This window comes from Varroa destructor, unplaced genomic scaffold (assembly GCF_002443255.2).
Source record: "Varroa destructor unplaced genomic scaffold, Vdes_3.0 BEIS01000006.1, whole genome shotgun sequence".
NCBI classification, from domain to species: domain Eukaryota; kingdom Metazoa; phylum Arthropoda; class Arachnida; order Mesostigmata; family Varroidae; genus Varroa; species Varroa destructor.
The window spans coordinates 27,572,976-27,777,914 of record NW_019211459.1 but is presented as its reverse complement, the minus strand read 5'-3'; the positions used below and the strand labels follow the sequence as shown (position 1 = coordinate 27,777,914).

The 204,939-nt window shown below is 39.3% G+C and overlaps 19 protein-coding genes and 5 long non-coding RNA genes across 51 annotated transcripts in view; 12 read left to right on the top strand and 12 right to left on the bottom strand.

Annotated features, from left to right (window-relative positions):
- LOC111252694 (uncharacterized) overlaps nt 1-2,556 on the bottom strand; it is a 19,675-nt gene extending 17,119 nt beyond the window's left edge. Inside the window, exons 1-5 of the mRNA XM_086992556.1 lie at nt 2,397-2,556; nt 1,776-2,003; nt 1,362-1,617; nt 1,047-1,285; nt 5-772 (exon numbers count right to left, since the gene is read on the bottom strand). Of these exons, the coding sequence (XP_086848682.1) occupies nt 5-772; nt 1,047-1,285; nt 1,362-1,617; nt 1,776-1,998 (1,486 nt within the window). The 5' untranslated portion in view covers nt 1,999-2,003; nt 2,397-2,556. The remainder of the gene's footprint in view (nt 1-4; nt 773-1,046; nt 1,286-1,361; nt 1,618-1,775; nt 2,004-2,396) is intronic.
- Nucleotides 2,557-5,083: 2,527 nt separating this feature from the next.
- On the top strand, nt 5,084-10,639 carry LOC147755060 (uncharacterized). 2 transcript variants are annotated; one of them, XR_015329630.1, is made up of 3 exons: nt 5,084-6,532; nt 7,019-9,839; nt 10,170-10,639. It is a non-coding gene; the product is annotated as an uncharacterized LOC147755060 (long non-coding RNA). The 2 variants fall into 2 exon arrangements; XR_015329631.1 differs by lacking the exon at nt 10,170-10,639 and having other exon boundaries at nt 5,084-6,100; nt 7,019-7,443.
- An 8,665-nt stretch (nt 10,640-19,304) lies between these two features.
- LOC111252819 (glucose dehydrogenase [FAD, quinone]-like) lies at nt 19,305-32,955 on the top strand. Of its 5 annotated transcripts, none has more exons than XM_086992056.1 (9): nt 19,305-19,441; nt 20,582-21,276; nt 27,331-27,461; nt 28,154-28,427; nt 28,626-28,743; nt 29,347-29,612; nt 30,386-30,814; nt 31,551-31,931; nt 32,270-32,955. In XM_086992056.1, the coding sequence occupies exons 4-9, from the start codon at nt 28,277-28,279 to the stop codon at nt 32,344-32,346; spliced, it is 1,422 nt and encodes a 473-aa protein (XP_086848182.1). In that variant the 5' UTR covers nt 19,305-19,441; nt 20,582-21,276; nt 27,331-27,461; nt 28,154-28,276; the 3' UTR covers nt 32,347-32,955. The 5 variants fall into 5 exon arrangements, with proteins under 5 accessions (XP_086848182.1, XP_022667055.1, XP_086848181.1 ...); XM_022811320.2 differs by lacking the exons at nt 19,305-19,441; nt 20,582-21,276 and adding exons at nt 24,699-25,164; nt 25,884-27,027; XM_086992055.1 differs by lacking the exons at nt 19,305-19,441; nt 20,582-21,276 and adding an exon at nt 25,027-25,164.
- Nucleotides 19,433-24,515, bottom strand: LOC147755059 (uncharacterized). The gene is made up of 3 exons (XR_015329632.1): nt 23,231-24,515; nt 22,871-22,903; nt 19,433-20,246 (listed from the first exon to the last, which is right to left on the bottom strand). It is a non-coding gene; the product is annotated as an uncharacterized LOC147755059 (long non-coding RNA).
- Nucleotides 32,956-33,213: 258 nt separating the features above from the next.
- ATPsynF (ATP synthase, subunit F) lies at nt 33,214-38,658 on the bottom strand. The gene is made up of 2 exons (XM_022811400.2): nt 38,357-38,658; nt 33,214-33,615 (listed from the first exon to the last, which is right to left on the bottom strand). The coding sequence occupies exons 1-2, from the start codon at nt 38,433-38,435 to the stop codon at nt 33,371-33,373; spliced, it is 324 nt and encodes a 107-aa protein (XP_022667135.1). The 5' UTR covers nt 38,436-38,658; the 3' UTR covers nt 33,214-33,370.
- A 116-nt stretch (nt 38,659-38,774) lies between these two features.
- cnir (cornichon-like protein) lies at nt 38,775-44,579 on the top strand. Of its 3 annotated transcripts, XM_022811390.2 has the most exons (6): nt 38,775-39,204; nt 39,945-39,998; nt 41,634-41,702; nt 41,974-42,089; nt 42,460-42,600; nt 42,859-44,579. In XM_022811390.2, the coding sequence occupies exons 1-6, from the start codon at nt 39,130-39,132 to the stop codon at nt 42,920-42,922; spliced, it is 519 nt and encodes a 172-aa protein (XP_022667125.1). In that variant the 5' UTR covers nt 38,775-39,129; the 3' UTR covers nt 42,923-44,579. The 3 variants fall into 3 exon arrangements, with proteins under 3 accessions (XP_022667125.1, XP_022667126.1, XP_022667127.1); XM_022811391.2 differs by lacking the exon at nt 39,945-39,998 and having other exon boundaries at nt 38,777-39,204; XM_022811392.2 differs by lacking the exon at nt 38,775-39,204.
- A 1,695-nt stretch (nt 44,580-46,274) lies between these two features.
- On the bottom strand, nt 46,275-48,878 carry LOC111252842 (18S rRNA (guanine-N(7))-methyltransferase). 2 transcript variants are annotated; one of them, XM_022811375.2, is made up of 5 exons: nt 48,672-48,878; nt 48,231-48,514; nt 47,635-47,910; nt 47,198-47,340; nt 46,275-46,503 (listed from the first exon to the last, which is right to left on the bottom strand). In XM_022811375.2, exons 2-5 carry the CDS (start codon nt 48,493-48,495, stop codon nt 46,363-46,365), a joined length of 825 nt encoding a protein of 274 aa, XP_022667110.1. In that variant the 5' UTR covers nt 48,496-48,514; nt 48,672-48,878; the 3' UTR covers nt 46,275-46,362. The 2 variants fall into 2 exon arrangements, with proteins under 2 accessions (XP_022667110.1, XP_022667108.1); XM_022811373.2 differs by having other exon boundaries at nt 48,623-48,877.
- A 217-nt stretch (nt 48,879-49,095) lies between these two features.
- LOC111252834 (GTPase Era, mitochondrial) lies at nt 49,096-52,890 on the top strand. The gene is made up of 6 exons (XM_022811356.2): nt 49,096-49,659; nt 50,386-50,569; nt 51,044-51,182; nt 51,276-51,437; nt 51,587-51,877; nt 52,159-52,890. The coding sequence occupies exons 1-6, from the start codon at nt 49,434-49,436 to the stop codon at nt 52,435-52,437; spliced, it is 1,281 nt and encodes a 426-aa protein (XP_022667091.1). The 5' UTR covers nt 49,096-49,433; the 3' UTR covers nt 52,438-52,890.
- Nucleotides 52,891-60,171: 7,281 nt separating this feature from the next.
- On the bottom strand, nt 60,172-61,683 carry LOC147755058 (uncharacterized). The gene is made up of 2 exons (XR_015330339.1): nt 61,546-61,683; nt 60,172-61,227 (listed from the first exon to the last, which is right to left on the bottom strand). It is a non-coding gene; the product is annotated as an uncharacterized LOC147755058 (long non-coding RNA).
- Nucleotides 61,684-61,739: 56 nt separating this feature from the next.
- On the top strand, nt 61,740-68,327 carry Gabat (4-aminobutyrate aminotransferase). 4 transcript variants are annotated; one of them, XM_022811339.2, is made up of 9 exons: nt 61,740-61,916; nt 64,101-64,390; nt 64,878-65,080; nt 65,225-65,363; nt 65,613-65,751; nt 66,048-66,256; nt 66,985-67,172; nt 67,396-67,555; nt 67,801-68,327. In XM_022811339.2, the coding sequence occupies exons 2-9, from the start codon at nt 64,159-64,161 to the stop codon at nt 67,989-67,991; spliced, it is 1,461 nt and encodes a 486-aa protein (XP_022667074.1). In that variant the 5' UTR covers nt 61,740-61,916; nt 64,101-64,158; the 3' UTR covers nt 67,992-68,327. The 4 variants fall into 4 exon arrangements, with proteins under 4 accessions (XP_022667074.1, XP_022667073.1, XP_086849233.1 ...); XM_022811338.2 differs by having other exon boundaries at nt 61,742-61,916; nt 64,126-64,390; XM_086993107.1 differs by lacking the exon at nt 61,740-61,916 and adding an exon at nt 62,461-62,666 and having other exon boundaries at nt 64,126-64,390; nt 67,396-67,549.
- A 7,949-nt stretch (nt 68,328-76,276) lies between these two features.
- LOC111252852 (uncharacterized) lies at nt 76,277-94,741 on the bottom strand. Of its 4 annotated transcripts, none has more exons than XM_086993112.1 (4): nt 93,676-94,741; nt 90,115-90,323; nt 89,230-89,355; nt 76,277-76,404 (listed from the first exon to the last, which is right to left on the bottom strand). In XM_086993112.1, exons 1-4 carry the CDS (start codon nt 93,719-93,721, stop codon nt 76,318-76,320), a joined length of 468 nt encoding a protein of 155 aa, XP_086849238.1. In that variant the 5' UTR covers nt 93,722-94,741; the 3' UTR covers nt 76,277-76,317. The 4 variants fall into 4 exon arrangements, with proteins under 4 accessions (XP_086849238.1, XP_086849237.1, XP_022667133.1 ...); XM_086993111.1 differs by lacking the exon at nt 76,277-76,404 and adding an exon at nt 87,822-88,159; XM_022811398.2 differs by lacking the exons at nt 76,277-76,404; nt 93,676-94,741 and adding exons at nt 87,822-88,159; nt 92,300-93,099.
- Nucleotides 76,642-87,164, top strand: LOC111252825 (paired box protein Pax-3-like). Its single transcript, XM_022811340.2, has 3 exons — nt 76,642-78,122; nt 80,413-80,919; nt 85,754-87,164. Exons 1-3 carry the CDS (start codon nt 78,047-78,049, stop codon nt 86,698-86,700), a joined length of 1,530 nt encoding a protein of 509 aa, XP_022667075.1. The 5' UTR covers nt 76,642-78,046; the 3' UTR covers nt 86,701-87,164.
- A 112-nt stretch (nt 94,742-94,853) lies between the features above and the next one.
- On the bottom strand, nt 94,854-102,267 carry Tcs4 (Threonyl-carbamoyl synthesis 4). Its single transcript, XM_022811348.2, has 7 exons — nt 101,920-102,267; nt 99,550-99,709; nt 98,762-98,964; nt 97,851-98,238; nt 96,877-97,080; nt 95,957-96,150; nt 94,854-95,213 (listed from the first exon to the last, which is right to left on the bottom strand). Exons 1-7 carry the CDS (start codon nt 101,929-101,931, stop codon nt 95,064-95,066), a joined length of 1,311 nt encoding a protein of 436 aa, XP_022667083.1. The 5' UTR covers nt 101,932-102,267; the 3' UTR covers nt 94,854-95,063.
- Nucleotides 102,268-102,397: 130 nt separating this feature from the next.
- Nucleotides 102,398-108,660, top strand: LOC111252822 (uncharacterized). Of its 4 annotated transcripts, none has more exons than XM_022811327.2 (7): nt 102,399-102,652; nt 103,151-103,352; nt 103,570-104,460; nt 104,711-104,858; nt 105,257-105,365; nt 106,320-106,358; nt 106,789-108,660. In XM_022811327.2, the coding sequence occupies exons 1-7, from the start codon at nt 102,527-102,529 to the stop codon at nt 106,951-106,953; spliced, it is 1,680 nt and encodes a 559-aa protein (XP_022667062.1). In that variant the 5' UTR covers nt 102,399-102,526; the 3' UTR covers nt 106,954-108,660. The 4 variants fall into 4 exon arrangements, with proteins under 4 accessions (XP_086849230.1, XP_022667064.1, XP_022667062.1 ...); XM_022811326.2 differs by having other exon boundaries at nt 102,400-102,652; nt 106,314-106,358; XM_086993104.1 differs by lacking the exon at nt 105,257-105,365 and having other exon boundaries at nt 102,398-102,652; nt 106,789-106,900.
- On the bottom strand, nt 108,648-111,421 carry Dus2 (Dihydrouridine synthase 2). Of its 3 annotated transcripts, XM_022811343.2 has the most exons (3): nt 111,299-111,421; nt 110,812-111,110; nt 108,648-110,087 (listed from the first exon to the last, which is right to left on the bottom strand). In XM_022811343.2, exons 2-3 carry the CDS (start codon nt 111,085-111,087, stop codon nt 108,975-108,977), a joined length of 1,389 nt encoding a protein of 462 aa, XP_022667078.1. In that variant the 5' UTR covers nt 111,088-111,110; nt 111,299-111,421; the 3' UTR covers nt 108,648-108,974. The 3 variants fall into 3 exon arrangements, with proteins under 3 accessions (XP_022667078.1, XP_022667076.1, XP_022667077.1); XM_022811341.2 differs by having other exon boundaries at nt 110,812-111,398; XM_022811342.2 differs by having other exon boundaries at nt 108,648-110,069; nt 110,812-111,397.
- A 1,443-nt stretch (nt 111,422-112,864) lies between these two features.
- Nucleotides 112,865-116,770, bottom strand: LOC111252844 (proteasome subunit alpha type-1-like). Its single transcript, XM_022811377.2, has 6 exons — nt 116,589-116,770; nt 114,663-114,756; nt 114,401-114,532; nt 113,939-114,063; nt 113,452-113,642; nt 112,865-113,299 (listed from the first exon to the last, which is right to left on the bottom strand). Exons 2-6 carry the CDS (start codon nt 114,754-114,756, stop codon nt 113,053-113,055), a joined length of 789 nt encoding a protein of 262 aa, XP_022667112.1. The 5' UTR covers nt 116,589-116,770; the 3' UTR covers nt 112,865-113,052.
- Nucleotides 116,771-117,032: 262 nt separating this feature from the next.
- On the top strand, nt 117,033-124,068 carry LOC111252821 (nonsense-mediated mRNA decay factor SMG8). Its single transcript, XM_086993103.1, has 9 exons — nt 117,033-117,056; nt 117,425-117,484; nt 119,499-119,593; nt 119,676-119,864; nt 120,139-120,228; nt 120,897-121,398; nt 121,895-122,200; nt 122,385-122,587; nt 123,044-124,068. The coding sequence occupies exons 2-9, from the start codon at nt 117,431-117,433 to the stop codon at nt 123,408-123,410; spliced, it is 1,806 nt and encodes a 601-aa protein (XP_086849229.1). The 5' UTR covers nt 117,033-117,056; nt 117,425-117,430; the 3' UTR covers nt 123,411-124,068.
- Nucleotides 124,069-125,630: 1,562 nt separating this feature from the next.
- LOC111252835 (transcription factor E2F6-like) lies at nt 125,631-143,649 on the bottom strand. Of its 3 annotated transcripts, none has more exons than XR_015330337.1 (6): nt 142,938-143,649; nt 139,429-139,539; nt 134,359-135,022; nt 134,038-134,110; nt 129,037-131,636; nt 125,631-126,939 (listed from the first exon to the last, which is right to left on the bottom strand). XR_015330337.1 is itself a non-coding variant. In XM_022811357.2 (5 exons), the coding sequence occupies exons 1-5, from the start codon at nt 143,085-143,087 to the stop codon at nt 131,489-131,491; spliced, it is 1,146 nt and encodes a 381-aa protein (XP_022667092.1). In that variant the 5' UTR covers nt 143,088-143,649; the 3' UTR covers nt 125,631-131,488. The 3 variants fall into 3 exon arrangements, 1 of the variants encoding a protein (XP_022667092.1); XR_015330338.1 differs by having other exon boundaries at nt 131,249-131,636; XM_022811357.2 differs by having other exon boundaries at nt 125,631-131,636.
- LOC147755057 (uncharacterized) lies at nt 141,579-145,755 on the top strand. Of its 2 annotated transcripts, none has more exons than XR_015330341.1 (2): nt 141,579-142,139; nt 144,835-145,755. It is a non-coding gene; the product is annotated as an uncharacterized LOC147755057 (long non-coding RNA). The 2 variants fall into 2 exon arrangements; XR_015330340.1 differs by lacking the exon at nt 141,579-142,139 and adding an exon at nt 143,848-144,321.
- Nucleotides 145,756-152,644: 6,889 nt separating this feature from the next.
- On the bottom strand, nt 152,645-158,712 carry PIG-C (phosphatidylinositol glycan anchor biosynthesis class C). Of its 2 annotated transcripts, none has more exons than XM_022811368.2 (2): nt 158,460-158,712; nt 152,645-154,132 (listed from the first exon to the last, which is right to left on the bottom strand). In XM_022811368.2, exon 2 carries the CDS (start codon nt 153,709-153,711, stop codon nt 152,743-152,745), a length of 969 nt encoding a protein of 322 aa, XP_022667103.1. In that variant the 5' UTR covers nt 153,712-154,132; nt 158,460-158,712; the 3' UTR covers nt 152,645-152,742. The 2 variants fall into 2 exon arrangements, with proteins under 2 accessions (XP_022667103.1, XP_086849235.1); XM_086993109.1 differs by lacking the exon at nt 158,460-158,712 and adding an exon at nt 158,086-158,400.
- Nucleotides 158,713-158,871: 159 nt separating this feature from the next.
- LOC111252809 (testis-expressed protein 2) lies at nt 158,872-181,641 on the top strand. 5 transcript variants are annotated; one of them, XR_015330336.1, is made up of 19 exons: nt 164,761-164,895; nt 166,610-166,713; nt 168,983-169,135; nt 169,635-169,855; nt 170,183-170,475; nt 172,107-172,318; nt 173,400-173,468; nt 173,660-173,881; nt 174,440-174,701; nt 175,449-175,598; nt 175,754-175,980; nt 176,243-176,443; nt 176,921-177,101; nt 177,402-177,502; nt 177,745-177,922; nt 178,178-178,403; nt 178,821-178,935; nt 179,188-179,383; nt 179,667-181,641. XR_015330336.1 is itself a non-coding variant. In XM_022811292.2 (18 exons), the coding sequence occupies exons 1-18, from the start codon at nt 160,501-160,503 to the stop codon at nt 179,260-179,262; spliced, it is 3,000 nt and encodes a 999-aa protein (XP_022667027.1). In that variant the 5' UTR covers nt 158,872-160,500; the 3' UTR covers nt 179,263-181,641. The 5 variants fall into 5 exon arrangements, 4 of the variants coding, with proteins under 4 accessions (XP_022667027.1, XP_086849228.1, XP_086849227.1 ...); XM_022811292.2 differs by lacking the exon at nt 164,761-164,895 and adding an exon at nt 158,872-160,510 and having other exon boundaries at nt 179,188-181,641; XM_086993102.1 differs by having other exon boundaries at nt 164,756-164,895; nt 178,821-178,923; nt 179,188-181,641.
- Nucleotides 181,642-184,995: 3,354 nt separating this feature from the next.
- Nucleotides 184,996-191,834, bottom strand: LOC111252693 (tRNA (guanine(10)-N(2))-methyltransferase TRMT11; the record flags this gene model as incomplete). Its single annotated transcript, XM_022810994.1, has 7 exons — nt 184,996-185,891; nt 186,146-186,479; nt 186,969-187,242; nt 187,602-187,803; nt 188,485-188,700; nt 189,376-189,559; nt 191,416-191,834. Coding segments are annotated over 7 exons (1,782 nt in total), but the record flags the coding sequence as incomplete, so codon positions are not given.
- A 306-nt stretch (nt 191,835-192,140) lies between these two features.
- On the top strand, nt 192,141-193,889 carry und (methionyl aminopeptidase und). The gene has a single exon (XM_022811346.2). It carries the CDS (start codon nt 192,355-192,357, stop codon nt 193,777-193,779), a length of 1,425 nt encoding a protein of 474 aa, XP_022667081.1. The 5' UTR covers nt 192,141-192,354; the 3' UTR covers nt 193,780-193,889.
- A 7,537-nt stretch (nt 193,890-201,426) lies between these two features.
- Nucleotides 201,427-203,761, top strand: LOC147755056 (uncharacterized). The gene is made up of 3 exons (XR_015330342.1): nt 201,427-201,775; nt 202,353-202,521; nt 203,390-203,761. It is a non-coding gene; the product is annotated as an uncharacterized LOC147755056 (long non-coding RNA).
- The last annotated feature ends 1,178 nt before the right edge of the window (nt 203,762-204,939 follow it).

Genomic DNA, 204,939 nt, shown 5'->3' with positions numbered 1-204,939 from the left:
TCACTAGATGCCTCAGTAGACCCTTCGCTGGAAGCTTCTGTGGAGGCTTCACTAGATGCCTCAGTAGACCCTTCGCTGGAAGCTACTGTCGAGGCTTCACTAGATGCCTCAGTAGACCCTTCACTAGAAGCTCCTGTGGCAGCTTCACTAGTTGCTCCTGTTGAAGACGCCGTGGAGGATTGTTCCAACATTTCGGTAGAGGATTCAGTAGTTTGCTCGGACGGGGGAACACTTGTTGTTTCTTCGGAAAGAGCTTCCGTGGAGCTGCCGCTAGACACCTCACTTGAAGATTCTACAGTTGATAATTCACTTGAAGTATGGGTAGTTGATGATTCTTGTGGTGGAACGTCACTAGAGCTCTCCGTGGACGTATTTTCCATCGAAGCAAATAAGAAGAGGCTGGTCATTTTCGAAGGTTCGGTGCTCGATGCAGTCGCAGTGTCGGCTGCGCCCTCTGAAGAAGCCTCAACTGTGGTTGTGCTTTCAGTAGAACCAGTCACTTCACTTACTGCTTCGAGATCTGGAATCGTTGTAGTAGACACTGATTTAACGTCATCGGAAGGAATGGGAGTGGTACCTGTTTCGTCCTCTTCGTCTTCGCACATATAGTTACAGCAAATGTCCTTTGTTGGTGGCAATAATGTACAACCGTCCTCAACACATTCTTCTACAGCACAGACAAGTTCCTCGAAGAGGCATGTGCAACTCTTACAAGGGTCATCCTGAGGTACCGTTGTGTTGTGCGAATACGTTTTGCCGTCGATGACGCAATCTGCGAGAACAAATAAAATCCAATTTGAAAACATGTATTACGTATATAATTATAGGACATTTATCAAGCTGACCAACAAGCATACAAACATTATGATAGAAAACGTATCTGCCCAGTAACAAAGGGTCTATAGCTTTATTCCCTATCCATTTTGTCCGATCATGTTTTCTTATCGGTAGTAAAAAGTGTCTGTGTATGTAGTGAGTCACTATACAATTGCTATACAAGCTTGTCGGTACTTCATATTTCACGGTCGACTATTATAGCAATTTACCATTGAGACTGGGAGCCGGCGTCGTTTTGTCTTGAGGGCAGTCGTAGTAGGGGCAGCACTGGCTATCTTCCTTGACCACCTTACAATTCGAAACGTCCTCTTGAGGCTCATGGCAGGAGATGTGATCACACTGAATTACACCTTCGGCTCCACATGTGCAGTTGGCTAAGCACGGGTCTTTCATCCGAATAGTCTCACTTATTTTGTACACCACGCCGTCGACATCACACCTGGAAGAACTGAGAAACTGTGTTATTGCACTATGTTCAAACGATTTTCTATCCGCCAAATTATGTGCTACACAGAGGAACTTACTCATCGGCTCTTCCTTGCTCCTCTCGGGACCCGCCATCGGAGATCCGTGTGGTTTCCTCAGCTGACGCCGTTGTTGCTTCCGAGAAAAATACAGGTTGTTCCGTTTCAGCAGTAATAGCTTGAGACCCTAGGTCAGTAGAGGAAGTTTCGGTTGCGAGTTCAGGTGAACTAGATGCTGACTTCGGCGTGGTGGTAGTGTCTTCCATTTCTACGGCTGTGGCCTCCTCAAGAGGCACAATTGTAGTCGTCGTAGGGCCTGCTCAGAAAAAGCATAGTATGATGAATAACGGTTTCTGTAGTATGATTATTTAGCAGAATGATAAGTGCATGTTGCTGTAATGACGAGGGTATATATGATAATGATTTCCTAAAGGAGATGATAATTCGATAACTGAGTTACAATGATGTGCTTACAATCAAATTTGGTGGGACAGCATTCTCCTTCTTGAAGTTCTCCAGCGGTGCATCCTGGGGGTGTCTGACACTCCTGGCTCTGACAGATAACAGTATTATTTGGCATGCAATAACAGTTCTGGCACTTGTCGACACTGGGCACTGAGTCACCAGTGACGAACATCATTCCCTCATGCTCACAGCCTCCAGGAGCGACAGTTGTTAAAGTTTCTTGGTCCGCCATAGCAGCTGTAAATTTAAATTAAATAAAAAATAGATTGATATAAAAAATTACACTAAAACAAATGTTTCGGTGCATCTCTATTTTTTATACTGAACTAGGAATAATATTTGGCCTAAAAGCTGGGAACTTGCTCATAAATTATTTGTCTTAGAGTCTCGTAAAATATGGGCCGAAAAATGCGGTCAACAGTTATCGTAAAAGGCCTATTGAATCTCTATGCAGTCATCGTAAACTTCATGTGTTTATATAAAAGTGCATCCACTTATTTGTTCGGATTAAACATTTTCTAAAAAATCTACCATAACTTCTCTTTTCCTGAATATATTCAGAAACAAGATAGTCTTTTTAAAGTATTTATTAATCTATGAGTGACTAATTTATTCGGTGTGTAGGCTTACAGCAATCGTATCTCGAAGGACAACATGTTGGTTTGCGTTTATTAAAAACTGGCGAGCAGCCCTCAATATGTAGCACGCAGTCTTGAAGGACACAAGCAGAACTGTTCCTCACACAGTAGCATGTCTCACAAGGATTTGTGGGGTCCGCAGGCAGCCTTTGGCCGTCAGTGTAGAACTTGTCGTTGATAAAGCAACCTATGTAAAAGCAGTATGGAATATAATTATGTTTCGTGCTAATTTAGGCTAAAGGAAACTCTAACTCAATTTATACTTCGCTAACTTGTTGAAACAAACGTGCTGAGCAACGGAAAATTAAACTTAACATTTGACTTATTGCCTTCTTTATGACCACGTCTTTATCGTATCAAATTAAATCTTAAGTTTAGATTATCCGCAAATAGCTAAGTTACCTGCCATATACAAAAATGTGTTTGTACACGATCTAGTTACTTTACAGACAGGATCTGGTGTTACGGTAAACTAGGATACATTTTCTACGATAAAAAAATGGAATAATTGCAAATCAGGAGGCAATATTTATATTTAAAAAATCACAATTAACGTTTGTTATTGTTGAACTCTCTCAAAAAAAAAAGGACCCCTTATGAGGATCCTCCTGTATATGGTTACTAACATACCCAAGTAATTCAGATCATTCTATATAACTATTCTGATACGGAGTTCAAATGATTACTTATTAATGAAGTAATAGTAATAACATTAATAAATTATTAGAATGTTAAAATGTCGTTTAACAACAACTGTCCCCAGGCTTACGTAGAGCATGCAAATAGCAATCATAATTGTATGTAAAAATGCAAACCTCACAGTTCGCACTGAGATCGCTATACTAAAGTAAAAATAGTGAAGTTTTATGTCAATGATTAGATGTATTTATGAGATAAAAGGTTCCATCAGCGCTATGCGACACGTATATACATATACATGTTTCAAATAAGTCTCTAGATCTTGGCTAGAGCATGAATTGGCAACAAATCTCTATTCCCACAATGCACAATACGACGTAGTACTGATATCGCATTAGTTCACGCTAATAGTAACTCCACTGCCTATATTAAAAAAACACATGCTTGTCTTAAACGAAGATTATATACTTTTCAGGCTTATTCAACTTCAGCTGAAGAATCGCATATTCACAAAATATTAAGAACGAAACTATATCTTTACAAAAATAGAGTGGCTTTCTTGGTCTAAACTGGTCTATTGAAACGCACGAAGCCTTTGCGCAGCACTAGGTAGCGTTGTTCAAGCATATTCCGATTAAATTGCGGCGAAGCCATCGGATTCTAAATGATTATTCTACCATGACGTTCAATGATGGCCAACAATACAGATTTGTTTTATTTCGTACATTTTAGTTCTTTACTAAATTCGAATTACGTTTCTGAAAATTACTTAGTAGACTAATATATATACATATATATATATATATATATAATTTCCTTATTTATATTTACAATACCACGAATACACCTCTCAGAATGCGACAAAGTAATATTTCATCTTCCTCTTTTTATTACTCTTCTTTTATAAAGGTCAAAGTAATATACAGATATTTGATAGTGAATTTCAAAATTGAACCTGATTTTAGCGATCGATGGTTTGGGGTTAAATAAATTGAATGACGTCATCCAGCTAAACAGGATTTTTATCATCTCGACTCATTTCGATTCTCTTTACTTTTTCGCTCTCGTTCTATGCTATCATTCTTGTTATGATAATTACCATTTTCAAAAAAAAAAAACAGAACTAGCTCGAACCTCTAGCTTGTATTTTGTCATAAATATTCCAGTCGCTGCTTTTACTATTATAGCACAGGAACGTGGAAGAAAGTGCAATACAGCAATAGTAGTTAATAACAAGTGCGTGATGTTCAGGGTCGAATGAGCGGGAAGTGACGAAAAATCCTGTACTGTATCCCTTTGAATCAATTCAGATAAAACGGAAGGATGATGTTTAACACTAAACCTACCATCAACGATTAATTTGACTACTTGCAAAACGTTTTTGAAAGTTCCCAGTTCAAATGTCATCCCGTCGTATCAAACTATACGCCATCGAAAATCTAGGCTTAATTACATTAAAATAATAATCTTTTTAAATATTTTGATCACGTACGGTTGAGTAAGGCAGACAAGAAATACCAGTAAGGTTAGCTAAATATAAATGAAAGAATTATTAAATGCTCTTTAATATGATTTGAGCATTATAATTTTTATAAGAAACACTTTTAGACACAACGTTGATGTAACTAGAATATAGGCGACACCTAGACTTGACGATATCAAAATTAAATACTATCTATAAAGCGCAAAAGTATTCTAGTGAACTAAATATACTTTTTGCAGTCCGATTTGCAGCCATTCATTAAAACCGCTCTCGAACTCTATGGAAACTACTAGCTAATATTACTACAGCAGGTTCGCTAATAATATCTTTATTGAAATTTGGACAAGCTACCAAAACGGGGTTTACCTAGTAGATCAGATTAATCTACCTAAGTCCGTCGTCCTAGAACAAGTCCTGTTGTTGCGTACGTGTTTCACGACTGCATCGAAATTTTTTTCATAAAAAAAGTGCGCCACCATATCCGGCCAGTCCTTTCGAAAAATAATAGAAGATATAGTCCGCCTCTCGTATAAGTTTACAGTGTGGTCAGTGAATCTTCCACTGTTCGTGTCTCCATATGGCATCTCAGTAATACAATATTTTCGCAGTTGATGTTTTAAGCTGTTAGTCCTACTACAATGACTGACTGAAACTACGTTTCCATACCTGCTTCCTAAAACCTTGTCCATGAGCAAGAAAGCTAGGTGCCGAGCGCGCAAAAAGCGTCTTCTGTTTAGTGAAGCGTTGCAGCGACGGTGGTACTTCTTATATATTATTTTCGATGCTTTTATCACTGTTCTTAGTTAGGTCTTCTTATACAGATCTAGCGACGTACGTAGGTTGCCGCCAGCTATGATTTAAATTTTTGATAGTGTGGTAAACCACGGCGATTTTTTACAAGTCTGCAATACGGAGAAAAGCACCTTCTCCGCTTATTGTCGAAGGGAAAAGCTTTACGACTCCACAATACACGGTGTGACGGTAAACAGCACTAATAGTACTGCATACACCGGGTGCTATCCCACACTGTCAATATTGGTGTCGCATAAATTAACAGTAATAAATAAGTTAGTTACTAGGAGGTTGGTTAAAAAGTAAATTTCGGAGAAACGGCGAAGACGAACGCAATGTACAGCAGTCTCCAGAGCAGAAACGCTTAGAGCTCGATCGTAGAGAAAGGGGCAGTGAACTGCTACTACTACCACTACTATACTACTACAACTAGAGGAAAGCGGCCACAGGATGCGAGACGAAGGCCAGCAGAACAAAACTGTGAATTCGTCGAACACTCTAAATCACAATGTTGCATATTATACACACTACCAAACATACACAGAACTAAACAGCAGAATGAGCAATAACAGCAATAACAACAACGATACACCATACGAAGAAGAGCACATTGAAAGGATCCAACAATAATAATAAAAGCAGACAACCAAACAGAAATGAACAACTCACGGATGGTCCATCAAAGCAGTTCAAAAAGTTTCAGTCCCGGTGCTAAGCTAATCACAATGAAGCGACGCGTATCTACACGGCGCTGCCACGCACGGCATGATTGCAATAAAAAGGCAAGTGGTAAATACCAGCAATGTATCCAGTTGCATCAGTACCTTGTTGGAGTCGCTTAACGCTAAATCGACCAAACCGTTTGTTTTAGTGCTGCTATTCAAGCTAGCAAAGCCTTTACAATTTACGAAGCAACTACCATTAGACAGAAACAGATACAATTCTGGCTTTGATGAGCTATATGATATAGTAATTTGTATTGTGTTGTTTATTGATCTCATTTTGGAACTGCATACGCTCCAAGGGGTAAAAAAAGCTAAAAAACAGTTACGAGAAGTCTTTCGTGTGTTCCATTATCTAGTAAAAATAGCCATAGTTACATGCTAGATAGTTCCGTGACTTAAGCAGAAGAGGATGGACCGAATGCGCTAGACCTTAGTGAGGGTTAAGAGGAACATAAATTTCGGAAACGCGGTGTAATCGAAGGCAAGACCGTATGTCACGCTCAATTCATTCATAGGAGGTTGCGTGGCTGCCTGCTGTTGTTCTATTTGTATATTTGTTTTGAGAAACGGCAATCAAAGACTGCTGCGAAGTGTACATCGTTATCATTAGCTAAGTTAATCCAATAATTTAATTAAATAGTTCTCCAGTGATAAGATGTCAACGAGCCGCCATTTGCTGTTGATGAGAGTAAAAACAATGAAGCATATTGTAGAAATGAAAATATCCGCAAGTTGTCTGGAGCAGCATCTCAGTCAATTGATAATTCAAGAAACGTTGTACACCGGGGCAGTCGCCTATTTTTATAAGTCTGAAATTATATATGAACGTGAAATCTTCGGTCATTTAAAAATATTATCTAAAAACGATACATTTTCTTGAGATAGTAGTTCCGAACTCGACTTCTCAATGCATCCAAACGCGGTTATTTCATAAAATGTATTGTTTTTGGGATCTTTCGCTGTTCTTAATTTTAGGTGAGTTGAAAACAGGCTCGAGGTACGGGCTAGTTATCTCTAGCAGGCGCGGAAAGCACTTAGCAACTGCATCGCTCCTTTGATGATGCAATAATATTTGCGAATTAAATTTAAAGACAACAGTTGGCGGTGTCGGAACGAATCTAGACCTTAGACTTTTTGCACGCTGGAAGCCAGTTGTCGAAAGTCCGAAGCACTAGACGTCAAACTCGAAACATTTAGATTAAACTACATACGTGATTAAAATATGTTTTAAATCTATATTTAAGACAATATTTGATATAAGCAAAATTCGATCTGAAGTTGGGAATCAGTGGACAGTGTTCATAGTACAGCTAAGTGAAGATGTTTTATCGCAATTGTGGTTTACTATCTTTCGTTAATAAAAAGGTTTGAATACCAGTTATTTGATTGATTGAATGAAATTTGTCCTCCATTAATATCCGAGTAGTAAGGCTAGGTAACTCCTAAATGTAGTAATCCTAAATCCTGGTTGTTCCTTGATGGCTCATGTCGAAACCTTGCTCCCACAGCGACATGGTGACCAGCTATGCAGCATTCGTTTATAAACAAAGCACATGTTTACATTGGGGTCCCTTACTATGATATGCATATAGTTGTAATATATCTGCTTCATTATGAGTGCGCTAAAGGTTATTTTAAGTGTTAAAAAGTTGAAGTAAGTTAACGCATAGCCTGTCCTAGTAAATTCTTACCTAAAGAAGAGAAGGATGTAGGGAGCTCAATATGATAACGTGACATCATGAAGCCACCGAATACGCATGTTATTATGAGAAAGTCTGTAAGCTATTAGAAAAGCAAAAGGAGTCTGGTAAAGCACTTCAGGTGAACCGAGGCAGTATTTATTTTTGATGGTGACTACGGTAGGCTATTGTCAACCGCCTGTATTTTTGGGTGAGGTTGCATGAAATACTGCTGCACGCGTAGCGAGCTTTCACATATCCAGCATCAGCTCATAAGCAACGAACTCTAGACGTTACTGACTTCTATCATTGAATGGAGCGGACATGTAAGGCTTCTAAAAATATCCGAAAAACTTTTCGATGCTCCACAAGGGCTCATTCAGCGCCACAAGTAGGAATTTGCGCTTTCCGAGGGCAACCCCTGATTAATGAAATGGCAAACGTTCTGAATTTAGTTCATGACCGCAGCAAGCTCTTTCAACCGGCGGGTTACTTTTTAGGAAAAGCAGATAGAAACTCAGTCAGAGAGGACATATTCGCTTTAAAAAAAAAGTACTTCACGTCCCAATTTGTTAACAACGTGCCCGGGCTTCTCGCGACCCAGGCAGTTCTAAGACAAGCGTTTATATAAAACGTTGTTCGTTTTCTTGACGAGTCCGTGCTAAGCACCTCGCTTGAAAAGGTTGTACGTTTATGAGCCAAAGGGTCCTGGTTACAACAAAGGAAACACCTCAAGACGCTTTTGCTCCGTATATAAAGTCCGTACTGACTTGGACTAACAAGTCTTAGGAGTCTCTTTAAGTTGCAATGCGCTAGATTTTGAAAATCAGAGTCGACATCTGGTCGGCGACAGTAAAACGAATATAGATGCAGCCACAGCAGGAATACACTGGAGCAGAATGGAGTGTGAAGTCATAGCCCACCTCAAAATGGTAACACACATAATCTGAAAAGAATCTGTTTGTTCTGCCTCACTATAAAAACTAAGTATTAAGTCCGGCTATGAGATAAACACTTCCGTAGGCGCATGTTTTTTAAGTATATGTGACAAACAATACATAGACAAATATCGTAAAAGCTGCGATTAATGACGCTCGAAAACTGATCAACGTTGTTCTTATTCAAACGTATACTGCGAATGTATATATTTTTATTATATTGGTAAAATTTCATAGTAAGACTGCCTAGTTACACATTTTGGGAATCGATATTAAAGTTTCAATGTTATTAAGGAATCGACCAGCAACAAGAGACATCTTGTTCTGGTTGCTTCCTTTCTCGTCTTATTCCTTAACAATAAAAGTAAATGTATTGTATGTTGCCCCACATTTTGTATGAATTTCCATGGCCAGACTTGCAGCACTTATTCGGGCTAAAGTATATCATTATGTTTTAAAAATATAGCTGTTCACGTAAGAAGAAAAACCTGTGCCAGAGTTAACGAGTGTCGAGAATTGCGCGTAATAAAATGTAAAGGAAAGCATAGCGGATTAGTTAATTTGACACAAACGAATGCTTCTAACACGGTCCAAAGCGTACATTTATTCTCCTATAAATTTCAGCACTGCTGATCGGTAATTTATTTTCGTTCTACTCTAGATTCCACTGTAATCAGGTAACGTATTAGGTAAACAGACCCTAAATTAACCTAGGTAAGTATATGTTACAAATGGCAACCACGAAGCTCGAACATCGATGATCGAAACCGGCATCACGCGTATTTCTGAGTTCCTGAGCGTCGCCTAGAGACAAAGTCTATGATACATTCTATAAGCCGGCATTCGAAATAAATAAAAAGTCTGTTTACGTACACAGTCGTGAAGTTAGGGCGATGTTTCTTCATACATAATAAATTCGAATTTTGCATTTTTATCGTATTTTATCATGACCATAACTTGCTTTACCACTGTCTGTTAACGCGACCCGATGTGGCATAATGAACAAGTTAATGTGAAGTGTCTGCATGCGCTGTACTACGCCTATAACTAATATTTCTTTGAGTGTATTACCATGAAAGTCGCAGATATGTTGCTACCGCTGATGCACGGGTTAGCGCGGGAAACGAATTACCATACCGTTCTATAGATCTCTTGGAGACGTCCCAGCGTAAGTGTAACGTAAGTTTAACAAAACCTACCCCGACTAGATCTCCCAATGAAGGGAGATAGATTTTCGATGTTATATCGAAGAAGAGATTATTCTAAGGACTTGTTCGCACGAAAAAATAGCCAAAGCTGTTGAAAACATCCTTATGTACATATAGAGCGCAGCTGCTACAAGTGTTTTACTGGTATATACACTTTGAGGCTTGAATCAGTCAAAACGATGTCGGCTAGAACCGTGCCAGGAGTTTTTTCCATATGATCTGATGTCAATAACTCAGACATCTCGAATGAACTGATATCCGTCGATGATACGGTAAGCCTTGCCCTTCTTTCTTTTTTTAGCCTTTCTAATTGTAATTCGACGCCGCTGTGATAACGCCGTACACTGCTAACAAGTCGCCGCTTGGTGTAAGGAAGCGCTCACTTCGGTAAAACTATATATGAAAAAAATGATAAAATGGTTTCGATGAGATGTATACTTCAAGAGAATACTTTTTTTTTTATAACACATATGTATGTATATATAGAATAAACGAACTGTAGTTCCGTTAGTTTTTATCGTACTATATGTTCTTATTTGCTTTTTTAACTTAGCAGAACGAGAGCTATATTCCGTAATGTCATAAGTGCTCGCCTTATTTGTGTCATGTAGTCGTAAATTCCGACTGCTTCTTTTATTTAATTATCGCTAAATTAAGACAAATTCCAAACTGTATATTTAACACGATAGTTTTGAAAACTTTTGGTGCAACATTTCCTTGTTAATCGGTGAACAATTCAATTTTATTAAACAACTAAATAAATAGATAAGAAGCTTTAATTACGTAATATTATCGATTTATTCTTAGACCTTTGACAGATGAGTCCAACTTTAGGTTAACCTTAAGATGATCTTATTATTCAATGGATATGCAGATGCCTAAGACAGGTTGCCGTCAGTAGCGGTTATGGATGGAACAGTTTGTTCGAGTCTCTCCATTTTAAACAGTTGGGCTGCTAATCATTTTTTAACGATTTAAACGAGTACTTATTTGATTGGTCGTTACATAAGATACTAGTTAGCGAATATTACGCTAACAAGTAAATATTAATAGGACATATTATGGTCTGTCTACTTGATGGCGAATAGAACGTAATTGAAAATACGATTTCATGTGTGAATAAAATGTAAATCATACTCAGAAAAATGTTTGGGGACGGTGGCGTAATTGTCGCAAGCGCGCGTTTGAGAGGTTGAGTACTGAAGCAAAGGTATTATTAATAATGCTATTTTATATCGTTCGTGGAGGCCCTTTGCAGCCTTTACTTACGTTTAGCTTACAACGAAATATTCATAAAGATTCTATGTACTTTTGTTATCTCAGTCAGATTGGGAGTGATTTATTTACAAATATAGGTAGTTTAGGTTAACTGATTTTACTTGCTGTAAATAGGATCATACCTATCTAGGAGGATAATGTCCTCCTAATGATCTCTTTTGTTAGTTCGGTTCTATGAAAATCATTGGGATTGAGGTTATTTTAGATGCAGTTTGTGACTGTGGATGCTACTGAGAATTACCCTGAATAAGGACCCACGGTGTATTTCTCATATCAACGCTTTGTCTAATATCTCTTAGGTTATTGAGAGTGTTATGATAAATTGATTACGAGGTCTTACGACAAGGTTTCTGGATGCTAAGCTTTCATTAACATAGCTAGAAACTATTTTTCTATAACGTCATTGTATATCCGAATGTTAACGTGATCACCCATCCTAACCTGGTAGTTTTGGTGGAAATAGTCTTTCTTCGTAACCGTTTTTGTATCATCCGGCTTAAATAAAGTGAATAAACATATCTGTAGGATGAATAAAAATCGACTTGATTACTTTTGTTTTTTATGCTAGAACTATTAGTGGGTTTAAACTGCATTTTGAGGCGGGTTTAGCAATCTCGTTTTTCCTCCAGTAGCAATTTGTAATAAAACTGACTTCAACCTTTTTTAAGGGAAGCTGACCTCCTCTACCATCTGCTTGCAGCGCGGTAACGCGTCCTGTGAATGACGTCCGTTGGAACAATTTTTAAATATAGTACATAGAAAAGGTGTATTAGTATTCAAATAAATTGAATTGTCTTTTTATTTTTAATACTTTCGCTTCTTCTATCATTTTGAGTCCTTTCAAAGTTTAACGTGATTTAATCGCATTTCTTTGTCGCATATTAAATCAGATCTTGGTCGGCTTTTGCGCAGCCGGTTTTTTTTTACCAGCTCTTTACTAGTTGACCTGTACAAAACTAAATTTAAGTTCGTACATTACTTTATATCTGCGTGTTATCAATGTACGATACCCAACAAATGGGTGATCTCGATAGGCCTCAAAGGCAGGGACAGTTATTGCAAGTCACGACACGTAGTTCATTATGAATAGATGCGAATCAACAAATCACACCATTTAATCTGTATTACTAAACATTAGAGCGAGTCGTTTAAGACGGACTATGAAGTTATACATTTGTTTCAATACTCAACTATTTCAATATTCAACTGTTAACCTAGAAACTCATATACATTTTAATTTAGCAAGCAAAACTATTAGATAACTGTACGTTAAGTGAACTTTCCTTTGGACTTCATTGAAGTAAGGCTGTAAACTTTTTCGGCAAATTTGCGTCTAGTATAATAAAAAATGTCTGGCTAGAGCAAGCTTATGTTGCGCTAGTTAACCTATAGTGGATTAGAGTTCCTGTGTAAAGTGGGTAGTAGCTGACGACCGTACGACTAGTTAGAAAAAAAGCTCAATCAGTATAAACTCTTAAACTTCGTAAAAAAAAATTGTAATCTTATTAGGATCTATTATATAGATATGTATAAACTCAATGCGAATGTTGGGAATCATGCTTGTGGGCCGCATCGGAGAATTTGACTTGTCCCGAGAGGAAACGGCTTAATTTCGAATTATCCAAACAATCTCCTTACAGTTAGTGTGTTAGTTATTAATCTGTGTTTAAAATTACTTGGTTTGAGACGAGGAGTAAATCTCAGCTTCAGTACGTAACCGAATTTAAAATAACTGCACACATATTCAAGGATATTTCCATCAAGCGTATACATATATAACAGAATAGTCATAGATATGTTTTGCATGCACCATGAATTACAATGTAAGGTTCTATCTAGTAGGTGATAACTTAAGGTATGTAGGAGTTAGTGGAACTAATGCTGAAACTAAGGACTACATCGTGCACCTGTATTGAGCTTCTTTCTAAACACTATGAAAGACCTCCAGAGGATGTGCTATTTTCTGGTATTCTTACTAGATGGCGAAAATAAAATTATGCGTTTATAATAGCAATTGTACCTCAGTAGCATTCGTTTAGCTCACAAATACCTATGTTATTAGTATTAGTTTCAGAGTTAGTAAATGTATTTCCTTATGATAGTTAAATCTCGATTTGGCTAGAGCATGTTGCCAATTTTAGGCATGGGTTATTTTATAACTTATGTTTGAAGCTTGTTTGGAAAATACCTACGTTTAATAACTTAAGTTAGTTAATAATGTGTTACCGCTTTACCGTCACCGGATAACTTAGTGTACCCAAAATTCTTGAATTTTATTTATCAGCACAGTACGCTTCTACTGATTATGAGCAGAACATAACGATATTAATGTTATTAGCTCTCAGTTGCTCACACGAGAAATATAAACTCCATCTCGTAAGATAGATATATTCAGAATACATGTTAGTAATATTAAAACGACTGAATATCCCAACCGCTCCGAGAGACATGTTTAGCTTGCAATGCGCATTAGTGACGTGCCATTAGGGCAAACCCACGAAAAAAAACGATAAAGTCAAGTGCCTGATGGGCAAAGGCTGTTTGTAAAACACTGTATGGGCGTAATGGTTGGTTAGCATGGATAGACCGATGAGCGTAGAGCAGTCTTGACAAAAATTAAGGCAAGATGTCAAGCTATTAAATGGTGTCGGAATGCTCTGCGCAAGCCGTGGTTAGCGGTTAACAATTAACTATTCTCTATTTTAAAATTAGAGGTAAGGCTTCTGAGATAAAGCACTGTTTGATGCTGCTATCAGTCATCCTTTGATTACATTTGGTGAGTTCGCTCTCTTATTAGTTCATCTTGATCAATTTTGATTGCAAAGTAGAAACACATAACTTAATTTCAGGTTCGATATTCGGATAGACGCAGTAACAAGCTTTGCGGTCAATAATCTTAGAAATGAGATGGTTCAAGTTTTGGTAATAGCTCGGACGACCGCGTAAATAATTGCAGGTCAAAACTATTTAAATTTAAATTAAAATTACTCCATATCAGATATAGTTAGATTGTGCATTACGAAAATATTCTCAAAAATAACTCTATGTGCCTACGTTTTAATTTATAAAGGAAAATTAAATCAAAAAGTAATACGCTGATATTAATCTTTCACGTAAAGTCTTTCGCAAATTAACGTTGAGAGACATTCGTTTTTAAAAAATAACTATAACACGAATCGAATTGAGTAAATACCTATGAATAACAGTTTTATACAGAAAATATGTTTATCGACGATTTGCCCAACGCTCAAGTGGTTTCGAAAGAAAGGATAGTCGTTAGCCTAACGAACGCCGATATGTACGGGTCATCATAGTAGATTCGACAAAAAAGATTCATTATAGAATATAGCATTTCTTTCGCGCAATACAAGATCCGATATCATATAATGATACTATAATAATGTTATTAAATATAGAATACAATATAATCTATACAACAAAATAATACTCAACATAAACGGTTATATATGAGTAATGTTTAGATAGTTTGCAGCTTACCAGCTTTACTCTTCAGTACAATCTTATTTCTCAGCTCACTGTGACCACTCTCAAGTGACAGATATATCTACATATATGATTGAGTGGTATTGCAAGCTTGTTCTGCTATTACAGCGGCTTATTTTTACTTGAATAGAGGTGAAAAGCTAATTGTGTTCCAACTAAAGGTAACGTAGAATAGCAGCGGGCTACCTTTTAGTAACTATACCCTAATAAATTATTCTGCAGCATAGTTTAACTGTAGTTTATCATGCTATCACATAGGTTAAACACACTTGTTAGCGCAGTATAATTTTCACACTGGCCTATTAGCGGGGCTATCAGCTGGTGGCCGCCTCGAACACGGGAAGAGAAAAAGAAGTTGCTGCCATCGGTTTAGAATCAACTAAATGAACATTGTACTCTATGGTGAAAAGCAAACTTTTTAGTTAAGGGCGAAGTATTTGGCCAATGAGCTCCACCCGTCACGCAGTTCTCATCAAAACGAAGCTACAAAAAATCAGTCCAATCCGGTTACTGCCAGAGATTCTTTTTGAATTGGGAAGACTCGCTGCCTAAGCATTTCGGTAGATAAGTACATGTAAAGAGCTTTAAAAGTTTATAGTTCCAACATTAAATAGCGTTATTAATTAAAAATATCCTAGCGATATAACCTGGTGAAATTTTCAGCCATGTTGAACGCCGAGTTATTATTTAACGGCAGTTAGTGTCTCTTGATGTTAGAATGAGAAAAAGAAAGTGTTTTTTTAACAAAGGCGTACGCTTCACACTTTAGTTGTCATTGGAATTTGAGTTGAGATGCAACCCGCTGTATTCATCACATCTTATCCTAAGCATCGTTCTTTATGTCTCTTACCTTAACAGTTTCGCTCAAAAGTCAGAAGTTTCTATTAATTGGAGAAGCAAATATATTCGTGGACACGTATTTTACAGAGCAAGGTACCAACTGCTATTTGGACAGCGAATTAATAGTTGGGAACATTCGTGGAAAAACACATGGGTTTACAAGAAAATTATGTTCTGAATTTGAAATAGCGCTTGATAAAAGGGACTTGCGCCTGTTTTTGGCTCAAATCTTTTCGGACTATATATATATATATATATATATAGATATGTGAGAGACGGAGAGATATCTTAAATATATGTTCTTCTGATATACATATTTAAGTAAATGCACAGTATTAATACTGTATACATTGATCAATCATATGACACAAAACTGCTCCCATTGTAGGAATCGTACTAAATTATATGCATGTCAAATTACATCAAGATAGTAGCAGCTAACATAAGCCATGATTAAGCCGAATTTTGTCGTAATGTGAACAATAAGTATCAAATAAATCAAGCGATTTGTGGCTGCTTGAAAGATTTTTTCCAATGAAATCTCTATGCCTCTGGGAGACGTTACGTCATAAATGGGCAACACGACTGATCCATTTAACGTCCATCAGACTTTACATAGTTTTGGCGTCTTCCATGACAGTACACTCTCTGGAATATTTGGTTCTAGAAGTCTGATCGTAACACTTTGAGAAAAAAGTGCATGAAAGCCCGAAGTATATGCTATTTCAGTAATAGAGCATACAAAAAAATTTAAATAGCTGTAATTGAAACTATTGCAAGTGCCTTAATGCATGAAAATCTACTCGCTGGCAAAAAAGTACCGTGTCAAATAAGCCGATTTATTTAACCTATCTGTATGGATGATTTTTTAAGTTGTAAACTTCATTATAATGCACTGGGACGTTACAGTTATTTACATTTATATTATATTACAATTTGTGAGCTTAATCTAGGCTTGTTAATCTTAAATGCAGATATATTATTTTACTGCGCAAATAGTAAGCGTCATTAATTTAGGTGATAAATTTAACGCCGTAAAAATCATACGTTACCTATAAGCGTAATCTACTAATCAATGCCAGAAGATGCCGAATATATTGTCAAATTCACCTGTGTCATCATGATGGACTGTTTTGCACAAATGAATGTCAGATGAAGTCAGTCACAAATATAACCTCAAGCGTTATAGTTTTAACGGAATCTTTCTCTGTTTTTCTATTCTGCCTGATCTCCACAATAAACTTCACTGCTTGTTATAGTAACTGCTAAGTCATAGGCATCACTGCGACGATTGGTTTGTTATTGATGTTTATTATTCCGGATTCTATCGAAGGAGCATTAAAGAATTAAAGGACTCGAGGCAGCCTTCTGTACCTGGGAACCATATTTCTAAATATCTAGGCTATCTCCATAGCCATGTTCAAGCCCGCAGCCGGTGACACTTATACTATAACTGTTATTCATGCTCAAGCGACTTCCTCTTTTCGCTTTGGCTTAACTGATATTTTTATATCAAAATCGTTTAAAACGGTTAGCCTTACCCTCTCTTCTATATTGGTTATAATTAAGATAGCAAGCTGTTATAGAGTTTTCGTAATTCTATAATAGTAAAGCTGCTTATATACATTGGAATAGTGAACTAAGGAAGCAGATTTATTCTTTTATGGAGAATATATGGGGTTCTTCCTCCAACTATCAGCATTCCATGTTTTATCTGTGCTTCATTGGATTGTTCGTTTGTTGCTAAACTTATATATGCAGTTATATACAAGAGCAAATGAATGTGTTGATTTGTCACTGCTTATAACGATAATTTTGCCATCTATTCGAGTTATTAATACAAAAATTAAAAGGCATTGCAGTAGTGCCTTTTTAATAGATTTAATTAGAGACACGAATGAATCGTCTGCTAGATCAAGATTATTTAGGCGATGTTGCTAACGCATTAAATGGTCCTAAACTGCAGTGGCATTCCGTTGAATTTCCCATAAATACCTCGTGCTCAGAGCATAAAATCAATTTTTGACAATGAACTTTCTTAAATAAATGGAAATGAAATGGAATGCTTCTACGGTTAAGCTACATTACAACATACTCATCAATAACAATCATTTTATAAAAAAAAAAAAAAAAAAAAAACAGAAAGAGAACTTTGAGATATCATCTTTGTCTTGAAGTTTGGTAACTATGGATGGAACATCAGAATTATGAGCGAGCTTAAACCTGTCTCCTTTAAAAGTTGGAAACATTACATCAAAGTATCCAGTGTAGAACATAAATACAGAAAAGTAATGCAGATTACGAACAGTTCTATCAGAACAAATAATCTGTCACTTGTTCTAATAATAATTTGATGCCGTATCAGTCAGTGATTTCAAGCTGTGCTCATGAAGCATTTTCTACTTTTCTTTTTGAGCCATTCCCACAGACCATCTCGCGCGATGATTCTCGTGCTTTTACTAGAAAAGACCCTTCAAATGGAAGACTTCCATTCAAATAAAATGTGGACCGACCACGATACCACTTATATCTATCACTCATATCCTTTAGATTTTCTTTTCAATTTTAAACAGTGTACCAAAAAATCCTTCGAAGGATTCATAGTTCAATCTCGATTTGGAAAGCAGCACTCATATATTCAGTCAGGTATAGAAACTAATTCTGGATGTCTTACTTGCAAATGCGCAAGTACGATTTTCACAATATTGGAACTGAACTTTAATAATAATGGAGAGAAAACTGAAATTCAACTGTCAATAAACATCTACTAGATGAAATTTATTGACCAAGAGTAACTATACCCATAGTGCCGGAACTTATGCCAGACGAGTAATTAAGTGAAATTTCACTCGATAAACTCGACTGTTCTTAAAGCGCAATTGGGGCATTGCCCGACACTATTCAACCCCTGTTTAAACTCTACCCAAAAGATATATCTCGCGATACACAGGTACTAGAATGGACTAATCTTTAGTAGGTGTGCAAATCATGTCTGTATCCGAAATGTCCATTTTAGCAACTGTAGATTTGCCAACGGTTACATCTTATCAAAGTAATCTCGCCGACATTTCAAGTCCTTTCTAGACATCTATTTTTTTAGACAGAGCTAACACTCTTGACTAAAAGTTTTCACTGTGGTTGTTATGTAAATCGTGGTAATTGGACGTATTTATTATAATATCTTGTTTGATAGTACGATACTACCCGTTACAAAAAAAAAAGTTCGAGGGGGATAACGGTTTGAATCTCACATAAACCATCATGGCATTAAAATACTGAAAATAACAGCTTGTTCTGTTTGATATGGGCACGATATCTTTTTCGATAGAATCATTCAGCATTTCTTCTTCAGGGTACTCGCAATTTGTCGTATGTTACATTCGGGTTAGCATAGCGTTATAGCGATTATTTAAAAAGTGTACCTACCTATTGCGAACCGCATATTATTAACAGGCTTTATCGTGCTTTATGAAACAGGTTTGTTAGATAATTATGGTATAATATCCCTTTCTGTATCCACGGTTCTCTTCGAATTAACATTTTTATTATCTTTTCAAGAAATTTGTATTGGTGGATAGGACAACGCGATGATATATAAGGTTGCATTGTCTTTTATTTAATTTATCTGTATTTAGGATGACGCCGAAACCGTCAACGCGCTTTCAACAATTCTCTTGAGGAACCCGTTAAAGTCTACCCTCACAAAATACGTAAAACGCTAATTCAAAAAACATTAGAAGCAAGAGCGACTATGAATAACACAAATACTGCCATTGTGACACAGAAGCAAAAAACACTTGTTATGTACCTATTGCAGTAAACTATTTCAAGACGACGCTGCCAGTCACTTTGAGTTTACACGTCATTTTAAGGACATTGCTGGCCTATGCAATAGTATAAAAGAAAGTAGACGATTACTTTGCTTTGGAGCCAAAGCGAGCACGACAGAAGGTGAGGACTTATTAAAAAGCGGGTGTTGATTTTTGTCGGTCGGTAACACCTCTTTTTCGCAACGTCCTTTATGGTTCGTAACAACTTTTATAGGGGCCTCTCTGTATTATAAGTCGTGTCCAATACCATCTTATTTTCTGCAAATCTGAGAATTACCATTTAGTTGTACTCGATCAGTATCTTCCTTTGGCCTTCAATCGATGTCTGAGTGATATTCATAGTTCAGCTTGGTCCATTTTCACATAAACAAAAGGACCCTACAAATCTTCTACGAGGAAGTTATTTATCGATGATTAGATATATCCATAACTTTAGGTCTCTATTTGGAAAGTGTATACCTTATAAATAGGGTTGGTGCTACTTCCGATTTACGGTACAACCGGCCTCAGCTAAAAGATACCAGCTAAGGCTTCTAATCTAAAATATTTATTGAGAAAATAGCGTACGGGTAAAATTAGAGCATTTTAAATATCTGTGGACATTCACAATTTTCAACGATATACAAATAACGCAGTTTCGTGTTATCAAAAAATGATTGGCATAACCATTGAGTCCTCCCGAAACTGTCTGTCCTCATTTTCAGTTAAAATCCAAGAATAAGTGTAAGCAATTCTTCCACACATACCCTCTTAATTTAATCTTCAAATGATAAGAACTCGTGGCGCAGGTGATTTGATGAAATGACGATCTACGCTCTTTTCAACAGCTGTTGTCATTCATATTAGCACTTTGTTCTTCCATCTGCGCAAAAAGCCTTTGTCAGCTGGATTTGGTGATTCTTGAAAAAGTTACGCCTGAGAAGAAGCTAAACCATGAATATTAAATTGAGCATAACAACATCAAGTTTAGACTAGCTATGCTCTATTTTCAAAAAAGTAACCATAATACTAGCTCAGTTATACATAGAAATACTATTTTATATCTGCACGCTTAGACATGGTAAGGAATCAAATATTGTTTTACCTAAAGGGGTACTGAAGATATACTGATATGAGATATATTTAAATACGTTGTTATGTCATCTTTGTTGACTGATGCCAACAGGCGAAGTCATTATCTAATATCTATGTTCTACTATTTTTGAAACGCCTTGTTTTAACTATTTGTTTTAAGTTGAATTTTACGTTTATTAATTTATAGATTATGAGATAGCAAACATGCGGTCAGCGCGTATCGCTATCATTCTACTAGAATGACGTGCAAGATAAAGGCCGGGAACTTATAGTTGTCACCCACGCCTTCGACGAGAGTTGGCGTTTCAACCAGATAAAGGCAAGACACGTATATACCACATTTCTTATAGGCATTTAGCCCAGCTTTTTGGCTAATGGAAAATCGATTTTAATTAGCGAATACTCTAGCGATTATGTCATTTCATTAGTGCGCTGGGAGCCAAACTTGATACGTAATGACTAGCGTCTTATATAAAGCGATTAACTTTAACTGAATTCTAACGGATTTCTAATCTATCGCTTGGATGGCGAAGAAAACGAACGACTAGCGATTCCAACAAAACTCAGAAAATACTGGAAGCTCGTTGAGATGTTGCTAGATCTCATTAAGTCTACTTCTCACTTATGAATTGTTTCCTCAAGAAGTAGCTAAAGTGAAGGCACAGCACTATACTGTCATCATCGCTCGCTATTCCGCATCCACCAGTACAGTGGTAGCCAAGCCGACGCTCAATGTCTTTTTCCGTCTTCGCGTAATAAACCACTACGGTATACCGCTTCAAGGAGTCCTGCTCGTTGGCTTCTCGCCTGGCCAACATGTGGCAGGATTCTTCGCCACTAGAGTATTTTAGAACAGTGAAGTTGAGATCGAAAAGGTAACAGGTAAGCCAAATATTTCTAAGGTGCGCCAATTATTATCGGTCCGAACTAAAATCAGACCTTAGATATGCTTGCAAAAAGATGCAATGTTAAGCTCGCAATTAGCACTAGTTTGGTAGAAAAAAAACCGTTATTGAGGAACACCTGCAAGTAACTTTTCCCCCCAAAAAAACGGGGTTAAGAAAACTGTATGAATCAACGCTTTATCGAATCGTGCACAGGTCCTTTAAGCGTTCGACCGCTTACGAAGCGCTTTCAACAGCAAAGCTTGCTTATGCATTCTCTGATGATGATAGTGATTATTGCTGTTGTTGCTAGAATCAAAAGGAGTCTTCCAAGAAAAGGACCACCATGGTTATACCTTGAACTTTTTTTTGTGATTTCACGGGAGCTTTATATTCTGGACACGACCATAAGTTCGTCCGGGAAATATTATTATAGCAGATTACTATTGTTCGAAGAAGAGGATAGGTATACGGTTGGATCAAACGTCAAAAACTTTTTAGCTTGGAGAGGGCAGCTCCACTGGTCGACCTGGGTAATGTCTTATTTCATAAGAAGCGCACAAATTAGTTCAAGACTGTCCATACATCTGCTGGCAGCACTGTCTGGCGTGGAAGACGGGCACAGAAGCTTACTATGGACGCATCGATTGCTTTGCAATGAAAACATAGACAAACCTGGATGCAAATGCATCAAACTAGCATATGTTAGCTAGTATAAGAACCAAATCAAATAATAAGATGTGATTCGTGAAGCACTTGTTGATAAGCGGCAGCTGACAGGGTGTACACGAAAAAACACAGTTTTTCAAAAGAAAATGAATTAAATTTCTTTGTAAAAAAACATACGTGACTATGTGCAACACATGAGCTCAGCATTTGTTGTACATCCTGAACGTTGTGTCACTCAAGGTCGGCCTTTTATGTTTCAACTAACTAATTCGAAAATTAACATAGAAGATTTCATTTTCTTCAATTTCAAGATATAGCGCACCGGTTAATAGATCAACTGCAAGACAAAACCTGAACGTTACATTCAGAATATCATTGATTCAAATCCTCTAACACGCATATATACATGCCAGTAACGGAGGGTAAAATGAAAGATCAATATTAAGATCTCCGCGTTCTAACTGATGCTAATTCTCCTATTTATCATTGCAATTGGCGGCGCGGTCTGCCTTCGAGAAATTTTTATTCAATGACTATTTACATTCATTGCTTAATAGCTCATTTTCTGTTAGACAGTGAGAAGAGCCTCAACTCCGTTGAAGAAAGTCCACTTAAGTCGTGTATTAGGATCGAAGGTATAAAGCGATTATATAAAGTGAAGGTATAAAAAGAATATATCCAGTTCACAAAGTTATTAATGCGTATCAGCTACTATTATGATTATGAGAACACGGACTAAAAAAAATTATGTAAAGAACCTATGTCCTGCCCTAAAAAGGTATTGGCGTTCTCTAAGGTAATCTCATCGATTTCCTAATGCAATCTTTAATTCTTAATAACAATATCTTCTACTTGCGAATATTTTTCTTTGTGTTTCGAGTTCGATAGTCAGTATCGTTCCGATTAACAGGCAGATACGTTACCCCTTAAGCTGCCACGGGGACGATTTTTTTGACCTGGAAAAATTAGACAACATTCAACGTGGAAATTCAAATATATTAGCAGTCATTTCACACTCATAATGCTGGTTATCATCGCTTTCGTGTTTAAAGCTGTATTACTTAAAACTCTATGTTTAGACAATTTTACTACGCTCTATAAGATAATTCAACTTAATTCCTAAGGATATAAACTGAACAGTAAATGCTCGTATAGAAAAAAAATGGATACTCTAACATGATAAATGATACATAGGTAAGTTATCACGTGTCAGTCACCAGTGACATTTATAATGCTTAGAGGTCGGTCACATACGGATATAGTCACCAACAGCTCATACATACAATTTATATATAACATGTTAGCATCGGAGGACTATGGTGCAGTGAAATTCCTTTGCTATTCAATCATTTCCAACTGTATGCGCATTTGTCTTCGGTGGCAGGCAAGGTTATTGGCTCATAGCAGCAGTGTCCAAGCCCAAGAGCGGCGTTCCTTTCCCGATTACTAGATTCTTTTGTACAGCCCTCGTAAGCGGAGCTCTGTATCTTTAATTCACGGTGACTGGTATACTACCGTAATCCTTACTCAAACCTAACCTTACCAAAAAAACGGCGAGGAGGTACTCTCGGGCAGAATAATCCGTTGCGAGATCGAATAACTAAGTACAGTAAAATGATAATAATCGAAGAGCCAATGTAATCACAAGCTATCAAAATTGTACAAAAATAGACAGTATTTATAAATATGAAGGCAAACTCTTTGTGCAATTGTGTACACAGCTCCTGGTTGTGCACAATGGTAATGTAATTGTTCACATGAACACATCGAGCAAACGAAAATGATCGTGACCAATATTTCGGTGGAAGCATTCGACTACAATGAACCAACTACGAACGTTTTTTTTTTTGTGTTTGGACCGTTACCGATCGGCGTACCTTCATTCATACTCAGAGGCTGACAGCATAACCACTGCAACAATAGCTCATGCTTATATTGGCTATCCGAGTATTATTCTACTGATAGGGTCATTGTGTCTAACAAAACAGTATAAATTTTTTATATATTTTTTAATTTTTTGCATTAAATTTTTTGCATTTGGTTTTGCCTTGCAACTGATCTATTAACCGGTGCGCTATATCTTGAAACTGAAAGCGATTCAGGGAGATAGACGTTTATAAATTAGGGGACGGTCGTTTTTAATAAATCGATTATCTGTTTGCATAAGGGTTGCAACACATGCTCTAATACAGATGTGGAGTTCGCAGAATCCTTCGTTTTCAAGACCCGCCTCTTCAGGGCGTTCTTATTAGCTACAATGCTCCTAACCCAAAGCTTAAGCTGATAAATTATCTCTCTATTGAATAAATCAAATTATTTACCTTGGATGTGTAGCTTAACACTGTTCTAAAAGCAAATTTGGTTTACGTCGTCTGTATTCCCGTCTTCCCTGCTCCCTTTACTACAGATTCAGAATCTACGGGTTACGGTTGCGATCAAACGGTATATTTGGTCATTAGACATAACAGACCTCATGTTTGGGCTGCATTATAACGATAAACATACTCTCTATTATTCAGTCACTTAGCGGAAAATACAGACGATTTGCTAGACCGATGGGCCTACTCTTAATTAATTTAGTTTTTCCTTTATAAAAAAATTAATTGAACATTAGTAAATTAAGTTTGAAATATTACCACTATTTGGGGATCAAACATTCCCGATTTCTCTAGATTAGTATGCTCATTGTATTTTAGTGTTACATTTCAGAATCGTTTTGTACAGATGGCAATCCCAGCTTACGGCACGATAACTCCTAAATTGATGCTGCCAAATCGTAAACGAAACACTACGTTATGTATTATGCCATCTCTGCCTATAAATAAGCCCATGAGCATAAAGTACTAGTAACAAACGGTAACGTGAAATCGCAACTGAGGTTTCACGAATCAAGGGGCCCCTTAAAGATGACCAGGTATGCACAAACCTGTGCACCCTCTTGGACGGTCGAGTCAGTTAGCACTCATGATGACTCTAAAAGCCCCTCGCCACTGATACTGTGGCGCTTGTGTGGTGAGAGCCAGGGCAGAAATTGAAGTGCTCGGTGTGATTAGCGATCAAGTGCTGAAGCTGTATCAGGCTCTACTTTTGGGTGTTATTATTAATCAAGATGACTGCGTTAATCTACTCAAAAATGGACGTGTGCTCAGAAAATAAAACAGTTTCAAATTAGATTCGTCCCACAGTTCTTCACAGTCGTCCATCATTTCTTCTTCAGGTTAGTTGACAAGTCTTATCTAATTTGACTTAATATTATGTTCATGGCAACTTTAATACAGCCCTTTTCCATTGGAGTCACGACCTACGATGCATACAGTCCCAATCTGGATGATAAAGAACTCAATTTCGTATGCTGCATCTATACCCTATATGTATTTACGACATCTCGCTAAAAATTCGTGATAGATCCCTCTTTAACCGAAGCGTTCGCGATATGCAATAGAAGCTGCAATGTGACATATGCAGTGAAAGCTATGTTAACATATAGGCTAAGGTTTAAGATTTCTAAGGGTACCATTTAGTTTACTTCTTCTGAGCTTAACTTCTCCAAGGTATGACATAAACAAATACGTCGTATGTATATTTGAGAAGTTTAATTCCGCAAAGGTTCAGACATATCCGCATTTCGGGATGAAGATCTGAAAAATTAAAAGAAAAAAACATCGACGATGAATTTGCTAAATGTTGGGTTCAAAGCTGCCATATTTACATTATAGAAAAAGACTGCATATTAGACATTTTGATCCCTTCTAACATATTATATTTTAAATCGATGCTAAACTGCAGTTTAGTGGATCTAAGTCCATATAGATACTTATAATAGCTACTGATACAGCTCATACTAGTGATGGTACAAGGCCATACTTACAATGATAGAAGCTCCTTATGGTAAATTGGTCTGGTAAAGGAAACCACACAATTCAATTGTCTATACAGGTTCGGCTTTACTCGTAAATACACGAAGTCATGACGAATACATGAAGCTACATTTACGGCGGGAAGTAGTACGGCAACACGCAAGTTATCAAAACTGGGTACAGAGCGTAGATTAGACAGTACAAGAAGCAAAATGAGGACCACAGCACGTGGAAACAATAAAAACCTAAAAGAGAACAACGTGTATCGCATATATACATAGCAGAGGAAGCACGCGGAAGAATACTGCTTATTGTATCAATCAGTGAATACTTGGAGCCTGATTAACAAGCGTATTGTGCCAAGCTTAATATAAAGGCGGAGATAATAGAACATATGGTACTATTATGTAATACTAGACGCTAACCTGGGTGAGCAAATATCCCGCAGTCCATGGGAAAATTAGTTAACGTAGAGCATACTATCACCCTTAGGTAGACAAAAAGCATACTACGCATTCGGGTTCCTGATGCGTGAAGCATCTGCTAACCGATAACTTGGCTGGCCTTCTGCACGACTATCTACTCTGCCATCATGGTATATTTTTTATAATGCCCTTATCCTCCATCGCGTCGGCTCATACGAATATTTCTTCATATGTATCTGCTTTTACGTATTCAGGTTTGTCTTCATGATGTTTCCTACACGATGCGCTGTAATAGCAGCACTTTTGATACATACTGGTTTTTTCTATTGGTTAAGCTCTTTGGCGTCATTACGATGTAGTATTAGAAAATATATTCTTGATGTGGTAATTCAGTGAGGCCAGTAGTACTTTGGAGGTTCTAACGAGTGAGCGGAATAACATTAGCCAACAATTCGCTAATGATAAAATTTACCGCCTTAGATGTTCGCAGTTATAATATTCTAGGTAACGGAACCGTGTACGGGAAGACCAAGTCGATCATGGCATGGATGATCAAAATGGTTTTAGGTTGTTAGTTGTCGCTAATGAGAACTAACAACGGAGGAACAGCGACCTTCTTGTATAAGTGGCCGTTTTGTAAGCAGGCGAGGACTCTTCTACCTCACAGCAGCAACATGACTCCAATACGATATTTAGGGTTAACGCCCTTGATAGCTGCATTTTTTTCAAGATTGGTTAATGAAAATATTAACTTTCATAAGAACGGTCTAAATATTACTTATGACTACATCGTGGTAGGTAAGTTTAATACATATGGATAATTGTAAATTCATAGATTAGACCATTTTTAGCTTAAGAAACTAGATAGATTATTAGTAAACTGTTATATATAGATCCCTCAAATTTTAGTTAATTTGAATTAATCGGTCTTGATGATGAATGATATTGCACATTCATTCGACTAGAAAGATTCACTATATTATTAAATGAAAATTCTATAGAATAAGAAGTTTACACAAATTACACTTGGATATGACTCAGAAATTATATTATAATCTTAAACATTTTATTAGGTCAATTTTACACACAACGCGTTTACAGGAGGAGGATCTGCTGGGGCTGTCGTAGCAAGTCGATTGAGTGAAGATTGTTCAAAGACGGTTCTTCTGCTCGAGGCTGGGGGAACGGAGAATCAACTCTCAGATGTTCCCCTAATCGCAGCGACTTTGCAGGTGACATGTTACGGTATAAATGTCATTAGGATGACAGAATCTGTTACTTTCACACTGTGCATTATAAATTAAATTACAAACTAAATTATACAGTAGCAACACTTATTAAAATGCGGAAGCGGTCTTCGTGCTTTGTGTTACCGCACGCCATCAAAAGCCATCAATTGTTTCTTTCGGAGGAACTGTATTGCGTTTCTTGAAGTTGCGACTGTGTGAAAGCGAATATCGCTTTTTGCTATGTTTTGAAGCTGTTTAATGTTTTAAACAAGTTCTCAAGTAAGCTAAACTAAAGGACACTAAAATAAATTCTCTATTTTCTACTCACGCATTTTTAATATATCTTGTTTTTCTATTTATTCCTATATAAAAAAGACGAACAGTTAGTTTCCTGTCAAATTCAGAATTCACTCAATGACCAAAGTAATGTTAGCTGTGGCTAGTTATTAATCAAGTACGAAAACCCTGTCTGGACCTAGCTCTAAGCAACCTAACTGTAGCCTTTAGCGAAAAAAATACGTTCGAGGATTCTGCTTCGAGTTTCGGTTAGATCAAGTCTCAACTTCACATGAAGCCGTTAAGCAACCCTTTTTCCTTAAATGCGATTCTATGCATTATCTTTTAGAACAGTTTTCCTTTACGTAGAAGAACTTACAACTCTAATCTAACAGAGATTGTATAACTCTTGTTACAAGGGATCGGCACTTGACTGGAAATACAAAACCGTGCCACAAACGAAATCATGCTTTGGCTTGTCAGGTCAGCAAAGTTTGTGGCCACGTGGAAAAGTCCTTGGCGGCTGCAGCGTGCTTAACTACATGCTGTACGTGCGTGGGTGTCATGAAGACTATGACAGATGGGAGGCGCTTGGCTGTGAAGGCTGGTCGTGGAAAGATGTCTTTCCTTATTTCGTCAAAAGTGAGGATAACCAAGATCCTGATATACGAAATAATGGGTGGCATGGAAAGGGTAAGCTTTATTATATATCAACCAGCTTCTGATTGCGACTTCTTGGTGAAATAATTTCGTACTGTTTGAAACTTTTATTATTTAGCTTCACAGAGAAAGTTGCACTTGTCATCAGTCCCACTCGTAGAGAACAAGTCCAAAATGATAATTTGGTCATTTAATCAAGAAATCATCTTTTTATCATGCTCAAACCTCTAGGTGGTTATTTGAACGTACAACGTACGAAATACAACACCGACTTGGCAAGAGCTTTTATTGAAGCCGGTAAACATCTTGGCTATTCGGAAACGGATATTAACGGCGCGCGGTGCACCGGGTAAACGATATAGTCCTTTACATTATTTTTGCCGTGTAGGTTATTAGAGCTCTTCAAATATCGTTTCTCAGTAAATGTGTCACTAAATCCTTCAATGTAGAATATTTCTGACAAGAGTCACGTGCATGCTTAGATCTGGTTATCAAAGTATGCTCGAAGCCTTTCCGTTGATACTTAATAACTTTTCGGTTAGCGTGTTATCATTTTGTTCTAAAGGCCTTAGGAAATGTAGTCACCATGTGTACAATATTAACAAGATTCATGTGTCGTTTGAATAATTATGACGTTGAGTTGTTTGTAACACAACACACTCTCACGGCTGATTATCGAACATTGTGCTGCAGAATCATGTTTTTACTCCGTTTATTTCCCTTAAAATATTGTATCAACTATCATAAGCGCAATATATTTTTTCCATCGATTTTGTAACTTTTAAATGTGAGAGGTAATTCTAAAGACTTGCCACTAAAGCCTACTGTTAGCAAACAACTATTAGCCGTACTGCGTCATTTTTGCAAATTATGAACTGTTTTTAAACCACTAAATTCAGATTTATAAATGTTCTATCAAAAACGCATTGGTGACTAAACACAAATATTTCAGCTTCATGGTGCCCCAAGGCACAGTCCGTAATGGATCGCGCTTATCAACTTCGCGAGCTTTCCTCGAACCGGTCAGGGATCGTCCTAACCTTCATATTTCCCTGTATTCAATGGCTACAAAAATTAACATAAATCCTACTACAAGACGTGCTGAATCCGTACTTTTTGACCGCTTTAACGTCCCCACCCTAGCTTACGTCAATCGGGAAGTAATTGTCTCAGCAGGGGCCATAAATTCGCCACAGCTCCTTATGCTGTCTGGCATTGGTAAGTCAATCGTCGATATTCTTATAGACGTTAACCTAGTCTTTGCGACCAATGATAACTACCGAATGAAAGCACACAAATTGTAGTTGGAATAGAGTGCTATCGATATACTTAAGCTTCAAGTTTACGACTAGCCCACTCAACAATAGTTCACTCACCAAAACCTTTCTTATCTTAAATTAGATGTTCTTTTTGTTCAACTTTGTTTTACATAATTAGGGTAAGTCTAAATGGATTTTTCTAGTTTTACATCCAATACTATTGTTAAACACTGTTTTAAACGGCTCACTCCCAACATGAAACGGAACGTGTGCCTGGCTTTGAACCCAGACAGTTTCACGAGCTCCTAAGTTTGATAGGCAAACATGTTGCCATTGCCTCACTACGGGATCTAACCGAGAGCTAGACCTAAACGAAGTTTATTGATTCTGGATTTTACTGTCGTGCTTTTTTCTCTTTCTTTCTATATTGTTATGTGCCGCAAACGCTTATTGTTTGTATCAAATAAATGGGGCTTTCATGAGTTCAAAGAGGAAGGCGAACCGAAGCAAACGAATTAATTACTAGCTATTCAGCTAAGGTTCCAGCAGTTATCGAATATCACAAGTACGTATCTAAAAGATGCAAAAATTATTATTATTATTCATTACATAATATTTTTCGACATATAACTTCTATTTTCAACAAGTAAGGAAGTTGACACTGCATGAGATCCCATAATCCATGATGCAATATTTCAAGCTTGTGAAGTCAGATTTTTTAATATCTTGCAGGTCCTTGCGATCATCTTTCTTCCTTAGGCATAGAATGTTTGTTTGATCTCCCCGTGGGTGAAAACCTGCAGGATCATATTTTTGCGGGAGGTGTGAACTTCCTTTTGAAAAATCCTGCTTCTGTCGTACAATCTCGTGTTTTCAATGTAGAAAGCATGCAGTCGTATCAAAACAACGGTACTGGACCACTTACTTTACTTGGAGGAGTAGAGGGCATCGGCTTCATTAACACAAAATACGCCGATCGATCAAGAGACTGGCCGGACTTCGAGCTACATTTTGCTGCTGGTTCACCTGTGTCCGATGGAGGACAAAGCCTACGGTTCGCCCACGGGCTCCAACCAGACATTTGGAGGGACGTCTATGCAGAACATAACTATGAAGACACTATCTCCATATTTCCTGTCATGTTGCGACCAAAATCAGTTGGTACGTCCTGTCATTACTGAGTAGTTTTAATGGTAATTAGGTAAATAACATGTTTCTTTAACATGGTTTTGCGACAAAAACCTCATTGTCAACTTCAAGGCAGAGTTGTCTACTTAGATGAATTATTTTGTGCTAGAAAAAGCGCCAAGATGCTTTAAAACCCATTTACTATCTCAGATGCAAGTGTCAGAGATCAATGGCACTTGCGACCAATAACGACAGGATCATTTCCAGCAATCTAGAATTTCTGTCGTTAAAAGGAAGCCTAATTTTGGCTCTCACTATCAGGTTGATTAAGCATATATCTTATAAGGGCTGACTAGTTTGTATTGTGGACTCTTAGTTCAAAGGGGCTTTCACTTTCTTTAAAAGTTGGCTTAACTAGGGCAATTCAGAGGTTACGATACATTATATGAGCCTACAATTGAATAATCAAAGAACCTACCACAAGATCTTGCAAGCAACTGAGTTCACCCTTTTTAATATCTAGCTAATCTCACGTAAGCATTATGGCTTTGTATAATGAGCAGATAATGAGTGAAATGAATCAGAAATAAAACCGCAGTAGCTTCAGCTAATGTAGAACAATGGAACTTACCTAGTTATTATTGCGCCTTACCGCGTTAATCGAAGAAAATCGTGATAGTGAGCAGTGTCTCGAAACCTCGATGCGAGTTATCAACACTAGTCATGTTTTTCCATGATCTGCTTGTTATCCCATGAATTCTAATTTCAGGATTTCTCAAGCTAGCTTCTGCCTCGCCATATGATCATCCCCTCATTGATCCGAAGTACTTCACTGATGAGACCGATATTCTGGCCATGGTTGATGCCATGAAAATCTGTATTCAACTTGTGCAAACGCCGGCATTCCAGAAATATGGCCCTGAATTATGGGACAAACCATTCCCAGGGTGTAAAAGTTATCCAATGTACTCCGAGGAGTATTTAGCGTGTGTTGCACGGACCTACACCTTGACACTGTATCATCCGGTAGGCACCTGTCGAATGGGCACCGCTGGCGACCGACGTGCAGTAGTTGATTTTCGGCTTCGGGTTCAGGGTCTCCAAAACCTACGCGTGGCAGATGCTTCCATTATGCCGGATATTGTTTCAGGTTAGTACAAAGAAATATCGGGGAGGTACAATAGAAAGGTGCTTTTGATGCTATCATAATTACTCATCATGTCATTTAATTACTTTAAAGAATTGAAAATTTCGTTCAATAACTGTATTTGCAAGTAGTATATACCTTTGAAATGTTCTCAACTGACCGTTGATTTAAAATCGGTCACTAGGAATTTGACGATATTGAAATGAGTACTTTGCAGATCGCGGGCGGAGTCTTTTCGAAAATCAGAAAACATTTACATAGGGATTGCTTTAGATATAGAATTAAGCATACAGCGGCTTAAGAGCAGAGTGTGGTATACAATTTTGTGTCTCCTTCATTAGGTAATACCAACGCTCCAGTGATTATGATTGGAGAAAAGGCAGCTGATATGGTCATCCGAGATAACATCGACTCGTAACGGAATTGGACCAGAGTGCAAACCCAAAACACTAAAGTTGATGCGGTAGGATCTCTTTTCACCGCTGTCTCACTTTCGTGTCACATTACAAATCAATAGTGAATCCACATATATCAAACCCTGAAACAAAGATCTGGCATGGAACTGGATTCAAATAGAATTCGTTCTCTCAAAGAGGTGTGGCTGTGAAATATTGAGAACTAAAATAGAAGCATTCTTTTCTATATCTAATTTTTTACTCTCTTATATACCACTAATCAGCATTTATTATTATATAGTGCGGTGAATAGGTCTGGGCGTTCAAATGTTTCGAGTTCGAACACAGTCGAACTTATGGCTTATGATATCAACCTCGCTATTGCCTTAGTCAACATCGAGACTATTCGCACGAGCTGAAACCTCTTCACACCAACATACCACAACATGCACGTTAAAGAACTTCATTAACTTAAATTGAAAATAACTCAATAGCTCCCACAATTCTTTGTAGTTCTCCGCTTGCAAAGACTGCCTTGCCTACGTTGAACAACTTCACACATATAAAAAGTCTATTTGCTAGGCAAAAAGCTAGTTTCAGATAATAAAACGGAAATTCCTTAGAAATCACGACTGTGTTGCTTTCGGACGTTTACTTCAGCATAGAATTATACTTGCAACAGATATTGTTCATTATAACGCGGATACATTTTATAGGCGCTGATATCACTGACGTCTAGTTTTTCTTCTGAATTAGGGAGCTAATTTAAGCAGTAATAGCTACTAATAATAGCTCTTAAAGCTCTCCTATATGCGTTTACTCGAAGGTTTTATTCTATACGATTAGTTAAAAGATTTCAGCTTAAACAAACACGCAATAACACTACGACGTATGTTTCTTTACGTATGTAATGCTGTTTTATTGTTTCACATCTTACAATTATTCCTTTCCATTACAGCTGTTAGGTCGTATTCGCTATTACTATTGTGTTTTTCATAAAATTTGAACTGGCATTCGCTTTGCCCAATCTTTAATAGATGAAGTTTTTCAATGGTACTTGTATTTCCTGTGAAGCTTCAGTTTAGAGTAGTTGAGATAGTAGAAAAACAGCGAACTGACCACAAACATTTGTCCGATAGGAGTAAAGTTTGAGTACTTTGGATGGACGTACTTATGCATCCACCTCCAGTGAGCGCGAGAAATAGCAGCAACCATCGCTTGGGGACTCTTATTGCGGCGGCCCAGCCATGCCCATAGCTCCGACAGGCGTACTTCGCTTAGGGGTGTATCAGCTGTAAGAAACACCAGCGTAACATACAATAAATTTCCTAGTAACGAGAATATGACTTCTTTTTCGAAAAAGAGTTTAAACTAGATGTTGTACTAAAAATATACAGTTTTTGTAAATGGTCCGGGATAAAAATGGTGAAGCATGTCTACATCATAAAAGTACTTGCCAAGTCAGGTTATGGCGAAAAGGAAAGCTGATTATTAATAAATTTGCAATATTTCTGCTCTAAAATAAAGGTTGTATTAATTGCATTATTATATCCGCACAGATAGCATTATGTGTGTCTATTTATAACGACGTTCAGGAACAACTCAACATTTTTCATTAGCCCTTATCATTAGAACCGCTCTTCGCGCCATTATCGCCTTGTTATTGTCGGATATCAATGAAGTTTGATATTACCGGATAATTGGTGACTACTACGCGCACTAAAGCTTTCCTTAGAGTGCGATTCCAATTTGAACTGAAGGAATAGACTATCTCAATTTACCCAGCACCAGGAGTAAACAGACTCTGCACTCATGCAGTAGCATCGATTCGTTCCATCATATAAGGGTGCTAGATTTCTGAAGAGCCCAAATTTGCGAGAGTTCTGTTAACTTTAACGTAAAAAAACGTTTATATAACTACTATTATAAAACGGCAGGTGGTACGAAAGCGAAATCTATAAATAGGGGCGTATAGGCCTATTTCCCGAAAAATCTCTTAAAACGCATCCAGCAAGCTTTTATGCAGCTTTTGAATTACACGCGGCTAGCAAATTATGTTCCGCTGACAAATTCTTCAGTCTTCTATAAACTTATGAGTAATTGGAGTAAACCGGTTGAGTATTCTAGCACAAATTAGTTTTTCCAAAACACGAAACTTTAGTTTCGAAAGTCAACGCTCTATAATCAAGCTCTTGTTTCTTAAAGGTCAGGGTGCCACGAGAACTTATTGAAGATTGGTACTGATAGTACTGAAAAGATTGTAAGCAAAGATGTCCAGATGTTTCAAACAAACAATGAGTATTGACGACCAATGAAGGCTACCAGTTGTCTGGATTTGAGGGACAAAAATACATTGCCGCGATCAAAGAGGCTTTCTGCGAAGGCAGAACTTGAATAAGGGTTCTGTCGGCTACATTTGCGTTTCCCATGTAATCGGTTATAAATTTATAACCCAAGTGCTGAAAATGAGGAAAATGAGTAAAAAATGGATCTCTCGTAACCATAAATCGAATTCAGGCCAGTTAGAAATGCGTATGATGCTCTCCATGTGCAATTTGCAGAGCTTTCATCAGCAAAAAACCCTCCGTGATATACGGCCGCCATAGACAAGGCATGTCTCGATCCCCACCGCCAGCCGGAAAGACCAAGTTGGCGAACGGCATCACCTCCGAGAGGAATCAAGGTCACTAACAGTGTCCAGTAAATTCGGAGATAAGGTGATGATAGTACGTGCAGTCGACATCAGGTACATATGCTACCATAAAATGAATGAATACAGCCCGCCATCCCTAGCCCCTCAAGGGTCTCATGGGTAGTTGACAGGGCGATCGAACGGATGCAGTCTGATTACTTGATGACAGCGCTAGACCTCATCACCATGGCTACAATACTTCCTGAATTGAGCAAAGGAATATTCTGGAAGGGTCAACTTATTCTTCCAATCCTCTGATTACGAGGCTTTCCATGCCCTAAAAAGGCAACTGGCGGTCAAGTATATCCCGCTCCCAATTTACTTCCAGGAGTCATAGGGAAAAAAATTACTGGCAAAAGCTGCTACAACGCTGGGACTATTGTGTAAGAAACTGTATTTCCAACACGTATTTGAAAATTATATATTTAATCCAACTAGTTTTTGTTCAGTTTCAACATCCACCCATAATGTAATGATGTAGTAGTGTAATGATTGATTCCGGGACACAGATAAAGCGAATAAGCCGGTATTTAAAAGAAAAATCTATTAATATTGTTTTGTGAGAATAACAGATCAGGTTTAATCTTTGCCTATTGTTCCTTTCGATAGGGTGGCATAGGTAGCGGGCCTACCCGCAACAGAATTTTTGTTTCAAAGAAGAAGCAACTGTCTTGCTGGAATGACAGCCCCGATTGATTGTCAGTTTGTGCCGCTAAAAGAAGAAAAACATCTTCTGTGCATATGTTTTTATTTACTAAGAAGATACTTGTGTTATCGAAGTCTTTAATGATATTTTTTATCGTAAACGATTCTTAACACGCAGTTTGGACTAATCCAATTATTGTATTTTCTTTACTATGAATTGTAATAAAATACTATTAGGCTATAGGAAGTCGAGTTCTGAACTATCCAAAGATATCTAGGAGTTTTAACTTATTTGAATAATGTGGAAAGTGTGGATGTGACTGCCGCCCTCCAAAGCCTAACTGATCGCATCTAACTTTATGTGAGTCTCGCGATTATCCATATTTTACAGGTATGGCTTCTGTGAGTAAACGCGAATGGTCGCGATAAATGGCCGAAGACAGTCTTTGAACATCCCTTGTGGTTTATCGGGGCATTTTTGCAAAATCCTGGCTTCAACGGGTACACCTATCAGTATATTATTTTTCATAATATACCATAAACTGCGTTTTCATTTGGGAACACGAAAGTGCGCATTGTAACCAGGAATTTGCGTTTTTTGGATGACCTTTGAGCAACTAGTCTTGTTACTTTAGGCAGTCACTTTTGAAGGATCTATTACCGTATGAAGAAACGGCTAGCCTAGATTAAAAACGCTTCGAACAGTAGGACAGGTAATTTCTAAAGTCTGTTCAGATTCTCGAAAAAAAAAAACTAATTTCTTCTATAGTAAAGCTCACTGTAACTAGGATTTTTCTGGGTTTGAACAAAGAGGTTAATCGTGTCGCGCAAGGAAAGCCATCATCGAATCCTTCCGTGCACGTTACTTGTGGCTCCAACTGCCCGGGAGGTTTATGCTCAGTTTGCTCGGCGAATTCATACGTAATTTACCTCACTATGAGCATTATATGGCCTTGGATGGTTCATGTGTATGAGCTATGTTATTCGTATAGCCCCTTGACATGTCTTAAACGCACGACGCAAACGGATATATTTTGAAGCGAGCTTACTTAGAGAACCGCGCTGCCTCCCTAATGAAGATGCCTCTATCCGCGATAGCCACAGCTGCTTCTTGCACGGTCTTGAACTACATTTTTTTATGTACACAACATTTTACACACAAGACTTCGAGACTGCCACTAGCAGCTAACCGCTACAGCACTTTCTGCAAAACAAGACAAGAGGTGTAATCTTGGTCGTTCCTGCACAAGCAGTTAACTGATGCATGGTGGCACTGCTTAAAAGGAAGCAGCGCTAAGTTATTTCTATAAGAAATCTGATACATTTTATCGCTAACATTGTGCTGTCTTGACAATACCCTATAAAAATATGATCATTTCATTGTGTTGTTAAATAACTTTGCTGAATGAACTGCAACTAAGGAGCTCGCCTCTAGAAGTTTGTCCATTATTCTACTTACATTATTTGAACCCTTAGTGAATCGTCCTCAGTATCAAAAATAGCGTGTTTATTCAAACATGTTAAAATTATTCAGTTTTAACAATAGTGTTCCCCTTGATGGTGCTCTCTACGAAAAAGCCGATTCCAGTTTCTTTCAAATATGTTATATGAGTAAAAAACGTAATATGAGTTAACGTGTTAACTTTCCAACGTCTGCTTTCCGTTTGATATCGAAAATGTTACTTTAGAAAAAGCGAAACTGCGGTCGAAAAACAAAGTGGTTATTCTACTTGTACTAAAATAAAAGTTACATGGAATACACAAAAAATACATAACTGTCCCGTAAAGCCCATTTTTGGAATTTGGTCAAAAAAATAAGTGCGCCAAACTTCAGACTCGTGTGCATCGAAAAGATTCTGAAACTTCAGTATTAAAATTTTAAATTAACGTTACATTGTTAACAAACGCAGTCACCTATGTAGCCACTGTCTCATACATACATTCCTATATCCATTATTTGGAATAACACTGGTAGATCAAGTTTTAATTCTTATTACTCTGACCGCCGATATGAAAATTGTCATATTCAATAGCTGAATATTCAGATATATAACCGAATTATATAATTAATAAGAAGAATAATTTCAAAAAATTCGGAGCATTTGCATTGTGGTTGAGATTTCACTTATCAACTTACAAGTACAATAGCCAGATAGATGAGTGCTATAATGAGCTTCAGAAATACTGAAGCTAATACTGTAGTTAAATTTTTTTCTGGGAATGTGATTATGCTTCTCAAACACGACTGAATGGCACAACACTTAAGTGACCCTTTAAAAGCTAGCGACACAAATCGAAAACTCTATAAGGTCACTTGGCCATCTGTGAAAGTATTAGCACGATCACTGATTGGAATGTTCTAGAAGTAAATAGCACAATAAATTGAGAAAATTCACAGCGTAATAAGCAATAGGCTTTTGTACAAGGGACTCAGCTCTGATTTTCCAAGTGTGAGACAGAGGTCTTATGCTTGTTTGGCGAATTTGCCTTACGAATAGTCGTGAATGTTCGTATTTTTCCTTGAATCAATAGCGAGAACGTCAAACACGGCGTGAATATCAACAGTGACGTTTTTTAACTAAAAAGTTTTTAAGACTATCATTTCAAGTATAACGCCCTTTTCTGTAGTATTCTCGCTTCTTAATAAAATATTCTAAGAAGCTGCTGCGTCGCGTATTCAACTTAGAAACACTTACGTTTTCCATAGTAGCGTGCCGGATCATAGGATCCATGCACAGCCCGGTTGTATTCGGGAGGATAGTCGCCAAAACCCATTGTAACACCCTTTTCTTACTATCTACAAGCGACTCGAATGGCCGTGCGCTGATCCACAGTATTTGCTGATTCTCACATGCTAAGGTGACCGGAGGTGGCGAGCGGTCGTTTAGGTTCGAAACTACTGGGCAACCCCTGTCTGGGATTCGACCAGTTATACTGATTAGCGCGTTATCGTTTGCATTTGCAGGTCAGTGAACAATTGTCATACAGATTAGGATAAACTATTGCCGGGACAGAGCATTCGAGATAATAGATATAAACTTGTGACAAAAATCACAACTTCATTGAGTCGTAAGCACAAAACTAGACACACTCATTAAAAACAAACCCTGTTTTGTAAACAAAATACGATCCGCTTGCGCCTTCGGCAGACAGTCACTCCCTGTCATTTTTAAGCTAACTGAATTATAGTACAATAAAGCAAGAATAAATTGCCACTAGTTAATTTATAAAACCCCTTCTTTTTTGCGGTTTAAGAACGAGTACAGATGACTTCAAATCTTCAAATCTGGCTTTAAACGATTTCGGAAGTGTATTTAAAGCTGATTCGGAACAAAATGAAATCATAGTCGTTACCTCCAACTTTGCTTCGCTTCTTTTCATAATAATATTATTCTTCGGCTAAGTTGTCCCTAAACGCCAAGCACTGCGGGAGTACTCATTGCGAATCATTGTAAAGGATAAAGCCAGAATGATCGGTGACGTGGGACTTTTTGTGTTCAGTCTCTTCGACACAGGAGCACTTCTGTTTCTGACTGTATACGTAGTAAGTGTGATGACGATGCCTATACTTAATTTCTAAATATTGGGTTGTTGAAACAGCATTGCCGATTTTTCTAACTAGATGGCTATAAGGTCACAAATCTTGGCGTTGCTGTTAGTTGGAAGGTGAGATTTGCCAGTAGTAACTGTGCTAAAATGGTGGGAATGCCTTTACTTAAATTTAATATAGAACGCCTCGAAGTGAAACGTCTACAAAAATTCGCTCTATTTTACAATTCTATAACAATAAAAGCACAAAGGTCGCCCAGATCTATGAAAAAATGGGCGCCGGTCATGGTCACCATGTGTTAGCGGAAGAAATAGCTCAAATATAGTTCCGGGCGTTCATTTTCGTCCGATGTGAAAAATGCTTCTCCTAGTGATTGACGAATTAATGAAAGGTTGATTCATTCACTGGGGAAATCAAGAAGACTGACACGTGAGTAGACATGATATCGTTAAGAAACTAAATACCCACTACCAAACGGCTGTGAAGCATTTGAAAAAGCTGGAAACAAAAAAATGCTTGGGTGCCACACGAATTGACGCAAAAATCAACTCTTTCGTATTTTTATCTGCAAGAATGCAATAAACTTGAGCCATTTCAAAAGCGGTCGATCACGTAGGGTAAAAAATAAATCACATATAAACAATAATAAAAAACCAAATCAAAAAACGCTGTACAATCTGTGGCAAAAGCCAGATTGACGCCAAAAAAGTGATGTGTTTGGTATTATTGGAAAGGAATCGTACATGAGTTGCTGCGAAACAACCCAATCAGGCTTCTACTGTCAACAGGTAAAAAGATCACATACATATTTACCTAACCAGCAAAAATTCAGAGAGCTTGGATGAAAAATTTTAATGCATCCGGTATATAGTTCGGACCTTGCCCCATTAAACTACCATATGTTTCGCTCTTTGGAAGAATTTGTCGATGGTATTAACTCAATGGAAGATGCAAAAATGACTGGCCACAATATATCACCCAAAAATTACAAATGTCCTGCAGTTTTCTTCAATTTTTTCAATTACCTAATATTTTCAATCAAACGTATCCACACGTTTTGAATTAATCCTGTTTTTCGTAAGGCATTGTTAAGCATTCAGCGCTGCAGTTAGTTTAGTCTTCGTAAGTTGGCACCTAAGAACAGCGGTTAGGAGTTATAGGGGGTAAAAAGCTATAGGGGTAAATTAGTTTATTTGCTTTTTAAAAAATATTTTGTACTAACCGCTATTATTAGTCGCGGGAGGGTACGTACGCTAACACTCTGTTACGAAAAATAGCTACGCATCTCTTTCATTTTTTTTATTAATAATGCGAACGACCCATCTAAAACACATTTGAAGTAGCCCGAACAGAGAGGGCTAAACTTAAAAAAATTTATATACATATATATTTTTTGTTTTGTCATATTTATGCGAAATTCTCCAAAGACTTTGTCATACAGAATATCATAGAACGTTGACTGTACAATACTCTTATTATAGCGGTTCGTGGCAAGTATACTGGTATGGAGATATTGCAACTTTTTTATTCAGTTAAATTTAATTCTCAATGAAAGAACCTCAGACTGCGATGTAGAAGTTCGCATAATACACTTAGCAGGGTATGCACTTTACTAAAAAAAAAAAATGTAAAAATGCGAATATTCACATATCAATTGAAAAAAGATCAGTCAGATCTATACAAAGTATACACAACCTTCTGTATACACAAACAACAAGTACAGTATACAAAGACACACAACCTTCTGTAATATGAAAGATATATATGAGACACTGCGAATAATATTTCATAATAGGTAAGCAACGCCTCTGCGTATTTAGCTTTTTACTTTTGTGTCAGCGAATGCTTTTTAAAAACTAAGAAATATAGTGAAATAAAGGATAATGTAGTTACCCACCATATAATTTTGTGAATTAACTTCCACTAAAATGTACACGACGAGTTAAATGTCCATTGCAAAACACAGAAAGGTTGTGCTTAGAAAACTTGTTACAGAAATAGCTAGTAAACGTCAGTTAATAATTACGTAAGATTAGAGAAAAAGTAGGAAATACTAGAGAGTATTTGACTTGTAAAAAAGACAATCATCCATTTGAGAGACAGGCAAACAGTTCATAGAAAAGCGTAACGATATTGAATTCAACGAATAATATTGTAAATTTGAATGACGATTTTGCAGCCCCACGTCTATAGGAAACCACTAAATTGAACTAACTCAAAGACACGTGACTATAATGCTGCAGTTAAATGTAGTTCTATAGTCACTATTTATATAACGGAAAATGTAGTCCATTGACATTTAATCTATAAGATTATCTCTACGAAATCCTATATCTGCGACACCTAACTTGCCTAACCTAGTTAAAAAGGCAGATTACTGATTGCGTACGTGTATCAGCACATAATAAATAATTATCTTTTAGGTGATCACTCTTTCGGATTTAGAATGTGACTACCTCAACGCTCAGGAATGTTGCACAAAACTTAACAAGGTAAATGATCTTCACAAATGCTTCCTTCATCAATATTTCATAATCAATCTTTCAGCTTAAAACGAGTAGCCATACAATTTTAGTTGGCCACAATGCCTAATCCAACTGAACTATTAGGAAATTCTCGAATTGGTGTTTGGGTTAGAATTTAAATACTCTCTTAAAAACCCCATTTTGCAGTTTCTAGAGTACAGTTCAGTGTGCTAATTTATCAACAACTAAAATCTGTATCTTCATTGACAAGCCTTCTTTTTTTCTCATTTTTCGTCAGTGGGTCTTGGTAGAGCTCACTGCACAAGCGTTCCTGACCATATTTCTTCTCCTCATTAACGGACATTGGATTCTCTTTCTTGCCAACGCACCACTCACTGGATGGTTGCTTTACAGGTATCAGTACTTTTTGCTTCTCAGTAGGCTACACTGCTGCTGAAAGGAAGAGTGTGGAACCATATAAGAACTAATTGTCTACATGCGAAACAGCACGTATTGTTAGCCCACACGGAAGTGGCACATATATACAAAAACTTTTGTGTAACAAATTATATGTACGTACTTTTAGCGTTGAAGAAACGCTTTATTGCGACAGGCTTTAGAGAACAATATTCTTCGGTACTTCTGGCGCCACTAGCATAAGCGTGCACTCTAATTCGCTAAAAATGATGCTTTAAATATTATCAAACTGCAGCTTCTGTCGAGACTGTACAAGCCTTTAGTAAGTTAAACGTACGTTTTTTTCCTAAAATATGTCGTTTTCTAGGGTTTTAAAAGTACCCGGTGGCAATGTCGGTGTCTATGATCCAACGGAGATTCACAATCGTGGCGGCCTTAAACTTCACATGCGTGATTCAATGATCCGCCTCGCTTTTTATCTCATTATGTTCTTCATCTATCTCTATTGGTAAGTTCATTCGGTATCTTGTTCGCAGAGCGTCCTCTCATTATAGCTTCTTAAATTATTTTGCCTCTTTAAATTGGAATCAGTCGAGACTATAGTTTCGTTTCAAATGATTAAAAAAAAAACAGTTGACGTAAGATACATACAAAATGGAAGCTAATTTCTTTTAGTATTCGGCTAACTTATTTACGCTGTTTTTTTTGATAAATTAGATACATAGTACACTTATTGACTTCTCCGTATGTATCGGTACTATTTCAGCATGATCATCGGGCTTCTAACAAGAACGAGTCCGAGAACCGTTGGGGCTGCAGGAGAATTTTAGATTACGTTCAGTTCTATTATGGAACTCGTAGCAAATCAAAACACCTAAGATGAGATTTAGTTATGAAGGAACCGGGCTGTTGCCATGATAGGGGTCGATACGAACGGTCTTCTATAGCAATATGAACGATAAAGGACTCTAAGCTTACTCTCTTGAACCGTTTACATGTGAGATGCACTTATCAGGACTTAGTTAAAGTGCACCCCGTAAAAACATACAGTTCTCGGCTGCAATATTTAATGCTGAACCATTTTCTCGATTAAAAACCCCTGCTTTTCATCACAGTTCTTCTAAGATTAATCGGAAAAAAAAGACATGTACAATAACTTCTGAGAATACCTTGCCCCTTGAACCACAGTCTGCGTATGTTCCGATAGTCATTCGATGGAAGTTTCGAGAATCGTCAGCTTCAAAAGGTACTACCGTGGCTGTACGAAGCTGGATGTAATGATTACTTATTGAACTCAAGACGAAGTCACAACTGCGAGACTGATGCACAACGATGACTTATAAAATCTCGCTATACATTGATACAGAATAGCTAATGTTTAGCAGTGCGTTGTCTGTACAAATTAATGGATAAAAGGAAAATAATACTGACGGAAATAGGTAATGAAAGGACAAGCGATATATAGAGCTGGCTATTATATATTTAGTTCTTGTGTACGGAAAAGAGAATCGAGAAAAAAAACATACAAAAACGAGAGAAAGTAAATCGTTCGGTCAAATTTCTGTACGCCTACAGGGACGAACATAAAAAATATGCCTGTTTTTTCAATGTTACTCAAATGTTGATATTGATTGTTTGTCGATCTATCCAAACAGTGGTAGTATTCGGTCAGAGTCATGATGACGATTTTATTGCGACGTTTTCTGAAACATGTGAAAATGAAACGCAAACAAGGACTGCAGATGGCAAACTATCGGAGGCAGAACCTGTGCTCGGAAATATTTTACAAGATCAATTATAAAAACGTTCTGTTTTTTCATTTCTCTTGGCTCGCCGCTGCGTTTCAGATTGAGCTGTAAATATCTCGTTATTAGTGTCAGCAATGGATGCGCCTTATTTTTTACATGATAGTATAATGGGGGAATTAATAACGACGTTCTGATGCATTTCAAACTAATTTTAATTGAAGAAAAGAAATTTCAGACATTCCGTTAAAACTTTCACAATTACGCCTACGAATTTCCTCCCAAGCAAACAATTCGTAACATCTACGACGTCCTTTCAGGTTTTATGGTCTTACATCGCGGCTTTTTATTCTACTTAGTTTCATGAATTAGTACTTAAATGCTTACCAAAGCTGCAATATGTACATAGTTTACTTTCAGATGGCTGACTACTTATAGTAGTTATCTGTTATAGTCAGTAAATGTGACTAGTTATTACGACCGTCGACCGGCCATCAGAGAAGTTGACTTAGGTTATGTGTAGATAAGCTTTAACTTATTGTACCATTAACTAGCCCGCAACGCTCCAAGCCAGTAACGCCACTATTGAAACGAAACGTTATCTCAATTGGTTCGGTTTGAAGGCATTTTTAAGTACGCTACATAAACGGAACGTCTCTGGAAACCTCCTACCTATTTTGTATATGCAGTCAGCGGAACAAATTCGATGTCAACAACGTGTAAATAAAAACATACATTTTAAGCATGTTGTTATTTTTTTTTGCAGATTAGCTGTTTTTACGTAATATTTTTCCATTTAGTGATTCCTTCTAAACAGCATGTCAGCTCTAAACTTAAAGCAATAGTACTCAGCGATTCATAATTTACAAAACCAAGGGTGCCAGGCGCGTATCAAATAGAATTAGTGCATAACAAGAAAAATAATGTAACGGCAATATACTGTTTCGCTGATCTTACTCAAGTTGCAACGTCAGTAAGGAACTAAATAGTTCACAGCTAAATTATTGCAGTATAGAATAATTATACTGCACGCAAAACAACATGAGAAAATGATATAGACAGCAATCGAAAATACAAGAGAGGAGGGGAAAGAGAGAAAAACGAGTTACAGATTTGGGACAGTTAGGCTTAAGTTTACACAAAAAGTAGGTTCACAGTTATTAGTATGCAAAAAAAACATGCGCTGATTGCAAGTGATACTATGTTTTTATCCTTCTACAACGATGGCGTTACCACAATTCTTATTTACATTCGTGAAAATTAATCGAAGAATAACTCGTAAGTGGTTAAAAAATTCCCGCTATTGTTAATCTCGTAAGATGGTTAGCCTTTATCTCAAAATACTATTGGTATTTTAACAAATGAATTGCTAAATTGAGATTTTTAGCCGTTAAGTACATATAATGAGTTTAACAATAGACCCAATGCTCGTTCATATTACGTACAATGCGCTCATAACTCTGTCAAAGCAAAACTACGAACTAAAAACGCTACATCGTGGCACTGAGAAAAATAAACTTAGGAGAAACTTACGACAGACACGAAAATATGAACTGTAATATGAAAAAAGAGAATGGCTACATAAGTAATTAGGCAGACGAGATTTGTATACATACAGAAAACGGAAAACGCCGGCTACTGTTTTGCATGCGGCGAAGGATAGTACAATAGGGCTATTTTCCTTCGAGCCCTGACTAGAGATTACAGCACGAAGCTTTACAACAGCATTATATATTGTGAAACTATAAGATCTATAAAGACGAGCTCTAACGCTTTTCACTATTCATATATATATACACATTCTCTGCTATCAAAAAAAAAAAGGCTTCAAAATATTTAAGCAGGTCTCTACGCGTCCCTGAGTAAAGAGAGTTAGGCCTCATCATTTTGAAATCTTCAACTCAATTCAGTAATCAATACGTGTTTACATTGTTTGCTCATGCATAACTTCCAAGCTACTTATTCTACACTTCTACGTCAGTTCTAATTTTTTTCATCTCGGTTTTCATTTTAAGCCTACTTTTGGTCCGCTCACAATACTATTATATAATTGGTAGATCCTCTGGTTATCTTCTTTTGTGAGATTTAAAGTGCTGGTCATGACTAGAATACACTTGTATTTATTTAAATATTGGATATGCGAAACGTCTATGTTTTCTCCTTTAAATTGACCATCTATGTAGTACATTGTACACGCCACATGCTGGGATACCAATGCTAAGAGGTTTCAACTATTACATAAATATATCATGTAGGTGATCTTGAGCCGTGGATTTCCGAATATATTCTTAACATGTATGATTATGTTCAGCAAAAATATCTATAGAGAAACGAATCAGTATTACCAGGTATATGATAAATGCCACGCAAAGACGAACTATATACATCTATGGTCTATTAATTAATCAGTTAATGCGAAACAATTATAAGGCCTAAGTTTTCAACATGTTTCTTTATTACGAAACGGAACCCAACAAAGAAAGGAGACGAGATCAACTGTAGTTTCCGACAGGGCAAAAATGCCTTCAGAAACCATGGCCGGCTCGACGTCTTCCCGTATACTTTGTATTTAAACGGGCTTCTTTTCCCTGCCTTCGCCGTCGTTCTTTCTTCTCTTTAATCCATTCGAGCCTCGATTTCATATTCTTGGCACAGGGTCTCGCATTCTGAAGTTTCACACGGAAAGCGGTTAAAAACGGGATAGCTTGTAGTAACACACAGTAAAAAAAGAACTTTCTATACCTACCTACATCGATTTTATTTTCTTTAGAAGTAAAACGTCTCGTAATTTTTAGGGTGGTATACAGATAAAGACTGACGATGGCAACGCGCGCATAAAGTATGAGATCCAGCAATTCGTACGCCACTTATATATTAAACTTCTACAATGACTTGTGCAGAAAATCTGATTTTGAGGCTAACTGATTGTCTGCTACACTGAATATATGAAGCGATTGCTGGGATGCATAAATGCGAGCATTCATTCAGGAAGTAGCCTATATATATACAATTTTTGCGTCATTCATTTAATGTAGCTAACTGCGTAAAGGGTTCTTTTTAGTAAGTTGTGGGAAGTACTATTGCCCAAAGATCCGTTTATTGAGCCTATTACAACTCTGAGTGGAACAGCGGAAGTACCTGCCTTTGAGTAGTCCGGCGAAGTACAATGACCATAAACAAGCTCAACAAAGATCCCAGCAAGACTTTGCAGAGATCCCATAGAAAAATCAATGAATGTTTTCGATATCAATTTCCCAGAAATTTATCTCAATCAAGGTCGAAAAAGATATCACTGCATATTCAAAATAAAACTCATTTTCAAGGAACATAATCCATATAGCAATGGTGTATCCTAATTACCTTTTCGAGTTTTACGACCTGCACTTGATTGTCACCCTGCTCAGTCCCCAATGCAAGTGGAAGTTTCTGTGGACCTCCCGTAAACAGGACTAAGAATATTTTTTTTGCTTTCGAACTGTTCGGATAGTCAACTACCAAACCACCTAACAATGAAAAAATAATTTCGGTTAAGCATAGGAGTTACTAATTATTCACTTGAAACATGTGCTTTGGGATGTAAACTTTTCCGGTTCCACTAAAACGGAATTCATTCTATGTCGATAAAGAACTGGTATATATTATTATAATTTACATAGCTAGACGATAGCAGAAATGTCGTTTGCTGCATAATAACAGATTTCATATACACATTAGGTGTGTACCTCTATAACATACACATTATCCTCCTGCTGCTGTTTAACGCGCCATAAAATAATGCAATGCAAATTCCTACTAACCTGTAAAGCCAGCCTTCATCGCCTGTTGAGTAATGAGATCGACCTGGTCACCGGAGGCCGGGTAAAATTGAAACACAGCACGTGAACCCCGGGACAATGCCGCATATAAGGTAGAAAAAAACTTGGCGAGTCGCTTGATTGGCTTGTGGTAGGTTTTGTCGACATTGCACAACCACTGTAGTGCTGAGATGGAAATGGCCCCGTCAAAAGTTCCAGCTCGGAACGGGACGCCTTCGCCCATGTCACACAAAGTTAGGTCGCCTGAAACATCTCTTTCTGCGAAACATAACCAAACATTTGGCATTAGCCATTTTCAGTGATAGAAACGCGATTTTTTACTTAAAATCAGAGAAAGACTCATTTTTCTCACACGTTTTTACTGTTTATTGAACCTTCTCGTGAACATCTGCTTAAGTATCGTGCCAAAGATGCGTCCATTACGTCTGCACAAAGGATTCATATAATACACATGGGTTCGATTTGTTTATCTAACATGTGAGGCTCTTCGTATTTCGACAAATACCCATTTGTGAAAGAAGACAGTTTTACATTTAAATCATATAAAAGTCTATGTACACATAAATATTACAGCTCACCTATTGCAACATTGAGCATAGCTCTGCTGATGTCCATTCCGACCCAGAAGTGACCCCCATCACAAATTACTTCTCCGCTGAGCCCAGATCCGCAACCAATGTCAAGTAGAAACTGGGGTTCTTCTGGTAGGGCGAGAAGTTCAAGTGCACGCTCAGACATTTCTGTTTGAATTCCAATAATTCGGGAGTTTCGACTGTACTTGGCTGCTTCTTGTTCATTATAAAAGACTTCAGGCGGAGCCTGATTTTCCGGACGATGAGCCATGGCACCGGAACTTCGATAACTGTGAATTTATTATAAAGGATTTCGTAGAGTTTTTCTATAATTCAAAGTAAAATAAATATTATCAATAACATTTCACATAAAAATATAATAAACATTTTATACTAACAAGAGTTTTTCAGAAGACGATGAATATGCAACACCGAATCAATAATCACCTGAACCCACTGTCAACAGTTGCGAAATCTACTGTAAATTATCAGAATATCTATGGAAAATGGCATACATTGTTACATCACAGTAGCTGGCCTACGTATATCTTATTTACTTGCAAACCATATTAAAGTTAACAGAATCTTATGACTAGAAAGAGTTCTAGTGAAGATGAAGTGGTGTGTGAAAGTTTCGCATTGAAGCATGCGGTTTGGTTGTTTAGATCCAGATCACACCTTTGTTGACAAACAAATGTTTTCTACGGAAAACATCTATAAAAGGGGCCTTTTTTATTAATAGTATGATATATTAGGGTCCAGAACTTTAGCGTTTCTTGTTGCTTTCGTTTGCGTTTTGTTCGTACCGCTGTAAGTTATGATTTGTTTAATTAACTCAGAGCCGTGCTCTGCGGTTTTTTGCAACTTGCCATCCCAAATCTCCAGCAGCTGATTGAATCACTTGTTCAAAGGTGTTTGCAGAACAGGGATATTGTATATAGATTGTTACCTTTTCTTGTGATTTAATAGATCTATAAACAAATTGATGGCTAAGCGACAATTACCAGTTCTAAAAGTTATTTAGTAATGCTCTCAGCTGCTGATTGCGAACCTTTCTGTGGTTAGACTGATGCCGCCATCGACCATACAACTCGCTCATGGTACTTCGAGGCCTGTGCGCGTGACTATTAACCGCCAATATCCCTCCTTGAGTTTACAGTATATTTACTTAATTGGTTTATTTGAACGCTGTGAAGCAAGCAACCGAACATGCGGCTACTGGCATTTTCTATGCGAGGTTTGAAAATCTCCTTACGTTACAAGTCAGTAATAAGCGCTGATGTTGGCCGACCATTAGCCAGGGCTTTGCCGCGCACCCTACAGGAATACAATGAGTTGGCAACTACCCCTCCAGCCCGACAGGGCAAGATTGTTAAAGTCGCAGTTGTCGGTGAGCCAAACGTCGGCAAAAGTACTCTCATAAACAGCCTAGTCGGTAGGTGTCCTGTTTGAAAGTACTGTCAGGCATTTGCAGAAATGGGATCTTAAGCAACTGAAGTTTCATTTATTTGTGGATAAAAGTTAAAAGGTTTACTGAGCTTTCTTAATATCCAGCTTGATATTTTATGATTATGTCACTCACGATTCGCTTCTTCTTTCTTGCATTCCTTATGCCGTTCGAGGAGACCTTTCTTAAATCTAATTATGCTAGTAAAATTAACATATAAATTAACATAGATAGAGGGTTTTTAATCGACTGCAAAAAAACAAACACACTCTCTAAATGTCAGACCGCCAGGCTTAAACTCGTGAGGCTCATCTTTTATTAAAATAGATACCCTGGAACAAACATACCAGTCATTAACTTTATCGTATCTTTTGTAACCACGTACCAGTCATTAACTTTATCGTATCTTTTTCTTGCTAGCTATATAACGCAGCGGTTGACAATTATGACGATGAATTAAATAACAGTTTTATAATTTCATGGTGCCCATTGCTTCAAAGTAGACAATTTGTTTAATACATTGTTGCTCTTCCTGTGTAGAACGCCTATAAGAACGCGCGTATAAGAATCAACACATTCCGAAGATTATAATTTTTTTGATAATAATCTTCTGTTAATAGCAGAGTGGGTAAACATCACACTTGCGCACATTATTATGTTATTGATTTATTAGCAAATAGTAGGTTACTTTTTTAATCGAAACTTTTGTTTCAGCTAGTGATGTCTGTCCGGTGTCTAAAAAAGCACATACTACCCGCAGGGCGAACCGCGCGTCAGTAACTAAAGGTCCATTGCAGATGCTTCTCATAGATACACCCGGCGCTGTGGGGAGTTTCCATGCAAGTCGACATCACCTGCCTAATGCAATGGTTGTTGCACCTTCAAAAGCGATCGAAAGGCAGGTTTCATGACTGTGACGAGCCATTAGCTAATGACTTGTGTTAAATGTAAAGATGACTGGAAGTTTATAGTCCTAGAAACATATTTATTCATTTGGTTTTGGGCTATCTGTTTTGGCATCATTGTGACACCATCTTCCGTAATATTTTTATTCTTTTCTTAGAGTCGCGAGCAGGCTGTGCACCCAAGCTGCAAAATGAACTAATTTTTGTTTGCATGCTATCTGTTGCCTCTTTACATCGGCATGATGGATAGTGCGAAGATGGTGGAAGAAGATGAAGGATTGCAAACAAAAATGCTATCAATGTGGCTACACTAGTTATATATATAGACATATATATCTATAACGCATAATAACACGCATTGATCAAGTTACTCTTAGATAAATGCAGGCGTCATAAGCAAAAAGTTATTAGGAAACGATGCTCTACGGTAAAAAGTGAAGCTTTACTAATATATCTACGCTCATCAGTCAAATCGATGTACTTGCTGTCGTGGTTGATGCTTCCGATCACTGGCGAAGGGATTTCTTATCAATTGAAGTTGCACAAATGCTACAGAAGCATCGTAATGAGGCTCCTCATGCTTGCAGTGTCCTTATCCTCAATAAGGTGAGCATCCTCGAGCTTCAGTATTATAAAGTGCATATAAATCAAATCTTAGTTACTCTAACCGGAGGGTTTCTAATCTTATGTTGAAACAAGGTGGACCGTTTAGATTCGAAACGTAAGCTTCTGGCATCCGTCGAGTCTCTGTGCGAAGGTGTTGTTGATGGACGGCCTATTAAAACGAAGAGATCTATTCCGAAACAAACGACGACAGCCTTAAAGACTCTCATATGGCAAAAAGAGATGGACAGACAACAGGTAATGATCGATTATTAGATTATATGCAAAAGTTGTTTTTGCGAGGAACAACGTACTCTACCCAGGTACGTTTACTTACCCAATATGTGTCGATTCCCAAAGCATTAAAACAAGATGGTTGATATTACTGTTTTACACTACTTATACAGGACTCATCAGAACAGGCAAATACCATACCCTGTAAAAAACTAGAACCGCCTGATCCTGGAACTTACAAACCGGAGTTTCCTCCGCGGTATGCATCATGGCCTCATTTTTCACGTGTCTTTATGGTGTCGGCCACTCTAAATGATGGCGTTGATGAAGTAAGAGACTTTCTGAAGGAACAGTCGCGGGACGGAATATGGGAGTGCCGGCCCGAATTTATTTACAATCAAAAGCCCAAAGAGTTGGTAGAGGACATTGCTCGTGAACGACTTCTTGACAACCTTCGAGATGAGGTATGCGAGAAGTTGCAAAAATCATCAACAATTTCCTTTGGCTACTAATATATGACAAGTAAATTAGCAAGATAGTAAATGCTTTCGCATTGAGCTGCACAAGAGGCAACATCGCCTGTATTTGGCTACTAGATGATGTATTGCATTACACGTAGTTTGTTACGGCCATGACAACAAAGGTGACAAATTTATTATCATGTTGAATAGTTTAGGCCTGTCAATATGACAGATTTTTTGTGCACAAAAGCATTTATCAGCTTTCTGTTTACCTTTGATTTCAGATCCCTTATGAGGTTAAACCACGAGTAGTTTACTGGAATGTGGACGACTCCGGCTGTGCTCTTCATATCCATGTATCTATCGAATGCATTAATGAACGACAAACACGGGCTGTGCTCGGTTCCGGAGGGAAAACTGTCCGTCGAATTACAGAACAACTACGTCAGCGTCTCTGTGATGTGTTCCATTGTGAGATTGCCCTCAAAATTGGTGTTGTAAACAAAAAGGCCAAGCCCCGGCCTATCGCCGGACAATCTAGAGTCGAAACGGTGTCCAGCTAAATTCAAACATCGTAGAAGAATCCAGAATAGTATTAAGTAGAATTAGTCACGGAGAGAGGTTTATACAGCCATGGATTTATCTACGACTTACATATGCAAATAGAACATAACTTGAATGGACCTGCCAATTGGATAAAGTAAAAATGTGTCTATAAGTTACGCTGGATTTAACATAAATACAGATCGATATATGTTTCATATTGAAAATGCTTTTTAGGTAAATCTACTAAAAATCTTGAACAACAGATATAGTGAATAAAAGATCATGCACAAAATTTAAAAAAATATAAGTATAGTACATCTTACAAAGCAGATTTGTAAACCACGATGTGTTTAGGATTTAATTACTTTAGTCCTGTACTAAAATTTAAAAGCGAATCGCAGAATACGGCTACTTCATGAGCCAGAAATAAATATTAATAATATGTTACATAATAAAGCCTCCTAAATTGATGATGTTTGATGTTTTTGAGTTCCTAGAAAACAAGCCAAACCACATGCAATCTCTACTTCTTCGCTGAAGGTGAGAAAATCAGCGCCTGTTTTTCAGGGTTAATACAACATTTCTATTTACTGTAGTTAAAAGATTTTTTTTATTGTTATCATGCCTGACTTAATATAAGTATTATGAACTCTAAAGGAACACAAAATAATTTACTTTCACATAGCTCAAATCATTCGTGCTAAATCCTTTAACTCAAAAGGTCAGGCGTGTTAATACACCGATCCAGCCTTTCACAATCCGCAAATTTAAAAAAGCAGTAGGTTTTCAGAACACATGTAGCCCTCCACTTTAGCGTACCATTTTCAAGTTATCGTAGATAGGTTTTTGCATCCTTTGAAGTGGAGACAATAATTGAAATTCTTTTAAATTCACGTCTGCATTGCACATTGTTTACTGAGTTTATTGTCTAGTTCATTTTCATGTAATGACTCTAATCTATCGTTGCTTTCAAATGAGTATGTTCTAATACCTAAATAAGGAGGCGTGGAATCGTTAGCACCAATATGTCCCCGATGGCTATGATTTTACAGGCTGGGTTTTATGACTGGCTTGTCACTACAAGTCATTATAAGGCCAACGACTCGAAATGGCAGTGTTAGGCGCGATTAAGTACCACAAATGTTAATATCACAAAAAATGCGTTATTTCTATATTTTAATAGAATACGCCATTTTCTGTCCAAGTGTCTTAATAAGTTTTACCATGAACAACAGACAATATAGCGCTGCTTTAATCGGTAAAAAACCTGTAAGGCTGAGCAACCGGCGGGAAACTTTCTCAAATGTATATAGATATGTATGCGTATGTGTATCTGGGATTTTTCTATCAGTATATGTGTGCGTGTACGTGTGCGTGGGTGTGCGGCTGTGTGTGTATACACGCGCCTGCGGAACCCCTGGCACTATCTCTACTGCAAAACTTCGTTGCTACCTCGACCTAAGTAACCTAGTAAATCATAACATTAACATTATTGCATAAAATTGTTGATTCACATGGAGAGACTAACAATTTAAAAACTCTGATTTAGCTAGCCATTTTTTATGGATAGCAAAACATGTATGGGTAGTTACGTAGAAACCAAAGCTCAAAAAGAGTGGCCCTCAAAAAGAATAAATTACTTTCAGAATAAACTTAATTACTTATAGAAAATAAGTATAGGTTTAATAAAAGTCAATTATTTTAATCGATTGATTGATTTTGGTTTAGTGTGCAATTACGTTTGAGGAGCCTAATCATGATTACACTTCCTATTCGAAATCTGTCGCCACCTTGCTACGAGCCACCGGTAGTGTCCTTCACGGGGTATAAGCACTGCAGTGTGCATAATAAAGACACGATGCTTGATTGATATGATATATTTAAAAGGGAACAAATTTGTTCGAAGTAGTACTTTTAATCAAAATGCCAGGCTAAAGGTCGTGATGGAACGCGTCTTGATTGATCTCGACGAATGATACGTTTGATTTTCTGTAGAACAAGTGTTCTATAAGGAACACATTCGTGATCAGATGATTTATTGTGTCTTACTTGATTACTCTAGGCAAATGCTTAAATTTATCCAAGCGCACTTACAAACTTGCACCCGACTATACATCGATGAATTTGCATTAGCCATGAGGGTGTGGGCACGTTTCATGCTTTACATGATCTCAATCACATGCACCTTAGGTGCTCAGTGTACGTTAGATGCTCCTGTATATAGAAAGAGTAAAAGTATCTGGGATAAACATCTCTTCTTTCCTTCAAAAAGTTAAAAAAAAATTAAATGAAAAAAATATATTTGTTCTTTACATCACAAAAAAGTGTCAAAAAGATGAGATTCTTGGAATTCGATCCGATCTCTGCATTTGTGCTACTGTTCGTTATAGTGCTTTATAAGTACTACGCAAATATAGCAGTTATATTCTGCTACATGCTGCTAAAACCTCACCGACGCAACTTAGTGCTCTTCTCCTCTGTGGAGCCGAGTGGGAGCTATCCAAGCGCTTCCGATACGCTCAAGCAGTGAACCGTCATGATCTCGAATGGCGATAGTCGATACGCGTTTATGTAACCAGCTCTCAATGACGGACTGTTTTGCTTTAGCGAGGAATGGTATAGCTTATAGCGCTTATTGGGGTGGCTCAAATGACTCTCTCGTTGAGTTGTCATAATGCCACGTTTGGAGTGAAATCCCCCGCACCCTTCTCGCTAGCTCTGACCTCGTCGTTGTCTTCGTTAAAGTCGATGTGGGGGAGTGGCAAAGTCATCTAGAAGTGCTGCGGCTTGTGCGCTTGGACCACAATTACTGCTTGTAAGGAGCATCGTGTATCGTCAGCATTTGCACTTCATTCTGGGGCCCTTTCATCGTCCTCTGGCAGCCTGTGAGGTCTCGTCGACTTCAATAGCAACAGTAGTGGTGGCGGCTTTTCCAAAGACGAACACCCAGTGAGCTGTCGGCAAATTCAAAAATGTCGGCATCAGTGAACAATGTCACAGAGGTGGGGTGCACAAATGGTCGCCAACCCGCTCTCTGTTTTCTTGCGCTTCTGGGCTCTAGCTTGCTGCGACAATGTCACTCTGTGACTGACTATGGCCAGAGATAGATCAGACCGGGTCAGCCAATAGACACTCGGCAATAGACATCGCGAGGTGCTGGCCTAGTGATTCCTAAAAGCCCGATGAGTGTGGAAAGCGCAGGCACAAAGACAAACGGGGAATATTAGGCCGCAGACGTATGATCTGAACTAAAGCCTTGAGCTATCAGTTTTGCTCTGGTACATATTTCTTGCTAACTACTATAGCAGGATGCCAAAATACAGATGTTTTTTCCTGTTCATATTTTCACTGAAGGAGTTATTTACTAAGTTATTAAATCTGAGAAGCTAGGTAATACGTGAAACTTTACTTGGCGTCTTCTTGGCAGCTCAAAATGTCTTTTTGAACATAATCATTAGCACCTCTAGCTAGTTTTTTTACTCCCTAATCAAGTATAATATTTCGTCAATGAGATCCTGCATAGAATTGCATCGGTACAGCTATTGCTTCCATGGAAATCTATCTATGCATAAATAAAGCCCACGTACCAGTTTTAGCATTCTTCTAGCGTTTGCCCGTTTGTTTTCAAGCTCGAAAAGTGTAATTTTTTTTACGTATGTGTAGCTATGTGGAGCGAAAATTGAGAAGATTAGCTCCAAAAAATTCTTTGCTCGAAAATTTCAGGCCAATACCAAAATAATGTCAAACGTGCAACAAATGATCATCGAAGTCCTCGAGTTATCGTGGACAGCATGCAACGATTACCTTACTCCCTAACAGTTTTTAAATAAAGCTTGTTAAAGAGTTAATTATATCTGATGACCCGCAAAAAATATCCCATGATTTTTACTTGACAACTATAACCAAAAAATAGCGACGCAGAAAAGGTTTAATATAGATTCGCGTGATTGCTGCATATACTTGAGACGCGTCGAATTTATGTGACGGGCCTATATGTGCGAGGTAGAGATGAATATTTTTTGTCCCCATGCCAGATAGGAGAGTTGTAATTACAGCCGTCGTTCTGAACCGTGCGTCAAAAATAGGGCATCCAGCAAACTATCTAACAGGTGTATTATAGAGTTGCCATTCATCGGACATTGATTTTAGTTATAACGTCGTTCGGTGCTGAAATAATTGCAGTATTTGTCGTGCTAAATGTACAAGGTACGATGTCGAATGTACCGCTTGGCGCTGCACTTTTTTGTTCTTTGTCATCAGTAGTTCCAAAATCATTTGATGCCAAAATTCATACAATAGATGCGCCGTCTGATGTGTGTAAAATGCTCACGTCCTGTTTCCTGATACAGTACGTTAACTCGCCTAACGCTCCATGCAAAAAATGGACCTTGTCCTCGAACGATTACGTTCGGAAGATGAGCTGCACGTCCTTGCATCAGCAGGCTATGGCTGTGACATTTCGCTTATGGATATTCAGAAAGCAAGTAGCTGGAACGTTTTTCCTAGTAGAACGTTTAGTTTATCTAAAAATTATTAGGAAAAATTGACGTACTGTAACTGGTCACGTCGCAGTGAAGGAAAAAAATAGCCCATCGTCTCTACTAACGACCAACTGTTGGGAGAGTTGTTCTACGGCAAGCCAAATAATTACCATAAATTAAATAATATATATTTTAAGAAATTGCTAGTTGTAGGCGTAGCATTGTACAACTAAGCATGGAGCATCTGCTCATTGAGCCTTGGCCAAGTGCCCAGACGCTTAATTCTGAACTAGGAAAAGGTATATCTTCAACACTGGGGAATCATGAGTTCGTTGTCATGTTGCATTGACCAACGTGGCGATACATTGCCGTCTAATCGTTGAGTAAATCGGCGAAAGTGCATAATGCGATTAACCAAAAAGTCACAGTCATGGATAATAGCCATAAGCGAACGACGCTAAATAAAGTCTGCTAGCGATCACACTTGTGTATGCCCTTTCCTCTGGCGACTGGCTGAAGTATGCGTTCAAACTAGACGCGGCTCAAACCCTGCGTGCCATTATTGCCTAATCACTTCTGTAGCTCCAACATCGAAGATTTGTCGGGACGACCTCCGTTTTCAGTAGTCAGCACCGAGTCTGTATCGGCTGTACCGTATATATCGTTAAACCTAGAAATATGTCGGTATACCTAAATGGTAGCGTCCTAGTGAGATCGGTGAGTTTCTCTATCATAGAAGGGCTCTTGCAACCGTCTCTCCGTGGATACGGCCGGAACGAATGTTCCAAAAACGACACCGCGCACTATTAAGAATGAGCAGCAGGGAGCGCTTGATTCGTCGCCAGCGAAGCAAAGGTTCATATTGTGCATGTTGTCGTAGTTCTGCTAGGGCTGCTTTGCCTTCGCTTAGCAACTCTCCGTGCAGCTCACATACACTAGGCGACAGATTTTGCGATTCGTCGTGCTACAGCCAGAAGGCCGCATCGCAGCAGCGACATCCGTCCATGTTATCATCACCAGAATGGCAGGGAGACATACACTATATGACGACGACATGAGCCACGTTCGTACTGTAGCCCTAGCCGGCCTACAGACAGAACCTGGACTGCCATGCCGCTTAGACGACGTAGCTGTTCTGTTCGACAGTACATATCCTGCATAAGCACTGATCTCTAAAATCTAGTCTTTCTCGTCCATATGAAAAGGCAATAGAAAACAAGCAGGTTCGGACGATGTAGAACACTTCAGCCGGTTCACACTAAGTGACATAAAAAGGGGCTGCGACATTTAGCTCTGCACGAACAGTTACAAGCCGCAATGACCCCTCAGCGTCAGCGCTTCGGCGGATGGCGTCAGCAGCCGTTGTAAATGGACCGTCAGCCGCAGCACAAGAAAAAGAAGCAACAAAAGGTGATCTAGGCTGTTCGAGGCTAGAATCATCAGTAAGGGCAAAGCATTAAAGCTTTTGTACTATCGCCCCTGTGTGTACGTATGTCTGTCGCCCTCTACGTATGTGTATAATAGGCATGGTGCCGATCGGTCGAGATCTACAATGTTGGCATAACAGCGCTTTTAATCCAATCAACCCCAGTGTTACGGAGCGTTTAATTCTTCCCGTGTTGCCTAAAGTGCCATTGCGCACGAGAGCTGCGGCTGCACCACCAGCTCGATGGCGGCGAACAGAATTCACGAGCAGCCGGTAAACGCTGAAGGGCACGCGTATTAGCACCGCCGCGTTAGTTCAACTTAAAGAACTCTATATGGCGACACATTAGGAAGACCGACTTGCTTCAATTTTCGAAATCACCGCAAAATCGTTGTTTTTGGTCTCGGTTGACTGTAGCAGATATCTATGGCAAATGCAATTGATACACTCGTTGTGACGATCCTAAAAGATGCTACTATGCCTATTAATGACGCCTATATACGATAAGTAGGAACAGAATGCTCCAGCAATTACTCCACCGAGCAGTGGAAGGGGACGCAGTAAACCTGTGCGGCTTTATGAAACCAAGAATCATCCGAAATGAAGAACGATTACGTTGAAATGTGCCAATGTGTTCATTGATGTCTATGTCAAGTAGTTAGTTTTTAGCTAGTCCTGTGTACAGGACATAATGAAGCTCGGGCGACTTGACATTCGAACTAATCTATTAAATCGAGCAATAAGGACGTTATAGAAAAATGCGTCAGTTATAAGCTAGTCTGTTATGAAGAGTTTACTCCTCCTAAAGCAAAACGGCACTAATCAGGGCCGAGCCAGCAGTACACGCGCATTGTACGCGTGCCTCAAACTAAAGAAAGTTGCAGCCATTTTTTCCGTGGCGGGCAGCGGTGCTGCAATGGTACGAAACCGAATACGAGCACTTCAGATGAAACGCGTATTCATCGTTGCCTTGCTGTTGCACGGTTTCTTATTCGACAAACGGTAGACCGTTTCTACAGCAGGTTTGCACCCGGGTAACTTCTCATGCTCCTAAAAACAGTACTGCTATCCGAATTAATACATGACGTACAGCCGCGCTGTGACGCAGTCGGGATTTGAAGCCCGCTTGTGCCGACATTATTGGCACGGAAAACAACGTTTGGATAAACTTCATTCGCCAGAAGTTCCGAACAGTCTAAGCATTTCTATGCGTCGAAGGGAAAGGCAGACAACTGTGATTAAATCGAGAGATTCCCGAATCCTCGAAAAAGTATACACACATTTCTGATAATCCTGGAGTCCCAATGCAAAGACGGTGGACCAAGAAGTCCTACCAACTAACGGGGTAGTTCTGCTACGTCCTAAAAACTCTACGTTCGAGCTTGCTCGACTCTTCATGTGTTTAGATTTTAGGAGATTTGACTCGTTAACAGTTTAAGCTCGAGTTTAAATGTATAATGTACGAAATAATGTGCCAACAAGTCTTCACGTACTAATGGAGACACATTTAACGACTGCTATTTTTGGTGACACAAATTGCTATCAAACTGGCTAATTAATTAGACTTGTCCGACTAATGTACACGCTATACTAACAAATGCATTGTGGTAAAGATTGTCTTTAATTTCTTCATGAATCACTGTTTAATTTACGTACGTAGTAAGATAAACAATGTATATATATTATATACATATAATTTAGAATGAATATAAATCTGTGTATCACACGTGCTCGCTATATCTCAACTGCGTCTTCTTTATGGTGAACGTAACACGATAGGTTGATAGTTACCAGCACTACATAGCGCTCATTATTATAGCGATCCCGTCTAATTATATTCACTATGAAACGCATGTATGAATTATTTATTTCGCCTCGAATTTTACAGGGTATACGTGTTATGACCTGTTTGCTTTAATGATAAATTGAGGTGGCCATTCATCGGTCGCCATCGTTAGGCGCTTGCTAAGAAAGAGTTTGCAAAACACAGATAATTTGCTGGTCGTATGCCATTACGTATTTACTATATTATTGTAGTTTATTATTATATACTATAGGTATGCCATCCGGTAGCGATAGGTGTGGGCCACTATTTGATAATCTTCTAAATATCTCGCGCATGATCCTCCAGATTACACACAGGATAGTGTCATAAGGATGTAAAAATATATACAGAATGTGACCATAGCAGGACGTCCCGAGAAAAGTAAAAAGCGATCTATGTAGGTATAGGAAGCTTTCAATTTTCAAGATTTCTGAACGTTTTATTAGGTTAGTAGACTAATAGTGTAGCAGTGATTTAGGGGATTAGAAAGCATTTCGAGTCCACCTCTACTTCCGATACATTTTTACCAGTTAAAACGGCTATCTAATTTATATACACTGTATACGTATGCAAGAAGTGTAATCATAATTTAATAACATATATTCCTGTGTCATATATATATATACTTAACGAAAAAGCAGTACAGCTTTTTTTGAGTCGAGAAATATTTGATTGAAACATGAGTGATTTTGCTCAAGGTTACAATTGTTTTCACTGAAAGCAGCAATAACAGTCAACAGGACTCTTTACACTTAAAGAGTTATTTATATTTTTCCTCAATAGATTTTCAGAAATCAGGCTACCAGGTTAGATTGTTCAAAGCTAAAGAATTGCTAGGCTTCAAGAAATTAAATAAACGAAGGTTTATGGATTTAATCATTCTATTGTATTACATTTAATCAAAAAAGCCAACAACAATGAGCGCTAAAAACAACTACTATTCGAAAGACCTTTCGCGGGGCTCCTCTTTTGGTAGCTGGCTTGACCGACTATCCGCAAATGCAATTTCCCCAGCACTGCTTGGATAAACGTCGGAGTTTCTACCTTCTGACTGGGCAATGGGTAACGTGGTTACCTGCGAAATTTTAGAATATATGGTGGTCTAGGTTTAAATCTGGTCGCAGCTGATTCTCGTTTCATACAGAGATCCAGTCGTTTGAAGCTAGGTAAAACTCTCTAACAGAGTATCGGATGTGAAGCATTGAAAATATTTTTTATATATACTTTTTAGAGGGGCCTTCAAGGAAAACAGACAAGTGGCAAGGAAATTCCCCAGATAGTTCACAAACCAGCTTGAAGCGGCGCAGGCGATAATGCCACTTAGCTGGGTGTACTAATTGGCTTGCAGACTACTTGTTAAGGAGGAAGGGTAAAGGTGGAAAAGCTCAATTACCATACTCTTACTTATTGAAGTTGCCCGGCATACCGCTATCTCCCTCGTTATAGCAGCAGTTACCGCCATCATCTGAACAAGGCCGGCGCGGTACTCACAGCGCCGTCTGGTGGTCACGGCGCCTTTTACTTGTTTGTGTACGTGTCCTTGTATATATGTATAGGGTTTGTCGCGCGCCGCGGACTCCCGGCAGTGTGAGTGCTCCTCTTTGCTCCTGTATTCAATAGCCTGACGGAAGGTAAAGGCAATCAGTTAGCCAGCGATTCAGCCAGTTATTGGAAGTACCAGCGTTGGGCTGCTACTCCTCGAATCAGCTGGGAGTCGTCTTTTAGCTATCAATTCGGCGACCGAGGAATTCGAGATCCGCAAACGTAAGTGCCAGTCCGACTGATATTTACAGCTTAAGTGGAGCTGAAATCAAATATTCGTAACGCCCTGGTCTGCGGTCTATATAGCTGTTCGCAGTTCTGTCAACTCCAACAATCATGTGACTAACTGTGCTCCGTGCTGAGTGTCGCCGCTAAAAGCTGTCTTATCTCATTGTTCTCGACATGTGCGGATTGAAGGCATTAACAAATACATAGAGATGGCTGTCTCATCGTCTTGTCTTTGTAACGACAACCGATAATCTAAAAGACTCAGGCTAAGCGGCCGAATCGCCAAAACTTCTCTTTTTGTTGTTGAGTTTGTTGATGATGATCTCTGCGCGCGTCACCAAGCGACGTTCCAATAAAAAGAACAATTATTTCTGGCCGCACCCGAAGGAACTACTCGCTAACAAGTCCGCTACTGTTCAAGTGCTCTACAGCGAGAACGATGATAAACAGTTCTACCTTCGACACAATGGCGCGTTTTTTTTGTGTCTCTGCTTACGTTTGTACGACCATACGTGCGATCACTTATGCACATCACATTGCGATCATCTATGTAGCGGTTCTCCACGCGGAACCGGCGCAGGGTTGTTGTCGTACGACTGCCAACAGGTTGCGACATCAGACAGTTATTAATCGCATATTCAAGAGCAAAGAGTCCTCCTCGGTTGAATTGAAACGTCCGACGAGTGGCGGAAAATGTTCGCTCTGTGGCAGACGACGTCAGTGATGGATATGATGCTCAATATGGTAGTTTCCAGTTCAACAGTCGTAACCAGTCAGGAAACATTATATATATATATATATATATATTCCCTGATGAATATCTATCTAAACGGTTACAAATAACGGATTTGATGTACTTAGATAAGACAATATTAGAACATGAGCTATGAGATTGCCAGAAATTTGTTCTAGGGTTTGTATATTACTATTGTATGAGTCACATTTACATTTGGAGCAACTCATTGGCGATGTTTTATATATTATTTCTATGAATTGAATATATATCAGCTATATATGTCGTAGTTGTTACTGGCTTGCTAAAAACATAAACGATCCGCGTCCTGTTTATTAACGATCAAGCTAATAGATATGATCTTGGTAACGGCGATAGAGTAACCACCATTTATGGTCCACGCGCGGATTCCCAGTTTTTGGCCAACAACTCACTTCGGAAACGCTATACAGAGATTTTTCTTCCAATTTGGTGCCTACGGAAAAGCAGGACTTTCAAAACATTGTTTTATTGTGGGACAGATACGTCCAGATATAGATGCTATCTATGAACGTCTTATAGAGAGAGATTTGCTCTGTATCGTATCTGAAGTCCACACCAACGCATTGAAATTATATTATGCATATTCTTGCTAGCTTACTTAATTGACACGCGCGTGTTTATGTTTTACACTGCCGTATCCAACGAGATGACCAGTGTCATTTTTCTTTGTTATAGAACTCTTTTACTTCTTTCTTACTGAGGATAAGCGGAAATAAATCAATTCAATTATACTTGTCAATCAATGTTACAGTGACCTACTGACTGAAATTTCCATAGTTTTGGCATTAAGTAGCTAGGCTTGATTTAGCGGCAGCGCCAGAGTCAAAGTTCTGTTTCCATCCAGTACTGAGTGACATTCCATAATGCAAATCAATGGTCTACATAAATGCTATATTGATTAAAAAGAAAAAGCAAAAAGCCAACGTCGTAATGTCGGCGTTTGTTTTAACCGAGATAATAGGACGATGCATATTAGAAACTGTGCGGTCGCGTAGAACTAAACGAGCGCGTGCGAACGCTGACATTGTCTCCATCCTAGAAGAGAGGTCAGCTAACAATCGCTCCGTAGAGCTAACAAACAATAGCTATATTAAACCACTACTCCATGTAATTCGAAAATTGTTTCCACCGATGTGGACGCCTGAATTCCAGAGGAGTAATGATACGTTCGGTTTATATGTCAATCCCTGGCGCGAAATTTAAATGTGAACCGATGACGATTACAGGTTGTGTTCTCGTAAGAGTCAACACCGTTTGTGCAGTAGGTATAAACGCAGTCATTAATTTTAGTATACACAATAATACGATACCATAATTTGGAGCTTTCAGTATGTGTAGGTGGACTTTTTCAAACAGGAGATGCCAACTTTATATGTAACAGCATACAACTTTGAGCTTTGTAGAATTTTGATTATTTCATCCCTATAGGTGATCTGTATAGTACTGAGTGGAAGCCGTATCATGTTGTCCACGTTTTCTCGACTGGGTTCACGGTCGCTTCGTAGCAACGGGAGCGCTCGCCTTCTTACCTCGCTTGCGGAACCTTCAGGCCCGCAATTGATAACTTCAACAGTGCCAGGACCCAAAAGTACTGCCTTAAAAAATGAACTGCAAAACATCCAGAACGCAGATGCGGTTCAGCTGTTTGTTGACTATGAAAAATCCATTGGGAACTACCTGGTCGACGCAGATGGTAAGTAAATGCTTTTTGTTTTTTCTATTCGATATACTTGATACGATGTTTTTTTGTACTACGTACGGAATTGATAGGTACTGAGGCAATTCGACTTGCCTTTCATAGTTTCGATTTCTTATTTTGCAAAAAAAAGCGTGGGCAATAGACAGTCTTCTCTGTGTCAGGTAGGTAGTCTTTAGTTCGCAGTACGTAGCCATCCATATAAGGAAGTTTGGTCTGTACTTGTTCAACTGTTGCATATCGTTTAACGTATAAAGGCAGGTAGGCAAAGGAGCCAGACCAAAAAGGGCAAGAGAGTTTTGAGTTTTAGGTTCAGCTAACGATTCTGAGGTTCCTCGAAAGTACCCTTGATTTATTTCGAGGAAAAGTAACTTCACAAATGGTTAAGCATGTTTAGATGTTAATAATACTTTTCAGCCACTAGTAAGTTTCTTATGGGCTAACGATGTGATTGGTAATCAACTCTGATACTGTGTGTATTTAGGTAACACATTTCTTGACGTATATACGCAAATTTCATCTCTGCCCCTTGGCTATAACCATCCGGTTTTGATTGCGGCCGTCAAGGATCCGAAAAATGTAGCCACGTTCGTCAATCGACCAGCGCTAGGTATTCTCCCACCTGAAAACCATGTACACCGACTTCGATCTGCGCTGCTTTCGATTGCACCTGATGGACTCTCAGAGGTTAGCATGCTGTAGAAAATATTTCCTGTTGCTGTTATATTTAGCGGGATTAACTAAATAGCGTAATTTCTAAAGAGCGAGGTACATGCTTGTAACAACTGTAATGCCGTTTAGACCCTATGATTAATGTGGACCAGTTTTCAGGTCCAGACAATGGCCTGCGGATCGTGTTCGAACGAGAACGCATTCAAAGCCGTTTTCATTAGCTACATGGCCAGGAAACGAGGCGGCAAGCCGCCCACACAAGAAGAGCTTATAAGCTCTAAGTACAACAAAGCACCGGGTAAGTCTAGTAGAACACTACTGATTTATAGGTCGTAAAATTCGATAGGCGAAGTCACCTTTTTGAAGCTATAAGATTGTTTGACAAAGTAGTAGAATTCCTTTTTGTCAATGATGGATTTGTGCATTTGCGGGCGTACACAAATTGTCATAGCACTAGCCTACGTGTGGCGTAGTGCTGTTGTAGTCTTGAAAGGAAGTTAATGCCGTCAGTATGAAGTATTAAATGGGGTGGCTTTTATTGTTACAGGTGCTCCAAAGCTCTCAATTCTATCCTTCGATGGGTCATTCCATGGCCGTACGTTTGGCTGTCTTTCGACGACACATTCGAAACCCGTTCATAAACTTGACATTCCTGCCTTTGACTGGCCCATCGCGCACTATCCTAAGTAAGCTCGTATTTAGGACAAAATATATCTAGAAGTCTAAAAGAGGTTTGCGGGTTGTCGTTATAACGTACAAAAGCAGCTCATCCAGTGTGAACACGTCTTACAAATTTTGTTTCTTCGCGACGAGCGTAGATCTGGTTAGTCATCGATAAATATTAATGTAACAATAATCTATTAATAGTAAGTATATGTCATTGATAAGACAAAAAGCTCTACTAATCACGTTGACGAAATCTAAAAAATCTGAAAATCTAAAAAAAAATATAAATCGTTGGCGCTTTATTTTTATTTGCTAGATACAAATATCCTCTGGAGCAGTACGCAAAGGAAAACGCTGCTGAGGACGCAAAGTCGCTAGCTCATGTCGAGGAATTGATTGGCCAGTGGGAGAAGAAAGGGTGTCCAGTTGCTGGACTGATTATAGAACCAATTCAGGGTGAAGGCGGAGACAATCGCGCATCTGATGAATATTACAGAAAGCTCAGGGATCTTAGTACCAAGAAAGGTTCGTACCCAAGTGCTCCAAATACGTAGTAGTAGTACAGAACAATAACGAGGTTGGTCGACCTAAAACCTCTGTAAATATTTCAACTATCCATTTGATGTCAAATACAAATGAGTGGAACTGTAACTTTATAAAAGATTACTGTATGGAAATAATATCATTATCAATAAACTCAAGTCCTCTTCCTTTCGTTCATCCATGGCTTAACGTTCAATGGCTTAACTTGTCTGATATCGTGCGCAGATAGCAGGGCAAATAAGCATAGATACGTAAGCTATAACAATTATTAAGCATCAGCCTTGGACACTGCTATAATAGCAGCAATAGTACTTGAAGTTAATTGGACATACTGCAAACTAGGTTTGGAAAGCATTTCTTAATATCATTATTTTTTCGGGAATTAAGCCTGCTTTCAAGTTCTGGTCAAGTTCATGACTTCGATTGGCTAGATGTCTTACTCGCGCGTATTCGCAGTTTTATGCGTTCTTGCTGAACATGTACAAATTTTACTTTCATGCCTTTCTTCCATCGCTTCTGTTTTAGTAACCCGGTCGTATATTATATTATATTATTTATATCCGCAAGAGGCCGTGTTGAAGGTAACAAGCAGTCGTGGGCTAAATGCGATTTTTTCTACAAAGTTAACAAGCATTGCGCTATATAAAACGCAGCCCAACTTATCTAAGTGTTGAAACTCAATACAATCTTGATTGGATTAACACTTTTAGGTGTTTCATTCATCTGTGATGAGGTGCAAACAGGTTGTGGCCCAACAGGTAAATTTTGGGCTCACGAATACTGGGGACTGAGGAATCCACCCGACATCGTTTGCTTCTCAAAGAAGATGCTCAGCGGAGGTTACTTCCACAAGCATGAGTTCCGCCCCAAGGAAGCCTACAGGATTTTCAATACTTGGGTAAGCTTTATGAACGAGGCAGCCTGTTTTTTAGTGGTAGCCTTTAAATATCAACATAAAGATTGAAACTCAGTACGCTTTACGGGTTCACAATATCTGTTAGATGGCATACCTATAACTGAAGGACAGTCCAAGTCACATCTAGATTTTTGTTATGTATCATCAAAGAAGCCATTGCATTAAATTTCACATGCTTCACTTTCTTTTTTTAAAATTTTTCTAGGTAGGTGATCCAACGAAGCTTCTTCTACTTGATGAGGTGATCAAAATTATAAAGCAGGAGTCATTACTGGAGAACATACGCAAAACCGGCGACTTCATGATTCAGAACATGGCTGACCTTAGCAAGAAATACCCTGTCCTTCATAATGTTCGAGGTAGAGGTATGTTTATTAAACTATTATTTTCAGATAATTTTTTTTTCATATTCCTGCTTGTAGAGATACGAATTTGTCGTTCTAGTGCGCCTAAGTATCCACCTGCCGTTAGCCTATTTGCTGCTAATAGACTTACTGATATCACACATAGACTTCTTTCAGTAGAGCGTTCGCGTTTTTCTTGTGCATGTTTTCATGCGACATTGTTACTACGCCAAACAGCTCGTTAAAGTCGGATAACTTGATTTCAGGTACGTTCGGGGCAGCCGATATGCCCACGCCCGAGGCCCGTGATAAACTTGTGAAAGAATTGCACCTGAAAGGCGTCCACTGCGGAGGATCCGGTAATCAGTCTTTACGACTGCGTACTGCCTTAATATTTGAACAGAAACATGCGGAGCTTTTCCTCGACCGACTGGAACAAGCTTTGAAAAAATTCTAATTCATAGGGACGAGCGCACTGGCCACGTCTACTGACAAAATCGTTTCCTTCAATTTAGCGCCAACCTACCCAGTGAAGCCAGGAGTCAGGCTAAGTTAAGAGTTTCGATGTTAGTTCTTCGTACAGCGTCAGACATTGCAAGCTCACATTTGAGAGGCATTTTCGTGTTGTTAAAAGCCATTCCAAAATATTATTTATAAAATTATTTCTAACCACTGTACATGATGGTGAATGATCTCATCATCTCGAGCTATGCTGGCAGAAACAACGATAGCATATTTGTTGTATACGTTATATATAGTAAAAAATAAAGGTATTAGTTCAAATAAGCCTAAATATTATGTTATAATGATGTTTAATGCTTGAGTGTTGCCCTAAAGTTCACGTCAGCCGCACGGGTCGCTACGCATGGTTGTGTTCGCGTGGTTCATTGTTCAGGGAGTTCGCAGCACCACGGATTCCATTCTAGCAATCGACTGCAAGCTGCAAATCCTCAGTAAAAGAAGAGTGTACAAAAGCGTGCATCAGGCCATCTGTGATGTAGATATACGCGTGTATTCATAGTATGCAAAATCATTACGTCTGTTAAGCATACATACACAGTATGCATTTTAGACAACGCTAACCATCCATATTTTTCTTATAATTATTTAGAGAATAGACTGGGAACGTAACCAATCACGGTTTAACATAGGGCCTCGTTGACGCCCAGAAAATCGAGTGGAAGGTGAGTTACCATGGGCTCCATAGTCATCATAAGCGCACATTATGAACTGCTGCTACTAGCGCAAGACGGCTGATTCGGACTTCCATTGTCAACAAATGTCGAACCATCGAAAAAGGTCGATTAAAACTAGTACACGGAAAACGTTGAAGATACATCTGCACTACAATTTGCCCCACGATTGATTGTCGGCTGACAGATAAGATAGACGGGCGGAAGTAGTACGGAGAATACGCGAGCTGTTTATGTGAGTGCGCAACAAACGGAAGCAATAGAGAATAGAGGGCTGTTGAACGACAAGTTAGCTGGCAAAGGTGGAAGAAAGGGTAGAAGTTTGCTTTTCGAAATCCTGCGCGTTGCAGGGTAGCGGACCAGACGGGCGAAGATCACTTTTCGACGGCTTGTTGGTACCAATCATCACCACTCCCCGGATGCGGAACGAACTCGGAACCAATTCAAATTCGATTTGCAAACAGACACTCCTCATCGACGATCGTAGATGCGAATGTCTACCACCACCATCGAAATGGGTTAAGGGCAGGTCACAGCGATCGAGACAGGCGAAAAGGCTGAAAGGCGATTGAATTGAAACAGATACGGACTGCCAAAACCGCAGCCGGTGATGTTGCTGCTGATGAGAATGGGGCTTTCGTATGAAAAATACGAACGTATATGAAACGGTATCAGTTGAAACCGTATGCAACGGAAATGAACGATAACCAACAGAGTTGATATTAGCCCTTTGAGTTACAGAAAGAGATAGATCTCGCTACAGGCTCTTATGTTTTGGGATGATATAGATCGTCATATCTTCAGCCTACTTTATTGAGTTTAAGCGCCTTAGCAATAGCGCAACTAATCAAGATGATCCACAAATACAAATAAGACTTGTAGCCAAGCTTACATCTTCCTTGTTTCTGAAAACGTCATTCATATAGGCTCATTTGCCCTAACTATTACTGCTATGAAGATCTTCCTTTCTGAAACATAACGCAATCGTCTTAAATGCAGGTGACATAATTTCCAGAAAATGGAGAAAGGATAGTAGAGTGCAAAAGGAAATATATTTTAGCTATTATAATGAATTCTCATAGACCAAGGCGAACTATAGACTTCAAGTTAATGACGCGAAGATGCATACATAAAACAGAGGTTCAAAGAGATATGTCGATGCCAATTCTTGGTCGCCCACCACTCTAAGCACTGCTGAATTTTCAAGTGTTATGTTGGCTTTCTTAAATCAATTCCGTCTATCTATAAGAAAACACATCTATAAAAAACTGCTGTTTCCTCAAAAATACAAAGATTAAAATATTCTTTCCTATACGAAACGCAGGATCGCCAAAAAAATCGAAGTATATGAACTGTTTGTATAAATTGTTAACAAACAGGCATATATGGCAACGATGAGGGCTCGAACGTTGAAGGATTGTGCGATTATTTTTGCGTCGTTTATGGCAGATAGAACGACCTGAAACACCGCCAGCTGCGTGGATTGTGTTATCCATTGGTGAAACTTCATCGACGCAAGGTACTTTTATTAACTGGCTTCTAAGTGTATTAAAGGGTAACATGTTGCCACGTTTCTATTGTTTTTGAGGCCCCTCTACGCCGAAATCAAGTCTCTAAACCAATGGCATAGCCCTGATTTCATTAATGGAATGAAGGACGAAAAAGAAATTACTTCCTTGGGATAAAAAGATCAACGTAATTGAATATGCATCAGAGAATCGAATATAGAAGGATTAACACAAATATCCTAAATGTGTGTCTGTATAACATATTGGCTCAATGATAGGGTTCTACGCTCTGCATTCAGTTCCGAAGCTGTAACTAGCTTGAAGTTGTTTAACAGTCTAATACAAGAAGGCGATTCTCATATTCTCCTCCTTTCGGCTACAAGCTCTTCGTTCCCATTTGCACTATCGACGCATTAACCTAGCGCCCTTCCCGCGCTCGGAACCAATGAATTGGCCATGATGGGTTGGGTTTCGAGATTTGCAGTAGACCGTCAACAATCACAAATGCGTCACATATCCACGTCACCAGCTAAATCTTCATCTTCGAGCGTTCGAGTCCTATGATGTTTCTATGCTTACTACACATGCAATAGAAAATATACAGATGACATGCCTTCGTGGTTTGGGGTTACCAGGATTCCCCGAAGTAATAACCAGGCAAAATCTTAGCCCAAATCGACAGAAGAAATTCTGTAGTACTTTGCTGGAATTGGTTGAATCTAGTTAACCCTACAACTCCGCTAGTGATTGCTATCGGGCGGAAAAAGTCACTACACTTACAGGCACTCCTAAGGGCGCGATTAACTGTATGGCCAACGAACGAGACGCTCCTTTTCGTAACGTTCTATAAGAATCCGAAAATCATATGCTACCTTAACGTGATAGCTCCCGAGCAGGCTGCTATTAATGAAACGGCATAAATAGCGTCGTATCTATCAAAGTTCCTTCGAACAGGAATACCAAACCATTTTTCGTTGACTTTCTCACCAGACCATGTACAGATACAGCATTACGTAATAATTACATCTGCCGAGACATAGATCAAGTTATAGTTGCCTGAGGTTGCTAGCCAATTTACAAAGAAAAATGACCGCACAACGCATATATTAATCAGTACAAATAAACAGGCTCCTAATTTCCTTTATCTTATCGGCTACGTTAATATGTATGTGGATGCTCTTTTTTTTTTTGCTAAAGTTAATTGCATATCGATAGGACTGAGTCGTTACGAGATCAAATGAGAAATGAGCGTCAGGCTTGAAGTGGATTCAGTTTTACATTAAATCAGACGCTTAAACGTACCGTATATATCTATATATTCTAAGTCGGTGTAGCTTTTGTGTGCTGCCGAATTAATTGCGAGGACAAATAACACAGCCGAAGTTTTAATGCCAATGGAAAATTACGAAAGTACGAAAAAGTAGGGAAGTTTTACGTCGAATTTTCATAACTCGATGTTTTTCTATTACAAAAGTTGTATAAACTTTACTCATTAGCTGCTTAGTTTTGCTGTGCATATGTATTCCCGTATCAAAGAGATACAATGTACCCACAGTTAGAAGATGCTACTACTATCGCCGCCTCTTTCCAGCTTTTTTAGCTCTCGCTCTTAGCTTCATAATAACTTTCATGTTGACGCAATGGAAAATGGCCGAACGCCTCGGGCCAAGATAACACACTTTCGTGTTTTCGTGAGAGTGGGTATGGCCGTGTGTCGGTGTGCGTGTGAGTTGTCTATTTCCTGTTACCGTTTAGCAGTCTTCTCTCTCTCTCTCTCTCTCTCTCGTTGGTGGTATATGAAAGGAACTCAAAATTGCCCAATATGCCTCACTTCAAGCAACAGGACATTTTAGCATCGCAGGATCCATTCAGTAACCATCGAAGAGTTCTTTCCTTTTCGTTTCATTCAGCAAGTCTCGCCTGAACGCTTGGTTAGATCTGACAGGGTTGCGAGGTCTGAAGGCTCGTGACCTCTTTTTTGTTTCACATGTACCATTTGACGTCTACACCTCGGAAGGGGTTGCTGGAAATTGTCAATGTGTTATTTTGTGGGTTAGCGTCATCATCGCTTGATTGATGAGCCAGGGGTCAAAGATTCAAACGAACACTAAAGGATGACATAACAGTTGGTTTGTTACGTGCTGACAGAGCAGCTAGACAGGATCTAGAAGCCATTTAAATAGATCTTGCATATTTAATAAGCGATGCAATACCAAAAAGAAACACGACATACTAAAGTAGTGTACTCCGATATCACCTACAGAATGGAAATTAATGGAAATCTAATGTTAATCGCTATCTAGCTTTTCACTTGAACACAGATGCCTTTCACGGAACCGTATGAAGTGGTTATTCTTTTTTTAAGCTCCTTTCAAGTCGACATACGCAAAGCACCACTGCCATTCTAAAAGACACAGAAATTTTCAACGAGACCTCAATTTGTCCTTCATAATTTCTTGACAATAATTAACCATGACGAGTTTCATGGAATTTAACAACGAATTATTTATGCAAGGGTGGTATGATAGTGAAGACGAGATGACGATCAAAGCACTATTTATTATAAAGCGTTACGTTATTGAATGTATAGGATGGAAACGGAACGTTATATAGTTTAAGAGAATTGTAAATTTTCCCGAAAAAGTAACTGTTTTACAATTATATGGGATCTGCTTTTTTTTTTTTGTTTTTTTTTTTTAACAAATGAATTCGAACACTGAAGCGGATTGTAGGTGTGTTGCTACGTTCCGATAGCTTTAGTTAAGCGCTAGCAAATTATCCTTAAAAAGAACTTGCCTCTTCGAAATAAATAGGGAATTTTAGTTAACGGTATTGGTCCTTGAATCATATACACTTAAATACGAGACAGAGTACGATTGGCTCATCACACTCATAATGGTAATACCGTATTTACCCGTGTACGATTTTCAATACATATGCCGCTAAATTCTGTATGTATAGGTTTATATGGTTTTTGGATTGAAGCTATTTTTAGGTGATTTATCCGGTCTTTGTTGCGAGTTTCATTGTTCCGCGAACATTAAACGGTGTCTATTATTTAATCACTGATTGATATATCTATCGAAGTTTAGGTAATAGTCGAATCTTAGTGTTATGGCATCCTCTCTTCTCCAAAAAAATCTCCTTCTTCAAAAAAATTCTGTATGCTGACTATTATGGTCGTGTGAAAAGTACACGAACTTGTTCAATATATCAGTCTGCTTGTATCTTACAGTTGTGATGCTACGACTACTACAAGTTACCTTCTACTTAAAAAGAAATGGCAATCATCTTCAAATCGTCAGGAAATTTGTAGTGATATGCTGAAGTATAGCAATAACTCTAACAAAATCGAACGTGACGAGTAACTTGCTCGACTTCAGCAACGATCACCTCCATCCACCATAACAATCAGAGCAGACAAAAATAATTGATGCTCCGTTATATATAAAAGGTTGTGCCACTGAAGTTTTTGCGAAGGTCTTTTGTCGTTCATTAGTGATGTATATGTTCCCGCCACTGTAATATATATCTTTCATCTTTTACATGCTAGATTCGTCTATTAAAAACACCTATAGGGACTACTCTTTGGATAGGTGTACCTATAAACGTGTGCGCTTGAACTGGTGAATCGTATGCTTCTTCTAGTATATTTTTACGTAAATTAAACACCTCGGACATCGGTTTGAGTGACACAGCTTTTCAGTGATCTGGCATGACCATCAGTAATATCTGACTAGTTTACTCAGGTACTCAGGTAAGCGGTTCCAGCTTAAACAGTTGTCGAAATAATACGTCGAAAATTGTTCATTTTCAATGCGACCGAACGGATTGGCAAATGTCTTGCCTGATGCATCCCATTTAGATGGCATGTAGGCTCATACGATAGAGGGAAAATCGATGTCTGTCCTATTTTACATCTCGGAAACTGAAATGGAAGATTTGAATGTTCAACGGTCATTGAGTAAGCTTGCTCTAATTAACCAAATGCCAACTGTGTTTTCACACGATACTCTAAGATGTCACAGAAGCAAACTAACGGTATGGTCTCAGTTCATTCACATACTGTTTCCCATCTTCTTTATTTTTTATATTCGATTCTAGTCGAAGCTGTAAAATGCAAAAAAACAACAGATTTGTCGTTTTCCACAAAAAAAAAAAAAAAGAAAAGCGTTTTTATACGCTCAGAACGAGCAGCTAGGAGCAAGTAGGTCCAAGTACGCTCGATATTGCGCATTGAGCTGCGCATAAATATATTCCGTACATTGGCAAGAGCGTCAATGTACTCCTTTGGAGAAGGGAGCGCATTTTCATGTAATACGCGTAATTGCGAGCTATAAGAAATATCATATAGAAACCTAAGCATCTTTGACAATGAAACATCTTATGAGTAAATCCTTATTTGCAGTTGAGTAAGGTTCAGCACCTTGCATTTTACTGTTTATCTATTCGTACTTACACGTATTATTTGTTGTTGTTTGAAACGTGTGCACTCCTGCGCTGGACCGTCCATTTTATCTGCTTTAGCTGGGTTCGTTTTCTGTACTATTAAATTACCTGATTAGAAAGCTAGCCGACATCCGATATTGCCATTTTCACTACCTCTCCTCTGAGAAAGAAGCACTTGCAGCAATGATCAGTGTCTGGTAGCGTTTGCCTGTGGACTTCAAATGAATTCACAGGCCATGCCCAAGGTGGCCCCGAGCAGCTGACGATCATAAACTGCAGGACCTAACACTTAGGAATTTGATCCCATCGTCTCAGGGAGTCTCTACAGACTGGGGCTGAAACCGTCTTGAGTTACCCTAATGAACTAGACAACAAGATCTTGAAAGTGACAACTATTGCATTGGGCCCAAATTATTGCATAAACATTATCGACCACCGCTCGAAACTTAAGCATGCGTACTATTTCTAGCAAGACAAACAAAAGAAATACGTAACTTCCGCAAACGATTAGTTCCGTAAATGAAAAAAGAGATTATTTGTGATTAACAACATATTCTCTGACTGCTTCAATACTGGAGCAGCGCTTTTGACCACCCAGTGAGGCACCACTGGGTTCTTTCTGTACTACTACGTCAGACTTCGTGCGGTAATACGCCAGTAAGCCTGATGACTCTGTCCCTATTTCACAGGAAATCGGACAAATTTTTAGTGGCAACCCCCCAATGTAACCTTCGACTATTCTATCTGATCCACTGGCACATAAATATTAATTGTAATGTTTGCAGTTACTTTGTGTCACACGGTACCTTTTACCTGTGTCCTTTACGAAAGAAAACTCCATGGCTCCCTTAAAGCATTGGACCTAGTGGATCGTATAATTGAGCTATCGGACTCTAAAATCTAAGCTCGGACTTTCATGCATACTGTAACGCACATAATGTTTAGGGTAAATAATAATGCCATCAATCATGATGGAAGCTGCTTTTTTGGGTTAGATTCGCAGATCGTTATTCTGTTATTATTTTGTATTAGAACAGCATAAATGTGGTACACACAACAATTTTATATATTCTGTTGAGTTCGGTTGATATCAGCAATGTTAGCTTCAAATTTCCTAGAGACTAGAACGAAGACAGTATGTGCGATTATCTCTGTAAGCATGAAGTACTGAAGTGCAGGCCCGACTATCTAGTAAGGTACTCAAAATTTTGGTATCGAAATGACAACACACCCACATTGCAATCCAGAGATAACTGAAATGGATAAATAAATTTGCATCTCTAGTTTCAGATGTTTTCTTCTATAACAACTTTAACGAAAGCCTTATTACTGTCCTATTTGTTAAAAAAAAAAAAAAAAAAGACATAAAAGTCACCAAGAAAAAAGATCGCTGCGATGTCGAAAAATTGTAGTCCTTCGAACGATTATGTCACGAAGTCCTAAAGTGTGATTATGCAAAGAAATAATATTATATAACAGTGATTGATATATATATATAGTAGGACCAATAACCAAGTTGTATAAAAGTAAAAAAAAACTATTCGGTAACGCAGTGTTATATCCTTTACTCAATAAAAAGTTTTTGCGTAATAATAATTAATACTTACCATCCAGTAACTTGTATACGCTTGCCTTAAGGTAGCAGTGGTACGGTTGTACATTGACTGATACGTAGGCGCCATTGCTTTATTCTGGTCCTACAAGCTGCCAACAAACGTAACTACAAATCGGTTGGAACAGAAAAACAGGCAAAATTAAGGCGGACATTATTGTTGAATAAGATGCATTTGTACATCGCTTTTCGTTGATCGGTACGGGGACATATTGCAGTTAGGAAAACAAGTTAAATATTAAAATTAAATAATTACAGCTTTGTTTGTCATATCGCCAGCTGGATCTCGTTTGAAGTTCCTTAAACGTGACGACGACGGCAATTCAGAACATGTGAGTATTCTTTAGATTTACTTGGGAAGGTGGATTTTAAGCGGCCGTAACCACTGTGAGAATATGAAGCTGCGACGGATAGATGCTATTATACACCTATAGCTATTGCTATGGTGTCGCCGTTGCCCCTACATACGTACGCCTTGTCATAGACGGTACGAGAATACGCGATAGCTATACGAGTCATGCTTGCTGGATCACAGTCACAAACAACTGCAAACGATTTTTCATTGTTTTGTTACCCGTATTCACCACCACGTTCGCTGCCACCACTTCTACCATTGTCGCTGTCATCGTAGGGTGTGTGTTTGTGGATGATGATGATGACGCCTCCAGCTTCTTTGACGTGCTTGTTTGCGCGCGCCGGTTGTATATTTGTCTTTTTTCAACATTTGCGTCCAAAGACAACACGAATCGTCGCGAATGATATTGATGATGACGCCTTGTTCAGCCACTCCCGAAGATTCTGCTGCTACCGCCGCACACTCTTCTTCAGGATTGAATCAATAGCACAATGACGACCACTACTATGATCAAAATTTGACGCGGCAGCAACGCGTTGTTTTTAGATCTCTTTAGTAGCCGTGTCGTGGCCGTCAGCGTGTGTGTATGCTTTTACGCTGTATATTTGGATAAACTTTTCGAGCTGGACATCGTCAACTTCGTAGTGTTCAACGACCGGTAATATTTGCCGCTTGTTATGTTTCTGCTCTCATCTCGCCGCAGCAGCGGTCCCGCCTGCAATCGTCACCTCCCTGCATCTGCTGCTGCTGTTGTTGTTATTGTTGTCGGTGTAGCGAGGAAACTATCGGCGATGGCGGCTCATCGATGGGATCGATGATCCAGACCAGCGTAAGAACGATGAGTGTAAAGCGACAGTGTAGACCTGGGCAGAAGACACACGGAATAGCAACGGTCAGCCCTGACGACAAAGGTACTAACCCCACGTTGTACGATCTTTTAGCGCGTTGATTTGCTGCAGCAAGACCGACCAGCCGAGCATGCTGCGGCGACCGACTAGCTTGAGCTGGCTGCAACCCCACAGACGGGCGAGTCGGACCACCGCCGCCCCAGTCGCCTCCGAGCTAACTCGACTTCGCAGCGAGCTAGCAGCGGTTCGCTCCGCAAACGAAGCGGAGCGAATTATTCGTGAGAACTCGTGGGCTCCTCCCTCGAGGCGGAGCCAAGAGCGTGCAGGCGGGATCTTCGATTTTCCTGTACCAGCTGCCCGTGGCTGCAAATCTTCAGTGTAGCGTTGGACTTGTCAGAGTCCGCACAAGTTCCACTGCAACGAGCGGCGACAACGCGCCGCATCAGCCGAGTGAGTTGTGCGTGAACGGCTTGCACAAGGTGCATTCCGTGCACAAAGCTATTCCAAAACAGCAACCGACGCTGCAACGGAAGCCCGCTTGCAGGCGATGACTGCCGAAGAAAGTAGCACGGCTGCCACTAGCGGCGTACGACCAATGGCTTTTGGAGGATACCCCTTCCAAGGTGCGTGATTACGTGTAGTGTTTCTTTGTTGTGTGTAAACTACGTACAGGTATACATATATACTTAACACTGGACACTGGTGATTGTTCTTTCTTGTAAAGGCTATGCATTGTGAGCGAAATCAAGTAGTCCTTCTGGGTCTTCGAAGAGCTGTATTTTTTGATAAAGGAAATTCGAACTTGAGAACAGTAAAGGTAAAATAGGTTACAAGATGAGAACTTTTTGACTGTTTGATAGCTGACTCGATTCCATCTCCGTGTCTGCCGATACACATGGTGAAACTTTGTTCCTAGTTTCTTGTCCTACCACCGTATAGGCACTTCTCTTTCCGACAAGCTTGTTGATTATGGGAAGCGCATCGAATCGTCTTGGGTCGGACTGCTTATTTCCAACGGTGACTCACCCATTGGGGCTGACTATTGAGTCCCAACCCCAATTTTCCTCAACTGCAACCCCAAACCAGGTCAACAACGACCACACGACTTTGTACATATTATCCTCACAACTCCATCTATCCTGTATCTTTGCGACAGCCGTCAAGTTCCTCTGAACTTTACCGTTTCGTAACAGATTGTTTCTTACCACTCGTATGCTATGAAATAATGATTTCAACGTAAGGAAATTCGGACGTAAGATACCTACTGCAGCCCTACTTCGAACATTCAAGACATAGGTTTCTTTTTGATATATATTCTGCCCTCAGCGCAATGAATCCTTACTCATTTTGACATTGTCTACTGTCATTTATAATACCTAATTCGTAAGGACGCATTACCGAGTCATCCTCTCAGATCTGCTTGTCGCTATTTCTTCCAGTGTGTTTTGCTTCGGAGTTACCCTTGCTATAATTGTGCTTTTTATAAATAACGTAACCTAAACGTGCTAGAGTCTTATAAATTATATAAACACGGTGCTCGCCGAGCCAAGCTTCCGGCAAACAAATTGATACGCAGTTCTCTGTATTTGAATCTAGTATAGCTGATCGGAAAGAGACGTTGTATATTGTACTGCCGTACGAAAATGTCACCGCGGAAAAAACTATACGCATATGAAAAGTAAACACTAAATAAACACCAGTGACTGAAACAATGTTTCTAACTGTCGTTGATTCTAAAGTAATAGCGGCCTACTCGTTAGCTAACTGACCTTTTGTCAATCATAATTTTAATTATGGCATTTACAAAATCTAAGTCACCCTAACAAAGCATATTCTTTAGCAGACTACTGCTTTTGATGAAATCGGTGATAGCTTTCCAGTCTTGAAGAATCGAAAAGTACAATAGAAATTGTTGGTTTTTGTTTGCTTCATGAAAAGCGAGGTCTACAGTGGATTTCGGGTTCAAAAATACTCTCAAAAAGAGAAGCACAGAGTTATGCACGCCTAAACGACTAATACGAATACAAATTGAAAATTATCACCGATTCGATGTGGGTGGCCCCAAGGGCGCACCCTAATTTAGTTTATGTTAGGCAGTTGTTAACATGATTTACGACATTGAAAGTACAGGTAAAATCAGGTTAAGGGCGCGTATCTGAGATCTACGAAACACCATTCAGCCTTTGATCTATTTGTGTATGATTTGAAAAATGACTAAAATATTGTAACTATTACTATACACGGTGTTTACGTTTGGTCTGCCGACTGATTTCGACTCACGCTTCAATGGATGTGGGAGAAGTGAATTGGTGTAGTTCTGGGAAGGGCAAAGCTACAGTAGACCTTCTGCACGACAAACGGCTCACTTCGATTAGAGGTACTGAGAGGCGCTCCAACGGATGCTGAGACGTTCGACCGCTGATATTCAAACAAACATAAGGCTGTTAGTGATCGCAAGAGATGTGTGAGAGCTGATAACTCGACGTTGAGGTGCCAGCGCTCCTAGAAGGAAGCAGATGCGCCGGAAGGAAATAGAACATGGTGGGGGTGCCGATCCGACCGATTTACACTGATATGGGTACGACGAGAACTTCCAGATTCAACGAAATGACGGCATAGTTGAACGTAGCGAAGCCTATCCTCAAAATTCCTTCCGTGCTTCTTAACGATTTCCAAATGCTCTTTTGGTACCTTCGTCCGTGCTGCTAATGTAGCGAAGTTACTCCGGAGTAAGGTTTATTCGAGCCGTTTGCACGAACTACCGGAAGTCGACAAACATTGAGGAATCTGATTCGCCATATTAAGAGATACTAATACACTGCCCCAGCGTAATTATGTTGTTGTTATTTATAGTCACAAATTGTCTAACTGCATCCATACATTCAACCAACCCTGTATTGGTTCAACTTACAGGTCAAGGACGTATGAACCAGTTGGGCGGTGTGTTTATTAATGGACGGCCTTTGCCAAACCACATCAGGTTAAAAATCGTAGAGATGGCGGCTACTGGAATTCGACCCTGTCAAATATCGCGTCAGTTACGAGTGTCCCACGGTTGCGTGTCGAAAATCCTCAACCGATACCAGGAGACAGGCAGTATCCGACCAGGGGTCATCGGCGGATCAAAGCCGCGCGTTGCGACACCTACGGTTGAAATGAAAATTGAGGAGTACAAGAAGGAGAGCCCCACAATTTACTCATGGGAAATTAGGGACCGTTTAATAAAAGATGGTATTTGCGATAAAGCTGGTGCGCCTTCGGTAAGCTCGATTTCACGTATACTTCGTGGAAGTCGGGCCTCCAGTCCTGGAGACACTGAGGACATTAGTAACTCTGGTAAAGTAGCTCATTCACACTCGAGTTGGGATAGCGAATTTTGTCGCCAGAAAGCTGATCACTCAATCCATGGAATCCTTGGTGGTAAGTTGTAACTTCGTTTGATTAATATCTAGCTTAAGACTAACAATTGAAATGAGTAGTGTTGAAATAATTGAGTATATTGCCGTTAATTGAATTTATCAACCCAACAGTGACTGTATTTACAAGCGAACTTTGATTATTCGTACAACTTGGCGGCCATTTATAATATTATGGCGCTCGTTATATAGGCGTACACAGCTTGTTGGCAGGCTTTGCGCGTCTCAGACACCTGGACAAGCTAGCGCGAAGCGGGGCGAGGCGGGTGGGGGGCACAAGCCAACCGATGAATGAATGAGGTGGGGAGTTAGTCGGAGCGGGGTCGTCACAAGATCAGACCAGATCAGTAGGGATAGGGCAGATGTGCGGAGCAATGAATTAGATACGCTACACATAATGGGACAGCACACCAACCATTCGCATAAAATACACAGATAGCTAACCTTGCTTGGCTTTAAGACGCTTGTACGAATACACGGACCTTACTTAGGGAAGCTGTGGGGTGCGCGGGGTGGATTTGTCTTCCCGCGACCCCTGGAAAGGCTGGGAGGATCAAGGAGGGAGTCGGTTGAACTATTCTATAGATTGTCTTTCTCTCAAATATCTCCACCCGGCTCCCCAAACTCGTTGTTCTAGCTTTTTAGCAATTATAAGATCAGACCAGGTAACACTCATTATAGTTGGCCCCAGTCTATATTCGGTATAGGCATTTCTATGTTGCAGTTACACACCCCGATCATAGTGACACAAGACTGGCTTGAGGCTGATACTAATATCTGCTTCTATTTAAGCAAAAAGAACGTAATAGAGTTGGGCTGTTGAAATCCTTGGAGCAGAAACCGAAGACGGTCTCACAGACACGCGACTTTATGGGGAGAAAGCTTCGAACAGATCCAAAATTGTTAGAGTATACCACGGAGACTACTTCAAAACCTTGTTGAATGAATTGTCAACCAGCGCATTACTTTGTATGTTAGGTTCAACAGCAAAAATGGCATTAGTCTGCATTGAGCTTTTTGCGTCTTTTACCGAAGTATGCTTTCGTTTTAGGTGAATGCCACAAGAGTTAGGTTAGGTGAATTAGGTCGGTTACAGTGCAAGAAACTTAGTTGCATAATAGAGCTAAAAACACGCACAAAAATATATGGCATGAAGCGTAGCTCACGTATTACAAGATCTCTATCACATAAGTTAACATTGGAACGATTGGATAGATTGCTACTTCTCATTAGGTGTCTAAGTGAGACCCGAGCTGCAAACTGATTTTGTACGACACAATATATATAGAGGTTGCACCACCCACGAGGACTCTTATGCTTGCAGACGGCGGCGACACCTCGATTCGACCGATAACGCTATCACACCTTGCAGTGAAAAGACGCCCCTCGTTTTGTTGCATTGTGCTCCCCCACTGTAGCCATTCAAACAGTCTTTTTTCTTTCATCTTTGCCGCCGACTCGGCCTCCGCCGAAATGAAGGCTGATGGCGGACCCGTTTGAAGCTATTGACTTCACCTTCACAACATGACATCGATATGAGATCATCGTATTGTGTTGCTCATTTGCACCACTGGCAAAGTAGGAATGCCGCAGGGTTCAAGATGGATGACCGGCAGGCTTAAAGTAGCTCAGCCTCGCTTGTCGGCATTCCCAGCTGACGCGGAACTTGAACGCGACATTTTGATATTATCCCGACACTGCATTGGGTGATTAAAGAACGTCAGCACGGTTTCCATTCATATAAACTAAGCATGTATTTATTGCATTGACCCATACAAGCACTCCAAAACGCTTTCATGTTTTGTAAGCCTGTAAGCCGGTCTTCTCAACACAAAAGTGCGTACTATTACACCGTCGTAGGCCCTAATTTCTATGCAAAGCTTTACTTCCTCCTAGTACTGTACAACGCAAACACATTGAGACACCGAATTGGGCTCAGAGGGTGCGTGTTGCGTTGAATCTGGGAAGGTTCGGAAGGACTAGAAACAAATGACCCTATTACAAACAGGGCGCACGAGCCTCACACGTTTCGCGCTTGTTCTTCTGCTTCCGCTATCTTCTTTTTGTTGCAAGATAAATTTTGCACCGTCTAAATGAAAGTTAGAGAGTCAGTTGAAAAGCTCTAGAACTTACAAATGAACAACTTCCACTGCAAAGGCAATTTTTTAACATCGTCAAACTCGCTCCTAGCTTATTGTATGACACTTCTAGCATGGGTAATTATTTCTTGAAAGCTTCTCTCATTTCCTCAATGGAGCCTCGGAGCAGAGTAATCTCGACACGATGTGAGCCTTATTTGAATATACGGTTTATTGAGACCTTTTGCGCTAGACTAAAATAAATACCAAGATAAAACCTTGAAGAAATTGTCCTCATCAGAATCCGCATTTCCTTTAAAAACCATTTTTCAATTTATTCGTAACTGTATGCTATACAATATGTGACCATTACATCATCAATTAGAGGTTAAATAATAGTTAACCAAATGTTTCGAACGCGAAAATGCGGTCCACAGAGACCCATTTAGACTTTGTCTGTCGCTGCAACAACGACGACGTCCCGCTGTGTTTGATCTGAAGACGGAAAGTGAAGTCCGGGCATCTCGAGTAGATCAGAACCGGTAAAAAGTCAGCCGGGAGATCCCGCCGCAGAGTAAAAAAGCAAAAAACGCTTACCGTTTGCGAGCATATATCGACATTCAAAAGGAATCGGATAGATACAACGTTGCTTAGTTTTCTGTCCTTTGAATATTTGTTATACCGAAGAGCAAGATATAGTACATTCTTTCGATGTTCTATCGACGACCTCTGTATTTGCATGATTTACATTATTATGTTCACATTTATTTATGATTGAGTTTTGTGTAGAGAATAGTCGGCCTTTGAGCTAAGTGGCAGCCTCAGCCACGATCGTTGGTGAGCCACCGCGCTGCGGGGCCCACGCCGGTGTCAATCCTTTACCGCCGCAAACAGCGCTGCCGGCACTGCCCTGTACGTGGACGTAACAACAGGCAAAATCGTTGGAGGCAGAAGCTAGAATACAGAAAGGTAGCTCTCTAACATGCCGATAAATAGAATAAATATGCACTAGTCCGCTGCGGTCGGTACCTGAAACATAAAGTAGTGAATTTATAATCATCTTCACTGTTTGGTGACGTCCCTTTTGGACCATCGGCCAGACCGGACATCTGGCTGCTGTCGTTGTTGTTGTTGTTTCAGACTGTCGGGCTGAAGCTGCTGACGGCTTCAAGGTGATGATACCTTGCTGGTCACATGAATCAGCGGACGGACGTCGAACGCATTAAACTTATAAACGAACTTGTTTCGTTCTATGGACTTCTTCGTGACACTGATGGCGAAAACGCAACGCAGTTGAAATCTCGAGTTTGCCATTCTTCCAATGCTCACGTTATCTGCGATTCGTGCATCGATCGCAAGCTACAACAGGATGATACCTTAGCGATTTGTCGCTTTACGATCGAGAGGGAGGCAGGCTGATGCCTTAAATACAGGCGTGAGCTTGTGAGAGTATTCCTAGGTCCCATTTCTGCGGTGTCGTCTCTGGTACTGACGTTAGTAGTCATGCGCATCTCGATCACGGTGCCCTTCCTCTAACGACGAGTGCAGCGTTATTTACCCTCTTACCATTATTATTATTATTACTACGCTGCTGTTCATAGCAGACTCTTTTGTAACCCCACATTTGCAGCAGTCATTACACGACGGAATGTGTAGTAAATCCACATGACAGCTGTGTATCACACAGGCGCCGTACGACAAATTCACAAGACCAACAAAGCGGCGCAACCAGCTTGAGGCGTAATGTCGCTACCGCACATTTACTATGGCTGTCCTTCATCAGGACCACTGCTGCCGTAAACGAGCAAATCCGCTATGATGACTTGACATATTATTGTTGTTGGCTAGTAAATGCCTCCCTCGCATTGTCACGTATGCTTTCCTTTCCTTAGGCGCTAATCTTAAGGAACGTCGTGAACGCTTACTTTAAGCTGGTTCCCTCTAGCGCATCGCACCGACCGACAGTCAGCAGCCTGCCGCAATTTCGCTTCACGACGAAGCGAGGAGGCCTTAGGTTAAACTGGGTGGATAACAGGCAGTTCGGCCTGGTTGGTACCATTGGCTCGATAATTCTCCGCAGGTTATGTGTGTGTCACATACGGAATAAGCCGAAAGCGACTGCTTTGTACCGTTGCGGCGTTTAGTTCTCCCGCTTTGTTATGTTCGGCCCCGGTCTCTCATCGTCCATTGCGACTATGAGCGGCCGACTCTCTTCAGTTGACTAACTGAAAAGTTATACAATCAATGGAAGCCACTCGACGGATGCTGAGTCTAGATTTCTACACTGGCTACTACAAGATATGTGCAATAAATAGATCAGATCACGCCGCTAAAGACTCAAATTTATAACAATAATAGAAATTTGTACGAAAGCTTAGCTTGCATAGGCTTGTTAGATCTAATTGGGAATTTGTCAGGAAAAGTAGGCCTTACATATGTTCAACTGGCCGATCACAGTCCACCGGGGGGCGACGGGATTCTTCAAGAAAAAAACTTGTAGCAGTGAGCAAGCATCTGGCTTTCAGTCTACCCCGATCATCGTATTCCTAAGTGATCGGTATCTCCAAGACACCATCGACAAGATTTATAACAGCCAGTACACATGAACAAGTAAAATATAACTAACTATATGTGCATGCTGACCACTGATCAACGTATCCAGTACTGGGTGGATGCAATCGAACAAAACCGTATGGGTTGCTTTTTACGAGAGCATAGAAAATAACTTGTTAACTAGCTGATTTTTCACATACTTTTCAGGACATTTGTCAATGGATAATGATGAAGAGGAGTCAGACTGTGATTCAGAGCCCGGAATTTTGCTCAAAAGAAAGATTCGTAGGTCGCGTACAACGTTCTCGGCTGAACAGCTCGAAGAATTGGAGCGCGCCTTCGAGAGAACGCAGTATCCCGATGTTTACACACGTGAAGAGCTGGCGCAAAAGACCAAACTGACCGAAGCTCGAGTGCAGGTGTGGTTTTCAAATCGACGAGCTCGCTGGCGAAAGCACATGGGTAACCAGCCCATGACCGCGACATTTGGTTCAAGTTTAATTGCTGCTGCCGCGGCTGCGGGCTATCCACCGCCACAACACCACCCTCAGCCATCGCAGCTTTCGCACTTAACGCAGCAGACGACCTCCACTCAAATAGCAGGAAACGACAGCCATCCGATGATGTCCTCTGAAGCGTCATCAGCTAGCCCGACAGTGATGGCCACGAGCGGCTCCTGCTCTAGTGATTCGTGGAGGTCGCCAATGGGCAGCCAGACGAGCATATTTCCCTCACAGAACGGCTACTCACCAGCTACCATGGCAAGCATAAGTGTGGGTTATCACCAAGAGCAGAAGGATAACTTGTATTCATTTTTAAATCAACCACAAAATACAGGTCAGTCATTTAATCAAGACTACGTCGGCTTACCCGCTCTAGACAACCTAACGACAAACTTATGGACCCAGAATAAGCAAGAGCAGTTTCAAGGAGGTTTGCAGACGTTCTCTGGAACCGAGCAGGGCTTCAATAGTTATGGAGTCCCAAATGATCAACTCTTTACGCCTGGACATAGTTTTGGAACGTCCGAGCAGAAGATGTTTGCAGCATATCATCATAGCCATCCCCAGTTCCCAGCAGCGCACTCTCAAGTACCGGGAACAAGTCATAACTTACTAATTCACCATTTTAATACAACAAATAAGTTCCTCTGAAGGATGCATTATAAGAAAGTTGACTTGTCTGAGCTCTGTCTTTTCTCAGTGAAGCCAAAAAAGTATCCGAGAAGCAAATATGTGACGCCCATAGCCTGAGTTGAAAATAGCGTAAATGATTAAAAACTAATAGGAAACAATACCCAATATTAGTTAGTGCGATTTTGTGCCCTAGTATCACGTGCAGACGTGGTAGTTAAAAAGTAGTAATAACGGCTGAATTTTTCCAGCATGCTATAGACTATTTTTGACCGCCTGTTACCGTGCAAAAAGCACAACTTAGTGAGACCTTGTTTATCTACATTTGCACAACGGCGGTCGAAACTTAAGTCATGGCGGGAATCGCAAAAGTTCGCCTAGCAGAAAGCAACTCCTTTGTATTATAGATATAATTTAATGGAAACGATGACGCCGTATGATACTCAAACAATAAAGTGTATATACAAGATTATAAGTATTACAAATGTGTGTTTTGTCTGTTCGAAATGGCGCTCTCCAGTCAATTATTCAGTCCTCACTTTAACATTTCTAGTCGGTGCGAGAGCGCGTAAATCGGTCGCCTAATGTCATAATAAAGCATGAACGAATTTACCTCTACACAAGTGGATTTGGTTGATATTAGATAAAGACGTATCCGTCACATCACTGATTTCCCCCGATCCTTTTGGTAATATGGCTTGAAATGCTTTTGAGCTATGACGATCATACGTTTGCTGTTACGAAAATCTGGTGCGTTATAACTGATGACCTAAACTGTTCTTCTAATAATTTTCGTCATTCGACGATGAAGTCTCTCGTGGCCTAGGCGTCAGACAAGGTCTCAAGTGGAACACACAAGACAATAATTCAGCCTAGTCTAAGTTATTCGGACTAAAGCCGAAGGTTCTTTCAAGTTTTCTATATTTGCAAGCGGAACGCACGTGAGTCTATCTTCAGTGTTCTTTTTCGCCCGATGGGCGCCCCTATCCGTTAAAGCAAAAGGTAATTGACTTTCCTTTTGATCTCGTTGTTCCTTAGAGCCAATCATTATAATCAGTTATCCATTGCCGTAATGGAATAAACGCAACATGCCTAAATTCAAACGTAGAAATTCTTATAACTCCGATCAAACACGACAGAAAGACACTGCTGGAATTTTATTGGTATCAATCGGTCGGCAAAGGTCTATAGGCAAAGGTGGATAGTAGCTTGTGCGTAAATGGCAACACTACAGTTGTTAGCGGTGTGCACCATCTTAGCCCGCCATCAAATAAATCACACAGGTAGCGTGGTTTTTGCCGACTATGCCGAATTATGCTGGCTCCGATAACGAATTGGTTGCCATAGCGAGATGCTGCTGCCGCTGCTGTTAAAGCGATGCCTGAGGAGCATTTCGGTCGTACGTACACACGCCATTTTCGCACGTACCACTTCGTCCTTCACGGGAGCACGGCGCACCGTCATCTACAGCTACTCGGACCTGCGAAATGTTTTGAACCCTACAAGCTTTAAATTTATGGTTATTGCAAGTTACAACTCAATTGCTTCAACTATCACAACAAAGTGAACTTCTCTTCTCAAGGAGACCGGCACAACGAATATTTTTTCAGCGAATAAGATAAACTAGTAGTTACTAATATGCAGTGAAGATACCGACTGGATAGCTGCCGAAAAAGGTAAAAGCGTTGTGCTCCAATATGATACGCCCGACTTAACCACTCTAAAAAAGTTGTTTGCCTTACATGAAAGGTCACAGTGGAATTGTGATCCACCCAGCTATGCTGTTGTCAAGCTTAGCAAACTAGAAGAAGAAGAAGAAGAAAACAAAATACAAATCTGCAGATGTGCCATTTACACAGGTGTTCAACATGCTTTTAGTACTTGTAATTTGACATTAATTAATGAACGACATTAATCTCGATATCTTATTAATCTGCGAAAAACATTTTCTTAAACAAGCTAATATGTCAAAAGCACTATGATAAAATTTCGTTGGACCCGAACGTATCTGTAGCACACTTGATTCCAGATCGTCGATACCCTGATTATAAATGCGCAATACGGATGACGTTGCTTGTGGTGCTTGACATATTACGTTGCCAGTGGTTTTTCGCGCTACATAACTTCCCTGCGCGATAGAATATCAACTCAGGATCGCGAAAGTAATGATAGTGATAACTTGAACGGGTCTTAGAAGACTGAGTTTACCCTCACCAATGCAATACCGATCTAGCAAAACCATATCATGCTACCTTGTGGATGCTTAATGGTCCTTGGAAAATTCTCGCTGGTTATTGCTATTTGATAGCACATAAAATATTGATTTGATTTATTACAGCAATCGCGAACGAGAAAAGGCACACACTTTATACCTTCGAATAGCTTCAACTCCGCGATAATACATGCCCGCTTACGGCTCTCACTAACCACTTTCGATATCGTATTGCCGAAATTCAGAAGTGTTTGATGTGTGGTGGGCTGCATCTTTGAGTTCAGGTATTAATCCTGTATGCAATTTGAAAGAAACACTAACACCCTAGTGATCAATACCTGATCGGGTCTCCATTGTTCTCCGCAAAGTACACCATGACAGGCCAGTTCGGGATGCGCTCGAGATTGTACCGTTAGCTGACCGTATGCAAGGAGCCAAAATTCAAACAAGGTCATACTTCTTGCCTGCAACAAGCATTGAGCTCTGCTTTATCCATTGTACGTAGTTTAAGAACGATATTAGCCTGAAGAGGAAAGCAAACACGCACCCTGTATTTGAAATAAAGTTTCACTCCAGAGCCACGTTACATCATTCTCACCGTCTCTAAACATAAGCAGCAGAATAGACGAAAAGCAAAGAAAGAGAAAACTACTAGATCGTAGAATTTGGTTTCTGTAAACGAAAATTGTCCTTTCTTTTTCGTTTATTGTGTGGCTCTGTGTATGAGCATGTGGATGTACACGTACACGTAAGTTGCCTTGTGAGGCTTTCACGGGCCTAAAAACGTAGCGTCGTACGCTTAAGGGGTAGGCTTAATTATTTTTCACGGATGGTTAGACACCGTCCTACCGAATTTAGAAAACCACTAGGTGATTAGGATGCCTTATTTGTTTTCTGAAGGAGCAGTAGTTCATCTATCGCATATCTCGTTGACTGGAAAGAATGTATTTTTTACGCGGCGCGCCTATCACATCTGTCGCTGAAACGTTGGCGGGCCCATTTCAACAAACGCAGTATACCACTGTTTCGTGCAAAAACAGCGTTGAGCCTTCATCTCTGTTGGCTTAGGTAGAAACTAGCATGACAATCTGTGTGGTACGTGGAAACACTTTCAGCAAACAGTATATTCTATTTTCCTTCCTAGACAATATTATTTAACGTATCCGTGTAATGAACACTCAAGTCCTCGTACATGCGATCTGAAATTTAGCATCTCTACTGACCATTGAAGCAAGGTCTGGGTCCATATCAGGAAGGCGCGACATTTGGTAGTTGAAATTCTCTTGAAGCCGTTCAAGCAAAAGTGGTCCGAAGCTTTTAAAGACTCTGGCCAGTTTTTCGCCACAACGTTCGACCACCAATGACGTCCACTTCTCCAACTCGGTTGAGTTGTATCCAACACCTTGCGGCATGGCCTGACGCGTAGAAATAACTGCAATGTTTGTATTATGGCAGTTTTGTCTAAATGTTACAACTGGTTTTTTTGTCGAAAATTAGAGACCTCTATGCTTTCTCAAAAGCCGGTACGAGTACAAAGAGAACAGTGAAAGCCAGCTACTAATCGTATACATTATTCATTAAACGCAGGGTTGGCTACCGGTTAAACCAGGGTCAGAGCTAGAAGATAAAAAGACGCCAGGAGAGTAAACGGTTCTAGTTTACGAGGTGCAAATATTTAGTTATTGCTCTTTTCTCTGTTTCTCTTTATCTCGCTCCAATTAATACTTGATTTGATGACTGCCAACAAATCCTAAAGTCATACCAACTTCGAATTGCTTCGGAATGCTAAATTAAACTTATTCCAATTTCACAACTGGTTAAAACTTTGAGCAAAACTAGGTTCTCTTAAATTTGCTATTTTGTGTCATGTTGATATCATGAATGTTTGGCCATTAAATTGTTAGAAAAGAGCTACTGAAACGGCACTCGCCGAAAGGCTGGCAGTTGACTATAAGCGGTCGAACTGCTTGTCATTTATAAAAACATCGAAAAAATATGACAACCTAGGCAGACTCTTATCAACCATTCTGAATTACGAAGGACCTTTTGTGCGTGACGATACTCATAAAGGTTCTTCAAATAATAAAGGACTTCTTAATGGAAACGAGATTACTGCCAACAAAGAAAAAACCGGCCTTTTGGCGTTCCGCCTTAACGTGTCAGGGAAAGCAAATATCTGCGCTACTCTAAGTATGCGGTAGCTCAAGGCCAGTTTCAATCAGTTTTTTCTTTTAATAAAGCTATTGTAATCGTACTTTTTGTCAAGTCAAATATTGGTTTATTGAGAAATACCCGATTACGTGTTCCCCTCTATGCAGACGACACCTCAGTATGAAAACTCGGTCGATATTTTTTCATCTGAGCTCGACCGGGCTGAAATGCATTTCTATCGATCAGCATCTTCAAATCAGTACTTCTAGGCTTCTTTTATCCTTCACTCACTTATGTGGTGCAGAGTACGTTACTTATAGTACTCTAAATATTTTTAAGCAGGCGTAAATGCTGCTCTTTTTCAGGTGGAAAAGGAGGGACAGATAAAAAAAGAACCTAATAGTGATGCTTGCATTTTTTCAACGTAAACTGGAGATTGCTGGCGCAACAGGGCCAATCGCATGGCACAAACGCATGTTTGTACAATTAGATGGCTTGATTCTTATTGATTTGCCACCCTATATCCTTCCGTTCGCCTCCAGAACGGTAAGCGGTCTTGGTAGCGGGTCATTTGTGTTTGATTATGTAATCTTGATACTTCATGAAATGATATTGTGGTTTGCCTTTCTAAAGGAATCTGTGTCAATCTTTACGAAGTATAATTTAACATACTTCGTTTCCATATGTATCCTAGCTATATATTCTATAATTGAATAATTAAAATAGTTCTTTTCTTTTTTGGTTTTAGGGTTTTGTTATAGTTGAGTCTGATAGACGGAATAATACCACGTGGCCTTTTTTGTCGGGCCATTGTGATCTAAATGTGTGGCTAAGTACCTTCGCTTCCAATGGGTTAGGTAAAACTTAACTTCCTTTTAAAGTATCCATACTTTTAACATATTATCGCATAATTTCAAGTCCCACTTTTAAACTCAATCTGTTACAGAGATTTCATGGTGCTTATTAAATTCTTAGATAAACAAACAGAAAGCTGAAAGGATAGAGAAGTTAAAAAATACCGGGCATTATTCTCTTGGTGAAAGGGATAATAGTTGGACTGACAGCTTGACAAAATGCAATCGAAAAATGCCATTTATAATGTTGCGTATAAATCAAAGTGATAGCTATACAAAGTGGTCGACTTTGAACGAAGCTTCATCTCATGTGTTAATTATAAGACTATGTCTAAATAAAAGCATGCACTCGACTAGGTGTTCTGGACGCGCTAAGCGTGTCATTTTTGACGGCCATGCTTACCCACGTAACCTCCGTTCACGTAGATCCCGTTCTCAATTTGGGGCTTGAACCGCTTGCCTGCTTTTCATTTCCATTGCAGTTGTGTGTGTCTTTTCTAGATGAAGGTGCAAGTGAGCGAACTGTTATGTCGAGACTCGTTGGGCCCTTGCTAAATCACGCCTCATATACGGGCCGAGATCTGGGCTGTACGGTGGCCACATGCGCCCATTCTAGAACACCCCCAACCAGTCAGCTCTACACTGAGCGGTCAGAGTGGATAGATTTCGACGGAAAATAAATGGTCTTCATTTCATCTACCCACGGCTGCACAGCAATCTATGCAACATTCTGGACATTCTATCTACATTGGCCGGGAATTTACTTTTTTCCACAATAATCAGCTCCCATGCATCGTGCACGAAGTAGCAGTTATCTCTGTAAGTGATTTTTGCACCTATGCCAAATAAGTTTCTTACTCTAAACGAGTTGCTGCTCGACTTTTGATGGAACTAAGGAGGAGAAACACTGATGGTTTTATTCTGCCGTTTACTTAATTTTTATTATTTATGATGCGTGCTTGAGGTCAACAATTAGCAGTGTAATCGTTTTCGCACGAAGTGTCCTTACTTACAATCTGGTTGTAACGGAACATCACTAAAAATACTCTTTTGAACGGGTATCGATTAGTTCTTTCTAAATTTGCTAGAACCGTACACATAATGGAACAAGAAAGCTTGAAAACCTAGTTAGAAAACGGGATCAAATGTAAGGTTTTCCATTTTGTTCCCTACCACAACTGAAAAACGATATAAACATGCAGTAAATTCGGCAAATAAGAACACGAGAGAATAGTCTGCCATGCAATATTTCGTCTTCTTCTTATGCAAAGAAGCTTTCGGCTTTAGTTAGGCTCTCGCGGCTAGCATTTCCAAAGGCCCAATTCTCACATTTTTTCTGGAAAGCGACGATATGTATTTGGAAGGCCCTACCTAATAATCAACATAGCGTAATGATGACAGGCATAGCAAACAATAGGAAAACCTTAATTTTAATCTCTGAACGAAATATCTTTTTCAACGCTGTTCTTTCCGAGCCCTATAAAGTTTTGAATATTATAGTTTCTCTAAGTAAACAGAAGAACTATGACCAAAAGTGGAAAGGTCGTTGAATATAGGATAAACTTCTACGTCTCATTAGGTAAACAATTCGATGCTACCCGCTTTAAAATCCATAAGATAAACATGATATCACCATCGTCCAAATATTCCAAGAGCGGAATAAATGCAGAAACAAAATTAATTTTTATTAAATATATTGATTGCAACTTAATTAAATGGCCTCACATGTAAAAGGATGCCATTGGAGGCCTGATTTGTATGTTTAGCTTTTGTACTTACTTAACGTTGACGTACTGATAATGATGAAAAGCAACCGCAACGTCATTTTCGGCAAAATCCGTTGGTCCAATTATGTCGTCACTGCAAGTTTTTAGTCTCGGAATTCATTGGATGACTAAATAGGCCGACAAAATTGAACAAAAATTTATCACTGTGAGATTTTGATCTTGCTAATGTCCAGTACCCTCTGTATTTCCATATTCGCGTTTACCACTGCTTAGTGAGAAGATTCAGTTTGATTTGGGCCAAACCCAGAATTATTAATGTTCGGTGGTAGTTTACCACTGAGTGGCGCTAGTTTCGTTAGCAAAGCTATGTAGACCGGTGTCTGTTTGCCTGTCTGTCGCGCTATAGGTGGCGCATGAACCTGTTAGTGCTGGGGCGTGATCAATAGTGCGACTGCGACCTATGACCCCGATCCGTGTTCATTGAAGCCTGACGGTTGACGGAGCCCCTTCTGCTCCAATGCCCACTAGAGCAATGTCAGATTTAACATGACACGCGTTCATCAACTATCTAGAGTTGTACAAATTCGCATACAGCTACCGTCATCATCATCGCTATCCCCACCGTGACGAGCAGCAGAAAGAGCAGCGTGTCTCGCTGTTGCATACATGATTTCCGTAGAATTACTTCCGCAATGTTGTTCTCAGTTGTCTCAAGCCAAACTTCTGAGAACTGACCTTGTGTAAGCACAAATGCGCCTCATCTCCACACTGTAATTCTGGGACTGTATCTGTCTGGGTGATTTGGTCCTACTGCCGAACGATTATGATAGCGTCCAAGAATCTTCATTATCGAGGATGAAGATGGAGATTATTCTGCCGACGCGTACATTGAACTTATGCAGAACACAACTACAAACTACTACACCGCTCGCAAGGGAATTAATTCATATATAACAAATTCAATCCACGCCTCTTTGCAGTCGATTGTCTTTTGTCGTGGAGTAAGCTGGGGTGGAATCAAGAGAGATCAGTGTCTTTTCTTGCGCTTCACCTATCTTCAAAGTCTTAAGCAGGCAACAGACTCACCTGAGAAATTCTCGAACTTCTGGCGCAGCTGCCATTGCAGATGTGTTTCGAGAAAAATGCACCACTACATAGCGACGAGTTATTAAGGCTATTGAGAAGTGTAGTTCCCCAAAAAATCATTTTTAAATGAAATACATTGTGCAGTATTTTTACATGCAGTGGTAAATGGTAACATATTTATTTAGCTGTGAAATTATTAGCTTACAGTGTTATATGTAGCCTTCAAGGCGCGTTAATACTGCAAATGATGCTAGATACTCATTGTTACTTGTAATTCTTCTATGTGTTTAACTAACGTTTATTGGTGACGAGTGTTAGTCTTCAATGAGACCCTGAATATATAAAACAGTTTCGCTATCCATAATAGTTTTCGTCGGACTTGTTCTGCCATTTTATATTGCCGCTGTCTTTCATTAAGCGGTCCAAATCGAGCCTGAACTTTTCGGAAGGTATTGCCTCTTTAGCAACGTCCTTACGCCGATCCTGTCCCAGAGGACATTTGGCCTGAAACAGATCCGTATCGTATTAGAATTGCTCAAAATGATAGATCGAGAAATATGGCTAACCATAAACAGCATTTCACCATAGATAAATATCTGAAGATTTTGCGTCCGGAAGAAGTGTCAACTTTGAAAAGTCCTTTATTTGTAATTAACGAAATAAGTGTTTACTTTTCAGGAACACGATAATGGGTTTTTGAACGTTTTATATTTTATGAGAACTTGTTTCAAATTTCCCGACGACAATTTACGGGAAGACTTTACATGGGCGACAAAGCGAACTCTTTGCAATACTGAAGTTTCCACTCCGTGTCTCGCAAATCCATTCCAAGGACGCGGTGTAGAATTGGAATAAGGCCCAGCTAAGGAGTGTATTATACTAATCAGGCTTTGTTGGGTCTAAAAACTGTTTAATAACAACAGAATACTATCATAAACAATTGAACAGTTATTGTTCAAGTCGACGTTTGAAATCCAACGTAAATAGCAATAGGCAAAATATACTTAAATAGCATAAAGCGAAAATATTTTTTTCAACTGACAGGTGGGAGCGGCTCCACATCATCTAAATCACAACGACTTCGAGTTCCACTATTTTCCATAGCCTCACACGCGACTACTTCAGCGTCATCGTATTCGTTAGAATCTTAATACTGAATAATTGTTTCAATCTTAAAATATTGGCAGATGGCCAGTACCTTGCCGGCTCACTTTGTCACGAGCATGTCTGAAACATACGCATCTTACCATTGACTCGACTGTGTCGAGGTTGTCCGGTAAAACTAAAACTCCGCCGCTCCGGAAGTGCTCCATACCATTCCATGCGATCATAATCCCGTTGTCGGAGCATAATTTTGATGGTGGTACAAACAGATCAACAGCATGGCGCTCGCACAATTGTTCTAACATAAGTCGCAAATACAAGCTGCAAGCCACACCACCTTCAAAAATACATGTGGAAAAAATGTCGTTAAACCATTCCATCTTTGTCAAGCATGATGATTGCATATCGAAGGGAGACCGATGGACACGGGGTTTGACACTGCGGATGAATACTAACTGAAACATTTTGTCTGGCTTTGAAAATATTTCGAAAACGACTACGGTAACCGATGCATTATATCGAGCATATTATTATAAGGTAAACAGATTGATCTGTTTTAGTAGTCGTTTTATTGGTGCAAAGGTTGACTTTGGAAAGCCTTCTCATTGACGTTTAGAAATAACTACGTCTATCTAAATCACCAGTATCCTCTAATCTCCCTCAAAACTTGAATACTGACACATTATCATTTTGTGGGAGAAAAATAGATACTTTTGGCGCAATGAAGATCATAGTATTTTGTAGTAATTCTTCCGTTGACTACTACTGTTGGATATAAACTCTCAACTTTTTGTGCAGCGCTTCAACGGCGTTCTAAAAGCCAATCTGGTAATATCTTTTGCATTCTCGTTCAGTTGCCTATCGACCTTCACATACAGGCGTTACTTCATTTTCAAATCTAAACAACTAGACGCCTTCATCTCACGATTTATGGCTGATATATAGAAAATAATTATAGATTGTTTACTAAAGTTGCCATATACTGCGTTCAGTTACTCTGCCATCGCTCTACGGTCTTTGTGGATATAGGGATGTGTACTTGCAATTATACATTCAAACTTACCTGAGACCACTAGGCGGTGTCCGAAGTCCAAATCTGTTCTTCTACAAAATGTAAAAGCTCGTTGAACCCTTTTCATTATATGAATGTAAAGTGCATGCTGAAAACTGGCGCACAAGTCCGGAATGCTTGGTAGAAGGGCATCTCCCTCGATACCAAGTTCACGTTCCCGTTCCATAATTTTTTTCATTAGCGAGTACTTCAAACCTGGGTCCGCCACACGTAAAATGCCAACATTAGTTGAAGCTCTGCTTGTGAAACAAGCACATCCTGTTTTTTTATAGATTAGACTCATAAATTGGGTCATTGATAGCCAGGCCGCATAATCGGTCGAAGTTGAACAACTACGTAAAACATCAACAGTTTGGACTCCGAGGAGGCCTTCAGCAAGCAGGATGTAATGGCTTTAATGCATAACATTTTTGAGAATAAATGCAAATTCGAAAATATAATAGTATCGCTGCCATATATGTGATTTATTTATCCATACCAGATTCCGGTCTACCAGAACCGCAAGCATCAACGTTTTCACTACGTCATCTCCGAAAGCGTTTCCTGTATTTACGAAGTAATTGCGTACGGTCGTAAGTTTCGGGTATAATCAGCTAAAAATTTGGGCAGACACGTAAGCTTATTCCCTAAACCTTAAACTGGAAGCACTTTATCTCCTAAAAAAGGTCCTTTCAGTAGCATTCACACAATTTCTAATCACGTGTGTACATCCCGCGTGCGTTGGGCCATCAGAAGCAAATATATCTAAAATTTCCAGATCGAGCATGACAGGTTATTAAAAAAATATATATATATACTATAACGCTACTGATTGAATAAGCAATTTTATTGTTAGGTTTTTCCGACCGTTATCGTCCTATAATGATATATATAATAATTAGATTGTCCCTTAAGTATATTTACGTGACGTCTGTAAGCTCGCTGTGGGCATCTCGCAACACTACACATCTGAGTGAATAACGCACCTGAAAACGAGAAGTCACAGTCCGGGCGTTTCGTCATTGGCGAAGTAAATTCGATAGCCATGGGATCTCCATGTCGGGCTAAACGTTCAATGGCAGCTCCTCCACTGAGAGCTCGATACTCGTCCATGTTACTCAACTTCAGTCGTCGAGCAGCTTTGTCGAATGCCTCACCGGGAGCGTCGTCACATGTACTTCCAAGAAGAACAAAGTCCGATACACCTTGCACAACAGCTATTTGACAATGTCCTCCCGAAACTAACAATACGAGAAACGGAAATTTTACCGGCATGCAGCTTCGTACCACTAATGCATGCGCTTCCATATGGTGCACGCTAATCATTGGTAAAGAGTATTCACGGCAGAAAGCTTTCGCGTGTGTTAACCCCACCTGAAAGTCATTCCACGTTTATCCGCCATCATTGCTGTCCACAATCAATGTTACACAACTAACTATACATCTGTATGAAGTACGATCTTCATTTATCGAGGATGAGTACTGTGCAACTACTCCAATCGGTGCGAGAGTTGGCACGGATGCATTCTGCAAGAAGTCACTCGGTATCCCTCGATTGTCTATATTCGTGCCATCTAAATAATGACATTCAGTTTCGCTATTCAAAATCTACGCGCATCACAATTAGGAGATTTCAGCATGGCGTGTGACCATATACAAATCGTTTGTCGCTAATACCACAAACACATACCATCTATAAAAGTTCGACTAACTTCATATATAATATTGTAAATAGTATTTTGTGGAGCTATTGATGACTAGGGCACAGAGTGATATAAGAAAGATTTGTTGTTATAACGTTATTATTCCACCGTTTATAGGAAAGTGCATACATGTTGGCATAGTAATGCTGATAGAAAGGCGTAATAGACGTATCGTCTGCGTTTACGATGAGTACCTTAAGACTTAAGCTTAATCCTGGCCTTGTAGTTACAGCAACTGCATCCAATTGCCTTGGATGTATACCCGCGGATCTCATAGCATCTTTGTGAACTTGCTTGATATTTTCTTCATGAAGAAAACGCGCAAGTGGCGGTATAATGCCTCCCATTGTGACATGTGTAGCCAATTGTGAATGTTGTGCCTCTCCGAGTACTGTGCCTGAATAAAAACATGAACAGCACCTGTTCTTATTTCAGCAATTCAAGTAGTTTTTTTTTCGAGAGCAATAACAGTCTGAGATTAATAAAGACTAAGTCTGTTTGTAAAATTTTTTCATTTATTACCAAAGTAGGATAACATAAGTGACAGTAAATGGTAAGCATAGCAAACGAATAGAATTTATTTTTAGTAACATTAAAAGACATGAATGGCTTGAAGAATTAAGAAGCTGTCGAGTGGTGATAAACTAAAAGGTCAGAAGTTTCAAGTCAGAGTTAGGCTAAAGAACATCAACATGCCTAGTGCAGTGGCATCGTTAATTCTTAACTTGTCCTGAATTAAATTAGTCGGAGAAGTATTGTGACAAAGCGATATATTTTTGATGAGTGCGGCTTTTTGTTGAACTGCTTCCTTGTTTGGTTAGATCTAATTAAGCTTGTCCTGGTAGCAGGAGCTAAGTTTAATAAGGGGTCCTACGCAGTTCTAGTGACCAAGATGGTGGTATATAAGATGTAAATAATAGTATAATGATTTGTTTGGTGACGTCGCACCTTAATTCGTCTTTTAGACTACTAGGTGGCTTACCATGTTCATTTATAACTGCGATTCCGGTGTCGTCGCAACTTGTCTCGATACCCAGGATATGCACACTTCTGTGACCATGATCAACACTCCGACTAATGGTCCTAAACATGTGGAAGGTACTCGCGCAAGAGTGCACTAATGCGCTACACGCCTGGACGGCCTAAAATGTGCAGATATAGCAAAATGATCGATTACTGAATCTCGCATTTGAAGTAAACAAGTAGACGATATGGAATGGGTCGATATGGAAGAATCATCAATTCCACACATTGTTTTCGCAACCCAATTTTAAAAGTTTTAAAAGTTACTTTCTAATATAGCTTCGAAGTGCCTTTGAAATGATGGTATATTAGGCAAAATAAGGTTGACTCCAAGGACCAACTTAGAAACGTTAGCAATTTGACAATCACAAACAACACCGCTGTCGTTTGTAGAGAACGAGCCTTCCAGTGAAATGCGGCATAATAAGCAAACAATACCCTGAGAAGAGAGCCGTGCAATGAATTCTCCAAGATTTTTGCCCAATCTAATATAATTCGGTTTAGCGCTTTGACGTTTACGGTGGCTGTAGAAGAACCGCAGTAGACTAAATGTTGATTGAAGAGAGGTATCCTGAGTAGTTTTTTTTAATTTCACTTCATACGACAAGAATAAGTTGAGCATCTTAGAAAAACCCCCATCAACATCCATCACCCCTAAAAATATCCCAAGGCATTGTTGGGGGATGGTGCTGAATTTCAAGTATGTTCATATTCTCAGTGAAATCGGCATGCCACATAATCGACATGTAACGCAGACGAAATTACCCTGTTCTAGGCAAAGGGTTTAGGTACAGCCATTGGACGTGACGTGAACACATATACGTACACAGGGCACTTCTTACAAAGTTGAACTTGGCTTGAGGGGCACACGGACCACTAATAGCTTGATGCAATAATCAAAACCATTTGCGAAATTCGCATTTTAGTGTACTAATATGGTCTATTTGCCGAATTAGTTGAAGTTCCGTACCAAACTGACAGTCAGGTCGCTTCCATGACAAACGCTGGCTTTGACATCTCTAATTCTCCATTGTGATACCTGCTCCTGTGCTCGAAATTATTAAAACAAATGTTTCAAATTTTATCAGACACGGACTGTTTTACATGGCTGATCCCCAGCGCAAAACAAGATATATTTACTTCCCGTTCGAACCTCCAGCGCTTCACATGTCGCTACACTTTGGGGCGTAAACACACCACCGGTATGCCATTACAGAGATTTTATATGGCACATTGATAAAATGGATTAACAAAAATTTGCTTCCAGTTGTATTGTTTTCTGCATTATGAAGAGCACGAGCATAAATCGCTTGGTGCTTGGAGGAATTTATAACGGTTTTGGTTATTTTCTCCCTCCTTCTAATTTAAAATTTTCGTCATTAGTTTTGTGGTGACCACTAAATAACGGCACAACATTCCGTTATGTAGATAGCAACGTGAAAAAGCGCATTGTTCTGAGTTGCTTAATTACGATTTGTATATAAATATGAATAAATAGTACTTTAAAAAAATTTCCTTTCTGAAGCAAAGCTAGGTTGAAAGGACTGATGTTGACCCCAAGATATAGCTCATTAACGCAAGAAATTTGACCAGGTTACCAAAGAAATATAAGATATCTTAACTTTACCTCCTACAAATAAAGATATTTTGAGCTAGTATTGCGAATTTTGAAATTTTTCTAGACCTCCAAAATTAAGCAAGTACGTAACTAGAGTAAGAATAACCGCACTGGGTGATACATTCTCTGAAATCCGAACACCTTTTTTTTTTACCAGTACTGGATGCCTGCGGTTCTCGATAAAAACACCAAGAAAATTTTTGAATCGTTAAGTGTATGTTACGTACTATAATCCTGATTTGCGCCAAAAGTTTAAAATATAAATTAGTAATTTGTAAATAAAGGTTCAATTTGAAGACAAACTATTCGCACCTGGGTTTAGAGGGGTTGATGAGACAAACAAATTTGGGTTTCGATAAGCAAACCCGGAAGGGACACTGATTCGCCTCATGTAGTTATGAGGCCACTCCGTTCTTGATTTTATTTGTAATAGTACGAGAAAAATTAAAAGAATCATTAAATAGATTTACAAATTTCCCCGTACCAAGGGGCATGGAATCTTGAAGCTACGAACTGATACGCACTGATTCAGCAAATATATATATGAATTTTTTTTGTAATACTTCGTTCTAAATTAAATACACGTTTTCTATAATATAAAAAGTCCATAGTTGTAAAACATAGTCATCAAGTTGACAATGTGAATTTTAAATTAAAGCTCAACTAAAAACTATATGAATCCGAATTGCGCGAACTTAATGGCAAACTTACCTTCTTCATCATAGCGAGAACTTAAAACTGGGAATCCACAAAAAATATATTTGCACTTTTTCCAAAGCACTAAATACATAAAGTAAAAAGATCATGGTTATCATAAAATGTGCTTCATCTAAAGTCATGTAAATTGAATAACACTTTAGTAGCACATGAAAGCCGCTTTTGAGCGTCTAAACTCGGGCGTTCCTGAAAGAACCGTGCGCGCAGCTTTTTATCAGCTGATCGGTCATTCATAAACACATACAGCGTGAAACTTGCATGGCACTCGCCTTCTAGCTTTGGCTAAGTTTCCAGAACGGATACGAGCGTATGTTAAACAGGCTTATAAAAGGCAGCGACGTTGTATTAAAATGTTCTTCATTAAGTGCATTAGATTCTTTTCAGGTCGTCAGTTTTGTATGGGCGAGGTGTCTTCTTGTTTTTGAAAATTGGCGCACCTAATGACGTCGATGGCGCCGCGAACCAATCAGCGCTCAAGATTCATGTCTAGACAACCGGGCCTGTTCTCATTTAGCACCTAACGTCCCGTCGCGGGGAGAGCCAGGTGAAACGGACAAGAACCTACAGTATCCCGGCAAATCTGGAGAACTGAAGCGCGAAAATGCGGCTATTAATTTTGTATTTAGTTGTGATACTGGTAGAAGCAGCAGCAGTAAACGGATTCTTCAGCTGGATCATCGGTGGCGACAAGGCGCCTCAGCAAACAAAGGACTTTGTTCCAACAGAGGTATTACATTTACTTTCCTATAGGTATCTATATTCTATACTGTTGTAAATAATTACAATGCATTTAGCAAACATCATTTAATTTTGTAGAGGTACCATCTTTCACAGAGTATAAAGATGATCAGAAGTTTGTTTTTGAAAAGCAACCGTTTTCTGTTTACTCATCATCTATTATTTACGAAGCGCACTCAATCTATGAGCTCCGATCAATATTTGTGTAAAGTATCTTGCTTCTGTGTATCTTAAAGCGTCAGTATACTTGATGCACAGTATTAACAAAATGACGCTATGTAAAATAATGCTCATCGTCCGAGTACGCTTCTATGTCAATGAAATGATTGCGCCACGGTTAACGATAGTGTACTACGATAGAGTAGCCTAGTACATATGAACATCATATCAATTATATCTTCAATTAGTACATATGTTGTGAATTGGCTTACGCTATATGACAAGCTTGGTTTCAAGATACGTACAGCCACGTTTACTTATTTTGTAGGTGTCCTTTGAGCTGGCATCAACAGACGAGAAATTCCTTGCGGAAGTTAAGAAACTTTCTCTTGAAGATTTCAACGACTCAGCCTTAGGCAACTGTCACAGTCGACTTGTGTTGAGTCTAAAACAGACGTGCGCGGGGCTTAGCCAGGAAGAAATAGGAAAAGTAGCGGTTAATCTTCTAAACTGCCAAAATTTTATTGAAAGTAAGTAATGCATCCGATGACAGTATCCAAAGAGCAAGGTTCTGGAGGGCAACGCGAAATCATACGGCTTCGTAATAATTGCTAAGTAATGCTGAGCAAATATGAATAGAATTTTTACGATACAACTATTAATACTACATGTGTAGATGTCGAACCTGAGGACAGCTCACTTTAAATTGTTATTCACTAATGGAATAATTGGTTGGCATTTGTGTAGAACGCCGTCAATTCCCATGTACACCTTCAATGTCGTTAGCGGATTGCACTCGCGATATGGACGCTCCTTCGTGGACAGTTTACCAGCTCATGTCAAACAGAGCTTTGGCTGTATGTCACTCGGTCGCACAACACCTCTTTCGAGCTCGAACTGAACTGCTGATCAATCGTCTAGCGGAAGCTTCAGTCCAGCATGTAGGACAATTGCGCGAAATGCACGAGTGGCACAATAAATTAAGGGACCTCCAAGCTATGGCCGACGCTCGTATGAGTTCTTTGTCAGCTCAGCACGACACAATGGTATATAATCAGGAAGCATTATTAAAGCGTCAGAAACAGTTAGAGCGAGCTCTACAAAGTAACACCAAATATTTGCTCGAAGAAAAAGAGCAGTTAGAAGTAAACTCGCACAGTTTGCTCAGTCTTACTAACGAAGTGAAGTCGCGTCTTGATGCCACAGTTGATGAAGTGAAACGCCAAGAAGAATTAATTCATACTCAACGCAATGAAATGCAGAACACAATAAAAAAATATGAGAACTCTATACAAGCGATGCTGGAAAATCTAGAAAACCGGGGAGAAATTGTGCTGGCAGTCCAAGACGAAACGTTTGCCCGAGTGCAGAAAAGCCTTGAAAGCGTTCAGCGAGTTAACGACTCGCTCGACACTATTGGAACTCGTCTTCAAACAATTCAAGAAGATGTCTTTGGCTATATAGAATGGATTCAATCGAATCTTTTAGGCCGTTATGAACTACTGTGGTCCTGTATAGTCCACGGCCTTCTTATGCTTGCCCTTATGAGCCTTGCTGCCTTTTTGCGCTTTCCAATACTTAGCCGACTAGTCATTCTCATCGCGGTTCCGGCAAACATTTATTTGACCCTCACTTCAGGTTAGTTTCTAGTCGATTTTGTGGCTCTAATTTTGTAACCAATTTTTGCCGGCAACTGCCTGCCATGTCAGTAAAACTAAAAAACTATAATTATATAATCAATATACTTAGTTGTCGAGCAGTGCGCCATTGCGCTGTCTCAACGTTGTGGTAAGGTGTCGTTTACTTGGATCCTTGTTAGTACTTGACTGCAACACCTAATTTGTCGCATCAAAGGTATATAAAAGTACACCGAATTTTTGTTTGATAGAATTTCATGTGTCACCAGTGGAATTGTTGCTAGCCATAGTAGCTATCTGCATAGTAGACGCGTTCATTGATGGGCTACGCTTCTCAAGGCTAAAACGACGGTCGGTTGCACGTGATGAACTGCGCCAGTTGATTGATATAATCAAAAGGTAAATGTTAGGCTAAATCGAAACAGTAGGAGTCCTATCTATAATGGAGCATCTTTTAGCTGGCCTGTAATTGAGTTTGTCAATCGCAGCCTATGTACGTGTACCTATGAACGTATGGCATAAAATGAACGAATGCTTCCTGCTTGATACATCTTACCCATTCCATGGCTGAGTCAAAAGCTTTAAGTGACATCTACCGCAGCATGGGTAGACGCAAATTCTCTCACCAATGAACTTCAGCTGGACATGCAAACTCGATATTCGGACGGCTGAAGATTAAAAGTTATTTTTTTTTCCATTACCCTACCACATAACTTTTACTTAATAATACGCAATGTGAAATAAAAGTAGTGAATTATTTACGTTTTGTAATGTTTAACTAATTGATTTCGTTATAGCATGGAACAGCGTATTGAAGACCTTTCAGCAAAATCTCCACACTCCCGAACGAACAGTTTTAACATACCAGAAACTGGAATTTCTCCTAGAGACACTTCAAACAACTGGGTAGGCATCAAATACAATTAAATTATTATTCTAGGTTACAAATGATGTAATGAATAACTAATATTGTGACGGCGAAGTGGACAAACCTACAAGCGCGCAGTGGCCCCTGAGTTCGATCTACAAAATTGGTTCAGTATTTTTCAGACAATTCGAATCATGTCTTTGGAAAAATGAACGGAAGTGAGACATTCGCTCATCTTTTTTCCGCCCGCGTACTACACAGATATTAATATTCTAATAATAATATTACCTTTTAATGCAATTTATTCGAGATGTACGACTTTACCAGCTATTTTAGTTCTGAAAAAGGTTCAACGGGACCCCACCATTAGTAACTTCAAAGCAAAGTATTTCCAGTTCCGGTTATGCGAAGTGATAAGGTTGCTCTACCACCCACTGTAAACAGTCGCAAATATCTGTTGACGACGGAAAGGGCATCCGAAAAGAAAAATTGAGTAGCCATTTCAATCATTATAAAATTAGCTTTATTAGGCCTCATAAAATGCATAGAACGAAAAAGATTTTTCATAGCAAATAACATGATATCAACACTATAATGTACTCATGCTTTCTTAGGTCGAGAACTTTCCTAATGGGCGGAGGTGCCTGTATCCTAACAACATGTAGGGAGTTTATTGATGAAAGATGCCTAAACCCTTCAGCTGCATTTTATCAGCGCATAATTAATAAATACATCTATATGCCGTTTCTTCTTTACATATCGAAGTGTCTACCAAAACAAAAAACATCTGCTAGGTTGAGATGTTTTGTTTGTTGTATAATCACAGTGATAAGTGGGGGGGGGGGCATATTTACTAGCCAAAGTTGTTAACATACCTTGATAAAACGGTGTTTGCATCCAAACACATAATCAATTTAACGGTACGTTTGTTTTATATTATGCTAGTTATCCATTCATTTAGCATTAATAGATGTAATTTTGTTTAGCCACAGGTTTCCCTGATGGAGGCAAATTCTCCAGAACCGGACTGTGTAAGTAGCACTTCATATTATGCTTCATTACTCGTAAAAAGCAGCCTCGTCTTAACTACATGTTGTATGAAAAACTAACCATTTTCGTTAATAGATGCTCGCCCTTCTCACAACCTTTGAAACTCGTAGTATAGTAGTTTTCTCTATTAAGTTAACATAGTCGCCTGCTGAATTTTATTATCGTTTTATATCGAATATGCATTACTTATTTAAGAAACGGTGTCAGTAAAAGTAATTTATTTATATTTTCGCTATCGTTCCGACCTGTCATTTCAACTGGGTTCTGTTTTATATTATCACTGCTCCATTCCGTCCCTCATAAGAGGTTTTTCATCAATTTTTCATTTTTAATGAAAAATATTCTTTACCTCAATGCATTCCATTCCCAGATATCAAATGTGCATTTTGCTTTGATTTGATTGTTTTTCAGGCTTCCTTAGCAGCGAGTGATATATCTGGTACGTCAACTTTGAATTCCCATCTAGGATTTTCAAGTTTGAGGCAGCGGTGCCAAGGCGTGAATCGAGATGGTTCGCAATGCAAACGTTTTACATCGTCTGTGCGTTGTGCATCTCATCGAAAGCATTTGCTGTGATAAGCCAATATAAATAACACCACGTACAAGATCAACTGCTACCAAAAACGTGATAAATCGTAGAATGATCCGTGGGCCTTACATTGATGCAGCGCGTATTGTCCATTTGTTGCTTTTCTATATCCGCACGTTACGATTGTATTAAGCGATCGTGGACTAAAACCTGCCGAGACCAAACACTTTCTTTAATACTGAACACTGTTTGTATATCAGTGTTTTGATTGACCACCAGTGATAATCAATGTGTACCTTTTCACGATGTTGTTTAAAATTGACAATGGTATACCAAACGTTATGAGCAAGTTAGCTACCTTGAAAACATGTGGCAACTATTTTTACATGCTGAGAGTATTCGCGCAAAATGCTCATTCTTCCTCGTGCTACCCCAAACTATCTGACAGAGTATCTTCGGAAAATTCGCAACATATGCACCCCCAAGAGTGAGTTAAAGAAAAAGCAAACATAGCCAAGGCTAAAGCTTTACACGCAAATTTAAACAGCAGTTCGAGCCTGTAAGCATCTAGAAAGCTATCTAACCTTACCGTTTATATTAAAATGTGGATTTTTCGATTTTTACTTAAAGTTGGCGGGTTTTCGACGTGAACCTTTTGCTAGTGCCACGTCCGCATTTACCTCAGTCGAGTTGTCTTCAGTCTAATTACGTACCCCCAGATACCTCAAAACGTAGTCCGATATGCATACATACGCAGCATCGCTCCCTCGGCATCCGAAGTCCAGAAAAGTAGTGTTAATATACATAGTCATACAGGTTCCTGCAAAAAAACAAAGGAACTGTGAACCGGTGAAAGGATCCCCATCATTGACTCATTAGATTGTAGCTACTAGCTTATGTTCACGAACTTCGTGTTATACAGAGCAGTGGGAGCAATGAAGCCGAAGTTCCACCAGTTTGTGCAGAAGAACGAAACTACTTTCTAAAATTAAGTCTATGGCGCCAAACGTGCACAACATTATTTCGAGCATCTCCTACAGAAACGTGCTACTACAGCATTGGTGATTTTTCTGGATCGAATGATGGCATCTTTTTTGCCTGTGCTCTACGTAACCATTGTGAACCCTAATGTGATAGCTGTGCTACGTCCACACGTAGTAGTGCGTCAGACAATGAATCCATTGTGCTTGAATTGAACTCGAGCATTTCTAGTACCTGGTCATTTTTCATTTACGTGTTCAATGATAAATCTAAGAACTGATTCTGGACAAGAGTGCCACTATTGTTCTTGTTGTTGTATTGTTTTCGGTGTACCAATGAAATCTGTTTGCGCACCCTGTATGATGCCTTGTCAGCCCAAGAAGATAGAATTTCCTTTCCCGGATTTCGCTGTCGCACCGTTGTGGTCCAATTTTTGGTTAACAATCGTATCTCAAGCCTAGTGTTTATCTAATATCAGACTCTTTCGCTCGCTGCTTACACTATGTGAAATAGGAAGGAACCCATTTCTTAGTGTACAATTTCTCCAGCAGTTTTTCATGCATTGAATTAGTTGTAAGTGCATAATCACGTTATGTACTAGGCGTATGTGTCTCCATGGTAACGAATTATCTTGGGCTAAATGTAGCTAGCATAATGCGTCCAAAACTAGCAATTAAAGAGACAATCTGTCTATGAGTCTACAAGCAATTAGATATTCATGAACTAGTGTCCACAATAAATAAATACAATTATGAGCAAGTTTATTTCAGTGACTGCAACATGTAATTCATTTATTAATGGTATCAAGGCGTATGCGACATATTTACAGCATCTGAAAGACCGCGTACGATGCTGAAATTATAACATCGTACTGAGACAACGCTTTACATACTTACATGTCTAAGCTTATTGTATAAACAACAATTCTAACAGGATTGCTTTTTCTTATCCCGCTTCTGCTGTTTTGGCCCGTTCTTTCTGCCGAAGTCACCTTTTATCTTTTTAGATCGTAGCAGGGTTCGGCAAATATTTGGCTATAGCACTATATGTATATTTATATTAACACCCACGTAACTAACCCCCTGTGCTAGTCTCCCTTTCCCTCATCGTGAAGCATTTTACCTTTCGAATCCCCTCGAATCTTATCTTCGCCAATTGCACCCAAAGCGTAGAGACATACGAGGGCCGCACTCTGTTCAGCCGTCCGCTTATTCTTGTCTCGAAAGAGACTTGCGTAACGTTTACCATCATAATGAACAACAGCGCGAAACATTTTATCTACATTTATAACAGTATACTTTGGCTGATCTCGTTTTTCCACTCGGCTGCGGTTAAGCAGCAGTGTCTTGGGAAGTTCTGCATTGCCAAAAAGGTTGCGACAGAACTTAGCTTCCATCTCAAACACTCCATCGTCGTCTGCGCCTTCTGAGTTCAACTTCCTCTTGAGCCCACGCTCCTCGTTGCATGCTCGTAAAGCTTGTGCCTCGCGACGCCAATGGGCCTGCTTATCCTCATACATTTGTCGTAGTCCCCAAATATCACAGATGTCCTCCATACATCGGGCTTGAAGCAATCTCCGACCCTTTTCAGTTGTATCCTGTTGTGAGCCAAGCATTTGCTGAATACAGTATTTGGTGTTAGCGAAGCGATTATCCCACTCAATTGCAAGACGCAGGTAGTGAGTCACTAGTTCTTCCGTAGACCACATACCTTCTTTCCGAAAAATACTAACGTTAACTTCCGCAACACGGGCCACCATCACCGCAGCAGCGCCACAATCGTTAAGAAAGCGCTTTAAATCCGAAAAACAATTAATTTCAGAAGAGCCACCGTTTGCAATTACTGGGATTTTCAGAGCTTTGGCAACTGCTCGAATAGTACCGTTACGGTTAGAATGCTGTGGACGTTCATTTTGGGTTCTGCCGTGCACCGCAAGGGCTCGAACGCCTGTTGCCTCAATGCGTCGACATAATTCAACAGTAGCTTCGACGTCCCAGAATACGCGCACCTTACATGTTACCAGAAGATGCGGGACAGTGTTGACCAGCGCGCGCAGTATAGCTTCGATTTTCTCGGGTTGATTGAGAAGAGCGGCACCCATTCCTCCTTTGATCGAGAACTCCTTTGGACAACCCATGTTCACGTCAATCCCAGCGACGTCCTTCTCTACCATCTGTGCCACCTGATGAACGACCCCGAACTGTTAGAACGAATAGTTAACTTTTTGACTCAAATTTCATAGGTAATCAAAAATTCTTTGGCTTCATACAAAAATGTCTCAAATTAGCGAATTGGCGATAGCAGCTTACCTATATAGCGTGTGTACATAAGTATGTGTGTATATGTGTACATATGTGTATATGCATGTGTGGTAGTTTATGTGTATGTGTGTGTATGCGTGCGTGTATGTGTCTGCGTGTGTTTGTGTGTATATGTGTCTGCGCGTAGGTTTGTATGTGTGCGTGTATGTCTCTGTGTAGGTCATTCAATGACAATCTTTTTGGTTTTCTTATCTCAGGCTTTCTTAGCTCCTAGAAAAAGAACTCACATTTGGTCATTTGAGCGAAATTCCAAATATAGACATTTCGACGCAGTAAAAAACATGGTGTCCACTATTGCGGTCGGTGTTGGTGTGTTTTCTTCTGTATGAAGAAGCATGTATTAGCTACTACTTAGCAGGTACACAGCGCAAGCTATCTTAGGCAAAAAGGTCGGGTTCTAGCTTGCTTAAGTTAACAATTCAAAATATGCAATCCAAAAAACCAACGAATCAAGATATGCATTAATGATGCTAACAACGTAAGTAGCTTAAACGAACCTAAAAGAATTCATAATAGCCGCATAAAACGAATCGTTACTTTTTTGGCTTCGTGGTGATAGAAATTAGCATTCCTATTTGTCTACTGCGCCCTAAGAATACTAACCTGCACAGCACGCTCTGGTGAGCATGTCCCTATCTGAAGAATATTTCTACCCTGTTCTTTCGCGCACGTTCTATAAATGATTTGGTTATCGGGATCGACGAAGTCAATACTTCCAAGGAGAACATTTTCGATTCGACGACACTTTAGTAGCCGATAATCGATTAGTTCTTCCGAGTAAACTAGATCTGCTCCGCATTCTAATGCTAGAAGACGGATCGGAAGGGTCCCAATCCGAACCATAGGAGCCAAAATCGTCTTTCCGCTGTAGTCGAACATACTGCCTTGAGTGTGATGTTTGACTGAATTATATAAATCACATGTAATGTTGGTATTACAACGAACGGTCATTCGTACGCAGCTCGCAATGATCCGGACTTTAAATATAATATTTAAAACGATGCCTTCTATAGCTTACATCTATTCTTGACTGACATCGGGGTCCCATGATAGTTTTTTTTTAAATTAAGAAGCCGTTTAAATAACTTACATAAATGCACTAAGCAGCTAATATCAAACTTAGAACACTCTTAATGAATGTGCTGTTGCCAGCTAAATGCGCCGCACTAACATGTTTGGTGTCGAACGTTGATTGCCGAACTAAGCGCGATGCGGCTATCGGCAGAAAGAGCAGCAGATAACATCGGTGTCATCTGCCCGCCCAACATCTGGCAACATTTGTGTCAAGTTATCGATATAGATAAACTGTTCCATTTTTGATATTTTAAAAAGGCATGCTTGAGTTTTCTTACTAAGCTTAGGTACACGTCGTCGTATGGGTTGGAACCTGGACGTAGATAAATTTCATTTCGCGCTGTAAAGGACAAGCCGTCTGAAGCAACGACTTACGATTTAAATATCTAATGCAGAACTCAAACCATTTATTTAAATAGGCATGCATGGATCCGTAGCAAATAATTTGCTTTAGCCAAGAAAACCTAAGCTTTTTACCCTTCATAAATTTTACTCGAGCCGTATTCAATTCCACCTAATGTTACACTATTCGTCGTACGTGAGTGTCTCATAGGGTGAACTTGCTCTGCTATGTGCGATCATACAGCCCACCGAGATATGTACTGACAAGGGAGTGGGGAGCTGCCCCATCTCCCAAAATACGGGCCCGGTTTCAGATAATCCGAGGTCAAAAATAATTTGCAAACTTAAGCCTCGTTCTCTTCTGAGGTCTCAGTCCTATTCGTGGCAGAAGAAGCTATTTTTTGTGCGGACAAATTGGTATTCTGTTTCCTAGTATCCTCCCTAGAAAGTCTGCCACGCTGAGTAGTTCACAGGCTCTTATGCAGTAAACTTTTAAACTTGTAATTGTGATTCACTCGGCATATTAGTAAATTGTCACCATCGATGACACACCATCGATGATTTCACACTTGCTTTTAACAATTAAGACTTATCTTTGACACTTTCAATTAACAAAGAAGATAAACATACCATTGAGGTGGTAAATAAGCATTTATAACCTTTCATTATTATGTAATAGCCAAAACAAAGGTTCGTAGAAGCAGGAAAAAGAAATAGGTTGGCTAATTCTAACGCGACGATGATGACCTGTTGACGGCTTATGGCCGCTGTCCTTTGCGGCGCATAACTATTGTTCTATTTGATGGCAATCGTATGTATTGCGAAACTTTTTTGACCGCCTTGAGCTGCTTTGAAAAATATACCATCTTTGTTTAGAGGAGAAATAACTGCAGTTCTGCTAGGATCATAAACGACTTCGTAAGTGTGTCGTTCTACTAAGGCTGCTGCTATCAAGAATAGATGTGCGGTTAGAATCAAATCTCCTCCGTTTCAACTTAAGATCTAGCTTTTAAATCAATAGATCATACGATTACTCTAATTCAACTGTTCTAAATAATTAGCAAGTGGAGGACTAGCCATCGCCGCCTCAACTGTCGATGACTGAACATAGCCCCTTTCATTTCTCTACCTTTAGAACTGGAAGATTCGTGTGGTCACTTGAAATAATAAGTTGCCTTTACTTAGTACTCACTACAAACTATGCGAGTGAATATCTGCCACCTATGCAATAAAATTCGTGTTTTTTCAGTTTTCATTATCAAGAATTTATTTCAAAAGCCCCATGCTGCTGCAAGTGCAACAGAATTTCCAGGGTTGCCACTTTTGACGAACCTCGATTCATATAATATTATCTTAGCAAACAAATTAATTTCGTTCGGTTGTTGTTGTTGATGATGATGATGATGACAATGGCGACATCGTCATTGCCTAGGCCTGCTCCATCTGTTCTTCGGCTTCTTCAGCTCCACGATCTCGCACACCTCCTCCCCGAGTTCGTTCTTCGCCAGCGATTAAGCCAAGGAATTGATTGCAGGCGTCGTCTTCGTAGATCGTGAAATCCCGATCCTTTCCTACAATAGCAATGGACACGTTCTTCGTGCCTAATTCGACATCGTTCGGTAGGCAGTCCCGCAATGCTCGCAAACCATGCTTCATCAGATCCTCTAGTGAGCACCTGAAAGCAGCACATATCAATCAAGACAAGCGTTTGTTGGTAACAATCGAGTCGCTGCAATAGCAGTGTTTGTTGACTTCTTACGTTAGCATAGTCATTCACTTGGCGACAAATGACGTACGTATAGCCTTGCTCATACATAACTGACTTACGTTTTAAACTGATCTAAATGTTTCTCAAGATACGTTCTAGCAGACTGGCTCCGAGCTCCAATGGCCATTGCTTTGCAATCGTAGAAGTTGGCTGACGGACATGTTTGGTAGATATGTGGGCCGTTCTCATCCCATCCAGCCATAAGCAGGCCTACACCGTATGGCCGTCGATCGTAGCGCTGTGTGCACACCTACAAAAAATAAATGTGTAGTCACGCAAGGATTATTATCATAAAATCGTGGTTAGAACGCAGTTCCATAGTGGAGCTAAAACAAGCCCGTTATTACTCTATGAAATAAATTGTCGCATATGTCTAAGCAATTTTTAGACTATCAAACAGAATCCGAATTTCTACCTAGTATTTCTTTACTTTTGTTCGTAAAATAAAACAAATAATATTCTTTTCATGAAATGAAACTTTCCCCCACTAATACCTTTCGCCAACAGCTCTATCTGTAGCGTTTTTCGAGTATTTAGTCCAGTTACCTGCATCTTATTGCCCATTCTAGTGGCTAGCCGAGAAATCGGCAAAGCGCACTCATGAGCGAAACGGTTGTTTAGGCATTCGTTCCGGAGATATTTAGAGAGAATGCGAGCGTCAGCTGTTAAACCTGGAAAAATAAAAGAGAAAGGCAAAAATTATATTCTCCATTGCCTGCTCCTAGGTAACCTTACCACTAAAATCTCGCAGTCTATCCCTCAGGGAAGGGCCAGACACGCACACACATCAAATTCGAAGTTAACGAGTAGTTTCAGTAAGCAAAATAGGAATGAAATTATCCGAATTGAATGAATCCTTTAAATACGTTCACCGTGTAGCAGCATGCTGAATGAACTGTGTATTCTGCCGCAAAATGCTCATCTTAACAAAACAACTTTGCTATCATACAGACACAAGTCACATATACCAGATTTGTACATATAAATCCATAATATCGTAATATCTACCAGCAAGTGAAACACCAATATGCCGATCGATAGGTATGATCTTTTTCTGATGAGCGGACAGTTCTGACGAAGCCCTTTTTAAGGCAAGTAGGATCGCGTAGTCTGCGTTCTTTAAACCGATCGTCGCCGAACCTGCATTCAAAGCATAATTGTAATATATTACTTAGCGAATGTAAATAATAACTATTATTTGCAATAATGACCGAACGTTCATTGCATGTAAGTCGATGTTTAAAATGCCATGACCTTTTTTGCTACAAACCTTGCTTGACGGCCTCCATTGCATACTCCACCTGGTGCAGGCGGCCTTGTGGGCTCCACACAGTTACATCATTGTCATACTGATTTCGGTACATCTGCGAAGCGAGAGTAATCAAATAAACAGTCACAGGGTAGCAAATAATAAAACAAAAACACGTTTTATATATATATGAAAATATACACGGTCTCTGTATATATATTTTCTCCTAACAGAAATCTCGCAAAAATCATGTTAGAAGGAGGTATTCTGTCAACACACATCTGTTGCCTAGCACGTATTTATCTATTAGTATTCTCTACGAATTTCTCATGTGATGTGGCTGTCCGATAGGCACATATTTGTGCAGTAAAAAAGTCGAGATTCCGGCAGATTTCGAAATAACTTTGCGCCGTAAACAACAAAAAAAAAGGAAATTTAAATAAAATGCACGGCTTAAAAAATAAATCTTCATGTATCTGGAGTATTTTCGGGTTAGCTTTTACGTGAATAACGAGTTTCGCTCCTATCTGGACCCATCTGAAAAATTCTACAAAACTGAGAACTTGTATGTACGTACCGAGCATCTCGAATTGGTTTTTTTTGAAGCTTGATTTATAGAAAGAAAGCTATGGAGGCAACGACACGCCTGAGAATAGTCTCAGAGAAAAAGGAAATAGGCTACTGTAGAACGAACCAACATAAAAATTAAGTATGTCTTGGAGCGCTAAATAAACTACATTTTAAAAAGAAAATTTTCCCTATTTTATAGCACGCAAGTGATTATAATGCTCCGTACTATGGCTTTTAGGAAATGGTTGAAAGTGCTTGAACGGCATCAGCGTTTTTCTATTACTTATTTGCTAGTTTCTCTTGCCTAATATTTACGAGACACAGAAAGTTAAAACAAGTTTCACCTTGAGATGGCGTGATAAAATGAGTGACTTAACAAGGAAAAAGTACCACAGGGAGGTTCTGATAGCAATGGGGGTACGGAAAAGGCAATATCATTGTACGGGACAGCTGTTGAGGGGGGTTTCAAGATAATGAAAACAGGATAGTGGAAGCTTTAGTCAGAGAACCTAAACAATCGTAGCGAAATGAAGAAGGACTGAGTAATAAAATCAAAATGTTAATCTAGAATAATGGATAAATGAAGCAGGAACATGACAACGTGACTCGAACAATGCAACGTAGACTTTATTTGGACCGGCAGTGATCTCCAGAAGCGTACTGAGAAAACAGCAATATAATAAGGACAAGTGCTACAACAAAAGTAATGGAGACAGCGCAACAGAAAGTGGTGCAACAAGTCTGATATCACAATTTGAATTTACGCCGAGTTTCTGGACGAATTGGCGGGAAAAATCGTCTTGACTAGGCAGTGCGGAGTATGTACGAGAACGGGGCAAATGAGTCCATGAGGCTCGCTGCTTCTACCTATGAACTTCGAGCATGGGTCCATACTGCACATATGTAGTGCTGCTCATTATTAAACAGATCGAGTGGTTGTGTCCATTTCATTCATTTCGACATCCATACGTATTACTATCGCAGTGGTTGTTAGCTAAAAAGTAAGTTCGAATAAACATTCTAACCAGCTGATTTTCATGCCACTATAGTCGAGACATTTGTAAGAACTCAGCGTCATGATTTTAACTAGAGCAGATTTACGGAAAAACTTAAGCAAACACACCTAAATGAACGGTTACCCTGGTAAGAAAGGGGCTAAATAATGACATAAACAGAACTGATTCAACCAGAGATTTAGTTATTTCCTTTGTAGATCTCAGATATAGGTACACGTAAACTTAAATTCAGGGACCGGCTCAGCTTGTCACCTGCCATGTTATCACACACATTGAGCAAGTGTTGCGCGTTTTTCATATATCTATATAGAAAGTTCAGACACGACACCGGACAAGCCAGGTTTATTACTATCAAACTCACCTTTCTTTCGATCTTTTTTTTGCACACGCGAAGATACCGGTGTATAGAATCGCTTCAAGTAAAGTGCCGATTCACCGCTTTCACCTGCAGTTTTTGGAAAAATCAAAATAAACACTAGCATAAAAAATCAACCGCGTCATCATTTAGGTGCAATCCTTCGAAAATTCGCGAAATTAATGTATTCAGCACGAATTGTTTTCCTCATGATATTTATATTCCTGTTAAGATGATTAATGAGAAATCAAAGCTTCAACGGTCAATATTTTCATGTGAATGCTTATAACATGGATTAAAAACGCAGCGCGTCTGCTATCACAAGATGGCGACTCCCATAAGGAGACGGTTTTTGCAAACTTCGGTGAATACAACTACCTGTGATTTTCGGAAGTCATTCTGGTGAGTATTATATTTGTTATTTTCTGAGACTTTTACAAGAGGTGACCTGGAGCATGTCGAAGCGTGGTTTTCGTAACTGTCGCTAACTAAGCCATTTTGCGTATTTTGTAGAGTCCACTATTATATATTGAGTTCCTTTTCTGTGCTATAACAACTCCAATTCTATCTAGACATCAATTCTAAGGGAGTTAATGATAGCTGAATAAAGTAAATTGTTTATTATTTTATTGCAAAGATTGTATAAACAGAAAAATAAGTTCTCTTATGCAATCGCTTTTGTATTCCCTTAGAATTAATTAATAGTACAAGATATTAAAAACTACAATTTACCTTTTATTCTTTTTATTATAATTACCTCTATGTCTATATATATATAACTATAATTGTTCGACGATCTCTATTTTGTAAATGAACGTTAACGCACAGGTTTGGATTTTCAGAGTCAGATGGAATTCGACGAAACAACTGTTAAATCCTTATTGCAGCACCCTGATGAAGAGGTATTTTCAATATAAATGTATGAATTTGTTATGTTTAAACGCTTCCTGTGTATTAATGGTTTTCTCTTCAAGAATCTAACTCACTATTTTGGCGTCGAATTGCGCTCAGGGAGCGTGTGAAATTGAAAAAAATAATAATAATTAAGTGAACGAGAGTGATGTGCGTGAGCATTTCTTTTTGTCACGGAATTACGTAAATGAATTTACAGGTCTAATGTTAGCCAGTTGAATGATTACATTTTCCCTTTAGTAACAGCCTCTTTACCTGGCCATAATTCAACGCTAAAAAGTGTGTGAAAGTTGCGATAACTTTAGAAGCAAGGTTGCAGTAGGTTGTTTCGATGTTCAAATGGCAGTGTACAGCCAATTTAATAATTTAGGGTATAACATAAAAATAGCACTTTTTATTTGTACATATGGAACTTCCTGACGCAGATGTATATATGTAATGATACGATATAAGCTTGAACTTTTAAAATTTCAAGACTGGTATGCGCAATCGGAGAAATCGTCCAAGGCAGTCCTGCAGCGCATGATGCAACATGGTACCTGAAACGTATTATATCATATCTCGTTCAGGTGCACCTAGCCTACAACAAATGAAAACCGGCTACGATGTGATGAAAACCATGCATTGCAAAGCTTGTAACTATGTGTTAGTACGCCTTGTTCGGCCCTTTTTAAGATTCATTACCCATAGCTTCTGTATTTTAAAAGTCAAGATCGATCTACGCCATTTTTATTATGTACTGATGGACTTTGAACAAACAGAAGTGATTGGAAGCTTGAGTCTGGATCTCAAATCTTTACAGATAGCTGTATATCATTTAGAAGGTACATGTTTAACAATGAACGGTGCAGCCTCACGGCGCACTTTGAAAAGAAAAATTGAATTTGTTTTGTCCATAGAGTCACACGATGCAATTGTATTTTTCTAAATACAAATAAACTGTTCTTTCTTGGCAACCTTGAAGTATGTCATATCACTTCAAATACTTTGAAACGAATTGGATATGAGTCATTTTAGGGCTTGATTTGATTCTGTCGTATGGCTACTCATGTAGCCAGGACAGCCTCTTTGAGTTGCCCTTGAATGCTGAGCTTCCGTTTGCTCAAACACGGCTTACCACGTAGGTTTTCAGTCACGATTAGATGGAAACTTCTCGATTGACGATCCAAAAATGTAATGTCAGTTTCTCTGAACCATTATTTTACAATATTAACGGCGTAAACGGATGCAAGACTTGTTGGTGAATATAAGCACGACCCGTTTTTTGTAACTGTAGGATCTGGGAGAGCAGTACGATGCAGCAGGCTTTATCTTATCCACTGAAAGTATTTGGGCGTCTTGCTGCATTTCACAGCACTATTGAGCCTCCGGAAATGTTCCTATTCGGTCGTAATAATAGCTTTGAAAAAGGCCGAAACCGCTTAAACTAATTTTCATCTCAGAATATTACCTGAGCCAATAGTTTGATATGGTTCATCCATTATCGAGCACACTGCGGTTGGGCATCCTAGTGCCTGTTAATAGAAAATAAGTTTACTTCGATTTTTCCAAACTTTGAGTAAAAAGCGTTTTTGATTCCACGCCAAGTTGTGTATGTAAGGAGGTGAAAATTGGTGAGTCTTTTTATCTGAGCTTAAGAGACGTCACCGTTGGTGGTTTCACGAAGGCGAGTATGCCATTGTTGCCGTTTTGAGAATTTCCCTTACCCTTTTACTATAATATTGTACCGTGATGGTTGCCAGCATTTTGCTAACAAGCTGTTTCCTTAGCAACACTTCGAATGCACGCTTTGCAGCTTGCGCGCTAAACCCAGAAACTTAAGGTCAATCTAGAAATTTCTTCTTGAAACGTCAATTCTGGCCAACTCTTTGAATTTAGGGTGTTCTAAAGCTTTTATTCTATGATGTCCCTATTTTAGCATTGTAACGTTGCGAATAGGCGAACCGATTGTGTTTATGGCTGAAATACATTGAATAGACTGTCATTTCCATTTTTGTGGTACAGGTGTGCGTGGTAACCTGCATAGGGAAGGCTCGCATTGATGGTTCGTGCTCTAACCTTGCCAGTGATTCTAGGTTCTACTACGACATCGCCAACCGGTTAGTTTTTGCATGGCTTGAGAAACGACACCATGGCATTGTTACCACTGTTTAACTAAAAAATTCTTAATATACATTACAGGACCATTTACCTTTCATGTGAACTTTCAATTAAAGCGATGCCATTCCTTCACGTGAGCCATGTGCTGGTTTTTATATCCGATAGTAGTCAACTTGACGTTCAATACCTGCAATGGTTTCGCCGGTTGGATGCTGTCCGTCTCAAGAACAAAGATCAGCTTCAAAAGAAATTCGATCGTCCTTCCGGCAGGTAAGATGGAATCTTATAAGAAACCATGACGTCCATATAAATTTGTAACAAGTATCATAATGATAGCTTTTGTTGATAACTCTACACATGTAATTATGTTTAAGCAAGTTTTTGGCAGGATCTTAGTACTTGGACGTGATGATAAAAAAGTATTGATAAAAACAGCTCCCAAACCAAGCATACTGAAATTAAGGGTGATCTAGCGAGCGAGGTATATTATAGTTTTTAGATAAAACATCACCAAATGCATCTAATGATGCCGACTGAATTACAGATACTGCTCACCTAGAGCCCTCTTCGTACTTAGAAAACCACTGGAAGATGCCAAAGGTTTCGAATTTAACATGGAGGACCTCATTTACAGGTTCGTACTACACTCATACTGCAAAACAGATGTAATATAGATTTAACAATAGCATATATTGTTGTCTTATAGGTTATACATGTTCTAACGTTTTTGGAAGTTGTAAATCTCCTCTGTTCCATCTCTGCCTCTTCAAATGATTTTCTGTTCTACCACTGATAACAAGGTCATATTAAGTCCCAGTGTAAAAACGTTGAAAATTAGAAAAATAATCAAATAAAATTTTCATGAAAGCTGACACGATAACTCTTTTAATTAAAAATCTTCATGGCTTTGAGCCTCTATGACTCTTATTCTGTAATTATTGTTATCATATATTATAAGCGCAAAGATATCGTTAAATAATGGCTCTAATATTCTTTAGATGTAACCAAATCAAAGTCATAGATATATGCACTTTGCAGATACAATGAGCCGCCTTCATTTTCAGTTTACAACACTGCTTGCTTTTTTCCATGTCTGTATCTCAAAAGGCATTTAGCACACTGGAATAATTTATTTGGCGATTCTGCTCTATTTTGTATGTCAGGCTTCTGGTTGACGATCTTTAGCAAGTGGCATCAATTTTAGGTGACCAGTGATGTGTGTCAATAACCCATAATGCAAAAAGACCACTAGGCTGAATTATCATTTCCTATCTTCTGTTGTTTATTGTTATTTATAATCAGAACGCTTCGACGCAGTAGGATAGTCACAAATAATTGCGGCAATTCGCTATTTGCCGTACCCATGAGCCGCACCTTTGTGCATGTTGGTCATGAGCACTGTATGGAGTTCATCGAAGGGCATACGCGACTGGCTTTTAAGCAAGGCTTCAACGACAATGTGGGACGAAACGCCGGCGTGGCGTACTTCCGGCTTGCTCAGCTCCACCGCTGGGTTGATGTATTTGAAAAAATGGTCCATTTTTTCCGCAACGTGAATGAGATTGACATTGATGCAAAGTTCAGCGAAGTACGATGTTCGAAGGCGTATCCAGTTGCTTTACAGGCATACCATGACAACCTACCGCCATACTACGATGAATTTGTACATCAGGCGAAAGTTGCCTACGCATTAAAGGTATTTCGTGCAAAGGCGAAGGGACCCACTGTTCAGCGTCTGGCGGAAGAGCTGCGCAGGGAATGTGAGGAGTTTTGGAAAAGCGGACACGAGACCTGTAAGGAAAAAGTGAGTCTGCGTTTATTCTCAGCTATTATAATAATTTTGTCTTCTTTATTGCTTTTGTCTACACCTCCTGAAAATTCAATTTCCAGAATAGTAGCTGCTTGTTCTTTAAAAATGTAGAGCATGATGAAAATTAAAAGGACCTTCTGTGTCTTTATAAAAAGTGACTGTCTTTACATTATCGAATTAGTACTAGTGAACAATTGAGTAGAGCGAAATTCAAATTCTATTTCAAAGAAGTTTTTGTACAAAATGGTTCTCCCGTGAAGTGAGCTTGCTTGTCGGCAGCACCTCCAGTACCATGATTATAGTCAAATAGATGCTAGATGTTTGATACTATACAAAACTTACGGTAAGGCGGAATTTAGTAGAACTGGAATCTGAGTCAAGATCCGTTTCAGTTTTCCCTAAATTTCCCTAGAAAACATTTCCCTAAATGTAATAATCGTAATTGTTGTAATTTTACTTTTCTACTATAATTTTATGCAACTTTGAACAGAGTTTGACAGGACACGGATGTGGAAAGCCTATTCATGCAACTGGAGAACATCTCGCGCGCGTTCAGTTTCTCTCGGTGTGCAACTGTGGCCGTTCGCGGCACGTTCGAATGGATCCTTTTTCCTTGATCCATGCCAATTTCAGCTTTTATGAACGGCCCGATTGTTGCGCAGACCTTACACCTGTGATTTTTGCTTCAAAAGACGATTCAGAGGCTGATATGACTTGCAGTGAGACGCCTATTCCGCCAAAATTCCCATCGTGGAGCTGCGTCTGTTTAGGTCCATCCTCAAGATATTCACACAAGGTGAGCCACATTTTGAGAAATGATTGGGGCCTAAAGCTAGTCAATTTTTCTATATATTTTGTCAACAATTATACCAGTTAATGGTTTTTTTTTCAATTATGGGTTACCGAATGGTGTGTTGTAGTTCCTATCAGCAATAAACTATACATTCGTTCAAGCTTATTCATAGGCAGTTTTATTTCAGGTGGGTATTACTGACCAACAAGGGTTTTTCTCTGGTAGCAACTTCTTACTGCCTTGGGATGTCAAGCTTGATTTTCCTCGTCTACTTAGCTCGGGTGACTCACGGAAAAGTAGTACACGAAGTACAAAAATTTTCATAGGATTGGAGTACGAATGCCCCAAAGGTGATCGCTTTATGCTGTCTGCGCCCGACACCATGCTTAGGTTTGTGTTGATAAATTACAAGCTTCTCTAAATACGATTTCTTACATGACTTATATCACGTTTATATTAATAGACAGATGAATGTATGGAAAGCATGAAATCCATTGACCTCTTTTAGGGTAAGCGTACTTGTTAATGGCCTTTACGGATATGATAAGTAATCATTAGGTTCATAAAAATTACAACCATTCTATAGGGGAAGACTGAGCCAGCTATCATTTCAGCAGTATGCAGGTTGATGTAAGAAATACTAACCATGTCGAATTTAAAAGCATATAAACTAGAGAAGCCTGGTTCAGGCCTTTCATTGCAACCAATGCTGTTGGCAACATTTCTTTGGTAGTTTTATTAACCACACTTCCTGTAAGTAAAAACATAATAATTCCAACACTTACAAGTATCTGCATGTACGTACATCGCACCCTGCTTAAGATACCGTGTAATAATTTCTTTCAGATCATCATCTTGCGGCTTGGTCAAGGAGACCGCTAGCAAGATCGTGGGATCAGCGATGCCGTTGTACTTTCCATGCCCTTGCGCACTGAAGGCGCATGCGCAGCTTATGCGGTTACACGTGGTTACTCCGAAGTTAGCCGTTGATGTGACTGTTCAGCCGAGGGTTCAACCGGCCCCGTCGAGCCCTGTCTTTTACCCCCTTGAAGCAATCACTCTCACTCAAAGCTCGTATTGGGTGATTCGCCTACCATACGTATACAAGAATAAAGGTGTTGTGTATCGGCCACCAGATGGTACCCCATGGGGTGTGGAATCGGCCAGACTTCTCGGAGGTACGTTTAGCGTTGCTACCGGGAGACCGTCGTGAGCGCGGCTCGGAGTAGACGATGATGAAAATAACTTCGATATGTGACATCTTAGCCGATAAAGAGCGATGCTCATTAGCGTCGATCTGAAGGCAATCTAATAAGATGTTTGTCCTTAATGACTTGGAGCCGTCCTACTGCGTGGCTAAGCAGTATAGACATGCGCATCACTACAATTTGCTGTTTCAGTCAGCAAATTTCCAGTGAACGGTACGGTCAAGATCTAGCACAGTACCAAACAAACCACAAGCACGCAATGCATCCCTAAAAGACAGGCGGAGAATGTCGTTGTTAATATAAACCTTAGCGATTAAAGCTGGCAAAGCGTTAGTAAGACTGACTCAGCTTCTTGGCCCCGTGGTAAAAGCCTTTTAACATCCGAAGCAGTTTTTTTGTTTGACTATACTGCGGTCGATTGAAATGACATTTAGTGGGTGCATTGGGCGCATATTATATGTACAAAATTATTTTGTTCTCCGGGCCTTTACAGTCAAGACAATGTAAAGAAATCGGTATCTTTTAAAGATGAGTACGTCTCTAGAAAATGAAAAAAAGCTGTATCTTTTTTTATTTCTGAACTGGATTCAAATATGTTGGGTTTAAGTAATTCATCTGAAAACGACGTCACAATAAACGATGTGTATGCTAATGAAATAATTAGCAGTAATGTTTGCTATTGGCATGAAATCCCCTATTAAATATGCGAACATGAAGCGGAAGGATAAAGCAGGGTGTTAGATGTAGTCCAACAAGCACTGATACAAATAATACATGAATGTCAAGGTTCTCCCATTACTTCTTCCGCGCAAAACCCGTCAACAACTCTTAAGCATTACTATTAGTACTGTTTTTATTGTAGATGAAGCCAAACTATCTGTACAAAGAAGTTAGCGTAATTGTTGAAATGCACTATTTGAAATACGTTCAAATAGAGCGAACTTTAAGAACACTCACAATGCAGCCGTTTTCTAAATTAAATTTTATGCTGCTCAGTTTATCCTCCCCTTGATATTACTTTAAAGACCAGTTCTCTAACAGACCTTGATATGCTGAGTTCCCGGTACTTTTTTTAGCGCGTCGTCTCAACCATATAACAACATAACCGCCAGGCAAGGTAGAGCCTTTTGCTGAAGTTCTTGTAATATGATTTTTTAGACGTGTAAAACACGTAGCAATGACGAGCTACTCGTGATATCAGAGTGTCAGCTGGTTCAGGATAAGCCTAAATTCACCACCTGTTTCTAAACATATTTATAATACGATTCTATCGACTTCTTTTCAACAAGTTTTGGGCAGGCCTTCAGATTATTGACGAGGATTAGCACTGATCTTAGGTGCTTAGATGCTTATAGTGGTTTAACTGTTCCGCACTTTTATACTCAATGTGCAACGATTATATTCAATATGTCGTTCTAAAAGCATTTATAGAACTTAATACTTTATTTTTGTCCTTTTTCTGCTATGTACCGTAAGGCATTCCGGCATCTCCAAATAGTCGAATTTTACTACCTTTTTACATTAATAGATAGAAAATGAATAAGTCATGTCATTAGTAAAAAGCGTTTTGGCATATATATGGGGCAGTAAATTGGATTCGACAACTCGTTTAGCGAGGCTGGAAAATCTAGGAAGCAGAGGTGCAATATAGGGTGCTTAAGAAGTTCCCAGCAAATTTAATATTTCTCTTTGTGGATCCGTAAACAGGCCGGTAGACCGTCCAGCGATAAATACAATAGCGTTTGCTATTATATTATTCCAAACAGTCGATTGGAAAAGCGTTTGTTTTTCATGAAAAGTGCTTCAGAGAAAAATAATTTAACTGTAGAACTAAGGATTCCATTACAGGGACACTCCATGAACGACTATGGCTCATTTTTGCCTGAACCGCTATGTAAATAAACAAAATGATCGCCTCTCGACTCAAAGAACACTATAAAATAAGTGTTGAATAACCACTTAGGGTCACTACTTGTTGTCGCTTGTAGAGCAAAGATGTCGCTGCTTTTTTTTTTTACTGGAAGTGACAGTAGAACAGCAACAATAGCCGATGGCGATATGGGGCAACCATACAGAGTAGGAAACTCTGCGTAAAATCATGCTCCTAGGCCGACATACGTCGCTACACTGCAGTGACGTGACGTGGCTGCCCAGGTCGTATGATTTGCTGGTGGTCCATGAAAACAATCCACGGTTTTCAATCTAAAGTAAAAATCAAACATTAATCACGATGTCAAGTCACATAATTTTTCTTTATTTACACACTATTTACATGATATCTATATCTCAATCCACGCTTGTTGAGTTACACCTCGTTGAATAGAGCTAATCAATTGGAGATTAACAGTAAGCATCTACTATATTGTAATAATCGTGTCATTATAAATGCGCCATGGCGTTAACTTCTATTCTCATCGCCATCACAACACACACCCACACATGTGCTTATTGTTACAAGCAACATCGACTTCAGGCTCGGCGTCATTATTACGTAACAGCCGTCGTTGTGATCACACACCAGTCCCCGATCCCCAATTGTTAATATTGTTATTCTTATTACATGTTGCATGCTAAATACAATATATCGTCGCCGTCCTCTCCATTATATCATTCTTTTTCCTCACCGAGTGATTCTCATTCGCAAAATAAAATAGCATCTAACCCATCATCCTCGCCTCTTATGTTGGGCTTGACGTGTACCACATCCATCTAACATTTCGAAAATGAAGGAACAATACCAACGACCTTCTGTGATACTTACTATTGGTATATCACCGCATCCGCTCCTTCCTAACCAATCTATTTAATCTAACTCTCACTCAATTTAATTCAGTTACAATAATGTCCTTTGTTCGCCATCGATTTGCTGGGTCTTTTTCGTCCTATAATTGAATAACTTTGGCCTTCATCACCGTCAATCATCAGCATGGTCATCGATCATTTTGCTTTTCGGTTATGCGTTATAGTATGTATCATGTATTTTATTTTCATAATCATATAACACAAGATGCTTTCGAGAACCAATCACTGCGTGTTAGGTGTGGTGGTCAAGACTAATCAACAAACCACTTATCAAGTCGATTGTGATACACCAGAAGCGCCTCATATTGGATAACAGGTGAAATGGCGAGTTGACCCCGCGCGTTATCTGACCAAATATACGTTAAGGAAACATTTTATCCCATTAGGACTGCAGATTTGACTTCGTTGTGACACACCCGTATGGCAGGGTGATAAAGCCTTATAGTGCGGGGCCACTGAAGTATGCTGTGTACTTCAGCTACTACTACGTAACATAAAAAATTACTTCTCTCATGAAATTGCTGTAATAACGGCGAAATGAATTTGTCCTTGCATAGTTACTTACCATCATACATCGAAAATAAAAACTAAAAGGCATTTTGTGGGCACATATTAAGCTGACGAGTTGGATTCGTTGAAATGACGAGTCGAATTTTTGAAGTTAATTCCAGATTTCTCACGGCAGCCTACGTGTCAGCCGTTAAGTTCTCTTTAGGAGATGGTTGAAGACAACTACGAAATGACGAGCCAAAGGACAATGATATTATTACAATTTTTATATTTCATGCACACCTTTATACATTATCAAATAAATATTTGGACACGCTTTGCACACTTCACTGGAATTCAGAACTTACCATCCAGTCCACCAAGTCTCCCATTTCGAGTCTTTCAATAAATTTGATGGGGTAAATCTTGTAACTAACGATTATAATATAGCTTTTTCGTACAGGTCTCAAATTATGTCATGTGCAACTATGGCTATGGATAAACCCGATGGCTGTCGTTGTCCAAACAACATGCGAACAGAATGAATCATACCATAATATGGAACTAAACGTTTGTTTTATATACTAGCTGGAAATCAACCAGCTGAAATCGGTACTAAAATTGCTATCGTGTGTGAGAAATGTTATGTGGTACTGAAGAGCAATTACCGACATTACCATGTTCATTATTATTACTAAAATGACGTTGTGTATTTCCTCTTTGAGGAAAACGAGCAATCTCGCTGTTTTTTTTTTTTTTCGTATGTACGTCCGCCACTCGCGCTTCATTACTCTTGTAGTCAGTAAGCATGATATCATGAGGCTTACGGTTACCACTTCGTGGCTATATTAGAGCCAGTTTATAAACAGATAGTGACTGATTCCGAATGTAGCAACAACACCATTTTGTCAAGTATTAATTGCCTTCATGATGATAACATTAATTTAAGCCATTAGAAACACTACCAATGATTTTCCGCTGCGTACCACCTTTCCTCGTGCGCTTTCTAGCAATGAGATTAATCACCGTTAGTAGAAGAAGACTAGAACCAGACTGCTCCAGATTTAATATGCTTCCCTTTTCAACGGTTCTTTTAACAGTATTTTCGTAACCGAGCTTAAATCTGACTTTTAGTTAGATCATGAAAAAAATCGATTGACACTTAATACTAAACCTACTCACGCGTCTTTTATATCTAATGTTACCATGCCAGGTCAAAATGAACAATCCTTGAAAAGAGTTATTACTTTCACAACTAAACGTAGATTCTCAATGGTGTAAAGTTTTATGGCAGCGTACTAACTTTTAGATATGTAAACTGGAAAAAAAAATGGCAAACCGTTAAACTGATCGGTAGTGGTAGGTTCAGTACTAAAAAAACACTGTTGGAAATTATTTTGCCGTTCTCGTTTGGTGACACCTGCTTAATTAAAATTCGTGGCTAATTTCAACTGCATGTCATAGATAAAATAATCAAAATATCAAGCACATCGAGTAGCTAGAACACGTGCATGGTGCACAACCTAAATATTTGATTATGAAAATCTGCTCTTTGTAGCTTCTATCAATGGGCATTCTTATCTATTTTCATGACACAAAGTCAGTCGCACGACTTTGCTCTTACTTTCTCAGCCATTTTCGATTTGTGTTAGCATAGAGGGCGCTCAATATCACGTATGAATACGTAAATAGTGAGCGCGGTTTCTAGTAATTTCCTCGTCTACCGAGTTGCTGTATCAATGTCGTTTCAGTTACTCTGCGGCCCAGTGATTCACTGGCCATTTGCCTATGAAAGAAAACTGATAATGTTTGTAGAATATAAAGAGTACCATGAGCGGCATGAATGGATAACTTATGTGAGCAGTTCTCCTCATTCCTTCCTAAGCTTAATGATTTTAACCCTCTTTAGCCTCTCCCTCAATCACACCATTGTCGGGCAGTCTTTTCTTCCCGGGTATACATATATATATATATATTCTCGTTCTAGGCTCTGATACTTTTTCAGAGACCCCGAGACCTAAGGTTTCACTTGTGCTAGCCCGGTATATGTCTATATATGTCTGCCCAACTAATAATAATACATAGTTGTACTATCTAAAGCAATCAGTTTGCTCCACGGCTCCTCACAAAAGTATTACGGTTGTATGTACAATGCGTTCTAATCAACAAAACGATTCACTGCAAAAAATCGATACATTTTGCTACGAGGCACAACGACTATATTTTTGTTTTTTCGTTACGATAATTTAACTGTAAAAATAAAAACGACTTACAGCCGAGTGGCTAGAAATAAAGGATGATCAATGTCAAAATATAATAACTAGGCGGATCGAAACTCACCTTGGACACAACATAAAGAGAACGAACTGTAGTTCATAAACCGAATAAGCTGAGCATGTCTGCCTTCTCGGCGATCTTCACATGTACAGGCGGTCTAAACTGTCTCGCCTGACTTGTGTTCAACGTGATCAAAATAAGGTGCCACTGCGTAAATTCACCAACTTCTAATTAAATTTTCCCACACATTTCACATGTTCGCTTCAGAACAAAGGTATTTTTACCTCAATTATTCAGTGTGGGTTCCACACCATGAGTTGCCTATGACCTATTTCTATGAACCCATTGCGGATATTTAGCAAAGACAAGGCAAGTAGCTTAGGAGTGCTTTACCACGAGTTCGCATAATGACGGTCTTCGTTCAGTAAATCTAAAGGATTCGTCCACATTAGACACCATCAGAATAACAATCAAAGCTAGATGTACTTAACGGGATGGCGTCTAGTCACCTTACAAGGTTTACTGTTACTGTTTTTGCAGCATTAAGAATTCGACAAGTTCCGATGTGATAAGCTTGTAGCAGTGTCAAGCTACTAACATAATAATGCCAAGGGAGAAAAGACACCGGCAACGTGCGTGAGATCTAAAAATCGTTATTGTTATATCCAACCCGCTCCATTGAGTGTCACTCGGTGCTCGTAAACTTGCGGAACTTTCTGGGAGCACGGTTCCGAAGTATAACACAATCGCATCGCATTATTGTATATATCCTTTGTTTCTATCATACATCGATAAGAGCCCACGGCGTATACAGCCCGGTTCACTCGACCTAAACCCCAGCTCCTCCTTCGACATACCTTGCCACATTTACAGACAGATTTTTCTCCCGCTTACTTTTCCTTATTCCGTATAGAAACGTGTATACGTTCTGTAAATACCGCGCCCAGCCACGTTGGCCATACCGTGTCTCTTCGTTGCTCTACAGTAATATAAGTCTGCTCTTCCTCGCTTCATTTTTCTGTCTACTAAGCCTCTCGTGTCCCGTTTCTCTGTCTCCTTCAGCTAAAATATATATATATATATATATATATATATATATATTATACTGGCCCTTGTTTCCACTACGCTTAGCCCTCTAATGTTAAATCTGCGCTCCTTTGATAATTTAAAATATTATGGATTACAAATAGTGGCCAGCAGCAGCAGAAGTGTAGATTTTACTATGATGGTCAATCAAAATTGATCATCATCTCATCGTTTCTACCTCTACTAACTACTTCTACTATCTCTATTACATTGAGGTATCTTTTTGCTCCTTTTGTCTGTACATTCGCGTTTTTTCTTAGATTTTGTTCTGTGTACGGGTGTATATTGGTGATGATGACACGTGCGAGTAGAAGAAAAGCTCTGGTTATTTAGGGCGCATCATCGTTATTTGCGAAGCGCTTGCAAGTGTCGTTACTTGTAATGTTAAAGAACCCAAACATAGATCATAATTTTCTGTATCACTAAATATCATGATACCTGATAGAACAGATGTAGATACATTGCATAAATCTGGCGACTTATATTGATGATAGTCGCCGTAGTAAAAGAGTTTTTCAAGCATCCCATGACGGTTTAGTTATATCTATTTAAACTCGTCCAAAGGCACCCACACACTGCCAAACGCTAAGATCAATCGTATGTTCAATACTAAAAGCATGAAGAATATAATTTCTTTTCTGTGTCATAATTACAACTTTGCTTTTACTGCTTGCTTACATCTCGCAACGCTTCTCTCATAAAAGAACTAATAGCGATGACGACGACGATCGATGGAAATCGTAATAATAATATATGCTTATGAAATCCTCCGCCATCTTTGTTTTTTTTGCCTCTATTGGTCGAATCAAAAATTAAAAGAAAACAAAATCGTAACCGCCACCTATGTTGATACTGCGTCCAGATTTTTTAGATTTGCCTGGACAACTGCTTATGGCAGTTGGTTGTTTTGTTTTTTTTTTAAAACAAACGTTTTTAATTAATGCCATCTACATGATTTCCCTTACTAGCACTATTATAATTTATCGTCGTATCGTTCTAATATCATCATCTTGGGTAAATATATTTCGCGGAGCACGCGAACCGGGTGTGGTTCGTTTTAGGACTCAATGGATGCATACAGTCCATCCCACATATTAGTTACAAGAGACAGCAGACTGCTGCTTAACTACACATAGTTATAAAATAAAAATAAGAATGTAATATGTAATCACAGAAGTCACCGTCGTGCCTTGCCGATGCTGCTGTTAGTCTTGACGTTGACATGTCACCCCCCAAACACCAGCCACAGCGAGGACCGGAGCCGCTCCTTTTTTAGTCCATAAAAGCGGCTTCGGTACAAAAGTATTATCTTTATCGAACTTGGTCACCATCGGCAGAGTTGACATCGATGAATACACAGACCGCACTGCTATCATCTCAAACCAGAAGTATCTTCTTTCATTTAGGACTGAGTAGTGCGGTGCAGACCTCACTGGAACGGCACGAGATAGTCGTCGAATAGATCGGTAATTCCCTCTCCATCTGCCAATGTGAAGTTAAAGTCTTCTTCTGAGAGGGTTGGCTGCAAGTTGACGAAGGGTGTGATGAAGCGGGAGACCATTTCATCCGTTGGTGATCTAAAAATTAATTTAAACAGTGATACACAATACAAGTTAAGCCCTCTATTTATTGACGAAATGGACTAAAAATCAATTGCAGAGCAGCAGATAGCTACGACAAAACTTTGCTAGTATAGGGAAACGTATTCTTTCCTCAAAAATACCATACTGTCGAACGTAGCGACCTAATGAGCGGCCGTGCGAATGAGCAGTATACATGTTACGCAGTTTAGTTGAAAGTTACGTTTTAGCATCTAGATACGGTAAATATTCCAAACAACACCCCAGTCCGGTATCAACATATAAATACCATTGTTATCGACACGCTGCTCCCATGCTTAATATATCGTCGCTAAGCTTTGACATTGAGTTCTGCGTCAAACCCTCTCGTTCTATCGGACTAATAGGTAATGTAAGCGAATCACCTCGCTTCGCGGCGAAGATGCACATCCATTGTTTCGTATGACTTTAAGGTGTATTTAACACGATTACTGCAATGTGTTTCCAGCATTTTCTAATAACTATCATACCCCTTGACAGACTGAATCTACAAATACTTGTTTAGTGCGTACATTTCAGTCCACTTACTTCTACGTTTTTTTTAGCTACGGACAAAAAACAGGAAACAAAAACAGACCAACTATGGCCCTGTAGCATTGAACAACCGATGCTTTTTACTTTAGATTCAGGTAGTCTAGAAAACAACCTTAGTCAGGCGCTCAATTAAACCTCCTGTTAGAAACTTTGATTGCGCTACTCGGCCACTTCATCGTCGTGCTCTATTGATATTAACAATAGCCAATTTTCAACGTCGAACAGTGAATAATTGGAGATGCGGACAGGCGCGCGCGCGCGCGCGCACACACTCACACACACAAGCACACACATACACATACACACACACAAAAACACACACACACACCCACGCACGCTCACTCGTATTATAACACCTAAGTTACACAGTCGCTAAGCAAACATTTTATATATGACACTTGCTCATGCTAAACAACAAAAACCACAGCACAGTAACTATATCAACAAGCCAAACGGCACGATAGATATCGTTTCTAAGCCAATGACCGTTCGTCACTCGTTGTGGCTAACGAAAGTTATTTATTAGTTACATTTTCTCGCTGGTCTAAGGATTTGTGATTAAAGGGTGTCCTACCCTCCTGTTAGAAAATGATCTAAGCTAACTGAGGTTCGATCCAGTCACGCATACGCGTCTCGCTCACCAATGCGCGTGCGCTAACAATCTCAAAGTTCGGAGAGTCAGCAGATTAGATGGAGCCGTTTTATTGTTTTAATGCGTAAAAAAAATACGTTTTATCGATTGTTTGTTCATGAGCCTTCTGCTTTTTGCAATATAGCACATATCTAGCACGAAAAAGAGCAATGTAGCGTGTGGGGGCACAGCATTTTAAGCCAACATGATAGTGTTAGACGAAGTTACTTTGAGACTGTGCGCAACATAAGTCCGTTAGGTTCTATGGCTTTTTTGATTCACTCTACTAGTAGCACATAGCATTTATAATGGCATGAACAAGGACTAACTTCAGATTCACAATCTCACTTTTTAACTTAAGCGATCTGAAGGCCAGTAACTGACCGTGCAGCTTTTGTGCTTAACCCTCAAACCGCAACTCTTACAATACTATCTTCACTTATTAGGTTCAATGACCAGGCTCACTAACATTTCTGCAATATAATGTTCCTGAGATATAAATACAAGACTACAATATAAATAATCATAATCAACAAATATTACTATGTGGATGCCTCTTCGTATGTACAACAATAACAAAACGTCAGGCTTTTTATGAACCTTGTGGGAAACTGTCTACAAAGTTGTATCAGCCATCTCTTCCGTCCATCTTGTACAGGAAATGTAATACATGGTACCCAGGAACACTTGTCGTGTTTGCTAAAAAATGAAGCGTTATCTTATTGATGAAGGGAATTTTTTCTAACTCTACTCGGAGCTCCGCTACTTAAAAGTTTATAAGAAAATCAAATCCTCCGGAAAAAGGGTCCAGTTAACTTTCTTGTAAGCTGACGTAGTGTCGAGGGCATAGAGTCGCTGGTATTCTTGATAATACCTTAACAGGGGACATATTCTTATCGTAACTTGATAGACCAAACACCTACCAACCAGTGTCAGGAAATGCCAAGGACTCAAAATTTTGTCGGCTGTATACTTTGACAGTAAAGATACCCGTGCAATAAGCTGTCGTTGGTTAACACCTACACCAAGATTTAAGCGTTAGCCAATTAACTAAGTTAATATATTTCAATCCTATCTACTTGGGTTAGCATTTGGTCCCTTCAGTTATGAGCAGCACGGAGTGATGAGTGGCAGATCATATAGCAAAGTCCTTGACAAAAAATCTGCCGTAGTTGATAATCTCGAGTGACTCACATTTGACCTGGGATACAGCTGGTTCGGTACGGTAGTGGATCATCGTCCAGAAGATTTGTAGCTGAAGTTCCAGCTGAAAAGAGATTAAGACGGTGGAATCGAAAAGACAATTAACCAACTGGCTGTGATTATATCATTGTTGAAATTAGCAGTCCTTGTAGAATATTCGATACTAGCCTAAAAAAAGCTATCACCTTCTATGCGAACACCTAAGGAAAAATCAAACGACGTATTGAAACGTATTGATTCTTTTTGATTTGTTAGTTCAAATCTTATGCTGTATAATTATTAAACTCCATATAAACTGCGGCGTCTTCTCACCTTGGTCGTGTGACGTCGTATCAGATGTAGTGACCGAAGATGCTGTAAGGCTGTATTCTGGCGCAGTGTTTTCGCTCGTATCACTAGCAGGGTGGTTGTGACCCATGCCGTCCGCCGAAACGAACACCTCTATAGGTCCTCTATCACTCCGTAAGAACATTTGAATTTTGTCATGTACGTCAGGCACCTCAAGCTTTGTATCTGGCGGTGCTTTAATAGCTACCACGGTCTGATCACGTAACGAAGGTATATTTTGCATATCTGCGTATGTCACGTAACCCCACTGCTTTCCATCAGTATCAGTTATCTTTTCGAGCTCACTTGCGGCTGATTTAAGCAATTCATCAAGCATGTGTTCCTTATTCTCTAACTCCTTCAGGTCAAGCTGTAGTTGAGCACCCTGCCGTGAAGATCCTTCCTCATTTTGCGGCTTCCAGCGAATGACGTTCTTCTGCTTTTTTTCGATTAGCCCGATACCTTCGAGCACGTTTGTAATGTCGTATATTCGCCGTTTCTGCACAGATAGAACTTCACTTGCCTGATTCAGATCCACAAGTCCGTCTTGAGCGGCACGAATAAGGTCGATAAACTTGCGAGTAAGTTTACCTAGGGACGTATCCACACGACCTTCACGTGAGCTCAACGATGGAAGTAGCAAAGAATTCTGAAAACCAATTAAAACGCATACATTATTTGCATAGGGTCAAAGGTTAAAATGTCCAAGGCCACGCGCAAACTGGGGCCGGTTTGTAATTGTGAATGTTGTTATTAATATATTTTTCACCGGCGGGCTTTGCTCACGCCTGTGTCATTGTTTCAAATAAATCTAAACATCGGATTGAGTTATTTGAAATGTTCGCACGACTTCGGATTATTTGTTACGAACCAACTTGGCAACTAAATACCTCAGATAATTTAAAAGGTTAAACTAATCTTTTAATTTTCTACGGTTATCTTAAAAAGGCTCAGATTTCTGGAAAATGTCACAACGAAAAAATTAGACAACCGAGGTTCGTAACATCCATTCAAAGCTAAACCTGACTGTTATACAATAGTATTAATAACGAAATAAAAAAGTCTAAATTAAATGCATAGAATTTTATATAATATAATACGTTTATCGCCGCTGGCATCGTTCAGCTTCAGCGAATTAAATGTGTTATTAGCTTGAATGTGTACTCAGTTGATGACAGTGTGCTCTACTAATGAAGGAATTTTCCGTTTCTGATAGTTCCACATGTGAAAATAATTTATCTTAGACAAATACGAGTTTCTTCGCCTAGTTTTATTTCCGCGTTAGTGAAGTATTTTACATAGCACTACTCTATGATCGTTCTCAACCTCGACAGAGGTCTGTGGTACACCCATTGGTCAATACCTACATGTAATCACACGCTGGTTCTTATTCTCTGTGATTTCACGTGATAAGAATTTCCGTGATAAGAACGGAAAAATCGGTGGATATAACAAAATACAAATTTATCTTTTATCTCCTCAAGATAGTAGCGGAGTCGATTGCGCTCTTCTGGATACCTCTTTGAACGTTTCTCAAACCTGCAAAGGTCACGGTCAAGGAGCTACCAGAAATGATCAGAAAATGCTCGCGCTTAAAATTATCCAAGCCTACTGCATTGTTAACACAAATGCAATCTTGCTCCTGGCAGGCACCATTAAATAGGACCTGAGAGGTGAAGAAAGGCGCATGCTTTGGCATGATTCGATGGAAGACAAGGTCCTAAGAATAAGCCAAGAAGAGTTGGAGGCGATGCCTAATTTTACCCCGTCACCGACAGAAAAGGACATTATACCCAATACAGAAAGCTGGGTTGCACATCCTGATGCAGAGCTCACTACCAAACGCAAATTCTCACGGATCACGAAGTTTTTCAAAGCCATTGTTACAGAATTAGTAAAGCCCCATCGGAAGTCTGTATCCTTTGCACTGCATCTTTGGAAAACACGGGACACTGTACAACGCTTACACGTACGAAGAAGATACGTGACAAGAGAAATTAAGTTGTTTTTAGAAAACGATGTGAAGGGGTTTACATCCTTTATTATCCGATTCCAAGAAAATCAAGGGATGGATGAGAATCTGGAAAAAATATCATTAAAAAAACTGCTCGTGGAGTTACGAATGAGCAGCACTGCAGACTATGCTTTATCATGTTCAATCAATCATGGTCATACGCTAGTGCAGGGAGTTAGCCTGGATCCTAGTGAAAAGCCTGATCAGGGCGACTTCACCCTGATCATCCAATGGCGCAAACTGCTCCCCGCTACCAGCCTCTATCTCTGTCGAATGATTTTGGTCTGATTTGCAACCTTGAAAGATGAATCTCGCTAATCCGTACTCGTTTCGACGGGAATAAATCCAATTGGCAGGGCTGAGCCTCACATTTGGCCCACGTAAGATAGGCGTTATGATCTAGTGATGCCGGTGCCACGTAAACTGAATCACTTTCCCTTCACTTGTAGTATATACGAATCGACGACGTCAAAATGTGGAGCAAAGAAAATAACACGAATGAATAAATCCATTCCTTATAAACTATTACACAATGTGTCAAAAACCTAGGATTGAAATCAACTTGAGCCCTTCGCCTTTAATTTCTACTTAACTTTGATGGAAGCACATGAAATTGATTATAAGTAGATAAGGCAAATGTTTTTCAGTATCATATACAGCATTTACCTTGGAACCGCCACCTTGTTCATCCGTAGTCAAAAAAAAAGTTGTCTTGGTTTCATTAATTCGACCATCCATTAGCTGTACCCTTATTCTTATCATGAATTACACCATTTTTCTCTTAACCCGGCCTTAATTTGCGTTTTAAACCGACACAGCAGTATCACGTACATGTCAACTTTGCCGTACAATCGGACACACATGCACCTTCCTTGTGTATGTGCACCTTCTGGCATTCATACGTATAGTATTGAATAAAGGATCACCTCATTATGATCTCTACTACTGCGACTAGGTCAGGTCAAACTGATTATTGCCTCGGCATCTTTCCACAAGGGTCGTACAGAACAGAATCAGTATTATCTAACTAATGTTGGCTTCGTGGTACTCTTAAAGTATACCTAACACGTGATTTTCGGTGAGCATTATATCTGCAAATTACTAGCATTGCGACTTAAAAAAGTGGCAATGCTAGTAATAAGTAGTGGCTTCAGACTATTCACGACTCTTACAAGCAAATATAATCGTCCTGGTAGCATCAGTTCTTCTCAAACTACCATCTTTCTTTCAGTTGTACGCAAGGGCAACTGAAAAGGTGTCATAATATTTAAGTAAAGTACAGCCAAAAACTGTGAATGCAAATTACGGAAGTACAAAAAACAATTATGAATGAATTAAAAAAGTATTAAATGTATATACTGTGTAAATTGCCTAGGGGCATACTGACTTGCATGGAGATGGAAACACTACGCTGGCATAATGTAATAATTGCTCCTTTACTGAGAGTAGCATTTTCTTGCTATGCAAACGCTTGATTTATATCATAACGGAGATAAAGGAAAGCAACATGATAAGACTACTGTATTGGAATATAAGCAAAGAAAGAAGACTTTGGTAGACGTTTGGAAATCGTTTGATGATTGAATACAAGTAGCATAAAGCAAGGAGCACAGCGACCGAGAGGCTATAATTAACAATTGATAATACAATTGATTATAAATGAGAAACATAATAACCTACAAATATCTGAAGTTCTCTTAAAAAAGTGACCCAATGACGTGCAGCCTAGCCATGTATAGTTATGAAGGATATTCATTAAATGTCCTAAAAATATGCAATTGGATTGACAGTTCTAGGAAAAATGCTAATTTATGGCTATGCATATAGATTTCAGCCCGACATCATGTACTTAGAATTTTACGGGGCGCACGGACTGGGCGCAGACAATATAAACTTAACGCAGGCCATTTGCGAAGCTTTCTTCTTAAAGAGTCGTGAATTGGTTCACCCTATGCAATAGTTGCATTCGGCCAGCAAAAATACCATGTGTCACCTCTAATAGCTTCTTTGGTCTCCGGCCGTTTTACAACGGCTAAAATGACTCATTCAAAAGAATGGTTTGAAGTTACTCCGAAAAGAGCTTGGTTGCAAAAATAAAAATCAATGACAAAATTAAACAACTGACGCATCTTTAGGGTTTGACTTAGGTGCGTCTTTTGATAATTACTCTAGTTATATTACACCTATGTTATACCAAGGCCTAAAAGGACGCTCACGACCTTACTCGAATGCCTAGCACGCACACATCCACAGTCTCAGCTCCCGCTATTAGTTAACCGATTAATGCATACTAATTGTGAACAGCTATGCTAAAAAGACGTCGGCAAGCAAAATATATAACAAATTAGTATCTTTAAGTTGATGGTAATGATACTGTGAAAGAAGCGAAGTCAATAGTTGAACATGAAATAATGAGAGGACCATCGGAAACTACTTACATTTGAAAGGTATGCTCATTTTTTAAAAAGTTTCCTAAAGGGCATGCTGTTTCAATCTAAACAACTATTGCACCATAATAACATAATTATATATGGGGTTTAACACAGTGTGCCCTATCGTAATAGTCCATTCATCTTTAGAGATTAGCTCCACCTGATGACACGCTTGTATTCAATGCCATCATAAGATTGTCTACACGGTCATCAAGCCCACAAGTAGGCTACCTGAAATTGTTAGTTAACTGAACGAAGTAATTCTAGCTTATATTTAACTTCATCTCATGTTTGGGTTTTTATAAAGAAAACACTAAACATAATTTTCACGACGTTTTATGGCGAATAAAACAAAGTTCACGTAAGAGTCAATATACTTTTGAATGATCTTACACGTGGGTCTCTTAAATATGTTGTTGTCAGTATAGTACATGAAGAATCTGAATATTTTCTCTTGTCATAAATGTTAAATAAACCCACATCACAGAAATCCACTTCATAGCTACGAACATATTTAATTCAAAAAAGGTATAGTACTAAATTTCCATTAGATTCATGGTCTAGAAAACATAACCCTATGTCTAAGTGTTAGCAATCATACGGTCTTACCTGTGGCGACTCCTGTTTGGGAGCAATGAGTTTGATTTTCTTAGAATGAACAACGGGCGAAGGCGTTTTGAACACAGGTGAGCCATGTTCCATATCGAGACGCCGCTTCACCTGCAACAAATGCCCACAACAGATAGGAAAAACATTCATACCGCACAAGAAAAGCTTAATACTGAACTGAAGTGTAATTGGTATCTTAAAACGCGCTGTCTTTCAGCAAGGCATACTCAAAAACCGTCAGCTTAATAGGACTCCTACTGTATTCGATAATTGTTGTGATAACATGTAGTAAAGTCTCACTGGCTCTAACATCTTCCCGAAGCAGCTTTTCTAATGTTTCGGACTCTTGAGCTGGCATGGTAAAGCCTCTCGCACAGCGCATCCAACGCAATGCGACGGAAAGCAAAGATATAAATTCATCGCTCACTCATTCGTACAGAAAATTAATGGTTGTAATCTTCCTTATTTGAATATCTTAGGCAGAGAGCTAAATTAATCAAAACTTCACTGGCAAGCAACTGAAGCTCTAGCAGTGAAACCTTTAGCTTTATGTGTTCTCATAATGCTCATTTCTCTGTCATGGAGTAATAATTGAACTGTAATTTTTCCTTTAACTTTACAAAATATACAAGAAGTACATACCTAGCCTACGAAATACTTTAATATACTGCAGGGGATGGCATGCAATCAGAATAAAAGTATTCGTTAAACGCACTACTTGAAGAAGAAGGGAGTTGCCTAAATTATTAGGCGACAAAATGATTGGACATTCCCTACCCCATCAACTTTTATCGCTTTCTTCGCAATGCTCGCTAGCCTCCGGTAAACGGGTCAGAACGGGGTCACCACCTCATAAAAATGCATCGTTCTGCATGTGCTAAAAAACTAGAAAAACTATACACAACCGGATAGGCAGTTAACATTAGAAAAAAAACCGCTTTTATAACGTCAATATGCGTTATTCAAATATTTTCCACTCTTATCAACAATCGAGTACATATCCAAACCTGAATTAAAGGTTGGGTTTTATTGAAGAATAATTTTTGCAGGAAAACTATCTGTCTTCATTCTTTCATGTTGCTGAGCATATTGAACATCAGCGCATGCGATCAATTACCTAAAAAGAAGAAATCAGGTGACTCGCCTATATAACGAACGCCAATACATTAGGTGACAGACTGTCTTTTAAACGTTCAACTGATTAAACACATCTATTCCGTATATAGTGGATACAATTTATCATATCAACTGTTTGGGCAAATATTTTATCCAAAATCAAGATCGAGACGCAGAAAAGTGGGAGAGAAAGAGGGAGATTTCAATATCACAACCTCTCGTTGCAAACTTCTAAAGCTGGGAAAACGGTTTGCTGGACAGCAACAAACATTACCGTTCTTGCTTTATGTATATCACCACAAGCACAACAAAATATCACAGACTAGAGCTGAGATGTAGCAATGAACCCTATTTCAGAGAGAAATAAGCGACCTCATAACTATAATGTTATGCACCATTATTCCTGTTCACAATGTTTAAGGTCCGTGGACTAAGAAGACATTTTAAAATAAGTAAGGCATACGTTTGTACTATTTCATCATAAGCCCTCCTAATTCAGAAATTTGATGGGTATCCTTCCAAAATTTCAACAAGATTCTATTACATGACTATTATATTAATAGACCACCCGATTTTTATCTTACTTCCGGTACTGAAGCCATCGCGCATTACTTCAGATGTGAATTGGTCATCTAAACCTAAAGAGAAACCTAAACATAACCAGCAACTTTTATTTTTGCTCGTAGTCTAAAGGCGACTTAGATGCAGCCCGCATCCTCTAGCAACGGACCAATTTAGGATCAACACAATGGCATTAGTTTTCTCGATGCCTAGAGAAACAGAGAATTAACCATCGATATGTATCTAGCAATGATACTTAATTGTTGCTGTTATTATTATTGAAGTGGTAGGTAACGAAGCGTTAAATTTAAGAAGTCATTACGAACGGCCACAGCATTAGCTGCTGAATGATAATATTTATTAGGTGATATCAATTATATAGTTGTCAACAGCAGCAACGGCAACAACAAAAAAGGGCAGACGAAGGTAAGGCTGCTTTTGTATGTATATAATCACGAACAGAGAGACAGACATTGGGACGGCTGCTGGTGTGTGCCCAACATCTTCAATAATTCTGACCGTCATCTCTGGCCCACTAAAAATTCCTGAAGGAGATGCAAGAAGGCTAAGGCGGCTAGGAACAAACAACCGGAACGTGATCGTTTTCTGTCAGCGACAACAGAAATTCTCCATTACGTCTATTGTTGAAATGTGCAGTCGGATGTCTAGTATATTAAAAAAATGATGCCTTGTTCTATCCAATCCATTTAAACTGATAAATAAGTACACGTTATTACAGCAACAACCAACGATCCCAAGCTCGTCAGTTCGTGCACCGTGTACACCCTGATTACTATACACCGAGAGCGAAGATAGCAAACAAAAAACAAACATTCGTTATCAGATCTTTAGTTAACCTTTCAGTTGTCAAGCGCTTGATAGATGCGAGCCGTTTCACCATGTGAATGACTGACTCCCTGACACGCCGACAGCAATCAGGCAAATGATGTGGAAAACCTGAATGGCAAATTCCAACTCCAATAGAGCCGAGCACATTGCCTTCCACTAATCGAGGCTGGTTAGTTGGTTGATGGGTAAGTACGTATAGTAATAGATTAATAATAGTGATAGACCAACGATGATAGGTGAGCGCGAAGCCGTTATCGAGACATGTTGAAATTGGTATTGGATAATATGATGTTGTGGTACGCTCGGTGTGTGACGCCTGGATCGAAACGAGTCCAACGAGACAGAACCAGACGGCAGAAAATAATATCGACAACAGCCACAACACTAACAGAACTAACATAATAACGGTGGTGAATGGAGTTTGCGATTCAGCGGTGCTGCTGCTGCTGCGGTTGAGCTGTTACGTACAGTCGTCATATGTACGCGACCGACGAATAACGAATCAACAGAGCCCCGCAGCAGCGCAGAGAACAATAAGAAAACGCCAGCGGTAGCCACATTTTCGATGGATGATGCAGCTTCGATAGTCAACAACATTATACGCATGACCCTTAAAGTATCAGCACATAAGCACGGCTGCATGACAAACGGCACACAATATTTATTGATTGTGTATTGTTTAAATCAGAATTAGTATTACTATAACTGCACACAACTTAGCACATCGCTCCCGCCGCAGCCTGTAATTGGTTCATTACCATTACTATTTCGATCATTATTATTATTAATTAGAGAGACCGAAGGGGCGATAATAACACTATATAATAAACATTCATTGCTCGAAATCACAATACTATCAGTCAGTAATTGCAGCAGGAATAGAGGAGTTCGCGGTTATGAAAAAGTATTCAGCGACAGACGACCGGAGGACATGTCACATTTCAGATACGCACGCACGAACAGAGAGACTACAACGAACAAACCTGATTGCGCTGTTGGGGCTTTGGTAGAGGCGGGCGGTTCGGGTTGGACTCAGCAAAGTGCCCTACCGGGGCCTCGATCTTTGGCGTCGGCGTCGAATAGTCGTCATAGCTCATGAAGAGCGCCTGCCGTGTTTGCTCGGAAAAATTCATTTTGGTTCAAACTCCTCACTTACAATATCGCTGGCGAAACGCAGGATAGACTATGAAACAAATGAATAACTCACAACAGCGGCGTTCGCAACTCCGGCCGCTCGGAAGAACAAGATTAGACCAGCAGCCGCTAGAGAGGCCGACTGATGCTCCTACGGCACTGACCGTCGTTCACTTCGGGTAATGCAGTACGGACATCGATGTCATTGAGAATCGCCAGTGCCTATTCTGTGTTGCCAGTTGTCCCGAAAGGTCCTGTCGAGCGTTTCATAAAGGCTGCCGGGCAGTAGGGCCGCCCTGGGACGCGCTGGCGGGGATCGCTTCCAGCCACAGAGCCAAACGACTGGTTGACTGATTGACCACTGCACTATGATAGGCCCACCGTTTGGGGAGGCGCACGAACGCGGGGCAAGCGCGCCTCGATGTCGCTGAACACATCCGACGTTAGCACAGGCTTCGTAGAGTTCGTACACAATGATTTCAACGCACTTTTGGCCTCAGATGAATTCCGATGGCCTGGATGAAATTGGAGACCGCGGAAGGCACAACAACAGCGGTCCAGCAGTTAGCAGACAAGTTCCTGCTCAAGCAGAGCCGAGCACAAAGGCGCCAAAGTCAAACTCCGCTTTCTGATTGGCTAAGCCGATGAAGCGTCGTCTGCTAGGGGCTCGGCCCTTTCCCGCGGCGGGCAACCGCTCGGGGGGTCCCCACGAAAACTAGTTGCGGGACGTTTCACACAATCAGCGGGTCACCGTGCGGTATACAACGGACCCCAAAAGATTCGAAAGCAACCAACTGTACCCAGACACTTCCAAAGCTCGCTCTCCAATCAACACGACATGACGTTCTAAAATGCTCGCTGGCCGTTCTTGGCCACGAAGCAGGTGAATTTGAGGAGACAGAGATAGACACCAAAATCTGCTGATGCTCCTGCTGCGTCTACAAATTCCGCTTTTCTATTTTTGACTATTTCTTCTTCTACTATTATGAGAGTCATAGTAATAGAATAGAAGAATCGTAGACCAGTTACCCGTCGAGGCCGCCGCCTTTTCAGAGGGAAAAGTGGCGGGCCATCGTCGTTTAAATATTTCAGCCAGACTCCACCTACAAACGACTCACGGCTGTTAACGCTACGAAGTTACGACTGACGTTTCAAAGTACGAAACGAAATGATACAGAGGAAAAGCGGCATAATCATTGGGAAAATAACAAAATTACTGCCCTAAAATTAACTGTAAATATCAGCGATGTTTACATTTCTAGCATTCTTCAAGTTACAGTTATTACAAGATACAGACAACATGGTAGAGCTACCTTTTCATGTGGTTGATTCGTCAATAGTTGAAGAATCTACTTAAAGGAACCATGCGTTAGAAAACTATTTTTCATTTCTTGGATGTACGAAACGAAATAATAAGCCCACTGGATGCTAAACGCTCTACAACTGCGTAAATCTGTTAATTTTTCCTGGGTAAAGGATGTAAAAGTGACTAGCTTTGTTAGTAGACCAGTAAGTGGGGATGCATAAGTTTGCCTGTGTTTTTGCATATTTAAACCAGAGAGTCCACGATTTCAAGTCCCTGGCGTTATTTCTAGAGCCACTTAGTTACCTATTCTTGCAAAGTTAACTAGGCGTTTGCACTTCTACCATCCAATTACAATAGCGGTATTTGAATCACTTGCTTTGCCAATACTAATGCACTTTTACTCGAGTTGATTCAGTCTATTCTTTGGAGATCTCTTTTAGCGGCATTGTCATTCAATCATTGTCCTTATCATCGACATCATCAATCGTTATCATCGTCAGATGTTTTTAACGGCGGCAGTAGTAGTTGCGAGACCGGTGGCGACAGCACGAGAAGCGAGGGCCGGAAAAAACAGGAGGGGAGCGCCGGTTGACGACCCGGACGACTGAAGTTGGCGCGCAATTCGCCAAAGCGCTCTGCTCTCCCCGAAGAACGAACGTCGGCGACCTATCATTGCCACCATCTACTATGCCACCCAGGATCCCACCACTAATCAGAGGCTATGGCCATCGTAATAAAACGTTAGTAGCAGCATCAGACATTAAACACTCAGCTTGGCTCTATTAAGTTACTAGTCAGGACAAGAGCAGATCAGATCAACCGACAAGCGTTATTTATGCCAACGCTTGCACTAGCGACTATAAATTCAACCGTGCTTATGTATCTAAAAGCTTTGTTTCCAAAATTCATTTAAAATCTGTAATATGCCCTGTGCCGAATCCTTAAAGGTAACCCAAAAACGATAACCAAAATGCTGGTATTTAGGTTCATGTTGGTTTACATTTAGCTTTATAGATGATTTGAAACACACAACTGCACGTGTACGTATTTCAATGATAAATAATAAGTATTTCACTATCGGGTTGTAATCAAAAAGGGGCTTCTTTTATGGTTTATGGTTCGAAATGTTACAAAAAGTACTGGATTCTGGTTCACAGTTGTACACTGGTTTCCTAATTCTGATGTCTTGAACAACAAACCACATTATGGGAATTATTTATGCACCCAGGATTTGATCTTTGCCTTAAATTATTCAAAAAGATGTAAAACGACTATTAGATGCTATACCTTGTTACATAATAAGCTTACTATACGGCGGATGTGATAAAATAAAGAAACATTAAGTATAATCTAAAATATAACTATACGATGAACATTTTTTACACTGCGTAGACAGTACGCCCCCAGGTGCAGTGCAATATACGACATAAACCAAAAGTTTTATCGACCATTTAGAATGACCATACAATTACCCCAAGTAAGAGATAACAAGATTCCTTTGAAATTCTCAGTAATTTCCTTGTGATGGAAATACGATTATTTTCATTGCCGTAGCAATACCTCATTGACTATTGTGTGCTGTGTCTTAAAACTCCTGGAGAACTCGTTATGAGTTAAAGAGAACAGACAAGTTTGTAGCGCGCGTTTCGTTTGCATACATATTTTAATTATAAATTGTCAAATTTTGGTTTTATATTTCTTACAGTCGCTTGCACATAACACTAAAGAATATTTTGCACATACATATTGACCTAATACATACGCTTACATACAATTAAACACTTTGTTATCACAATTACTAAGTTTGATTCTCGCTTTTAGTTTTCATTTCCATTTCATTAACCCAAGTCTGATACGATATGTTCACTTGCACCCGCATCTCTGATCGACTACACTGCAATTTTTGACTACCATGCTAGCGGGATGAAATAGGGCAGCCAATATAACATTTGTAACTGTAACGATGTATGGTACTACCTGTGAACAACTAAGGTACGGTGAGATCATTGTCTGTTTGAAGAAGGAAACCGCTACGTCGGGGACTCTCCTACCGCCGGGGGTTCGAGCCTTGACCCATTCTAAATTCAGTATTTTTTGTAATGTCTTTAGCTAATAATGTTTCGTACCTATACTGTGCTAAAGGGGTTTAGCTTTACACGATAGTATGAAGCCGAATGGATCTTGCTAGCTAAGAACTAGTGTATGCTTTGTGACCCAGTATTGATGTGGACATACAGTGTCACTGATACCATAAATATGTATTTGTCGTATCTGATTATCAGCTATTTAACTATTCCTAGGGCTGAGGGCCAAGCAATATTTTTTCGTTACTTCAAGGAATCGCACAGCCTCGAACTCCAAAAACATAAACGAATTGTCCTGCAAAATCGAAATAAACACTTTTGGTAGTTCACTTCGTAGCACAGTTGTACATGTTGAGTTCAATTTGCACAGTGGAACGTCTCAAAATTAACATCTGCCTACGTTCGACGCAATTACAACGCTTCTTAGTTACCGAACTTTAAAAATGAAATACCTGACAAATTGTTAATGAAAACGTGCGTATGTTATTTAAGGTTGGTACAGTAAATATTATGTTGGAACAGAGATACGTTCATTGGTTTCATTGTTCCCGTTTTCTCTTCCCTCGTTATTTTTACATGCTACAACAAGGCTCTGTTGCAGAGATAGAGAGGCTCCCTTGCACTATCTCTGTATTCTTTACGCTTTTCCCCGACAAAGTATCATCTTTTCTGATCACTAGCCATTTGACAGTGAGAAGAGTCTCAAAAGCTGGACGAGTCCTTCAACAGCAAAAATTCCTGCTGAGAAGGAATATCTATCGAATCGCTTGACAGAGGGGGGGGGGGGGCAAGGTTGCGGTGGGTGCCTGCAAATACATAATACATTTATTTGTTGCTGAAATTCGAGTGCAAAGCTGCATTTTTTTCAGGTAAAAAGAAACGACTTCTTTGTGTTCTAAGCTATTGGATAAAGTTCTCGCATCCACGCCTAGATATACATACCACAAAGCAAGCTGCGTACCAAAATAAGCCTAACTCAATATGATCATATATTTATGATGTCTTTTTGCACAATTGCGTTAAGTGTGAACTTATATGAGCATTAGAGTAATGAGAATTATTTGTTAGCTATTCAGTAAACTGCGTCACTTTCAAATTTAGTGTTTTAGGTCCTATTCCGGACTTTATGTGCCTTATATTGTAGGTAGTATACCTAACGCTATTAAGAAAATCAAATGTGACCCGATAAGCTAACGTTCTCTGTGAAGGTACATTTATTCACGAGTGTATAGTTTGAGCTTACTCATTCAACGAAAAACATAGTTTTGAAAAACTGTTTGCCCTAAACGTTGCCTCATTTTCATGTCCTACAATTCGGCACAATTCTCTAATTATCTATTGATTAAATATTAATTGTTGTTTCTCTAATTAGTATTTTTTTGAGTGGCGCATTTTTTGAAAGGCGAAGTGTCAGTTCCTATCGATACATATTCATGTTTTTAACAGTATCAGTGGTACGAAGTTGTCTGCAGTCCGACTTCTCGGCCGCCAAACATAAGTCACTTCGGGATACTACGGTCTTTTTGTGTTTAAAATATTGATTCAAAGTCACGGCGTACGGTTCGGAGAAAATACAGATAGATCAGTGTGTCCATGTAATTAAAGCGGTTTTAGCCATAAAACGCGCGAAAAAAAAACAAGGAAATTAGTCGTATTAATAGTATGTTTAAATAAATAGAGCAAAGGATAAAGATAGGTCTTATATATCTGTTTTAATAATGACACCAGAAATCATATTGGCTATTTTATAATTTGCAGCTTCTTATTCATCACATCAATTCGAATCTAATCTTGTACTTAATATCGGATCTTTAAGACTCCCACTAGCAGAGGCGGGATTTTCGATCTAAAACACGGTTAACAAGACAGGCAGAATAAGTAGCTTAGCAAAAATATAAAACGGTCAAGTACCTGATTTGGAGAGCCTCGATCAAATGCCAGTTATTCCGATGACGCGCTTGAAGGAAACAAACTAATGAATGGCGAGGAAAAATGAACATTAGGGTCACTATGGATTGGAGTGGATGGGGGAAAATATAAACCGTACTAGAAGGCGGCTATTTATATGAGTTTCTTTATGGTTCACATGAATGTAATTGAAAATATGGCAGCGAAATAATACGGGCAGGTGAAGAAAAAGATTCGATTTCAGTACTGTATTTGTTAGTGCCACATTTAGAGTGAATAATAAATGGTGCGATATCGAAGTTAGTATATAGTACTACGCATTGTAAGACGCCTCAAGTCTGGGTTCACGGATCGGAGAAGAAATCCTGCGGTCAGTATGTTAAGATGAATGGTGGCTACTACTCTTTTTTCGAACCGCAGTCGTTGTTATTTGCTGCTCTATCCGTCCCCTGTCTAAGTGTGCGCGTAATATTTGCTGTATGGTATACCTATAAAAAAGACACAATGTTTTTAAAAGCGATGACATATACATGAACGTTATTGCGATCTTTAGATCTAGCAACGGAATTATAGTAAGCAATGGTAACGGTTGACATTTTAAAAGCAAAAGGAAAAAAATCTCTTATTGTCAGGGAATTAAAAAAAAATTGAATTGTTAATTGAGTCATACAGAGTAGATGTTTCCATTCAAGATGTATAATAGGCCTTTCAGATTATTAGTAACTTTACTAGCAATATTTTTAACCTGTTTACTCTTGCGGAAGCACACAGTCCATGTAATATCGAATACTCCACGTTTTGTCAGTAACTTAAAACAATCTTTCATATTTTGCATAAATAATATAAATGCCAGTGCAGATGCCAACTAACGATTCTTTGTACTCTCCGCCGGTGACTCAGTGGCCCTGATTAATGCGTCAAATGCATTTGTTTTGAGAAGCCCTTCGAATACCATAGCTACGTTAAACACGATTCTTGCTTTTTGACGTTTGCAGGCCTAAAGAGGTTTTAAGCATGTTCTTCATGTGCTGCCTTTAAGAGAGCTGTGCGTTGGGAACATCCAACACGGCACGAATCGCACATAACGCAACGAAGAGAAGTTATGAGGTTATGAGTGAAACTCAGAGGGTTTAATTAAGTGCATTTCTTATTGTCACTTATTACTGTATGTGTTGTGTTCATGTATTTTATTGATGTCGTTTATTGAAACACTTCCTAGCAACAGGTTATATTATGTTCGTGTGCGCCAAGTTTTTAAAACAAACATTTTTACCATATGCAAACCTACTCATGCCACCAACAGGTGTCAAAATTTAACCTAGCCTGCCGTACGCTTCTTAGTGTAATAACATATAAAACATATTCAATCTACCCGCCGTACGTTTGGTACCGTTAAACGATTGCAGAGTACAGTTGGCTTGGCGCTCGAACAGCTGTTTAAGCACCCTTAAGTTTTGGCGCCAAAATACCCAAGTTGCGTTATCCACCACCAATGTCTCCTCTCGACGATTTAGAACCATCCATTAACTCTAGCACTGACCATTAAAATATGCGTGATACATACTAAAATATGATTCACTGTAATCAATTTAAGTTAATTTAGAAGACAGTCCAAGTTATGTTATGGAAAAAAAATTCACTAGCTTCGTATAGTCTGCGGCTAGTTAGGGGCCACCTTAGCACCTCGTTCCACCGGCGTATCAGAGTGTAGCATGTGTTCGCGCCACGCAGCCGGTGGGCGTGATTGGGGAGGAGCTCGGAGAGGGATGGGTGGTCCTTTGGCCGTGAGACAGAACACGATGGATGCATTGTTGTTGTTCCGGAAATTTAAAGCGGGCGACCGGTCACCGAATCCCGCGGTATTTTCGGCGAAGCAGTTGAAGAAGCTCGTTAATCAGCAAATTAAAAATGATTTTGTTTACTAGGTATATGATATAAACTATAGGAAAGCGCGCCTCAGCATAGCTAGTTCTTCAGTTCACCTTTTGTTTGTTCATTTAAGAAACTATTGCGACTCAGTGAGCAGAAGCTTCCATAACCACTGCCATATTAATCGTTGGCTTTATGCGACACCCTATAACTACTTCATGCATGCGCAAGAGTTGTTTAATGAATGAGTTTGATGTAACTATTTTAACAAATATTGAAGTTATGGTTTTTTTAGTTTTTATAATAATGACTGGAACATTATGGGCGCATGATAATTCTAAAACGTTGTTAAAGAAGGTGTTCCAGGCTGGCATATACGTCAGTGCAACAACAGAGTACAGTTAAGCTTTGAGTAGTGGATGTGAGTTCGCGACTATTTTTTTTGCTACTTTGCGCCCTTGACTTCAGTCACTGGGTGCTTTCTTTCTCAGAGCACACCCAGAACTAGACATAAGAGCACTGATTGAGCTTAATAATTGACCCAGATCTTAAGAGAATTTTAGGATATAGCATTATTGATTGTCATAACTCACTCTTTACTAGTTCATCACTCCTGTTAGGTCATTTTGATTGTCACTGCACAAAAAATTTGCCTCGACCTCATCTTCGTTTATATGCGCGCGCAATCTCTCTAAGAATTAGGTAGCGTCTGCACATATGATAGGATACTTGCGAACAAATGAAAACGACATACGTACATTTAATTAAAGGGAAAAGTATTGTTCCAACGAGCAATCTGTAAAAAGTCTTATTTAGATTTAGTATTTGACTTGCTCAGGAAACAAAGGACACTCATTACTTCTGAAAGGTGTCAACGAGGAATTGTCGAGATAATTACCTCTAGGCCGCTATTCTTCTATAGTAATATAATTATTGTATGAAAATTTCGTAACGTTTTCTGCGTGTAAAATCGGGGATTTCTTTATGGAATAGAGGTAACGCAAAAGCTGTTGTTCTCAGGAGGTATAGTTGAATGCATTTACGCATTATCTGCACACTCTAATAAATAATAGTTTTATGCCTGGTACAGCCGTTAAGTATCGTGCAGCCGCTTTACAATATGATCGACATATTAGAAGCCAAGAGTAGAGCTCAAAAAGAAGCTACCTAAGTTACTTTGCACAAGTGATTTTACATAGGTAAGCTCTGGATCTTAAAACCAGAGGCTACTCTACTCCGTACCTAACGCCCTTCTGTAAAAACAGTGAACAAATAACGCTGTCTTCTTTGTAAGTGCTAAAGGCTTTAGCATTGATGTGCCTGCGTAGTGGAATACTAGCTATGGTGCGACAAGGACAAATTATGGATGCACAAAGAAATTAGCTGCACTTAGACTTCAATAAATTTGATAAAATATCTAAAATCCTGTTAGAAAGAGTTCAGATTTTGTATCTCGTGCTCTTAAGCTCGATGCTTTGCGCAGTCCGACACTACTGTTATTTAAACAAGCTACGCGCATCCAAAAAAACTATTTTGGTACCTACAGCTAGATCAAAACTACCTCTGAAACTCCCTTCACAGAATACACCTAACTTATGTAGCTTTTAAGCAAATTTTCGGCTCCCAATATCCATTAACTTTAGATCAAATTTTTTTAGGCACTGAAACCCGAACAAATAAGAAATGAAAAATGAAAGCCCGCTAAATGCCTTGTTCATGGCTATGACGCTGCATGTAGATAGAGCTACGGCATCTCTGTTGGGAAACAACCAAACATAAAGACACTCTGCTTCGATAACCAATGCCTATTAATATTATTCCGTTTATTAGTTTTTCGTCTTATTTAGCACTATTAATTATTCTATGTCAACAAGCCCTCGGAGTCATCTATTTTCAGGTGTAGCATCAAGGACTTTCCCTCAGTAGGAGCCTAATCAGAATGGGTCTTGCTGCAGTTATCAGAGCTTTTTCTACCAGACCTATGAAACAACATGACATAGGTAAAAGTGGCTATTAACCTTAATAATAATTCTTAATTTTTTATTGTCCTTTCGGCCCTCACTTTTCCATTATTTGTTTCTTGACTGTGCATATCTGGCAATGATTTTTGCCAACGCTGAGAGTTAAATCGGCGTTACAGCTTCTCTTAGTTATGCTTATAATGGTAATACACTCAAAGGATGCACAGTAGCTGTCTAAACCATGCCACTTGACAGCGGATTTCTATAGACGTTGTGCAATATGTATATTATTTTATATTAAATCAGAGGATATTATATGTAGTTCCCCATTTTGGAAAATCGTTAATGCAGACATGCATTACTGAGATCCATAAGTAGGTATGCATGATTCATGCATAACTATGTTTTGGTACGGAAAACGCTTATAATTAACCGGATAGCTGAAGACTGTACAATTTTATTTCCACGCAATATCGGCTGCAACTATAAGTAAATACCAGCTAGCATAGATCTCATTTTCCGCGATTTACGACAGTGTGCCCAAAAGCGGTCCCCCACCTATTGTGGGCACGGCTTCGTCCCAAGGCCCACTTGCTACTTGTTTAAGCTTTTGTAGATGTACGAATAACTGAGGCAGAACGATGCCCACTGCGATTACCGCCCCTGCCCATACAGCGAAGAGAGCCGTCGGCGGTGCTAAAGCGCCCAGTGCACAAGTCGCTCCCAAAATATGTAAGAGTGTTACGAAGTGCTGAAAGGTGAGGCTTTTTGAAATGTTAGCAGCGACGACAAACAGGAGAGCTGCGGCGCACATCAAGCAAAATACTGCGCCATTCGATTGGAGCCTCGAGGCCAAACAAACAGAAGATAAGATTTGCGAGTTCAACGATACAGAAATGCCCCCGGAGAGTGGTGAATACTTAGGTATTCCACTGCCGTCTCCATTTGTGACACCATTATTATAACCGTTGGTGATTTCACTGCGTTTTGACGGTAGAGAATAATCCGCCACGAGCAGATGCAATATAGACAGCAAAGACGATAATGCGTAGACGGTGTCGGTCGAAACGGTTTCCGCCAGACTGCGAATTACTGGACTCAATGCGAGTAATAGCATTGTATAAAGCAGCACTTCTTTAGCCTGTGTGTACGAACCACACAACGAGGTAGAGGATGTTGAAACGAGAGCGATCGCCAGTAAGATCGTCAGTAAAGATAATACCATCATCAACGTGGGGATTGAATGAGGGCTACCGTTAATTAATGTCGATAGCTGCTGCCTCGCAGATTCTAATTCAGTCCTAATATGAGATGTGAAAATCGCTTCTGTTTCATGCTTCTCCGATGGTGACAGCGTCGGGAACGGTTCTCCCCGTAATACACAGTAGTAGCTAATAAAAACTACTAAACGACATAAAGCTTGCACAAGACGACAGCCTACCTCTAGAGCTTCGGCACGCTTTACGACAAAGCGATTTTCGCTCTCGGTAGCCATCTCATCAATATCTGTCGTTTACTGGATCGTCAAAAAGTTGTACCCTAAATCGTTTTCTTTGTACGACATTTTTAGAATCACACTGCCTGCATAAGAAGTTCTGAAGCGCGTCTTATCTACTAATCTATCTGAGAAAATGGTGGATCAATAAAACTTTTCCAGTCCATTACTAAAAGTCGCTCATGAAGAGGCTAATTGGATAGTGGATCTTTCTATTTTTGTAGACTGTTGCTTGGAGTGTCCTCAGGCGCTGCCATCGGTGCAATTTGTTTGAAATAATCCAGTTTCAAATATAAGATAGTCAAAGTTCCAGTCATGAGGAAACCAGACCAAAGCATCTTGAAGGCACCAATCTTCCGTCGTCGATGACCGAAGTTATAATGCGTCCTCGCTGAGCCTTTGCATAGCACTGGAACTAAGGCTAAATAGAAGAAACACTTTAAGAATAGGGTTAACTAAACCTAATTAAAGAGGCGAAAGGGGATGATAGCAGTTACAACAATCTGATATTAACTATAAAAAGTTAACAACAGACTCAAACATTGTTAGAATATGATTTTATAACTGATATATACAACTAATCATTTTGCTGATAATACTAACATGGCTAGCACCCAATATTTTACAGCACCCAGCAATTTATAATATGAAATATAAAGTGAAAGGTTGCTTTTTTACCTTTGTTTTTGACATCGAAAAGAAGCAAAAACTAAAATATTGATGTTATTGTTGCTCAAAACGACGTAATTTGCGATCTTCATCTTTATGTCAGTTTTTACTTCCTTTCGTACATTTTGGCCAGCCTCTTTTGCTGTGCTGTCTGATTTAACAAAATACTAGTAACGAATTTTCAATGTAACTAGTGATACTACTATAGGTTAAATTCTTATAATGTTATCAGGCGTATTTTGCAATATAGACAAAGAAAGAATTCGCTTCCGGGGTCATCAGTTCGGGTCTGACGTAATATGTTTGTTCTCTTGTAATAATTAAATGTTCTTGAGTAAACGTCAGCAGCAGTCCATGTTTATGAGGTCTTACGGTAAAGCACAGGTACGGAACATTAAAACGCAACTTTGTTAAATTTGGAACTTAATTTGTACGCATATTTAGTGACGGAAAAGCTCGAAAAAAGATTGTGTTTGCTTAAACTAAACGAAAGGCTGAAACACAAACCCTGTCTTAATCAGGCTCTACAATATTAGTTCTATAAAAATGCTATCTAGGTGTGATATCTATACTGTGTAGCAGCTGATCAAAAAACTTCGATGTTTAGCACAGTCGAACATTTTTTTTCTGTGTGATTACAAGCGAACTCGCCTGACTCCGAACTAGTGAATACTATCTAGTTGGTATAACTTAAAATCTAACAGTAGTTATGAGTGGTAAGAGTCAAAAAGGGACTCCTCAAGTGTGGAATTGAAAATTATGAAAAAGGCGCGGCACACCCCCTAAGTACCCAAACCGTGATCAGGCAATTGGAAACGTGCATTTAAAGCATTCAGTGTATCCTGTGCGTGCACCTCAAAATGCAAGAAATACATACAATTTAGTAAAAAATGCCGCTTTCCACTGCCGGATGACCCTTTCGAGGAAATTAATGAAGAAACCGAAGTTGCTATTTTTGTGAAGACACTGGTTTGACAAATAGTGAAATTGTAATCGACGGTGGACAGTCTGATCATAAAACAGGAGCAGTTATTCGTACGCAACAAACACCGTTAAAAAAATTGATAAGCTGTGGCGAGAAAACGGTCGTATAACAGCCAAATATCACAAAGTACTCGACATTATGAACGACGAGGCTTAATAACGAGGATGCAGCCCCATGCCCGCCAGTACTAGAATACGTAGCCAATCGTGACGATGAACACTAAGATTTCAGTATGATAGCAAGCAAAATAAACTAGGTGGATTTAAAATAGATCATCGTAGAAAAAGTAGAAGCCTTGGCAGGAAAAAAATTTGTGTATCATAGATCTCCTATACTGCACACCGCATCGCTCTATGTATGCACTGAAAGGATGTTCGCATCAGAGCAAAATGCATCGGCACCTCACTTTATCTCGTATGTACCATGTTGTACAAAAAAATAGCTTAAAATCTATTAAGCAGACCGTAGTTGTTTCCAATTCGAAATACCTGATAGTCACATAGACCGAATGTTCGACAACGAAACTCAGAATGCTAGTATGACAGTAGAAGAATTCTCAGGTGATTTCAGAAACGACAAGATACTTGAATGTCGATCGAAGGTTTAACTAAATAAAAACCAGTCAGATGTAACGGAGAATAACTTCACTGTGAAGAAAAAAATCGACACACAGCAACAAAAAATCAAATTGTGCGTTTACTGCAAAACCTGATGCTATCATCAGTTGCTTCACTGCGACCACAACTGCTTAGAAAATTGCACTGGTATTCATTACCGAGACCCGGTAGCGGCAAATTTGAATTTTTTTTATTTAAAGACCCTAGAAGTCAAATTGGTGGAAGAGTTCCAATGCTGATAAATAAAAAGAACGGCTAAGTTTTTGGGTTAACGCATGCTCAGAGACAATAGCGTTCGACCTAGAGCTTCATGCAAAACCACTTAAAAATAACCGGTCCCTACTTTAGCCCAGCTAGCGTAACTTCCCGTCCACATAACCGAAATCAAGTTACCATTACATGAAGAAAAGCTAACCGGATAATAAAACATTTTTCTTAAAGACTCTAAACTGTACATATAAGTTATGAACAGTACATTCTCCCTGGTCTAATTCAAATATGCTTCAGCAATGTCAAACATAGTCTTAACAAAGGATGAAGCCATAATCCTAAAAATGTGAAAAAAATTGCATAATAGCAGTACGCGTAACGTAAAATATGATGCTATAATTAATTTGTTAAAGCAAAATGCTGGGAACATATATGCTTGGATGACAATAGAGCACATCGCTTTTTTGATAATGTTCAAACGAATACCCGCAGCAGTGAAAACACTCAAGTCAAAGCTACTCATAAAAGGCACACAGTAATCACCAATGTTTACTTAGCGAATAGATTGTAACGGTCATCACTACTCTGTGGTGTTCTTTGCATTCCTTTATTGAATGGAAAGCAGACGTGCTTTACAGTAACTTAGATTTACAAATGAAGTGAATTGCGTAGTGCGTGGCGACCCTGCGGTACTCAGTATGTTTATACTTCAAAAAGTTCTTGCAAGTCCAAGAAGCCTCCCTTCAGAAGGGTTTTGTAAAAAGATCTTTTCTCACATGTCAAGAAAAGATTCTTACGAAGTATTTGAAACATCAAGGCTATATGCATTACAAATGTATGTTTGAAATCTCCCTTAGGAACAACTTACCTGGCAGGTGCGGGTTCGAAAATTTGTATAAATTCTGATTATTATTAGTATCCACTGTTTCACATAATCTGTCACACCACCAGTTTCTTCGGCGACAAGAGGAACTGAAATTACGGTCTACAGCTAATGCACTTACCAATGAGTTTACGAAAAATAAGGAAAACTATTTTTACGAAATTGATTTCAATATGCAGCACTTCAAGATCAGTTATTGTTGTAGCTACAACAAGTTGCTTGACCCCTTAACGTATCAAAACTGCATGCACCCCCTACCCATGAATGCTTTTTGATCATTGATCAGAATTTTCCAGTACTGTGCACTAACGTTAATGACACTGGCGATGAATGTATAATGCAACATGTTTTTGCTCTTTAAGTTAATTTGTCATTTAGGGTCGCTGTAAGCTAAAAATATCTTTATAGAGTAGAGTGTGGTCAGAGGTTACGACAGCCGCTCTACAATTAGGCTTGCCTTAGACAACAAATGCAATCCAGCATAATGCTAATACAACATACGCAGGATATTGTGGTACTACAATCAATCTGGTAACAGTAATGTTCTTAATAATAGAACTCATTGCACTCGTGTAATGCAGAAATTATAATTAGAAGTTAGTGGCGATAATTGTGACAAAATTGCTATATTACATGACAGACACCTGTATATTTAAAATTTCGTCAAAATCAGTCAACAAAGCATTAACTAAAACGGAGAAAAAACTTTTGCTATTAGTTATGATACTTGACTTCACTAGCCCGTAATAAGTTCTACTAGATGTGTTTGATGTTAACAACAAAGCCTAACGGACTACTTTCTTGCAATGGTCTAATATCGATTAGGATTAGTATCTGAAAAACCCGCAGATGCCTTTATGACGACTTATCAAGTCCGTTGATCAAAACGTTGTTCGAAATCGGGAACTGATAGAGGCCTAATTGACCATATCCTGATAAACGCAGTGTGCATTTAACGTTTGTGTAACTAACTACTGATGGCTTCTACTCCTATGCGAAGTTTTGCCCACCTTTTAGGCTGCTTTGGATAGCATGTCTCTAGCTACTAGCTGAAGGACACTGCGCAACGTGGCGTAGTAGCGTAAATGGCATGCAAAAACGTCCGTTCTGATTTCGGGAGAGCTCACTGTGCACAATCGCCCACAGATACCTTTGTGACATCAGCGGCTTACTTATCAATTCTTATAACGTTATGCTGGAATTCATTATTCTTCATTCTTTAGCACACACAGTGTACCAAATTTTAAATTGCGCTACATTTCATTTCGTCTTGAATGTGCGTTGAGGTCATTCAAGTCGCAGTTACACATTTACGTATTATATGAACAACTAGTAACAATAATAATTATGTAACAATATTAGTGCTTTACATCAGTAAATTTACCTATGACAGTCTTGGACGAGTGGCTAGCCGAAGTAGCGACTGCCAGCATCTCCCTTTTTGGAAGGCTCACTCTTTCCAGCGTAACGCGATTCTTCTCCGTTCCTTAGTTTACTTGGCTCTACTAATCTCGACCTCGAAACGCTAATCATTTGCTATTGTTCAGATACTGAACTAAAACATGACGAATACCGGAAAAACAACGTTTGATCTATGTGTACTTTCGATCTTATGAGGGGGAGAGTTTGTTGTTGTTTCGCAACAACAATATAAGCTGAACGTAGCACAATTTCTGATTCAGTGGATTCTTAGCATGATAGCTTTCGAAGTACCGCTTATAGTCATTGAATCCTGTTGGTGCACCGGCAGAGCGCACGCGAATCTAGTTCGGTAATGGCTACATCCTCGAAGCAGCTGTTGATTCAATTTCGTCGATATTTTACTGGCTTCAGGTTAATGTCTCCTAGAACAAACTCCTTCGTGCTGTTTCGTGCCGCATACTCACTAGTGGTGCCACGTGGGTGACTAAACAGGTGTTCTCCAGGCCCCGCCTCCGGCGCGAAGTGGGCCTTTTCGCGGTCGGGCCTAGAAGTGTCTGCTGCCGCAGCTAATGTAAACTGGTGAACCTTTCTCCCTAGTGGCCATAGGCTGTAGTAACAGAGGTAATTATAGTGGTGATATTGCTAGTGCTATGGTGTGACCAAATGAGCTAGCATTAGATTCTACCGTCGTGCTTAATCAGGGACCAGTAAAGTGACCAAATGTGAACATGAATTAAAACACTGCCTGCATTTTGATCACGCTAGTGGTGACAGCAATATTTTGCATAGCTTCTATTACGGTAACGGAACATCACGATTCTTTGCATTGACCGCCATCAAACAGCTCAACAACGACGCCGACAATAGCCATTATCTAATCAGCCCACCAGCTGAAGGCGGAAGAGGAGTGCAAGGCGCGTAGGAACCAAGTTACACACCTACCCACCACACAGACCAACCGGACATTCAGACGGACATCTCTATTTCGGCAGCAGCCGGAGACAGAGAAGACAAACATTTTCCCACTTACCCATTTACTCACTCGCTTGTCGCTCGCATTTCACTCACTTGCATCGCGTTTATAGTGTGTGCATTTCATTTGCTACTAATAGCAAGCAGACATCAGTGCTTTGTGCCATCGGGATTGTTCGCTGTTGATCGTGCAGCATTTTTTTGATGTAAGCGTTCCTGCGCCCTCAGCTGGTATAGCTGTTTGTGGCTATTGATAATAATAAGAAGAAGAAAGCCAACGTTTCTGCTACTGTTGCTGCTGGTCACAACGGTAGGCTGCATAAAGCATAATAGTGTGAATAGCGTAAATTTCGCGTGAATGGTACCGTAGTTTTTTGAACAAACGTTCGTAGTGGTGTAGTGCGACGGTGCTGCGATTGGTAGAAGCCCTAACTGTCTATAGCGGGGGTAGCAGTGGCGGCCCCCCGGCTGTCGAAGTGAGTGGCGTCATTTCGTTGGTCTTGCTGTCGCAACAGCACAGCTTATACGTCGTTCTACAGTGCAAAAGTGTGAAGTAACATTGCTTTTAGATCATAGCATAGCGAATCATTGACAGCTGTGTGACTTGTGTCGCAGTCAAAAAAACGCAATAGTGCATAAACCACTTTCCGTGTGCGCTCCTTGTCGAGAAGAACGCAGCTAAAGCGAAAAAAAAAAGTAAAAAACGACAACGCTTATTCAACAGAAGTGATACTGATAAATAGTGCGGACGGCGAAGACACGGTGAAAATTTGGATTTGCTGAACACACGAACTTCGCTGATCAACTGACTAATTAACTCGTCTTGCCTTCTCAGCAGCAGTAGGAGCTTTTCGATAGAGAGGGAAAAAGATTTCCATAAACACCTCATATTAATTCAAAATGAGCTAGATGGGTAAGGGGTAAGCGTTACTGCACCACCAGGCTAGGGACAATAGCAACAACAACAAAAACAGCAGCAAGCTACATCTGCTGCGGCTGTAATTACCGCTGCTTTAATAGCTTCCGTCACAATGTTTAAAGGTAAGTTCACTGGATTGACTGGTTGAGACAAAACAACTGAATCTTGCATAGTTGGCTGAAACCTTCTTGTTACCGGTATGCAGATTTTACGATTCATGCCTTATCTATCAAATGCGCACCATTTTATGTGATGGTTCTGGAGTGTGATGTGGAAGATTGTACCTTTTTGACTAGATTCTATAAATCGATTTTCAGTTATATTGTATGGTTATACCATTAGTGATTGGAGAAGAGTGATTTGTTTGATTAACATGTGGAACCTATTACACGCATGAACAGTTGGCGATAATTATATCTGTACCGTTTGATTAGTCGATTTTCTAGTTTTGTTGACCTCAACGAAACTCATAGAATAACTAGCCAGTGTGTGATGTTTGTGAGCGTAAGTTTTCCTTCTTCCTTGCACATATGACGGACCTAGAAGTGTCGAAACGGTAACTAACAATGCTGCCTGATCTAGCTTTTTTTAGTTACATTACTGTTGCTCGTAATTTTAAATTAGACTTTTTTCCTGCGTTTTCGGGGAAAAGGCACCATTTCATGTTTCCTATGCGCACCGCTGATTGATATCAAGACCAGAATCTGACGCTTATCTATAAACTGCAGCAACCTAATGCATATGTGTATCGAACAGACATTTTTAATTAGTTAGCGCTGAATATTCGCTGCTGTTCTCAATGTATATATATAAGGGAAAGAAGACACGTATTTTGTTTTTTATTTTAGAACGACGTATTTTTTTCCATCAGTTTGGTCTAAAAGTTTTATCGCGGTATGGTAAAAGCCCGGGTGAACGAATAGTCACTAATGAAGCTATTCCTGCGATACCAGCCCTGTACACAATTCATACAAATAATTATCACTAATTGGTAGAGTAGACTGTGTATTTATTAGGTACCACTCCTTTTTGCTAGCCCTGACAGTTGGTACTGATTCCTGGCGACTTAATTTCATTCCGAAAAGCGGAGTGTTCTGATCTACAAATTCTCCGAATGTCACTGGCCTGGTCAACCGCGAGCCCCCACCCCTAACTGACGATAGACCGGCAACTTCACTTAGCCTTATTTGCTGCCATCTTATTCGTTGATCTCGTCAAAGACTTCAGTCGGTGATGTTGGAATTCCGTCTGGCATTCATTGCCGTCTGTTAAATGCCAGCCAGGGCAGTGCCCAGGTATAATACTTACCCGCGTATAGAAGTAACAGCGAACCTACAGCAGGCGGACGAAGGTGAGATGACCGACCGACTGGCTAGCCAAACGGTCCTTCAGCCAACTGGACACTAACGTTTGAATGCTGGGTTCATTCTTTCGTCCACTGCTACGTAAGTGTCGCCTTTCCGTCGCCGTCATGACACTTGCCAAAGTAGCGCCTCCGCCAGTTACTAGTGTTACGGTCAAATCCATTTCTGTTACCGCTGTTGCTCGCACTGCCAACATTCGTTGATACCATAATCACCGCTGTCACGGTAACGACGATGACTTCTTTTGCTATGAAACGCGGCCAGGAATTGCTATTATCATTATTATGGAGCGGACCACGTCGACAAGCTACTCTTCACATGCGATTAGTGCATGGCTACTTGATTCTAATAAACTCTGCATACCTTCACTTTAATTAGTCTATCCAGATTGCTAAATAAAAAGAAAAACTCGTTTTTTTATTGTGACTTTTTCGATCAAAGAAAGCTTTATTACGACGATTAATAATATAACAGTAATAAAAGCTTGGTTTCTGTGTCGATGCTGAGCGGCCTCGTTTTGTATTATTAAAATTGATAACTAATAATTGTGTGTGGTTTCACACTGTTTCAATCGACACATTTTTAAGGCCTCATGCAGAAGTTTCTTAGACGCTCTTTCTGTTAGAGACATGCGTCTTCTAAAATGCGCTACCGGATTCACCTCTGCAGGCACAGAGAAGCCACACCAGGCTTAAATATGTGTCCACTCAGTAGTCGAGTAGCCTTGTCAAAATAAGGCTTTTTGTTGTTGCTTCTTTTATAATACGGAGCAACATAAAACAGAAAATAAAAGATACTATGGTAAAACATGACGAAAGAAATGGTACCCCAGGAAAGTGTTATAAACAACGTACCCTGTTATAAACTAATTTACCTTCACAGTCCTTCGTTATTGAGGCTTGGTTGGGCCATAGAAAAACTGAAAAAATAATTCATTAAAAATACGTAGTTTCGTTACTCCTTGTGCAGTGCTTATCAAAGCTTAGGGTTATGACAAATTGTTTTGCTCTGTTTTGCCGTTCTCTTTGCTACTGATCTACATGAAATTTCATGATGAGGCAACTAGAACTCTATACTTATTTATTTTATTGACATTTTTAGTGTAAAAACAGGCTGCTAAATAGAAGTTGACGTAGAAGGTTTCTGGAGTGCTTTAGACTTAGATTCTGACATTTTTTTTATGAAAAAACAACATTTACTGTTACCTTGTTGGATGCTGAATGGTAAACTATTTTCCCCTTAAGCTTTGTTAAGCGAACAGAGACTGAGAGACAACAAAGTATCTAACGCTATCTTCGCTGTGCCCTGGGCAAGCCTATGATTTCGCATGTTCTCTTCTATGCATCGTCATGCTGAATCTAAGCGGTACCATTTCAAGGGGTTGACGCACAACCAAACGAGCGGTCTAGCCTTACATACGTATACTGACACTGTCTTTTTAATTTCTCAATCGGCTACATAGGAGGGTGAGGCCATATTCAACTATTCATTTTTGTGCTATCAATATAAAACAGTTCTAATTTTCTATTCTTCGTAGAAAGCGTGAAGTACTTACTGCACCGTGATTTCAAATAAATTATCTAAAACTAACGTCAAAACAATTTGAATGTCGCACTAGGAATCTATCCAGTGGTAAGCGAGATAAATCTGAAGCATCGAAACTTAGCAAGGTGCATAATATAACTCAACGCACACTCAACAATTCTCCTGTGTCGTGTTAAGCATAGTAGAAAGTCCCGTCGGGGTTTCGCATTCTAAGATATTTTCAATATAACTATCAATCTAACGAATTTATTATGGATTTATTAAGATAAATCGACCTCGACACGAAGTAAAAACTGCTGAGTTATATCACTAGCATAATTTAGGTATAAACAGCAAGAAAGATTGAAGCTATGTCATCTGTTTTCTTTTCTGCTTGGAAAAAGACATGTTTGATCAACATTCTATTGAGCTCGGTGCTCATGGTAGATCTACGTAGTAAATGAGTGGTAACGACCTCGTGGTTTAGCTATTACAGTCGTAAATGTTGCTTACAACACTGGGCTTAATATATTTACAACCTGTCATTGTTGTTTTATTCTGGCAAGTGCGCTTAGATACGCCAATGTATTTATAACCCGATGACTTGTTTCGATAACGACACCTTAATGCGGACATCCTGCTTAAAATTGTACATTTGCTTGCCATTTGTTGCTGTTCGGATACAAAGTAATCATCAAAAAGAGGTCGCTATCTGGAACTGTTTTGTGGATGGATATGCTTCAAACATTATACTTTCGACAGAATCACCGGTGGTGTCAGATGTGGCAGGTGGCTAGGTCACAGTAGCTCTCCTGGTATTGAGACAGCGCTATATTTTTATGTAATGTAGAGGTTCGAGCAATAATTTGAATCGTAAACGACAACAATCGCCACAATGACTAACTGTGGGATTAGCACTATTATTTTGTACGGATACGAGTTTGCAGTCCATAGTATTTCAAGCGAGCCGACTGTATCGGCCAATGTGCAATATGGCCAGTCAGTTCATCTGACAGCAATTGCGCATAAAACGAGGTGCCTCTGGAAGTGGCGCATGCGCAGTGTGTTATCTACGTTGGCATCGGCCAACGCGAATGCCGGGCGATGTTCAATTTCTTCTAGTTTTCACATGTCTTATTGAGGAATTAGGCACTGATCAACAAGTTTTCTTCTTATTTAGATAAAATTGCATCACTAGCACGCTCGAAGACATGAGTAGCGCGCCGTCATTGTTAGTGTTCGTTTTATTAGCGTCGTATTACTATTTACCATTGAAAAGCCGTAAACGGTTGTCGGTAAACAAAAAGTGGTTTATGATTTTGAAATCATGATTTGAGAGAAATCTCTATTGAACGGACACAAATACGTTCATGAAATAATTGACGATTTCAGTTGTTTTTCTTAGATTATGTTACTGCCCCTATGTTACGTTCCTGGTGCTTAATAAACAAAACCCCATTAAAAGTACTCCCAGTGCTGGAGTATTGAAACTGAATAAAAAATGATCCGAATAGATGTTTCGAATTTTACATCCGGAATTGTGCTAGCATTGTGTCAAGCGATGGACCTACAGACCGAAATAAACATGTCTATTACAAGGTCAACCCTAAGGCACAAAGGTAATGAACGAGGTTCCTCTAAAAAGAGATGGCACCGTTTGCACCGAATGTAGTTACTCAGTAATTGACAAAGCGGCTAGTCACACGGCTGTTTCAAAAAATATGTAGAAGAATATAAGATCGTGTATACCATAAGAGACCACACATGTATACAGATACAGATATTTTTCAATAGATACTGTTATTTTAATTTGCCTTTCGAAAAAGAGATGCGCTAAATTCTCATGGGCATTATTATTATTAACTAAACTACATCGTTATTATTATATGCTCTTGGTCCTGCCAGTTTAGAAACTAGCGCCGAGATTCATTTAGATATAGTAGCCTCGAGAAGTTTAGTTTTCCCTTAGCAGGTACTGTTCAGCTATATAATGCCATATAATTCAGTAATACAGTATCACCGCCGGCAATTAGATAGAGGTTTCTCGTCATCAAACTGGAAAAATTGCGAAATCTGAGAGCTTATGTCGAGGTGCTATATCGAAGCTATGTCGAAGTGCTGCGCTAACTATGAACATGAAAATCAATCGATAACGTAAATATTATTTAAAGATACGATTACGAAGTAGTAGAATAGGGTGTTTCACCGCGACAGCGTAGCGATATCATAGATGAAGTATACTAAAACGAAGGAAAGAGCGTTCGTATCCTACACAATCTTCCACTTCGACAGCCTTCAGTAGTTGTTCTCGCCACATTTAATGATATCAAGAAAGTCTTGTGCAAGAATATATGGTAGCGTGAAATAAATTAAGGATTAGATTATGCAGGATGGTGCTTCTAGAACAGTAGTTGTCACGTTTAGGAAACTGGCAAGTCCATTGGAGATAACATCTACAACGAGGATGCCCTTATATTATTCAGCGTCATATTGAACAGCCAATTTGTTTCCAGTTTTAAAAGCTGTTGTTTACGTTGCTTTTGATACACTGAATATTAAGAACAGGATCTTATAAAAATCCTACATAAACTCATATAGACTTTAAAATAATTTGTTTGCTTTTCTAGAGCGGGTGTAGGCCTACGAGGCTACCAAACGAGGCCCATTTGCTATGTTAGAGTGCCTGTTACGTTTGTCATTTGTTCAAATGAGGTACTTGATTTACCCTGTTCATAAGACCGATTAGTATGATAGAGGGAGAGCACTGCCCTAACGTTTCACTCATCGGAACGTATCAACTAGTAATACTCTAATTAGCAAGATGCCTATTGTTATTATTATCATTTGTAGTTGTCTAAGTCATTTATGAAGGTGGTATAAAAACCTTTAAATATCAATTGATCCTCAGTATCCACTGCCTCTATGGTTCGCTCATCATAACAGTCGTCTGTGAAAAACCGTACTATATTGTTGCCCTTGCCGTAACCCCCTGAGCTGAACATAAGTTATAGCCGCTACGAAAAGCTTCTAAAATAATAGACAACGGAAGGTACGACTGGGTCGTTTATTCTCGTGGTGTTTATACCGCACTAACGACGCATATATATCATTAAATAATTAATATTAAATGAGGCCTTAAATATTATTGAAAGCAGTAGAAATCGACTTTATTGAATAGATATTCAATTAGTCAAACATAAATAGTCAATTAATATAAGCTTAACACCAGTAGTTTTAGTCAACTTCGGACTAAAAAGAAGAGGTACTACATTTGTAGTGGATGATCTTTGTCTAAATATGGCGTGATCTTCTTTTCCTCTTCTTGTTTTTTAGGCAGAAGCAGCAGCGGAGGCGGGGCAAGTGGTGAAAGCAGTGGCTCCAAAAGTCTTCTTTTAGAAACCTCATTCCGGTTCCATCCAGGACAAGATGACATTAAGGTTTGTATTAACATCCACAATTAAGCCAACCTCAATCATTCCTGTTAGTCAATTACCTAAATTCAATCTGAACACTTTATATCGTGCTACACAGATAGGCACGGTAGTCGACTTACAATAAGACTTTCGCTTACAAGACCGTATACGTACAAAAACAGGTTTTTCAATAAAATATTTGGCATACAAGCGTCGTTTCTAACGATCATGTCTAATTTTTTTATTCACATTAATCACGTCTTCAAGAGTGCTTATTTAATCATTTCTGTTGCAATTATGTGAACGTTCTCTTAATAATGGCGCAAGTGAGCGAGTTGGCGCTATCATGTCAGGACCTATTGGGTTCTTACTCAGTCACGTCCCATATGGAGTACTACAGGGGGTTGGGATCTGGGCTGTACGGTGATCACATGCACTCATCCCAGAACATTCTCAAACAGTCAGTCCTGCACCACCCATCTTGCTAGACGTGTGGCCCCCATTTAGACACTTCAGCTGTTTACGACTGCACAAGAGTTTACATATCGAACATGCAGGTAAACTTCTTTGGTGGTGCGCCTCTTTGGAGTAAGTACGCCTGTTCTGGACAATGGAGTTAGAACCTGATCATTGGTCGAAAATTTGCTTATACTCAAACACTCGTTAGAAACTGCTTCTTAAAGTTCAAAAGTTTTCTTAAGAAAAAAGTTTTTACAAAATTATATTAAAAAATCATCGTAAGGTAGAAAGACGGGCGGCTAAGAGAATCAAGTGGGCCGCAAGCTTTTAGTGGGTTAAGTTTAATTTTTTTCACATAAACGATTACTGCATATACCTGCATAAAATTTCCTCACTAACGACTTTAACAAAATGAAAGAATACAGAGAGGTGCACTTGCCGATGCACTTTCGCAGTATCTCTTTTTTTTTTTTTGTTTGCAGAGATTTTGTTTTAAAGCTGGAACGCGCCTTTGCTTCTTCCGCAGCCGTACAGCCATTTGGTATACTGTACATAATGCCAAAACTGAGAAAGTTTATCACCTTTTCAGCGTTTCTTTTCTCGTGAAAAAAGTGAACAATAGTTGATCTTCCTTATAATTGCAAACACGGGCACTGTTCTCCGTCATGACTGTTTACATCCTCCTTGGAATGAGCTTTAGTCTAATCATATTAATTTCGGATGAACACGTTTGTTAACCCACAAATAACCAACCGAAAACAATTCTGCTTTAAGCAGACTATTTTAAATATGCATCGATAATGCAATCTCGATTTTGATGCGCCTGTTTGCAAAGGGGTGCGCCGATCCGTGTCAATGGTGCTAACAGTGAATCTCACAATATGGGTTGAGATCAAATCACGAAATAGTGAGATCTGGGGTTACTTCCAAGCGCGTTTTATTTATTTTTTACAAAGACTGCGTTGGTGCCGCATCTTAGCATGAAGTCAGCAGCGATTCCTAATATCTGGTTATTTATGCCATACATTAGAAGCCTAAAATGTGGGTATCCCTATAGAGCTTAATAATCCTGTTGTTCGTGTATTTTGCTTTTGTCGTGCATACGATGTCGTTGAAAACAAGAAAAAAGCTACAAATAAATGGTCCTTCAATCCTTGCATCGATTCTCCTGCAGTGGTCCTTTAACATGGCCCATATTACCTAAATTCGTAGGACTTATTCCATAACAAGGCCATGGTGCGCAGTAAAATAGCTGTGTCGCGGGTCATACGGATCACAACCAGATGTAGCATTTACAGCACCGTTTTAGTCAGAAAGCAGTTCTTGCAAGTTTTGAGTCTTAGGTGGATGAAACCCATTAGACGTAACGATTATGTGCATACGACTTCTTCTTTATGTGATCGTGATGGGTTACAACCACTTAGTGTATTCCTATTCTTTTAGATTGGAAGAAATTTACGTCAATCTTCTTAACGGCTCAGTAGACAAATTGCTTGATGGAATGCCTAACAGCGGTGGCGGGCGTAAAACTTTTAACAATAGTTAATTATGCCAACGCACATATAACTTAAAATTAGTGAAGTTAAAGTATCGCTAAAGAGATCATCTGTTTCTTATTTCAACATTAGTAAGCCCTTCATTATCTAATATTTATACGATATGAATTGCTAGTTCTCTATACTGTAAAACATGGGACCCCTTAGCATGTACGAACAGCAGAGCGAATAACAGCGAACGAACAACCGACCTTCTACCCTTATGCGAACTATTTGCACTATATAAAGAAAAAATAATAAACAAACTTGAATGCCGCGGTATTATTATTTTATTGCAGAATATTGTTAGGGGCCTGAAGAGTTCACCTGTATCCTCTTCGATGACACTGCAGTCTTCCTTTTCGCCGTTTAGCGGGGTGAATTCTAGCGTGGGACCGGCAACGCCTCTCCAACGCAAATTCAATGCCACATTTGCCGCTACAGATAACCAGGTGAGAGTTTTAGCATTAATCCTTAAGATGAACTTGGCTTTTAGTGTAAGAGTTGTCGAAGTCCTCATATGACGCTTGAGAGTAAAATTATGGTGCATTTTCTGCACACCATTAATGCCCAGTTGTGTCTAACCCATATTGATTCACGTCTTAAAGATATTTGTACGGGTGCTAATTATTACAGAGATGACTTAGCTACGGGTATAATGATAATCACGATGTGCTTGGTCTGGCACACATTTGAATCTCAGTATTTTTTTTTTTCAAAGACACTTGACACACATTTGCTTCGTAATGTGGATTTATTTTACAACCATTACAGGTCTTGACTTAACCAATGAAGCAGAGGTTTAGCTTGCTCCATATATAAAGTACACATCCTGTAAGCGAACTAATGTTTTTTAAATATTTTCTTCTTTATAAATATAATGGTGTCTTAAATAACAGTTCCATACATACATATAAAATTGTAGAAAATAATGATTGATAAATGTTGAAGTCGGATGATGAGGATGGTAGCAAAAATGAATTTCGTGAAGACGCCTTGCTGGCATCATCAAGCCTCTTGCAGTCGCCAACGACTGAAGGCATCGTATTTAGTGAAGTTGGTGCAAGTGGTAAAACTACAGTGGAAAGCACAGACTCTCAGGATAAGGACAGTTCTCCACCACCTCCATCAACACCCCAGCACAACGCTGTCAAGGATCTCCTCGTTAATAGGTATATGTTTACAAAACCAACACTTCATTCTTTTAGGACACCATGCTTAGTTTCACTGGAAGTCTTATATATCAGCCTGTCTCACTGGCTGGTTTAGAATCGAATATTTGTCGTACTGGGAAGTTTTACGATAGTATATGGAGATGAATATATGATAATTCATGGTGAATGTTTTGAACGTGGCGTACCACGTTGGCGAGAAAACTGGATAAGATAAGACTTTACCCGAAGCAGTAAGGTGGATAGTGAAAACCTTCTAAAGCTAACAGGGTGAAGATTTATCATTTATGTCTCATCGTTTTTCTCCCGTCATACTGATTACTTCAGGTTCAGAAAAGGTTCTAAGGATCAAAAAAGTAAAGAAAGTCCGTCTATTGAAAAGGACAAGCGCGAATCGCCATTTATCCAAAGTATGGAAGCGTGCAAGGACAACCATGGTAAGGCCAAAGAGATCAAAGACAGAGAGGTTTTAGCCCTTAAAGAGTCTGGGAAAGATGGTGGACAGGAACGAGATTCAAGATCACCATCACCTGGAGATGAGGCCCGTTTAGATACTGCCAAGGGAAGTAACAAGGAAAAGGAAGGTTATCAGGAATCCAAAGACGCCAGCTGGTTCGGAGGTGAGCGTTAGTGCGTTAGTTTTGTGATTGATTTTTAAATAAGTCCCCGATTTCCCTTTCAGCTGCTTCATCTTAAAATACACTTTTTTTCGCTAACCTTGTGTAAACTGCAAAGCAGTTTTGCGTTTTTGATATGAAAGAATGTATCATTATTATGGCGTCTTCACTGTTATAGCAGCTTTCTAAAAACTTTTGTATTAGAAGAAACAAATTTAGGAGGTATATACGTTTCTATTCTAGAAATCCCAGGTAGTTGCTTCGTTTCGGCTACGGTTCTGACTGAAACTTCGAAATACGTTTGTAAGGATGAACTCATAAGTATTTTTATCAAGGAAGCGCTATCACTCGCTTACGTTGAGAGTGATATTCGTTTATTCTTATAAAAACTATAAAACAGGACAAATTGGAATAGTCTATGAAGGCTATAGTGTTCTTATTCTGCGAGCAAATTAAGCATTAAAACTTTTACACGTAACGAATAGAAAATTTGTGCATCGTAAGCCAACATGATGAAGATAAAATTCTTAATAGTGTATAGCAGCATTCAAAAAGACAAGACCGAATTTGCTATTCTGTTTATGGGTTTTACTTCTTATACTATTTACTAACTATCAGAATATAGCTCAGTTCATATTGTAATATGATAACGAAGATCAGTATACTTAGAATAAAATCGAAACTGGATTTATTTTTCTTTATTTTATAAGACCTGTGGGCCTTCCACTGTCCTATTTTCAAATTTAATAATAACTATAAAAACCGAATTTTGAATTCTATACGGACAACGACATTTATGCAGGGGGAGTAGACTAAATTTTTACCTTTTCCATGGGTTAAATATCACTTTCATATCCGACACAACTAAATCCTCTGCCCACTTTCTAATTCCGTTCTTATCGTCATCAAAATCTGCCAAAGCAACTTGGCACGCTGTACAGAATTATATGGAGACTCGATTTAGTAAGACTGCCCGAAAGTAGTAAAGATTTAGTTGAGAAATGGTATCTGTGGCCCGAAGAACGTCTGCTTTGGTCGGCCTGCCGAGCTCGACGAAAACTGCCAATCACTTTAAAGCTGGAAATTTAAAAATTCAAATATATACTGCGCAAAGAGATATGCATGATTAGATCCCCGATGGCATTTTTGAATCTAGCAGCAAACTGTTTTCGAACAGTTCGGCAAAACATAAAGGCCCCGCCATGCGAGATATAATTGTTCCGGTCTGGGTAGGCTGCGTATTGGCCTCGGCGGAAAGCCAAATCAATCAGGCGCTTAAACTTCCCTCTCGCGTAAAAATGCGATAATAACTTTGTGTCATAAATCGGAGAAAAATGTTTTCGTATACAGACAAAATCTACAGTGCTTGGCTAGAAGCACATAAAATAAACATTGAGACAAGCGAAAGCAATTTAGGAGAATTGTGAGGAGTCTGTTTTACCACTTAATAAGACATCTTTACACGCTACGCAGTTGTATAAATAGTTATTTTTCTTTATAATATATTTAGCCTCTAATTATGCGCTTGGCCAACTTTTAGTATATATTCATTTTACTTACTTATTAGTGTTACTAGCTCTAATTAGATAACTTTGCGTCGCCACATCTCTATTCTTTTGTGTCGGAATGTGTAGGAATCAAAGGCAAAATTGTGAAAAGATTTGAGGAAAAGAGAACGCGTTCTCAATCGGTACCCATTGTAGCCAAAGCTATCTACAGTCAAGGAGACGCAGCAACAGGTGCCGAGGTCGACTCCGTGACGTTAGGCCATCAGGGAGAAGTTCTCGAGCTTGGGGAGGTCGAACGAGCCGAGGAAGCCGATCCCGAAAGAATGGCATTGGAGCAGGTACTGTAGGATCCATTTTGCATTACCAGGAACATTTGTATTAGTACGCGCTTCATCCTAATCGTTCTGTATTGGCCTACGTTCAAAAAGCTCGCTAACCTTGTCGTCACACGATAGATTTAGCCTGCGCTTTGTGCTATCTGTTCCAAATCTGCTCATCTAGCCTTAGTTCAGTAAAAGATATTAACGCAATCTATTATAAAGCATTGGTTGACAAAAGATAATCCCTGCTTAACAGGTAAGCTAAACGTCAAAACACGTGGAAGCCAACGTTGGCGAGCGCATTCATAAGAAACAATTATTACATCAACTGTTAATAAGATCCAAGAGGTCGTTATACGAACCTGTAAAAATCTTCGTATTCTTTTCTCTTTTTAGAAAAGCTTGACAATTTTTACATTTTCAAGCAATTCGTTCATAAGGTTTTTTTTTTATGTGAAAGGATTGGAGCAAAAACGTAGAAGCATTTCATATTAGCGACGTATGTCTGATGTACATGCAAATCGGTTTATTATTGCTTTAGGTCTAAATGAAGCTATCTTTTAATATCACGTGACTAATTTGTCATTTTCGTAACGATTCATGTTCATTTTGCGTCTTCTACTGCTTCCTATGTGGGCATTTTCATATATAAAACGCATTAAAAGGTCGCGTCTAAGTTCCGCTGAATTAAGATTAACTCAGCAGTCATCGAGACAGGGGGTGTATGCATACACGTACCGTTTTCGATACTTTTTTCAAAAGTAAATTTCCGAACTTCTTTCAAAAGTATTGAAAATGACTTACTACTACTTCTAGTTATGCCAAGCAAATAAGCTAGCGCAGGATCGGAAATTTTTTCATTAAATCCTGCAGGAGATAAGTCAACTTTTTCATGCGGAACAACATGCGAAACATATCCATGATTAAAACGTAAATAAGAACAGAGAGCAAGATTTCAAATGAGACGGAGAGAGAATTATGCCTCGTAAGTACATTTTTTTTTTTAATGAAACTTCTACGAGCGTTACTTTACCAGTAAATAGCTTCGAAACACCTCACTAGTACCAAAATTAAAGTTTTCTTTCTTAACACTTCGTAGGGGCTTATAGACTGCGAAGAGGGATTAGATGTACTTCAAGAAGCCAACGAGGATGATTCCTGGGAAAAGGTTGGTTATACATACTAGTGCAGACGTAAAGTCACACTTCCGTCATCTCATCTCAATATATCAAATCTATACAGGCCCTTTATGCACAACAAAGGCAAAAAAATACGTTTTTCTTTCTATTTAAACATGTAATAGAATACATGAAATGGTGGCCCCGGCAAACTACGCTAATTGTGATGATGCGTGCGTAGGTGAAGTTCCCATTGGAAGAAAACGATACTTCTCGGCAGCGGGCATTTTATCGCGATTTTGCAGCGGTGAAGGCACGTTGGATAGCATTGGATTCGGCGTACATTGCTGCGAGGTTTCCGGATGTCATAGAGGAACTGCGGAACGTATCCATGCGCACGGTTGGGGTGATCATTCCTCTTACATTGGCCATCATCGTGCTGCCATTGCCTGCTTTTGGTAAGGTAAGTTGCGTACATTTCGAAAGGGGTAATCATTATCAACACAGTAATAATCTGGACAAACACGTACATTTGAGCCATCTTAAACTGACTCAGTCATATTAGATAGCACGTTGCATACCGCCATATTTGAGTTTTTGGATTGGTTCTATTTAATCACGTACTGGAGAAGCACGAATTGTTGTTTTTCGCCACAATAAGCCAGTAGTAATGTCTGGAAGCCGAAGTATAATAGCTCACAACGTATAACTTGCAAGCGAATCCTACAGTATTTGATATATGAATCCCATTTTATCTGCTATCCGGACCCTGTACCGGTTATCTCCTCCAATGGTGCGCTTAAGCAAACTCTCCTCCTTGGGCTTTTATTGACGTCAATACATTGAGTTGTTTCAAAACTGGGTTTAACTTGTTCTATATTTGTAGTTTCAGTACAACAGCTTAGGCGAGGTTTCGTAGATTTGACGCGAAAATTAGACCTTACTTAGCGTTGGAGCTCGACTAGTTAACCTAAATCTGGACTGAGTTGTCTTCTGCTAATTTGAATCTTCGCCTGTCCAGGGTTTCCTTGCTGCCTCGTTAGCGTGGTTGGCAGTCTGGCGTTTGAGTGCGTTATTGTGTCCACCAGCTTCTACGAGGAAGGTTAATTTTCCCCCGCTGAAAGAGGATGCTCCCATGCCACCGCCGCTTCTGATGCCTCGTATACATGAGATGATGAATGCTAGTCGCGAAGGATGGTTAAACGCTTTACCCGCTGGTGAAAGCTATAACGTCAGAACGCATATAGGAGCCCACAGCCATTCAGTTCATGTTCGACTAGAAGGTAAGTAGGTTTATTATTTTTTTTTTGTCTGTAATCGTATTTCAAATAAAGAGTGTCAATGACTGGGCGTAGAACCGCTTCTTAATTGGTTTCAAAAGACAAGGCAAGACCAGGTACGAACGAATTGCGCAGATCGAAAAATGATATACACTCCTTAGTATTGGTTTCTGCTTTTTGAAGTGATTGTCTTCTCATAACGTTTTTTCTTGATAAGTCCGCCATCGGGAACTGATCTATCTGAACGTTTAGTCTTAAAAAAGTCAAATTATTACTAACATAAGAATTCTTACGAATCTGAATTAATCCCAAGTTGAATTCTACCGACCCCACAATTTCCATGTTCTGTTTTCTTCGTACAGTGACTCTGTACATTGTAATTATAAGATCAATTTGCTATTGTTAAGTGAGTACGTTGACGGCCGTATGAAATAAGATATTAGTCTCAGTATTTCAAAGCTTGCTCATTAAAGCATGCCTATTGGAGATTCGTTAACGACGCAGCGCTGTTGTATAGTAGTGCCATTTTGCGTCGCCCCTTGCCAACACAAGGGGTTTCTTGTCAATCTAATGGCTTAGATTTGCATAGCGATCTCTTGTAGTTTTTTCTGGGATCAGAGTAGATCATAATATAACATTCCCTTATTATCTATCCATATGAAGAGGTGTAGCTTTTAACCTTTACTTGCTGTGTCGTTAGGAATGTTAAACGTCGGAGCATTAAGTGCATTAAGACATATTTTTATTTAGGAACGATGCTACGTATTCGCGCTCTAAAGGAAAAGCTTCCGCGTCACGCCATGTGGAACGAACGTCGCAAGGATACAAGCTCCGTCGTGTGGCTAGGAAAGCAGTGGTTTATTGAGCTTGAGGGAGCCACTGTCCGATTGCAGCCTGAAGGTGAGGGTACTTGAAGATTTGAAAGTTAATACTGCTGAGAAGATATTGGTATTTCCATTGTAAGTTGAGAATTCTATAATATTTAAAATAGCTTTTTATTTCAGCATAGTGAAAAAATATCACATGCTGTGTGTAATTTTTTTTCCATAATTTAGGTTTGTCTGCATCGAAACTATGGGATAAAAAGTATCCGATCGTAATTAGCACACCGGCGCGACAAGGCAACGATGCCAAGGAGGTGGTATTATTCGCCAGAACATGTCGGGACAAGGAATATTGGTTCCGTTTGCTTAAAAGATCCGCAGAACAAAGCAGTGCTAATACAACCGTTACTCAAACATCGGGACCTGACAAAGACAAGCCGGTCACTAGTGATGATGAAGTACGTTTTTATTTGTATAAAAACTATCTTAGACAAGAAAAATCAACTTTACGTAGATTTCGGGATGTTCATCGTTAATATATCCTTATTTTTTTTTTCACTAGAAATACTACGTAGCGCAGATTCCTAGAACAGAAGCGCAGGAAAGCGGAAGCTTTTTCTCATATTCTCGTTATGTTAGCCCGCTGTATTGCTATTGTGCTGCGAGACAATGTGATTTATTATTACAATCAATATATAATTAGACTTCCTACCATTTCAGGGGAACGAGAAATCATCGGAAGAAAGATCTACGTTTTCGAAACGTCCGCTAATGGACTTTTTGGTGTATATGGACAATCTCGGTTTCAGTCATAGCAGTGGTGTTGCATCTGGAGGTACACCGAATGTGGCGCAACCAATACCTGGAACAATCGAAGACCGAAAACACCAGCTATCCGGTCAATCCTGTTGTCCACCACTGGTAACGTGCTTTCATGCTTATTTTGTATCGCAAGGGAAAAAGGCTTGTACTAATATACTTAAGTAAATTTAAGAGATATATTTGCGCAGTGATGCTCTGTACATAAATCTACGCATTGATTTCTTCAACAGCGTGTTTAAAAGTGATAACTGATAAAACCCTACTTTGAAACTCCGAAGTGTATTTAGTAACCTACATTAACGGCATTTAACTTCCGTACATTCCTCTAACGCCCATTAAACTCAATTTTTTTCTCGATCGAATCATAGGACAATTCGTGCTTATATTGAAAAATTTTCTAAATCTAATGGACTGGGTGCCGTGCTTGTACCGTATTTTGAGAGATCGACGTGTGTAAATATAAAGAAGATACACACTTTTTGTGTAACTAATACCAACGTGAACGGGTATAAAGTACAGGTACTTGGTGAAAATCAGGTCGCACTTTTTGACAATTTTGCATGTTGCATATTGCAGTCATTGGCGTTCCGGGATGCAGATACGCAATGGCTGAACGTGGTCGCTGGCCGATTGTTGTTCGACTTTTTCACACAACCTCGATTTGCTGAGGCAGTGCGTGCCAAGTTCCAGGAGAAGCTTTCCAAAATCAGAATGCCCCTTTTTTTGGAAGAGTTAACGATTACTGACGTCAGCTTAGGTATGTTTGTTCATCAGCTCCGTAAAATTACAAATCCTGATCTTGGTTATCCTTTAGAAGCTCCACAATTTAACTACTTGATTGCATTTACTGTGTGATGTGGGCACTTATTTACTGTTTGCAAGTAAGGCGGTAAAGCTAACAATGGGACCGACATCCCGATCCATGGTAACCTACTTACAAATTAATTTGTTATTAAATGAATTGTAATTTCTGGTTGTGGGCAATTAAATAATTGTTTCTGAGTTAATTTCGATTTTGAGAATAAGTTTTATCGTTTGTTACTAATTATGTTGATAGGTGCGCGCACACCTCTTATTCGAAGAACTTCTGCGGCAGTGCACTGCCCTGACACGGGTGTTTGGCTCGACCTTGAAGTCGCCTATAATGGATGCTTTCAGGCAAGTGGTCACACCGATCAATTAAAATTTTACCTTTTGATTCTTTTTATAATACTGACTTGTTGTAAAGCATTTCGTTGAGTTGTGTGCGGTGCGACGAGTAAGCAATACCCTAAACAATACCCTGCAGTAGAGAATAATTGTTACACCGACCGTCATCATATATTCAGTTCGACTTCGTCAATAACTTCTGTTCACTGTCTTGCTCAACAGCCACGGTAAATTTTTATTTCGCTCAACAGGTAACAGTACATACAAAGCTAAACCTGATGAGATTAAAAAGGCAGGACCCTCTCATGACACCCGACAATCGTGAGCAGGAGATGCACGGGTTTCCTACAGGGGAAGCTCGTCCAACTTACGATGATATTCCCTCTGAAGATGACGATGATGATATTAGTGAGGGACTGAATCAGCCCGGTATGGAAGGCTCCGATGTGTCGTTGCCGATTACTCCCTATAGTTAGATGTCAAAATATGGTCATCTATTTTTTTAACATACTAATTTATACCGAAAATATACTTGAGATTTTAGGTATCCGTTTTGCGACTATATTTTAAATTTATCAATAACTGTTGGTACAATGCAGTAAAAGTTTCCGATCCGAAGAGAAGTTACCAAGGTGTCCGCTCTTTATCGATTGACTTGGATCTTGGGTTATTAACTGACGGCAGGTAATACAGAGTTGGAAGAACCTCAAGGCGCAACCTCTAAAAGAATCGTAAGAATGGTCGATCGTATATGGCAGTGGCCAGTCTTTCAACAGGCCACTGACTACGCTTTCATCCGTAGAATGATGGAGGATCTCTCAAACACCGACTTAAAACTAACAATTCAGTTGAGCTCACTTGCCGGACGGCTCGCCATCAACATTCCACCACCGCCAACAGATCGGCTTTGGTTAGTATAAGATTACACACAAAACTTCTCATCATTATTTTATTATGTTAGCTTTCCACCTAAAAGACACCATATTTCACGTAGAGAGCGGGTATAAACTAAAATTATGAAGTTTAGTTGAAGTTTAAACCTTTAAGGGAAGCGCCATTCAAAAAATCACATGGTCAATAGCGAAGGTCGTTAAGATTCAAGGCGCAGCTACGGGTTGTCGTGGTCTTTCTTAAGCATTTATTTGAATTTAAAACACTATTATATAATAAGGCCTCTAGGTCTTCAAAGTTCGGGGGAACGATTTTGGAATAGCTGTTCTGATCTAAATACGAATCCGCAAACTCGAGTGCTCCCTTATATTGGAAGCATTCTTGCGAAACATATACATTACATATCACTTTACTCGGCTATTCTACAACTATACAGGTACGGATTTCGTAGCGTGCCCCGATTGGAACTGAAGGCAATACCGCAAATGGGAGAACGACAAGTATTGCTCGGGATCAAACTGGCTGCATTTATTGAAAGGGTACTATTTCAGGTAATCGATTTCCCCACCTAGAGCGTGGAAATGCTGCCTGATGTATTACAGTGTATTGTAAAAAGTATTAGCGTGAAAGATAGCGTGATGTTTCGTTAATTTATGTAGCAAATCTGGATCCGTAGTCCGTGAGCGAAATGACATTCACCATTATTCTTGTGATGGGAAGAAAACAACTAGCTAAAATATATACCGTTCAAAGTGGTAAAACAAATACTACACCTGTATATTCAATAACAACCGGCGTTTCAGGAATTCCAGAGGGTTCTGGTGATGCCAAACATGGACGACCTACAAATTGACATAATGGAGGCTCAGCCTTTGTGAGGCAGTAGAGAAGTAGAACAGATGCTATCTGTTACGGCAGCGTCAAAATAAAGTTGATCGATAAGCAGGAGTTTCTACTGAGAGATGGCACCGAAAGAACACAACGATTGATGATGTATAGGTAGGATTGGAGTTACATGATTCAAGTACACTACAACATTTTACCGAAGCAAACTTTTGCTGGAGTTAATACGCACTCAATTTCTAGTATGAAAACTCCTTGGCTGGGCTAAGGACAACAAAAAAAGGCAGGTTAGGTTTATTTTGCCACAAACGCATCTTATGCGTTTTCTTTTTTTATGCTTTGGTAGTCCCGATTAGGTCGGATGGCGTTTTTGGCACCCACGCCCCACACGTACTATACATTCACCCCAAACGTATGTTTTTGGTTTCAATTTTCGCAGGATAACGCGCCCAAGAGACCTTCAGAAGAATGATTCCTTGACTGATGTTGATCATTACTGAATTAGAATTACATATTCTCCCAGATAACTCATTATGGGGTAAAATGGCTATCGATAACCTGTCAAGTTCGTTCGAGATCTCACATTTTAGTGGACCTCAATTAGAAAAGCCTAGCTCACAAGCTGTCATTTGATAACAAAACTAGTGAAATCCTACCTTGTTGTTATATATTGAGTGCAGTCACTTCCTGGAGATGAGGCGACACACAATTTCCTTATGTAGTACCATCGTCCACTAACTGAATGCACTCATCCTAACCTATAATTCTATTATTTTTTCCAAGAACATATAGGCATCATTTCTATTAAATTTTGTTGAGCCTGATAAAGAACTGCTTGCGTGATGAGTAATAGTCTTTATGTGAAGGTATTGAAGCAGTTCTAATTTTCGTCACAATTTCATTATGGATCTTTCGAGACGCTAAACGTGTTTGTCCCTTTTATCTGGTATGTCAAATAAGTCGTTTTTGAACTATTTATCACATTAAATCAATGTTGTGTTCTTTAGTAGTATTATTACTATGAGGCTGTCCTAATAACATAAATTCTTAGGCTAAAATATATACTTTGCTGTTTAACTGTTCTTACATACATCAAATTAAATCTTCTAAGAAAAAAACTTCTATTCTAAAAAATGAAATAAAATTAGATTTGCATATAAGGGTTGATACGAAGTTGAAAGATTACATAAGAACTGTCCACCACAATGAGATGCGGTGTAATGTCTATATGATCTACTTCGAAGATAATAATAAAAAATATGCCCAGATAATAGTGTTCAACTAAAGAATGCTAAATACTTGTCGGCAAACATGTTAAGTTCAAGTTTAGACGTAAATTGTTGTCAAAATATTAATGGCACAACAATGTGAAGTAAGGGAAACGTAGATAGATAGGAATTGAATCAGTTCTCGTGTTAAAAGTTCCACTTTTTTTTTAAAAAGATATTGCAAAATTCACATTTTGATAGAATTGTCAGTGGTTTCTGTGGTAAATAAATAAAAGTTGGTTGCGTAAACATTGGTTTTGTAGAAGTGAACTCACGTGCCTGCAAAAGTTCGATGATGATTCAAGTGGAATTGCTAGCCGTTTTGCTTTTGGATGTTTGATATCGTTGGTTCAAATCGTTCAACTGAAAATGCTTTTCATTCTAAAAGTGAATGTGAAAAACAAGGTTATTTACTCGTTATCCTAAATTTTTGTTCCCTGTAACTGTTCATGCGAGCGCGTTAGTTACTATCCATTACTTTTTTCAAAACAAACCCAAATTTGCCATTTAGGTCATCGAAGGTGTTTCACTAACTATTCGTATTCTGAAATTCCAGAGGGGCAACCAAGCTAAACTAGATTAAACACTAGATTCACCTTACGTGTTGAAATGAGCTGTGATGATGCACTAGAACCATCTTAATAATAAACAGTCTGATAAAAAAAAAAACGAATCAAAGGATATTTGCTGGTAATGATTATAAACATCGGATGTCTGAAAGAAGAAAGACTATGTACACACCAATGTTGACCATCGGAGAAAATCCAGATAAAAAAGTGAATATGTTTGACTGCATAGTGATCATATATATCGCTATATCACTCAGCGACTCGATCAGCAATTGAGAATAGTTATGGTTATTTCAGAAACGCTAGCACCGCGTGTCGTTGTCCTGCATACATGCATAATGACAAAAGGGAATTCACATTTTTAAATTAATTGTATATCAATATATCTTCGAAAAAAATGGTACGACATAGTAGGAACAACCTTCATACATATCAACGGAGAACTTAAATGGATTCTCAGGGAATATGTCCAACAATTGAATTCGTGTCTTATATTGCTCAGGAATACAGTATCGACTATATATATATCAACTGGTAAATAAATGCCAATATTGGCTGATTTATTTTCATATCTTGACGCACGTGCAAATTTTTTATATACATTATGCTTTCTACTAAAGTCAACACTATATTTGCAAGGCATAATTTTGATATCTTTATGAAGATAAGCTTGTTTGATTAGATAATCAATGACACAAACGTACAAAATATATCACAAGGTCTAACATCCAAAGGAAAGGTTTGCTTCTATACTTTCATTGCTTTCATTGCTGACAATCGCTTTAGTATTTTCTTTTTGCTCCAAGCAAACACTGAATTTTTAATAACTCTTTCCATAAAATGTAACTGTATGATTGTAATATGTAAAAATTCTAACACTCATTTTTAGCTTTACAGTTGTTTCATAGACTTGGCTTTTAAAAACATCTCACGATAAAATATGCAGCAACGTTAAGTTATTTAAACAGAGTAGCTATGGTACGAGCATTTAAGAAGCCATACACGTTCATCGAAACAATAAGTGTTAACATCTAGGTTTTAGGAATAAATTTCCTACCCAAAGTGCGCAAAGGTTGTTATTCCTACCGTGAGTATTTTTGTATGCTCATTCATGGTAGTATTATTTGTTCGCTGGTGTGGTCTGGTCGAAATAAGTATCGATTGAAATATCACGTTGCAGCTGCTATTTGGCCTATCCAGTAAACGTACGGCGGTTCGTATGGTGTTTAGGCATACACTAAAATGCTATTGAACTGAACGCCACACAACACACGCCAGGTATAATAAGTCCGGTTGTTGCGATCGACGAGTGATTGAGGCGTAAGGCAGACGCAGCTTCACTCGTTTTGACCTCTCCACAGAATAAAGCAAAAAGGACTCTCAAAAATGTAGCACGCCTATTGCGCACTGCACCGTGGTAAACACTGGGTCTTAAAACAGGCCTTTATGAGCTCGGTCCTCTAACTAACTTTCTGTGAAGGAAGAACTAGATTTGTCCTTGTGGATGGTTTTTCGGCTTTCTTGCGGGTAAAACACTTAAATCAAAGTTATACCATACTATTTAACAAAACAAAACTTCAAGATTCCTACAAACTTGCGAAATAACTCACCCATTCAAACTGCCCAGCGTGCTCTGACCCCAAAAAATGTCTCAGATGTGCTAGACACATGTCGTAGGCAGCTCCCGTAGTGGCAGAAACTATCTCGCGAGATCTAAATGATGAAAAGTGACGGAAAAGCTGGTGGACCCGACTGCGGTTGCAAAGCAAGACTCGCTGAATAAACAGAAATGCGAACAGACTGCTATCTTCTCCGTGTGCGTAGAACATCTGTAAAGGACATCATCCAGCATATTAAAAACTGGCTGAAGAGGCCGGAGACGCAAGAACTCACAGGGCACGGCCAATTCCAACGTTAGCTGCATCAAATAGGGAAGGCCTTTCCGGCTACGAGCTTGCTATGCACAAACGGTGTAGAGGACGCCGTAATCTCACACTTAAGCACTGGACTTACTAGGGCAATCTTTTCTAATGCCTGGATAAAAAGGCCTTAACAGGAGATTTGAGATTTTGGAAAAGGTGGAGGAAGATGATGTTATGTTGTTTACAAACAAGACAGAGAGGCTCGAATACCATTGTCAGGAACTTAGCTCCTTTGGTGCGCTGGAAAGTGACCCACGGCTTATTGATGCAGTGGCAAACGAAATTCTCTTTGCCAATCTGCAATACTTCTAAAGAAAGATACAGGTTAGTTCAGAGTGAAACACAAGAGAAAAATAGAGAAATAATGGTACGTAGTAGAGCTGGCGGAATGCAATTTAGCAGTCAGAACTGAGCTCGACTCGGCCCACATAAAACAAACTTTGGCATAGTGATTTCAGGGCCTACGTAAACAGTATCATTTAAGATCTATTAGACGAAAATGACCTACTCGTATTTCATAACACTCTTTGTGCATTTCCCGAATCCTTCGTTCTTACGTATCCGACTCGGGCGAGCTCGTTCCTTCCTCCTTCGTTGCCTACGCTATTCATCAGTAAATCCGACATTGAGGATAACATAGTGGTTAAATTTATGTACCATAATGTACTATTGATATTATCAAAAAACACGATAGAAGTACCATAGTGTCAAAGTTTATGACGAATCCAATACTATTTAAAATTTAATCTGTGCTATAAACGGTATTTAAATATTAAACATTTATAGACAAATACTAGTCTTCTTACTGCTGCCCTACAGTTCTGTGTACATATTTTATTTCTTCAATAACTGAAATTTTACTCCGAAGTATTTTAAGCTCTCAGGAACTACACTTATTGTTAAAAAAAATGTCTTTCACTCAGAAGTTGATAATCGCCTCCTTGTTAGAGCTGATTTTTCGTGAGCAGTTCAGTTTCAGCCGACAATTTATGTAACCACTTAAAAGCAAGTGGTTTGTTAGACAAGGGATAGAACAGCTTTACAATGGAAAACTTAACCTCAGTATAACTAGTCTTCGTGATTCTCTAGATATGAACATTATAAGGCATTTCAACTGTATAGCATTATCTCGACGTCATATAAAGGGTAAAGTGAACCCGGTAATGTACTTTTACTAGCAATACTAGAAACCTAATTTATTAACACCTATTTTCTTAACTGGAAAGAGTTTTAATTAACAGAAGATTTTCGTGAAAATGACATTTGTACTCATTTGTATAAGCAGTACATGTTTATTATCATCGACAGTATCCAAGTCTCAGTTTCAAAGCCCCAATAGTGCGCACCTTTACTTTAGACACTAAATTAACAAAAATATGCGTTTTCACAAGTCGTATGCTAATGACCAATAATGTATGACCAAACCATGTAAACGGCATAAGTCGGTTGTAAACCGCTGCCAATAAAGTTATGAGATGCCGAAAAGGAAATGCTCATATTGGCTCCCAAATATCCCGTCATGAAACCTAAGCCTTTTAGTGTCTTGTATATTTAAATAGAATGGAGGTCTGTCGTAAATTAGAAATCGAGCTACGATGTTGTACGAACTTAATTTCATCGCACATACAGTGATTTAGGTGCAGTTCTAAATTAATTTTAGAAATAAATTCTAAAGCATATATTAATAATTAATAACGAAAACGAAAAAGTACTATTTTCTTTTAGATACCACGTTCATATATAACACAATGGTATTCTAGTAAGCTTGAATTCATAAATAGCTTACCATAAAGATGTCCTGCTAAGTGCCAATAAATTGAACAAATTTTATCTAATGAATAACTTTATCTTTAAATATTGGAAATATTGGAAAATGCTAAGCATTTCACAATCTTTTTCCAAAGAATTACCGCACAGCTATTATCGTGCTACAGTAAAAAAAATATTCATAAAACGTTTCGTCTATACAATGTATGGAAGCAGGCTAAACAAATGAGAACAGCCTCATATTTGTGTGTTAGACAGAATAGATTCATTGTAAAATGATCAGTTTTTTTTTATTCTTTTTGTAACAGCTAACGCACAATATATAGATAATATCTTATCTGACAGGAAGCAAGTATAGTTTGTTCTGCATAACTGCCATGACTCTTTGTATATTTGTATTCGTGTTTGTACCCAGGTGTTCTGGACTTAATTCAGCCGGACCATTACACTGTTTATCAATCACGGAGGGCTCAATTGCTTTTGCCCGCCTATATTTTGTGCCAGTGACAGCGACCATCAGCTCCTGGCGAGATTTTTGCAGTCAGGATAGAGTGTAGCATGTAATTGCAGCTACAATCCCAACGATGAATTCTGAACAAAAGGGCATTGCAAGACGCACCTGCTGAAAAGATAGTAGAATATGGCGAAGGCAATCTGTCAACAGCCTGTGAATATTACTGAATTGTGACTCTAGCGATTTCGAGTACAAACGCACTCAGAAAGCTTTCTTATAAATCAGCCAACCAGGATATGTTTATCGTCATTGTTTTCCCACAATCCTGGTTTTTCTTCCGTTTAACACTTGAGTAACATTGCCACTGTCTATGCTGCCAGCCTCTTTGAAATGTACATTCTTTGGCCCAGTGTGATCTTTCAGAGGACCCTATTGCGTGATCCAGCAGCTTAAATATTCTTGATTAGGAAAATATATACCACATGATAATACGCCGTTGCGATATTCCACTCGGGCGGTACGACACTTCATCTACTCTCTGTTCCGTAAGTCTTGTGGAGCTGCAATTGATACCTCTATGTCTTGATCAGCATCCCGTCGAGCAAAATACCTGTCACGAAAATTGATATTATGGATGGCTGTTCCGGAGGATTCCTCGAGCTCACCATCCTTTGGCTCCTTTATCTGAGTTCACAGAAGAATAAGAGATGTCGTTATGAATTAGCATACCTGTCTTGGTAATTATCATTTTAATTATATTAAAAATTTGTACAAAAGAGAATAAATATTTAAATTGTTGGCATTCGTAGAAGGATAAAGACATCGATGCACAACGAAAATCCTTATGCCGAAAATTCTTTACTCAATACCCATCTAATAATAGCAATAGCAGAAGAAACTATTAAGCTATAAAACGACAGTCTTTGTTGACAGCGAACCTTTTCGTAAGTGAGCAGTATTCTTGATGAGTGACTTGTCAGTCTTTGTTCAGAAGCAGACACAAACCGCAGACAAGAATGAAATGGGAGCGCTGCTGAAGGAAGCTCCCTTGAAACCATATCGCCCCGATCATTCCGAATAGGTTCAATTGACTCGTTTTTCAGTTGTTGCTGCTGTTCTTCCTGTAAAACCCTCAAGAAATCTTGCCGGTACACTGGCATCCAGAACACAAGCCGCCGACCCAAATTTAGAGATGAAGCAGCGAAACGCATCAGGTCAGATATCACATCCGGTAAACTATAGCTTATTTTTGAAGGTATGTGCTGACTTGCTCTGAAAATATCCAAAGGAGCATATGATGGAATATATATCTATATCTATATATACACATACATTCGTTTCGTGGAAGGATTCCTTTACCGGAGAAAGCCAAAGGAAGTGAGGTAAGATTCAGCAATTCATAATCAAGATACTTTCGTGTATTCTGAATTGAGTACAATTTCATGCATTTTCAAACAGTTACTGTGTTAGTTTTTTCCATTTACTTCGAAGAACCAATATAAGATTTGTACAAAAACAGAAATCACCCAATCGCCTGTCAGTCAGCGACTGCACATATGTATCACTTATCATGGTTCCCGTTGTGCTGACCGTACCCGTTTTAACAGGTGCTGAAAATGCGTTGCTTTTCCCTACAATGTGAGATAACCGACAATCACTGATAAGAGCCAACACCTGAGTTAAAACCTTATGGTGATAATAGCACCACAGTTTCTAATTTCATAAACTGATTTTTTGACTTCAAAATATGAGGCTTCTTACAGATGTCCGGGGACGGTGTAACCAGGCACTTTGGTTCCAATCCGTTCGGTACTTTCTCGAATCCCGTATGGAGGATCGGTGAGAATGGCATCAAGTAATGGCAGTGTTCGTAGCACGGGTCGGGAAGAGTCGCCCACAATTACGTCCACGTATCGACCTGCGCGGCCATACTGTCGAAGATTAGCGCGAACACTTTCGCCTTCCTTTCGTCGCTGCTCGTTATAGCGAGTCGGCTTTGCGCGGCCGTGAAGCAACATGAAATCGATATCCATTCCTGAACGCATTTACACAAAACCACTTCTTTCAGGACATTTTCTGTTTAATTGAGGTGGTCGAAGTATGAGCAGACAAGTGAGCATCTCATAAACATCGTTTGTGCCCTCTTTTGTGTATCTGAGTTTTCTTAACAGTAAAATAGAATACCATGTTTATCTGTAGTTTCGGCTTCAAGGTGCTACAAGTACTCGAGAAAAAACAGCTTTCGCGTTAAGTTCAACATAAGGTTAAGATGGAACTTTAAACGTAACATATTTCTATTGGCTCTACGAATGTTTTTGCAGAACCAAATGCTTCTTACTTTATGCTTCGAAAGGTATATTCGTTTTCGTATGCTGCTGTGGCTTCAATACATACCAAGCACATAAGCATCATGAATGGCTGCCGCCACAAGAAGACTTGCAGATCCAACGAACGGATCGTAAACAAAGTCCGCGTAACGAGTCTGCGCCAAGTTCGACATGACGACCGATAGCGTCGGATCCATCGACGTGTTTGCTATGAACTCACGATTTTTAAGAGACAATCGTGTGACCAACTCCCGCTGGCCCTCGGCCACCTACAAAAATGTACACAGTTTCTACTGATATTGCTAAAATCAATGACACGCGTACACAATAGGCAGTACATTAAATAAAGAAGGAAAATAATGTCAAAGTCGCTAGCTAACCAATAACTATATTACTGGTGACTGCCTAAAACTAACAACGAGAACACTACGTACTGCACGTTTTACGGACCGAAATCTAAAGGAAAGCTGCAGTTCCAAAACATTCTTGAAACAATTTACCTTGATTACTAAAAATGCCACAAGGAAATATTTTCAAATTTGATCAACATTTATGAGCTTCTGTATTCCATATTCTAAGGTATCAACCGCGAATGAATACTAAGCTATTTAGATAACAGTATAATTAATTGCCTAATTGCTCCAGCTGCCGGTATGGAATTTCCGATATTTTAGGTACATCTTTCAATATATTTGACGCGATAGGCTATAAAGCTCAAATTCAGTAATGTAATTATCGAATCAGGAATTGTAGGTAGTGTAATAACAACTTTGAGGAGTTTCAAAACTTGTTATTACTCGTAAAAAGCATGTAACGTGATGTTAGCACACAGATTATATATTAAGATATTATGAAGCAGACTACATAATTGTTGTAGAAGCCGTTACTTCTCACTACGACCCCCACAATAAGGCACATAAAATAGGAAATAACGGGGTGACATAACAAACCTGACGACCGAAGAAAACCTTGAAAGGTTGGTTAGGAACACAGTTGTTCTCTTGACCATAATACTCAATAATATGGTATGTCCAGATGGGTTGCTGTAGGTCTATATCGCCGGTGAATGGCAAAAAATCGAACAATTCCATCTTGGCGATTTTATCGCAACGCGGGATTTTTCGTTTCCCGAAAGCTTCAACCTCAAACTTGAAGGTGTCATTGTGCTGCAATATGTACATGTCGATTATATAACAACCTGCTTTGCAGTGACGTCAAATTTAGTGTATTACATGTTCTAAAGAAATCGGACACAAGCCTAGTATATATACCCTATTTTTAATAGCAATTAGTCTCAAAAATGGAATGAGCTCGGTGATACTATTGGTGAATATTGATGTCTGTTACGACGACCAACATTCCGGATTCATGATATTCAGTAGTGGATCGTCATGAAATTGCTAGTCATACACATAATATGGCTTGAAATGTTTTCTCTTTACACTGCAAGTCAAAACTGTACACACATGTCCTTAAATTTATCCGCACGCATAGCTTCATTATTGGTACAATTCTTACGACCCCTGTTAGTCGTTCTAGTTAACAAAGCTGCAATCTGTGCCCTAGTATACAGGCGTATGTAGTTTTGATAAGATGATCGCATTTTTATGGATAAGTTAACAAACTATATGTTACATATTTCGAAACATGTTTATATTTAGTGCACGCAAAAATCGAGAGGCTCAGTAGCAGTAAGCTGTACAGTGCACCGTATTAACAATAAGTTCTAAGAGAAAAAAAACGAGCGCACGTCATGCCATATTTATGAATAGCTTAATGAAGAAGCAATACAAAAGTTTCCGTAATCTTTAATAGCAGTGAAGGCAATGACTACAACTAACAGGTTCTATTTGTTTTTCACGAAGTTGGTCAACCACGTCTTGAAGTGAATCTCCTTCAGCCATCAACTCGCTAACATGCCGTATAAGGATACTTTTTGAGCAGATATTCACGAGGTGTTGTTCATCTTCACACTTCACAACCATCCACGGGCGTTCCACCGTATTCTGCGTGGCCTCGTTGGAGCTACATATCAAAGACAGTCACAATTAAAGACCACATAATCAAATTAGATCAAACGGTCCTACCACTAGACCTCAAGGCGATCTAAGGTCCTAGGGCCTGCGGAAACGTATTGAAAAATATGGAATTGTTTCAAGAGACCCACCATGTCCTAATGTGCAATCCGTTTTTTCTAAGCCAACTTAAATACGTTATCAACGATAGGATAAATAACATTGTAAAATAAAAGCATTTGAACATTGTAGATAAACAGATAAAGCTGAAATGGAATCATTGCGTCGCAGCTAGGGGAACTCGAAGCCTCATGGTTCAATTCAACCCTGTCACCACTCCGGCCCGCAGAATTTCGATTACTTTACACAGTTTCTTTACAACCCACTATTAGCTTAAGATGTATCAGTATGAGATACTCAAGCAGAGATCCTAACGTACAGTGTGGTGCTTAGAATTACTGAGCGCTAGTAAAAAGTAAACGATCATGTGAGGTGCAATCATACCTATATTTTAGCTAAAATAGTACTACAAAAAACATTGAGTACGCTTAGCAATGTTCTTGTTAATTTTTGCTAGCTCGTGCTTATCAGAAACTGCCATATATTTAAGGGGCACAATTCGCAAAGAAGTTTACAGTGATTTGACAAACTTTTGAAAAACCGTTATAATACATGTCAGCAAGCCCTCCTAATTCTTAACTAGTTAAAATTAGCATTCACGATATTTACTTGCTAGTAAAACACATTACAAACCCAATTAAACGTAAATTATTACTTTTGCCTGGCCGTCAGTTTTAAGTGCCTTGGTCCGTAAATTGGCATTAACGCTGGTTGTTATTTGGGATGGCAAAGATATTATTAAGGAAAGAATTAGATGAGGAGCTCGAGTTTAACGTCCGGTATCGCCGCTAAGTCATGCCGAAATGAAATGCGTCTATATCCAGTGGGAACGTGTTTTGTTATAAATGTAGGGGTACTTAGCGATGAAATACTGTGGACTTCTGAGCAAATATCTCATCTCAGAAAGTATGTTAAAGCAATGCGCTAATTTTCGCGTATGTAAAATAAAGACATCTGAGCTGGTTAAAATGAATTTTAATATTTCACACTGCTAATCAACAGATGGATTAGGTAGTATCACACGGTCGTTTTTCAATAAATGGAGTCTGTATTTATACATAAGCATTTAAGCACGTAGTAATCTTGGTTTTTTTCCTGTCACTAATCTGCCAATTCGTACTTCACTTTGTCCGGATCTTCATCATATCCTACTGAGATGGAATAATTCAGCACTGCGCACGTCGGTTGATTTTTTGAGCCAGACTAATAGGAAAAAGAAAATATAAGTGGATGAATATGTGATATAATCGGCTTCTCTGTCTTCCATCATTAGAAAGCCGGTAGATCGGACCACCAACTGCACTAATTTGGCTAATGAGGCTCCATAAAACGAATTTGGAAGTGCCGTCCCGAACATGTTTGGCCATACGAATGTATATCGGTTATAGGTGGGTTAAGACACGTGTGTATATAAATATAGTTTTCAGCAATGTGGACACACGTGTGATTCGAACAAAAGCACTTAAAATGTGCTGTTTAGGAAATAACAACACTCACAGAGTCAGCGGCAATTATGCGTTTATTTTGATGGGACTTTAAGGAATTTAAAAAAATTGAATTGCTGTTGATATATATTGTAATTGCTTCTGAATACCTTTTAAAGCTACAAGCCCTTACGTATTGTACCCATACATAACCTACTCAAATGGATAATATTAGCCTCCTACGACGTGACCATAACGAATGTCTTCTTTAGATATCTTTACAAGATAACATTTAGAATTTAGACTGATTATTGATACTCACCAGGCATCATTTACCAGCCACAATCGGCGCCCCTCTAATCGACGTCCTACAAATTCGAGTTTCGCGCCGAACAATTCGATAAGTGACTGAAGTTCAGCATGACGAAATTCGATATGTTCATGCGCAAACCATATGAGGTAAAGTCGAACCTTTGAAGATCCAGTCGGTGTAACGTTAGGCGCATTGGCACGGCTAGATTGATTGTCCACCGACCCAATTACTCCACCGGCTGCAGGGAAATTGGCCAGGGACCGGCGGATCCAGCCGGCCACCTTACTCTGTGACTCTAAAATGGTGTTACTTAGGAGCAGCCTAGGAAATCTTAAGCACCTCGGTCTCACCGAGGAGAAGAACAGGATAGACACCGCAATACTGGCGCGATTCAGGACACCCAGCTCACTGGAACATCGACCCGAATTTTATCACAGGCTAAGTCGCTATGGCGCCATCCCGGTGCACAGTTCGCCAAGACGATATTCTAAAAGCGCACGTGAGACAGTGCGCTAAGGATCTCCTGCCAAAACAATGGAATAACTCAACACTTTCTGATTTGAATTTTAGGCGCGAATATACGATGTGAGTAGGCATATGCTGCCTGTTGGCATCATGCACCGTTTATAAGGACTGCGAAAGAAGTGGATAGCTACATTGCAAGGCCAACTAAGCGTTTTACGTATTTAAGGATTTGACCAAATACTGCCATTGTTTTTAACTAAACTCAAATACACCCGGGTAAACATCTTGTATCGTCAGCCGTGTTTGTCAACAAATGGACTCACTGATGTTATGAATCGTACTGAAATTGCGCCTCGTTTTGGTGCGCTACCTGGCTTCTATGCTAACGACGGTCGAAAATAGTAAGCAATAGTTAGTTGTGCAGCCGGCGTTGGTTATTTTTGTGACTAGTCGTATTATTATATGCGAACGTAAGCGTCAAACATGAGCGCACTTCAAACTGACCCTGTCACGAATGGAGCGTGCGGTGTTGCTCAGAGCACCTCCTCTAAAAAGAAGAAAACTAAGAAGACAAAAGATGACGACGTGGAAACACTTACAGAGATGGTTGAACAGCTGCAGGTTGACGCGGGGGCAGAAGGAGATGGCGAAGATGCTGAGGATATTGAAGCTGGGGAAGATAACAAGCTAAATGCAGCCGACAAGAAAAAAAAGAAGCGTAACCGCAAGAGAAAAACTGCCGTTGGCAGCGGAGTTAGTGGCAGTGGTAGTGGCTCGGCAGAAACAAAAACACAAACCGAACCACCCACGATACCCGTGAAGGAGCTCTATCCTAACGAGGATTATCCAACGGGCGAATGTCTTATGCACCCGACGCCAAAGGACATGCCGAGTAATGGCCAAACCGCGAAGAATCGTTTCACGTCTGAGGAGAAGAAAGCTCTTGAGTTAATAAACGAACAGGAATATCGTGAAATTCGACTGGCTGCCGAGGTGCATAGACAAACCCGGCAGTATATGCAGCGTTACGTAAAACCAGGTATGTCAATGATACACATTTGTGAAACCTTAGAACACACAGCCCGAGAACTCATCCAAGAGAACTCACTGAAAGCTGGTCTTGCCTTCCCAACTGGCTGTTCGTTGAATCATGTTGCGGCGCATTATACGCCAAATGCTGGTGATGCAACCGTGTTTAATGCATTGGACGTGTGCAAGATCGACTTTGGTACCCATATCAATGGGCGAATTATCGACTGCGCTTTCACGTGGACGTTTGACAACAAGTACGACCGACTCCTTGAGGCTGTTAGGGAGGCAACATATGCCGGCATAGCGGCTGCTGGAATTGACGTCCGTCTTTGCGATATTGGCGCAGCGGTACAAGAAGTGATGGAGAGCTACGAAGTGGAGATCGATGGAAAAATCTACCCCGTCAAGTGTATCCGCAATCTCAATGGTCATTCGATTGCACCATACCGCATTCATGCCGGAAAAACGGTGCCTATCGTCAAAGGAGGCGATCAAACTCGTATGGAAGAAGGGGAGGTATTTGCTATTGAGACTTTTGGGTCAACGGGACGCGGTGTTGTGCATGATGATATGGAAGTATCCCACTATATGAAGAACTTTGACGTTGGACATGTTCCTCTGCGTCTCAGCTCATCGAAACAACTTCTGAACGTGATCAATGACAACTTCTCGACATTAGCCTTCTGCCGGCGTTGGCTTGATCGATTGGGCCAAACCAAGTACCTGATGGCCCTCAAAGATCTTTGCGATAAGGGCATTATCGATCCATATCCGCCACTCTGCGACGTTAAAGGATGCTATACAGCCCAGTATGAGCACACTATTATTTTGCGACCGACTTGCAAGGAAGTCGTTTCGAAAGGAACGGACTATTAGGCAAACTGGCTAACCGATTCTGTCCGGTTGCTGTTTGATTACTGACTCATTGCTTAGTCGTCTAGCGATACTAACTAAATGTTAAATAAAGATATATTTTTTTTTGCTAATGCTTTGCGTATTCATACATTTTTATCTTTAGGTAGTAATGTAGGGATAAAGATTTTTTTTGTAGTCTGCATATAAAAGTGTTTTCTCATATAATTTTCTCATGCGGTAAACTCCTAGGGCCCTTCCAACTAATCAACAGATAACAATTATTTTATTTTTGCTGACAACGGCCCCCTCCATTGAAGCGCAACCCAGTTTGTAACACATTCATGTGACAAAATACAGAAGCGGATCAGCAATTAGATACTATCCTTGCGAATGATACCTAAGCAGTTTCTTCGCTTCAGCTTACACTAACCTTATCTAAAATCAAGAACAAGGTCTTATAATAGGTTCCAAATCGTTCAAAATCGTGCAATTCAAGCTATGCTTTTATTTCGTTGGTCAACATTAGCCTCGAAGGTTCACACAGCACTAAATTTTTAGTATCCGCACAATTTGGGTTCTCGGCAGCCGTCAACGCCTTCGAAAGTCGTTGAAAGGGGCTACACGGTGATGCAAGGATTTAGTGGACCTCCAAGCTTTTATGTAGTAAAAACCTGACATATAATAGAATGCGAGTCTTAGGAATTTGTCGAGGCAATATTGTATTTGTGTAACACTATCAAACGAGCAAAGAGGCAGCTGTAATATCAGGAGCCAACATTCCACTATCAATTAAAAATTTCTAATAATCTTGCTGAATTCAAAACTAAGGTTAAAGGCTACTACCTAAAATAGCAGTTTTTTAGATTCTAGTTAAAGGTACTTGGGTAGGCGACGTGTCGAGAAAATGCCACTCGACTTCGTATTTTTCAACAAGTGAAGCATGGAATTTTTAATAAATAAATCATATTCCGTTGTGGGCTTAGACTAAGTAGTATATAAAAACGTCTTCCAGGTAAAACCCTTATTTCCTATGACATGTTACAATATTCGACATTAGAAATATCGATGCGTAGCTTTTGTCAAGTTTCGTAGCCATTATGCGAATGGGCAGGATTAGCAGCAAATAATTGTTGAATCAAAATCATATACTGTAACTTAGGTTCTGTGTGGTGCGAGAGGATCGCATAACGCTCTGTAAAACTTTTATTCATCACTACAACGATTACTACTAGATAAGTCAATTATTTTGTTTAACAATGGTAGCTAAATCTCCAATTTGTCACGATTCTCGCACAACCAACTTGTGTAAATAAAGTAAACATTTTTTATTACTCAATATGGATCTTTCAAAACACTTGTTCTCTTGATAATCAACACACTCGATGTAACGTATTGAAGTTCACTGACGATATCTACATAGTCTCGAGAACAAATGTTTGTCTTGCATCACAGAGGCTAAACAAGAGTCTTTAGCTTAACGGCTAAATTGAAGCTTTGCCCCTAAGTTATACATACACGAACTTTATTTTTTTCTGTACTTCTTTGCATCTTTTGGGCAGTTCTATAAACAATGTGTAAACATCGCTTTAGCGCACGAAAACACTATAAATAGCGTAGCCATACGCCATACAGTAACTTGGATCACGTCTTTATATACGTAGGAGTCTGGCATTCCTTGTACCTGGGAAATCATCAACATAACAAATGTTTTCTTTCTTCTTAAAGCCGAAAAAATGAATATATTCAGTAGAGTCGCATTTAGTAGATTCTGTCTTTACAATTCATTAATCATTCTAATTGTCACGTATATTGTCGTAATAGTAAAATACAGGCAATGTACAGTGCGGTGTCTCTGAATCTCTTCTCACATGCCTGTGGTATTCGTGATAATAGCATCCATCTACCTACTTTTACTGACTACAGAAGGTCCAGCTCTGCTAATTTATAACTTTTAAAATGGTTCTTCAAAAAATACAGGTTGCACTAATTTTTTGTTAGTCTCCTGGAAAGGTATGCGTAAAAGATAAAACCACATACTTTTCCTCCAAAAGAGAAAAGTTAGTTTTTTTTCCATAGAGCGTAATATTAATTTGGCTGATTGTGAATCGATGCGAACCATTTCGTACTCATTTTCCAAGTGTGAAAACCATGCTGCATTAGCATTTAAAAAGTCAAGTTGGCTGTTAGCGTCGTCGATATATCATTAGTGTGAAAACTGTGCTGCCTGGACAAGTACGCTTAATTTGTGCTGGGCAAGTGTGCATAACGTGTGTTGCACGACAAACTGTGTTCAAACTATACTGTGGAAGAAATTATCACGTTTATTGTGTCAATCAAGATTATAGCCTAACAACTAGCCGTGTTAAACCAAATGATCATGGTCAACAATATCCGCCGTTTAGCCTCGATTGAAATGCAAAAAGGGCGAGCTGATGACGCAGCAGAAGACGCCAATGATAGGCGTGGGACTAATGTTGAAAACCACAGACAATATAGAAAAAAAGCCAACACTAAAACATTTCGGCGGATGTTAGTAAGATGGAGAACATTTTTAATTGATGTAAGGTACGCTTCTTTAAAGGTAAAATGGACATTTTTCGTTTTATGCAGGGAAAATTTGAATCAAGTCATAAAAAATGAAACAACTGAAACAGCATTACAGCAAAGGTTTTTCATCGCCAGTAAAAAATACCAGACCATTGGCTATTTTCGGTGATTTCGTTTGGTATCACTTAAAAGTGTCATCTTCTTAAAGAAATCTACAGATTTTTGCTAATCATACAAGGTACTGTTCACCATTGAAACGTATTATTGAGGACCAGATCCTATCACTGCTTCCAGTTTTTCTAAATCTACTGCACAGATCCCCAAGACAACATTGCGCATACTTATAAATTCTGAATCGACAAGAAGAATCGAGAAGAAGAAGAAGAAGAAATTCCGTAGCATCGTTTAAAACTTGAGAGTTCAGAGAGACAACCGTTACGTTCAGTATTTTACAAAAGCCAAAGAATGTACAAAAGATTTACCAGAATTGTGTATTATTATCCCTGATCGGCGATAGTTGCACGAGCATAAAACAGCATAAAATGCGTAAGCAGGGGACGACGTAGGAATCATTGTGAAAGTACGGCAGGATCAGGAAAAATATCGCCACATATCGTTAACTACGTTTGCGCAACCTTGAATTTTGGATCCTAGCCTCTACAGATTAGTGTTAGTACATATGATTTAAGGTCCCTATCGTACAACCCATTCTCCTTGATAAAGACAGTCGGTGCTCGAAGAAATTCGCAAAGCCATACACCGAACGTACATTGCATAACGAAGACGCACTTCTCGCATACAATCAACATCTTCTCGGGATTAGAGATTTCGTGCGTTAAGAAGGGACAAAAGTGTGAAATTACGTGACAATAAGAGAATAAGACGTTTCATAATTTCTAAAAACCCTTATTGATACTCTAACGTTGAAATATGCTGATTAGTCAAATCAAATAAATATATTTGCATACATATATATATAATATACATTTAAAAAAAGTGACAAAGTTATCTTTGGGAAAAATGAAATCGACAGCGGCCGATACATAAAAACAGATATGGTGCCAAGCGGTTGCATAAATGCTAAGCTTCCCGGTCCATAAGCAATATCAACCTATCGGGTGATTTCATTTACACCTATCGCAGGAGCAACGAGTATTTTTCCAAGAAGGCGAGTGTATATAACTAATTGGTTCTGGTTACATTGAAAAACTTTAATAAGAAACTAGAAAATTTCAATCTGCTAGCTTCACATTAGCAACATCCAAAAAGCGAAAACATCGAAATTTTACAGGGAACTTAATATGGCATTACGGATCAGAATGACATCATGAACGTCCACGAGTAAAATACTAAACTCTTTAATGGCGTAAAATAACGGTTCAATGATTTTCATCGACCCTCCAGAAGGAATAGACAACTTTAGTGACCAATTTAATTCTAGCCGGCGTAAAGAGGTCATAAAAGTGGTCATTGCAATTTTGATGCCAGAAGCTGAATTCTGCACCCTGATTCAGATTTATCATTCACGTCATGTAGGGTAAAATGTGCATCTTAATAAAGAATTCAGGAACTGGAATCTACTTTATGTGATAGCGCTCGTTGCCTGAAACGAATGTTAACTATTACGCGAGAGGTTATCCAAGCTATTTATCGACGCTCGGTAATATATGTAGCTAAAACAAATATTTTAGAGATTACTTAACGTGATTTCTACTCTAAGTATGATTAGCCATCTGCCTCTGTACGGATGAAGTAAAATGTATTTAATAGCAAAATGCCCTGCGGGTCTCTTTCTGTGCTGTCGTTTATTTTATTAAGACTGTTTCCGTCTGTTTGTTTGCCGGACCTTAAACGACCCCTTAAAATTATCGGATTGCCCGGACTTTTGTGTAGGTCATTGGAGTTACAGCCTGGAAAAAAACTGCGCAGCAGGTACAGCTAGTCGGCCACATACTATTATACCATTTAGGAAATCTGCTTTTTGCCCTTAGAGCTTGTTGTTAATTTAGTTAGTTGCGAAACAACAAAAGAAAGTTAATTATCATTTTTCGTGTTTAAAATCAACACCAAACTGTGTTGTCGATCAAGCTGTTAGCTTATAGTCACCGTATGAAATAGCTGACTCCGACGTCATCTCTATCGTAAATATAATTAGTTTATTAAAGGTAAAATAATAATAATAACAAAACAGGTACATGGTGAAGCTGGCATGTGGTGCACTAGTCTTTATACGAAGCTCTTTCGTTAATTAGTTGTTATGAGTTAAAACAAAAACAGAGAAGGTGGTGGGCATCGCGTTTGCCAAGTGGCGCACCATATGGCTTCTGCTCAGTTCTAGTGGGCAATTTCTTTAATGCACTAATCAGTTTTAAGTTATCTGTCTGTATATATTTACACCAAAATATCGTTTGATTCATTTTAAAATTTGATATTTTTTTCCCGAGCTTAATGACTAAGTTTAAATCTGTGAACTATTAATGTATGCGAGTTAACGAGTGCTGTTACATGAAGTGAGCTGTAATTATGTCCTCAATCTAAAAGCTAAAGCAAAACCGTATGTTGGAATAGGCAGGACCCTAACTTTAACCGGCTGTATCGTTGTATTTACAAGTAGTCACTTTAGATTTAGTAAGTTCGCTATAATCAACGCACTGTTGACTCTTGTTAAGGGGTTGTGCAAACCCAAGAAAAGCTATAATAATGCTTTGGAGGAGTTATTATTTATCTCGAAAAGTAAACAGCGCCATTTCTAGTGGGCAGCTTCGGTTACCTGTTCTACTGCTTTGCCGAAACTTCATAAGGCATCTTCGCACCATTCCGTTTTCGACACCTCTAGATAGCTGTCATTCCAACAAATACCTATAATGCGTCCATATCTTTCCTTCGTACGCGTACAAGACGTGTATGCACTTCAACATGTCAACGAGTCGTGACTAAACGTGCGGTCTATATAAAATAGAAATAATGTAACTAGATATAATACATGAAAAGCACAATGTAGTCTCCATACAGTCTTTTGTGTCTTATAGCTATCTCTATCTTATTCAGTGAAGACTCTCACAGATTATCTTTGGTAAACTTCAGAGTTCTTCATTTAAAAAAAAATCAAATACTCAGATCAGTTCTGTTCTGTCAATCCGATAGAATAATTTTTCGTATCAGCAAATATTGCAGATACGAAACCCTGCTAATTTTCAATAAAATCTAAAAGACCTTCAAGACCACTTTTGCATGATTTGTTTGGTCGAAGTGCATTGATGCTAGCTCATTTGTAGAAGACAATAATTTCTTTTGCCACTGTGAGCTAGAGAAAACGTTATTCTTCGCCATTTGTTTAATATTTGTGTGTACGGAGACATCTTGCAATTTATTATAGTGACTATTAATAAAGCTGTTAACAAAATTCTGCAGGTTTATTTCAGCTCTCTCATTTTATATCGTATGGTAAGGCATTATATGGCATGTGCCATCTTTTTCACATCAACTGATAAATTTTATTATGAGTTCGGGCTTTAAACATGGGTACGCTCAACACCTAGACTTTCGACATTTTCATCGACATCTCGAATAAAAAAATTGTAAAATGGTGCTTCCGATATTTCGTACTCGTCTTCTGCCGAGGTCAAAGACCTGCCAAAAGCACGCGGAATAGGTATGGTATACACAAGGACTGCAGCCAGAGTGCTAGCCAAAAATGTCTTACATCATTTAAGATTTCTTCAAGCCAAAAATGCATTCCTATCGATTTTTCCAGTTCGACGAATATCGACTTCAGCAAAAGTCGGTGTACTAAGCTTATTTATTTTTCACTTCCTGGGACCTATCCTGGGACCCAACATCAGGACAAAATCCAGTAAGGCGAAAAAAGTCTGTAGATCTAAAGAAAAAGCTTTTCAAACATACGCTAACTTGCCACTCGCCGGATTTTGACTTACTAGCAATCAATCTCAGAAACACGTTCATTCAAGACCTTTGGTACTGCAAGAAGGCTTAGTTTATGTAGAATGCACGCACACGGAAAAACGCGGAGAAGGCTCGAAAATCATCCCCAAAACTTAACCGAAGGCTAACTATTGTTTATTATTTCTGAGTTAAGCAGATCTAAACCGAGATTATAGTCTTGTAAAAAGTGATATTCTATTTGATCTCTTCCGGATCTTGCGCCTTATTTCTATGGCACATAAATAGAAAAACCTAATATGTGAATCCACTAATTTTTCTATGTGGCAATATAAAAGATCCATCATCAAAGGTTATTCATCTAATAAACGGTGTTGAAATACGATGATTAATGTAGATTACATTAAGAGTGCTAAGGGAACGTCAATAACGACACATGAAACCGGTTTGGATGCTTTGGATTTCTGCACGAACCCTCTAGCCTTTTTTAAGATTAGGTTATTTATCCCCTATAGAGTTATATATGTAAGTTATTGTTTCTCCACTTCTTATAAACAAATTTAATATTAGAAATTAGAAGTGATAAATGGAAATCGAGAGGTTTTTTTCAAAATTTATCAGCTTTGTACGTTCTTTGACTATGTCAGTTTTTACACTGGTGCTGCCGCTTTTTCCTTTGATATCTTGACAATGCTTTCAATCTATTCCTCGACAGAAGACTCGCTGAGCCAACTCCCAGTAATACCAGTAAAAAACTACTCAGCTAGTAAATTTAAATCAATTAGGTATCTAGTGAAATGCGGATTTTCACTGTTTTGTTGCACTACACCATAGTGATAATAGTAGGCTGCTCTGTGAACTTTTTTCTATAAATATTTTGCAGACATCATCACCCGTTTATGTAAGTGCGTACCTTCCTGTCAATGTCTGCGCACTAAATTAACTTCAAATGCTTCTACGGCGTTGTCTCATCAATGTTATTTTCATTGTCAACCGCTACCTTGAAAAAGCCAAAAAGTCTGTGTGTGTTAATTAATACATGTTGCGCGGCAGCACTTCAGCGATTATTATAAGACAGTGAACTTAGACTTCATATTTGTCGATTTTCTAATGGGTTCTACTAGAAGTCGCCGAATGACTATCACAGGCGTATTGCTCTTTCTGCTTCTGCAATGTAAACAAAACAGCCATTCATATGTTTGAGCAGACCATCAAATTAATTTTTGCCGCTCTATTAAGAATCATTGAGCAATAATCGAGTTGCGATAGGTGCGGCATTTCACGCACTCAGTCCTGCAAGCTCGTATGTGTTACCTGACGTGAAGCGCTGTCTTTGGGAACCAACGTTGTTCACGTCAGCATAGTCTCAATTCCATGACGACCAGCTCTTCCATGACATTGCACAGATTTTCCAGTGACGTGTGCAACCGTAAAGAGTGACCTTTTGTTTGCGGAGTTACCGTAAACTTCCTTAACTTTTCAGCATCGTACATCAGTATCGAAGGTGAAGTCTTATACCACGCCACCTTGTCGCCTGCGCCATCGGATTGCTCTGCTCCTTTTTCAGGACGTTAGCCATTAACTTAATATCTAAGACACCTACCTATATACACAACTTCTTCAAGCTATATACAGCCTTATCAGAACTCTCTCCAGCGTCTTCCTCTTTGGTAGTCCCACTTTTGCTTGCTTGTTTAGGACTTGACACATCTGCGTAAGCCTTGTTCTGAACACAATCTCAAACAGAAGTCGAATACTATTGTAAACGGACGACCATACATTTACAGTTTCGTCATATAATGACCCATTTTCGCCTATGTCGAAATAGCGCAGGTTCATCCAATGTCCTATTTAACCGCGTGGATGCATTTGCACGCTTTGGGCTTCACTTAGTGAAAAAATAAGAGGCGTCGAGATAGAAGCATATGATTTCACGAACTGCCTGAAAAAAAACATACGTAGAAATCGCTTAGTTTCTGTGGTACTAAAACCAAATATCCGGAAAGATCCTAAATTTCCTGTTATAGACTGCATATCCTCCCACAAACAAAAATGAGTTTTTATTCTCTTCGTCATGAAAAATGATCATGTTTCTAATCTTCCTGTTAAAATGTCGCTGCTCAATGTACTTCCTTGATATGTTTCAGCTATACTCTTGTTAGCTGTTGTCTGTCCTCGTCAAATGGGAATACAATGCTGCCGCCGATGGATATATTCGTCGGACTAGTGGAGTGATGTTACTAGCCACCTAATTAAAATTTCCAGCTAAAACACCGCGTCGCGTGTCAAGAAAGCAAGCAGGTTGACAGATCCAAGGTTTGTTGAAATCTGAAATATCGGGCAATGCTGTTTATTCCGAACTGCATACCATGTATCATCAGTTAACGGAAACGAGAAATATATTTTGACTGTCTAGACGATCAGCTTAAATGCATTTTTCTTAACCAACTGGAATTATCCGTTCTTGTTTTTCACCAGAAATACCGCTAATACGTGCAGCGATTAAAACGGCCGAACCATACCCCCCAGCCTTCCTATCCTCACTTATTAATATACGCAATGCCTTCCTCCGCAAAAACTAAGTCTACACTGTTTCTGTTGCATTAAGTTATCGCCAGAAAATTCGTCTGTGTCGGACTTAACTAGCGGATCAAAGTCCGACACTGACAACGCCAATAGTTACCCGTATTTGTTCAACAACTCGCACAGCTTTGCCAACGCATCATTGTACTTCTGTCGCTGAGGCGCTACCTGCTTGTTGTTCCTTAAACATGAGCATGCCTTATTCAGCAACAAGTTCTTTTTCCTTTTTTTCGCGATTCGTTAATTTTACAATTAAACCACCGGAACTAAAATTTAATTCTGCATCACTTTGCGCGATATATCTTCACAAGGATCACCTTTTAAACAAGCTGGTTTAGCTGTATCTTTAGATGCTCGCACTTCTATTACTCTTATGTTTCGAGACCGCACGCACGTATCCTGCCAAGAAACAAATGGAACTTTACTCTGTCGGTAAAACGAATCGAGGCTGTTCGCGTTAGTGTTGGACTCTTACACAAGCAGAGGTGGTGGTTTATTCGACAAAAATGCAGGGTTTTACTCGGACTTCAGTAACGAGTCAATTTATCACGTATTTGCAACCACTTTCCAGAACCCTGATTTATTTATTCCTTTTCGACAGAAATCTTCAAGTTTGGTGTTGAACTCGCGTCCTGCACGGAACATTCTTCTTTGTCAAACGCATTGCTATGAATTCAGATTGCCACTGATCAAAGAAGTAGTGATTAGTCGGTGCGAGATTTAGCAAATATGGTATTTGAGCGCAAAACATGCTTTCACTGAAGTTCTTTCAAGACCACTTCTTTGACGTCCTTGTGGCCGTGGCACGTATGGTCTGATATCGTAGAGAAGGAACGCTTTGCCTCGCCGTCTATCGGATTTCTTCTGCTCCGGAGCCTCAGTCGGTGGGTACAATTAGCTCATATGCAAATCCCATTTGTGTTCTTCGCCTTACATATTTACCTTATACACACAGTATGTAAGAGCTTTCTAGTTTTACACGAAAAATCCTGCGGTTTTTTAGTTACGTTCAAACTACGATTGCTAAGAATCACGGTAAAGTTCTTCTGCATCTATGCGGGATTTTTTCTTGCGGCTAGGAGACAGGCAAATATTGGAAGATTCTCTGGTGTAGTAGGTTGGGTCTAACAGGTCCGCGCATTGCTAGCCTCTCTTATGCGAGGCAATAGATGGCAATGTTGTGGCTCCTAAATGGGTACTTACTTGTGAAGCTTTTCTACGCGGACACGTGTTTGTCAGTTGCAGACCGCAGCAAATCCTAATGGAAGTATTTATCTGCACTTCTTAGGATTAGGAAAATGAAAAGTATAGAATGCTTTTTCTTAACACTTCCGCAGTTTATTTAGTCACGTTTCTTCCCAACACTGCTAACATGACATTGATAATTACTGGACTATTTTATTACCCATTGTTGTTATATTTTAAGTATAGCATATTAGGTGCGTACAGTTTTTGGCACATTCTAATACATTACATATTACTCAGTGCGTCTCCAGAGCTGTAAATATCAATGCTAAACTACAACATATAGCACTATTTCTCTACCCCAACTTCATTCCACATAGATACAACACGGCGACACAAAATAACATACGCCTATCACCAGTAACACTCGTTAATCGAGTGTGAAAAAGTAGTCTCTTATTATGCCTTGACCTTGACAAGCTATTAAAGGCTATTATTAACGTTAAAGGATCACGAATACGTTTTGTGCTAACCGGTACTTATATTTTCTAACAGTCTTTTTTTGTTACAAGCCGCTCTAAATGGATGAATATATCCTAGAGAAATTAACAAGCAAATGTGGATCTGGATCCCTTAGGGGATTCAACACATTCACAGTTATTTTAGTAGTCCACCCAGAGTCCAACGTAATAAGATGAAGAAAGCTTTTTATTAGTTCTATGCTACAAGTCTGGCCCATGTAGAGATTTCATGCTTTGCGTACTTTTGTTCACTGATATGTGCATGAGCTGTAAATATTTTTGTCCTGTTTAGCTTTTCTTACTTTATGGAAGTTAGGGTACAGCAAATCCACATTTTAAAAGCAAACCCACAAAACATGCTCATTCTTAGACACAAAGCTATCCCTTTTTAATGTATGACATCAACAAAAAGTTACAGCGAATCATTTCGCCTTCTACTATATAT

What these genes read in the sequence shown, in the direction of transcription:
- LOC111252819 (XM_022811320.2), top strand. Translation starts at nt 26,814, where the DNA reads ATGAGAACTAACAACGGAGGAACAGCGACCTTCTTGTATAAGTGGCCG. An exon ending in CCTTATGCTGTCTGGCATTG is followed by an intron (nt 29,613 to 30,385) that starts GTAAGTCAATCG and finishes AATATCTTGCAG; the next exon opens with GTCCTTGCGATCATCTTTCT. An exon ending in TATGCCGGATATTGTTTCAG is followed by an intron (nt 31,932 to 32,269) that starts GTTAGTACAAAG and finishes CTCCTTCATTAG; the next exon opens with GTAATACCAACGCTCCAGTG.
- ATPsynF (XM_022811400.2), bottom strand. Translation starts at nt 38,435, where the DNA reads ATGGGTTTTGGCGACTATCCTCCCGAATACAACCGGGCTGTGCATGGA. An exon ending in GGCACGCTACTATGGAAAAC is followed by an intron (nt 33,616 to 38,356) that starts GTAAGTGTTTCT and finishes TGTTTCTTACAG; the next exon opens with CTGATACACCCCTAAGCGAA.
- cnir (XM_022811390.2), top strand. Translation starts at nt 39,130, where the DNA reads ATGATCGGTGACGTGGGACTTTTTGTGTTCAGTCTCTTCGACACAGGA. An exon ending in TGTTTCTGACTGTATACGTA is followed by an intron (nt 39,205 to 39,944) that starts GTAAGTGTGATG and finishes ATTATTGGAAAG; the next exon opens with GAATCGTACATGAGTTGCTG. An exon ending in TTCTTCATCTATCTCTATTG is followed by an intron (nt 42,601 to 42,858) that starts GTAAGTTCATTC and finishes GTACTATTTCAG; the next exon opens with CATGATCATCGGGCTTCTAA.
- LOC111252842 (XM_022811375.2), bottom strand. Translation starts at nt 48,495, where the DNA reads ATGGCTCATCGTCCGGAAAATCAGGCTCCGCCTGAAGTCTTTTATAAT. An exon ending in TATGCTCAATGTTGCAATAG is followed by an intron (nt 47,911 to 48,230) that starts GTGAGCTGTAAT and finishes TATGTTTCGCAG; the next exon opens with AAAGAGATGTTTCAGGCGAC. An exon ending in AGGTCGTAAAACTCGAAAAG is followed by an intron (nt 46,504 to 47,197) that starts GTAATTAGGATA and finishes GTGAAACTTCAG; the next exon opens with AATGCGAGACCCTGTGCCAA.
- LOC111252834 (XM_022811356.2), top strand. Translation starts at nt 49,434, where the DNA reads ATGCGGCTACTGGCATTTTCTATGCGAGGTTTGAAAATCTCCTTACGT. An exon ending in CCTTCAAAAGCGATCGAAAG is followed by an intron (nt 50,570 to 51,043) that starts GCAGGTTTCATG and finishes TACGCTCATCAG; the next exon opens with TCAAATCGATGTACTTGCTG. An exon ending in GTGTCCTTATCCTCAATAAG is followed by an intron (nt 51,183 to 51,275) that starts GTGAGCATCCTC and finishes TGTTGAAACAAG; the next exon opens with GTGGACCGTTTAGATTCGAA.
- Gabat (XM_022811337.2), top strand. Translation starts at nt 62,616, where the DNA reads ATGTTCGCTCTGTGGCAGACGACGTCAGTGATGGATATGATGCTCAAT. An exon ending in TAAGTACAACAAAGCACCGG is followed by an intron (nt 65,364 to 65,612) that starts GTAAGTCTAGTA and finishes TTATTGTTACAG; the next exon opens with GTGCTCCAAAGCTCTCAATT. An exon ending in ACAGGATTTTCAATACTTGG is followed by an intron (nt 67,173 to 67,395) that starts GTAAGCTTTATG and finishes AAATTTTTCTAG; the next exon opens with GTAGGTGATCCAACGAAGCT.
- LOC111252825 (XM_022811340.2), top strand. Translation starts at nt 78,047, where the DNA reads ATGACTGCCGAAGAAAGTAGCACGGCTGCCACTAGCGGCGTACGACCA. An exon ending in TGGAGGATACCCCTTCCAAG is followed by an intron (nt 78,123 to 80,412) that starts GTGCGTGATTAC and finishes TTCAACTTACAG; the next exon opens with GTCAAGGACGTATGAACCAG. An exon ending in AATCCATGGAATCCTTGGTG is followed by an intron (nt 80,920 to 85,753) that starts GTAAGTTGTAAC and finishes CATACTTTTCAG; the next exon opens with GACATTTGTCAATGGATAAT.
- LOC111252852 (XM_086993111.1), bottom strand. Translation starts at nt 93,721, where the DNA reads ATGACGTTGCGGTTGCTTTTCATCATTATCAGTACGTCAACGTTAA. An exon ending in TATCAGTACGTCAACGTTAA is followed by an intron (nt 90,324 to 93,675) that starts GTAAGTACAAAA and finishes CAAACATTGCAG; the next exon opens with TTATTTCTACGCGTCAGGCC. An exon ending in ACCCAGACCTTGCTTCAATG is followed by an intron (nt 89,356 to 90,114) that starts GTCAGTAGAGAT and finishes TGCTTGTTGCAG; the next exon opens with GCAAGAAGTATGACCTTGTT.
- Tcs4 (XM_022811348.2), bottom strand. An exon ending in GATTAAGCTTAAGTCTTAAG is followed by an intron (nt 98,239 to 98,761) that starts GTACTCATCGTA and finishes AATGACTTTCAG; the next exon opens with GTGGGGTTAACACACGCGAA. An exon ending in ACACCGCCTAGTGGTCTCAG is followed by an intron (nt 96,151 to 96,876) that starts GTAAGTTTGAAT and finishes GTATTTTTGAAG; the next exon opens with GTGGTGTGGCTTGCAGCTTG.
- LOC111252822 (XM_022811326.2), top strand. Translation starts at nt 102,527, where the DNA reads ATGCGGCTATTAATTTTGTATTTAGTTGTGATACTGGTAGAAGCAGCA. An exon ending in CTGCCAAAATTTTATTGAAA is followed by an intron (nt 103,353 to 103,569) that starts GTAAGTAATGCA and finishes GCATTTGTGTAG; the next exon opens with AACGCCGTCAATTCCCATGT. An exon ending in ATTCTCCAGAACCGGACTGT is followed by an intron (nt 106,359 to 106,788) that starts GTAAGTAGCACT and finishes ATTGTTTTTCAG; the next exon opens with GCTTCCTTAGCAGCGAGTGA.
- Dus2 (XM_022811341.2), bottom strand. Translation starts at nt 111,159, where the DNA reads ATGACCGTTCGTTGTAATACCAACATTACATGTGATTTATATAATTCA. An exon ending in CACCAGAGCGTGCTGTGCAG is followed by an intron (nt 110,088 to 110,811) that starts GTTAGTATTCTT and finishes TCGTTCTAACAG; the next exon opens with TTCGGGGTCGTTCATCAGGT.
- LOC111252844 (XM_022811377.2), bottom strand. Translation starts at nt 114,756, where the DNA reads ATGTACCGAAATCAGTATGACAATGATGTAACTGTGTGGAGCCCACAA. An exon ending in GAATGGGCAATAAGATGCAG is followed by an intron (nt 113,643 to 113,938) that starts GTAACTGGACTA and finishes TATTTTTTGTAG; the next exon opens with GTGTGCACACAGCGCTACGA. An exon ending in CATTTAGATCAGTTTAAAAC is followed by an intron (nt 113,300 to 113,451) that starts GTAAGTCAGTTA and finishes TGCTGCTTTCAG; the next exon opens with GTGCTCACTAGAGGATCTGA.
- LOC111252821 (XM_086993103.1), top strand. Translation starts at nt 117,431, where the DNA reads ATGGAATTCGACGAAACAACTGTTAAATCCTTATTGCAGCACCCTGAT. An exon ending in TTCGATCGTCCTTCCGGCAG is followed by an intron (nt 119,865 to 120,138) that starts GTAAGATGGAAT and finishes ACTGAATTACAG; the next exon opens with ATACTGCTCACCTAGAGCCC. An exon ending in ATGGAGGACCTCATTTACAG is followed by an intron (nt 120,229 to 120,896) that starts GTTCGTACTACA and finishes ATTTATAATCAG; the next exon opens with AACGCTTCGACGCAGTAGGA.
- LOC111252835 (XM_022811357.2), bottom strand. Translation starts at nt 143,087, where the DNA reads ATGAATTTTTCCGAGCAAACACGGCAGGCGCTCTTCATGAGCTATGAC. An exon ending in AGCCCCAACAGCGCAATCAG is followed by an intron (nt 139,540 to 142,937) that starts GTTTGTTCGTTG and finishes CATTTGTTGCAG; the next exon opens with GTGAAGCGGCGTCTCGATAT. An exon ending in CCAAACAGGAGTCGCCACAG is followed by an intron (nt 135,023 to 139,428) that starts GTAAGACCGTAT and finishes ATTGGTTTTCAG; the next exon opens with AATTCTTTGCTACTTCCATC.
- PIG-C (XM_022811368.2), bottom strand. Translation starts at nt 153,711, where the DNA reads ATGGCTACCGAGAGCGAAAATCGCTTTGTCGTAAAGCGTGCCGAAGCT.
- LOC111252809 (XM_086993099.1), top strand. Translation starts at nt 164,778, where the DNA reads ATGATCCGAATAGATGTTTCGAATTTTACATCCGGAATTGTGCTAGCA. An exon ending in CATTGCCTGCTTTTGGTAAG is followed by an intron (nt 173,882 to 174,439) that starts GTAAGTTGCGTA and finishes TCGCCTGTCCAG; the next exon opens with GGTTTCCTTGCTGCCTCGTT. An exon ending in TGAGGGACTGAATCAGCCCG is followed by an intron (nt 177,923 to 178,177) that starts GTATGGAAGGCT and finishes AACTGACGGCAG; the next exon opens with GTAATACAGAGTTGGAAGAA.
- und (XM_022811346.2), top strand. Translation starts at nt 192,355, where the DNA reads ATGAGCGCACTTCAAACTGACCCTGTCACGAATGGAGCGTGCGGTGTT.